The sequence below is a fragment of the Macaca fascicularis genome, chromosome 1 (genome assembly GCF_037993035.2).
Source record: "Macaca fascicularis isolate 582-1 chromosome 1, T2T-MFA8v1.1".
NCBI lineage: Eukaryota > Metazoa > Chordata > Mammalia > Primates > Cercopithecidae > Macaca > Macaca fascicularis.
The window spans coordinates 136,098,648-136,373,375 of record NC_088375.1 but is presented as its reverse complement, the minus strand read 5'-3'; the positions used below and the strand labels follow the sequence as shown (position 1 = coordinate 136,373,375).

The 274,728-nt window shown below is 35.8% G+C and overlaps 1 protein-coding gene and 1 long non-coding RNA gene across 2 annotated transcripts; one reads left to right on the top strand and one right to left on the bottom strand.

The window, feature by feature from the left end:
• Positions 1-23,915: 23,915 nt before the first annotated feature.
• Positions 23,916-25,975, bottom strand: LOC135972040 (uncharacterized). The gene is given in 2 exon segments (XM_074000895.1): positions 23,916-25,535; positions 25,537-25,975. Coding segments are annotated over 2 exon segments (510 nt in total). The 5' UTR covers positions 25,788-25,975; the 3' UTR covers positions 23,916-25,276.
• Positions 25,976-34,171: 8,196 nt separating this feature from the next.
• LOC135972039 (uncharacterized) lies at positions 34,172-272,689 on the top strand. Its single transcript, XR_010588610.1, has 3 exons — positions 34,172-34,911; positions 126,049-126,122; positions 272,515-272,689. It is a non-coding gene; the product is annotated as an uncharacterized lncRNA (long non-coding RNA).
• Positions 272,690-274,728: the final 2,039 nt, after the last annotated feature.

Below are 274,728 nucleotides of genomic sequence, written 5' to 3'. Positions count from 1 at the left end.
GGAAAATGCTCCATACATTTTTGATATTAGAATAATAACACCATTAAAATCTAGGCAGTCTCAATATAAAAATAAATTAGATTTTATGACTATAGGGTTTCAAATTTTTACTTACAATTGGTTTCGGGTGTTTGCTTTACGAAATGTTAACGGTATGTGTGTGGAAGAGCATATTTCTGACTTCTTTCTTTCCTGTAAGTTAAATGTGGGATTTCAGTTGTTTGCATAGCATTTGAACTATACATGTTTCTGAGATACTATCTCTGAAAATTATCTCTAAGAGCTTCCTATCTGTTTCCTGTAGCTTGTAGTCTACAGCAGTGTACATGAGAAAAGTGTAGTATTGCATGATAACATATTCTGCAAAAGACAGCATGGGTTTAAAAAGTTTCATTGACTCAATTATTATTGGAGTTATCTCCACATATCATTTATAGTAAGCATTCCAAGCAGCTTCATCATGAAATTCTTAGTAGGAAGAAGTAACTAACATAGATAAGGAAAAATCAATCAAATGCTTTTTCTTTTTTTTTTTTTTTTTTTGAGACAGAGTCCTGCTCTGTTGCCCAGGCTGGAGCGTAGTGGCACCATCTCAGCTCACTGCAACCTCCGCCTCCCGGGTTCAAGCGATTCTCCTGCCTCAGCCTCCTGAGTAACTGGAACCACAGGTGCCCATCACCATGCCTGGCTAATTTTTAGTATTTTTAGTGGAGACGGAAGTTTCACCATGTTGGCCGGGCTGGTCTCAAACTCATGACCACAGGTGATCTGCCTGCCTTGGCCTCCCAAAGTGCTGGGATTAAAGGCTTGAGCCATTGCACCCTGCCTGTATCTTCTCTTTATGCGTACATTTATTTCATATCTACTTCAGAGGTCTGTTGTCTTAGCTGAGCTTTCTAATATTTGCATGGGGTGCACAATTAGTAAAGTTGGTACTGATATATGCTTCAGAGGTTAAAACCATACAAGAATATATCTTTATAGAGTTCCCTGCTTTGCTGGAGCCTGCCCAAGACTTTCTGTAATAAGTAGCAAATAAATAATTTGCTATATTTTACAGAGACCCCATTCTGCCAAAAAACCCCATGAAAAACAAAACAAAACAAAATCTTGCCTATAAGCTTCTATGAGATTAGAATGTTTCTTAGTGATAGAAATAAGTGAGTGTTACATAATATTATAATCCAAATAATTCTAAATACTAGGCCTTTCAACAAATTTTGTGTTTTAGTTTGCTTTATTCCATTGAAAAATTTAAAAGTAACCATGATTTCAAATATTCTAATGTGAGATTGACAATACAATTTAGAGTGTTTGCATTTTTATTAACTTTGACTTAAGAAAAATAAATTCAGTTGAAATTTACTCAGTATGTTTCAAATATTCTCTAAATTACTCTTATTTTACTATTTCATGAATTATACTTTTTGAAGTTTTAGGACATTGTGATGATTATAATATTCCAAAGTAAATTATTTTAGAAAACCGAGAACTTAACAAAATTTAAGTCAGCTACCTCCTGTCAGTTAACATAGTAGCTCTTAGTACCCTAAGATATCCCCTCTTTTGTTCTCTTAAGAAATAGGTGTCCCTCAAATATCTGCATTTATCTGTGTCCATATGGTTTTGAACAAGTGGTGAAAGTATTCACTATTTGCTGTGTACCCACACTTGTATAGTTCAGCTGGAATACCATCTGGTGTGGTACTCTTCCCATTTTCCTCATTTTGATTGCTTTCTCAATCTGGAAAATGGTAGCTTGATCGTCCAACGGGTCTCCAGATGGCTGCTGGATCATTCTATGTAGTATCCATCAACAACATTTGATGGGTTATTTAAAGTTCATCCAAGGTATTTGCAAGTTCATTATTTGGTCATAAAATATCAGAAATTTCAATTGGGGAAATAACATAATCTCAGATTTCAGGAATGAAATCTTTTGGATTAGTTTGAGGAAAGAAATAAGAAAACACATTTATATCTTTCTAAGAAGCAGATGGCTACTCTTACAGTGTTAGTTATCCAAAATTGTTTCTATTTTTACCCTTCTATATTGGCTAAGATGACATTTTAGCGGAAACAACATCCTTACATACAGACCATCTTTGTTCCTTGAAGGACAACTGTTGAAATTAAAAAGCATATGAGACTAAATTTCTGCAGAAAAATGAGGCAGACCAACATGGCTATAAGGATCAATTAGTATAAATTGAATAAGATCATAATGACACCACAAGATAGATGTGATCTGAGGCAACAGTGTATAGATGTGAGACAATGGTGATGTATAACCTTATGTGAATATATAAAAAATGCCTAAAGGAAATCATGGTTTATCACTCTCTTTTTTTTTGCCTCCCTACCAAAGCATGCCAAAGTTTAATGAATTTTGGAGCACCAAAAATTTATAGCTTCCTAATGTATCATTTAACAGCCTCCATTTCTCCATGTTTTGGTAAATAGGATGAAAGAAAATGGTTGTTTTTGCCTCTCTACCCAGTTCCTGTTTTATGTGTAGCTGACTTTAATTTTATCTTAGTTACATTTCCTCATTTTCTCTTCTCATTGATTCATTTATCCTTTGATTTCACAGTTACTGAGTATCTACCAGAGATTTAGAAGAGACCCTTTACAGAGTTAGTTATTCAAAATTATGTATGCACGGAATTCTTCATGAAGAAGCCATAGGTCTTGGAATCAATAATCACATTTAATGTCATAGGTACCATAAGGTATTCATAAGGAAATATGAAATCATGGAAAGACCCCTACTCTGCCAGGTGGGATCCATGTCAATGATACCTTCATATTTTCCTCAATTACTATCTGCATAGAAAAATCTGCTTCATTTGGTCTTTCACACAAGAATTACTAAGGTATGTTCGATGACATCATTTATTGTATAAGTAGAAATACTTCTAGCTGGCTCAAAACCTTCACAGTAAACCTTAACTGAAACTGAAACATAATTGTCAACTTACCTTATTTGTGTAATGCCTGTATAAAGTGTATCTGAATGAATTGTTCCCTCTTTCTAAATACTATGTAAAAATTGAAGAGATATTCATGACTGTAATCTGGCGTCTATTCATTCTTTGGGCAAAGCTTTATTTTACAACCTCTAGCATATGATGAGACTTTAGCTATGTCTTTCAAGCTTTAGTCTTTAAGTTAAATTATTATTGTATGTCTTATTTCACAAGCTTCTTGAGAAATTCTTTATATCTCCAACTTTTACAAAATCTATGCTCTAGAATGTATCTTCTTCAAAGTGGATTTGGATTGTGTTACATCTGTCTCAGAAGACATGGTTTGGCTTCCTGTTAAGCTTTAAATTTATTTCAAAACTGATTGAAAATGATATTTAACTTATATTTGTGCTGTAGAGTAGTATTTGAATGAGAATTAAAGGCCAGGCATGATGGCTCACGCCTGAAAACCTAGTGTTGTTGGAGGCCAAGTCAGGAGGATTACTCATTCTCAAGAGTTGGAGGCTGCAGTGAACTATGATCACACCACTGCACTCCAGCCTGGATGACAGAGTGAGACTCTGTCTCAATAAATAAATGAGAATTTTACCTGTAAGAGTTATTCTGAAGATTGAGTGGTACTGCCTCCAAGTACTAAGCTAAAGATTCATAGAATATACCAATTTTAGTTTGAATCTGGTAGCATTCTCGTTTAATAGGGAAATGCAAAGTTATTAAACTAATTCAATTTTTATTTAATTCTTGTCACTCAGTACTAGTCAATTAAGAATATTTGAATCAAATGAAATTTCAGAATGTTCAAAAAAGACAAATCCTTACATTATGTACACAAAATCACATAAAATTTCTTTTATCTTTTATTTATTTGTTATGGAGCTATGTAGGTATATGATGCTATTATCATGAATTTTTGTGTCAATTGATCAAAATGTATTTTCATAAAAACAGCTATAATAGCTTTAGAAAATATTAATTTATTTTTGCAATGTAAATATTTCAAGACAAAATATAGCACTGTCTACCTAGCACCTATGTATAACCCAAAAATAGGATACTTCTTGTCTTTGAGTTGGTCCATGTATTTTTTTTCTAAAACGATGAGTTCACATAAAAATACTTTTAGATGTTTTTGACAAATAACTTCTATTTTTTCTGACTTCCTCAAATATAGTATATATTTTGGAAATCCAACACATTTATTGAGAATAAGAAGAAATAAATAAGAAACAGTTACGATGCTAAGGACAGAAAATTATCAGAATAAGATTCACATTGTATGAAAACACCTTGATCTTTCTCACATACTCCTACAAACACAGGAAATCCAGAGATCATTGCTGTAAGAGATTGAAGTTTCTTAAAAACATTGTATCCAGTGAAGAATAATATTTTAAGTATTAAGTATTTTCCCACTCTGAAAGCTATTTTTACAGAGTAATTTCTTTATTTTTCCAAATTACTACAGCTTTTCAAAAATGCCTGATATCTCTTTGGCAAATCTTTGCGCAAAGAGTTTGAATTTTCCTGAGCATCATGCTAATTAATGAAACTGAAGGACAAAGTAGAGAATGTATTCATAAAATATTTTGATATGTTTCAATGTCTCTGTACTTGGAATTGCCTTGGCTTAGAACACTCTTCATCAAGCATTAGTTTTATTTTTATCTTTTAGTATCTCAGAAAGATCCTCATTCCACCTTATCTAAATTGGCCTCCCTAATTTATCTCTATCTCCTTGGGTGTTAACTTCCTCTATGAAAGTTTTCACTATTTGTAATCACTGATTCTCTTTATTGGTTTTTTTTTTTTTTTTTTTCATCTCTCTCATCATCCTGTAAGCTTCATGTAGGTATCAACTTTGTCTTTATTTTTTAGCAATGCCATTCAGTGCCTTGCATAGTGCCTGGCAAATAGTAGAGCTCAGTAAATACACGTTAAATAAATAAATGAGTGAAATAAAACTTAATCATACTTTTTATTGCTTACTTGCTCACAATGGGGAAAGGACGTATTTGTATACGTGTGTGAAAAAAATCCTATTTTCCAAGTGGGAGTAATTCTTTATTATTATTTCAGATACAACAATTGTGAAATTTTGTCAATATTTACACAATAGCAGTACGAGAGCACCGAGTAGTAACTTTGGAAAGAAGTGATAATTCTTTCCACTTTGCCATCATTTACATTTTTGTCAACTTTAGAAAAGGAGAAAATGGTGAGAAAAATCTGTAAAGAGTTTACACACAAAAGAATATTTCAATGAAGGAAAATATGTCAGCTTACTATACCATATTTTGTTCTTTCAAAATATTACAAAATTGACATGGGACATAATGGTGTTTGATGTTCTAAGAAAAATACAATATGTTTAGGAGACTGTATATGTGATGTGGATGCATCACTATGAGAACTATATAAGGAACTGCTAACATTGCAAAAGCACAGATTTTCAAAATGGTACATATATGTGCTTAAAATTGCTGGTGTGCTATAATTAATTTTTATTCTATTTTAAAGGGTCATTCACTTATCTTTTATAGACAATTTTCACAGCTTATCATGAATCCCTAGAGCTGCTATGATTAAGTCAATACATTTACATAAATAGTATGTAAATGTACTTAAGTATAGTGTTCTTGATATAGCCTAAGGTGTTTTATATGAATATATCCAACATTTTGCTTTTTGAAGGAGAAAAATGTATTTTTATGCTTCATCACACATACTGTAAATATTCTTTATGCTTGTACTAGATTTCCACCTTGCTTCACAGCATCCATTTAATTTTTTATATTCGCAGCATAATAAATGCATGTTGCTAAATTCAAACTTTGTAAGAGTCTGACCTGTTGTAAGTGAATTTCATATCTTTCTCTGTGCTTCACTGATCTGGTCAGAATATGGACTTTCTTTTATATTAATGAGGATTTTGTTCTGTGTTTGAAGCCATGAAATCAGATGAGAATGTGGGAAATACCAGAGAAATACTATTCAGTGATACTGTTACTATGAATGCTTTAAAATTTTTTTCTTTCTCAAAAAAAAATAAAGTGCTTTGAACTTTTTAAAAATCACAGAAAGTTAAAGCTAGTTCTATGACCTAATTCTGCAGAGAAGGGAAATGAGGCACTAAGTGTTGAACCTCCAGTCACATTTCAGCTAGTGGTAAAAGCAGGAAGAGAACTCAGGTCTACTACTTTGCAAATTGATGTTTTTCTCAGACTCATCTCTGGAAACTCAGTTTTTAAACAAAATTTAGAAAATAATAATAATAATACCTCACATAAGATTGTTTTCAGGAGGAAATGAAACGAGATAATAGATACTATACACCATGTCTGCCCCATGGTAGGCATTCAATAAACTATAGTTGCTGCTATTATGATCATTTGCAATTGGCATTATTTTTATAGTTAATCATTACTACAAGCATGAATAATCTTATAGCACTTCAGGATGAGACAATCTCAGGATGGGTAGAGCTCGCCTAACATTGAAAGAATTCAGCACTGTTTTGGCAGACCCTGGCTGCACCCAGTTTAAAAGTAATTAGTCCTACTCAACCAAAGTAATCTGGAAATCGGCTCTCAAACCATATTTGCAATTTTATATGAAAAGACATGATTCAATATACAGTAATGGTTAGGTACTTTCAGTGTACAACCCTAAGGTCCTTGTGTAAAGAGGATTGTTGTCAAAATGGAACGGAAGTTTTGCATGCAAAATAATGGCAGAAGTCCCTTAATCAGATTTACACAGAAAAGAAGGGCATTGTAACATCATCTGAATGCCAACAAGTAGATGCACTGAATGTGAAAATCAGTTATTTTTAATGTTAGTGTACATATTAGCATTATTAACTGGACATAGAGTTGTTCCTCTAGCCTCTGTGTTTCATAAAGGGAAAAAGAATTCAATATTTGTCATGTTACATTTGAACAATATATTTACTTCAAATAAAGACATTAAAATACCTTATAAATTAAATAAATTCCATAAGATATCCAGTGATCAAGTAAATAATACGAAAATTAGTGATCAACTATCGGCGAGGAAGAAATATTTTCATAATAATATCACTTTTGTAGTAACAATCATGATGGTAGTGACAAATGCTTGATAAATCAAACCACATGTGTACTCAACTGATCCATGACTTTAGAGTTACTACTATCAGCAGGACTTTTACTGGAAAAAGAAAACTGTAATATCTCTAAGCTCAGTTTGTCATCTTTAAAATAAGTTGGATTTTACCAAACGACCACTTAAGTCTCTTCCAGAACTAAACTCTCAAAACAATTCTATCGTTGATTCAAAGATATCCATTTAAAGATAGAGCCTTCATACATATGGACCCAGAATCCATCAGAACTGAGGATTGACGGGAGATGTTCCACCCTGTGAAGTTCTATTATAATAGGTCAAATCAACACCCAGGAGTATTGGAGGATTTGGCAGTAAGCCTAGAGATACTGCTTCCATAATCACAACCTATTTTGTTCCTGACCCCCCAGGACAGCATAGACCCTGAAGCAGAACTGCACTGTTTTGCAGAAATGGGAAATCAGTTGCAGTGTGCTGACCTATTCCTTTAGCAGAGGTGATATAAGTGGCATCACAAAATCAGCTTCCTTTTTTAATGTTCACATATCTTGACACTTATAGCTTATTACATCACAAAGTATCCTCCATCCAGATATTATCTGGAAGGTGGTCGAAGGTATTCAGTAGTCTTCCAGCCTCAGGATTCCAGTTTTTCAAAATTTTGAAGAGACACCCATTCCAAATTTCCTTTGTTTAACCTACTCCAGAAACTGAAGTGCCTCTAAGTATAAATGACAGGATAATAGAACTTTAAGTCTTCTTTGCAGTGACTATTATGCTTTCATTTTGCACAGTTGAGCTCAAAATGCCTCACTTTATGCTGATGGTGAGCACTTTTAGAGTTTTTCATCTTCCTACAGTTAAAACATATGACAAAGTGGCCATTTGCAAAAAGAAATAAAGGGGAAAAGTGAGCATGAAATTCCTGGAAATTGAGACCATAATAAATACTAAGTAAGTACACTTCCATTTACATCTATTTGTAGATAAAATTTCAAATATGCTACACCAAGAGATTTGCATTGACAGATTACTTTTTGTTTAAAACTAGACACTCTGGGAAAAAAAAATATTCATAGTAAAGAACGATTGGAAATATAATAATCATCATAAATCAATGTAAATCAAATACATATATGTATGTATAGCATTTAATAATGCATAAATTCTGTAAAATATATAACTAAAGGAATTTAAATATTAAAAATTAATGTTTTTGTTTCAAAATAATTTCTATATCCATTGGGTCTGGACACAGAAAGCAAATTATTATGTATACAGCAAAATAAATATAAAATAAAATAAATGTCCTTTATATGAACTTTAATCCTTAAATTAGTGTAATTTTATAATAAAGGTAAAATAAAAAATTCATATAAATGTCCCTCCTATTAAAAAATGGAGAGAAATCAAAATGAAGCTAATTCTTTCAGAAAAAATTTATATAAACAAAATAATAGATTTTTTTTTTTTTACCGTAAGTGTACTTTCTACTGATAAACATATAAAGTTAAACAGAGAAAAATGAAAACAGTAATCATTATGTACCAAATATCATTTTGGGAAATCATATTAGAATTAAGTCAAACTAAATTTTTAACTCTTGATTAAAAATAAATAGTGGCATCCTTGACATAATTGGCCTAGTTTTTCAAATAAATTATTTAATATAATTAACAAGTGAAAGATTTTAAAAGCATTACTTTACATTTTTAAATGTATCTAAATACATATAACTAAAGAAATGGCATGGGTGTGACAGATGAGGGATTCCATTTTAAAGGTTAAGAAACCCAGACCAACAAGGGTAAAAGCTAATGAATCAGTACAGAATTTAAAACTTAATTCAAAATTTCTTTTAAGAAATGTATCACATAACTTCAAAATGACATAAATGATAATTCTTTATATTTTGTAATTGTTTCTACATCAGGCTAAGATGCTAAATCATCCTAAAGATTGGATATTTTGTAAGTGGTTATGTTATACCAAGAGATGTAAAAGCAAAAGCTTAATTATCATGTGATGATCTTTTATCAGAGCTCAGTTTTGATTTGTAGCATTTAATTTCCATTCATTTAGCTATAAAAATATTTTGTATTGTATTTTGATATTTTTAAAGCATTACAAATAGCATTAGTAGTGGAAAGAGATTAAAGTTATTTGAATACCTGGCTTTATCATGATCTAGAAGTGCTTTGTGATTCGTTTTCCTGCTTTATTAACATTTATGGAATTCTTTGCACTAAAATGTCAGCCCCATAGTTTCATGAATCATTACAAAAACATCAGGGAGTATCATTTATAATGTACAGCAATCCATTTTGATACATGAAAGTAGACCTGGTTGCAGTATGCCATTTTTGGATTCGATTTTCATGTAATTTGAGGTAAGTGCTAAATTATGATCTTGCCTGATACTTACTAGTGAGCCAGTCGTGGCATTAAAGTCGATATGGATCAAAATGAAAGAACAGAAAAGAAAGGCATTAGAAATACTTTGATTTAATAAACAGATTATACATTTTCTATTTTAGTATGCTAATTTTAATACCTGGACTTAATACCTGACCAAAGTGTACTTTCACTTTTATTTCCTTAGTAAGTCTTTTTTCAATTATCTTTTCCTCTATGGTCAAACATTCTAAGTTTTTTTTTTAATGAAAATTTATATCATATAAATCCTATTTGAGAGTTTTAGAAGATGAAATATAATTCAGAATTCAGGAGAACTATGAATTCCTATGTCAAGTATCTAAAAATTAAAATAATTTTAAATTTAAACTTAATAATTATTTTATAAATATATAGATTTAGCATATAATTATAATTGCAACAGTTTTCTATTATAAATAGGAATTCTGGTAATACTTCTTAACCTAATGCAATCCATCATGCATTTTTAATGGTAATTTATTAAAAATAGACTAAATATTATCTTTTATAAGTGTAAGATTTCACATACTACAAACTGCAAAACTTTATGTAAAAGTTAGAGTTTAATAAGTATAAAAGAATATATTTTTAACTGAGCAATTTAGAATTCTTTTCTATCATAAATCTACTTTTATAGGCATATTAAAAAATCTAAAGAGCATAAGGTAGCACTCTGCAAATAAAATGGTTAAGAAATATGAATAAATCAATTTTGTAAAACGAGCTTTCTAGAAATGTTAAACTGTTAATGTTTTATTGTGAATAATTAATAAGCTCACATCTGATAAGTTTTCTACCTCTTAATATAATGACTTATATTATAGGATTATCAGTGATATAGACCCACAACTAGACAAAAGAAGATGTAGCCAAAAAAGCAAATCTATAAACTCATTTGAGAAAGATCACAATGGGTTTTATGATATTAAACAACTCTTTTCAAACTTTCCTTTATAAAATGTTTAAAATAACACTTGTTACCATAAAAAAGAAATGTAAACCATTAACAGCAAAACAATTATTGAGCACAATTAATCCATCATACAACTTAAGATAAACTAAAGATAAATAAACTGAAACGTTTAATTAAAATGCAAGAGAAGAATAAGCTATTTTTGACATTTCTGAATTTTAAGTATCTTCTCTGCCCAAATATAAGCTACTTGGTGCTTTATTTGCATCTTTTTATACAGTTAAAACTCTCTTTGTTTAAGGATTGAAGTAGTAACCTTTAAATTAGTGTCTATTTAATAACTAAATCCATCAAACTATAGGCCTACTAAAACGATTTCATTTTCCTTTCTGGTTAATCTAAAGTGCTTAATCTTAAAATGTTAACTGTCAAAATAATAGACCTTTTTTCCCTCCATAAGAATAACTTGAATTTCTTACATATTTCCTGTCAATCATTCTATCTAAACTGGGTGTGCATAAATTGTTCCACCACTGTGACTCTCTCTTAACTTAAGTTTGTATGTTTGGACAGTGTTACTCACTTCTACCATGAAAAGGAAATAAGATCATATTCTGAAATGGATTTACATTTCTATGCTTATAGTCAGAATATATTTTTAGTGAGGGGAAGATCTGTTACACAGTCAAATAATGAACAACTGTAAAGATAACTGTTTGAGAAAACAGAATATTATGGAATACATCTATGTGTTAGGGATACAAGTAAAATACCACAGAATTATGAATCAGTGTTACACATACTTCTTTCTTAGGTGATTTTTTTGCTACTCAGGCCATTACCTTTTGTGTTCACATATTGGTAAAAGCTGCACTTTTTTTTTTTTTTTTTTTTTTGAGCAAAAAGTTTAATAGGCAAGAAAGAAGAAAGGAAGAAGAAAACAGCTCCCTCATACAGAGACAGAGGGAGGGGGAATTCGAACAAAGAGAAAACCCCCCAAAGCTGCACTTTTACTAAAAAATATTATCATTAACTCTTTGTCATGTATCCTGGCATCCTATAATGTGTATGACTAAATTCATGCATTGACATAAGCAACCACAATGTTTCATTAATGAAAAGAAGCCTTTGGACTGAGAAAAAGCCCACTGACATTGTCAGCCAGTTACTTCAGTGTTAAATTCAATGTGGTTTGATATATGTTTTGTGTGTTTAACACAAAAGCCAATATGTAAAAGTCACAGGACTAGTCTAGGTCTTACAATCCAGAGTTATATGGTCTCAACAGTTGTTTTTTTCTATTTTAATTTAAAGCATTAAACAAGAAATTATTCACTAAGGTTTAGAGCTGCATTTTAAACAATCCAGCCTTTGAATTTCTAATGTTTTTATGAAAGCTTCAATAAAAAGCTGTGGTTTGAAGTAAGAACATATTATAGTTTTGTAAAACAATTTCAAGTTGGCGTAATGAGAACCCATATAATCTAATTGCTTAACCAATAACATTCACTTTTACTATTACATAATCACCTATGTTCTAAGTAAATTTTTATTAAATACAGTTCCAATAAAGATATTAGGAAACTTACTTTATACTACTGTAATGCTAGAACATTTTGTAAGTGCTCAAATAATTTTGTAGGGGCAATTCCCTTCCACAGGAATTTAAAAATTATTTGTGTCATAAATGAATGAGAAAATTTTAATAATAATCCATGAGACAATAACACACACAGACACACACGAGATCTAAAGGTCTTATTCAACATTGCATGCCTTTTATAAAATTAGGCTGATTCTCCTAGATTGTAAATTGGGATATAATTAAATACCAGAGTGAAAAATCTGAGCAGCTACTGGAATTACAAAAATAATAATAAATTAAATAAAAGCATGGTTTAAGTAAGTCCTGGAAAAATTCAATCTAATGTTACAATTATAAAGATAGCAATGTGAGCATTATATAACACTAATAAGAGTACTATGTAAGTTTTACATAAATAGAACTCAAAATGGAGGCTTAAAATATTCCCCAAATGTAGAATTTACCAGGAAAGTAAAGTGATAATTTTTAATTTAAAATATCTGGTTTAATTAATAATAACAACTTGTAACTTTAAATCTAAAAGAGAGCCTAAGTTGGGTCAGCATTAGGTCAGTGTTGCATAGAACCTGACTTTAATTTTGATTTAAAAAAAATCAACAGAAAGCAGTGGTTCTCAAATTCTAGCAAGCATCAGAATTGGGCTTGTTAAAACTCAGATTAGGGTTCAGAGTTTTTATACAATGGGCCTGTTATGTGTTCTGAGAACAGGCATTTTTAACAAGTTCCCAGGTGACACTCAGGCTACTGCTAAGAAGGCCCCATTTTGAGAACCACTTTCTGAAGTACAGCATAGCGTGTTCAGCATTTTCTTTTATAAAGCCTGTCATCACAGTCTCAAAAGACATTTATTGACTCTGAAATCAAATATTAATGAATTTGGGAATTATATATAAGCACTATCATTTTATAATCACTAAAACATGTTGTCTGATAACTATGGATACACAAATAACTTGTCCTGGGATAATATAATTATGTGTCATTATAAATGGTGTTATATAACTTATAATTGGTTATACAGTAACTATTGCTTTGATGTGAAAAAGTATGTATGTTGTCCTTTTCCTAACTGGTGCTTCCTTAGTCTACTCAGTTCTGAAAGACTTTCCATACTTTAAAGGAAAAAAGAGAAGGTAAATCCACTTCTAGAAAGAACTTACTACTACATCTGTGACATGTAAGTATTTTCTGGTGAAGAGACAACAGCAAGGGCTTGTAGAAATAACCACTTTCATACAGTTTAATATTTAATATTAACCACATCCTAGTCCGCTCCTTGAAAGGATGCTGCTGCTTTACATTCCTTTGACTTCCCCACCAAGTCTCCAACAGCCTGAATTGTAAGAGGTCCCGTACATCATGGATGCTTCAAGGGCAAGGTCTGCTCATTATTCCTCAGTAGCCTCAACAGTTAGAAGAATACCAGTTGCATAGTAGGTACTTAAGAAATGTTGACAGACCTGGACACAAACCTCATGAATAGTACATGCCTAATGGATATTTAATGATTTATTCTGAAAGACATCCTAGTTCTTTTGAATATACAAGTTGCTTTTTCTCAGCAAGTTCATCCCTTGCTGTAAAATAAAAGATGGGCCTAGTATAGGTGTTTGTATATTAAGGCAGATAACTCCGCAAGTGTCCAATTGGCCTTAGGCTACTAAGTTTACCCACGTCTATGATACAGGAATTTTAGTAAAAAGGTTTTAATACTAAAGCAAGTTTTATTGTGTACTTTTTAATAATTTAAATATGACTTTGTTCACATAAAATATATGTTTAAAATATGCACATCATCATTGTTACTTGTAATATAAGCTATAGGTTTAGTGAGAATAGGATGGTGGGAGACAAATTTTACTCTGTTATGGGCGCAAGAAGGAGCTTTATAACCCAGTACTAGGACTTCCGAGGCTTAAATCGACTTGTGTATTTCCCCTAAAAATGTTTTTACTAATTTCTACTCCTGAAGTATATTAATTTAGATATTATCGTTGTTTTTCATCAGCTCTGAGAATTGTACCCCAAAATATACAAGGGAATTAACTGCATCCATTCAGTGACGACTGCACCATTACAAAGAAAGGATGGGCATAAAACTCAGTGACCAAAAAGTTATGAAGAAGTTCCCTCCTTCTCTCACTGATCGGTAACCCAAACACCCAGGAAAAAACAATTGCAGAATATAGGATATGTGATGGGGTGAAATTGCAATAGCATCATAAGCCCAAATGTCTTGATAAAACTAATTTTTTTTCAATATAATATGAAAGACCACTAATGACAAAACACTTGAGTAATAGAAGTCACTTAGAGACGAAAGAAAGAAAGAAAGAAAGAAAGAAAGAAAGAAAGAAAGAAAGAAAGAAAGAAAGAGAGAGAGAGAGAGAGAAAGAGAAAGAGAGAAGAGAGAGACGAAGGGAGAAAGGGAGACAAAAAACGGGGAAATAGTAAGAGAAAAAAAATAATGAGAAAAGAAAAAGTCCTACTGCCCTGCCTCTGTTTTAAATACTGACACCCCATAAACAAATCTATCCCTAGGATATGATGCAGAGGCCTGGAGCCTGTGACCTCCTTTCTGAATCTATCAGGAGACACAGCCCACACCAAAACACCAGGAGTGTTGCTTCTGCCAAATATCCTTTACTAACTTCAAAGAAAGAACGGGGAAAGAGCTGTAATGATGCTTAACACGAAAGACTGCCTTTCTGCTTCCTTCCCTTTCCCCATAAACTGAATGAACTGTCGTTATAAGACAACATACTGCTGAGTTAATGTAACTTAAAAATTTACAGCAGGTTGTATGCCTGGAGGCACATTATGGGACCACCTGTAGGCATCTAATTCCAGTGAAAATAATAAATAATTGTGGAGCATTCCTCAGAGTCTAGAGAGTGGATAAGAATCGTGTTGCTTGTTCACTCCAACATGGATTCTGTTGTGGAGGAGGATTAGAGAACTGAACTCTCTCCAACAAATGAGTAATCCTTCTCCCCACAAAAGAGTCCGCTAAATGCTACACCAGACACCTGGGTGCCAGATCTACACAGCCATTTTTGTGCACTTTTGATAATCCACCTGCAGAAATTACCACGTGGCAATTGCTTAATATAGCATGTTGATCCATTTGAGGACTTCTTAAAGAGTAAAGAAAGCTATTTGGTTTGTCTCTCTGTATACTGTTTGTCTTTTTGAAACTCCTCCTCACATTTTGGCAAAGATAGAGAGTGACAGTAAGAATATCTGTGATATGACTCCAACCACTTATTTGGGAGAAATTAATATGTGTATTTTAGCAATGCCCAGCAACCTTGACCTTTTTTTGACTGGAAAGAAAAAATAATGTACTACAGAGCTGCTTTTTTTTTTTTTTTTTTTTTTTTAAAAAAAAAAAAAAAAAAGAAAGAAAGAAAAGGCCAAAGGATTTGTTATCGTGCTTTTGCCACAAGGTAGGTGGGTTAGTATTTATCCTGTGACTACTCAGAGTATACATGTTGTTTATTTTAGATAAGATAAAATATTCTAAGAGAGTGAAATTTTACATGTGTGTGTCTATACATATATAACATGAACTTTTATTAAGTAGGTTTCAAAAGATAGTCTAATTTTTGTTCAGTTGGGTTATAAATTACCTATAAACTGTACTAATGTAGTCCTCATCTTATAGTCACTGCAATAAGGTTTGGATTTAAAATCTATGACAACCTTTGTTCATAACAATCACATGGTTTGGAATTAAGAAAACTAGATTGAAACCATCATTTAAGTAAGTAGTGAAGATTGGATGCTGGGTGGTATTCAGGTTGACATTTCCTTTCTATTTGCACTACACGAAGGGTTAATAAGGTTTGCATAACCTTATTCTTTGAAGGCTTTTTGGCAGAGGCAGACTTTTGAAGGATTGCTGCCAAAACAGATTTTAACCCTTTTAATCATACTGTTAATAACCACATTGTACACGGTACACAGCATACTGCACGTAAGGCAATATCACTCTGAACACAGTTTGACCTGATACCCAATCAAGGAAAGGTTCCTAGAGACGCTTGCCATTTTGGTTGCTATGGTGAGTTTCATATTTTATGGAAACCACGGCTAGATGTCTTAAAATAGACCTTTGCCAAGAAAAACATTGGTCCAGTGGCATATGCTGGCAGAGCCTACCAAGGTGGCTCAAATTCCCTTCCTTTGTTTTTCACTCTCCCCACTGGGGCAACTGCTCCAAGCATCAACCCACTAGTCTGGCAGGCAGAGAATCCAGAAACTTGCTGCTAATTACAATGTTGACAATTCCCAACCTGTTTACTGGCGCCAGCAATCAAACCGCATCCTCTCGAGTGAACCAAAAAGCACTTGCTGGCTTTAGCTTCCTGAGGTTCCAAGCTGGCTATATTAATTACTGTTAACTTAAAACTGTATGTTGTACAGAAGAAGCTTAATTAGCTGGTATGAGGATTAAAATCTATCCTTTACACAATTTAAAACATTTTGTTCTTGGCCAAATTATGTGAATCCATAAAACATTTTTCTTTGGACAAAATATTGATTATTTTAGGTGCGACTTCTCAGTGCCAATTTTTCCACTGGATCATTTTCATTTGAGCACCAAAATAGATTTTAAAGAGCCAATCTATCTGTCTGTCTGTTTATCTACCTACATATCTCGGGATTATATCTACAACCTTTTTAAAAAGCTTGAGAAAAAGAATGAACATAGTCATTTACAGTTACTGTTTATAATTAATAAAATAGGAAAACCTATTAAACGGGATTAAATGGTCAAAAGGATATCCACTTTCTATCTTGATGAAATATCCACTTTCTATCTTGATGAATTTGAAACAAAGATAGTTACACCACTTTTTCTAGTGAACCCTCACTGCTATGATAGAGGAATGATTTGGTAGTCATATGGCACATAATGATGTATCTATCAGTGACAGGTTGGATATACAATGGTGGTCCCATAAACTTGTAATACTGTATTCCTACTATGCCTTTTCTATATTTAGCTGTGTTTAGATACACAAATACTTACCATTGTGTTACAATGGGCTACATTATTCAGTACAGTAACATGTGGCTGTACAGGTTTCTAGTCTAGAAGCAGTAGGCTGCCATACAGCCTAGGTGTATAGTAGGCTATACCATGTAAATTTCCGTAAGTACATTCTATGTTGTTCCTACAATGACAAAATTGCCTAAGGATGTGTTTCTCAGAATGTATCCTTGTCATTAAGCAACATATGTATAAGGAGCATGCTTCATGATTGATAAGTTGGTTGAACCCACAGTGAAAAATCACCTTCTCACACCCCTAAATGGTTAGCATTACAAGTCACCCAGATGTGGCAGTGGCAGACCACCATGCAATTTTCATAAATAGCACAACAGAAGTGAACAGGGTTTTGCAAAACTGAGAATTTTACTTTGATTCTGCCCTAATCCAATAGCCGATCTGTTCTTCTTTATTCAACAAGATAGCTTTGAACATTTAAAAAGTGAAGTAAAAGTAAATATAATTTTAAATTGTATATTAAAATGTGATTTTATTTCTGTTATTTGATATGAGAACATCATGGGGTCACTGTTATTTAACAATGTTACTTTAAATTTTTCATTGAATACACTGCATGACAAATATTTTTGTATCCAATCTTTTAGTTGACATTTGCATTTGGAAGCTTATTAAACTGAGTTGATATACTTGTGATTAACATTTCCCTTGTTTTACCGCAATATTTCCAACTAGGGTAAAAGATCAAGTTATTCCTTTAATTATGATTCATTTTCTGTTTCTACATTAAGATAGCCTATACCATTTTCCAAGATTTAAAAAATCATTAGTATAAGCACACTAGAGACCTTTGGAATATGTTGATACATTCACATCTACTTATACAATATAAGAATCTTTGAAAAGTTTAGATTAATTGGGTAAAATATCACTGAATAGTATGAAAAATATAAGAATTATTCTCAGACAATAGGAAGAGCAACGTTGTGAGAAAAACTTCAACATTTAGTGAAGTTTTAGTGTGGTGTATTAGAAAGAAAACACCAAACAAGGACTTAGAAAATGGGTTACTAATATTATCTGAGTGTCCATGGAGAAGTTATTTGGATTCTCTGTGTTGTGAGGACTTCATGTGGGAAACATGGGAATTGTATTACATACCAAAGAACTAGATCTGAGATGGAAATTTATAATGACAACTAAATATCATATGAATTTACTATGAGCTTATCAAAGACTTTTGAAATTTTGTATTCCATGTGGATATAGGAATGGAAAATAATCATATTAAAAGCAAACAAATGATCAGGTGGAAATGTTATGTATTTGGAAATAAGGGCCAAGTTAGACAAAGACAAACATATCAATCTTCTCTGTCTTTATCATGGTTAACTAACAAATAGATTTCCTCTCTAAAATCTAAATCAATTAAGTGAATGGGAAAAACTAAACTCTTGGTATCAATATTTTATATCAGGAAATACTGTCTTAACAAATCCTCCCAGGTTACTTTACTTCTAGAGCACAAATTCAAGTATCATACATGTATTTTCTAATAGAAAAACTGTTAAAAAGGCTGTCTCTTTTAAGCCATGTCCCCCTAGGCTCAATTTTCAGAAGTCTTTGTCTTTTCAGACTGATATTCTTTCTTTTACTTGAGAAACATCCAGATTTCTTGCCTTTCTCAATTTTCTACAGATAAGCTAGGCTTATTTTATTCAGAGATTATTTCTATTTTAATTGATTCAAAGTTCTATATCAGAGCATGACTTTGAAAGCAAGAACTTTTGGATACACTTGTCACTCATACTATGAAAGAATCCTTCTACGATGAAAGAATCCTTCTACACAGATAAACTATATAAAATCAATATTGAACACTACGCATCACAACAGGGCAAAGGGTACCATATAACAAACAAGACCTCTTCTAACGTTTTCTAAAATTGATATTTTTTCAAGGTGTACTGGTCCCAGACACCAGGAATTTCATTATTGTTACTTAATACATCACCAAAATCTGTACATTCTTCACTCCAGTCCACATCATTAATACTGTTACTTGCTATAATTGTCCCTTTTCTCTTGTCAAATCCAATTGTTAACTACACAAATCACCAAATGTAAATGTGAAACCGCCTCAAAAGTTTAACATCACTATTTTTAATAAACATAGCATTCACAACTAACAGAAACCTGCTTGTTTGTGGTAAAGAATCTCCTTATTTTGACTCTGTTCTAATATATAATATTAAAACAATCTCAAAGCTGTTTTATGGACAACCACATCCAACAACAAAAAGGAACATGAGATATTTTAATAAAAGTGTGAATAAATGACTTCCAAACCGCATACTCCTACCCCCAGATACATATTTGAAGGCAATTACTTTTGAAAACTTTGTAGAACTTTTATTGAACTTATTCTCAGTTTTTATTTTTTAATTAATTTTTTCTCTTTAAATCTCTATTCTTTTTGTGTTTGATTCCATGTAGCACACAAATCAGTCAAAGTTTTCAATGGACATAATATTTTATACCCATAATTAAACTGAGAATGGATAGCATGTAAACTATCTGATTAAAGCAATAGCTGATAAAGCATATTATTTTAATTTTTAGACAATGAGTGTATTCTTTTGTGATTAAAAAGTCAACTTATATTTACTATACATTGACCATCCCAGAGAGTCACACCTTTCAAATAAAATTGTAACTTAGTCTGTTTTCCTAGTAAATAATTTTTTAAAATTAAGAAAAAAGTTATACAGATCTTTAGCTTTGAAAACATACCTATCACAGTAATTATTATATTGCATAAAGTACGTTTCTATTGATTACTTCTTAAAACTTTATAAATTCTTACAAATATGTATACATTTAATATTAAATAAAATACATTAGGTAACATTCACATGGACTAAAATTTTCTATTTCAGTAGTAGATTAAACAGCTACTTGGAGTTTCAAAAAGAATACCAGCTTGAAAGCAATGTTCTCATGGATTTTTCCATTATTTAAAAGTTATATCAAATAACTAGAGACAATGTATTTTCCTTCTTGGCAAAGAAGAACTGCACTATTAGTACACAAATCTGAGAATTAAAATTTATGTCTAACATTAAATTAAACTTAAATATATGCAGTACAACAATCATTTTATATAATAGTGACTTTAAATAATTATGAAAAAATGTAAAATTTATATTAACGTATGCCCCAAAAGGATATCATTGCTTTCACAAAATTCATAAATATTTTGAGCACCTACTATGTGCCAAACAGTGGACTAGGTATTTTAAAAGATTAACCATTTTAGAAGAATTAAATATCCTAGACAATTATTGGTCCTTTTAACAGAATGTAAACAAACAGTAATTTTCACGCTCTTCCAAATATTGTAATTGAATTTAATAGTATAAACATTTACACAAGGAGTAAACATTTTTAGAGGCCAACTCTTCATGTTCATTCTTTATCCGCTACAATCATATAAATCAACTTTGAATAGAGTTGTTTGTGATTTGGCCTCATTAGGCTAAAATGCTTATGAAGATAGATCTACGGTTTGAGTAGCTTCAAATTTATTATACAGATATACATATGCATGTACTCCCATGCTAACACATTAGAATGAATCTGTAAAGCATTCTTTGGGGGCTTTTTTTCCCTACTAAAACTTCAAATAAAAAATGAAGTATGAAAAAGCAACAAATATTTCCATGTGTTTCATGCTTTAAGAATTTAAGTAAAAATCTTAAAGACCATTTTATTATTTAATACCAAGATAAAATGTTGCTGAATACTTTTTAAAAGCTTCTTAGTTGTGATATCAATTGGCACGCCATCTTTACATGAAATGAAGAATAGATTCAGACCACAAAAAAAAAAAAAAAAAAAAGACTTTCTTTGAAATGGAACCCTAAAGAGGTAAAAAGGCTTTAAGCAAATCTAAATCTAGCCCTTCTTATGGATGAGACAACTGAAGACAAGGCAAGCTGTGTGACAGGTCCATTGTCATAGTTCACAACAGAATCTGTACTCGAAATCAGATTTTCTAGTCTTATTCCAAAGTTCTTTCTACCACAGGAGAGATTCTCTCTCCTTAAGTATCATGTCATTGAGGGACAAAATGAAATTTGAGATTTCTCGGTGTAACGGCCTCAATTCTCTAATTTGCTTTGTTTCAGTAAACACCAAATCCTATATAAATAACAGTTATGAAAAAAAACTACATGAAACTGGATCCATAAAGTAATCATTCTACAACTTTAATTCCTGTGTAGTTATCTGTAAAACAATCCAGGATATTTGGAAGTCTTATCATGATATATTTCTATTACAAAGGAAAAGATCTTTTTCTCATATCTGTTTCTGACAGAATAGCAGGCATGACATTCATTCATTCATTCATTCATTCTTCTTGGAGTACAAAAACTAGTGGACTGTTGGGCAGATATATAAAAAACTATTTTAAATGAGTAATTTTTAGTTTATCTTGAGACTTGTTTGAACCAGTTCTTGAAATTGACTACACTAGCTTAGAGAGACAAAAATAGGCCTCAAACAATTAATACTCACTCATGTATTGAATACAAATTTTAAAAACAAAATTGCAAGAAATATCAATTTTCCAATTAAAATGTATCATTTTTATAAAAATAATCTTTTCAGAAAAAGTGTTTCCAAAAAGCACCCATTTCATTCAAGTTTACAAATAGACACTACTTTCAAATTATGCAATTATGTCACTATTGTAATATAGTTTGTCAACTTTTTAAAAAGCATATTATGATATAAATTGCATTTGAACTGAAAACATAGTATCAACAGATTCCAGCAATATGTCTTCTTTAGTTTGTAATTTAACTGAACGAGATTCAGTATTGGTTTAAAATTAATAAAGGCAATAACCCTTATTTAATATCTTTGAACTGCATGCTTTAGGACTCAGGTTTTTAACATTTGGTTCTAGCTTGATCTACTATATATGTATATATTTTCAAATACTAGGAGTCTCAAAGGCCTTTTCCACAAACAAAGCAAATGAAGTGTTGTCTTTACCCTTGCATATGCATTATAATATTTTAATTGTGTTGAAGATCAGACTGCCTTGCTTAGCTCACATTATTATTAGCCAGGATAACAGAACTCAGAACTCACAAGATATAGCTGGCAATATATTTTTGAGCTGGTCAATGATACAAATATACAGATATACTGATTTTATTGTTAGGCTGCACTCCGCAAACTCGACTAATTACTGGGTAATAAACACATTTCAAGAAATTTTAAATTTTATAATATATCTTTTCTGGCTTATGTTTTTTTTTGGATGAACTGCATTGTTTCCTCAACTAAAATGTTTATTTTTTACACTCATGCAAAATGTTTTCTAGACTTAAACATAAGACTTGTAAGTCATGATTTAAAGTATAAGCACTAAGATAAAAATCTGAAAACATTTAAAAAACAAATTGTACTACAAAGCTATTTGCTTAAAATCTATTTAGCATTCGTGTTTATAGTTGTACAGCTATCAATAACTAAATTCAATAGCTAAATGATTTAAAAGTCCTTAAATATTCTGATGTCATTATTACATTTTTTCTTCTTACTGAAAATACATCCAAAAGAAATTTACTTTTAAATAGTAAGTCTCCTATGCAGCATACACTACTTTCCAACACTGTAAGAACATCATTCTGTCATTTCTGTAATACAATGGTAGCTGCACCTGTATATATTGACAAGATGGTGAACAACTGTGATGGCCTTATGCTGTCTTTCCTTCTATGTCCTTAGTACTTCTCCTCTGCCCTACATAAAACACAAAAATGTTTCCCAATATACCCATCATCTCTACCTTTGTTGTATATTTTTATATTTGAGTATTTCTCATGACTAATGTGGAATATAAGACAAAAATTGATAATAGGGTTTATGGAATATTCCTTCCATCAAAATGCTACTTCATCGTTTCTTGCCTTTGCTTGGACTTTCACTGGGACCTCTGTTCTGGTTCTAGATTGCCACTGCTCTGACACCAACAGCCACATCATTCTAGGGCTCACAATGGCCTCGGGGAAAGTTCACGGGTTGTCATGATGCTCTATGGATCTTTAACCATGAATACCATCACCACTCCCCACAATTCTATTCAAGCAACAACATCAGAACAGGATTCACAAATACAAAGAATAAAATAAGCAAATTTTCTGAAAAATGCAGTTTCTATCAATCTGCTTACTTGGGACCCGGTAGCAAACGACCAATCAAGCTGATGTTTCTTCTTACACTTATTAATGAATATTATAGTATAAAATTGATCATTTATAGACATTATATAAATTTAAATGGGCAACCTAAAATCTCCCACCTATACATCACAAATTGTGTTCATAAATTCTGAGTATTTAGGCAGGCTTTATTAAAGTAAAACTAGTGGACAAAAGTAATTTTCACAATTTGTCTCCCTTCTCCTTTACTGTGCCCTCAGTATTGTCAAATGAACAGCTTAAGCTGAATCTATGTTCCTTTTTTCAGGAAAAATTTCTATCACCTTTGAAAAGCAAAACAAATATTAGAAAAGGCTGCTTACCCTTCTAGTATTATGACATCAATTGAAAAGCCATCCAAAAAGTATGACTACTTAATACTACTTGCATCTAGCATGAAAAGCACAAACAAGCATTTTGTACTTCCTTAATCTTGGCTATGGACAGTGACAGGGCAAAATCAGTAATTGACTAGTGGTGATAGACTTTTAAATTATTTTTCTGGAAAGAAAAAAGCTGCCTTGTAACAATAAAAATTACCTCCAGTAATTTCAACTTAATAAAGTTTTAATTTTTCCCACTTTCTTATCTTAAAAGGTCTGATGATGGAACATTTTCACCCCAAACTTAAATAAGAACCAGTTCAGTCAGACTGACACCTAATGGAAGCTTTTATAGGAAAATGATTCTGCAAAGGAAAGAAAGCAATGAGATAAGTATTTAAACAACAACAACAAAATACTTTGTTAACTATGAGTAGAGGTTTCCTTTAGATTTCATCACTAGCATCTGCAATTATTCCACTCTAAACATTACTCTTCTTCGATGAAGCAACTGCAATAAATCTGCACGAAACTGAATAGAATAGCTTATTTTTCAAAAGTTCTTCCTCATCCCCTCAACAAATGCCAGAGTGTTACATCTTTGGTTTCTCACAAACTCTGTCACCAGGCCTTCAACTCTCTTTCTTCCTTTCAAATCCTAAACACTTATTATTTAGCCAACCAGCATGAGGCCAACTTTCTAGAGACCACCTAGGAGCTAAAGTATGTAGCTTCTACTTTTCTAATTTCCCAATGAAACAATGCCACCAGTAGACATATTGCATTTTGTTAAATACTTAACAAGCACAATATTTAAAAGCCCTAAATCACCAACTGGTGGATCCCTAGAGAAAGAAGGTAATTCATGGAATAATGAAGGAAAGAACAGGAGTTACATATTCTCTTGCTGGTGATAGAATGTCGAATGCAAAGACAGCATCTGTGTTTTCTTTCCTACTTCAACTCATTCTTAAAATGGACTCGCCCCCGGGAGCTTCTGAGAAGGGCTCCACCCGTTCCCTGCAGACAGCAATGTTTTTTGAGCGCAAAAACTGTGAGTATAGATACCCTGGGAGTAATTGTGGGATCAGACACAATGGGGTGGGATTAGGGGTAGGGAGAGGGTGTGTGTGGAGTACCCTTCACTGGGAATCCTAAACATTAGAAGAAAGGCGAAACCCTAGGTGGGGAAGCATGAGAGTGTGCCTGCCTCCTTCAAGACACCTCGGTGTCAGCCTCTCCAGGATTCAGACCACTCTTGTGGGCAAGAGCCCAGTGGGGCACACGCACTTCGTGCCTGGAAAAGGCCCATCCTCCAGGGGGAGAAGGTGTATGAGTTGCAGGTCAGCTTAGAGGGATCCCAGAGCGACGAGAGGGAGAGCTTCGCAGGCCTCTAAGTTTATTTGATTTTTCTCCTGCAGTTTCCATTTCTCAGAAATTCAGTCTTCGTGCGCAGCCCGTGCACAACCAACGACCACTACGCAGGGAGGAAACCTGGTCTTAGTGTTTGGCCGCGCTAGTGAATTCTTCTGGGCCCCTGGTACGTTCTTGTCCCCAGCACTCTGTCCTTACACTTTTGAAGCGCCTTGATAGGACGGTCCCAGATGCCTCACAATAGGGAAAGGCAAAGTGCAAAGCTGGCAAAGTTGTGTGGTTCGACGCCGGCGAAAGCTGAGACCTGGAGCACCGGCCCACGCCTTCCACTCTGGGTCATCCTTCCCAGCTCCATCTTGGGCATGCCAACTCCTGCCACGTCCGATTGTCCCCAGAAGTGCCCGGGCATGCTTGAGGGGGTTGGTGGCGGTAGCTTCCTCTTCGCTAGGAGGTGACAAATCCGTGTTGTTTTATCGTCCATTAATATTTTGAAACAAACAAACAAAAACTCGACGTAGAAGGAGGGAGAGGCTCTCTCTTGCTCCCGTCCCTTCGCAGCTGACCTGAGAGAGGGGACGTGCCTTGAGTTTGTTGGTGTTTGAGACTCGTCCTAAAGGCAGAGGCAGGGAAGACAGCGCTGAAGAGGTGTCCCAAAGAGATTGGACGTCTGAACAGTCACTGCCTGCCCCAACCTCTTTCAGGAAGGTTCCAGGTCTGTGCCACACTGCAACCAATCCGGTTCCCATCCTGTTTCTCCACCCCTTCTCGGAGAATCCGAAAAGAAAATATGCGTTCCTGAGAGACCCGCCACACTTCCGATCTGGAAGTTCCGCGGGGACCCAGCCCCCGGACCCCCGCCCCCTCCCCAGCTCGACCGCCTAGTCTGGTTGCGGAGCGGCGCGGCCGGCCGGGGGTGGGGCTCCGGCACCGCCCCGGGCCCGGGATTCGCGAAGTCACGCGCTTCCGCAGGCTTGCGGGGGCACCTTCGCCCACGGACACGCCCTTTCTGCGGAGGCAGCCCCCAGCGACCCTCTGCCCAGCTTCAGCACCTCACTCGCGACGCTCCCAAACTGCTCAAGGCCTTTCAGTCGTTCCCAACTTTAGAAAATTGCCCAGAACGCGTCTCTCCCCCGAGCCGCACCCCACCGTGGAGAGGAGAGGAGCGGGCAGGGACACAGAACCGCCCCACAGGCTCGGGGGAACGGACCCCCTTCCTCTCCCCGCCCATCCCCTTCACCTCGCCCCCCGCCCCCTGCGCGAACCCATTTTCCAGTCCTGGTCACCAGAGGCGCAGCGCACAGCCTTTTCGGTGGAACCAGTGCGAAAACACCCGAGGAAATGAAAAGAACAAGAAAGTGCTACCTTGGCAACCACGGGCGTTTAGTGGCCAGCTGGTGGGCTGGGGAGGGCGGCCGCTGCCCCCCTGCCGCTGGTACTCTCCTCGACTACGCGTATTCTTAAGCAATAACAACGTAATCCGTATTATCCACCCAAGAATACCCGTCACCGAAGAGAGTCAGAGGACCAAGCTGCCGCTGCCGCTGCTACCGCTGCCGCTGCTACTGCCGCCGCTGCCGCCACCAGAACTCTTGCTGCTCGCTGAGCCCGCCCCTGGCTGGGGATGGGCTGAGCTTGACCGGGACCATAAATCCATAACTCGATTTCCCTAAAGAAGGATCCAAAGCTGTGCTCGGCTGCTTCCTGCCCAAATCCAAATGGCCGCTCTATTTCCAATTCTGAAAGACAAATCACAAAACCAAATACTTAACACAGAAGAGTGCTGTCTTTCCAGTGAGGAGGAAAGATGTGGCAAGGATCTTTGGGCACAAGTGGGAGTGACAAGTAACCTTCAGTTTACCTGGTGCTCTCCCAGTGCCTTCCTCTGCACTTCTCTGCTTGGTACCCAGTCTGGTCTCGGCCAGTCCACTCTAGGTGGTTTGATTGAGTGCCATGGCAGCCAGAGAACCCTGTAAGAGACATGAATAGTTACCCACACAAACATTACAAATATATTTGCCTAGACGGCTTTGGGAAGAAGTGAGGCTTAAATAAAGATAGGGTCATGCATGGGTGAAATTTTCAATAGTATGTTTTGGAAATGCATTTTTCTCAAGTCCAAGATCATAGAAAATAAAGTCATTCAATTTACTACTTGAAATCAAATACTTATAGATTTACAAAAATAGGCATCTTTCCTTTGAAGGCCTTAGAGCTATACAACATAATGATTTTTAAAGAAAAAAAAAGCTCCAAGGCTTACAATAATTAAATCCATTTTCCATAGTATCAAAACTAACTGAGTTGAGAAGCTGGTAGAGCTTCTATGATTTAAGTATCATTTTATATCACCACAATATTTAATTTCATAGCACACCTTTAAAATATATACTATAAATGCATTGCTGTACAGCTGTTGTGGACACCTCTACAGAAAAACCTTTGAAGCTCTGTGTTCATAAAAATTATTTTAAGAAGAGAAAGCCAATAAAAACTCATTTGCAAAGTGAGTGTAATTTTGGCATTTAGAGAGAGAATCTCTGTGATTCTTTGATGATCAATATGGCTCTTACTGGAAAAGCTTTGTCTTAAGATCCTGCAGTGGATATTCTGATAATGGGGGTTTATTGTTCACTAAATAAAATGGACAAGTGCAACGTCACTACCCAAGACATGGTGTAGCTTCATTAGAAAGTTCTCAATTTGCTTTCCCCTTTACTCTCAAATACATGAAAGTACATCCATGTAAGGGGAATGGGGGGGAATATGGAAACATGGCAATAGACATTATGATTTCCCAAATTATGTAAGTGCAAATAGCTCTTCATCAAGGAGTAATTATATAACAGAATCTCTCCCACTACCACAACTCATCTTTAACTGACCTGGTTGCAATTTAAGGCACTTAGGTTGTGCTCACTCTTATTTTTTTTTTAAAAAATATAATATTTATCCAGGCACACCAACTCATCATTTTCTTGACATGTTACAGATGGAAAAATCAACTTGAATTCTAGGTTTTATGAATAGATGTTTAATATATAATGTCTGAACCTAAAATAACTAGAAAGAAAACCAGTATAGCCCAACTACCAGCCTGTTTTACATTATTTTCAGATAACTCTTAAGTACACCACTTACAAAAAGACAGATATCAATAAAACAAATAAATAAGCACTGTTTTATGCTGTTACCTAACATAGGTATAAAGTGGAGCTTTTCTCTGGGGCTAGAACCAAAAGAAAAAAAAATTCAGAAAGCTGACAGGTTCTCTTCAGCTTGAACTCCTAGAAACAAAAGCCCTTAGGGAAAGTAATGCAATAGTCTATGAGCAAAGTGTACATTTGCTTCTGCACTCTTCTATTTAAATCTCAACTAATATTAAAAGGAAAACAAGAAACACATTATACAGATAGGCTTGGATTTACTAAATGGAACGTTTTAAATTCAAAAGGATGGTCAAGGGAGGCACACACACACACACACACAGACACACACACAGACACACACCAATACACAGGGCATCAGAATCACAGCATAAATACCCACACAGCTTTTCAATGCTTTCCAAGTAGTCTCCTTCAGTTTTGCTTCCTCACAATTAAAATGAAATATATACACACAGTGACCCACAGACTCACAAGCTTTAAGAAACTAGAACAACGCAGTTGATATGCTTTCTTTCTACCCAAGTAGCAGTGCCAGCCTTTTCCCTACCTACCCAATGTTCCACCAGCTTCAGCACCTGGACGAGTGGACAGCTCAACCCGGGCCGACTGCCGGCAGCACTCGCAGCAGAACTGACGCTCTGAGCTCTAACCAAAGCTCTCTCGTGCTTGAGCGGGGCAGCCTGACTTACGAGAACACCATTTCCTACGAGACCACTGCCGCTGGGTGCATATTCAATTCAAGCCTCCTTAAGCTGTCGGATTTCCCCCACCCATCCACCCTCCCCCTCTTCTCCACCCTCCACACAAAAACAGAAAAGGGAAAAAGCCCAATACCATTAGGGCGTTTGTTGATCAACTTACACTTCGCTTTTGAATATTTAGATACTGCTAGCGGAACAATATCAGCGGAGGCTTAGGTCCGCATTAAGTACCTTTGTTCATCGACTCCTGCAAGCCATGTTTATTAGAATCTACATTTCTCTCGCGCCCCAATAACTAGAGGTGTGTTTTGCGGGCAGGGGGCTTTCAGCACCTTTTGATCTCTCAAGGCCACCGCGACTCACTGACGGTTCCCAGTACTTTCGTATGCTATCCCCCACACTCCAACACCCATTCCAGTTAATCGCTTCGCAATTTGCAACCAAAAATACATAAAGAAACGCGACAAAGCAATCGGTTTGAGGAAATAAGCCAATTAAGCTAAAGCTGAAATGCCTCTCTCTCTCTCTCTCCCCCCCTCTCCCCCTCCTCTCCCTCTCTCTCTCTCTTCCCCCTTGACTCCCTCCCTCTCCCTCTCTCCTTCCCTCTCAAGTAGAAAGGGGGAAACACCAAGGAGAGAGAAAAAATCGGGAGGAGGGTGGTAGTCGACTCTTACAATCAATGGAAAAAGAGTATACACATCTTTACTGAATAATACTCTCGTTCTCAGACAAAAAGAAACACATTTTTCGATGTAAACATAGTCTCCCTCTCCCATACATCCTACATCCTTTACGTTTGCTGAGATTTGTCTTGCTGTATGGCAAAGTAACTGTCACAAATCCATCTCGATTGAAGTGCTTACCCTCTAAATCCAGGTTTCAAGCGGAACTCCAACTGTGTGTAGAAGCCAGGGAGTCATCTGATGTGCGGTGAGGTAGGCTCTGGGCAGTGGGAGCTGCTGCTTCTCTCCGAGTGCCGGGTTACAGTGTTAACAAGCCCTAGGAAGGGACCTCGGCGCCTAGCGCTGGCTGTGCCCCAGTGCCTTCGCGTGGTGGCGGCTTGCTCATGCTTCCGAGGAGTCCCAGGCGATAGCCTTCAGCTGATGCGAGCTTCCAGAAAGGAGTGGGGAAGGGAAAAAATCATCTAATGCAATCAAATCGATCTGATCTACACCATCTGTCGCCTGCCACTATACACAAACGTTAAAATAGGAAAACGGAAAACACTGACAGCCGAGAGGGTTGGTCTGCAAAGAGTTCATTTTTAGCAGAGCATAATTGGATATGGTCGGCGTACAGTTACAAAAGCTGCTGTTAACCATCCAGTAGTGGATCCCAAACATGCTAATGGTGGATTAATTGAGGAAGATCTGACGTGCAAGCTTCATAGTCTCTTATTCATGACTTCCCAATGGGAAAGGACCAATGCCTTGTGGGACTATGGTAACATACAGTCAAAAAGCTGCTAAGAAAATGGCTGTGTGTTCACAGCACCTCTCTCTGATAACAAACATATGTCGACTAAAATGGTTTAGTAGAATGGGAGGGGGTGTTGGAGAATAAAATTTTCTTTCCCCGTGTAAGCAATCCCCATTTTCTTTTCTTAAAGAAAAGCAAAAATAGATATGATCTCTTTACCATAGTGGGGGGAAAAGGATGTTTTAAAAGGTTTTTATCAAGATCAAACTCTGACATATAAAAGAAACGGAACACTCCTGTGCAGCAATTCTTTTAAAAAAAATCTATTATCATTTTTTTCCTTACTGTGATCAAAGTAGATCCATAGCATGTGCAGTATACAGAAACTCAGTCCAGTTAATCCCACCAGGATTGACTCAAGGCTGTTTAATGCCAGGTACACTTTTGACTTCTTGAAATCAGGATGCCTTTTGGGGAAGGCATTTTGTATCATTTAAAATTGACATAATGAACATTAAATATGATTGCAGTGAGGAGATGAGAAGAGTTTTCCTTTCTAATTCTGTAATTACTCTCTCTAGCCAAAACCCCTTTTGGTTTGTTTCCAGTCTTCGCAGATCAGTTGATGGGGAAATATAGGGATGGGGGAGGGAGTGGAAATACCAAGAGGGAGGGAAAGAGAGTGTGGATTATCAATAGCCAATAAATTCTATTCCATTTGTAATAGAAAAATATATAGCAATAAAAGAGATAACTCACTAATTGTTGATCATGATTTTAAGTTTAAACCAGTTTTAAAAATTAAGGTTTGATATATGGAAAGAAGACCTATTGCAAACAATGAGATGACTTCCCCCACCCATTTATAGTTATAGGTTTTAAAAAATATTGAAATAGAGTTTATTATCTAGATATGTGACAATCTTTTATTAACTATATCTGAAAATTCCATGTTTCCTCTGATTTTGTCATTCATTTGAACACTGAAAACTATGGTCATTTTGATTTTGCTGCCTTTTCTTTGGTAACATACATTACACAAATTCCATAGTAAACAATTAGTGTTCGTTCAGGAAAATTCTAAAGATGAATGTGTCTCCTAAAACTTTGATAATCTCTTTAAGAAAGAAAAAAAAAAAAAACTAACAGTTATGAATTAGTCTAAAAATATAGCTTGAAGACAAATCAAACAATTTTCCTATCTTTTGTTTCAATATACATTAATTAAGCACCCTTTCCAACCTACACAACATTCCAGGGTCATAGTCAGATATTCAAGTCTAATAGTTCAGCAGCCTTTGTTGTCATTCGTGTCAAGCTATTGCCCCCTGCAGGTTAGGCTGAAAGTGCAGGCAGAATTTGGCCAAGTCCTCAGGAAATTGATGGTAGTCAAGTTACTCAGTCTCTTCCAATATTTAACTAGAGTCAACTTTTTAAGTTTGCTTTCATTATGGTTTAAACTTTTTATTTACAGATAGGTAGTACATTAAGAAAAAATGCTCTTTAAAGACGTGATTTCAGTTTTTCTTCTGAGAATTTAGTTGCATGGAGTAAACCATCCACTTTGTTGTGATACAAGGAGCATTTTGATGCACTTAGTATGGTTTTCTTCATCTTCCCTTATCCTTATTCCACAAGAGCCAGCAAAATTAAAAAAAACCAAACATAACAGAACTGGAATTATGAATTCTCAGTAATAAATATATAGCCCTGGGCAATTTGATGTCGGTATGCTCTTGGTAGACTCAATGAAGTGCGTGCAAATCAAACTGTTTCAGATTCTCCCTGCTCCTGATATGATGAGGTCAATTACACCGTTTCTCTTGGTTATAAAATGAAACATTATTTTAGCCTCCATACTCCTGCTATACCATCATCCTTTCCCACAATCAACTTTTCCAAATAGGGCACCTTGCCCAGATGAAATAAATTTATAATTGACAGAAGAGAAATTAAATTACATCAACTCTTTCACAATATTACAAAGTGGAGCAAGTTTATAGAAATGACTTCAGAAGGTTTATGGAAAGATCTTTTTATTCTTTGGAAGTCAATGATGTGGCTATTCACACTGAGTTGTAAAGAAACCAGCAATGGTATTTCCCTGTTATATAAATATTCATCTCATTGAGCAGTGGGATATCATTATGTGAAATATAATCAATTCTAACACCAAATTAGCCATCAATAAGAATCTTACTTAGTCAAATTATAGAAGTATTATTTCAACATTTTATTAAAGTAGCTAGAAACATGAACTGCACTTTGCTATTTTAAAGCTGTTATGAAACGCTCAAAAAAGACTTTAAGTTTAGTGGCAAAACTTGAGTCATTTTTGGAGGATTTTTTGTTACCCTAACCACTGATATGTTTTCTGGGTCCTCCAGAATGGACATATGGGATAGGAACTGGGGATAACTGTGTCATATTTTAAACAATATTAAAAACACAAGTCAACACAAAACAAAAATAACCTGAATACTTATCTCTGTTTTATTACATTTTCAAAGCTTGTTAAATTTCAAGAGGACACTACATCTATACATTAAGAGCTTTGCATCTACAGTTCATTAACACTCCTGCTCCGTGTAAAGAGGGCATTTGGACTAGGCTGTGAGACTATTAATTGCACAAATATGTTGTAGCCAGAACAGTGACTGGTTGCCTGCAGCAGCCATTTCTAGTTGTCTTCGAGTAGGTGTTTTTTTTTTTTTTTTTTTTTAAGTAATCTCCCCTTCAAAGTCATATCTCACATATATATGATTATACCTGATTGTGTGTACTGAAGCACATTGCTATTGAGTCAGAAATTTTCAGGTATCTTGATTCAAATGACTGTCAAATACCTAAGAACAGAGTTGCTTTTAATTAGCCTCCAGAAAAGAGATATGATATTTGACCTGTGAGTCTTAATCAAGGGGAATATTTTTAAGTTCTCCCATAAAAGATGTAGCAGATTGCTTGCAAGTGTCTTGAAAAACATAATCCTACTTCTCCTCCTACTATCATTACTATTGTTCTAATAGTTTCTAAAGGATCAGAACAGAGTTCTAGAAACCCTGTAATGCTGTTATTGCTGGAATCCTAGGTTATTAAACAGGATTATCAGCAGAAGCAAAGGACCATCCAATCCTATTCTTATGCATCCTATGACTCAACTCAGTTTCCACTTGGCGGGCTGTGTGTGTGTGTGTGTGTGTGTGTGTGTGTGTGTGAGAGAGAGAGAGAGAGAGAGAGAAACTGAGAGAGAGAGAGAGAGAAACTGAGAGAGAGAGAGTTCATCCTGAAAGCGCTTATGTTTCCAGAGGTTTTCAAATGCAAATGGAGTGGGAGTGGTGGTGGCCGTGATGGAGTGTACTGTGTGGGTATGGGGAATTTGGGGAGAAGGTGTCGTGGGCAGTAAGTTTAAACAAATTCAAGGCCATCACTACCACTGCAGACCAACATAACAGGTCTGAGAGACCCCCTTAGAAAGATACAATGTCTTCCTCATCTAAAGGGAGGCAAGCTAATACCAGAGCGATCTCAGTGCTCGCGCAGTTTTGAGAGAGGGTCTCGAAAACCGCCGGAGGCCAGGTGCCGCGGGCGGGCCCCGGGCTAAACTTGTCTGGCGAAGTGAAGAGCGCAAAGTCTCCAGACCCACAGCGCCTTCGCGGGGCAGACCGGCCACTCTGGCCCCGGGCCGGGCTCGCTCTCCTCTGAAGCCCCGGAGCGGGCAAGGGGCACCATGCTGGCCACAGGAACTCTAGTTTCAGCAGCCGCAGCCCGCCAACGCTGGCTCGGACGGGGGCCTCCTCTGGGAGAGTGGGAGAGCGAAAAAAATCAACCACCACCTTGGATTTCAGATCGAGGAAAGGAAGCCAAAGCAAAGGTGTGGTTTACACAGGACGTCCATAGAAAACCGTTGTCTCTCCTAAGTGGGCCTGCGCTTTGCGGCTCCAGAAGCGCGAGGCGCGGTTGGTGCGGGCGCGGGGGCGTGGGAGTCACCGCTCTCCCCTCAGCCCTGGCCGCACTCTCTGCCGTCCTCCCGAGTTTGGGCCAGGGACAACGGCTCGCCCCCTAACGCCCTCGCGAGGACGGCTGCCCGTCGGGCCAAGGGCGCCCTGGGCTAGAGGCCGGAGCGAGACGGCCCCGCGGGACTCTGGAGCCGTGGTAAGGGGGAGGCTCGGACCCCGTTCACGAAAACGCCTGGCGCCTCCAGGATTTGTCATGTCTTAAGCAGCTCCGAGAAGGCTCCGCTGGCTCTTGGGAAACCCCGCTGTGCGGCTCAACCCGTCGGTCTCTCTCAAGTTCTCGTCTTCCTCCCCTGGTCCTCCCTTCTCCAGCTCCCCTGCCCTGCCCGAGTCTCGGGCCGCGCCGGCTGAGCCCCACGCGCCCGGAGAAGAGCGCCGGAGCCCCCTGCTGGCCGGACGCGGCAGGCGCGGCGGCCCGCTCGGTCCCCTCCGCCCCGCGGGCGCTGCCCATCCCGGACCCGCCTCCACCCTCCAGCGCCCTGGCGCTGGGGGCGTGCTAAAAGCAACAGAAAACAAAACAAAAACAAACAAAGCGCCAAAACCCACTCTCACCTCGTCTACTGGTCAAAGGTAAGTGTGAGTTCAGCCTCTCCCTCGTGCGTCTCTGACCCTTTTCTGGTTCTCTGGGCTGAAGTCTGAAGGAGCCAAAAGGGGCCCCCCGAAAAAGAAATTGTGGCCGCTTTGTAAAACATGTTTTCCAAGCATCAAAATCTCTCTCTCTCTCTCTCTCTCTCTCATACACACACACTCTCTCTCTCTTCAAACCCACACTTGCCAGTCTGGAAGAGTATACCGATGTGCATGTTTCTGGAAGCATTTCCTCAGCTATTGGAGGAAATGTTTACTAATATTTCAGGTCGTAGACACCAATAATTATTCTGTGAATTGGGGAGGGGGAGGGTAAAGGAAGACAGATTCCTCTTAATTTAACACTTCCTCCCGTATCTGAGTGTGAATCCTACTTTCAGTCCTAAGTCCTAGCATGGGCCGAAAAGTTTTCATTCTTACACTGAGAGGGAGAGAGAGAGTCATCCACTTCTGGGAGGTTTCCTGTGCTCCCACCCCTCACTGTGGAACTGGGGAAGTGATTGTTTTGTTTATCTAGACAATTCATGACTTAGTTTTGTATGGCGTTTTGAAATTAGTTTAACCTTGAAATAGGCTATATGCTTTGAGTGGTACAGTGAAATAGGCTGTATGCTTTTCTGTTCTCAGGAAAAGGTTGTTAGAAATCACAATGTTTCTTTCTATTCAGGCAGCCTTGAGTTAGAGATGGGCATAGTAGGCTATGATTATTGTGACTTTTAGGAAAGTCTGTTGCCTCTGGATGTTTACTGTCTTTGGAGAAAGATAGTTTAAAAACATCATAAGCTTAGGCAAAAAATAAGTATAGATAGGTCCAGTAAGGGATCAGCACTATTAATATTGGCTTCTACTTTCTTCACACATTCTTCTGGGGAAATAAACCAAATGACTTTTTTTGTTTGTTTGTTTGTTTGTTTGTTTTTTTACTGTCCCTGGAATTAGTTTGGTCTATCTAGGAAAGATCCACGAGACAATCTATTAAAATGGCGTCTGTTTTCTTATTTGGTATTTTCAGGTGGATGACAGAATCTTTGACCTGCTAATAAGGAAGGGGATGGGGCTGAAGTAAAGAGGGATCTGGTATCTTTCCTCTATATTCATCAGTCCAGGAGATCTGAACAGGCCGTAAAGGGTTGCAGCTCCCCCTGAGGATAAAATCGCAATTATAACAATAAAAACTAACATGTGTTGAGTGCTTACTCGTTGCCAGGTGCTGTGTTGCAACCTTTACCGTCATTTTCTCATTTAATTTCCACTGCAATCCTATGGATTAGCTACTATGATAGTTTCACATTTTACAGAGAAGGAAAGTAAGGATTGGGAAGATTTATTTACTTGACCAAGGTTATAACAGTTGGTAAGCAGAAGAGCAAGGATCTGAAAGCAGCCAGTAAAAGAGATACCTTGAGAACTCAGGTTTATTGTATTGAATTCAGACTGGTAGTTACTAAGCTAATATTTCAGGTCTGTCTTGTTTTTCGTAAAGAAAAGAAGAAAATATTTTCTTTTCCTGGAATGAAAGCATTTGATCAAAGGGAGATAGTTGCTCTTTAAAATGTTTGTTGTGAACTCCCTATCCCCATTTCACAGATGAGAAAACTGAGAGAATGAATCCATTTAGCTACCATAGCAAAGTGCATAGCCAGGCCTTAAAACCAGAGTTGCAGGTCCAGGTTCTATATCCATTTCAGTTCACCATACTGCTGAAACACAAAAAGATCCTTGGTTTTTCTGAAAATGCTAAGCAGTAGATCATTAACAACCCAAATCCCATATTTCTCAGTGAGGAAGCTTTCTTTCACCTTAATTGTGAATACCTTTTTATACTGAAAAGATGCAAATGTGGAAATAGGGCTATTCTCAGTGGTGAATTAAATGACAAAAATGGCAAAAGACTAAAATAACTACATCAGCTTAGCTTGAAAAGCAGTTAAAGCAGTTAAAAAGATATCTGAAAGGCTGGTCTCAGTACCAATTTAGTCTTCTCCAACCCCCAAGACCCATCCTACCCTACTCCAGGAAAGCCATTCCACATTACATTTATTTCTGCTAGCTTTTGTTCACAAAGGAGTTTAACACTAACAAGATTTTGGTGCCTTTCGTCTCCATTCATATATTTCTTCTTTGCAACTGTGAATGGTTACAGTAAAAATGTCAAAACAAACCTCTGGAATGAACACTTTAACAGAAAAAATATATACACTATATTAATTGGCCAAAGATTTTTGACTGGCATCCACATTTTAAGACACACTTATGATGTACTGAAGTAAATTGTGGAAACTGATTTACCCTTTATGTTAAAGGTAGTTCAGGTCCAGAATATGTTTCAAAAAACGATCTTAGGGTTCCTCCATTTTCAGTAAGGCTCAAAGTATCAGAGAAAACCAGATGAACTGCCTTAAGTCACTGATTGGGCTGCAGCCCATGTCTTAGGTTTCTCAGTCACTTTTGTGCAGATTATTTGGCCACATGGCCTCCTGTCATGTTGGGGATCTGTGATTTTTCCAAAGGTTTAATTTAGTTTAACATGATTGTCATTGTCAAGTTGGGATTTTTTTCCCTCTCACCTCTCATTAAAACCCTTAGTATCAATATCAGTTTTGAACTATTATGTTATATAATGAAGCTTGCTTGTCTGTGTGAATTTATACCATAAATTGTTCACAGATTTTTAGACCTGAAGGGCTTTTTGGAATGATCTAGTTTAACCCTTTTATTTTACTGATGAATAAATTGATGTCCTGAGAGGTAACACAGAATTCTCAAGGTCACCCATCTAGTCAGAGGGAGAATGGGAACTGGAACCCAGATTTTCTGTATTCAAGCTCCAAGACCCGTGCATTCTCACAGCATCACGTCCCTACTTCTTTCATTGTCAGAGATTCAGTCACTCTTTCAACAACTAGTTATTGTCATGAACTTGGCAACTGTTCTAGGCATTAGGAATTCAACAGAGGGAAAAATAAAACAGTCCTGAAAAAAGGCCTTCATTTGTTGAAACATATTCTGGTGGTGGAGTGGGACAGAATCAAATGGCAGTCTTAACAATGGCTATAAAGACATTTCATAAAGACATTTTTCTTAAAAATTACCTCTAATAGATTATAAAATTCAAGGCAGACAAAAATATGCTGATATTCTTCTGCTTTTCCTGTTAAAGAAATTTGAGGAACTTATGATGAAACCAAGTAATGAACAACTAAATAATGAAATCACCAAATAATAAAATCACCAACTGGAAATTAGTAGTAAATGGTCATAGCAAGCCCTAACTGGGTAAGTAGGGCCCTCTCAGATGATCCATCCATGGACCAAGGAGGACTGTTTCCCAGAGTCATCACAGGGTCTTTCTGTGAATCGGGAATTAAATGCCTGTGAGAAAACATAGACTTGTACAGGTGCTGGGATAAAGAAATAAAAAAGAGATCAAAGAGGAAATTATTCAACAAGATGTTTGACACATTTTCAAATGTATATTAGACTGTCCTAGCAGATGAACCAAAGGGCAAGAGAGCACTATCTTGAGTTTAAGGCAGAAGCTTCAGGGATTATTATAATTGGTTTTTGTGATTAACTCAACTTTTCCCTTTTAGAATATGGTGTATGGTAGTCTTCCCTCATCAATGGAATAATTGGGGAGGGAAAGGTATTAATAATTCAATCTTGTAAAATCTTGGGTTTTGTGATTGTGAGATTCATTAAAAATGGTGTTTTTTAAGAAAACAACTGGTCATTACAAAGGGAACATATACTGGACATTGAAATGAAAAATTATCAAATGACTAGGATACAGTAACTTCCTTAAATCCCTTCCCTGCTACTTCCCTTACAAGAATTTTTGCCTGTCAAGGTTTGGACCAATGGCCAATTGTCTTATATCCGTATTTACCACTTGAGGGGAGCACTTTTTCCCCCTAGTGTTTTACTGTATTTGACTTGGCAATGAAAGGAAGCTCCCTCTCGGCAAATATACAGAATAAAACTTTTAGTTAATTTGGGACAGGGGAGAGGAGGGTTTTGTCTGATATTACAAGGAGAAAAAGTGCATTTACTCCATTGAAGTTTCTTTTGTACTGTTTTCTGCCAGTTTAGTTTTTATTTTCTTCGGAGTTCTGATGATATAGTAATATAACAGATATAATTTATAATATAATATGTTAATAATATAATAGTTTGACTATTTCATATTTTAGTCTTTTACATGTTAGTCACGTAACACAAAACATGTAAGCAGGACTGGTTGAAAGAAACTATTAGATGTTTGTTCCATAGTGGGGGCCACCCAAGTCCAATTCACTGCATGTGAACTGTTGAAGAAATTTTGCAGAATTTCACTTTCATGTTGTCAGATGTCATGTGGTGGTGTCAACCAGGGAAATGATTAAGTTGGATTCTCCGGAGAGTCACTGGTATATTTCCTGCCTCCAAGCATATCCGAAACCAAGCTACAACTACACGAAGTGTTGAATTGCAGAAATGTGGTCGAATTGTTATCTCTACTACCTGTATTACGGAGATTAGAAGTTGTAAGTAAGGAAGTCTGGGTCTTTTTCAACTTTTTGTGCCCCGAAGCCAGAAGAAGTAATAGCATGCTCTCCCACCGTGGTCACAAGTAGCAAATCTTAAGTCAAGGAAAACTTGAGATCTGAGATCTTTTTTATCTGCCTTAAGATTGGACAGAGTTTATGGAATAATTATGTTGAACCTCCCAAATAATGTGATTGAGGTTATCTTTCTGGAGGGGTGAAAGGGTCTTCGTGACCCACATTCCTTTTGGAGCTAACCTACCAAAAAAAGAAAAGCAGAAAGACAGCAAGGGGAAAACAAATCCTATTTGAGATGGAGATTGAGTGACAAGAGAAGCTTTTAGCCTTCAGATATATTTGCTGTGCACCAGGTACATAATAATATAGTTTTTGGATCTTTAAATCCATACTTAGCTAGGCATTAAATTCTAGGAATAATCTGTTTATAGAAAATAAAGCCATTTCTATTTGAAAACAAATGGAAAAAATAATTATTTTTCCCCAAATGTGTACCCTTTTAATTGATCAAATGCATCCAAGAAATTCTGCTGGCAATTTGAACACTCTGTAGGTGTTGTTGCTGCTCTAAATTTGTCTGCAAGAGGAATTGTAAATGGTATTTACCTTTTAATTAAACAAAGCATCTTGCAAATTAAACACATGTTCTTGCACATCAAAATTTAGTTAACATCCTTTTCATTGTTCATCCTGCTGACACTCTGACAGCATCATGAGTCCACACACAATATAGAGTCATGCTGCTCCCCCCTCCCCTGCATTTTGCATTCCTCAGAGTAGATGATATCACATGCTAGAGTACCCTCTGTAACTGACTTCTAATAACTGAGCAGCTTTTCCCATTTAATATACTTAATATTGTGTAAAATACGGGACTGCCTTGGTGTGTCCAGCACCTGGAAAGCTTTGGACACTGATCTGACATATGTCTTATAATCTTACACTGAAAATTTGACAGTGAATGACAGAACACCTTAGAGGAATATAAGAAGCTGATAAAGGCAGAAGCACTGCACGTGAATGTGGAGTATGGTTTCTAATAGCTACATAATTTTTTACATGCATACCAGTAATTTGACATTTATAATTCACGGTGGAGCTGAATTTCTGTCATTTTCTTACTGTCAAGTCCTCCACATTTTGAAATAAATGTCCCTTCTAATTATTATATGAATTTGAACTTCAACATTCAATTTTTTCCCCTGTCCCTTATAATGGAGTACTACATTTAGCTGAAGTCTGATTTGCAAGACCATTTAGGAAGTGTGATCATTTCAAACGTATTCCCACAAACTATACATGGGAACCCCTTTCTTGATTGTACTCTGTCTTACTTATGAAAGTACAGTTTAAAACCCATCTATCAGTACTAATTCTAAGAAAATAAGGTTATTAATGGCAGAATGAAACTGAGATAATTAGGATATGGTCTTAATGGAACAAAAGTCAGAGAGAGGTTTTTCAATAAAGCAAAATTGTCGTTAACGATTGTCATTCAGTTGCACCGGTGCTCATTAATCTCTTTTATTTCTGTTTATTTATGGTTTATATAATTGAAATGAAGTCATTTGCTTAGAACATTGCCAAAGGAGAAATGTTTCCTGCTTTGAAAAGAGACAACTCAGAATAATAGTTAAATAAAATCCAGGGTGAAATGAAGTCTTCCCTTAGCATTATGGTACCTCTGAGATTTTCCTTTTAAAAGTTGAGGGATTATTTTCACTGTTAGTGTTTACTTTTAAGGTTCAGGCAGCTAGCATGTTGAAGAGATGCTACTCATGTCAGAAATTGCTTTGAGGCGCAGAAATGATTGGTATCGATATGCGTCGACGAGAGGGAGGGCAGCCCTTCAGTGTCATCTGAAAAAAGCTTTTGCTCAAAAAAAATAAATAAATAAAAAATAAAAAACCTCATCCTAACCAAGCTTTAAAAAACGGAAGTAAATGATAAAAGTACACTGTTCGAAAATACTGAGTTTTATGTTTTAAATAGGTGTTTAATTATTTTCGGTGGGATGATGGTTGTTTGTTGATTAAAACAAGCCTTTGTGCAAAAAAATAGGATGTCCCTTTTTGATTTCAAAGAAGTGAACAGAATGTGGATGATGAATACACAAATAGGACTTCGCATCATCAAACTAGTTTCCCTAGATTTAGATAAGACCAAAGATTAGGGACTTTGGTTAGTCACTACATTTTAAAATATTATTTGCATTTATACCAGCATAACTTCTGTTGCCTTGTTTAAACATTTCACAATTTAACTGGATACAATTTCCCAACCATATAGAAAATCTATGCCAGCCAACAAGTTTCAGAAATATTGATTGGAATTTTCACTGATGTGTAAAATGTGCCTGAACTCTAGATGTAAGATTTTCCTTCTGAAAAAAAAATTTGAAGTTTGATATTGATCCTTGTGCCACTTGGTTTTCTCTAGGCTTAAACAAGATAAAGCAATGATTAAACTCTTTGTAGAACCATCCAATGTGTATAATTTTTACAACTGATATGTAAGACTTCTTTTAGAGTAATTTTTATGATACATTTAATAATGTGCTCCTAAGATATTTTATATATCAATTTCCAAAAGATAAATGAGAATATTTTAAAAAATAGGCAGAACTTTCATCATTGCTGACAAAATGGCCGATGCCTCTTTAGTTCTTGCTAAGTGCCAGTCACTGTGCTGAATATGGGACACATCTTATCCCATTACATCTTACCGCCTGAAATTACTCTGAGGGAACTAAGTCTATGGAGACTGAAATGCCTTGTTCAAAGTCTCCCGTCTAGTAAAAAGTAGAGCCTGGTTTCAAATCAAGTTCTGATTTATGAGACAAGGCTCTCATATACAATGCGGTGTGTCTTTTTCACAATTCTCATTTATGGAACACTTACCATGTGTCAGATACTGTACTTAATACTTCACAGGCTGAAAATCTATCTTGTTTAGCACCAAATCTAAATCATAGATCTGAAACAAAGACTTTGACTAAAAGGCACTTCTGAGCTTAAGCTAAGTGTAGAAGTGGAAGGGTGTATAGGTAGGTTCAACCTAAAATGAAACAACAAAGTGGGCCAATGTGCCATCAGCTTCTTTTCCTATCTACTTCTATGCTTTTCCCCAAGTTTGCTTCTCATTTCTATAGAACTAACTCATGGAAGACGTGATTCCTGACCAAATTTGTATTTGACTAGACATTTCTGAAAAACTAAACAGAAGTCAAGCTCTAAAGAACAAGATTCATTTGTGCATTCTTTCATTCTTTTATTTTATTTTATTTTATTTTATTTTATTTTATTTTTTGAGACGGAGACTTGCTCTGTCACCAGGCTGGAGTGCAGTGGCATGATCTTGGCTCACTGCAACCTTCGCTTCCTGGGTTCAAGCAATTCTCCTGCCTCAGCCTCCCGAGTAACTGGGACTACAGGTGTGCACCACCATGCCCAGCTAATTTTTTTATTTTTAGTGGAGACGGGGTTTCATTATGTTGACCAGAATGGTCTCCATCTCTTGACCTTGTGATCCACCCGCCTCAGCCTCCCAAAGTGCTGGATTACAGGCGTGAGCCACTGGACCCGGCCTCATTCCTTCATTTTAAAGTATGAAAGTGATGTGAGGAACAGAGAATGTCCTATAAATTACATAGTTCAAGGATGGGAAATTGGAATCCGTCCAAATTGAGCTCACATATGTGGTTCCCCACCATCAATATATTATATTTCAAAAACTTGAATTTGAATGCCTTTAGCTGGGGCATACTTTACCCAGTACAGCATGATCCCTCACCACCCTTACCAATTCACATCCTCGTTTCACACACTCTCCGCTTGGTTATTAAAATCATCCTGAGTTCATGACTATGTTGGAGATAGCCCAATATTGAAAGTTTTTGAGAAAGTTGATTCTGAATAAGATTATTTCACTAAGTCAATGCCAGCTTTTTCTTTTCAATGCCTAGTTCAGTGCTTGGTGCATGAGAAGCTCAATAATTAGTTGTTGAATGAATGCATGCATGAATGAATGAATGAATGAATGAATGAATGTGACAGATTGAGTCCTAGCATCCAAGTGTCCTCTATCCCAATCCAGCGTTTGTTGTATCTTGTTACCTAATCCTCAGGAGGAGTGGGGCAACATCTCTACTTTCTCGTGCAGGAAATTTGGCTCTATCTTTCAGCACATGATTGTACTCTTTTTGCCTAAATCAAATGAGGCTGAAACTAACAGCAGTTGAGCCAAAGGAGATTTATTCAAAGGTTGACTTCAAACTGAAACCATGTAAACACAACAACCAAGAAGACCTAGAAAATCACACTCGCTTCCAATCAAGTCATAATTCTTGATGTAGTACATTATCTTCATCCCTGTGATTGAAAGGGACAAAGAAGCATCAGACAAAGTAGATATCTCTGCCAGGCATATGGAGAATGTTTCTGGAGTTTGTAGAAACCTTTAGACTGAACCTATTTTATGTCCAAATATTCAGAAGAAAAAAGTGAATAATTGGGCCATTTAGCTTTCTCTATGAATAATTCATGCTATACCCATATCTGGCTATTTAGAAGAAAAATTATTTCTTTATTCAGCATTCATGTGTATATATAGTATGATATAGCTTAGGACTGATTCTTCTGTTATTTTTATAGTGTGTCAGCCATATGACTTCTCTAGAGAACCGTGGGTTGCTCATTAGGATAATTGTGTGAAGTAATAGAAAAGTTGGTAATTTTGATCAGGAAATAAAGTGTTTTTAAGGCAGAAACCGTGTTGCCACAGGAGTGACAGATAAACTTATTGGGCATGTCAGTTGCACAAAGTCAAGGCAGACTATGATGTCTAGTGTTGGACCATGACAGGCCCTCATATGCCACTAACCATTTGCATGATCACCACATTCCACACTGCTTCAAAGCCTTCAAAACTTTGTATTTTCTGAGGACCAATTTCAAAATCCTGAGCATGTCAGTCAGGTCTCCTCATGGTAGTGCTCAGTAAGTATTATTATTATTATTATTATTATTATTTTTGAGACAGAGTCTCGCTCTGCTGCCCAGGCTAGAGTGCAGTGGCACGATCTCAACTCACTACAACTTCTGCCTCCCAGGTTCAAGCGATTCTCCTGCCTCAGCCTCCTGAGAAGCTGGGATTACATGCACGTGCCACCGTGCTCAGCTAATTTTTGTATATATATATTTTTTATTAGAGATGGGGTTTCTCTATGTTGACCAGACTGGTCTTGAATTCCTAACCTCGAGTGATCCACCGGACTCGGCCTCCCAAAGTGCTGGGATGACAGGTGTGAGCCACTCTGCGTGGCCTCAATAAGTATCTTTTGAATGAGCTCATGGATATTTGCTGTCATACATTGTGTCCTGCATTTACCCAAGAATTCTGAAAGATCTCTAAATCTTGTTATTTTTTTTCTGACTATATGAGTTTTCCCATAATTCTCTGGGAAAGCCTTTTCTCACTTGAGTCATGGCCTATACATCTGTGAAACTTTCTGTTACTATTCTTGGGCATCCTCTGAAAAATGCGAACCAAGCACCATCTCCTTTCTATCATGGTGCCCTGCACTTTCTCTGCCTCTGCTATGGCACATATCAAATTACTCTTTACCTGTTTTATAACTGTTATTTGTATGCCTGTATTACCTATATTATGTGTGCTAGGTGTATGCTTGTGTTACCATATTATAGCTCTTAGGTACATATCTGTACCCTAAAAACATGTGAGCGGTACGAGAAAAAGGATCACATATTTATGCTTTCCATGGTACATTTTCAATGAATGTTGGATCAGTCAACCAACTAATCACACTAGACTGCTTGGGTAAGAAAAGAAGAAAAAAAAAGAAGGGAAAAGAAAAGAAGGGAAAGGAAAAGAAAGGAAAGAAAGAAAGAAAGAAAGAAAGAAAGAAAGAAAGAAAGAAAGAAAGAAAGAAAGAGATGAAGGGAAAGTGGTGCTATCTTTTGAGGTATATCCATAGCCCTACCATTTTTTTCTTTTTTTTTTTTTTAGTGTGACTATAAAGTAATATGTTTTCTCTTTTTTCATCTACTTTTTAATTTTACTTATCTTCAAGGTTCTTTTTTGAAACAAACTATGAAATTTACACAGCAAATGTCATTTCACCTTTCAAAATGATTATATTTATTCTGTTCATGTTGACATTGCTAAGACTTTTTTAAAGATTGTCTTCTGGAATCATTTCAAAAGTCAGTCTCATTATTTTATTGCCAGTTTGCTTTTTCTTCTGATTTTGGTTCATTAAAAAAAAAATTAACCCATGTTGAAAATTTGAAGGTTTCTAATAATTAAAGCAAATCCCAAATGCCAAAGAAGTGTTTATTGGTTTAAAAAATGGCATAAAATTTTTACAAAGAACATTATGCAGCCAAAAATATTATGACATTATGATAGGAAATTAGGAAATAATTTACACAAACATTGCTCGTTATCTTTTTTGTGTGTGTTGCTTGTGATAATTTTTCTGTTTTTATTTTAAAAATTAAGCCTACAAAGAAGTTGAAAGAACAATTCAGTGGACACTCAGATACCATTCACCTTAATTTATCAATGTTACATTTTATAGACATTTTCTTTATCTGCTTGTCTGTTTCTCTTTCTGTTTAGATTGATAGAACTGGGGTCTGTGTGTGTGTGTGTGTGTGTGTGTGTGTGTGTGTGTGTTCTGAGTAAACCAACAGGATTTTTCTTCACCTTTACAGTCTAATGGCTAAAAAAAAATACTAGTTTTGTTAGAGTTTGTCTAGGTGATTTCTCTGGTACATATGGGCCTTTTAAAATATGGGAGTCATGTCTTTTTCTATTCCCAGGATGTTGTTCTCTGATTGTAATTTTATATATTAATTCTATTTCATTGTTTTGCTTTTTTATTTTTCAGGGGATTATATTATTTCTATAGTAGCTGTTCTATATTTACTTTCTATGTCAACTACATTTCTATGATTTTTTTCTCTTTGTTTATATTGGCATAATGCTACACTTGCATTTTCTCAGTATTTCTTATAATCTATTTTTGTTGCTGTTGAATTTATTCTTACTTGAGCGTTTTGTAAGTTAGTTTTTATTTCCAAGATGATTTTTGTCTTTTTAAGAAAGCCTTTTGTTTCTGACTGTCAATTCTTATTTCATATCTTCATGCTTTTTTGTCTGTTTCTGTTTTGAAGTTTATAAACTTATGATTTAAGTTTTTCTTAAAGAAATTCTGTAAGTTATTGTTTAAGGATATTTAATTCAGTTTCCTTATGCTTTATTGTAGTTTTATTAAGGAGAATATATGCTGAACTATTTTGATTTGCATTTTCCATTTTTCTTGTAAAATAATTTTGTATGAATGTTGATGTTATCTTTCTAAAAAGTTTTAAACATGTTTAATTTTCTTAGACTAGAAATATGTTTTATATAGACAAAGGAGACATGTTTGCATGGCTCATTAAGTGTCTTAGGTCAAGAGTCTTTCTTGTAATATGGTTAAATTGATTTTCTTTGATTGCGTTTATTTTTCTCTTGGGTAAGGGGATGGTGGGGGCCTGCGTGTTTTGATTTTGTGACTCTTTTTTTGTTTGTGCAGGTTCCTTAAGTTTCATCTCTTGCTTCCATATTTTCCTGCATTCTCAAGCTTCCAAGAGCACCTTCTGCAAGTTGGTATTTTCCTTCCAGAAGTGGTGCTTTCCCAGGGACCTACTCCTGGTTTCACGCACTTTATCCCTTTCCTGTTAATTTCCCAATCGATGGTGCTTTGATCTATCCAATCTCAGACTTGTTTTTGTATTTTCTCATCTCAAGGTTGGACTTTCTTTTTCTGGGTCAGGGGATGGGGGTATGGGCATTTTAACTGTGTTCCACACTGGTCAGCTAATGCTCCTTCTGTGTCTTCATGTGTAGAATCCCAGCTTGATGTGGGCTCAGGAGCTTCCTCTGCTAGATTTGGGTATTTATTTTCACGTTTACACAGAATTGGAAACTTGTAGTGGTCCTTCTGTCCTAGTTATTCTGCAGGCAGGGAGATGAATGGTTTTACTTACTCTGTTGTTCTATATGGAAATACTGTGGAGAAACGAAGATTTAATTACATTATACTACAGGAACTGAGAATGCCTCTTGTGACACATTTGTTCTTTTTTGTTTGTTTGTTTTGGAATCTATCAGTGGTTGTTATTGGAAATCTTCTTGAAAAGGAGATGAAGAGATAATATTGGATACATAGAGCAAAACTTGACACAGATCCTCATGACTCATCTCTCTCACCTGAATAACGTGTGTTTTTTGTTTGTTTTGTTTTGTTTTGTTTTGTTTTTTAGACGGAGTCTTGCTCTGTGGCCCAGGCAGGAGTGGAGTGGTGTGATCTCGACTCACTGCAAGCTCCACCTCCCAGGTTCAAGCGATTCTCCTGCCTCAGCTTCCTGAGTAGCTGGGATAACAGGTTCCCCACCACCGCGCCTGGCTAATTTTTGTATTTTTAGTAGAGACGGGGTTTCACCATCTTGGCCAGGCTGGTCTAGAACTCCTGACCTCGTGATATACCCGCCTCTGCCTCCCAAAGTGCTGGGATTACAGGCATTAACCACCCTGCCAGGCCAATATTTTTAAGTTGTAAAAGAAAGCAACAGAATGGTATAAATAGAAACAGTCTTTTTTATTAAAAATGTGTATATTTGCATCAAAAATTGTCGAGAAACCTGAGTATATTAATTTATTCACCCTAGTTATAACTGGATGGGGGATTATATGTGATTTTTTAATCTTTTGTATGATAAACCTTAGATTACTTAATCACAAAAAACAGAGAAAAACATTTCTACTTTAGAATATTAAAAAATAGTTGTCACAATTCAATTAAATCCAACAGAGGTTTTACATTTCTACCATAACAGAAAGCACACTAGATGCTGCATTATGTTCTAAATGAATCTAGAATATGTTAATTAAGTGAAATATAATTATAATTAAATGAACTCTTCATGCATATATACACATACCTTTATGTACACATTCAGGAATATTTGTGTAAAAAATTAGTCACATCACACTTGAGGAGGGAGACAAAAAGCAGTGGTAGGAGGCACAGAGAGTGAGTCCCCAGCTAGGAGTAGCTGGCCTGGGAACAGCCTGTGGGACAGCACTCCCTAGCAGAATATGGTCACCAGGTCTGGGTATGACCAGGTCCCGATTCAGCAATAATGGGTGTACTCAAACATTCCCAAGTAATCTGCAGCCTTTTTCTTTTCTTCAGTAGTTCTGATCAAGGTAAAGACATGGAATTGGGAAGGAAGAAAATAAAAACTGGGCTGAAGGTAGATAGTGATATATTGTGAAATACTGGTGCAACGCGATGTTTAAAATATTTGGATAATCAATTACTACATCTGTGTCACAAGCATTATAACATTGTTTTCTGGCAAGAGCACAATGGAAGTGCATTGAAAACAAATGAAAAAGGCAACATAATCCAAGTGATATCAACCTTTATTTGCTGGTCTTGGAAGTTGTGGTTGAAAGTACGGAAATAAGGGTAGTGCAGAGGTTTTGTTTTTTAATCCAAAAGGCATTGATACCAATTATTATTATTATTTTACTTTATTGAGGGCCTATCAATTTCCAACAAGAAGATGTGGTCATGTATTTTCCGTTTTATAATACCAATGGAGCGTACTATTATAATTATGCAAAATTCATTAAGAGGTCTGCATATGATTATGCTAGAAATGCCAGTACATTTTCAATTCAGAGTGACACCATACATCTGGGCAAAACAAATGTCTGTTTAATAGTAATAAATATTATTACAAAAGCTCTATGCATTTATAATATCTAAATATATGGTTTGAAAAGTTTCTGGATTATTTTGCTTTTACAAAAAGTGTCTATAAAATTGTTTAGAATGTTCAACTGATTTGACTCCACTGGGGCTAATGCCAGTCCCAATCTTCAGAGCTTACTATTTGCACTATTGTTTTTTGTTAAGGACCATAAATGCTTTTAGTCACATGGTTTTGGAGTATAGTTAATGCTATGACTATAAATGCCTTATGTAACATCACTTTTAGAGAAGTTACAGTTTCTATGATTCCATATTATCACAATAGAGACATAAGAAAAGAATATGGTTAAAGAGTAATTTCAGAAGCAACTAGAACATTAAATTTGGAGTTAAAGTACTTACGGAGAATAAGCCTTTTATATGCAATTAAAATAATAATAATTGCCAATGATTTATGGGTTAGATTCAGTTAATTTAAGAAATCTTTAATCCAATAATTCAGATATAACAATGTACCCCCCCCCCCACACACACACAACACACACCGTTTCAGCTAGTTTAAGCACAGAATACTTTACTAGAGAATATGGATAGATCACAGAATTGTTTGCAGGGCTGAAAAATCAGCATCTATTCTCAGCTTTCAGAAATGACTCCAAAGCACAGCAGAAGCAAGAGGACTACTGTGTCTGCCACTCACAGGAATCAGCAAAATTAAGAAGCCTCTCCTTATGACTGCTGGCTCTGGCACCTCACTGTTACTGCCTTGATCCACACAAACAACCTGGATAGGTGCCTTGCATCCTGCTTCTCTCCCTGTTTCCCTGCATAACTCCCACCCAAATCAAAGGGGAATCCAAATCACATCTGGAGCCCTAGCTACAAGGGGATATACAATAAGCCATTTTTAGTTTCTGAGCCTCTGACGCTGCAGGGGAGTGGAATGGGGTGTGAAAAAGCCTATGCAACTCTTACAACGTCAAACAAAGTTAGAATTATACTATATAGATAGTGTTATGTTTGGCATTTTTCAGTTTAAATATCACACTCATTTCTCACATCGTTAAATATGTTATGAAATCACGTATTTGAATGGCATGATTGAATTTATTGAAATAACATTTAAATGATTTTGATACAATAAGTCCAGTTTTGTAAATTATTAGAACCATATGGTACCTAGTGCCTAGCAATGTGTGATGCACTCAATATATATTTGTTGAGTGAATGAATATCATTTGAGGACCTGGGTTGACAAGAACTATACCATCTTAAACACATCATTGTTACTCATATTAAGGAGGGGAGAACCTGAAGGAATGCTTAGGGAGCTTTATGGGCCAACCTTGGAAGTAACAGAGCTTATGCATAACAATAGCTTCTTTTCTCATTCTGTTGGAGAGAAAATCATGAAGCCACATTGAAAGGCAAGGAAAAGGAAGTTACAAAATGGAGTGTTGCTGGGCCTTGTTACAATTCTGTTTCTGGGATGCAAATTTTGTAGAACAGTCTTCACCACAGCATGAGAAGGAATAAAAATCAGTTTTCTCCTTGTCTTTAACGCCATTTGCAATTGGATTTTCATTGGTTAATATTATTTTTGAACCTTCTAATTATTTACAATGTATACTATTATTTTTAAATTTAACTTTAACAACTTTTTTTTCTAGAATGAATGAATAAACATCAAGTGGGGACATGATGTATTTGAAATATTTTCATTAGCGCAGCTGATCATACAGTTTAACTAAATAAGATCCTTTTCGGCCATCATGATATGTGCTTTTTAACTGACGCACAATTTTGTTGAGACGGCTGAAATAAGACTAGTTATGTGAGCGTCCAGATAGTCCCTGTTCTGTTTGATATATAGAACTGGAGTAAAAATATTCTTTCTAAATTTCCTATAAGGAGTCCCCTAAAATGCAGCTGACTGGTTTATGGTCCTCTCATTTCACTTATCTTGCAATCTGATCCAGATTGCCTCACCAACTGCTAGTAGCACACCTGACCAACCCATTACTTTTCCAGTTCTTCCTAAGACAAAGGCAACACTCCTTCCCTGTTGTTTTTACTGTTTGTATCTCCTATCATTAGAAAGCTCGTAAGTCCTGTTTAGTGTATCACTAACAACGTTATTGCTCAGAAAATGGCTCCTATTTCTATGCTTCTGAAATGCACACACAAAATAAGACAAGGTACGTCAGCTTAACAAATGTTGACTTTGACTAGAGAGAATTTATATCTACTGCATTGGTTGAGATAAATTAGACCTAATCACACCATCATTGTTATTTTTCTTCTTAAAATTTTAAATGATAACAGATCAGTTAAAATATGTACCTACTCTAAAGTAAGCAACTCAGTCTTGGGGCTATTATACTGTCAAAGGGATAGACTTTTCAAATTATTTATTTTTATGAATAATGAATAGATCTTACAGAGATAAAGATGTATATGGATCACATGGCAAAATTAGATTCATCTTAGCAAATTATCACTTAATTGATAATTATTTGTTTGATTTAGCAACTAAACTGGTTCACCAAATAATCTATTGGATTAATTTGTATTCAGTTGGCCACAGATTATAGTCACTTGGAAGATTAGATGTTTAGATCTCTTTCTAGTGGTCGATCTAGCAAAATTAGTTTCTTTTCCCCAAAGACAATGAGGCAGATCATTATTTCCATTATCAGCAGCTTCAGGAAGACCTTAATTTTAAATTCTCTGAGAAAAAAGTAAAAAGAATATTAATAACAAATATTCTTCTCTGTGTACTTACTAGAAGCCAAACATCACGCAGAATCTTTATTGTTTCAACATAAAAAGTAGCTGCTGAGGAAAAAGCAGTGAAGATAGAAATGCAGGTCTTTGGAGTTTACATCTTAGCAGGTAGAGGCAGACACAAAATAACATAAGTGAATTATGTATCAAATTTCAATGTAATAAGTGCTGTGAATAAAACAAAGTAAGGGGAAATAGATGTGTCTTGAATGGGGCTGAAATCTTATCATTGAATGGTCAAGATAATATTAAATCTATTGGTAGAGGAGGACAATTAAAGATTCACAGACTCTCTCCATCTTTTTTGGGATCACAGACTCTCTCCATCTTTTTTGGGTTCTCCTTTACCTTGCCAGCTCCAAAATTTGGTATCACTGGGTTTGCTTTTACTGTTTACCATCTGGTTTGATTAGAGTCCCTTCCTCTGTCTCAGGATGAGCATGTCCTTTCCATCTGGCATACAGCTTTACCCTTTAAGCTCAGATTGAAGCCATTCTTCTCTAAGCCCACTGAGTCTTGACTCAAACACCATCTCCTATGGTCTGTCCAGAGAAATTTCCTTCCAGCCTATCTTTAGTTCGGAGCATACAGCTAAAAGACCAATTTCATCTGAACATCTCACTTTCTTTTTAGCCCTCTCAAGTCAATAAAGTTTTAAAATGAAGGATGGGAATTAAGTAAACTACTTTTATTGGCAAATCTTCTGTATCATAGGATATGTTGACTACTTTATATTTACTCATGGAAAAATACAAAGAAGTAGGTTTTATTATTTCCATATGGAGTTGAGGAAAATGAGGCTCAGTGAGAGATTGATTCAAGGACTTAAACCCAGGCCAGACTTGTTTTTTTTTAACTGAAAAAAGTTGTTTTTACAAAATCTTTTTTTCCAAGCTCATCATCCCAATTCCTAGACACACATTTTACCTCTGCAGCTTTTTGAGAAGATACAGAAATCAGATATGTGTAGGACCTGTATTATTTGTAACTTTTCATTTCAGGGTTAGATTTGATATTTTTAGCAAAACACATCTGAATGTAGAATTGTAATTTTTAAAAGATTATGAAAGTTTTTATCAAACTGGCATTTTCTGATTTTATATTCCCAAAAATATTTTAATAATGGTATTATTACAATCTCCAGTTTACAGTGAAGGAAAGTCAGGTTTTCAAAGGTTACAGATAATGCCCAGGTGACATGTCTGAAAGTGGTGCTGCTAAGATGACGAATAAGTAAAAATTTATTTTAACAAAGTGTTAACCAAAACATAGCCTCCCCAAATTGACCACGCAGAGAAATGTTATTGTTTAGATTTGATAAAACATAATGGTTACAACTAAAGAAGAATTTTAAATGAAAACCTAATGAGAAATCACATTTGACTTTCATTTTTATTATAAAAATTTAGAAAAGTAGTATGTTTGTATTGTTTCAAGTGAAATGGAATTTTAAAAAAATTAACAATCTCATAACCACAGGTGTCAACTAACATACCCCTGATATTCCATGGTTTTTTCCCCTTTACACTTAAATATTATTTTTGGCAAACACAAGCACACAGACACGGATACAACACACATCAAAAAAGAAACAGCTTTTAATATAAATTAAACTCAAATGTAAAATGTGCCCTTATCTATTGAAAAATGAAATGACCCATTTTAAAAACTCTTCTTTTAATACTTTAAAAATGTGAGGTTTGAGCATGAATGTTGCTTTAAGAAAAGTACTCATGTTATTACAAAAATAGAACTTGTGCCTGTGATGTTGCAGTTGCCATGGTTACTACAAATTTGTTACTTAATAGCAGAGCAAATAGATTCATAAACATGCTAATTATATCTGATACATTTTTCAAACTGTTTTATATGAATATGCATATAGTTTGCATAAAAATGAATGTCCCCATCCAATAATTTTGCATGTTTGGGAACGTTTTGCTGTGTTCTCGATAATATGATATATGACCATCTCGATATAGGAAAAAAAAAAGAAAATACCATTTTCAGGCAAATGATTTTATGATTCACAGGGTGAGTGACTGTTATTGTTCATATAAATAATGTAACAATTTATAAATGCTAAATACTTTAATATTCACTCAGTCCTTGGAAAGGTTAAAGTTTGAGATTTATAATAAAGCTCTTTTTAATCTGTAATTCCTTTTAAAAATATCAAAAAAGATGCAGGTATGACAAAGGGATGAATATAGTGCTGAGTTTTTGACATGAATCAGCATGCTGTAAAATTTGCATATGAAGATGAACAAATGATTTTCCAACTAAAATGTTTTCTTCTCTATAGCTTCAGTATTTGAGAGAGCTGGATGCACATTGAACACTGCAAAAACTCAAAGACTCTGCTCTCTTTATCTAAAAAGCAAAGCCACCACCATAATGAGAAGGGAGGGAAAGTCCTATGCAGTTACATGACCATGAGGGGGGAAAAACTTGGCCTAGATTACCCATTGGGTGAGCCTAGGATATAACTCAAAATAGACGCAAGAAAGAGGCTGTGACCCTTCCTGAGAAAGAAGATTTGCTTGGGAGATTTGTGACTTCAGTCAGGGCCTTATATAGCTCTCTGATGAAAGAGAGGAAATATATATTTCTCTAGAGAGTTACATTAGGAGGGGGCTTTGCCCTAATCTTGTGATTGAGGATGTTACCACCATCCATTTAAAACAATGTTCCACTTTTCCTTTTATTGACACCTGTCTTTTCTCTCTTTTAATGAGGCTCTTGGTAAGAATACTATCACTTGGTTTCACTCAGAAGCCTAGTGATATTTAGCAACATGTATGATATTAGCAATCAGCCACTTATTTGTTTATACTACATTTTTCACTTTCACAACCAATGCACATAGAAGTTGGTTGCTATATTTCAGATGTCTGAGCATGTCAGGGATACTGACTGAAAAATCTGCTCTGCAGCTCACTGTTGCCTAGTGATTGATATCAGCTGTAACAAGATAAAATGTTATGGCATCATAATTCTGTTTGATGCAAGGTAATCTTTGATCTTTTACTATCAACAGAAGATTATAATATATACTTAGTGTGATAAATAATACCCTTTCACTGTTGTCAAAGAAAGTGCAAGTTAAATTGTTAATGCTTCCAATAGCTAGCATTTTAGTTGCAATTTTTTAAAAGATTGAACACCTTGTAAACAGAAAGACTAGAGTCCTGAATGTATTATTGTTAAGCTATTACAACTTCTACTTGTTAGTCATTAATTATTCTCTCTTCAAAACTGAACCATAGGGTGCATTTTAAAAACTACTAAATGCATAGCCTTGAGGTAAATTTTCACTGGAGGGCATCACGTCACTGAGGCGCCAATTAGATACATTAGTTCACTAAAATATTATGTAAATTTAAAAAATCAGGAATTGAATATTTGCTATGTGAAATACTCTAAGAAGTATGAAAAATCTCTTCCTTCTACTTTAAAATATAGTCTAAACTCATTTCTTACCACATAGCAAATGCATGCTAGATGTTAACTCTTAATATTATTGTTATCATTATTTATTGAAGGGCTTTGCATATGCTGTGATCTTATGATTTACTTCAGATGCCCCTTGTTTACCTAGAAAAATTCTCATGTTTCAAGATGAGATGCCACCACTTCCTTTGGAGAGGCCACTCAGTGTATATTTTTCTGCCTTTCAGAAAAGAGAGTTGTTCCTCCTTTGTGTTTCCTTGGCACCTTGGCTGTGATTTCATTATTACTGTTTCTCCTTGCCTTGGAATGACTTGTTGCTTTATGACTTTGGGACCTCAGGCCAGGGAGTAGGTCTCGATCATCTGTGTCTTCCACATTCTCTAGGAACTCAGTGAATGTTTGTTTGAGTTACTGAACACGTGAATGAGAAAGGCTTGTGGTACCAAAAGTAAAAAGGCTGAAAAAAGAAAAAAAATGGAAAAGTTTTCAACTGACAAAAGTAAATGATCCTGAAACAAACAAACAAAAAAACCCACAAAGTCTAGTTCTGGTGTTAATCTTACAGCTTTATGGACACACAGCCAACTTTCAGGTGTTGCATTAGTTTGAGAATTATCTAGGCCCCTCACTTTTCCTTTCCTCTGGATATTACCAGTTGAGCATTTGTAAAAACCTTTCAATTGATTCCTCCAATTTGATCCTCACAGTATCATTGTGAGATAGGACAGGGATCCTCATCCCTTTTTTTTTTAGAGTGGGAAACGACAGCTCAGAGAGGTCAGTGGTTTGCCCAGGGTCACATGGCTAGGAAGCCGACTGCAAATGCTCTGGACATCAGACTCTAGATAGAGGGCGCTTTCTCAGAGCCCACAAACATGTCCTGAGGCTAATTACAAATATTTTGATTGTTCAGGAAATGTTTATATTCAAAATCCTTGGTTAACATTTAGATAGCTACAAAATAAGTAGATTCAATGATGTCTATGGTAGAATGGAATATTAGACAACATGCATCATTTTTAGCTCTTGCTACTTAAAATGATATGAAGACATTAGGAAATGGAAATTCTGAAAACTTGGTGCAAAACTTTCCATCTGCATTTCTGCAGATTTCTCTATTTGGATTTATTGTCATGGCTAGGGATTTTTTTACAAATAATATTCTCTCAAATAGGGGAAAGTTTAAAAATACTCTAAGTTCATCTTTTGTGTTAGGTGTATGCATACAAGCCAGTACCACTCACCTGATCATATTGTATTAATTCAACTTGTAAAAGAAAAGTATCTTTCAAGCTAGCAGCTTCCCTTAGATGTTTTCCAGAATCAAAGTTCTGAGAAAGATAAGAGGTGTCATTGTTTTTAGCAGGTGAGAATCTGGGCTTTCTAGACAGTTATGACCTGTATTCTAAAACTAAAACTCAATTAATTTGGATCTACAATTGCTGTCAGCTATAGCCAGTTAGAAGCATAAACTTTATGGCTGAGGTAACTTAAAAGATTGTCCAATGAAACTTTCTCTGTTTGCACAAGTAGAAATTTGTGGACTAGACAGTTTAAGAGGTTCATCCAATTTCACATGGTTAATCTATTGGTGTAATTAGGATTTGAATCCAGATTAACATCTGCCTTTTCAGTATTCTTTTACCAAAACGTGTTGCCGTTTTTGGTGGATATATTAGTTATCTACTGCTGGATGACAAATCACCTCATGTGATAGTGGCTGGGGAAACCGTAGCCATTGTTATAGAGCCGTGCTAGTGATTCTGTTACATATGATAAATTTGCATATCTCTAAGAAACAGCCTCTTTATCAATATGTATTAAGACCACTTTTCCAACTGCCTGCCTGGTCACTGTGTCACAAACTGATACATGTATAGGACAATGATGTAGTAAAACGTATGGTTATTTAGTTTCCATTTCTGTTTCACCAAGGATTATCACTTAGTTGTAACTGCATATAAAATAAGTTTAGTCAAACATAACATACCCCAAATCCCAACAGTTTGAAGTTTATTAGAGGAAAACCAATTTTAGAGACAAGGACCATAGATTTTCCCACACCAGCTGCAGCATTTTACTCCCTTCTGGCAAAGCAGTTATTTAGGATGGAAGGAGTCAAAAATGTCTTCTTTAGCCCAGATTTCATTGCTTTCACAAGTGAAAGTGAAGATGTAGACTGACATTTAATGAAGCCAGATATTTATGCAACAATTTTGGACTTCTTTGCACCTGGTTTATCCTTATTTTCTGAAGAAGCATCTTCAGGAGAAGAAGGATCTGGAAAAAAAGTTATGGTAAAAATAAGAAATTGTTAGAAACTAGAATATGGCCAACTCTGGAGAAGATAAAGGAGAAATGGCCTGTAGAGGATTTGAGAATGGTGTTGTACAGCTGAAATGCCAGGGTTCTTTACTAGCTGTCCTGGTCCAATCATTGCTTTGAAACATGAAATTCAAAACATGCTCCAGTAGAGGTAGGAGGTGTAGAGCATGAATGAATCAGAAGAAACGAAGTGAACTCATGTTGGTTTAACCAGTGCTTTCTTTGGGCCCAACAGTTGCAATTTCTAATAATATGTTTCAAACTGTTATTGTTAATCTTCTAATCTTCTGAAAAACTTTTGTTGAGCACTAGTAAAATATGCCACTTTTTTCAGAAAAAAATACCTAAGTGACTTAAAATAAAATAATAATTTTATTTTCTCCTAATTCTCTTGAATTCTCTTGAATAGTAGAATTTCTCATAATTCTGCTTCAGCTGGAATTAGCTGGATATATTTTCTGCGAGTCTCACATGAGGTCACTTATGTGACTGCAGCAACTTGGAGGCTTAATGGATGAAAGCTAAGATGACCTCGCTCACGTGTTTGGCTCTTGGCAAAACCCACACCCCTCACCAATTGTCAAGATGAGATACTATCTCACACCAGTTAGAATGGCAATCATTAAAAAATCAGGAAACAGGTGCTGGAGAGGATGTGGAGAAATAGGAACACTTTTACACTGTTGGTGGGACTGTAAACTAGTTCAACTATTGTGAAAAACAGTGTGACGATTCCTCAAGGATCTAGAACTAGAAATACCATTTGACCCAGCCATCCCATTACTGGGGATATACCCAAAGGATTATAAGTCGTGCTGCTATAAAGACACATGCACTCGTATGTTTATTGCGGCAGTATTCACAATAGCAAAGACTTGGAATCAACCCGAATGTCCACAGTGACAGACTGGATTAAGAAAATGTGGCACAATTTCACCATGGAATACTATGCAGCCATAAAAAAGGATGAGTTTGTGTCCTTTGTAGGGACATGGATACAGCTGGAAACCATCATTCTCAGCAAACTATCACAAGAACAGAAAACCAAATACCGCATGTTCTCACTCATAGGTGGGAATTGAACTATGAGATCACTTGGACACAGGAAGGGGAGCATCACACACCGGGTCCTATTGCGGGGAGGGGGTAGGGGGGAGGGATAGCATTAGGAGATATACCTAATGTAAATGATGAGTTAATGGGTGCAGCACACCAACATGGCACATGTATATATATATGTAACAAACCTGCATGTTGTGCACATGTACCCTAGAACTTAAAGTATAATAATAAAAAAATAATAATAATAAAAAGAAGGCTAGCTCATGCTTCTTTAATGTAAATGATGAGTTAATGGGTGCAGCACACCAACATGGCACATGTATATGTATGTAACAAACCTGCACGTTGTGCACATGTACCCTAGAACATAAAATATAATAATAATAATAAAAGAAAGTGTTACTTGGTTTCCAAGAGGTTGACAATAGAAGCTGCAAGGCCTCTGAGGCATAGACTTGGAACTCTGATAAAATAACACCCATCACATTCCATTGATCAGGGGGAGTTACAAGGTAGACCCAAACATGAGCAGGTAAAGAAATTGCCTCTACCTCTTGATGAAAGGAACATTAATGTCACACTGCAAAGAAGTGTGCACACAGACATGAGAGCATTTATGCCTCTTCCCCCCTTTTTTGGAATCAATGTTAGTGGCTATGCTAAAAGTTCTTGCCATTCTTTTGCATCGGTGTTTACACAAAACAATACTTTGTTAAGATGCAGAGAATCTAATTTCTGTTTTACTGCAGGTAACTCGCTCCTACGGTTACATACTATAGAGACAATCCTTTTCTGATCCAAATGAATGGCAATATTGGTATTTTAAATAGTTTTTCTTTTATTAAAAGTCAATGGAGAAAGCTGACAATTACATGTGTGTATATATATGTATGTGTGTGTGTGTGTGTGTATATGTATATATTCTCTCAGAAAGAGGTTGAGGACAAAATTGGTCCTGTAGTGAGCATGTGTTTTGGTTTCTGTTAAATGATGATCTATAATTGATTTGTGTGCCAACTAGAACTGCCTCAGACTGTTTTCAGCTATTTGGTTCTCAATTCAATATGTAGCATTATTCACAAAGAGCATTACCGCCCTTTCCCAGGTAATCAATCATAAACTAAAGAGAAAAAGACTGTTTTTAATGGGATATTGAAAAGAGAGGAAGTGACTAAATGACTTGGGTGAGGGGGACTGATCTTAGTAAGTATGAACTGTTTTGTAATAGGTCCTGCTTTCTTAGCATTCCCTTGTTATTTAATCTTATACTGTTAGAGATGTCAGGGCAGAAATCAATGTAGGGTGTTAGGGACAAGCATTCAAACCTCATGTATCTAGGTACTTTATAGACAGTACGTTATTTAAACTTCCCAACAATTCTATTACATGGTATGTATTTTTACTTATTAGAATGTACCCATTTTTCAAATTAGAAAACAGGTTTGGGAAGGTTAGTAATTTATCCAAATTCATACAGACAGAAAGTAACAGAGGTGGGAGAAGGCTACACATGAGCTTGAATCTACATCAGTATTCTTTCTCCTATTATACATAGTCTTTTGATTTGGGGATATTAATAGTATTAATTAATTAATTAATATTAATATTTATGATATTAATGATATTAATATTAATATCAATAATATTATTTATATATTGACATCTTTATCCCTAATTTTTCTGCATTCATAAAGGGTCATAAATAAACAGGTACAATAACCTGTAATTATTTAATAAACACAAAGAATATAGGGCACATTGTATCTGATAACTGTTCTACTAGAAACATTTATCAATAAGCATTGTCTAAAGAAGCCACAAAAATATCTTACTTCCCTTTTCAGGAGAATTACAATTTGGGCTGGTTTATTTCACTATTTTAGAGGAACCACCGGGAGAAATGTGGGTTGATAATGAACATTAATGGGCTGTAACTTTGTTATATTAAATCTTTAATCTGGCCTTTAAAATATTAATTTAGAAGGCCTAGGTTCTATGGTGAAGGAGCAAACTAATTCAATAAGAATCAAATTCAAGGTGAGTATTTGTTTTTACATTATAACATCTCTGAAATCAGAATTTGTCCTACAGCCAGTAATAAGAAAGCATTTGTCATATTTTAATTGTTTGATGGTGTCCTCAACTCAAAATGACAAGCTAAGGCAGATGGCATCACCTTTTTCTCTCTTTTATAGATGTGGTAACTGAAGCACATAAATTTAAGTAGCTTGTCCAATGCCACACAGGTAGTAAGCGGTAGAACCAAGATTTGAAGCAAGGAAGTCTGAGTAGCAAGAAAGTCTGAGATAACAAAAATAGTCTGACTTTGGGGTACAAAATTCAAAATCTGGAGAAATTTGGAGAATGGAAAACTCACTATGAATGGCACGTCATTGGGAAAATTTCTGCACCCTAGTCTTTATCCTAATCTTTATCTTTGCGGCTCATTCATTCAGTGACGTCATTGGCCCATTGCTTTCTCCTTCTCTGAAACTCCTTCTGCTGATCTTCACTCTCCACTCCCCACCATTAATCTGATATTCTCTGGTCCAAAGCCTCAGCCAGTCTCTAATCAAATCCTATATTCCCTTTCCTATAACAGTTCCTTTTTCTTTCAATAGTAAGCTCAACAATGAATGAACCCATCTATGGGTTGAAACATAGATGAAACAAACACAGAGACAAATCATACAACTGGGTAGATTCCTGATCACCTCCCGCAGTTGGACCCTCAAAACTTTAGCAAAATCTACTTTTTCCCTTTAACTCTCTCCCACATTGTTCACACCGACTCTTCCAAATATCCTTCACCTGCTTCAAGTCTTCCTTCTCATTTTTTCTCCAATTCCAATTTACTCTAAAACATCTAATTTTATCTTGACTTATAATTTAACTAAAATGTTAAAATGTCATTATAATAACCATGCTGAAAGATATTCATTCATTTTTATGGAACAAGAGTGAAAATTAGAGGCAATGTAATAGCCTAATTTTAGAAGAGTCAGACTTAGAACTAGTCTTTTGATTACCAACAATGATCTCCATTTCCCATTATCTCAAAAAGTGGTGCATGCACATACACAAACATGCAAAAACACAAACAAGCACATATATATTTGACCTTATGTTCTCTTTTTGTTAATTGGTAGTTCATTCATATGGTTCAAAATCAAAAGCACAACACTTTCCTCCTTATCCACCCCATTTCCTTCTAGCCACTCTAGGTAGATACCCTTCCAGTGTTTCTTTGTGCAAATATATATGAATAAAAAAGAAGCATTTTATATATCTACTTTTCTTATTAAAAACAGCATTATATGTATATATGTATTTATTTGTCACTAAAATGTTTTCATCGTTTTTTGTTTATTTGCTATTTTAGTACAGTTGACCCTTGAACAACATGGGCATTAAGGGTACTGACTTCTGCACAGTCAAAAATCCATGTATAACTTTTGACTCCCCAAAACTTAGCTACTGATAGCCCACTACTGACTGAAAGCCTTACTGATAACATAACATTGATTCCCATGTATTTTATATGTTATGTTTATTATACACTGTATTCTTACGATAAAATATGCTAGAGTAAAGAAAATGTAATTAGAAATCATAAGGAAGATAAAATATATTTACTATTCATTAAGTAGAAGGGGATCCTCATAAAGGCCATCATTTTTGTCATATTCATGTTGAGTAGGCTGAGGAGAAGGAAGAAGAGAAAGGGTTGGTCTTGATTATCTCAGAGAGGGCAGTGGTGGAAAAGATGGAGAGGTGGAAGGGGAAGCAGAAGAGGTGGATACACGTGGTATAACTTTTATTGAAAAAAAAAATCTGTGTATAAAGTCTTCGCAGTTAAAACCTGTATTGCTCAAGGGTGAACTATAGTTGTATAGCATGCTAATGTATGTCTGTACTAGAGTTTATGTTCACCAGTTCTATTGTAGGCCTCTTGTCTGTGTCCACCTTTTTGCCTTTATGAGCAGTGCCACAATGAAACGCTGGTATACTAGTCATTTTGTTCATGTGAAAGTATATCTAAGTCAGTTCCTAAAAATGGGTTAAAGAAGAAAGAAAATTAATAATTTTGACGCCTATTTTCCCATAGGTTTGACAACAGAATATATCACATCATTTTGCATTTTTTGTCAATATGATAGGTGAGAAATGATTGCTGAGAAATTTTTCGTATGTTTAAAAACAGTTTGTATTTTTATTCCTGAGAATTACTCACATCCTTTTCTAATTGCTTATTGTATTGCTGGTCTTTTTCTTCTCCGTATCTTAAAGCTTGTTATTTATGTAGGGATTTAGTTCTAAGCTTCTGACATCAGTTGACAGTTTTTTCCGCTTCGCCCTTTTTATGTGTGTGCATTTTATTTTGATGCATTTTGCTTTGTGGACTTCTTTAAAAACTGTAATGCCACTTCTTAGTCTTTTTTCCTCATAGTTTCTGGGTTTTTGAGTTACAAATAGAATTTGCTCTTCCAAGGCTGTGAAGAAATGTATCTATTTTTTTCTAATACTTTTATGGTTTCCCTTTTACATTTATGTCTTTGGTCCACTTAGCATTTACTGATAAGAATCAACATTTGTCTTTTGATGCTTATGCGTTTGTTGCAGTACCATTACTAAAAACTTTATCCTTGTCTCACTAATTTAAGATACTACCTTATAATATAATAAATTGATGTTTCTATTTGGATCTATTGTTTATTTGGTTTCATTCACCTGTCTGCTTATTCCTGTGCCAATAATTTACTGTTTTAGTTGTTAGAGCTAGGCTGTCTAACACATAGGTTATTGAGCACTTGAAATGTGACTAGTATGAGATGAGATGTGCTGTAACTGAAAACTTCACACTGGATTTTAAAGATGTAGTTTAAATAAAGAATTTTAAATATATTAATAATAAATTTTATGTTAATTACATGTTGAAATAATGTTTTGGATATACTGGCTTAAATAAAATATATTTTTAAATTAATTCTACCTTTAAAAACATTTTATATTGTAGCTACTAAATGTTTTAAAATTATATAGGTGGCTCTCATTATATTTTTATTAGATAGCACTGCTTTTGAGTATGTTTAATACCTAGTAGAATTATTCCTACATCAGTGTTCTTTTTTTAAAAAAAGCTTTCGTGGTAATTTATTCTTGTTTATTTTTTCCATATAAACAGAATTAGCGTGTATATTTCTACAATGAATCTATTGATATTTTTATTGGAATTGTGTACAATTTATAAATTAACTTATAGTTTATATTTTCATTATGTTGAGACTTCCTATCCAACAACATGATATGTCTTTCTACTTCTTCAGTCATGCTTAGGTGTATTTTAGGAGTATTTTTAGGTTTTGCTTATATAGGTTTGGCACATTTTTGCAAAGTTTATTTTGTAATATTTTATCTTTCTGTGGCTGTTGTAAATGTATATTCTTTTCCATTTATCTTCTCACTTGCTGTGTCTACATATGAATGGTACTAATTTTTATGAATTGATTATTTCCTTACTATCTTAATTCGTTCTCAATTATCTTGCTTTTGTAGTGTTTTTCTCCATTTTATTCTTTTGTGTTTTTCAATAACAAAATTGTCTACAAATAGGAAGAGTTTTGCCACTGTCTTTTAAGTGTTATATCTCTAATTATTTTCTCTTGTCAGTACAAAATTAAATAGCAGTGGTGAGTGTAACTATCCTTTCCTTGTTTAAACTTCAGCAGAAATGTCTCCATTAAGTTGAATGCCAGTTTGCGGGCTGATATTTCTCTCTTGTCTCTCTGAGACATACACACAATGCACACACACACACGTGCGTGCACACACACACACACGTGCACTGTTAAGAAAGTATTCATATATTCTTATTTTGATGAATGTTTAAAAAAATCTAGAATGGACATTTAATGTTGTCATATGTCTTTTCTGATCCAAGGAATGACTATATAATTTTCTTCTGTCAATTAAATGAATTGGATTAATAGATTTGATTGTTTTACTTGTAATGTACTGTAATTTTAAAGTACTTCTTTTTTAGCTTTAAATTTTTTACAGCAGCATCAATTTATACTTTGATTTGCAAATGTAAATTAAGATATAGTAAAGAGTAAAACACGAAGAAATGAATGCATGCTGTGCATAGATTATTGATGAGTATCTCAAGCCACCCTCAATGCCAAGCTCCCTTGCTGCTTCTACACTGAGTTTGGAGGTAACTGCTCACCACACACCCTCATTTTTAGTTATGAGAGTCCAAGTGACTCAATTATGGCCCATATGACAAATAGCAGACTTCCAGGGAAACTTAGAAGAATGTTTGCTTTCCTAATAAGAAGAGGGATACCTGGCATAGATTTCCTCCCTCTTCCTTCTTCCACCTTCTTCCTATTAAATGCCAACAGTGACTGGCATTCAACTCCCATCTTGGCAGTCCTGAAGATGTTCAGCTACTACACCTCTTTTCTTCTTGTTATGTTAAACCATTTCTTGATTCTGCTTTTCAACATCTCACTTAGGATATTTGCACTGATATTCACAAGTGAGATTTGTCTGTAGATGCTTTTGAATTTTTTTCAGGTTTTAGTATGAATACTTTTATTGCTTTTTAATTTTTTTAAAAAAATTATTGTCCTTACTGTTTTCTGGACCAGTTAAAATTGCATTGGAATAAGCTATTATTTGCCAGTCATTTCCATCCTAAGATTGAGAAGGAACTTCTCTTACTTAAAGGTATTTAAAGGCTCCAATTCAGTTCTGGATCTCACCCGCTCTTAATGTCTCATAGACTTTGGGCCATGGTTATACATACTGTCTCCTCATGATTTTCAGTGTTTCTCTTTATGCTGGCCCTTTCCTTCAGCATGTAAACATATGCCTACTTATCAAATTTAAAACTAAACAAAACTCCTACCAAACTCATTGATGCAAGGAAAACAAACCCTCACAAAGTGCAGCACTTCCTCTAATTATTTCAATATCTTTCTTTTCTTCCCTCATCAGATTTTTGGGAGAGTTTTCAACACTGACTGTCCATTTTCTCCCTTCATAATCACTCCTCAGCACGCTCTAATCTGCCTTCTCCCTTAGATTACCAATAACTGGTGGGTCTGCAAATCTAAAAAACCCCTTCCTGCAGCATTCATTACCTTTCCTCCTTTCCTTTGGCATCTGTGGCCACTCCTTATTGTTATCCCACCACTCTGATATCCATTCACTCAGAGCCAACTTGTTTTTAAAGAACTTCAAACTTAAAATTCCAAAAGTGAGTTAATTATATTTCTCCACCCAACAACACAGAAAATACTGTTTTGCTTGCATATTCTCTGCTTTAGTAAATCATGCTTCCATCCACCAACTTTTCCAAACCAGCAATATGGGAGTCATCCCTAGTATCACTCTGTTCCTTATATTCGCTGCCACCAAGTACTGTTGACTCTGAATCTGAACTCCTTCCCAATCCATCTCCTTTTCTTTAATCCAAACCATCCATTCCCTATCTCTTTCATTATTACTGCAAGTCTCTCAGATGTCCTCTCCAACTCTAATTTTGCTTCCCCTTCATCTGTTCCTTACATTGCTGCCGGAGTGATCTTTCCAAAAACACAAATCTGCAAATGACTCCCTGCATAAAAGTCCTCAATGATTTTCCATTTCCTTCGGGATAAAGTCCAGACTCCTTAGCATGCGTTATAAGGGCCTGTGTGGTCTGGCCTCACTCATATCTAACAGTTCTCCTTAAAAATTACCCTCCTTAGAAATGAAACTATTTCCACATTTCAAAAATGACGAGGTATCTCTCGCTTAGCCACCATATGCTGCTTATGCTGGCCTATCTTTTGGAAATCTTCCCTTTCCCTCTCCATTTTACCTGAGAAATTTTTGATGATACTTCAATTTAAAGTGTAGCAGATCATCTTTGACAATTAAGCTGACTTCTTCTGTTACAGGTTTCTTTAGAGTCTAGTATTTCCTTTTCTTAAGATTGATCACACTTAATTGTATGTGGTTATATAGTGTCTGTCTGTTTTGCTGGAATGAAGACTGTGAGGAGTTGAGGACTATCAGTTCCCTGAGCCTAACATTTAGGTATTGAATAACTGCTGATTACATGAATGAATGAAGGATATTTGTTAGAAGACAAAATTTTTTTTAGAATTTTAAATTACAGCGATCAAGTGAGAAAGTTCCAGTTGTATTAGATCTGAGAAATTTGATTAAAGCAGTGTTTTTGAAAGATTAATATGACATTTTTCTGTTGAAACAGATTAGGGACAGATTAGATGGAGGTTCATAGTGGTGAGAACATAGACAAGTGGCTTCACATTAGAAGTCACCTGGTGATATTAAAAACAAATACCTGTTTCCCAAGCTGCCCCAGACTGATTAAATTCACTGATTGCAAGAAAACCTAGGATCTGTACTTGTTTTTAAATCAAACTCTCACACTCATCCAGGATTTTCAGAAGTTAAAATGGTAACAGTATAATTGGTATGGGCAAAATATATTTTTCCTAAGAATGATAGAATGTGAATATGGGTTTTTCAAGTCTAGTGGACCAGAGAGCCCCATTTCAGTGTTAAAGAAATGGCGAAGTAGAAGAGGGGTCCAAAACAACAACAACAACAACAACAACAACAACAAAACAAAAAACAAACAGCAAAAAAACTGTACAGCTGTTGTAAAAAAAAAAGTACATATGTTACAATAAAAGTTAACAGTTTTCAAAAAAAAAAAAAAAAAAAAAAAAAAAAAGAAAGAGAGAGTGGCGAGGCCAAAAGTGGCTCAGTACTTTGGGAGGCCAAGGGAACAGATCACCTGAGCCCAGGAGTTTCAGACCAGCCTAGGCAACATGGCAAAACCCTGTCTCTACCAAAAGTTCAAAAAATTAGTCAGGCATGGTGGCATGCATCTGTGGCCCCAGCTACTCAGGAGTTTGAGGTGTGAGAATCTCTTGAGGTGGAGGTTGCAGTGAGCCAGGATCATGCCACAGCACTCCAGACTGGGTGACAGAGGGAAACCCCATCTCACTATCTCAAAACAAAAGAGAGAAGGAGTAAGTTTTAGGCATGTGGGACACATATGTGTATATATAATATTACATAAACATATTTCACATATTAAATATGCATATAGGTATATATGTATATATATATTTAAACACCTGACCATCTCCTGCTAAGTTATAATTCAAATGTTCCCTTATCTAGGAGGCTTCCTCTCCTCTGCTGGGCCCATTGTCCTAGCTATACCTCAATAACTGCTTTTTTTTGGTCTTTTCCTCAACTCAATTCTAAGCTCTCTAAGGACAAGTATGTTGCCTTACTCATACTTGTGAACTCAGTGCTCAGGACACTGGCATGCATAGAATAAACACCCTCTGAATGTTTGCAAAATGAGTCAGTGATTAGATATGAGACTGGATGAATTCCCCAGAAGAGTAAATGCTAAGGAGAAAAGAGTGTCTTGTAGGAGGCATTTGCAGGCAGATGAAGCTATAGAGAGGGACAATGCAAGTAACCTCAAATAAGAGTATGGAAAGGCCAGAAGCAGCCAGAGCTTCAGTGTTATGAAAAGAGAATGAAATGTGCTCTGTTGAAGAGTTGAAGAATGAACAAAGGATATTTAGTTTGAATGGAAGCTCAGTGATGAGAAGTGAGAATGGTTGAGTCCTTAAAAGAAGCAAGTAAAGAAGAGGTCTTGCGGGCTACTAAACTCATTCAGTGAATCTCATGCCACCCTTGCCTAGTGTTAAATATGTTAATGAATTCATGTCATGCTGCTCATTCTTACTAGCCTTCATCATCCAGAATAAAATGCAAATGATTCCTATGAAAATTTGTGGAAAGGAATATATTAATAGGTTAGAAGAATTAGAAAAATGAAAAGAAATAATATTTTGCTTTTTAAATGGAGAATCATGCATATTTGTAGACGCAAGGGAAGAAGCTCATGGAGAAGGAGAGATGAAGCTGTAAAAGAAAGAGGCTATGAATGTACTCTCCAGATCCCTCGACAGGTGAGGAGAGAGTATCGTGAGCCCAAGTAGAGGGGATGGCTTTGAGATGTAGAAAAATATCTCTTTCTCAAGACCCCATTTATTTGGGATGATTCACGGGGCAGTGGTGCTCAATCAGTCTTTACTATAGTTATTACATAAACACTTTCTACATTTCATCATTAATATTCTTTTCCACTATGGTTTGAGGTGCAGAATAAGGAAGATAAACATATTTGTCAGTATTTGACCATAATCAAAATCAATTTTTATCTGGAGTCTTTATGTTTGTTGCATGTGTATATGTGTTTAAAAACTATGTTCTGGGAAGATAGGATTACACTCAATTCCGTTGGATTACTTTTGGATCACGTAAGCATACTGATTTTTAACTTGTTTAAATATTTGAATTATTTGATTCTCTACCAGAGATTAATAACTGTAAAAAAATTTAATGGTTGGATTAAAAGTGCCTGTAGTTTATCCCTATATTTTGTAGAGTACAGAGCGAGATAGCACATTTGTCTGACAAATTTATATTTATGTCAGATAATATCAGTTTTGTTATCACCATCTGCATTCTGCTATATTTTAACAACAATATGAACAGTATACATATAAAATTGTGGATTTACATGAGATATCATCATTAATTTTCAAATAACTAAATGTTATTTTGTTAGTTTAAAAACTTCAGAGTATTAAGTTAAATAGCAACTGCAGTTCTATTTTGTGTTCTTGGAAATATTACACTTTATCGAGGATTCTATTAAGGGAAGAAGAAAACCATGCCAAATTAAAGATAGTTTAAATGATAATATAAGTGATTTAAAAAACTGTTTTGATATGAAAGGAAGTTATTACATGGTATTGTGATTATTTACTGAAGATTTATATAGTATTTATATAGTACATGACCTACTTTTTTTAAGGTTGCTAATTGTCAGGTATCGCAAGCCAATATCTACTGCATATTTTTGGTAACAATATATGCAATGAAATTGTGTGTTATGTTTACATTATGATTTCAACATTTATTCTTTTCTTTAAAAATTACAGGATATCATAGAGACTGCTAGTCAGCAGAATATGTTATCGTAATATAAGTATATTTATACAAGATTTAAAATAAAGATTTTTCTATTGTCTTAATATATGTCTAGAAGTTAAATAAGCAACATTATAATCACAGAAGTCAGATAAAAAGAAATTCATTGCCCTCTAGACAAAAAATGTAAATCTTTTAATTAATCATTTGTAATCATAATCTAGATAAAATTTTAATATCAGAAGAATTTCCCATGTAACCACATAGTCTCTATAATGTTCATTTTAATGGACTCATAATAATAAAGTTAATATTTATTTATTTAAACACTCCTTACTGTAGGACAATTATGTTGTTCACAGTTTTCCAAGTGTAGATAATATTGAACTACATTTCTTTGCAACTATCATTTTTTCTTTCTCCTAGCTTTGGATTCACCAGACCTAGGTTTAATCTTAGCCTCTACCACTTACTAGCAGTGATTTTGGAAAATTATGTAACTTTACTAAATTTTAGTGCCCTTATCTATAAAATGTAATTACTATTTATTTACTTTTAAGGTTTTGTGGGAGTTAAATTCTGCAAATATTACATTCATTTCATGCATATTTATTGAACACATATCCTGTGACAGGTGCTATTCTGGATTCTAGGGATATTACACTGGAGAAAACAAAGGCTGAGCTGTGAGGGCATGCCACATTTAGAGGTTGGGCCATAGAAAGAAGTCAGAAAAAGAGAGAATCATTAGCCCAAGGAGAGGATCAAGAGAGAAATTGTCTTCTGGAAGCCTAGTGAAAACAGTATATTTGACAAGCATGGAGTGATTTCGAATAAGAGCAATGCAAAATAAAACTACTATTTCTCATGTATTATATTGGACAGCAACTTGATAATATCTATAAAAAATTGTAAGTGAATTTACCTTATAATTCAGTAATCCCACTGCCAGGAACTTCTACTACATACACAATGCATATAAAATGCACTAATATGAAGTTGTGACTGAATATCACTATCGTTGAAACATTTTATATAGCAGTAAAAAATTGGATATAACCTGATGTTCATCTATAGGAAGCTGATTGTTCAAACTAAAGTGCATCCACATGATGGAATATTATACAGTTTTAGAAAAGGGTGAGGAATCTCTTTACAGAACTAATATGAAAAAATCTCCATGTTGTATTACTAAGTAAAAAATGTATAGTATGCTACCTTATCTATAATAAAGGGAGGGACTAATGATACATATCCATAGTTGTGTGTGTGTGTTTGTGTATGTACACTTTAAATATCATTTTGGGGCCAGGCGTGGTGGCTCATACTTGCAATACCAGCACTTTGGGAGGCTGAGGCTAGTGGATCACAAGGTCAGGAGTTCAAGATCAGCCTTGCCAAAATGGTGAAACTCTGAGTCTACTAAAAACACACACACACACACACACACACACACACACAAAATAGCGTGGTGTGGTGGTGGGCGCCTGTAATCTCAGTCACTTGGGAAGCTGAGGCAGAGAATTACTTGAACCTGGGAGGCAGAGGTTGCAGTGAGCCGAGATCGCACCACTGCACTCCAGCCTGGGCGACAGAGTGAAACTCCGTCTAAAACAAGCAAACAAACAAACAAAAAACAATTATTTCGATATTTGGTTAACTTTTTTTTTTGATAAAGGGTTCAAGAAGGAGAGACAGATCAACTCTCTCAAATGCTGCTAATAGGTTTCCAGATGAGCTCTGAAATTGCCCATTAGGTTTGGCAAAGGAGATATTTTAAAAAATACAACATCTTCTAGAAGTTGTGTTGAAAGGGGAGGAGATATATGGAATGGTAGCTAGAAGATGATGTGAGGCCAATGGAAAAAATATTGTTAGGTTGTATAATGATATGAATAATTCACCATGCACTGATGTTAATAATTCACTCACAGATTAGAGAGGGGAATTTTGATGATGCAAAGACAGGGAGAGAATTACTCGTGTGGGTAAAAGACCTAACAGTGATGATGCATCTGGTCCTCAATTCCTTTTGGATTCCCATTTTCATACTTCAGAGTAATGTCAAGCAACACTCAACAGAAATATTTAACCACCTTCTTCATTTCCTTACATATCTTCCCTTTTAAACTATTTCTCTACTGCGTGGAAGTACTGATAGATTAGAACAGATAGACTAGATCAGAATTCTTACAGTTCTAAGTAAGACCCTATATGTAGCTATCTAATTTAATCTTAAAACCATCCTGTGAACTTTATGTTATGATTTCCACTCCCTGTTAAGGAAACAGGTCTTTAGGTTATCTTGTCCATGCTTTAAAAATGGCTAATGGCACATTCCAGATTCAAATGTCATTCACCAGATGTTTATTGAGCACCTATCTTGCATTACACATTGATCTAGGTGTAGAAATAAAAGGATGAATAAGATTGATATGACCTCTGGCCTCATAATGGCTGTAGTCTTTTGAGGGAAAGAGATTCAATAAATCATTATGATTACAAGAGATGTTACAACAGGCAAATGCTATCTACAAGTAGAAACAAAATTCTAAACTGAGAAAATAAGCTATAATCAAATGTGCTATGGGCTATTCTGTGGTTTGAATGTGTCACTCAAAACTCATGCATTGGAAACTTAATCTACAATCCCACAATATTGGGAGGTGGGACTTAATAAAAGGAGATTAGGTCATGAGGTTTCTGCCCTCATCAGTGGGTTAATGTCGTTAACTAGGGAGTGGGTTCATTATCATGAGCTTGAGCTTTTTTTAAAATATGAGGTCATTCCCCTCTTGCTCTCTTGCTCCCATGGCCTCTCTTGCACTTCCTCCTTCCATCATGGAATTATGCAGCATGAAGATCCTCACCAGATGCTGGCACCATGCTTTTTGACTTTCCAGCTCACAGGACTGTAAGAAATAAATTTCTGTTCTTTATGAATTACTCGATCTCATGTATAGTGACAAAAATTGGGACTATGAAAGGCTATAAGTAGAATAGAATAAACTATTTACTTTTGATTCACATAAATTATTCAGTTAAAATAATTATAAAGAATATTAATAATATTAATAATAATTATAATTATATAATGTCAAGGACTACAGAATAAAATATCTTTTAAATATAATAGGACTAAAATTCCCACAATATTTTGTGATACTAGTTATGTAATAAAACAGTTTACCTTATTCTTCATTTAAATCTTAACATTCTTAAACTCAATCATAGTTTTACAAAACTTGAAAATAAAACCCAAACATCTAAGTTTCTTGTTGTCTTTTTGATGCTCACCTCTCAAGAGTTTCATGAAGAAATGGTAAATATTATCTTCATTTATTTATTTATTTTTGAGACAGGGTCTTGTTCTCTTGCCCCATGCTAGAGTGCAGTGGCACAATCTTGGCTCACTGCAACCTCTACCTTCTGGGTTAAGGTGATTCTCCATTCTCAGCCTCCCAACTAGCTGGGACTACAGGTACTTGCCACCGTACCTGGCTAATTTTTTTTTCTTTTGTAGTAGAGACGAAGTTTTGCCATGTTGGCCAGGCTGGTCTTGAACCCACCTTCGCCTCCCAAACTTCTGGGATTGCAGGCATGAGCCACTGCGTTTGGCCTCATCTTTAATTTTTAAAACCATGTTCTTTGGTTCTCTGGAGAAAATAGTGTTGGAATATATAACTTTGTAAATCCAGAGTAGAATCTAATCTTGACTTCATTCACAATAATTGACATTAAAAACAGCAAAGTATAACTCATAGTACCAAAATGCAAGAGGTGTGGGGAGAGACACAAACTAAAGGAAACACAATAAAAAAGAAAAGCACATATTATAACTCACTTAAATTTTTGAACAGATTATTATCACATACAGAAAGTTGTCAACAATTTTATATATCTGATTCAATACCTTGTCTCAGTGTCATGAGAACGCTAAGGGATAACACAGGGTTACCTTTTTAAAAGACTTTATTCTTTTAGCAGTATGATGCATCTATCTTCTTTTGCATTTAATTCAGAAACTGGAAGAATTTTCTGTGAGTTAAATTTGAGGTGGATGCCACTGCGCAGTTTCACTAAAATACCCAGACAGTTTGATATCATGTGCACAATCTGTTAGCTCAGGAAGAACAAGAGAAAGATATGGTTCTTGTGTATGTACGGAAACTCATCATAACTTCCTTCTTTCAGTTTCTGTCTTCTTCCAGTCAGGCATCTAGTAGCTTGAATATTCTTCATTGGTTCCCTTTCATTTACAGGTCACCCAACAAGACAAACCACACAGATAATCTCTTCTGATCCCTGCCATCACCAAGAGTCATTTTCTGCCCTCATCACTTTCTAAATTCTATCCAATTCCCATAATATCCATGCTCCTTCTCACTGTCCCTCATTCACGTAATGCCTGAAATGCTATTTTGCCTGCTCTTTGCCTGATGAGCCCTTACTCACTTGTCAAGACTCAGATCAAATTGTCACCTCTTCTGGGAGGGCTTCCTTGACTTCTCTAAGTGGAGTTTATCGTCTCTGCTTCTCTGCTCCAACAGTGTATTTTTTTTGTTCTCTATTAGTGATTTTCTTATTTAACTGTCTAGCTCTACTTCTATATTGGTAGTCCTGGGATGGCAGATTCTAGTCATCTTAGTATCACTACCTGGAGCCTGGTCTATACTTGATGTTTAAGAAATATAAGTGTGGGTGCAGTGGCTCATTCCTGTAATCCCAGAACTTTGGGAGGTAGAGGTGGGAGGACCACTTGGGGTTAGGAATTCAAGAACAGCCTGACCAACATGGTGAAACCCTATCTCTACTAAAAATACAAAAAAATTAGCCAGGTGTGTTGGCATGCACCTGCAATCCCAGCTACCTGGGAGGCTGAGGCATGAGAATCAGTTGAACTTAGGAGGTGGAAGCTGCAGTAAGCCTAGACCACACCACTGCACTCCAGTCTGGGTGACAGAGTGAGACTCCATCTCAAAAAACTAAAAAAAGGAAAGAAAGAAGGAAGGAAGAAAGAAGGAAGGAAGGAAGGAAGGAAAGAAAGAAGAAAGAAGAAAAGAAATATAAGCTGGGTATGGTGGTTCATGCCTGTAGTCCCAGGTACTCAGGAGGCAGAGGTGGAGGATCCTTACAGCCCAGGAGTTTGAGTCTAACCTGAGCCAAAACAGCAAGACCCTATCTAAAAAAAAAAAAAAAAAAAAATGTGCTTAATAAGTCATTTTGGGTAAAGAATGGTGGAGATGAACATCAGAGAATGTTTAGTGACCCTAAATTTGATCATGAAGACTTCTTGCTACTGGTGAGGGGGAAAGAGGCAGATCATGCACACGCACTGGGAAAACAAAGGGCAACCAGAGTTGGACAAATTTTCAAAGGACTACATTTCATCTATTTCAAGCAATCGTTTCTAAAGGGCACTGCTTCAAGAGTGTTTCATTGGAGTGTGGTTTTAATAAAGTCTAGAGCCATTTGCTTGTCCTCAAGATGTTCCTTGTAACTCTAAGGCTATATCTAAATTAAAGCTAATGACCAAACAGAGATTTTCTTTTTATCTGTTAATGTCTAGCAGGAAAGAGCCGTTAGCAAATTTATGAATTAGACTCTGTTTATAAGTTGCTGAGAAGAATCATCGTGTATTCCCTTAAGCAATTCCCTCTATCTTAAGAAGTTTAACTGATATGCTCAATGAGCAAGACTCATGGGATGTAATCAAAGGCAACTTTATTTTTTCTCCCATATTCTAATGAAATTTATTCAGTGGGGAGAAGTTCCTCCTCTGACCCTGGATAAAAACTCACACAGTCTAAAATTTTGTTTATTCTTGGGTAATAAAAAGGCCTATAGCCATTTTAAGTCAAAAACATAGTCTTCACTGAATAATTAGAAATGTGTAGGGTCCTATGTAATAACCAAAACTTGTAATTTCATTCACAGTTGGAGGAATTCTTTGTCCTCACAGAGGGCTGGATGCACAGCAGCACTTTCTGTTGTCTTTCTTCCTTCCTTCTCTCTGGCAAGTTGTTCTATTTGATACTGCCAGGGTTGAAATTCCAGAAGGGAGTGTGGGGAAGAGGCCGAGAAGGTTTTACTTGGCTGACACTGCTGTGCAGTGGCATTGGAGGTTTAAATCTGTTCTTTCCCTCATGAGCTTTCTGTCATTTCTTCAGAGACCCTCACTGGGAGCCTCTCTGACTCCACTTCCCTAGAGGTGGGTAATTTGGAACTCATATGATGCATTTTCCTCTGCTTGGCTGTTCCCTTATCAGCCCCACATGGATCTACCCCAGTTGGGCTTACCTTGCCTACCAGATCATCCTCTTTATCCAGTTTTTCCACAGATCCCAGGCTGGCTCTCGCTTCCCTGGGCCACACTTTTGAATCCCAGTAGCCACACTGGCGCAGCCCATGTCAATCTATGTCACTGCCTGCTGCCTCAGATTGATAGCAGAGCCTTTTTCCTTTAGATTTCTCAGGCGTGTGCCAGACACCAGTCCACCATGCCCCCCGAAATCCAGGTAGCACATATCAGGGCGTACATTTAGCCCTATTGTCTAAGCTTGAGCTGAGAGGAAGGTATCTCCTCCGCTGTCTACTCATAGCACACTGAAGGCTGTCTCTAAAGAATGGCTTTCCTTACAAATCCTCTTTCAGTTTTCAAAATCTTGGCCATTTTATATCCTTGGTGGGGGTGAGGGCTTTTAAGAGTCCAATAACCACTTTTCACCTATTCATTTTTAAATTCTGGGCATGGAATTCACCCTTCGTGGTATCTTAGTATCTGACTTGGTGAAACTTCCGATTTAAATTCTTGTTACCAAAGTAAATATTCACAAAATGGTTATATTAAGAGACTTGAATGTGTTATCTTTCACTGATAGACATTATTGACTTTTACATATGAATTTAGCATTAATGATCTGTGTAGAGGGCCCTAAGTAACAAATAAATTAATTGTTCTTTATGCTTATAATGTAGATCTTATCTTGAACCACTCACAAGCCTCGTGAGTGAAGAAGTGAATGTGTGGATTTTAATTATTCTTCAAAAATCCTCTAGATAGTAAGTGGATTGGATTCTAACATATACATGTATGTGTTTATTTGGAACCCGGAAGGCGTTTACTTATAGAGTGCTATAAATAGTTGCTTTGTCCATATTGTGCTGCAGTAACAGAATAAATGAGACTGGGTAGCTTACAAAGAACAGAGATTTATTTCTCATTGTTCCAGAGTCTGGGAAGTCCAAGATTGACGGGCTTGCATCTGGTGAGGGCTTTCATAAAGCATCATCATGTGATGGAAGGCAGAAAGGCAAGAGATAGGGTGAGAGCAAGAGGGGGGCAAACTAGCTTTTATAACAAGTTCCCTCTTGTGATAACTAACCCACTCCTGTATTAATCTGTTTATGAGAGGAGAGCCCTCATCAGCTAATCACCTCTTATTAGGCCCCACTTTCCGCACTATTTTATTGGGAATCAGGTTTCCAATACATGAACTCTGGCAGACACAGTCAAACCATAGCAGTAGTTCACAATAGATTTATAGTTGAATTAAACCATGATTAGATATCTAGGCTAGCTCCAGAGGAACTCAATAATGTCCCTCAAAGCATTAGCCTATGATCTGAATCCCAAGAGCACAAAGGGGACATATGGCCTTTGTGGCAAAAGTGAGGATTTGTTTTTTGGTTTTGGTTTTTTTGAGATGAAGTTTCACTCTTGTTTCCCAGGGTGGAGTGTAGTGGCACGATCTCGGCTCACTGCAACCTCTGCCTCCCAGGTTCAAGTGATCCTCCTGCCTCAGCCTCCTGAGTAACTGGGATTACAGGCACCTGCCTCTACGCCTGGCTATTTTTTTGTATTTTTAGTAGATACAAGGTTTCATCATATTGGCCAGGCTGGCCTCGAACTCCTGACCTTAGGTGATCCACCCACCTCAGCCTCCCAAAGTGCTGGAATTACAGGCATGAGTCACCACGCCCAGCTTTGTTTTTTTAATGAGACAGAGTCTCACTCTGCTGTCAGGGTGGAGTGTGGTGGGGCAATCTCAGCTCACTGCAACCTCTGCCTCTGGGGTTCAAGTGATCCTTGTGCCTCATCTTCCCTAGTAGCTGAGATTACAGGGTATGTCAGCACGCCCAGCTAATTTTTGTATTCTTAGTAAAAACAGGGTTTCACCATGTTGGCCAGGCTGGTCTTGAATTCTCGGCCTCAAGTGGTCTGCAAGCCTCCCCTTCCCAAAGTGCTGAAATTACAGCTATGATCCTGGCAGAAGTGACGGATTTTTAAATCTCTATCTTATACTGAATTGGACAAAATGTTTAAATAGCTATTATAGGTTAGAGGATACAAAGTAGCAGACATGTGGGCTGAAGAGTCTAGCGATCTAATGACAAACGGAACTATAGGGTAATACAATTGTATTATATTTGGGATTCATGCTAAATGTGTAGATTAGATTTTAGGCATTCTTGCAACAAAAATTAAAAAAGAATGTATAACTATATGAGATGATGGATATATTTGCTTCATATAGTAACCGTTTTACTGTTTTTACTTTACAACAGACGTTTGTTGACCCTGTGTTCTAAATTTTCTCTCTGTCCAAAGCCAAGCTTTCTGTTCTGAGTTTCCTACATTCCCAATTCACCTTCCCTTTTCATAACCGCAATTCACATCAATACCACGGATCTAAGCTGTTGATAGTAGAAAGTGTACTGATTGAATTAATTCACACCAGTGTTTAAATGACTGGAAAATAGTTCATCCCTGCCAGGGATCCAATATTTTCATCCTTAAAAAGAAGGTTTATTATTTCAAATTAATTTTTCATGTGTAAAGGTATAAGAGCACCTCACATAGGGCTTGGCATATGTTAAGCTTTCAATATTATTTGTTGAATGAATGAATGTTGGGCTTTCAGGCAGTATGAAGAATGAAGTAAACTTTTTTTTTGTGATTTAGAGAAGGTATTTTTAAACAGAGGTGGCACTTCCTGAGGTAGATAGCTTTAGCTTTAGAGTTAGCTCCTTAGACTATTTTAACTTCAAAGTTGTAAAGATGAAACCCATAGAGTATTTACAAATTTTTAAATTTTCACAGCTCTATACCTAGAAGTAGAAAAGATAGGCAGTGGAAGCTTGGGAAGTTTGGGGATTAGGATAGGGAATATGATGGCAAAAGTCAAGATTTGTAAACTGAGGTTATCTGAACTGAAATACAATATGGATAGAGTATAAAAACTGGGTTTTGCCTCAGGTTTACTTAGCTTTCTGGTCTAAATTATCTAGATCCTTCTATGAAGTCCATATAACTTGTGCTCCCTGATTTATTCCACAATTATTTTGCTTCTGTAAACAAACTGTACCAAAGGCTGGGTCCAATATGGAAAGAAAAGAAAAGAAAAGAAAAGAAAACTGCATTGTTTTCTTTGCAGTAATGATCAATATCTAAAGAGTAGGCTGATGAACTTGCTGGAGCCACATCCTAAATTGAGTCAGGGCTGGTGCTTTTGAACTGTTTTTTCCAGCCTAGGCAATGGGTAATTTGGTCTGCAAAACAATGAGAAAGGCAATATTGAATTATGCATGCTCATAAAGTTCCTGAAATAACATATAATTAATGCTATATAAAACAACCCTTTACTATTATAAGGAGCAAGTGGGCACAGGTAAACTGGGGCATTTTCCAAATAAATACTGGTGTAAAGCATCAGGAGGAAAAGTGGTTTGACAAACTCAATATATGTTTCACACTAGCAGAATAAGGATGTACGGTTAAAAATAAAAGAGGGGTGGGGAAAGAAATGATCAATATGAAAATAATCCGAGGCTAATTGAACCTCCTAAGGGAGTCAAGTTTGGGAACCTGCTGGTTGTTTAAGAGCAATGAATTCCGAACCTGTACAACTGCACATTGAAGAAGATTATTCATGTACTTAAAGAGGTCATGGTACCTTTTAATGCAGCTGCAGGAATACTGCTATAAACACTGCACAGATAGTAATCTTTGAGCCTCAAATAGGAGCCAGAGTTAGCTTTGCAATGCTGCCTGCAGAAAGAAAGATCTCATTTGTGAAAATAACCACTATGTTTTCATATTGCCAGACATCTGCTCTTGGCTAAGAACAACATGAAAGGGGATTTGTTTTCTGGTAGGGTTCTGTCTTTCTGCAAAGGAAGATCTTCTTTTGAATTAATTGACCATCTCAACAGAATGGCCTACATTCATATCTACAAATTAATCTAATTTGGGCCTCCTCCTTGGGTTAAAATTGCTATTTAACTCTTGTGGATGCCTAATAGCATTCTTGTTCCTTTGCTTTACATCAAGGTCAGCAATTACAAATGCAGGGTGCAAGGTATCTTGGGATACAAAAATATATGATGTAAGAAAGTAGGAAGATTAACATTCTGTGGCACCTCTAGTTTGTATATATCCAGCGTGGCACTCTCCTGTCTACACCTTTGAAGATGAAGTACCTGAGCACAGAGAGGTTAAATAAATTGCTTAAGATTCCTCAGCATATAAAGTGGAAACCAGGTTTCAAATCTAGAGCTGTCCAACCCTATAACAGAGGATCTTCCCCGCTGGGTTATACTGGTTCCCTTAAGGAATTTCCTGGCTGCAGGAAAACCAAGAATTATTAACAAAATGTACCTTAAAGTAGGAAGCACCTTTGCTGGGGAGAGGGGGTGGGACATTTCTACAAATTTCATCAAATGGCTACTAACTTGACAACATCTTCTGAGTGCACTTATTGTTTCGATGTTTTCTTCCCGGTGACACTGCAGTTTCTTTCAGGTCAAGACTTTTAACCTTAATCTTATTTCCCCCTATTGTGCCTAGCAAAGTACTGGTAACAAAGGGAAGAGTTTTGTTAACAAGTGCTGTCTTACTTTGAAAGGAACAAAAGGGTCCAAATAGAAACCCCTGCTTTGTCATAAAGGTGAGCTACTTACATGTTTCACAGCCATGCATTCTGATGTTTAAAATTCAGAAGCCTATCATGTCTTTCTGACTACGAAATGTAGATATTTAGGCAAAGTACACATTTGTCTAAGAAGCCCTTTTCTGATTTAAGTAGCCAAGGGCCAGAAAACTGTTTTCTTCGGAAGGATTTTTTATGATGTGGTCAAAATGCCATGGTTGCCTAATAAATAGCAGGTCATGCTAATCGGTCCCTTATGTGTTCACTGTGATTTCACAGCAGACCCCACACACCGGCAACTTGAGTAATGTTGACATTCTAGCTCTGAACAAGGTAAATACAGTTAAGGCTGCGCTATGAAATAAGTGGAAGTACTCTTTTGGGCATGCTAATCAGATTTGGATACCGGTCCTTAAGTATTCTCATTATTGTGTTTTGTTTTCAGTTTTTTAAAAAAATCTATGGGATTTTATTGAAAGTGAGAAAAATGGAATCTCCCAAATAAACATGGGAAGGATATTAAGTGGCCTGTGTACTGATAGAAACTGAAATTTACTGCAGGAAAAAAAAAAAAAAGGGCTAATGCAAAAGCTACATTGTGTCAGTTTCCTTGCTCTTTGATGAATATCAGACTTTGACATATCTGAAATGGCTTGGAATTAAGTCAGAATGTCAGTGGAGCTCCCAAACATATTTGTATATTCGCTAAAGAAGGAGCATTGGACTTCGAGTCAGGGATGAGCTCTAGTCCTCAGTCAGTCATAGTCTGTGGGATGGCACAGAAATCTCTTAGCTTCTGATCTGTTTCAATGACCTCATGTGGAAAATTGGGAAAATAAGTCTTTCCTTGGCCAACCTGAGGATACTGTAACTATCAAAGATAATTGATGTATACTAGCAGTGAGAAGAATTTTGAAACGCTACAAAATGTGTATTATTATTATATCTAGAGATAAAGGTGTTAAAATGAATATCAAATTTGATGAATCTAAAAGAGTTAAGCAATAAAATACTGCCTCAGCCAGATCTAGGCGATGTCTTTTGTTGATGACAGCAAAATATATGAGCATAAATTGGCTTTACTACCAACTGTTCCCTACTGTTTCCCAAGGAACATTCCCTTTCACCCCCCAAACAACAATTAAGCTGTAGAAATCTGTTATTGTGACATTTAACCATCAGACACTTACTGTACCATTTCACTACTTTCTTTTTTATTGTCCCTGGTGGTAAATTCACTGGAGATGGAAGTACTGGTAGCATGCAGGTTGGGCCTTTGGATTTCCAGCAGCAATAATTGCCTAACTGCTTGAATGTCAGTGGTTGGTGTTCAAAAGGACTCCACTAACTGAGATTTACAAGTAGCCCCCTTTGATATTCCATTAAAAATATTGTACAGGGAAAGTGTGCTCTGAAAAATTGTTATGAAAACGTGTGAGTCAGGTTTCTAGAGCTCTGCCACATGCAGCTCTAGGTTCAACAAGGCAGTGAGTGCACGGAAATGAGCGTGAGCTCAGATAGTGAAAACCAGTTTCCACATCTTAGCTCCTCCATTTGCTAGTTGAACTGACTTTGATTTTAAGCAATTTCCTTAAATATTCAGGGCCTCACTTTCCTTATCTGTAAATGAAGCACAATGATGCGCTCATTTATTTAACTGCGTGTGTTGAGCACTTGCCACATGACAGATAAGTGCTAGATTTGGAGGAGCCAGTGAGGATCAAGACATACCCACGCAGGGTTTACATATAGTGGGGAAAGCAAAGAATAAAAAAAATCAACCAGTTTAGAAATAAGATCATAAGCCCCTCATTACAAAGTTTAGTGAGCAATCAATGAGGAAGGGGTATAGATTATGAGAAGTGTGTTGTAATTATGGGATTAAAATAATACAAAGGGGGACTAGAAAGAAATAGAACTGAAGGAATATACGTAGAGGACTGTATCTGATAACAACTATAGCTATCAGTGCATTCAGTAATAAAATAGCTATCATTATTGAGCAATTACTATGTGTTTCATGCCATAAAATTATTTATACATCTCATTTTGTTCACTATACACCAGTGAGTTAATTAGTATTGTCTCCTTTTACAGAGCAGGAAATTTAAGCACAGTGAGGTGAAGTGATTTTCTTAGGTCACACAGATAGTGAGTGATGGAATTGGAACCTGATCCCAGGTGTTTTAATACTAAACATTCATGCACTTAACCACTATGCTATGCCACCATAGCAAAACCTATCTCTAAATTTTATGGAAATATTTACTAAGTATCTGCTTCTGTCTCCACTCACCACCACCACCAATTGTAAAGAAGCCTCTACAATTCAGGAATGTGACCCATGAAAAAATTTCATATTGTAATTTAAATGTCTGCTTCTCTTGTGGGGTTTCCAACTTCCACAGTAGAAAGTTCCTACTAATATATTTACTTGACAAATAAAATAAAGCAAGTGTATTGTTCTACCTGGAAATCTTTAAATTATCTCTTTAGACTTTCAGCACACAATTTACAAGTGACAGGCAACATATTTCATTATCTTTATGTTTGAAATAACTTTCAAAGAGAGTGGAGAGGGGCGTTTGACATTATTGTAATCAATTCTGTCAGAAATATTATTGGATTTACTTGATTTTGTGAACACAATCATTTTTTATTGTTATTCTGAATTTTCTCAGATGTTTTACAGGAGGCTAACATAAATAGTAAAATATGCTTCACCAAGACATCTGTTGAAAAAATAATGAGGAGGTGTTCTTCTGAGCAGAAGCACTGTGTAAGCTGTGATGGCCTCTTTTTACAGCAAAAAGGCATATCCTCAGTGTCCTTGGGGTAGCGCAGACTCCATTCTCCTCCATCAAGAAAGGCAATACAGTTTTCCACAGCCTGAATGTCAGCTGGACATTGTGAGGTTCAGGAGGAAGGAATAGCATAGAGAGGCACTAAAAAGGTTTAACTTGCACAGCTGGGAGAAGGCCCAAGCCCTGACAAATTTATGAATTAGTCTATGTTGGCACCTATCCAAGAAGGCTTGCCCAGATTTGGTGCTTTATTGGCTGAAAATCTTTGTGCGAAGGTTCACTCTTCTGCCTGGTTACCGTTTAAATATTGGGGCCTTCTAACTGGAACTTAAGGTTGAGGAAGGCACAGGGCAGACATCCCTGTTGCTGGTAACTCTGTATGTCTCATGTCCAACAATCTTTTGGAATATTATGAGGAAAACTCTACCTGTGTCTCCTTTTATGTAGTTAAGGGGAATCTGATTGCATTCCTGGGCACAATTTAAGACTGGAGTAGAATTATGCATTTTAAGTGAAAAATCTAAAGGCTTAAAATTATTACTATATGTTCTAGTTTACTCTTAACTGCTTTATAACTCTCGTTATCTAAGTTTCCTAAATAAGAGATTCATTGGTTTTATATGTAGACTCAGAGAGAGTATATGGCGGAGGCCTTTGACATAAATCAAGGAAGGCATTGTTATCCTCATTTTCCATATAAGGGATTTGAATAGCTGAGAACTTAATAAAATTATCCAATGACTCTTGGCTGTTAAATGGCAAAGCAGAGAGTGCTTAGAATCTAGATACTTTTCCTGTGATACCAAAATCTTGCATTTGGAAGTACTTTTGCCATGTATTTATAGTAGAGATGAGAACCTTGATTTTGCTTTTTCTAACTGTTCTATTCCCATGAACTACTTCTTAAATCCTTTGGCTTGTAGTACTATGTGTGACTTGTATGTATGTCTCATGTGAGTACGTATTTATATAAAATGAGAAATATTTTCAAAAGCCTATAGGCGATATCTTTAATGAAAATTTTCTTCAATCAACATTTAAAAATGGTGAGTTATTTATTTTTATTCCTCAAATAACATTGGGTTATTTTTTGTTATTTAAATAATATTTTGCCATTTTCCAGCATGTTTTTTTGAGGGGAGGGGAGTGGGACAGTGAAGAATAAGGCAATGTCTTTCCTATTTTTGTATTCCAAGAGCCTTGCAAAGTAGCACATAGTTCAGACTCAATAAAGGATTACTGAATGTTTAAAATTTTCTTTTTTTTTTAATATATATATATTTTTATTATTATTATACTTTAAGTTTTAGGGTACATGTGCATAACATGCAGGTTTGTTACATATGTATACTTGTGCCATATTGCTGTGCTGCACCCATCAACTCGTCAGCACCCATCAACTCGTCATTTACATCAAGTATAACTCCCAATGCAATCCCTCCCTCCTCCCCCCTCCCCCCTCCCTATGATAGGCCCCAGTGTGTGATGTTCCCCTTCCCGAGTCCAAGTGATCTCATTGTTCAGTTCCCACCTATAAGTGAGAACATGCGGTGTTTGGTTTTCTGTTCTTGTGATAGTTTGCTAAGAATGATGGTTTCCAGCTGCATCCATGTCCCTACAAAAGACACAAACTCATCCTTTTTTATGGCTGCATAGTATTCCATGGTGTATATGTGCCACATTTTCTTAATCCAGTCTGTCACTGATGGACATTTGGGTTGATTCCAAGTCTTTGCTATTGTGAATAGTGCTGCAATAAACATACGTGTGCATGTGTCTTTATAGCAGCATAATTTATAATCCTTTGGGTATATACCCAGTAATGGGATGGCTGGGTCATATGGTACATCTAGTTCTAGATCCTTGAGGAATCGCCATACTGTTTTCCATAATGGTTGAACTAGTTTACAATCCCACCAACAGTGTAAAAGTGTTCCTATTTCTCCACATCCTCTCCAGCACCTGTTGTTTCCTGACTTTTTAATGATCGCCATTCTAACTGGTGTGAGATGGTATCTCATTGTGGTTTTGATTTGCATTTCTCTGATGGCCAATGATGATGAGCATTTTTTCATGTGTCTGTTGGCTGTATGAATGTCTTCTTTTGAGAAATGTCTGTTCATATCCTTTGCCCACTTTTTGATGGGGTTGTTTGTTTTTTTCTTGTAAATTTGTTTGAGTTCTTTGTCGGTTCTGGATATTAGCCCTTTGTCAGATGAGTAGATTGCAAAAATTTTCTCCCACTCTGTAGGTTGCCTGTTCACTCTGATGGTAGTTTCTTTTGCTGTGCAGAAGCTCTTTAGTTTAATTAGATCCCATTTGTCAATTTTGGCTTTTGCTGCCGTTGCTTTTGGTGTTTTAGACATGAAGTCTTTGCCCATGCCTATGTCCTGAATGGTACTACCTAGGTTTTCCTCTAGGATTTTTATGGTATTAGGTCTAACATTTAAGTCTCTAATCCATCTTGAATTAATTTTCGTATAAGGAGTAAGGAAAGGATCCAGTTTCAGTTTGTACTTATGGCTAGCCAATTTTCCCAGCACCATAAAATTTTCAATTAGAATTCTGAAGAAAAGCAGTTTGATTCCTTTCAAACATATGTACCTACCCAAATTTAGCTAACATAAGCTAAAATGACCTGGGAAAGTATCTGAAATGACCTATTTTGGTAAATAACTGAGTATACCTTCCAGTTAGCATATCAGATATCAATATGTAAATGAGTGCTTATAAACCATTTGAAAATCATTTGATCTATAATTTGTGCCCTAAAGAGTCATAAGTACAGTATTGTATGCAGCTCCTTGTTAGAAATTCTGTGAGTTATGCAGTCAGATCCTGCCCCCAAGGGGTCAGTAAGCTTATTGGGGAAGGAAGGACTTAAGGTACTGAACTGCCTGGGGAACAATGGTAGTAATAAGGAATAGTATCAAGGGCCAAATACGGCTTTAGGCAATACAGGTTTAAAACAAAAGTAACTTAAGAAGGCAAGACAGGAATAATGGGAAGGTGGAGCAGGGAAGTCTTCCTACAGAAAGTGGAATTTGAGCTAGAACTGTGAAGATTTTCATCAGCAAAGGCAGGGGAGGTTAGACCCAGACTGCCCAAAGAGCTAGAATGAGGAGACCGAATGGGCACAGGAATGACGCCTTCAATGTGGATAACAAGGCACAGTTGGGGGACCAATATGAATGAAAAATGGTTTGTCCATCAAAGATAATTCTGTCTTTGTTTTGCTGCCTGATATTTCACAAATTTGTATCCAAATTGATGAAGTTACACTGTATGTCCTGTTGTAAATTTCCATCTCTGTTTGTCAGGCATCTTTCTCTCGGAAGCTCACTTGGAAATCAAAGGAAATAATACACTGTGCAGAGGAAAGAGAATCTGGTCCCTTGTGCCTCCCTGCTGTGGTGCAGCATGGTCTGATGACCAAGGGCACGGGATCCTATTTCTAGGATTAGTCAGAAAGAATTGAGCACATGTCTGTAGACTTTTGCCTCAGTATTATATTTTAGATGGTTTAGTCGGAGCTGTTACATTTGGCAGCATTCCTTGTTAGCATTTGATAAACAATTATTGCCAAATGTTAGCAAGGAAACCTGCCAAATGTTACAGCTCAGATTTAACTGCTGAAAAAAATGCAGTTTGAAAAAGCCTTTTGCTACAGAGCTGTTGCCTGGTGTGCCAGTTCTGAAGCTGCAGGGGACCCCGGTTGGGAAAAATTGTGACTCTAAAGGTATAGGGCCTTTTGCCAGCAGTTCTGGATTCTTCTCTGAAGTTATGAATTAGTTGACACCTGTTGGTTTTCAAAGCAATAAGTTTGGGGCAAATTATTTATGGTGAAAATTTTGTTGCACGGCTTCTAGCCACGTTTTATATTTGACACATCCTCTTTCATAGCACTTTTTACCAATAGGTAAATTGATAGATCATCAATCATACAGTCTCGTCTTGCTTATCTATTGGTGGATTACCCAATTTTTTTCAGAGTCTAATGTTCTTTAATAGCTACTCTGGGACTGTTCCTATTTTCCACTTCACCCAGGAGACATTTCTCCATCTTTTCATTCTTATTTTCCATCCTTGGTTTACCAATTAAAAAAATACTAAGATAAAATGATCCCCTCCCCATTTTTTATAGTTTCACCATCCTGGTAATTCAAGAGAATACTGTGGACACAGTGCACTTAGATTATAGTTGGCCACAATGTCAGAAGAATTCTGGTTGCATGATTAGGAACAACGTAAAAAATGGAAAGCACAGTTAAGCATCTTTATAGCCCATTGAACAGGTCTCTCAGTGGGAGCTGATTAACTTCAAATTTGAAGGTCTTTATCTTGGTATTTCACAGACCTTTGCTCTGGTCTCTGCCATACACAATTTTGCCAGAGGCTTGTGTTAGGATAGCCATTTTTATTGAATCTGTGAGTGGTTTAAATCTTGGGGGATAACTAAAATGTTGGGACATATTTAAGGTGAAGAAGGATAAAGAGGTTAAAACAGGGTAAAATACTGAAACATTTACTAAATAGGAATTGATTGAAAAAATTGCCTTTGTGTTCAAAAAGCCCTGGCGTTGAGTATAATTCGCATTTGTATTTTCTCCCTGAGATCTAATCCCTCTCCCAAAATGGTGAGCTCATTTTCCTCCAAACAGAAGCTCATAATACCGAATAACTTGCTTTCCTGGGGCAATGTTCCTAAGCAGCTCGAAAATAGATATATGACCTTGTCTTGGCCAATCAGATGTGCTAGTATAAGACTTTAAATCTGAAGTTAGTAACTCAGGAATAAAAGACAGTGAAGTATTAATCTTGCAGGGGGTATGGTGGTATCTGAGATAATTAGCATCAGTGGTTTTTAGTAGGAGCCATTCACTTTCAGTGGCAGTAACAGCATGTACTTCTTATAATATGTAATAATATTAATCACTATACTTACTTTATCTCCTAATTATTTATTGAACTTTTCTAACCTCCCTATCACTACTACTGTTTTCTTGTTCATATCTTTATGATTTCTTCCTGAAGCAATATAAATTTTCCTTACCTGTATTTTTATATCTCCAAGTCTATTCTCTTCATAATAGGTAACATATTATGTGATCTATATAAAAATGAAAAAAAATTGCTAGAATATTTCTCAGCTCAGAGGAAAGAGAAGATATAGTAGGGAGATGTTAGTTAATGATTCAAGATTCATAATGACATGGGACATGGGAGGGAATTAAGAGCGTAATTTAAGGGAATAGCCTAGTCAAAAGGCAAAGAGGAAGAATGAAGATGAATACAAATAATTTTAAAAGTTGTGGTAAGAAAATGAGGGGTACTAGATGCTTTCACACTTGCCTGTGAGGTAGAAGGCAAGATAATCTGGTGAGATTTGAAATAGTCTTGGGGAGATAGAAGTTCTGGAATATCCACTGAGGGAACTATGAGCTGGCTAAGGAAAATTAAGTAATTACCATGATGAGGACTCAGCCAAGATTGACAACTACAGGAAGTGTTGCAGCATTAGCTGATATACTTGTGAAAAGAAACTCTTCCTGTCTGTTAGGATAGAGGAGTATAGAAAGTAAAATTTAGGCTTAATTTAGGTTTGGGCATTTATCGTATGGGTTTGGTTGAAGGGTAATTTCATTCAAAATTTGATGATGAGAATGAATGAAAATGCCCATTCTGAAAATGCAGATGTGGAATAGGTGTGGCAAGAAAGAAAGCAAGTCAAAATAAACTGGACAAAAATTGAAGGGGGGTAAAGGAACTTACTTTTTGGTGGAAAAAGTAATTATGGACAGACACCAATATATGGATTTTTATTCCTTCAAAGTTAGAATAATTATGGAAAATGAGAAGATAGAAAGGAGTTGATTATTAAAATACAGTGAAAGTAAAAATCACTGGAGTAATATTTGATCTAAAACTCTGATTGCAAATCTGTATTCTTTTCTGAGACCTAAACATATTTTCCTTAAAAGAGAAAGGAGTGGTAGTTTCACTGGCTGCTGCTGCTATTGGCACAGAATCTTAAGAGACAGTGTTGTATGAACAATAGAGCTTCCTACCTAAGGACACAAATATGTCAGCAACAAAACCAATAGAAAGAATAGTAGAAAGCTAAATAAATAGTATATATCTTAAAGTTCATATTACCTAAATTCCAACCCAGTTAATTCTATTTATAAGTTTCTAGACCAGCTTGAATAATACTGCAAGTAACAGAGAACTAACCTCCTTTACAAGACATTCCATTCTGTTGTAGAGCTGATCCAATTATTAGTAATTTCTGTCAGAATTGTGTAACTACGTAGGCAAAAAGTTTGTATAACTTCAGTTTTGAAAGACGTATCTTCAATTGCCTGGCAACGTTTTGTTTTCTGTACACTGCATTTTACAATAAAACAACCCATTATCCTTATTTGACCCATAAAGATATGGCGTTTAGGCCTTTTAATATTTAGATTGTGAAAGCTAGTGCTTGACTTACAAACTGGCCCTTCTTGATTAGACTCCACTTTTCTTTTCCATTTTTATCTTGGAGTGTCCTTATCTCTTCTATCCTACATTCTAGACCATCTGTCATTTCAGTCTTTTCTGAATGCCATTGATTTTGCCTAGAATGTTCACCTTTTCATTATTTTCTTGGTGAACTCTTATTTATCACTCAGTATTCATCTCAAATATTACTATTCCTGTGCCTCAAAGCAGCTTTGGCTATACCCCCTTTGCACTACCAGTACTTCTTTTATATTAATACAGCACTTAACTGTATCTTCCCCAGTAGAATAAATATCAAAAGGACAGGAATCTTACTAATCTTTTTATTTTCACTGCCTAGTATGATTTGTCATGTAGAATACAATAAACATTGTTTAATGCAGTTTGCTCATCTAAATGTGATATCCCAAACTGGACAAAATACTTTACTGCAAAGCAAAGTAGGAGTATCACATTATTTCATCTGAATGCTGTATGTCTACCAAGGTGCTTGTTTTGTTACTTTGTTGTTTGCTTCTTTGTTTGCAGGGTGGCTCCAGTTTACTCATGTTGTCCTTATATATAACTGCATTTCCTGTTGTTTTTCACCAGAATTGCAGTTCAGCCAAATCTCCTCCATTCTTAGTTTCTAGCAATAGAAATTGACTCTGGATAATTTAGTCCCAAAATAAAAGTGGTTGTTGAAATGTGTTGTATAGGTCACAAATGCAACTGGAACTCTGGAATTTAGAAAACAGGCAGGAGAAGGTGGAGGCTAAGCAGCTAGAAGCATCAACAAAACTCTGGGAAACATGCACATCTAAGTGGCAGATGGAAGAAAAGAGCACAGGAAGGAAAACTGAGAAGGAGCCATCGAAGAGGCATTAAGGAGAACCACAATAATTTCAAAGCCACAGACACTAAGAGACTAGAGAAGAGATTTCCAAGTGCTGAACAGTGTCAAATACAGCAGAGATTTAATAAGATAATGGCTGTAAAATGTCCATTCCATTTGGCAATTAGTCATTGGTGAGCTTGGCAAGAGCACTTTCAGTAAAGTGGGAGGAAGGAAGGTGGCTTCCAGTGACGAGTTAAGAGAATAGGCAGGGTAAACTAAATATTTGAGTATTCTCAGTGAGAATTGGTGAGGAAAGAGTATATGTCACTAAGGGAGAGCTTTTATTAGATGAGTCTTGTGCATTTCTATCAGCTGTAGGAAACTGCTGGGAAAGAGACTGGAGTAAAGAAGAGAGAATAGATAGTTGATTTAAATGTGTTTCTGAGAAGACAGGGAGGGGTAGGGATAGAATTCAGAAGTGTCGTCATGACAGTGGAGGGGACACCTCATTCTCTGGGGTGGGAGGAAGGAGGAGAAGGCTGTGTGAACCTAACCATGAGTTTGATTGTGTGGGGATGAAAAGTTGATGGAAATGGCCTTTGATTGTCAGGATTTTCTCAATGATGTTGAAATAAAGGTAATCTACTGAGACTGGAGTAGGACTCTTGAGGAGTTCCTTTTTTCATTATTTTTATTTGTGGTGGTGTTGAATTTTCTTCCATTATCCACCCCTTAAATTGTGGTATTTGCCAATGTTTATACTCACCCTACACAGATTAACCTAGTGGTATGTGGAGTTGCCTTCCTCCCAGTGTGTAATGTATCCTGTTGTGACTACATAGGCTTCACCTCTGTCGGTAGACAGCAAACTTAAAGAAAGTAATTATGTCTTACTTCCATCCTTTGTCTATAAATGATCTTTAATCAGTGTCTGCTGAATGAAGAAAGGTTTTTTTTTTTTTTTTTAATTTAATCTCTTTACTCTGGTTTACCTTAAAGGGTTGTATAATTGACATATTTAGAGGGCAAGGCAAAGTAGAGGTGGAAAAATGGAGTTCACTTTTATAATACCTCACTCTTGAATTTTTACATGAATTTAATGTATGTCCCTTTATTTCTCAGTATTTCATCAGTAGGCCTCTATGCTCTGGTGTAGACATCTTATATAGCATATGCTGATGTGTTCATGCAATATCATGCACACTTGAAAGTTGAACAAATCTGCTATGAAGAAGACCAAGGGCTTAGTTCTTCCCCTGAATCTGTAACTGGGCCTATATGAAGCTGCTTGGAGAGGGAGGCAAGAAACCCAACACCCCAACCCCTCCTAGACTGGCAGGGGCAGACACAATTCTCTAAATGGCCAGTCTGTTATTGTGACTCACCAAAGCAGCGGAGGTCTGGATGCTGCTCTGGCTTCTGCTCAGCCATGGGTGATGACCACACACTCCCTGCTTTACCATTTCTACTTTTATTTATGAGAGAAATGTGGTTTGCAGGGCTGTGTGGGCTGCCCAGTGTGACTTTTCAGTTCTGGGTTAGAAAAGGACATAATTCATGGGCACAGAGACCTGGAGAGGAAAGATGTTTGCTTGTCTCTGAGGCCGTGTCAGGCAATTAGCACACCTTGTGGGGCTGGAAAGGGGCTACAGGACAGGATGTTTTCTGTATCTTCAGAATACGTATTTTAGATCCTCACCAAAAGGAACTTTACAACTACTTGAAAAGGAGTGGAAGAATACTGGGAGTAGCAGTTGGCTCTCTTCATTGACTCTGGTGCATGGATTTTATATTTCCTTACATGGTTTATCTTCCGCCTTAATTTGGAAGACCATAGGACCACAACTATAAAGGCAATGTTACTGTTCAGCAGTTATGCTTGAAAAGAGCTACACGAAGGCCGGCACCTGTTCATATTTATTAGTGCCTGTACAGTCCCTGGATGTTCCGCATTAAAACTACCAGACTTGGACAAAAAGAATCTCTCAGAGAGGCATGCTTCAGTTTACACTCGTAAAAATATCTAATGGTTATCATTTAAAGGGTAGCTATTATGTGCCAGGCACTGTGTGACACATTTTATACACACTTGATTTTGGCAATAACTTTGAGAGGTAGGTGTTATTATCCACATTTAGCAGATACATACTGAACCTCGGAATGATTCAGTGTTGTGATTAAAGTCACAATATTCATAAATAAATAGAGAAGCAATTCAAGTCAGGTTTGTTTAATTCTAAAGTCCACTCCTTTTCCACTTATTGAGCCCTGCAAACAGTGTTGGAGAGGAAAAGCAGCATTGAATAGGCACCAGGAATCCTGAAGGTTGGGTGGGTGGATGAAAATGGGTCATTTTCTTTGCAAAACCCCTCCCTCTTCTTCTCAATCTTTGCATTGAGGAATATTGGGGCAGAGCAGAGAAAAAAAGGGGATCATAGGCTGTTATGCATTTGAGTTTCTCAGGGCCTCATTGATCAAATTGGAAAGGGGGCTCTGTCTCATTTTCTCCCCATTTATTCCCCTGTTTAACTTGCTGGAACTTTAACATTTTGACCAAGAATATTTCTCAAATCTCTGTGTCTTTGGAACTTTCCTACAAAAAGTTTAAAGTCATGCAACACTGTTGTAGATATGAGAGGCAATGAAAAAGACTGAAGGGGGAAACAAAACAAAAGGCGTTTCACCTCAGCCAATTTTTTTTTTCCTTTATGGAGTTGTCCATTAGCTGCCAAGTATCTCCTGAATGTAACAGCTGTGTCCTTCTTGAATATATGCAGAGATGTTAGGGAAGCTTAATTTTTTTTTTTTTTTTTTTGAGGCGGAGTCTCCCTCTGTCGCCCAGGCTGGAGTGCAGTGACCGGATCTCAGCTCACTGCAAGCTCCGCCTCCCAGGTTTATGACATTCTCCTGCCTCAGCCTCCCGAGTAGCTGGGACTACAGGCGCCCGCCACCTCGCCTGGCTAGATTTTTGTATTTTTTAGTAGAGACGGGGTTTCACCGTGTTAGCCAGGATGGTCTTGATCTCCTGACCTTGTGATCCGCCCATCTCGGCCTCCCAAAGTGCTGGGATTACAGGCTTGAGCCACCGCGCCCGGCCTCGGGAAGCTTAATTTTTTTAAGCTAAAAGAGTTGCTTATAAAAGTGCTGATATAAGCAGGGCGTGGTGGCTCACACCTGTAATCCCAGCACTTTGGGAGACCGAGGTGGGCGGATCATCTGAGGTCAGGAGTTCGTGACCTGCCTGGCCAACATGGTGAAAGCCTTTCTCCACTAAAAATAAAAATAAAAATAAAAAATTAGCAGGGCATGGTGGCGGGCACCTATAGTCCCAGCTACTTGGGAGACTGAGTCTGGAAAATCGCTTGAACCCAGGAGTTGGAAGTTGCAGTGAGCCGAGATCTCACCATTGCACTCCAGCCTGGGCGACAAGAGTAAAACTCTGTCAAAAAAAAAAAAAAAAAAAAAAAAAAAAAGAAGTGCTGATACAGTGGAAGGTCTGGGGCTTTATTTCATTTATATTAATACATGTACTAGGAGTTAGAGCCCCAGGCTGATGAAGATCAGGGCATCTAGTTTTCATTCCATAATCACACACACTGTTGCTGTCATTCCTGTCACTGCCGTTAGTTCAAAGGGTAGACATGTGACTAAGGCACTGGGGTGATAGAACCATGGTTAGGAGCTGGACTGCCTGGGTTACTGGAACTCATTGTATCTTGGTTTCTTCATCTGCAAATATACTATTTTAAATAGACTAATATATACATTGCATGTGTAAAGTATGCCTATATAAGGATTATTAATTTTTATTACACAAAATGGGATGCCACTCTGTAGAATGTACCTTAGTTAACCAAATGAAAACTCAGACTTTCTCCTTTCCTCAACAGGAGCGTTCTAGAAGGAGAATCTCCTGATGAGGAGGAGTTGTGTGGTCCATGGATCTAACTTTTTACTGTGACATTTACCTTCCCTTTGGAGTTCCCCCTGATTGACTGTCGGCTGCATCTCACTGGCATCAGGGGACACTGCTTTCTTGATAATATTCTAAAACCCAGGCATGGGTACGAGTGAGGGTGCTGTTAACCCAAGCTAAAATGAGGGTGCTACTACAACTACAACTAGATTTTACCAGTAGCTCCTGGCCGGAAGAGATACATGGGTAATATGCTACCAATTTCTACAAGACACCTGTGGCTACTACCGAACACTTGAAATATGGCTAGTCTGAGTAAAGACGTGCTATAAAAGATAAAAAATTGTGACATATCCCATTCACTGTTTGGTTGAATTTCAAAGACATAAAAATACAACAAATCCTATTAATTGTTACAATGATTACATTCAGAAAGGACAGTATTTCTGATTTATTTGGTTAAATAGAATATGTTATTGAAATTAATTTTTATCTCTTTTAATGTGGATGCTAGCAAATTTAAAATTATACTTGTGGCTCACATTTATGACTCACATTACATTTATGTTGAACAGTGCTGATACAGATAACCTGCTTTAGAAAAATATAGCTCGCTGTTCTCGTTTGCTGGCCTCATTCTTTTTCTGTGATTTCTTTGCTGGTTTTCTTCCAAGCTTGTCATCTCCCACCATGTGATGGCCAACAGAAAACCCACTACCCACATTACTATTTCTTGACTGCCTTGAGGTCAAGACTAGGAGAGTGTAAGAGTTAACACTTTGTCCTGCAGGAAATGTGCACCAAAACCAAACTTAGCACTTAGATTAAGATCTGTTCATTGTCCACAGAGTTGCATTCTTACTCATGCCATCCTCACTGAAACCACAACATTTTAATATAACAAAAGTAACTCTGATATTTGTAGAATAAAACATCATCATAAAAGGTACTCCTGTATTAGTCATCTTTCCATTTATATAATTATAAATGAATTTCCTACTTTAAGCATGCCAGGCATACACAATTTACTTTATTTAGCTTATACTATGTGATATTAATGAAAATATTCTGAAGCAGATAGTATTTACATATGAAGAAACTGAGATTTGGAAATATTAAATAATATTCTGAAAGCCATATATCTAGTGTGTTTGTTAAAGTTGGTTTAAATTGAGGTTTAGCTGTCTGAAAGTCCATCTTTGAACCCATTGTATGTCTAGGTGAAGTATTATGTTTCTCCACTTAACCTCCCTCAACCAGAACTCTCAGCACAGTTCTTGGGCCCAGCCACCTGGATTTTGCTTCTCTACCCTAAGTCTTCTGGATTTTCCATGTCAGAGTGCCCATCCTTTCCCTTCAGAACCTTGTAGAAAGATGTTATGAGAGACTGTTCGTTTCCAGTTTTGTAAGGTAAAGGGATGGCTTCTTCAAAGAACCAAGAATTGGGGGGAACAAGGTAAAACATAATGTAATGATGTGATTTTTAAAAGTCTATTTAACTATGAGGGTGAAGCTTACCAAATAGGGATATGAAATTGCTCAGCAGCCTTCCGCTAGTATAACTCCTCTCTCTGGAAAAGTGGAGGAAACACTAATCCCTGTACCATTTATGTGGTTGTGTGCAGTGATTTCAAAGCCAGTTCAACTTGGAACACTCTGCTTACTTAGACTCACATGTTTACAGACATTCAGATCCTAGTCTAGGTCTCCGACCACTGCGAGCTGTAGATTTCCTCTTCTGGCAGATGACATTAATAATAGCGCCTACTCATAGGGTCGTAGGAGTAAATCAGATGATATATATAAAACACTTAACTAGTGTGGGAACGTAGTATATATTCAATAAATGTTAGCTTTTCTTTCCATGATTTCCCGTGCATTAACTTATGGGCTCCGAGCACTCTAGAAGAACAATTGATGTTCTCAATCCTTGCTAATGTGTCCTATGATTTATATTTCAACCCAGTAGGGTTGTCTTGGATTTTGATGGGAAAAGTGTTAAAGCATGCATGGTCCCCAGAAGAGAGTGAAGACGCCTTGTGCAATGCACCTCTGCATCAGCATTATAGTGAGCAGACAGAGACATAGCACACTCTTGGGTGTGCTCTCCATGCAGCACAGAAAACTGTAAGCTCCAGTAGCTGTTTAGATTGCTAACTTGGGGAAAGAATTCCTCTTCTTGCATGTGGGCAGGATACATTTGTTTCCTTCTCTTTCTGCCATTCCTGATTCTTTGATGGACAGAAATGGAAAGAGATCTGAGGCTCCAAAGGGATTGTGTGGTAATTCTCTTTATAAGGCAATGATTGATTATTTTTGCACAATTTCACTTTAATTGTGTTCATTTACTACACCTGACTAACATAAATATATATTGTGGTATATAATGTATCCCCAATGTATATAAAATAAGAGCTATTATTCCTTTCTGTGTTCTGGTGCTAATAAACAAGTTATTCAAGCTTTGCTTAGGTAGTTTGCAGCATTACTAGAATGCCTTGATGGAATTACCGCATCATCCATGTACAGTTGGGGGCATATGATTCCTTTTATGTAATATAATACCCTATAACATAATGAGTATCATTAATAAAGTGACTAAATAAAACTTGAATTACCACTTCAGGATGTGCTTTATTCAACCAGTAATACACTTTTTGGTCCTTTGTAGTTTCTCTCTTTTGAATTCATAGCTTACTGCATTCAAACTGTGATATTAACACACCAACCAAGTGTACCCTGTTGTGTCATAAAGCCATGGTACTGAGGTGTCAAAGGAGAAAAAACAAACATTATTCTAAAACAGAAACGGGGGAATGTTACTGTGATGCTTTAAAAGAAGATACGGCTCTCATGAATAAGCAAATTTATTTACTACCCAAAAGCAACATTTCTATTTTTATTTTTGGAAAGGTAAGTGTTCTTTACTCAGAAAGAAATGTTATATGAATTCTGTATTTCGAAAATGGAACTAAAAGATAAAGTCATAAATTAGTTTTTGCCAAGTTTAGACATTAAGGGGCAGCATAGAATGCTGTGAGAATACTGAACAGTATGGTAGGCAGAAAAAAAAAACAAAAACAACCATCTTTGATTATCTTTGTTTTGGGTTCCACTTGATACTACTAGTTGATTAGTTCAGAGTAATTCTTGTAAAGACAGTATCTGAGGTTTTCTCTGGATAGCTCATTCATCCTCAAAGCATAGAGGATTTAAAATGACATTTGACGGTGGTGTCAAGGATATCAGTTAGAAAGGGTGGTTTTCCTTCAGATACAGTAAGCTCAGCACAGATTTCCACAAAATATAGTGACGTATTCAGAAGATGCTCAAAATTTTAGAAATTGGTTTCTAATTCTAGATAGCAGGAAACCTATATGTTCACGCGAGGTAGGCGATGAGAAGATTTGAAGTTTCTTGATATTCAGCAGCAGGAAGAATTACACAAGTAAGAGTGTAAGAATTATTAAATTAAGAAGAGGTTCCCTACAGAAGGATCAGAAATAGGTCATAAATATGCAAAGTTACAGGAGAAAACGTGTAATCCCTAGTCCAGAATCATATTTCCCTAAACTTTCTGGTTGGTACATTGAATACAACTATGTGGCCTCAGTTTTCTTTATTACCTTTGGCATCCTTTCAGGACCAGTGCAGGACAGTTTGCAAGAGCTATGTAATTAAACATGGCTCAGTGCAAAAATATAAATAACATAATTGAAAGATGTGAAGAATTAAATGAGTTATCACAATTCAATCAAGAAACCAAGACCAACAGTAGGTCAATAATTAGTGATAGCTGCTTCTTCCCAGATTTTCTGGCATTAATTTTGAATAATTAGATTTTTATCTATGCTATTGTTAGACTTAAGCATGGATTATTGAGAAACATGCAACATGATATTGGAAACAATTTATAAATCACGATTCATCTCTGAAGTTCTGATATTCATTGAGAAAAAGATATTCATTGAAAAAATTTTGTGGTGTCAATATAAATCATAGAACTTGGATTCAAGAAACATAAATCTACAAGTGTTTAAATCCACACAATGATATTATTTCAACACCTGTAGGTCAAAGTAATGAGTAAACTTCTAGATAAAACAAAAGAGAATTTTGAAAAGAACTGTTACTATGAAATTGATAGTAAGAAGTTGATCTGTAGAATAGCCGAGTTTTGCCTACTTCACTGAGTCAATAGTATTCTCTCACCTACGTTTCTTTTGATTACATATCTTTAAATTGTGTAACTGCGATTGTCATGCAGCTCTGGAATATGTCTTTTCCCTGAATTACATCAACTGGCCCAAATGAGAAATAAAACCTACATATTTGTTCTCACTAGCACCATATGCCGACTATCTGAAAATAAATCTTGTGTTTACTGCTATGTAATTCACATGCTAGTAGGTCTGGGAGGTCCCAGAAGTACATTATCTTTAAAAATTGTTACACTAGTGCACACTGAATATTTACTCAGTATTTCTGTTTTAAAAATATGCATATAAATTGTAGGTTCTATAGTTGACCACAGTCCCATTAATTTCATAATACATATCAAATCATATGTGAGTGAATGTATATAATACAAATCTCTCTTACATTGAGTTAAAGTTTCAAGTCTGATACTTTACCAAGTTGATGGCCAATACATTGAGCCTCATTTGTGCTCAGTTTTCTCATCTGCAAAATGGTATCAAAGCTCTCCCACTAGTATACTGATTGGATATCATCATTGAATAGAAAAATTAACAATATTTATACAAGTCACAGAGTTTGACATAAGCTGTATCAATTAGTATAATTATCCCAATAAAATATAAAAGGAAGAATATTATGTATTATATATTATATTAATATATTATATAATAATATATATTATTCCTTTTAGAAAACGTGATTTTTTTTCTTCAGCTCTAACCTACCACTCATCTCTGGTTCTAAAAATATTATAGGTTATACAGTGACTTATGCCTGCAATCATAGCACTTTGAGAGGCTGAGGTGGGCTGATCACGAGGTCAGGCGTTCAATACCAGCCTGACTAACATGGTGAAACCCCTTCTCCACTAAAAATACAAAATTTTGCTGAGCATGGTGGCACGCACCTGTAGTCCCAGCTACTCGGGAGGCTGAAGCAGGAGAACTGTTTGAACCTGGGAGGAGGAGGTTGCAGTGAGCTGAGATTGTGCCACTGTACTCCAGCCTGGGTGATGAAGTGAAACTCCATCTAAAAAAAATTTATAGTTTATACAAAAATTAGTCAATTGCCATGTGTGAAATATGAAAGTGTAAAGGTGACACCAAGTTGCCACAGTTTATTTCCGTGTCATTTGGCATAACTGAATGAAAAGGCTCACGTTCACTCAAATCAAGCTATTCCTGACAACTACCAAGGAATTCAGGTTGAGACAAAACTTCCAGATATATTAGAAAATCTCTATGTTTACAAAAAAGAAAGTTCCTTTTGGATGAAGAACAATTGTCAGTTCCAGCCTTCCTTGTAGAGGAAGAGGTAAGCTGCAAAGTGAGTTATAATCAAAGCTGGTCCTCAAAACTGGTTTATCCTCTCATAGGGCTTCAGGAATTCTCAGACTGTTGTGGAAATGGAGAGTGCTCTTGGAGACATTGCCAGTCTGTAATGAACTATCCAGATTTATCCCGGGCCCAGCTTCTTCCAGTGTAGGATAGATTGTGTAAATCTGAAGATACTAGAACTAGACTGGGACAAAGGATGAGGATAGGCTCCTTCATTTAATGTTAACACCAAAGCCTGCAGAGAGCCCTCAGTCTTTTTAAAAAATTGCAGTAGATTGGCTGCCAACTCTTCAAAAAGGTAATTAATAAAATGCAAATAAATTATAAATGAAGAGAATCACTTGATTAAATAAATTTTAGTAGTTGGAAGAAATGCACACCCATTATTATTAGGCTAACATAGTATATTAAGTCAACCAAAGGAAGCCTTCGTTGTAACAATATTCACACAGCATAGAGTTTTCAGACAGTAATTTTTTTTTGTTTACAAAGCTTATATGCAGTGATTTTATATTTTCCAGGCACAGCCAGACCTGCAGAGATAAGGGACATATTGAATGAAATAACAATCTTATTGTGTTTGAAGTTATATGTTTTGAGGGCCATTCGTATCCTATATTTGTTACTTAAATATATAGGCATTCTTTTTAAAATAGAAAAAAAGAATAGCTGCTGGCCTATCTTTAGTTGTTGGATTTTGCAAAAGGTTTATGGATGTTGCCTGAGATTGTTGAAATCTCGTGTTTCTGACAAGGTTCAAGCTCTGTCATGAATGTAATCTGCACTGCCACCAAAACCAGCTGGCAAGTGAAGTGGTTTCTCAGGCGCTCCTGAATACATGGTGTAGGTTTTTCTAAGTATGATCTGTATTAGGCAGTTTAAATAAATGAATTTGATTATTTTTCACCTGGTATTTAAATTAAGTGTTCTATACTGTGTGTTCTGAAATGCTTCTTTGAAGACATTGCAGAGTGAATTTAAACTAAGAAACTATTTAATTATTTCAATTAAGAGTTCCCTTCATCTGTGAAGAGCAAAATGTCTCAAATAAAAATATTAGTTTTTGGTGCTACTGGTACACTTTTTCAGAAATGCAGCTGATCTGTTTTTTTTTTTTTTCCTGTAGACTATCACAAAAAAAGATTATGAAAATGGAAATAAGATATTATATAAATGTCCAGATGATTAAAAATCTTGCATCCAGAGTGTCTTTAAAGTTAACATATATTTGACAGTTGGTTTTGTCTCTTCTGGGGCCACTAACACACCATCTACAGCAATCCTAATAGACTACAAACTGCTAAATATTTGTTAAGTCAGGAGAATCACATTTTGGGGGGTCAAGGAAGTTCAGCAGTGGCAACGGCAACTGGGCAACTGTCCAAGGTTCTGAACCATCTGCCAGCTTTAAGACTTTTTTTTTTCTCTCCTGAACATGAGAACCTGGTGACGCCTGTCTAGCTACTCCCAGACTGTATCTTATTTTTATTATATTTATCAGTAATATATATTTTAATTTTTTAGTTTTTGCAGAATAAACAGAGCTGGAATTTATGTTACCGAATTGAAGTGTTAATTTTATTTTCTTTAAAAAATTAACTCTGCTTGGCGTATTTGCATATATTTTCCATTACTGGAAATGGGAAGGTAGAAAAAGTTACATACTCCTCTAGTACTATACTTATGACAATAAAGTCTTTGAAATATAAAGAAAAATCCAATGCCAATTCTGACAACTTTAACGGCTATGCAGTGTTTACAGCTATAGACTCCTAATGATATTCTTCCTACACAATGTCTTTGAGATGTGCTTATGCAAATTCACGAAATGATATTTTTTGCTGCCGTTTTCTACAACTATAAACCTAAATTTAGCTGAGCAGCACTTCGTATACATTAGTAGTGATGTCATTAATGATTTTTTGGTGTTTCTTGCTCCAAATACCACAATTTGAAAGATATATTAATCCAGCCAAAATAATAACTCTAATAATGCTGAGAATCCCAAAAGACGATCCCTCTTGGCTTACCCATCTACAAGGGAGACTAAAGAGCATGCTATTAATCCTGTGTTAAAGGAATCTGGCAGAATTCAAATGCCTTTATAATCGATAATGAAATATTATCACCTTAGTCATGTTCTATGACCTTTATGGGCCTCAGCTTTTCCATCTTTAAGTGTGAAGTTTGGATTTGGTGATGTTAATGATAACTTCAGATTCTAAGCTTCCGTACTCAGTAATCTTGGCAGGTGTGTTATCATATAAACCATTCAGGGTTCTAAGTAAGATACCATTCTTTGTACTACACTGGAGTTCCAGTGAGTATTATGTATATAAATGTATAAGTAATAACTGCATTTTGCTTTTCTGTTTGGTGAGCCATACAGTAAATCAGCATTTCATTTGTTAATAAGACAAGATGTCAAAATCTCAATAAACCTGTCCATGTGTGTGAATGTGTGTTTGCATGTGTGTCTGTAACATAGAGACAAAAGCAGAGACACATACAGAGACTGTTTAGTGACATTGGAGAGGAATCAATTGGTTTAGTGGAAAATAAGCAAGAAATGATTCAGGAGGAAGAATTCACTGAATATAAGGAACTATTTCTATGGGGTTTCATAATGTGCCAGATTCATGCCTATTCTTTCCCAAATCTGAAGATTCCACACTAAACCTTCTCCCTAAGCATTATAAGAGTAAGAGACATTTCACTTTATAGGACGAATAAAGTCCCAATGATATTTTAGAGCAGTAGTTTTGAGATATTTAGATATTTTAGATATTTAAAGCATACTTTTTATCTTTATGCTTGTACTTATAGCTTTATAGTTATATTAATATCAAGAATTGCAGGCATTTACAATCCTTTTAAAAGTTACAGAATTCTTTATGGAACTTGAAAGAAGTTGTCTATATTTTTGTTAGAAAATATAATCTTAGATAAGAAACCAAGTCAATGTTTTGCTTTGTAAATCTGTTGTCATAGTAATATAAATGTACTTGCAGCATAAGGACAGACCCAGAAAATTAAAGAATAGGAAAAAAAAAGTTACATTTGGTAATGAGAGGTTGGATTTCATGGAAAAAGCCAGTAAAATCCAAAGAACACTGTAAATTTTTGACTGTAGAGCCAGTCACTGTTAGCCAGAGTCTACAGGATCAGCTTCACACTGGGCATTTGCAGACAGTTGTCCTTGCATTTTATGAACACTGAATACATGGAAGTAGGATGGGATTACTGTGAGCATTCTTGCAGTTTTGCCAATTCTTTCAAGGTCATATATGTCTATGATTCACATATACATAATGAATGAAATACCTCTAGGAGAGAGGCAAAATAAGTGTTTGTGTTTCTCTTCCTTCCAACACTATCCATCATGTTTTCCAGTCTTTGTACTACTTACACTTTATGTGTTTTTTCATTCTCCATTCCTGTGAGAACTCATCACCTTTGGAGTCCATGTCTCTGGCAGAAGAGACATAACAATTTGGACCGTGATTTAGAGCATTAGTAAGTCAAAAATGATTGAGTTTTCCTTAAGAGGTTAATTATGTTTAAAAAATCAGCACAAATTGTTGCTTTGATATTTTGTGTCAATATTTCCTTAGAAAATTTCTCCATAGACTTCCAATTATTTGGCAAAATAAGTAGGATTTCTTTTGTTGTTGCTCTAACGTATGATATGATGGAAGGCCTAACAGCTGGAAAGTGAGTATCCGTTTATTAAAACTCTATTAAGTGCATAGAATCATGGTAAATCACAGCACATGGTGGAAAGCACTTTAATAAAGATGTAGACAAAGACCCATGGGCTATGGAAGAAATCTGAACTATTCTGCTTAGGTTAGTTAGTGAAGTTTTCCAGAGGAAGTGGCGTTTGAACTGCACTTTAAAGAAGGGAAAAGATTGCACCATTTTCATAGTGTTTGTGTCTTGTAATTTAGATATGTATATATAGAGCTTGGCACAAAGTAGGCAATAAATCATTGTTGACTGAATGAATAGATAAACAAACACGGGTGAGGATGTAGCATGCTAATTTTCTGTATCAATTATATTCAATAATTACTGAACTAAAATAGAAAAAAAAATAACTTTTCTTATCTTCCATTTCCCTATCTCTCCCTACCAAGATTTCAAAGCTGGAAATTATACATAGGCCATGATCAAATTTGAAATTTTATTTGCAAGGGAGCATTTTATAAGAACCAATAACATGTTGTGGGGGAAAGAATATACTTTCTCTTCTCTTGGACTATATAATGTACTATGAGGACCACTGTTAAAGTGATAGCACACAGTACATGAAGACTATATATGGGTAGAGCTCTGTTTCATTTGCAATCTCAGGTTTGGGATTTGTTTAGATTTGGGGATGTCCATGGTATGTATCTCTATGTTGCTGTTTCACAATGAATGGTTGGAAATGTAAAATTTAGTCTTAAATATGCATATGTAAAATACATAAATTATATTCTCATTTCTTTCCTAAAAGGAAAACCAAATTTCACTGATTTTTTAAAAATGTTGTTCCTGCCTGCTTAATGCCTCCCAGCCCCAAATAAATCCCAAAGTTTTTCCAGCACATTACAGCCTAATTCTAGCCCTGTTCTTGGGATCCATTAACTGCTCCTATAAGTTTCTTAACTGTGTTCCTTTGTAAGGAGTCAAGATACAGATCGTTTGTTGAATTGATTTTTATGTAACTTTGGCAGGATTCAGTGCATACACAGGTGGAAGCATATTATCATTTAGATTTTGTTTGTTTGTTTTGTGATGATAAGAGAACCATATGCAGAGGTGTGAATCAAGCCATATTTGGCTTTCCCTTCTTGTAAGCCATTATCACACCTTATGGCCTCATTCACAGCTGGTATAATTTTTTAAAGAGTTTCCTCTACTTGAAAATCTTTCATTTTAGTAAAGTACTCTTGAAAATAGGTAGCTTTTAAGATCCAAAAGGATTAATTTATAATGATAAATTTTAGCTAGTAGGAGCAATTGATGGCAAATGTGTAGAGTAAACTGGAAATCATAGAGAAAACTATAGGGAATGGAATCCACAGATTAGAGAAGCCAGCTGAAGAGAGGTTGGAAGTGATTGTTGATAAACATACCAAGTGAATGATAACAGGAAAAAAATAGAGGAAAATATGGTGGTTTCAGTGACTAGAAAACAATTTCAGTTAACTGAAGTCACCAGAGATTAGTACAATGATACGGTTTGGCTGTGTCCCTACCCAAATCTCATCTTGAATTTCTATGTGTTGTGGGAGGGATCTGGTAGGAGGTAATTGAATCATGGGGGCAAGTCTTTCCCATGCTGTTCTCATGGTAGTGAATATGTCTCATGAGCTCTGATGGTTTTAAAAAGGGGAGTTTCCCCACACAAGCTCTCTTCTCTTGTCTGCCACCATGTGAGATATGGCTTTCACCTTCCACCATGATTGTGAGGCCTCCCCAGCCACGTGGAACTGTAAGTCCCATAAACCTCTTTCTTTTGTAAATTTCCTAGTCTTGGGTATGTCTTTATCAGCAGCATAAAAAAGGACTAATAAATACAACTACCTAAAGATTGCTGAAGTTGACAGCTATGTATCAAAAATATTGAATAGAAGGTCAGTTTTGCATTCTGCAGTCATATCTTTAAACTATATGTGCATATGCCTACCTTTACGTGCGTCTCATATGCATCTCTCTCACTCTTTCATTTTATCTCTCTCTAACTCAGTGATTAAACGAAATGGTTAAACTGTAAAATCTTTATGTATGTGCCACAGGGTTAATGTTCCATGATGCTCCACAAGTATCATTAGAGAGTCTCTAATTTTTTTATTTATGTAAAAATTATTCTTAAAATTTAGACCCATTCAGGAACAGATCAAACAGAGACAAGGCCTACTCAGGGTGGGAGAACTACTGGGTCAGAAAAATACAGTTTGAAGTCATTCAGGGTTAGTAAGTAGAAAATAATTGTAGAATGCATCTGAGGACACAGATTTCTAAATAAATGTGGTTGAAGAAAAAAATCCTTCTTTCTTGAAAAGAAGAAAATGGTAAACACCCAAGAGGGCAGGCATCAAATACTTAAAGGACCATGAAGTATAAAATAAATTACATTATCTTTTTTTGAGTTTTTGAAAAAAGTACGGAGACTGGAGAAGAGGCTGGACTGTGGGTTCTAGAATTTTCATTTGCAACACATAAACATGGTCATTACCTAATAAAGAGAATTAAAATTAATGGATAGAAATAATATGTTAGATATTTCTGTTAAATAAAGCAGGAACTTTCCAAAACTTTGTGCTGCTCAAGGATGGCATGTGTCACCTGTAGAAGTTGAGGTTCTTCATCTGGAGAGGTTTAGCTCTTGATTGAATAATCGTAGTTGGAAGGTATTGTAAAGTGATGCAAGCCATCAATTTTGATTAGATCATGTTTATTTAACTCTTTGATTCCTTCCTTCCTTCCTTCCTTCCTTCCTTCCTTCCTTCCTTCCTTCCTTCCTTCCTTCCTTCCTTCCTTCCTTCCTCCCTTCCTTCCTCCCTCCCTCCCTCCTTCTTTCCCTCCCTCCTTTCCTTTCATTCTTTTCTTTTCTTTTCTTTTTCTTTTTCTTTCTTTTTTTTTTTTTTTTTGAGACGGAGTATTACTTTGTTGCCCAGGCTGGAGTGCAGTGGCACAGTCTCAGCTCATGGCAACCTTCAGCTCCTGGGTTAAAGTGATTCTCCTTCCTCAGCCTCCTGAGTAGCTGGGATTACAGATGTCCACAACTATGCCTGGCTAAGTTCCATATTTTTGGTAGAGACAGGGTTTTACCATGTTGGCCAGGCTGGTCTTAAACTTCCACCTGCCTTGACCTCCCAAAGTGCTGGGATTACAGGCATCAGCCGCTGCACCCGACCAACTCTTTGATTTCTTATTTCCTCGTCTGCAAAATGGGATAGTGCCAAAGTCACAGTTTTACTGGGAGGTGGAGCTGATATTTGGAATCAGGATCATCCCACACTTGAGCAGAGTTCTTAACCACTATGTAATACTACATCTTCTATCAACTATTAGAAACATGTCTCAGAACAGGGAAAGACACATAGAAAGTGTTTAGTTTTAGTTATTATTACTACTATTGTATATTTAAAATATTTAGAATATAGTGAGTACAGTTGGGTTTACTGGCTAAGAATGAAGGTCCTGGAGTAAAACTATCCAATCTTGACTAACTGTAAGACTATAACTTCAGTGTCTAACTATCTTCATCTGCTAATTGGGGATAATCATAGTACCCACCTCAAAAGTTGATTGTAAGTTTTCAGTGAGATAATAATATAAAGTCCTTAGACCTGTACTTAGCATATAATAAGTGCTCAATAAATGTCAGTTTATTATGAGTACTAACTACATACAAATGTCGATGTTAAATAGAGGCAGAGTAGAGGCAAAGTGTCAGAGATGAATATGATACAGGAACACATGCAAAGGTGCTTCCAGTTTAATGAGGAAGATAAGTATGCACACAAGTACTGTAGGAAACTAATCTGTGTAGGTCTGTGTAGGAAGGTGATGCTCAGAGCAGATGTTGAGTAGTGCTAAATATGAGAGCAGCCATTAAGGTTCCCAATGGGGACTTTGGTGTGTAAATGAGGGCACACTGTATCACAGAGACCCACTGTGTTTTATGAGCATGAGGGAAGGAGAGTGGCCAGTTGGAAGAAGGAGCGTCTTTGAAATCTGCCCCAACAATATGACTGATGGTCAAGCATTCTGGATATAAGATCTTTTATTTTCAAGTCTTTTCTTGAGGTTCTCATTTATGGGCACACATATTGCTCCTTGCAAAAAAAAATTTTTTTGATAATGCCAATAGTTTTCTTTCATTATGGAAGACCCAAATAAGAAGTTTCACAAGATGCTAACCTTAAAGATTGAGAGGTGATCAATATATTAAACAATAAATATCCAATATTCAGCAAACGATGCATGATTTCACCAGTGGAATATGTTAGATATAAATAGTCAGTATACTGTTGCCAGAAAAATGCTTATTGGCATGTGAAATAATCAAGCAAAATTCTTGAAAGATGAATTACATTCTTGATTTGCATAACTTGGATTCAATACATTTACACAATATTTGCATTGGAAACATATCTAAAGCCAGCCAATGGAAAGAATACATGATTTTACTAACATGCTTATACATTAATAACATTACTTGGCAATCTGATGTTTCAAGACCCAGGGTGAATTACTTATTAAAAACCCATATACAGCTATCTGTCTTTATCTTTCTTTCTGTATGAGCCATAATGGCTCTGATTGTTTTCAAAATTATATTTGGACAGGATATGACTGCTACATGAGACCTCTCAAACCAATATCATTTCCCTCACTCATAAAATACATTATACTGCTGTGTGCATTGAGCCAAATCATTAATGAGGGAAGCATACCCTAACCTTTGTGTCTCTGATTTGACCAGCAGTTACACTGAAGCAAGCTAACATCTTGGAAATTGTTTAAAAAGTGAAGCTAACATGATTATGAATATTTATGGTACATTCACTTATTTCTTGAAAATTCATCCTGCCATCTGAACCATTTCATTATTCTTAACTATTTTCTAAGAGGCTTAACTTTGAGATAGAAAAACTGTCTGAATCTCACATTATTTGTAAAACCAAATAACTGTATTCCTGGAGTACACCCCTTCTCTGTACTTATTTAAACATGCAATAGCTACAATAACTAGTTAAAATCTGTGAAATGTGCAAATTAAGAAGTACGTTAATACAGTATTCACCTTTTTCAGCTTTTAAAATATTTGGAAGGCAACCATTGACTTGCTATTATTATCTTAAAGGATGGCTGAAGTTTCTATTTAGTAGCTGAAACCAATATTAGCAAATTGCTTTATCTTTAGTTTTATTTGCACTGTGTAATGTAAATATAGGCATCTGAATTTATCAATGACTAGAATTTTTGCACATACAGAAAATGAAAAAGTCCATATTTGAGATTAAAAATAACTGATGACTTTGAGTTAAGGATTAGTTATATACAGTTCTACTTAATTACTATTTGTATCATTTTTCAAAATCACTCTTACAAAAATAGGAATACAACATGAATTCTGCCTCATCGATGTGAGTATGTGTAACCTGTTATTTCAAAAGTGTCTGTGGTTTGAAAGAAGGAAATATGAATATGAATAAATTTAAGTTAGAAGGTGCAAACAGATGTGGTACAGGTTGGCACAGGGGCCTCAGATTGCAGAAGGCACCAAATAGACTCGTAACAGATGTAAGGTGTGGCCTGTGGATGTATTTATTTGGCTTTTTACAGTCATTTTTTTTAATGCACCCTGAAGGGTGAGGTGTGGATGGAACTCTGTCTCAGGTTCACTGTTGTGCCTTCATCTCCTTATTATGTTCACTCATTTATGACACCTGTTTAGTTGACATTTGCCTTAGCTATACTTGATTTTAATAGTGATCAGAGAACAAAGAAATCTGCCTTGAAGAGAGCAAGTCTTAAAGCATTCTAGGATATATGATTGTTGATTCTCTGTTCTGAAAACAAGGGCATTAATGGCAGCAGATGGCTTGATGGTGAGAAAATTACCTTGCTTCACTAAGGTATATTTCATGGAAATCACTACAACACTATTCTAGAAAATTTACTATTTCAGATATCGAATGTAATCCTGAATGAGTTAAGCCTTGGTGTTTGTCATTTTGCCAGTTATCACTTTATTCTACATATGTTATTCTTTGTAATTGAGATTGGTTTAAAGTATACAAATGTGTGCTTAGTAACACAGCAATCATTTGCAGCGTCCTTACCCATGTTTCCAAATTGGATCCTGATTTTCAGGGCCCACTCACAAAACACTCAAGCATCCATCATACAAAATTATGGAATTTAGACTCTATCGAAGGTGATTCACTCATGGGCAAATAACACATGAGTGCAGTCCTCTTTTCTGCTGGATGAATTCCTGCAATTCTAAAGCCAGGATTCATTAGGAGTAAAGAAACAGACCTGCACTAAACAGTGATTTGGTCATAAGAGATGTCTGTGTAACAGTTCCAGCTGTGACCCTTATCTTTGGAGCAGACGCAAGCGTCACTATTCCTTAACTGTTCTTGGAAGGAAGCTGCTTCCCTCCTGGCTGGGAATTTTAAAAAGAAAGAATAGGTAGACTGATTTCCCTTTTGTCATCTTCTCCACTGTTTCATTTTGCTAAAACATATTTTCCATTTACTTAAGCAGGATGTTCTGACAGAAGATAAAATGAGATAGTGTCTAATGATGCTTTGGGCTGCTACAACCCCCTCAGGTACACTGATACCATAAGAGCAATAATAATGCTTAAAGAGTTGTTTTGCACAGAAGTTTTTGGGAAGTCAGAGACTAGAGAGCTGCACAGGTCAGGGTGATTTTCTGCTCCTCTGGACCCAGGGTCTGGAGCTGACCCCATAGCTGTCAGTAAATTATGAGGCATCTGTTGGTACTATAAGAATGAGGGATGAAAGTAACTCAGTATTATTTAGCACCATGAGACTTTTGCAGGGTTGTTTTTGAAACATTGGGAATCTTTTGGTAACACACACACACACACACACACACACACACACACACATTGCAGAGGGGCAGTTTTGCACAGAGGATGCTAGAGACTCTGTCATTGGCAAAGTGACTCCTTGGGGCAAGATTGGCCGTAGTGAAGAGACATCAAGAGGATTGATGTCATTAGCATTCATGAGCTCTCGCTAGATTCACAGAAATGACTGTGATGGTGACTAAATTTGGGATTATGAACCAACCCATTTGGCATTGTTAATGTCATCTCCTGTGGATCCACCCATAGACAGGTGAAGTCCCAGGACATTTGAGTTATGCTTGTGGCTAATAATAATGCAAAACTTCCATTATTCACTTTGACTGTGATATGAAATCACATGGCACTGAATAATGATAAAGTAAACGCAAAAAGTACATCCAAGTGATGCTAAGAGTCTGCCTTAAATTGCGAAAATGTTGAGTGGAAAGCTGAAAACCTGCCAATGCCCATCTATGGTTTATAGTAGATAAGCCATTAGTCTTGGCTAGGTATATCACTTCCTACATTATCGTGCATGCAAAATGTGAACTCCCAAGACCTGTGGGGTGTTTATCATCCAGCAGAGATAAGCCCTTAAGAAAGAGCCTGGGTAAGGTCACTGTCTCAGAAACAGATATGGTTTTTGGAGGTTGCTAATAATTGAAAAACAATGGTTTGGAGGCATAGAACATATTGGCTTAGTTAATTAAAAGACAATTAGTGCCCTCCCCCATGTAGACCAGCAAATAACCTACAACTAACCTGCTACATTCTTTTGCAAATGACTACAATTCTAAAAACTTGGAATTGAGAATTCTAATAGCTAAGATTGTTTCAGTAGGAATTTAATTGGGTCATATCACACAAAGATATCCACTGACATGGAAACTGACATGGAAAAGCAACTTCTATACAAAATTGGAAAATGGGCTAACTGTATTGATTAGTTCAAGGAAAATAGAGAAAGAAAAGCTTTAAATCAAATCAAGGAAAGTCTGTAGTATGTCAAGATTAAACCAGAAACCGAAAACTCTGATATAAATTAAAGCAATGTTTTGTGAGCCCTTATGTAAAACAAGAACACTAAGACTCAATTTGGTGTTTTAAAGAACAATTCAGCTAAATCATTTCCCTTCTTTTTGTAGAAGATCTTTAAAATAATAAATTTGTACATCACCTATATTGACTTATCCAAGCATCTGGCACATTTTCTTATGATATTGCAGATAATATGCAGAATTATAGATGTGGACATTTTATGGATTTATAATTATTTGAACAATGATATCCCAAAGACTGAGTCAAACAACAAGGTTAATGTAGAAGGAGAGCACAGTGATGTGTCATCAAGCTTTCTCCCCATGGTACCAAGATAGGGCAGCATCTAAGGAGTATACCAGTTACCATGGTGATAAGAGAATTTACTGATCACACTTCATCAGGGCTCATTGACCAGTGCAACTCTCTGATTGTCTGTTCCACGGGGGCATGGGGAAGCAACTGTCTGTTAATCCACAAGCAATGGAAACAGTATTGCCTGAAGAAAATGACTAAAATGATAGCCAATGAATTCCAATGTAACTATTCTTAAAACAAAAATAAAAAAAGGCAAATCATTAGAAGGATGTTATTAATCTATTTCAGATGGCCAAGAAGATTATTGAGATGCTAACACAGAGAAATACACTCATAACCTTAGTTATTTCAGAAAGAGGGACACCTAATTGTTAAAACTAAGGTCAAAAAATCTATTCTGTAATTGGAATTAGGTTGAGCGAGCCCATCAGGACAAATTTTTTCACTCTGAATCTTTCTGGAAATTAGAAATGCCATAACTGAAAACAGCTGATCTGGGGAAGATAAAGGTAACTCCAATAATTTTGTCTATTTGGGAACTAATTAGGGGAATGCAACTTTGGAAAAAAGAACTTCAAAGGTGGACACTAAAGGGAAGATGTGAGCCTCTGTAAGGACTTGAAAATTAGAAGTGCATAGACACAGTTCCCCCACCTCCCCAATTTCTCAGGCAGGCAAGATTATTTTAGTTACCAATAATTAAAAACAGATATACTACAGTGATGGAAGTTTTCAAAGGTGAGAAATTTTTGCACTTAGGGTCCATTTTAAGTTAATCAGGTTGAAAAAAACTAGCTGAGGTTTCCTTGTGATTGCATAAAGCAGGAGTTTATTTGGTAGTTTCCAGGTAGGTTGATGCTCTTAGGGAAGAGCTGCTGCAGAAGCACAGACAAATCATTGGAGAGTACCTTGTGAAAATGGCTGAGGATCACTGAGGGCATTGCTCAGAGTCTTGTTCTGGAAGCACCCCAGAGAAGCAGGTTAGGACCACAAAAGCTTTACCTTAGAAAGTAGGTTGACATCTGGAGAAAAATCAGACCTATCTACTTCTTTTATGAGGGCAGGAACTGAGTGACTGTCTTGTTTTTTAGGTATCCCCATCACCTAACACAATGCCTGGCACATAAGTAGGCACTCAATAAATCTAATTGTTCAATAAATTCTATGAATGTCAAATGTCATTAAGAGAGAGAGATTAGTGAATTGAGTGATTGATTTTGAGCTAGTGGAAAAAAACGCAGGGGAGGATAGCTAGCAATACTTTGTATCTGTGTGCCAGCCACTACACTATACTACTTGTTTTACATATATTATCTCTTTAAAAAATAATCTTGATAAACCTCAGTTTTTTATTCCTACTTTACACTGGAAGATAAGGCTCACAGAAATTACAAATCACCCCAAGATCACACTGTTGGTAAATATCAGTGTGATGGTTTTAAAACAGTTGTGTTGGGCTCCAAAGATAGAGACTTTCCACTACACCAAGTTTCAAAAGAGCTCAGTGATTTCAAAAAGGAGCATATTTACTCTCACAAAACAGTTAGCTCTCTCCCTCTAGAAATTATAGTATCTTTAGAGTTGGAAGGGACATTAGAGATATGCTTCAACTCCCTCATGTGATGGATGAGGGATTGAAGTCAAGAGAAGTAGAGGCATGCACACATGCATGGCAAGAATGGAGCAGCATAAAGTTGTATGCCTTCTTTCATACTGCCAGCACACTTTCAATTTTTTGCCAAATATCTGTCTTTCACACCAAATAATAAGTTCTATCTATGAAGTCAGGTGCATTAATTATTTATTTAATATCTCAGGACAAACGTACATAATAATGTACCAATAAGTATTTAATAACTGCATTGATGAATGACTGGAAACAGAACTGGAATCAAGGTTTCCAAACCTGAAGTGTTTGAATAGAAGGTTTGTGATCCTTTATCAGTGGTGTTCTGTGTTAGGTGTGACTTGTACCAGATAGTCACCACGGTCCCTTCCAGAAGTAACAACTATAAAATTAAATTAGCTCTGGAGTCTCTGATCTTTATGCCTACTGCACCCTATCTATACTTCTATTTTAGCAATTTATTGAGTTGCACTGAAGTAACTGTTTACATTCGTGTTTTTCTCACCAGAGTTAGAGTCGAGTATACGAGAGTTGAGACTGTGTTTTTATAATGGTTTCCAGCACTTACCACGGGACCTTATACCTTACAAGTACTCGACAAATGTTCATTGACCTAACTTGCAACAAATTCAACTAAGATTCTTTGAAAGTATTTAGATGTCTATCACATCGCTTCTCATGTGAGGTACTCCTGGTTGAAGATTTCTTTGTGTGAAAGTGTTTACTGAATTGATTGGTTTTCCAACTTGTTTTTTATTTAAACAGAATTAGAGAGAAAGTGAGATAGGGCATTAAAAAGAAATCTGCGATCCTCTTGGCTTGCCTGACACGAGGCTCTTCACAGACCCAGGTCTCGCTTTGAATTCAGTGTGAATTCTGCATTTATGGAAAGATCTAGTGCTCAGCATTAGCTTCATTAGGCAGTTGGGCTTGAACAGAGGTGGCAGGAGATCAGGAAGGACCCTTTTACAAATGGGCACAAAAAGCCATAGTGTGCATAGATGAATTCTTCTTTAAATAAAAACTGAGTCAGATTTTAGAATGAAATTCTGTAGTGCTGTCAGACTGTTTGAAACTGGAGTTGGCAGTTGTCCTTTCAAACTGTTATTTCAGAGCACGTGTCCCAGAAGGGACAGCTAAGAATGTTTGTCATATTTGAACTCTTTCCAGAGCCATTCAGCAGGATACTGGCAGTCCACTTTCTCGTGTTAATTATTTCTGCCCTGATTGCCTGGCAACACATAACATGGGAAGTATTATATTTTGTTATTTGTGAATGCTTCCAGCTGAATGCAGGAAGAAAATGGAATACAAAGTCAGCCGGAGATGCAACTTAATAAGTTAGGTGTGTTTTTTGATTGAAAATTTGTGATGGATGAAGAAGTTCGTAATCCCATGATTGTGCATGTTCACCACAATTTCAGAGAGTTTGAGAGTATCACAATGTGTTTTGGTGGAAATGAAATACTGATGGATCTTAATGGCCACCAGACTAGAATCTATGAACATGAATTGTCTCCTCCGCAGACAAAACAGATTTGTTGTAGGCTGACATTGTTTCATCCTTGAAGAGTCTCCTTCCTTCTCTTCTTTCCTTCCTTCCTTCCTTCCTTCCTTCCTTCCTTCCTTCCTTCCTTCCTTCCTTCCTTCCTTCCTTCCTTCCTTCCTTCCTTCCTTTTCTTCCTTTCACCTAAAACTTTATCTACTAATTGCCTACTGTTGAGAGGAAGCCTTATTGATAAATATATAGTTGATTAACACATATTTGTATATTACATCTATTATATACTATATTGTTACAGTAAAGCAAGCTAGAGAAAAGAAAATATTAATAAAATCATAAGAGAAAATACATTTAAAGTACTCTACTGTATTTATTGATACTGTAAGTGTATGTCTTCTGTTTACAAGATGCATTATCTATCTAAAATGGTGGGCAACCATAGCTGTAGACCTCAGTCGATGGTATAAATAAAGCAGTATTGAAAAAAAAAAACGATGAAAATTACGTGAGAACCATGAAAGAACACTTAACTGTGTAATGCAACTTACTGGTGAGAAGAACTGCTCACCTGGAGATGATTAGCATCACATGGTGATTTAAGGGAATACATTCAACACTTGTGCTCACCGCAGTAGCAACAGGAGGTGGCTACAAAATTATTACAGCAATACACTATATACTGCAGTTAATTTTATGCGGTTATGACTTAATTCTGGATCTTCAAGTTTGTTTATACTTCTTTCTACTGCCAATAGTGCCATGTATGGTCTGTAAGTGTTTGAGTTTTGACAAATTTTAACTGTTTAAAATAGATTTGTGTATATTTTATGGCAGTTAATGATAAAATAGACTAGTATCTAAATATATACTTTTTTGCATTCATGACATACTTAACTTTGTCTTAATTTTTTTCCCCACATTTTTAGGGCAAGTTCTTTGCCTCAAGTTTTTTCAAGCTGTCACAAATCTCCAAAAGATTTTTCATTATATTAAAAAAATCCACATATAACCTGTGCAGTTAAAACCTGTGTTGTTCAAGAGCCAACTTTATTCACTCACAGCATTGGAAAACAAAGGCACATTTCTGAATTGTTTCCACAATTTCAATAATTTTTTAAAAAAGTGATTCTATGATAGTTTTCTTCTTGCTGTGTTCATCGAAGCCACCCCTGAGTGACAACTTCAAAGATGGTAGTTTTGCGTCCTGGGCTGGTAGGTGATGTGAGATGATGATCCAATGGAAATTAATTCCAAAAATAAATTGTAAGATACAATTATTAATGTGTTCAGAAATACATTTTTTTAATGGATGAGAGCAACTTTTCAGAACTGTAAATGCTCAGTTATCAATCAATATTTAAAAGTATTTATATTAAGATCAATCTTGAAAAATATTTTTCTACAACAATCAACATTTCAAACATTTATTTAGACTTTTAGATTGTCATTTTCTCAACAACACTAGGTAAAAACAAAACTGGAACTAAAACTAAAACTAAACCCCCAAATCAAAAACATATTCTTGGATGAGATATACTCAGTTCCACACACGAACATTTCTGCAAAAATAATACCAAGGCGAGGTGTGGACAAAAAAGACAGCAGCAGGATGTATTCCTTTCAGATCTGCTGTCATTCCCATTAGGCCTACTTTCTCTCAGAATTAGCTTAGGGATAAGAAGAAGAATAAAACACTGTCCTCACATAGTTACTGTAAAGATTAAGTGTGGAACCCCAAGTTCCCTAAGGTAAGCTTGGGTTAAAAATGGGATTACCCTTTCTTGTTCTGCACCCTACCCACTGTGCCCCGTCATCTTTACTGGGTCATATCTGTGCCAAAGCTATTCTAGAGTCCCCAAATTGCCAAAGCTTACAGATTATTTGGTGGCAAGTCAAGAGAAATGCTGATTTCACCTTTTTGTGTAATACTCTTAGATAATGGAACAGTGCTGTTTCTATTCTGATGTGTTATAAAATTCGTAGAGGAACAAAAAGCTCTTAAAACATTTCAACTTAAGCCCTTTGTGAAAATTTAGATGCAAGTTCATAGAGGTTACCCTATGAGGCAAAACAATATGAAAAAGTATATTGAAATAAAAATTCTCCCTCTACCTTTAGACCAATCTTTTCTCTCCAATTTATTTTTCCCTTGGAAGAAAGTCTCCCTGATAAAATTTCTCAATATCTCATGCAAATAAACTTCTGGAAGGCTAGCCCCAGGGCATCTCACAGGATGGTTTAGAAATATCTTAATCTCAGTGTTAAATAGAACATCATAAAGATGTAGCAATTGTGGTCTGCATACCAAATCTGGCCCAATGCTTGATTTGTATGACCAGCCAGCTAAGATTGGTTTGTACATTATTAAATGGTTAAAAAAATTGAAAGAATATTTCGTGGTGTGAGAAATTCAAATTTCAGTATCCATTTAGTCATACCTATCTTAATATGCTTAAGAGAAAGTTAACTATGTCATTAATGCAAAAAACAGTGTTTACAGAGGTTTCATGGTTGTTTATGGCTGTTTTTGCACTCTAGTGGCAAAGTTGAGTGGTTGGACTACCATGTGGCCCATATCTATATAAAATATTTATCATCCGGCCTTTTACAGGAAAAGTTGTCTACCTGTGACATCAAGATGGAACCACTTTATGTCATCACCAAGACATAAAGCCTTCACTGGTTTAGGTGAAGGTCTTTAGAAAGTGCTCAATAAACATTAGATTTAGGTGTTCCTTCTTAATACACTAATTGCAGTTTAGTCTTTAGCTCATTATTTTCTTTTCCTTTCCTTTCTTCTTTCCTCCCTTTCTCCCTTTCTCTTTCTTTACTCCTTTCTTTTACCTGAAATAGCTTTAACCATCCCTTATGAATACTTAGTCATCCTTTAATTTTTTTCAATGAAAATAAATAAGTGATTTTAAAATATTTAAAGTCAGGTTAGTATCTTTTAAATATTATATTATTAAATGCATTTTAATACACTCTAATAACAGTCAAAACATATAAAGTCATTTTAATTTTTCTTTCAATTAAATGTCAAGCATGGTTGTTTCATTTACTTTAGGTAAATTGTGCTAGAAAAAGCATGACTTATCGACAAGTACATTTTAAAATATTGATTTTTAAATCAAGAGTTACTAAAATGTACATTGAAATTTAACAGTGTTTTTATAATATTAAACGTAGACAACAGTTGCTTTTATGAAATGATGTTTGGTATTTTTGTACTTTGTGTTTTTTCTTTCTTTATAAAGGAAAAGGCAAACAACATTCACCACTATATATTCACCTTTTAATTTTGATTTTTAAAGTAATAGTCATATCTTGATATTATAAAATAAATTGGTTTAGATGAATTAGCTTCATTGACCATAAGTATCTTGAAGATTGGGATGTATCATTTTCATTTTCACATTCCAGGGCCTAGCAAAATGCATAGTTTTGGGGTGATTGAGGAATGGATGGATGAAATAATTATCTCTATGTTTAGATGACACTGGGATAATCTTCCAGCACAAACATCCTCACCCTCTTATCCATGAAATGTCTTACTTTTCTCAACCCCCTCTCAGAACAGTTTCCAGGCCCTTTGATTGCTCTTAATTTTCATGGAGGAAGTTACTGCTTTCTCAGCATTAAAATCTTATCTTTTGACAGGGGATTCTGCCACCATCCTGAGGTAGAGAAAATGTGCTCTATCAATTTGTTTGAAAAGATAACATGAGGTTACAAGATGCAATGAGCTTGTGCTGTTTGTTTTCCATATCGGTGGTGTTCAAACATTTTGAATGTATACCAAATTCACACAGTTTTTTAGAATACCCCTTTATAGATAGATGAATGAATGAATGAATAAATGGATAGATATAGATTGATGACGACATATGGATATGGACAAATACATTTAGATAGGAATATAAATAAATAACATATTTTGGACAATTCTTAAATATATTGTCTTGAGATAACTAGTATTCATAGATACAGTAAAAAAGATTTTTACATACACTTCTTATTTCAAATAATTATGAACATTCATTATAAAAGACAATATAACCCATAAATCACTTTAAAATATAGTAAATCACAGTATTCTGAGAGCTAACAAATGTTGTGCTATTGTATATGATATGAAGCTGGGTGACGTGACATGTGTCCTAGTATGGGTGCTGGTGTCCAGATGTATAATAAATACTATTAAAATAATATTTCTTACATTTTGGAAAAACTATAAATATAATTTCTTTCTTGGTTTGTTAATGTTTATGGATTCAGGGGGTACACAGGCAGGTTTGTTACATGGATATATTGTGTAGTGGTGAGGATTGGGCTCCTAGTGTACCCATCACCTGAATAGTGAACGTGGTTCTCAGTAGGTAAATTTTCAATCCTCACTGCCCTCCCACATTTTTGGAGTCCCCAGTGTCTATTTTTTCCTTATATATGTTCATGTGTGCCCACCATTTAGCTCCTGCTTGTAAGTGAGAAGATGTGGTATATTATTTTATAATTTCTTATTCCAGTAGATTATCCTGTACATCTCCTAGGTAGAAGCAGCTCATTTCTGGAAATTATTATTTTCTAGTACATCTGGAGGTATGGCTTTTTCAGCTCATTATATTTCTTCCTTCCCTTGAGTTGGGAATTTGATAAAAGTGTCTGATGATTTATGCCAGAGGACAAATGGGAATGAACTCTAGTATGCTACCTTTAAAGTTCTCTATTTGCTTTGTCACCTAGCACCAATCCTAGATACTTTGACTCTCCTTTCAGAACAACTTCCTTTCTTGTTTAGAACATGGCCTGGAAGGCTAATGAGTGGCAATCATTCCTCAGCAACCCAGAAGCCTATATGTAAGTTTAAATGGGCATATTATCTATTTCTCCTAGAAGGTATCAGGCCCTCCTGCAAATAAAACACACTTTAATTATACTCACTCTACCCACTCAAGCATTGCCTGTGTTCTCCTTGGTTTTGAGAGTTGGAGGTTCTGGGACCCCAAATACACTAGTAATATTGCTGAAGTCCCATTCTTCTTTTATAATTTCAACACTTATTATAGATTAAAGAGTACATTTGCAGGTTTATTAGATGGGTGTATTGCATGACACTGAGGTGTGGGCTACAAATGATCTCATCACCCAGGTACTGACCATGGTACCAATAGGAGATTTTTCAACCCATGTTCCCCTTCGTTTCTCCCCTGTCTTTAGTACATCCCCAGTATCTATTCTCTATGGATATTCAGTGTTTAGCTTCTACCAATAAGTGAGAACATGTAGCATTTGGTTTTCTGTTCTTGTGTTAATTCACTTAGGATAAAGAAGTCTCATTCTTGGTAGGTTGAGAGCAGTTAGCAGATAGGAGATGGGGGCAAAACTGGGTAAGATTTGACCTATATGCTAGTTTCAACTCTTTTGTCAATGTTTAGTCATAGATGGGTAATACTGAAAGGATTGGGAAATGGTGGTTCCAATTTTTTTCGTGATACTTTGGTGCCAAAATTGATACTAAGTTTTACATTCAAACATCACCCTTTATTAAAGTGGAAATAGCAACTACCAAGAGTCTTACTAACTTGCCCCAAAACCTTACACCGACACTATCAGAATCATTCTCTGGAGCTAAGATACTCATTACACGGGAGTTAGGAAGATTAACCTTAGAAGCACGTTCATTTATTCAAAAATATTTCTTTGGCCTTAGTTATGGTAGTCTAAAAAATTATCTATTTGATACCTACTTATCTATTGTTTATTCACTACTTGGCCCTGGATATAAAAATAACTTAAATGCCGAAGAAGTAAATCTCAGAACTTTTTAATTCATAAGTTAAATATTGAGCACACACTGCACATTTATTTATTATTGTGCAAAAGCAAAAGATGTAGAAGGAGGTTATAAGACCTATTCTATTTGGTTGAGTAGGTCCTGACAGAATACTCACTTTCCTATGAAAATATTGCTATCCTTTTTATGCTTTGGGACATCCATATGAAAATTTAGAATAATAGCTGTATTACAGGTGTAAAGATTTAGTTTATTTATGCTGATAAAATCTCTAGATAAGAGGCCTTCTTAGGTAAGGGGATCATTTAACTGTCAAGTAGAGAGCATAATTGCATTCATGTTCGTATATTGAATAAATTCTACTCAGTAAACACTGACTGGGTCTCATTAAGACAAAGTAATAAGATTCTGTGCTAACAAATATCGTTTTCTCAAGTATGTATTTGCTTCTACAAGATCAAAATCCTGCTTCTGAGAAAAGTTGCCAGTGACATGTTTAAAAGACCTATCTTAACAGGAAAAGTTACAAAGCCAAGTAAGTTTAATTGCATGTCACCTCTTGGTTTTGACAAAATATAATGGCACAAGTTGCTAGTAAACTTAATTATGTAGATTTATTTTAGCTTAACAAAATATATGCTATATGTAGTAAGTAGTCAGCTATGAGCCAAGTTTTAACTTGATTTTTTTTGCAGTCAAAATGCTTATGAAAGAATGATTTAAATTAATGAAATTTATCAGTGTAATTGTTGCCAAAAGCGATTTTATACTGGAAAAATACCTTTTCCCATGGTTCAAGAAAAAAAAAAATATATGCACCTCTTTCAAACCTGTAAGCAGAAATTTGCTAAAGATATTACAAATTTTTGCTTGGCCTTGCACCTCTACCAAGACTCCTCAGAATTTCCATAATTACTTCCTAATTAATATAGATTGACTTTTTCCAAGCCACTTCTTAAAATTGCATAGAGACAGAGATTGTTAGTTAAATGAAGATTCATGATTTTTTGATGACCATTCCCTGCCTCCCCATACTCCTTTCCCCTGTTTCCTCTGTGCAATCACCCTTCTTTCATATACCCACAATAAAAATTTGGAGGCATTCCTGACTCTCCCTTCTCTTTCAGCACCTTCCCATCAGTCACCAGACACTCTGTCTTCTTTCTTAAATATTTTCCAATGTCAATGCCTCATGTACATCCTCATTTCTATCACCTTACTCTGGTTCTTTATGTTCACACAAAGACAATTATTCTTTCATTTATCTCCTGGTCTTTCCTCTCCAATCAACCCATTACATATGATTAGTAGTCTTAAATGAGAGATTTTATCACTGCCCTGCTAAAAAATCTCCAGTGTTTCTGTACATCTTACAGAAAAAGTTCAAATCCTCAGCATGGCCTTTAACTTCTATATCTTAGCCTTTCTCTATCAATCCACCTTCATTTTCATTCTACGTTTGTCACTATCTTCTGACCATGGCATTTTGTGCTTTTATTTCCAGATTTTCTTCATAGTGATCCCATTTCCTGTTATTCCTTCTCACTAATCGAATCTTTTTCAACTTTCTTGATGCAGTTGAAATTCTAATTCCTTTGTTCAGCTTCTCTGAGTCTTCCAGTTTCAATGGATCTACCTTTTTTTAGGGACCTCAGAAACTATGAACATATACCTGTGCATGGTACAACAAGAAGTAATTGAATTTCAGAAAGGTTAACTAGTTACAAGCAACCATGATTTGAGGCCCTTCACTTTCCTTCCTGTTATATTTTGGTACTTTTCTAGGCTGCTTAAAGAAATGACAGTATTTGACTTACTTATCTTTCTTTATGGTGATTATGGACATACTGCCTTGCATTATTGCTGAACTATTTCATCCATATGTGTTTGTTGTTGCTCTCTATTTTATAAGCTCTGAGAAATAAGAGATGCGGCATCACATGGATTTCAGTGCTAAACACTTTTAAGTATTAGTATACACTTGTTGATTGAAAGGTTTGAATGTGTTCTTTAAAATTATATAATATTGTAATAAGGTCCTATTTTTTGCTATCTTATTCAAGTATAATATAAAATCACATCTTATTCTTGAAGAATGCTAACCTATTCAGCATTTAACTAATAATGTAGCAAAGGGAAGAGAGATTGGAATAGGGTTAGAAAGTAGAATTGAGACATTTAGATTAAGAAATAAATCCCTAATAACTTACTTCAATTTGCATATTACAAAATAATATTTGAAATAATATGAAAATGAAATGTTTTGCCAAATCATTGGATTTTCTCTAAAATCATTTTTTGTTATATTTGATCATATATTGTTGGATTAAAGAGAAATATTGACATAGGCATATTTATGTAATTATTCACTTGGTAAATAGGTGATATTTTGTTTTGCTTTTCTTTCTCACTAGGAGTCTAGTCTGCGGTCTGCAACACCTGGGGAATAGCCAACAGCTAGCTATCTAGGCAAGCTTTAGAAACATAAAAGGGTACGTGAGAGCTAGCTTCTTCTAAAATCAAAGAAATTCTTCGTGACCTATTAGACACCAACTCCTTATATGGTTGCCCCATTAGGGATAAGCTAAAATTTGTCTATAAAATCAGCAAAATCTAAATTAATAATAAGGCAAACAGTTTTAATTTAAGATGGAAAAATATATTTTATCTCATTAAGTCCCACCTTCCTAATGAGTAGCAGTGATGGCCTAGAAGAGTTAATGCAAAGTCAGTGGAACAAGAGTTAAGTTTTTTAAAATGTCATTTTCCATCCTGAAAAAGTCTGTGTGCAACATTACATTTCTCACTTTTTGTAAGTCTTGGAAAGACATGATATTTTTCTGGTTTCGTCAGCAGTGAAAATGCCTTCACACAGGCCTGTAGCTGATGACATTGTAGTGAAAGCTCTCCAAACACTAATTGGAAATTTTAAAAAAATCTTGACAACACCTCACTGAATCATAGTTATGTTTCATCACCTTAGACATTCATTATCACTCACCACATACACATATGTTAATGGGGAAATGATTTAGAATTGTCTTATATTGCAGAGTCAAGCCATTTCTCTCTCTTTTTAAAGTCATACTTAATTGTTTATGGATGGCTAACAACTTGTGATATCAAGTTGTAATTTTATACATAGATTATTATGCAAAATGATAAGGAAGCCTCAACTTTTTTTGGAGGGAATTCTTCGGGGAATGTTTTTCCAAAGAAAAAGATGAAATGTATTGATTTCCTCACAACGGTAAGAGAAAAAAAGTCGACTCTTTTCAGATTTGTGTAATTTATTAGAAGATTAACACTAGACATATAGCTCTAATTTTTCTTACTCTCTGAAAAGTGGAAATATTAATGTACATTTCAATGGTAAGAGGATTATTAGTTAGAAACTATTGAAAAAGATTTATAGAGTACATCTCAATATATGAGTGCATTTCAGTATTTGAGTACAAAAGAAGAACAAGAAGAAAAAATAATGCTCAACTTACGCAAGAGTCATAAGGACTTTGAGATATGATGCAGATGTAGTAAGCTCTGCTATACGTGGTTCACCCCATTTGTATCCCACAAGGTTTCATTAACTGTTTTTGAAAAAATGTAGACAAAGAAGTAAAAGATTCAATTTGTATCTTACTCATAGAATGAAGTTTACATACACAAATAAGACAATATACAAAGACAGACCATACATTTGGCCCTACTATCTGCTCTGCAGCTTTAGTATACGTTCTGGCTTTGCAGAGCCCTTTCCTTCAGACATGTTTAGAATGGCCTCAGTGTGCGTGGGGATTCCCCAAAGGAAACCACATCTCTGCTCTCCACACAGAGTGCAGGTAGAGAATATCTCATAAATGTAGCATATCGCATGTTCTAATTCATGATACTACTTACTTATGACAATTTTCCACCTTTCTTCCTGCCCATTCATTTGTACAGTCCTGCATTTCTGAATGAAAATAGTAGCTGTTTCAATGTATAGGGCTACTGCACTTATTAGAATGATGGAGGAGGCTGTAAGTCAGATTCTTAAATTCTTCACGCTCTACTTTTTGCAATTAGAAATTTGTGACTCAGAAATAAAAGTATGCTAAAGATGTATTGTACCCAACTATTCATTATTAACCAAATCAACTCCCTACACAATAGTAGCTAACATTAACTGAGTACTTATTACTTGTATGGCATCTAAGTTAAAAAACGAGTAATTCCTCAAGCATGTAGTAAAGAAGAGACAGTTTAACCACGATAATAAGTATATATCAGAACTGGTTTCAAACTTATTTAATGAATAAATGACAATTTGTTTCATTTAACACATCTCTGAAAGCCAGCCAACAAATGATAGTCTTCAAAGCTGGTCAGTCAGTAGTGGACTTACGCCAGTGAATATACTTTTAAAGCTGAGACTGATATTAGTCCGCTACTACAACACAAACCACACTTCCAAGAGAGATTTAGAGAACTCCTGCCTTTGTAACTAAGACATCTGCAAATCATGCATTTCTCAAGTACCCTAATAAATGTTCAACAGTTTGCTTTGCTCAATGAGCCTGTGCCTGACCAGCATAGATCTTACTTCAGGATAGAATACATTCAGCTTTTCTACTTCAGATTTTAAGTACTATTCTCTTTCTATAACAAAGTGTTAACTAATTTAATTCTCCTGTCAGCTCTGGGAAGTAGATATCATTATTCTCTTTATTTTAGAGATAAAGGACCTGGGATACGAGGAAGTCAAGGAATTTTCTGCAGGCTGCTATGACTTCAGTGCTACGGAGCGGGTAAGAGCCCAAGCAGTCTGGCTCAAAGCCTGGACTTCTAACCGCTTTGCTACACTGTCTCTTATGCCTTGTAAAAGATGTCCAGAAAAGTTTCCCCCAGTCTCTCACAGGCCAGAAAATAAGCAAAAATTTAGAAAAACAACCGGTGTATTTTTCCCCTACCGTTTTTGCAGTTTGAGGCAAGAGTGATTTATGAGGATGTGGATAAAAAGTGAAGCACTTTAAGGTATTATTTGGGGGACTGTAAAATATGAAATCATCAAAATATGGATTATTTGTGGCTGAAGAGCTACTTGGTGAATAACTGTCTCCATTTGTGAACCTCTGTCTTTCTTGATTTTTTTTGTTTTCTGTGAGAAAAAAGTCTCCTGTGATTGTTACTGCCAGACACAAACCATAATTCTACTCTGCTTTTCTTTCAAGGCTGTTTGGCTGGAAGTATACAATACCCAAGTATTGGAACAGCCGAAATTTTATAGGCTGAACAGTATTTCCTTAGTGAAGAAAAGATAAACTATTAAGAAGGCAGGGAGTTTGGTATTTCATGGTTGGGCAATTAGGAATGAAATAATCATTTGTATGTTCAAAAATATTACTGAAAGGTTCTTGGTGGTAGGCACATCATATTAAACAGTTATTAAATTTAAAAAACTCCAAATTAGAATTAGATAATAGACAATCATGATTGCTGTGAGTTTCTCCAGTAGGCATCAAAACATTATTAAAATTAAAACTGATTACCACAAAGAACTTTTAAAACTCAATCATAAGAAAACTAATAGCCTAATTACAAAGTGGGCAAAGATCTAAATAGACACATTACCATAGAAGATGCACAAATTGCAAAAACATCATATGAAAAGATGCTGAACATCCCGTCCTTAGGGGATTGCAAATTAACCCCAGAATTCACCTATTAAATGGCTAAAATTAAATGCAGAAAACAAAAACCTGACAATACTAAGTGCTGGTGAGGGAAAGGAAACTATCATCCATTGCTAATTGGAATACAAAATAGTATATCCACTTTGGAAGACAGCTTGGTGATTTCTTACAAAGCCACACATAATGTTAACATATTCTCCAGCAATTGTAGTTGTAGGTATTTACTTAACTGATTGGAAAATTTTTGTCCACATAAAACCTGTAGGCAAATGTTTATAGAAGTTTTCTCATAATTGCTAACAACTGGAAGTGACCAAGGTATCCTTCAGTAAGTGAATGGATAAATGATGGTATGTCCATACAATAGAACATTGATCAGCTGTAAAATGAAATAAGCTGTTAAGCATAGGTGAAGCTTAAATCCACATCGTTAAATAAAGAAGCCAGTCTTCTTTTAGAATACATACTGTATGATCTCAATGACATGATATTCTGGAAAAGGCAAAACTAAGTAACTGTAAAAGCTCAGTGGTTCCTGCGGATTTGGGAGAAAGGAGAGAAGATTAAATAAAGAATACAGAAATTTTTAGGGTGATGACACCATGCAGTTTGATAATTGTAATGGTGTATACATGGCCTTATGTATTTTTCAAAACCCATTAAATTTTGTATCACAAGAAGTGAATCTTAAAGGGTGCAAATTTTAAAAAGTCATTTAGGATTTAGTGTACCCCAGGATGAATGTGATGGTAATGGGAAAAAGAGTCTAACTGTGTTACTAATATATGTAACAATCTCAGTAAATAAGTTAGGAAGAAAAGTAACTTTGGAAATATGTAGACTCCGTAAGACTAAAATAAAAAGTACTTGCATGTAATCACTATATTCTAGTTGATAAAACTGTTTCTCATCAGGAAAGGGTTGACAATTCTGATACTGGTGTGTGTGTGTGTGTATATATATATGTGTGTGTGTGTATATATCTGTAGATGTGTATGTATATGTGTGTCTGTGTTTGTGTGTGTATATATATATATATATGAATGGAACAATTATGTTAATGGTGGATGGTGAGAGCCAGGTATCTCACTGTCGGAGTGGAAGCAAGGGGATGAAGCTACAATGATTCATGTGATAATAAATTAGAGTTGGTGACATCAGTATGAACTTATGTTTAGCTTAATATAGGCACAGATGGTTATGTATAGAAATATTATAGATATGAGTTTATACATGGTTTAGTATACAGGCACATATTTCCTTGCTCCCTCCACTGAGAAAGCCTAAAAGTAGTGAAACACCAGTAGCAATGATCACTTCTGGCACTGGGATCTTGGTTTCTAATACCATTCTTCAATAACATAAACCAGGGCTCTTTAAAGAAATGGCTGATTATAGGTCTGGGAAGAATGTATACAAGATGAACCTGGAGCATCTTGTGCTAAACAGTAAGGAAGTGCTAAAAAATGTAAAATAAATGGTGGAAGTATGTCAAAGGGCCACAGGGGCAAATCAAGACTTTCCCATGGCCAAAGCTAAAACAATTTGAGCAACAAAATAAATTAATGAGTGTTGTATTATAACTCCAAATATAAATAGATATTCTGGTGTCCATGTTGATATAAATAAATAAGTCAATAAATAAAAAGGGGAGAGGAGACAAAGCCCTCAGAAGAACAATTCCAAATAATTTATGCGGATACAGCACACTCAAGGAGGTTGTGATGGTTAAATTTTATGTGTCAACTTGACTAGGATATGTTGCCCAGTAGTTTCATCAAATGACAGTCCCCATGTGACTGTAAAGGTGTTTTGTAGATATGATTAACAATTGGCTTAATGTAAGCGATATCACCCCCAGTAATGTGGGTGGGCTCCCTCCAGTCAGTTGGAGGCCTTAACAGCAAAAACTGAGGTTTCGCAAAGATGAAGGAATTCTGCCTCAAGACTGTAATGTAGAAATCCTCTGTGAGTTTCCATCCTGCTGGTCTGCTTTGTGGTTTTAGACTTGTGAGCCACCATAACTTTGTGAGACAATTCCCTAAAATGAATCAATCAACCCTCCCCCCTCTCTTGTCATCTCTCTCACTCACTCCTGCTCCAGTTGTCCCTTGGGGCATTTGTTCCAATACTTGGGGTATAGGTTCCAGGACCCCTCACATATGGCAAAATCTGCACATACTCAAGTACTGTAGTCAACTCTGTAGAAACAAATATGTGAAAACTTGGCCCTCCATCTACTTGGGTTTCACATCCCTGGAAAACTGTATTTTCAGTCTGCATTTGGTTGAAAAAAATCTGTGTGTAAGTGGATTTGATCAGTTCAAACCCATATTGTTCTAAAGTCAACTGTGTATATTATAATTTGTATTTTCATGCATATTTATTTTAAGGAGTTGTGTATATATGTATGTATGTGTATAAACATGTATTCTTTAAATATATGTGAAAACATATAAATTATAAATATTCATGTATAAATATAAGTGCATGCACATACATGTTGGTTCTGTTTCTCTGGAGAATCCTAACTGATACAAAGGGGAACCATAACTTCATACTCCTAAGTGTGGGTTGTGCACTGTGACTGCCTTCCAAACAGTACAGTATGGGAGTAACTTAGCCTTGGAGAAACATGATAGACACTACCTCAGCCAGGTGATCAAGGTTAGCATCAACAGTGATAAAGCACATTGATAATATATATTCTTGATGTAAGATGATGAAAATGGTAACTTTACTTTTGTGATCTTCCTACTTCAAACTCGTAACCCAAGTCTAATTTTGAGATAAATGTCAGACAAATTTCATTTGAGGAGCATTTTATGAAATACCTGACCAATATTCCTCAAAACTTGTCAAGGTCATTAAAAACAAGGGAAATTAGAGAATCTGTCACACCAAGAGGAGCTTATAGATATGACAAGTAAATGTAAAATCATATGCTGGATGAGATCCTAAAACAGAAAAAAGGAGATTCGGGGAAATGTAGGGAAATATGAACAAACTATGGACTTTAATAATAATATATCAATATTGGTTCACTAACTGTAACAAATGAACAAAACTCTTATAAGAAGTTAATAACAGGCAAAAGTTAGTGCAGGCACCTATGTTTATAGCAGCACAATTCACAGTTGCAAAAATGTGGAACTAACCTAAGAGTCCATCGACTAATGAGTGAATGAAGCAAATGTGGTATACATACATGTGGGATACTACTCAGCCATTAAAAGGAATGAAATAATGCATTTTTCAGCAACTTGGATATGGTGGGAGGCCATTAGTCTAAGTGAAGCAACACAGGAATTGAAAACCAGAAACTGTATGTTCTCACTTATAAGTGGGAGCTAAGTTATGAGTACACAAAGGCATGCAGAGTCATATAATGGACCTTAGAGACTCAGAAGGGGAAAGGTGGGAGAGGTCCAGTGATAAAAAAAACTACACATTAGGTACAATGTGCAATACCCGGGTATCAAGTGCACTAAAATCTCAGAATTCATCACTATATAATTCAAGCATGTAATGAAAAATTACTTGTACCACCAAAGCTATTAACATTTTAAAAAAGCATATGAGAACTCTCTGCACTATCTCATCAACTTTTTGGTAAATGTTAAACTTCTAAAAAATAAAGTACATTTAAAAAATTGTTAGTGTTCAACTCTGAGTTAATGCAATTTAAGTACAAATAAGAAAGGCACTGGAACATATCCTCTATGTTATATATTGTTATAGAATTGTAATGACAGAAGAGCAGATTATGCCTAAAAGACACCTAACTGGCACCTTGTAAATATAATAGAACATTTAAAATAGGAAGTTAATATGAAAGTTAAATGAAGGTAATTTTAACTAAAATGAAGTAGTCTAAGAAGACAAAGCAAAAATATAAGAAGATCAATAAATTTTACTACAAATGGATCAATACAAATAGGATGCTATTTCCACTATCAGAGAAAAAAAAGAGTTAGTGTAAACAGCAAAACCTGTTCAGTGTCTTGTATTCAAGAAAAATCTGATTAGTTTAACTGCTTTATGTGTTTCTATACAGTATTTTCCTCTTATCCAACTCCTAACTGGATTTAAACTTCTTCAAGTGATAAGATTATTACACTGTTTTTGAGATATAAATGCATTACAGAGTACTACACATACAGGAGTATGTGAGAAATATTGATTTAGAGAATATCTCTTGTAGAAAACATGTACTTGCTTTTTAAAATCCGGTCTGAAAAAATCTCTGATTTTAGTTGAAGTGTTTAGTTCATTTACATTTAATGTAATTATTGATGTAATGGGGTTGAGTCTGTCATCTTTATTTGGTCTTTGCCCCCGTATTTTTTCCCCTTTTGTATTCAAATGTTTTGCATTCTATTTTATTTCCTTTTGACCTTTCAGCCAATGGTTGCTCTAAGAATTGCAATACACATCTCTAACTACAGTGTGGTTAGAATTAATATTATATGAATTACTGTAAAATATAAATTAGTTATGTGTTAAGCCACTCTTGTGTTGCTGTAAAGAAATATCTGTGGTGGGAAAATGTATAATAAAAGAGGTCTAATTGGCTCACAGTTCTGCATGCTATACAGGAAGCATGGTGCCAGAATCTGCTTCTGGGTGAGGGCCTCAGGAAGCTTCCAATCATAGCAGAAGGTGAAGGAGGAGTAGGCATGTCAAATGGCAGAAACAGGAGCAAAAGCAAGAGAGAGAAGGAGTGGGAGGTGCCACACACTTTTAAACAACCAGATCTCATGAGAACTCATTCAGTATTGCAAGACAACATCAAGTCATGAGGGATCCACCCCCATAACCAAAACACCTCCCACCACACCCCACCTCCAACATTGGAGATTACATTTCAACATGAGATTTGCGTGGGGACAAACATCCAAACTACATCACCTTACAATAATATATTCCATTTACCCTCATCCACTGTATTACAGTCATTATTTCACATATATATGTGTACCTTATAAACTCCACAATAAAATTTTATTGCTTTTGCTTTGGGAAGTAGTTTGTCTTTTTCAAAAGTTAATAGAATAAATAGAAAAGGTTTTAATATTTACCTACATGTTTATCATTTGTCATTCATTTTTTATTATAGATACAGGTTTCCATATTGTATCATTTCTGTCCAGTGCTGAAGAACTTTCTTTAGCATTACTTGTAGCACAGAAGAGACAAATTATTTCAGCTTTTGTTTACCTGCAAATGTCTTTATTCCACCTACCTACTTGAAAAATATTAATATTTTCACTGCACATAGTAATTTAGTTTGCTTGCACTAGTGTAAAGTTATCACCTTATTATCTTTTGGGCTTCATTATTTCAGATGAGAAGTTACCTGTTAGACTTATTCTTTTTGTATGTAATATTCGTCTTCTCTGGCTGCTTTTATAATTTTCTCTTCATCTTTGGTTTTCATCAGTTGACAACAATGGATTGAGATGTGGTTTTCTTTGAATGTCTGTATCTTTGGGCCTACTGAGTTTCTTGGATTTATAAGTTGGTATTTTTCATCATATTTGGGAAATTTGGGGCAATTGTTTTTCAAAAAATCTTCTTCTGCCCCATTATCTCTTTTGTTTTCTCTTATTTTTGAACTCCAATTATACATATTTATACTGTTAGTGTTTTCTCACAGGTTACTGAAGCTCTATTTATTTTGCTTTTCATCTTTCCCCACCATGATTTTCAGATTGGGTTGCAATCAGCTGTCAAGTGATTTCTTTTTTCAGTTCAGGTATTGTACTTGCCATTTATAATTGATTCCTTTTATTTCTCTGCTTATATTCCAGAGTGTTTTTATAGACTGTGGACATATTTGTAAAACTAGTTTAAAGTCCCTTGTTTAATAACTTCAACATCTGGGTCATCTTTTGTGTTTGTCTGTTTTGACTCTGTTTTCCTCTTTGATATTGGGAATATTTTCTTGCTTTTTCACATGTCTACTAAGTTTTAAATGTATACTGGTCATTGCGAACATACAATGGAAGAAGGCTGAATTATGTTATTTTTTTAAATTGTGTTTTATTTTGTCCTGGCACGCTGCTAAATTAGTGTTAGGTACTCCTAATCTTGTCAGGCTTAGTTTTATGCTTTGTTAGGATGGTTCTGTTTTTATCTCAGTTTTTGGGCATAGGCCTCACTCTGTAGTTTTGATCCTAGAGCCTCTTCTTATTATGTCTCAACTTATTGCCTCAGGTGCTCAGTGAGACTTCTTCACTCTGGTTGGGACTAAGTTGTATTTTTTCGTAGCCTTCATTTAGGTCTTGGTTTTATAGTGGCCACTCTGTTACATCTTGTATTTTTATTAACTTTTATGTTCAGGGGTACATGTGCAAGTTTGCTATATAGGTAAACTTGTGTCATGGGAGTTTGTTGTCCAGATTATTCCATCAGCCAGGTATTAAACCTAGTACCCATGAGTTGTTTTTCCTGATCCTGTCCCTCCTCATACCCTCCACCTTCCGATAAGCCCTACTGTGTGTTGTTCTTCTCTATGTATCCATGTGTTCTCATCATTTAGCTCCCACTAATAAGTGAGAACGTGGTATTTGGTTTCTGTTCCTGCATTGGTTTGCTAAGAATAATGGCTTCTAGATCTATCTATATTCCTGCAAAGGACATGATCTCATTCTTTTTATGGCTGCATAATATTCCATGGTGTATATGTACCCCCAAAATTTTTTTATCCAGTCTACCACTGATGAGAATTTAGGTTGATTCCATGTCTTTGTTGTTGTGAATGGCATGCTCAAGAATAGAGCTGCAGTGAACACACATGTGCATGTGTCTTTATGGTAGAACAATTTATATTCCTTTGGGTATAATAGTATTTCTGTTTTTAGGTCTTTGAGAAATCACTGCACTGTCTTCCAGTGATTGAGCTAATTTACATTGCCACCAACATTGTATAAGTGTTCCTTTTTCTCTGCAATCTCACAAGCATCTGTTATTTTTTGACTTTTTAACAACAGCCTTTCTGACTGGTGTAAGACAGTATTCTATTGTTGTTTTGATTTGCATTTCTTTAATGATTGGTGATGTTCAGCTTTTATTTGTATGCTTGTTGGACGCATAAATGTCTTTTTTTGTAAAGTGTTTGTTCATGTCTTTTACCCCCTTTTTAATAGTGTTGTTTGTTTTCTTCTTGTAAAAATAAGTTCTTTATAGATATTGGATATTAGACTTTTGTCAGACGTATAGTTTGCAAAAATTTTCTCCCATTTTATTGGTTGTCTGTTCACTCTGTTGATAGTTTCTTTTGCTGTGCAGAAGCTCTTTAGTTTAACCAGATTCCATTTGTCAATTTTCACTTTTGTTGTAATTGCTTTTGGCATTGTCTTCATGAAATATTTGCCCGTTCCTATGTCCAGAATGGTATTGCCTAAGTTGTCTTCCAGGGTTTTTATAGTTTTGGATTTTACGAATAAAAAATAAAAGAGAGATAATCCAAATAAATGCAATTAGAAATGACAAGGGGGATATTACCACTAACACCACAGAAATGCAAATAACCATCAGAGAATGTTATGAACACCTGTATGCACATAAACTAGAAAATTTAGAAGAAATGGATAAATTCTTGCATACATACACCCTCCCAAGACTGAAGGAAGAAACTGAATCCCTTAGCAGACCAATAATGAGCTCTGAAATTGAGTGAGTAATAAATAGCCTACCAACCAAAAAAAAAAAGAAAAAAAAAAAATCCCAGGACCAGACGGATTCACAGCTGAATTCCACTAGATGTACAAAGAAGAACTGGTACCATTCCTGCTGAAACTATTTCAAAAAATTGAGGAGGAGGGACTCCTCTCTGACTCATTCTATGAGGCCAGCATCCTCCTGATACCAAAACCTGACAGAGACACAACAAAAAAAGAAAACTTCAGGCCAGTATCCTTGATGAACATCAATGCAGAAATCTTCAACAAAATACTAGCAAACCAAACCCAGAAGCACATTAGAAAGCTTATCCATCATGATCAAGTAGGCTTTATCCCTGGGATGCAAGGTTGCTTCAACATACAGAAATCGATAGATGTGATTTATCACATAAATAGAACTAAAGACAAAAACCACATGATTATCTCAATAGATGCAGAAAATACTTTCTATAAAATTCAACATCACTTCATTTTAAGAACTGTCAATAAACTAGGTAATGAAGGAACATACCTCGAAATAATAAGAGTCATCTATAACAAACCCACAGCCAACATCATACTGAATGGGCAAAAGCTGGAAGCATTCCCTTTGAAAACCGGCACAAGACGAAGATACCCTTTCTCACCATTCGCATTCAACATAGCATTGGAAGTTCTGGCCAGAGCAATCAGTCAAGAGAAAGAAATAAATGGCATCCAAATATGAAGCAAGGAAGTCAAATTATACCCGTTAGTAGGTGACATGATCCTATGTCTAGAAAACCCCATAGTTTTGTCCCAGAAGCTCCTTAGGCTGACAAACAACTTTAGCAAAGTCTTAGAATACAAAATCAATTTGCAAAAATCGCTAGCATTCCTATACACCAACAACAGTCAAGCCTAGAGCCAAATAAGGAATGCAGTCCTATTCACAATGCACACACACGTGCGTGTGCACACACACACACACACACACACAAACATAGGAATACAGCTAACCAGGGAGGTAAAAGGTCACTACAAGGAAAACTACTAAACACTGCTCAAAGAAATCAGAGATGACACAAATGGAAAAACATTCCATGGTCCTGGATAGAAAGAATGAATTAATATGGCCATAGTGCCTAAAGCAATTTATAGATTCAAAGCTATTACTATGAAATTACCAATGACAATGACATTTTTCATAAAACTAGAAAAAAAACTATTTTAAAATTCTTATGGGAGCAAGAAAGAGCCTGAATGGCAAGGCAATCCTAAGCAAAAAGAACAAAGCTATAGGCATTACCCAACTTTGAACTATACTACAGGGCTACAGTAACCAAAACAGCATGACACTGGTACAGAAACAGACACATAGACTGATGGAACAGAATAGAGAAGCTAGAAATGAGGCTGCCACCTACAACTCTCTGAACTTTGACAAAGCTGACAAAAACAAGCAATAAGGAAAGGACTCCCTATTCAATAAATGGTGCTGGGATAACTTGCTAACCTTATACAGACGATTGAAACTAGACCCTCTTCCTTACACCATATACAAAAATTAATTCAGGATGGATTAAAGACTTTAATGTAAAACCCAAAGTGATAGAAACCCTGGAAGTTCTTATATTTTCTTGTCTTAGTTCTCAGGTAAAGGACCCACTCAGTCCTAAATTAGTGTCTCATGGAAAACCTTCAGTGAGACTTGTCAACCTCTCCTTTTACACAGCTTCTTGCCTCTCTAATAGCCCCCATCCTGAAAATTCCAGTCACTTCAGTAGTTCTGTAGTATATTCTGCCTGTTCATCTCAGCAAGCCCATTTTCTACACAGGGGTTCCACCTGTGTGGTTTGAAAAGTGATCTCAGGTGGAAAGCCTGACCACTCACATGGGTGGGAAAATATCAAAAGTGCATTTTAAATGTGTATACTTTAATGGCTAAAGGCTAATAAAATGCAGACCTCCAATAAAATATATAATGGTCTCACCATTGTGAAACAGGCTAACTTTTAGGTTTGATAAACTACTTTCGCTCTCTTAGTGTTGTCATAGCATCATAAGTCACAGATAGAGGAAATGTAATGCAGGTACTATAACAACGAGAAAATAACTTAATACAGATTTTTTGTAAAAAGAATGTTAGACTGGAAACAGAAAACAGAAACCCAAGGAAATATAAGAAAAAATATTAGTGATATTAGAAGGTGAATAATCTTTGTGCATAGTTTTCTGTCAAATTACCCAACTCAGCTTCTGATTATCTGTCTCCCTAGTACCTCAGTGAAAAGTTAATTGAAAACTAGAATATACTAACACTTAATTTTTTTTTTTTTTTTTTTTTTTTTGAGACGGAGTCTTGCTTTGTAGCCGGGGCTGGAGTGCAGTGGCCGGATCTCAGCTCACTGCAAGCTCCGCCTCCCGGGTTCACGCCATTCTCCTGCCTCAGCCTCCGGAGTAGCTGGGACTACAGGCGCCCGCCACCTCGCCCGGCTAGTTTTTTGTATTTTTAGTAGAGACGGAGTTTCACGGTGTTAGCAAGGATGGTGTCGATCTCCTGACCTCGTGATCCGCCCGTCTCGGCCTCCCAAAGTGCTGGGATTACAGGCTTGAGCCACCGCGCCCGGCCACTAACACTTAATTTTAAAAAATCTTTTTTATCACCTTTGAGTGATCAGAAATACTATGAGAACTTCTGTAAGTTTTACACTGCTTGCATTATAACCGTTGTCACAAAAAAGTGCTTTTTATTTTATTTTTCTTTTAAATGATGGAAAACATTACAACAACAGGGCGTACATTCATTAAAGTTTAAAAACACAGGAAACTGTAGACACTAATGCCTCCTTTATTTCTTCTTCTTTTGGATATTCTTTTCAGTTGTTGGTTTCTGCAAAGTACATCAAATAAAAAAAACATAGTAAGAACATGTAAGTATTCATTAGCTATCTGGAGGAGTAAATACAAAGGAATGTTTTCAATGAATACAAATTAGGAAATGTTACTTTTGTTTTCTTTCCTTCACTGTGAGGAACCCACACCACTGAACACATTTTAAATGCTATTTATCTTCATGTATCAGCCCCAAACTAAAAATTAAAAGAAAATCCAATCTGACTGACAGATATTAGTAATAATAGGTTTACTTTGATTTTAACTTCATGTTAAAAAATATATCCTTTACTTGATGCCTTCTTTGGTTAGTACTCCATTTAAAACAGGAATTGTGCAAGCACTTTCAGTGGATACAGAGTTATATTGTGCTTTTATTATACTCAGTATGGTTTCTGCATTTATAACCAAAACCATTGTTAGTATTTCCATGCATTATATCATCTAATGTGCTTAGTCTTCTTCCTCTTCCATTACTCATATTTTGCTGCTGTTTCTAGTTATTTCAGAAGAAATCCACCATCAACTATGCCTTGCCTGGGAAGCTTAAGAGCACAACCTTTATCACCAAATCCCTAATCTACTAGTTGGCCTTCGGCTATTCACGTGATGTCATTGAACCTCAGTTTCATATCTATAAAATGGTGGATAATAACTATCATCTCTGGGGATTATGCAAAGATTCAATAGATAATGGATACTTATATAAAACATTCAAAACGAGGTGTATAGCACATGATGAGATTACAAGTAATGGTAGCTACTTTCTCTGTCATAAACACCTAAAAGATTGTTGAAGCTTTTCACCATACCACATGGTCTACATCCATAATAATTTGAGAAATAGGTAGTTTTCACTTCTAATAGTCTTAATCATTCATTTTTCACCTAATATAATCTGATGCGGTCATCAGTATATAAGAAGATATTCTTTCAGATTTTTGGTGTCAACAGAAGCAAGACTTAAATTTCCAACTTGTGATTCAACAATTTAACGTTTTACTTTTCAAAGATGCATTGACAGATAAAATTGTAATCCATTATATAGTATTTAATAACATTATTTTGAATAAGATGGCCAGGATATTCAGATCTTTACTAGTCCAAAGCAGATAAACTATAATTTTCAAATGGAATTGTTTTTTACTGCTATTGATTTACATTGTTATAAAGCCAGCAGGTAAAATTCATGCTTGCCTTACCAAAGTAAACCAAAATTATGACTGCAAGTATCTTCAGGAATAACTGTATTGGACATTTTACTTGAATTTCTTCTTTTATATCATAAATTTAGATAGTACCAATAATAATTGATCAACTGCATTCATTATATCATAAAATTGGGTCTCATTTTCTTTCATATTCAATAAATTTAAAATATTTTTTATTTAACAAACAATATGTCATAAAGTTTTGAACAAACTGCTCTTGTAAGTGTTATTGTGCATATATAATGGGTATGATGTCTTTACATGCAAAGAAGCATACAAATCATTAGGGGAAATGGACAACCTTGATAATGCATAGAAATTAATGAATGGGTCAGGGAAGCAACTTGACTTCTATCTCCAAGATAGGCTACTTTTCACCATACCCAATAAACAACCCCCTGGATTACTGAGGTTATCTTCATAAAGATGGTACATACTATCTTTCTGTTTTGGTCTGTACTTTATCCCCTGCCCCATTCTTAATGAGCAATCAATGTTATTTCAAGATAAGTAATCTGTTAAAAACTGTGAGTATTAGAATCCATATAATTATCAAACTAAGTGGATGGATCTGATTTCTCTCAGGTACAACACATTTTGACTTTTCCTGCTGCCTTTACTTTCGTTTCTGGCACACAAGATGCATATTTTAGATCAAATAAATTCATTTTTCTCTAGAAAGAGCTCATAACTAAAACTAAGTTTAAACAAAGCATAATGACCTAGCTCTAAAATTCTATATTTCTTTGCCAGTAGAAACTTCTCTCCCAATGATCAAATCCAAAACAGCCTGTGATAATACCGTGAAATCCAATAAAAGGGACCCAGAAGAACTTAAGCTTTAAAAAAAGAATAGTGTGTGTCTTATCATATACGTTACATTTGAAAAAAAACACATATATGCTTAATGGTGGAGATAAGATTCTCTCCTCTCAAAGACCAAGAAATTATGCAGTCATATTCTGTCTCTGTGCAGATAGCTTTCCATTTGTTTAAGAACAATGTTACCCATAAATTCTACAGCTTTATTCCGTAGCTTGAAGAGCCTACACTGATAAATTTAAGTTGGGCACTCCATTTTTCTCCAAAAGAATTCTTGCATTTAGGGTGACTCCTTCAAACTTGCTTTATTGGATGGGGTTCTCCAACTTCTTTTGTACCAAGAAAGGGAGAACTTCCTATGTGTGTATATATACAAATATTTTAACATAATTTTCCTCATACTTTGAACCAGATATCAGATAACCAGATACCAAGTTAGTGCAGTTTGCTAATATTATATATATATTTTTAAGTAACAAAGCAATCATAATCTGTGTTGCATTTGTTTGGTCTTTCTTCTCCAAGTTGCTCACTCAGGTAGGAGCAGCCATTAGGTAGTGGCAAGTCAAGAATATAGGGATTCTGGATTCTGGCTGAATGTGATCAACAGATTGAAGAAGCTCTTTAAAATCAGGGATTGTTCATCATGATCTCTTTAATATTGAGCAAAGTACTCTGTCTAGCAAGACATTTATAAATGCTTTAAAACCTGGCTGATTAAGAACTCCATACTTCCTGGTAATAAACATATCTCATTTTCCCAGAATTCCCATATTGTGATATTAGAGACTCATAAGCATAGATCTAGTTCTCTTTAGAGACCCTGCAGTGAAAACTCAAAAGTTCAGGACTGGATAACCCCACAGAGAAGGCTGAATCCTAAGAATACCAGGGTCAGCAAAGCAGCTGACTCAAGACAGGCTGACTTGATGATGCACAAAAAGATTTTGTTCTCCAAATTGTGACTCTTAATTCCCAACAAATGTAACTTTGATTTGGGATTCAGAAGGTGCTGTACCAAGATATGCCCAAGAGTTTTAGAAGTAACTAATGGGAAAATGAAACCCTGTATATCCAACCCCTTTCGGCAAGAATTTTAAGTTTCTGTGGAATTTTCAAGCCACATGGACTTCACTGGGGATAAGAGCAGTGCTCATATTTAAGCACAGCTGTGAAAAATGCTTGAGGAGCATGTTGCAGTGTAAAATTTTAGAGGTTGGGTCAATTGAGGGTCTGTCCTCGCTCTGTCTCTTTCTACTTGTTACTGTTTTTGCACCTGTAAAAGGTGTGAGAATGCGTGTCTCATGAAACTATTGTGAGGATATAAGGGGATACATTTCACAATGGTCTCCACATGCAGGAGGAGTTAAGGATAATGTCATTGTTGCCTTCTGACCATGGGGCATATTTTAAAATAATATACACAGAGTAGGAAGTTCTCATTCAATTTTGTTCTCTGTAGATAAAAAAAGAAGAAAAAACTTCTTTATCTGGAAATTATCTTAAAAGCCATATTCTGTTTTTTTTTTTTTCTTGCACTGTCAATGGAAATAGAAACTAGGTGGCCTAATGTGACATTCTGTCACTGAAATAATATAGAAAGCATAAAGCTTGCTCTACTGCAGAAATTTAGAGAGATTAAGATGCCACCTCCTCTTTGTGATACTTGCTTATGAGAGTGCTGTGCTAGAGCAGTTGATTTCCAAATATGATCCCTTGAAACCTGCCTCAGGATCATCTGAGGTGCTTGTTAAAAATGCAGACTAGGGGTCTAACCCCAAACTGACTAAATTGAAACATCTAATATGGGGCCCCAGAACCTGCATTTTAAACACACCCCCAGGTGATACATATGTAATCTGAAGCTGAAGAATCTCAACCTCATGCAGCAATCTCCAAATATTTGACCAGCCACCAATTTGTAAAGCTTTTGATATCCTGCACGTATGTGGTGTATGTTCAATTACCAGTTGTAAACATTGTCATAAATAAAATTTTGGAAATCTAGTAAAGGTTAGAAATATAAGTATAATTACAAATTAAACATTTTCTTTCCTCCTTTATAATGGTCTTATAAACTGTCTGGGATGTATCTCTGGCCCAGATGTTACCTTTACCTCAAATGTGGAGAATAGCATGCTTTAGAGATGGGACATACAAATCCATCTCTGTGTATTATTTTATTTTTTTTGAAAAATTTTTACTGTAAAATATAATGTAACTCTTGGCTTCCATTCAACTTTTACAAATCTTAGCATTTTGCCAAAGTTACTTGAAAATTTTTTAAAAATAAAAAGCTATACAGAAACATTTAAAATCCTCTGTCTATTCCTCCCTGTCCCTTGTGCCATCCTTTTAACTCCGGAGTAACAATTATTCTGAAATGTCAGTGTTATGGTTGTCATTCATGGCTTTATACTGTATCTGCATAGGTATTTATCCACAAACAGTTCTTTTTCTCCTTCCATTTCTCTCCAGGAGAATTGCTACCTGTGATATGATCTTTATGTAAGTGCTTGCTTATTTTGCTTAGTATAATGACCTTTAAATTTATCTGTATTTGTACATACAGATACATATACATAAAAATAAATGCTAGTTTGTTTTAGCTACTATAATATTTCATTGTATGAATACATGTGTATTTGTACATATGTGAGAAAGCTTTTCTTGTGTTATATGCAAAACTGGAATTCTTGGCTTGCACATTTAGTAGATCTACAATTTTTATTTTTGGATGTCTTATGTCAGATATAAAGGTGTACAAAATATATCTTGCCTTAAATTTTATTGGTCACGATCAGCAGGATAGCACATATTTTCATGTTTGTGACCCTTACTTTTACATTTTACATTAACTCTTACTCATTTTCTTTGTTCATTTATTTTTTTCTGTTGGGTTCTTTGACATTTTCTTACCCATTTGTAGACGTTTTTGTATATTTTGGATGTGAACCTTTTACTTGTTTATAGGTATTGAAAATACATTCTCCTAATGTGTAGCTTGCCTTTCACTTTTTCCTTTTTTGCACGAAAGTTTTAAATTTTGATAGAATTAAATTTATAATTATTTTCTTTAAGATCTGTTGAGTCATCAAAACCACAATGTCATATTTTCTCTTATGCTTCCTTTTTCTAAGTTTAGCTTTGATTTTCAGATGTAGTTCTTTGGTTCATCTGCATTTTTTGAAAAGTGTATTTTTTAATTTACATGAAGTAAAATTCTTTTTTGTTTTTATTTTTGACTAAACTTTTGTGTGAGCTTTGACAGATGAATGGACTTGTGTAACCACTGCCACAATCAGAATACAGAATAGTTCCATCACTCCAAGAATCCCTTTGTGTTGTCCCTATGTGAACTCTCCATCTACTCCCAAACACTAGCATCCACTGATCTGTTCTCTACTCCTGTAGGTTTTGTCTTTTTCAGAAAGTCATAGAAATTGAATATACAATATGTAATCTTTGAGTCCGGTTTCTTCCACGATTAAGATTTAATCATGTTGGTTCATGTATCAATAATTTATTCTTTTTCTTGCTGAATACTATTCCATTGTATGGATGTACCACAGTTTGTTTATCTAGTAAGCTACTGTAAGATATTTAGGTTGTTTTCAGTTCTGGTGATTGTGAATTTGCTGCTATAAATAATCTTGAACAGGTTTTCGTGTGGGCATACATTTTCATTTCTCCAAAGCAAATAACAAAGGTAAGTGCTTATTTTACCTTATAAGAATCTGTCAAACTGTTTTCCAGAGTGACTGTTAGCATTTTACAATGTGCAAGGATTCCAATTACTCCGCATCCTTGTCAGTACTCAATATTATCTTTTATTTATTATTTTTTAGCCATTCTAACTATTGTCTCATCTGCACCTCATTCTGGTCTTAATTTGCATTTTCCTCATGGTAAGTGATTTCAAACTTCTTTTCATGTGCTTGTTTGCCATCACATACGTTCTTTGAGGAACTACGTATTCAAATCTTTTGCTTATTCTGGGGGGTTATTTTCTTATTGTTGAATTTCAAGGGATAGGGTTATTCCTGATATTTAGTCTAGCTCTCCTTGTAAGAACTGGAAGAGGAATAGTTGTCATTAGCCATCACATTCTGTCTTGGGCACATACCTGCATCAAGACATCCTAATAATTCCTACAAATGCTTAATAGTGTTATGTTAGTGTTGTGTTAGTGTTAATTGTGTTAATAGTGTTAACTGTTATGTTAGTGTTAATTGTGGTTATATGGGGGGAGTTCTCTACTCTCGGTAATAAAATTATCTTTTCACTCCCTATTGTCACCAAAGCATAAAAAAAGTTCTTTATATATGCCATATATAAGCTGCTCATTGGATATATGGTTTGTAAATATTATCTCCCAGTCTACAGTTTGTTACTTTTAAAGAATCCTGGCCAGTTATTTCGTAGACTGATCTTTGTTTCAGGTTTGTCTGATGTTTCTGTGATTAAGCTCGGGTTATGTATTTTGGGCCAGAATACCACAGAAATGACCTTGATCTTTGGTTGTCTCTGTGCTTCATGTCAGGTGATATATGATGTAGATATGTCTTATTGTTGTGATGCTTTCATTTTTTACATAGGGGTTTGAGTTATCAGGTTATGATATTAGTACATTAAAGTCTATCATTATAAGTGGTCTTGTCAGTTTCTTCTTGAAATTCTACCAATTATTGAGGTAGGAATTTTTAGGCTTTAAAAAATAACATGATAATTAATATCTTTTGTGTTTATTCCTTAGTCTTGTGTGTTACTTCCTTCTTTATTGCTATGATGGTTTTTGACTTTAAATTCTCTTTGGTCTGATAGTAATATTGGTAATTTCCCCCACCTACCCCTTCCTTTTTAGGCTTTTAAATGGTTTTTAGCTCAATTTTGGTGTCTTGCCAATATTTCAGACTTTTGTTTTTAAAAGATGCACTTATATTTTATCGTAAATATTAACATATTTAGACTCATTGCTACCACTTTATTTTGTAATTTTTTCTAAGTATTCGTTTTCCTGTCTTTTCTTTCTTCTTTAGAAAAAAATTCTTTTTTATTTCCTATGCAGGTTTACAGGATCTGTGTTCAATTGCTATTTGGGGCAAGGTCTCCCTTAATTGTTTTTACAGGAGTAATTAAATATTTTTCTAACAAGGCCTACATTAATTTAGTGTTTTTCTCTTAATCACAAACACACCACAAAGATCTTAGTCAAGTTTAACTTTCCTTTGAACGTCTCACCCAATTCCATGTGCATACATGTATACATTCACATTGCTATTGCTGTTTAGAACAATAGTTTTATTATTAAAAATACTTAATAAACTATTTCATTTAAAAATCAATAGTTAAATACAATTTGAAGCAAACATTTATTAACCTATCTGTTCACTGTTGTTTTTACTTATCTTTTCTTCAGGGCACAATTTTCTTTTATTATATATAACCTTCAATAGTTCCAAATTGCTGTTTCTCAGCACACTGAATGGTTAAATATTGATCTCCTCAGGCCTAAAGGTGAACCAGTGATTTTTAGGTGACCAAGCGCTTCCAGCTGAGCATAGCTTTGCTTATTCACTCCCATTATGATTTTCTAAGTATGCCATGATTTAAAAATGTTTGGTAAATGTCACTCCAACAGCCTTTCACTGTGAGTCTGGAGCTTACACTCTCATCTTTGAATATCCGAACAGCTCTTTATTACCTGGATTTAAAATTTGAGGTTGACAGTTGTTTTTCTTCAGCATTTCAGTATTACTTTATTCTATATATTGCTTCTAATGGGACATACCCTGTCAGATTAATCCTCATTCTTTTGTTCATAATCCTTTTGCCCTGAGATAGCTTTTGTGGTTATCGCTTTATTCTTAATGCTTTTACATTTCACAATGATGCAATTAGGTGTAAGTTTGTTTTCATTTATCTTGCTAAAACACTTTGAAGTTCAGAAGTAGTGTCTCCTTTCTACTTAGAAAAATTCTCACTCATTTCATCTTTAAATTTTGTGTCTCCATCACTTTAAAAAATCTGAACTCTGATGTTGGAACTCCTCTATTTTCTATGTCTCTTAACTGTTTTGGTTCCCATTTAAATCGCTTTGTGACTCTATGCTGCATTATGGGTGAAGACTTCAGTACTATTATCCACGCAATCTCTTCTCATCTGTCTGCTACTGTGTCCAGGCTAGATTTTATTCTATCTTTTAAGATTTTTTTCTCCCACAATGGCTATATTTTTTATAGCCAAAATTTCTATTTCCCTATTTATTTTTATATTGTGATGGTAAGAATTCTAAGGTCATTTCTGTGATCCATGTCCATGTTGGTATATACGCTTTTCCCTTCAAATGTAGGTGGGACCTGTAACTTGCTTCTGACCAATTCAGTTCAACAAAAGTGATGGAATATTATTCCCATGATTATGTTTTGCTGTACAGCAAAACTGAAGAGAATTTGCAGATGTAGTCAAAATTACTCTATTGACTTTAGAGTAGTCTAAAGGGAGATTATCCTGGGTGGCCCTGTCCTAACCAATCAAACCGTTTTAAAGAGGGTCCAGAGGTCATAGATGGGGGCAGTGGGGTTGCTTTTCTCTGGGCCTTGAAGAAACAAGTTGCCATGATTTCCATAGCTACAAGGAAATACATTTTGCCAACAACCATATGTGCTGTGAAGAGGCCCCCAAACCTCCGATGAGACCACACCTCTGGCTAACACTTTGATTACAATGTGGGAAACCCTTAGTAGAGGAGACAGATACACTGCAACTGGCCTCCTGGACCACAGCAACTTTGAGATAATAAATGTATGGTGTGTTTAGTCACTAAGTTTGTGGTAATCTGTTACCCATAAAACTAATATATATTTGTATCAATTTTTGTTTTACGGTTTGCTGGTTTAATTTCAGTATTTCTTGTTCTTTTCTTGAATATTATTTTTATTTCTTTAGTTATTTTATTATTAATTAAACTTTGTACCTCTTTTCTATTGTTTTCATTTCATATTATCTGCATTAGATTTTGAATTAATTTTTTCAGCTAAGAACTACATTTTTTTCATGTAATTTTGGGATTCAGGCTTATTTAAATAGGAACTGTTCTCCCCTTTACCCCTTCCCACCAACTTCTTTATCTAAATCTCTGTTCCCACATTACCTGTTGCTTTGAACTGCCTCCCAGAGGACTGCTGTTTCAGAAAGAGACTTTGTATCAGCTGCACCATGGTGATTAGTCCTGAAGCCAGCTGGTATATTTCTTTAGGTCCTGTCATGGAGATATTTCTGTCTTGTCCTCCCACCTCCTTAGGTAACATTCATAGAATAACTAACCCAGGAAGCAGACATTTTTTCAGATTTCTTTTAAAATAGGGAGCTTCATCATACCAGCCACTGGTTTCAATCAGTTAGCCTGGTCTCCCTGGTAACATAAGACACTTTGCTATTTGTTGTTCCTCAGACTCTTCCAGCCCCAAGTCTATTTCTGAATCAGAAGCTCATCTGGTTTGCAGCTTCAGCTCTGCTCACTCCTCTAGTCCATTTTGGGATCTCAGGTGTATTTACCTTAATTTGAAGCCTAGTTGTGTTTTTTTCTCTTTTAATTGAAAATATTTATTATCATTATCCATTTATGTAGGGAATGACAGAATGTAAACTTATAATTCTTATTTACTTTGCTGAAAACTAGAAAAATGCTCATAACCATATTATTTTACTAGATATAGAACTATATTTAATACTGAATGCAATATTCACACCAGTATTCATGTATTAACATGTACTTATCTCATCTTTTTGGATACTTATAACATTTTTGCTCATTTTCTGAGTATTATCTCTTAGTCATGGGTCCCTGACATCAATTTTATACCCTGATTCCTCTCAATGGCCAGAGTTGGCTGGATTAACGGTTGGCATCTAGGTAACCTGGGTAAATCAAAGGTTTTTCCCAAGAATTTGAAATTGAGAGAAAAAGAGGCAAATAGAGAGTACTCAGTTGCTTTTCCTGTGGCTTACCTATGTTAAGTTAATCAGGCCAAGTTTACCTTCAATGAAAGAAAAAGAAGAAGGTAGTTTTTTTTTTTTTTTTTTGATTTTTTGTTTTTTCCCAGAAAAACAGGAGATAACCTGAGTAGAAACAAAGGTTAGAGATGGATAGAGGGCTTTATAATTCCATAATAATCTTTCCTATATGTGAGTTTTAAGAGATACCTACAGATCCTTTACAATAAATTTATTTAGTTGGTGTTACTTTATTGAATTTCTATTTCTTGCAAGTAAAATGAGTCCCAACTAACTGCGAGGGGTCTGCCTGTCATTCACTTGGCTAAGCTGGACCTACACTTTCCAGAATACCCTTCCCTTAATACTCGGCTAGAGTTGGCTGAAAGTGGCACTTGCATGAGATTTGTTTAGAAGAAGGAAACCAGCATCCATTGCTCTCCGAAAGTTGTGATGACAGTCTTGTGATGAGATCTGAGGCTGTGGTGGCAGACTGAGTGAGGATAAACTGATGGGTTACAGCTTGTTCTTTAAAAATCTCCTCTTCTCCACGTCCAGCAATCTTGCCAACTGCTGATCTTGCTGACCAATAAAGGCCTCATGTCTGTCACCAGGTACTTGGAGGCAGACCCCTAGACTTCTTCCAGAGACTTCTCCATCACCTCCCATTACTCAGTTCCATGTATGTGTCTGAACATGAAATCAGTGGTTTCTCAGACCGACTGATTTCTGACTCCTCTAACTTCCCAATTTTTCCTTTCAGACATTCATTTAGGAAGATCTAATTCCTACAGCAAATCTCTCATCCCATAGTTCATAATCATTTTGCTTCCCTGACTGAACCCACATTAGTGATACACTGATGTAACTTGTCATGTTAAAGCATTCCTCAGGAGTATGATTTCCAATCGATTTCCTCAATATGCTTCTCTGCTGAAAGACTAGCTCCCGTGTCTTCCAAATTGCTCCATTGCGAAGTTTTCTGTGCCAATAAAGATTATTTTCTTCACAAATATTATTAAATTATTATATACAACATAACCTTTGAAATTTAAATCTATGGATTTTTTGCATACTGTTTATTGAGCAACTACTACATACTAAGCAAAACTCTCAAACTGGGGATGTAATAGTAAATAAGCCTAAAATGCCTCTGATTTTATAGATATTTGCATTCCAGTTGGAGGGGGGAATACAAACAAGCAAAAAGAAAACAAATACGTAAGATAATTTCAAATAGTGCATATATTATGAAGGAAATGGGCAGGGAGATCTGAGAGAGAATAACTAGCAGTGATGGCTTCTTTAGACCAAGAGGTCAAAGAAGCACTCTTAGAAGTTGTCATTCGAACAGAAACAAGTGGCATGGAGGACCACCTCCATGTCATAGAGATCTTGGGAGAAAACATTCCAGGAAGATGGAAACAGTTAAGTGCAAAGGCCTAAGAGGAGAAAGAACTTAGCAAGTTCTAAAGAAGGGAGAAGAGTGACAGATGAGGTCTGAGAGGTAGTAGGTATGAATTAAATAATACGGGCCTTGTAGGCTACAGAAAAGAGTTTGAACTTTTTTCTAAGTACAATAAAATACCAGTGCTGAACTTAGCTTTGTTATATGTTTTCTGTTTTAAACTTCCCTCTGATGACTGGATGAGGATGGATGGTAAGGAAATAAGAGTGGAAACAAAGACTAGCATAACGAGCATGGAGAAGAGGCAGGACTCAGAGTTGGAATTATGTAGCACCTTTTTTCTCTCATGTCCCTTCATTATTTATTTCAGGAAGGGAAGTTCTTCCCTCACGTTCATTGAAAATGTGAACCATTCTGTCTTTTCTGATTAATTTTAGATGAATTTTATTCACTTAGAATTATTTCCAAAGTTAGAATGTGCATTCACATAGAATAATCGACACTTAGTTTTCATTCAAAGCTCAAGCCTGTTGCAGGTGCAAAGCCTACATCTGGGCAGGGATTGTGGTTGGCTTCTTTCCACCTCCTACTGTGTGGTTTCTGTTTCCTGGTAAGGGAGATGGAGGGACAAATGAAAGCTAAGGGGAACTGGGGCAGGAAGGCTCTGACTTGCCTGGTACCTCAATTCCCTCTATGCCTATCTGATATTTAGAACTCATGCTTTCCTTTCTGGAGTACTTTTATGATTAATCAGCAACCCTACCTACACCCCCAGTCACCTGCAATCTTACTGATGAGGGATGCTCTCTCTGCCTCTTCATTAACTACTTCTAGAGTCCTTTTGGATGGTCCTATGGAGCATGATATATGTGAACCTTACATCAACTCTTAGAGTATGTGGACAAAATCTGATAAATGAGGAACATTTAGGCATCATTATACTGAAAAATTCTAGGAGAACATTCATAGCGATTTAGTCACCTCTTTTTTTACTACTTCTTTCAGAGCAGATAGCTCCTCATATATTCACTTTTGAATTTTCCAGGAAGGAGTCAGATACCAGTTTATTATATTTCCCATGCTGCAGGGGCTCCTTGCTCCTCACTGACACAAACCAGTCTTCCCAGATGTATGTCTCATGCCATCAAATAACCCAACTGCTATAACCCCTTCTGCAGTCTAACACAACACATGAATCATTCCTCACTTGTTCCGTGAAACATAGCAGAGTGGTTTAAAAATATAATTAGGGACACAGACAGCTTGGGATCAAATACGAGTTCAACCTGTTAGCTGTGTGACTTTCAGTAAAGTATTGAAGTTGCTTGCACCCCAGTTTCTTTGACTGAAAAATAATGATAATAATAAGAATACCATATAGAGTTGTGTGAGGTTTAAAAGAATCATTATTTGCATAGATTAGTGTCTGGCTCATTGTAAGCACTCAATAGCTGTTGCCTGTTACTCCCTGAAGCTTTTTATTCCTAGAACACTGCCTCTCTTTCAGCCTTTCCAACACTGCTGTGCCCTTAGTTCCTGATGATTTGAATACCTTGGCATCTCTCTTCTTTAGTAACCTCTTCTTCAAGGGAGTTGTGTACCACGTTACCTCAGAAATTCTCTCACTTTTTCCCTTGTCTCATCATTATAACAGTTGTAAACCTTCCATCATCTCACTTTTAAATGATCTAACTCTCTGTCTTCAACCTTCTATTTTCCCTCTGGTATCTCAACTTCAATAATCCCTCAACCTGGCCAGAACCCATAATCCATTGATCTTACCATAGTTGCACTATCTCTCAGCCCCGTCATGTTCTCAAGTTACTTTTTACATATTCTAAATTTCCTAATGGAACAGTAGACTCAATACTTTACCCATAATCCTTACCTTTCACGATCTTCTTGCTTTATTTGTACACACTTGGCAATAGCCCCGTCATGGCCTAATCCACTCCTTCCTTGGTCAGCTTCTGCAGGTGTGGAGCTTGTTGCACATAGACGAAGACATCCTGCCATGCTAACTTGTCTCGCATCAGATTCATGAAAACTAGTCTCAAATGGGGTCCAATTGGTTTCCATCAAATTCTATAACCTTCCCCCAATTATTTGCTTTTCTATCCACTGGAGGAAATTTTCATACCTTCTCAACCACCCTCAAACTTCTTCCTCTGCCTATGTCTCAATTGATGATTTAATAGGAAAAGGGAAGTAATTAGAAGAGATTGGACACAAGCTCTCTTGACTGTTTACCCAATTAGCAGCATGTGTACATACATATTCTTTCTTTTCTCCTCTTGCTGAAGATGTACTAAACATGATGCTACATAGGGAAAAGCCCCACTGCCCCCACTCCTTCCTGCCCATGTGCACCTGTCCCATTTCCTTTCATTGACTCAGTTGTCTTCTCTCACTCATCAGGTTTTCCTATCTACTGAATCATGCTCATTAGCATCAGATACACTCATATATCTCAATCAATTAAAAAAATTCTCGGCTGGGCACAATGGCTCATGCCTGTAATTTCAGCAGTTTGGGAGGCCGAGGCAGATGGATCACTTGAGGTCAGGAGTTCATGACCAGCCTAGTCAACACGGTGAAACCGCATCTCTACTAAAAATACAAAAATTAGCCAGGCTTGGTGGCACGTGCCTGTAGTCCCAGGTACTTGGGAGGCTGAGGCAGCAGAATTGCTTGAACATGGGAGACGGAGGTTGCAGTGAGCTGAGATTGCACCACTGCACTCCAGCCTGGATGACAGAGCAAGACTCCGTCTAAAAACAAACAGACAAAAAGCAAAACCAACCAAACAAAAAAGAATTCTCCGACTTCTCCTGACCTTCAAATTTCCCCTTTTAATGCCCTCTTTTTAGCAGAACTCAGAGTTTTATAACTGCTGATTCCAGTTATTGCTGGTCAGTCTCTCGATTCACTGAAGCTGATTACTGCTTCACCCTTAATGTCACTTAGACTCATGATTTAAAATTCCACCTACCTATTGGCAACTCCCAAGATTAAAGTTTTAGCATGTCTACTAGATACTGAACAGAGGTATAATACAATTAGCATATTCCCAGTCACTGTACTTCACCTTCCCAACTCCCACTACTATTCTCTTCAGTCTTTCCCAATTCACTAATACCATCCTTCCTGTTACTCAGGCCAAAAATCCTTAGGCTCATGCTTGACTTCTTTCTTTCTCACATACTGTGTATCCAATTAGTGAAACCGATTAGGCCTACCTAGTAAATATATCCTGAATCCAAATGCATTTAGCCACCTCTATTGTTTTTATCCTGGCCCATGCCACCACTATCTCTGACCTGGAATTTTGCAGTAGCTTCCTATTGCAACCCTGACTGCTTCTCCCCAGAAATATTGCTGTCAATTCAGAACACAGCAGTTGAAGTCATCCTCATAAACCCCTATGGCATGAAGACTAATTTGAGGGGAATTCTTTTTAACAAAATAGAACTAAAATCTTTAACATAGAAGGTGGAAGTAAGTGGCAGGAATTAAAGCATTCTGTTTATTCTATTAGATAACAACTAATTAAATCCATGCATTGCATTTGGAGAAGTATGGGAGGAGGGGTTTTCTATGCCATGAAGTAATGTTCCATGAAGCTAATTCTCTGGTATAAATTTTCAATAAACCTGATGAAAGTGCTATATGCTAATTAGTCTTAAAATGGAAAGAACATTTTTAAACTTAATTAACACTATGTTATTTTTTGTGGCCTGTTGACAGAGACCAAGTTGTGTGGGAAACTTCCTTAAGAAAGGTACACTTACTATATATGTTAACTGTGGACTTTCACATTGTGAATTCATATTTTCCACTAGAGAGGTCTATTGGAAATAGAATTTTCCTCTAATAAGAACATATTGTTGTGTGAAGAAATAAGTTAAATTTAGATTGGCTAGGCTCAGAGGAAACAAAGTAGGCATTCTTTTCATATAAGTACATGAAGAATCCTTTCATAAAGTTGCAATTGCTAGTCTTCTTAGTCATATGGTAAGTACTTAATGATATCTATTTTGGCTATGTCGGACATATTAAATGTTGCATTATATATATGAAAGCAAGCTGGGAAATATTTAATTAGCGATGGTATTATTACCTGTAGAGAGGAATGTTTCCATCCTATCACTGGTGGGACACTTGGAATCACCTGTTTCCTGAACCTCATTTTCATGTTCAATAGCTCAAATATTCTGGTAATCCCATGCCCACTTTGTGAACTTGAGCTTCGGAAAGGAGGCAGATAGGATATGAAGCAAATGTAGACACCAGCCACACTACTCAAGAGAAAAGACTCCAGTGAATCCTCCCTCTTCTGAGTCTCCCTAGTTTTTCTGCCCCTTCTCTGATGCCCAGCTTTCTTGGTAGCTTAGGTGAAAATTTACATAGGAAACATCCTTAAATAGAAAGGTTAAGAGTCTTGACTTTCCCCAACTGTAATATACAGCATCCTCATATTTACAGTAAAATTCTTCAGTTCATTTAATTACTTGCATCATTCATGTGGGGCTTTTGTTTGGTAGATTATTCCTTAGATCTTTCAGTATGCAATGCTTATACAGAACTCTCATTTCAAAATGTAAATATAAGGGAATTAGACTGTGCCCATAAGTCATATGCCTACAGGAAACTTATTCTTCAATAGTGTACCTTAAGTGGAAGTCCCCATTAGTGAAATGCTCCTAATCCATAATCCCCTATTAAGAAAGAGGCTTGTTTTACTTTGTTTTCAATTTTCAGTTATTAAAAATACTATAATAATAAAAAATTTCCCCTCAAAACTTACAGTTTTGTTTAAATGCTTGATCTTGCTAGGTTTTGACAGGTTGCAAATTGTTTAATTCAGGTGCTTCAATTCCTTATTAGTTGGATTGACGTAAGAGCAGAAACCAGATTGTCTTCTCTTTGCTGACATGGTCACATAGATGATAGGGCCTAGTTGTGCACTCATCTGTTAAGCTCCATTAATAATATAATAGTTGACAGTTTTACAAGCTGGCCAACTCAGTGTTTTATTTCATTGCTACTATACTAACTATACAAAGGAATGCATTGAATAAAAGTAATGACACTTTGAAAGGCAACCACTATTTCAAAAATAGTCGTTGGAATACATACGGACTCTGTGGAAGAGTTGAGAGATTATGCCCCTATGCTAATATTTATTCACATCATTTTTTTACTGCATATGTCATAATTGTCACTTTGAATCACTAAGAAATGCAGAGGTTAGGAAATGGTATTCTTGAAAATTTCCTCTGGACAATTTTTAATGAACAGGCATATAAATATTTTGTTATCTTGAAGAAGAAGAGAAAATGTCCAATTTACATAATCTCAATTTCTTTGTTATCTACTCCACTGAAATATCTTAATGTTTTTGCATGATTTGCTACATAGATTAAAGTAAAATCACTAGGAGAAGCAAAGTATATATTGTAATAGAATGAACAAATATAGCCGTGAACACTGGGCAAGGACTCTTGGCAGCTCTTCCCTGAAAGCTGTGGAGGACCTGCTGTGCCGAGCCTTAAGGCATTCTGACAGTGAAAAAGCACACTGATAAATAATGTTTTAAAACATTTAATTAATAACTAAGGCCGCAGTATGTATCCCTTCTAACTCAGACAAGAGAGGTTTTTTTTTTTTTTTTTTTTTTCTTCTTTACTCTGCAGTATTAGCTACTTTCCCAAGAGGTAATATGCAAAAGATATGAGGAAATACCAATGTGTTTTTAATCAGTGTTTTTGACTATAAAAACTTTATAAGCATTCCAAAATGAATAATGGGGAGATAAAATGGCAACTCAATAACAACACAACAACATGATACCATTGCCTGGAAATACAATAGAGTGTTTAAAAGCACAGGCTTTTAAACAGATTTGGAGTGGAAGCCTAACTTTGCCAGTGTAACCTCCCTGCATCTTCTCTGTAAAATAGGGATAGTAATAGGACCTATGCCCAGTGCTCTTAGGGCTAACATAGATAATATATGTAAAATACTTAGTGCTTGGCACATAACACTCAGTATATCTCAGCTATTCATAATGTTGAGCATTAATGCAAGTATTATTTCAGGCTATAAGTCATTAGATGGTCTTTGGTGCAGAAAACCCACAGACCCCTTTGGATCTGGTATCCATAGAAGGTCACACACAGGACTCACAATCTCCATATTCCTTCATGGTTTCCTCATGGATCCCTTTGAACTTGAATGTGAGATGCCTTATGAATTCCTCCCCAAGCCACAAAACCAAATGTTCTCAAGTCCTGCTCATACTACAAACATGCCTGCGAATTCCACACTGGGATTGTCCTTCTTATTTATCTTTCAGATGATTTATTTTCACCTATTCCCTTGTTCTTTCCAGGATAGGTTAATGTGGACTTGTAAATCCACATTAAATGTAAAACCTTCCTCAAAGAAGCCTTTTCTGACCACCACAGTCTAAGCTTGATGTCCCTCCCATGTACTCCCAAAGCATCCTGTTTCTTCTGTCTCAGCTCTGTGCCCTGTAACAATTACTCTGTTTTCTCATTTTGCTTTCCCTTCCAGTTTATAAGCTCTACCAGGACAGGCAGCATGTGTGCCCACTGCCCAGCACAATGCGTGGTATATTGTAGGTGCTTAATAATTTTTATGTGGTTGTTGTTCATGATTGAGAGGGTGAGCTACCTATGCAAGTAGCTATATTCTAATGCCTGTGTCCTTAAGGATATATATACTCCTCTGATAGAAATGCAGGTGTAGGGGATATGAAGTGAAAATTTACATGTAATAGTAATAGTAACATAAATAAATTGATGGGATACGGACCCTATCCACTGTTATCCCCTTTTAATTTTCACAAAGACTAAATTTTGCAATTTGTTTAGGAGACAAAAGAATGTATGAAAATATGGGCCTGTTCACACACCCTCTTTGACTTATTCATTTATTTAATTATGTTGTGCACTTGGAAAATGACTAAGTTATCTATTTCACATAAGGTAACATAGTTATAAAAGGATTAGAATGTTCAGATAGTAAAATAACCAGAAGTAAATCTGTACATGGTTTTATATTTTACAGAGCACTTTCATACTATTGTTTCATAATAATTAGTCTTAATATGCACTCAATCTCATTTTCCCTTCAGATTGCCTATTGTCAGCCCAATGAATTTGGAAAATGACTTCCAGATCCAGAAATTTACCTAACCTTCCCTTACAACCTTGACTCTAATTATTTTGTTTCCAACCAAAAAACAGCTCAAAGCTCTGTATTATTTTGTACCCATTTGACTCCAGCTACTTTCCATCCAGTAGCAACAAGTTTTTTTTTGTTTGTTTGTTTTGTTTTTTTTTTTTTAAATGTAAGTTTCAGTCACATACCCTCACATCTTTTCTATCTTACTAATTATCAGTCTTCAAATGATTTCCCCCTTCTTTAATCCTCTACTAATTTGGCAAGAACGGCCCGGTACCATCTAGGTTTTTCACCCTATTTCAATATACTTGCATTGTGATTGGAAGGCTAATTTGTTCAGGACTTGTACAATGATGAGCTTTTCTCAAAACAGAAGCAGCAAGCTGCTTCACACCAACGTATACTTGGCCCCTCTCCTGTCAATCCATATGTAGCAGATGCAGAAAGAATCTGTTGGTTGGCACAAGAAGCTCTGTTGCACATGGCTCCTATTTTTAAGCCTCTGTTGGTATCCATGTGCGGAGAACACGGCTTGTTACTGATGGACTCTGAATCACTCCACAAGGAACCAAATTCAGAAATTCATGCAAGCAGCCTAAAAATGAAGAACTGCTTAGTGTGTACATGTGTGTGCCTGTGTGTGTGAATATATATTGACCAGGAAAACATGAATAATTCAGCCCCCTCATACCTAGCCACTAAGATCACGGCACTCTAAATAGAATCATAGTGATTCTATATAAATCATATCAGTCTTGAAAGGTCCAGTGATTTTATTGACAGATTTTCTCTCACTCCCCACCTTTTTAAACAGTACTATTACAGATACACAGATATATGAATTAATGGCTCTTTGATTTTAAATAATTGATGCAAAAGGCCATAAGGGTGGCTTGCTGTAATATGTCATTTTATGGAGAATAAAGGCCCAAAAGATAATTTCAAAAACATGTTATGTCCTGTCATTAATGATGAAAGTGCATTAATTGATTTGGCTGTCATCAAAACAAGAGATAAGTTTGATATGAGATTTTCAAATTGGTTCCTAGACAGTGAGAATCAAGTGATTACTTGATTTTTTGTCAGGGGTTCTAGTAATTCCTTACTATAAATTATTTTTTATCACATGAGGTGTCTTTCAACATACACTAAAATTCTAACAAGAATTTCTGGTAGAGAAAAGGACTGTTATTCAAAAAATATTTCTTTTGCTTAATGTTTTTTTCCCCATACCTGAGCTGACACTTTGTCTCATCTTTATCTCATTCTTTAAAGATTCAGATAAGAATCTTTATCTCATTCTTATCTGTTATGATATACACACACCTTGTATTTCCACCTCCTACTATCCTATAATAGCTGAATATATTAAGGAAGACCTAAGGTAACTCAGGCCAGTGAGGGAGATGATGAAATAGAATGATTCTTTTGGGATAAGGGGCTCAAGAAAGGTTAGAGAGAGGCTAATACAATAAAGAGAAGCTTTTTTTTTTTTTTAAATCATATAGATACACCACATCCACAAAAGGTGTATTTCAGTGTCCCCAAAACTTGCTGTAAGTATAATCTCAGACACCATCTTGTCTCAGACTTTGATTTACAGTTTATAACTTAGTTTTGGAAAATACTGCCCTGTACACTATATTGTGGGTATCTGTCAACAACCAATCCCATCCCAGACCAATGACACCCAGATAGAATTTATCCTCTGGGTAAAATTTGTTTATTATATATACAAAATAGAATAAAATATAAAATATCAGCATGTATATACAAAATAATGGACAGTATTAGTTTTGTGAAACATTTGTTTTGGTTATAGTTTGTGTGTGTGTGTGTGTGTGTGAGAGAGATAGAGAGAGACTGGATTATGATTCAGTTGCTCAGCCTTTTATCCTTTTGAAATAGTTAGAAAGGAACTGCATTGGCTTATTATATCTGTAAAGTCAACATGGCTAGTTGACTCATCTAATTACTTAAGGACTGGCTAATAACAATCAGCTTAACCTCCTCACCCACTATGTGTACCCACAACCTTGCTACTTCTCTGACCTCCCAGTACCCCAAACACCCTAAGCTTCACCAACTGTAGACAAATGACTAGTTAAGTAGGGTCTTTTGCGATCGCCTCCACTACACAAGGAATTGGTAAGAAGAATATTCTTGCTTTAGCACATCTGAGGGAGAGACAGATATTGATGGCGTGCTCTTTTCTCAGGCCATGCATAGTCCACCTGTTGAAGGTAATCTATGATCAGCCCTATCTTCCCCTAAATCTACCCTCTGCCCCTTTCATAGGCAGTTTAGGATAAAAGTTGAGGTACAACCACTTACATTCTACCTCATGAATACAACAGAGTTTGCCAGAGTGTTTGGCTTGTGAACATGGGTGAAAACCTTGCTCTGTGCCACTCTGAGAAGGGGATACTTTAGATCGACCTCCAGTACTCGTACCAACCAAATTAATTATTATTACTTCCTTTCATGATCCTTGGCTGTGTGACTCACCTTTGCTCTGATCTTTGGCTTCTAGTTATCTCAGGTCCTGTTATTAAACACCTTGTTTGGTTCTGTTTATCTGAACTGACCCTCAGTCCTGTCTTCAGGACAGAACTTTATATTTAATTTCAGTCTCTGTGTGCTTTTCACCTTAACACTGCATTCCCCAGGTCAGTTGAATCAGCCCTATACAACGTTCTGGAAGGGAAAAGGGGATTAGAAAAATGTGTCTTTCTTGCTGTTAGCTTGCATCCTAACTCACTTAGCCTCTGTCCCTCACTACCTGTCCACTGGTGGAACAAGTTTTAGAAGGAAACAGAAACTGACTGTGAAACAAGAATGGAAGACAGAATCAAACTAACTTATGACTGTGCAATCTTTGCTTACCTAAGTTGCAATATATATTCCCTTCTCTGTTCTGTTACCTCCTTTCACTTTTTCTCTCAGGACAATTTCAAATTAAGGCCATCCTAGGTCAGGTTTTTCTAGAAGCAGATCTTGAACCAAGGATTTGGAGTGCAGATGATTTTATCAAGGACTTGTTCTCCAGAGGTACCATGAAGGGAATAGGCAGCAGAATAGAGAGGGGGAAAAGCCCAGCCTGGCTTTGGTGGTTTTTTAAAATCCAACTTAGAGTATAAGCCATACTTCAGAATTTGATAATTTGTTCCCTACTCAGCAAAGGGGCAGGTTGTTTACGCTCTTATGCCAATTGGTCCATTAGGAAGTCCTTGGAGAAAGAAGGGCCTGGAAGCAGTAGTGCTGACCTCTGGGCATGTCTGGTTTTCCTCAATACCAAAGGCCAGTCTTCAGAGGCAAAGCAGGCAGGTGTTGGGGGAGGCCCACACAGAACTTGTAAAAGGGACCTTAAAAGATCTGGAAAGCCACCATGGGTGTCCAGTGCTTGTTTCTCTAGTCTGAAAAGTGGAAGCCATTTTCTAAAATCATGAAAGAATAATTTCTACTAGGACTCTGTTTCCAATCCAAAAGAATCATATTTTCCAATTGCTGGTGTCAGGATTAGACAAAATGTTGTTGCCTAGACCCTGATCAATTCAGCCACAGTGGCAGAAAGTGACCTAAACTTGCTTAATACTACTGAGTCCTTATTATGGTTTAGGTACAATTTTAAGGCTAGAATATATATTATCTCTTTTAATCCTGTTTAATTTACTCATCAATCCAGTATGATACACATTAGCATGTGGTTGAGCTGGAAAGTCTGACTTCAGAGCTTGCAAATCTCTGTCAAAAGAAAAAAAAAGATAGCATGGATTCTGCAAATTAGAAAGAAGAAACTCATGGCTCTCAGGCCTAAACTCAGTGGAATAAGAACCCCAAGCCTGTCATTAAGCTGGATTCTAGGATGTGTCATACATGACCGCATGCACAGGGTTTATGAATTGGAGCTATCATAATCAGAGTGTCATCTCCAGTGTTCTGGGACGCTTTTCCCTCCTAAGGGATGATCTTATTTTCTGACTAGTCTTCAGTACCGAGATAGAGACCTTCAGAGGTCCCAAGCCTTGTAAAGGTTATGGTGCATCTTCAATGTCAGATTTGAAATAAAAACAATACCAAACTACAAGTCAATATAATGAAGCCTAACAATTCCTAGAATTTACTCAAAATGATTACTTCTTTCTTTATTTAAAATATATCAAAGTCTTTCAGAAATTTATTTTTTCTCCCGTTTTGGCGGGGCAGGGAGAGGTCTTCCGGATTTCTGGTGTCTTGTGTACTAACAGAGTCTTGACTGTTGAATAATCATCTCAACCACCTTCCTTTCTCTTGTCCTCACCCTCACCCTTCAGTATACTGTAGTCCTTCCTAATCCGCCATTCCACAGTCTCAGTTGATTGCAGTCTACTGCATCCTGAAAATAGATGAGTGCAGTATATTAAGATATTGAGAGAGAGAGGGGCTACATGCACACAACTTTCATTACAGTATATTGTTATTAGTATAATTATTCTATTTTATTATGTTTTTGTTTTTAATCTCTTCTGTGTCTAATTTGTAAATTAAACTTTATCATATGTATGTACATATGTATATATAGGAAAATATATAGTATGTATAGGGTTTGGTACCATCCGAGGTTTCAAGCATTCACTGAGGGACTTGGAAAGTATCTCCTATGGCTAAGTGGGAACCGCCATAAACACACTCTCTCTTGCGCGCGCGTGTGGGTGTGCACGTGCAAACACACACACACACACACACACAATGTCACCCCAGAAGTTAGTCACCTTTTTCACCATGTGGTTCATAGCATTTATTAATCTCACATATCACCCATAAAAATAATGTTTTCTCTTAGGAATAAGGGAATCTATTTTCTAGAAATGAGATTTAAAAGCACATAGGGTTTTCTTTCACCCAGTTGCCTTTCTTTACAAATAGGAAGAGGCATGCTTTTTCCCTCCTTACTGTGTGGTTGTTCTGTCCGTTGTATGATGCTCTTTGGTATTGCTACAATTCCTACTGCAAACTGAATTTTCCTCCTGTTGCTGCTGGTTTATATTGTTCTCTCCTGCAGAGTTCCTTACCTGGTTTACTTCCACCAGCAGCAGTTTGTGAGCATCCGGCTTTGCTGTTTGTATGAAACTGTGAGTTTATCAAAGAAGCTGTGAATTCATTACCAGAAGGCTGTGATTCTTTCCTGAAATTTGGTCTTAGTTACCTGACTTGTTCTTCATTAGTAGTTACTTTTCATTTACAATTGTATCATATTAACTGTTTTCTTAAGCTGCTGTCTTAAGTGTTGCTTTAGAATATAATGGAATATAATACTTTAACAAAAAATGTGTGCATGTAATCATCTTTCCATTAAATTTGTTTCCGAAATATCTTTCAAATGTGTAGTATACATTCTCTCCAGCTTTTCATTTTACGTATGCTTGTTTTGAAGTTAATGAATTCCTCGAGTTTTAGATAACTATTGACAAATTTTTTATATCAGTTGTCTTTATTAACAAATTAATTCTGAATCAATGCTGTCTAGTAATACTAGAATGGAAAATGAGGTTGTATTATATTTTCTCTGAGAATTCTCTTCTAGAACTGCCTTTCCAACATCAGGAGCAAATCTATTAAAGTCACACCATCTTTGTCTTTCTAAGCCTTAGTTTCCCCCAAGTGCTCAGTGAGAAATAATATAAAAGGCTCCCTTGTGCTGTGTAGACTAATGACAAAAAATTATTGGATTAATGTTTGGAAAGTGTTTCAGAATTCTCTCAAGAAAGCTATTATGTAAGTAGCAAGTACTATTATTATTTTGCTATTTCAGCTTCCTTATTTTTCATCTCTCAAAGTCATTTGGGTCATTTACTATGGAATTTTCTGATTCCTTGACAATTTCTAATGGCTCTTTGGAGAGTCTTTTGAGGGCTTTTTAATCCCCCTGTTGATGATCTATCTGCTTATGGAGTTCATGCTTTTTTCACAACACATTAATATTCAGGTTAAAAAAAAAAATAGTTGTAGCTATTTTGTACCTAGATGAAATTGCTTATCTTTTGGAGGAGAAATTTATGATCTTGCATTTCAAATGGGATTTTTTATTTTTTGTAGACTTCCTTTGTGGGGTGGTGAAAATGGAGCTAGGAATGCCAGTTATGAATGATACCCTTTGGAGAAAATGTAATTGAGCATGGTCCTTAAGTCATCCTATGAAAGCACGCAAATGCTTTATGCCTGTAGTAAGGCCATCTTTTTGCTCTCCAGATTAGAGTGAAAAGTTAGCAATGCTACTTTTTGATTATAGAGCATTTGCTATATTCCCATACATCTATTGCCAAAATTTGTATTTCTCACAATCTCCAGAATTGAGGAATAGAAAGTGACAACATATTTCCTGACTTCCTGCTTATTTCTTCTAAGTTCCTGTGAATAGGAGATGGGATGACAGGCTAGTTTTTTTCCCCATAATATTATATTATTATGAAAATTCTAGAGTGGGAGAGAAGGATAAAACTGGTCATTAGGAGTATATTGCTAGTTAGTGGCAAAATTACATCTGTACAACGATTTAGGATTTTATTCAGGATTTATTTTCATATGGAACTCTGCTAAATATGGTCCCAAGTAAGTCTGACAGTTTAACATTTTACCTTTAGAAGTGTGGAATATAGAAAGGGAAAATACTAAAGCTCAAGCTTTCTTATCTTGGTAGTTTCCCTAAATTTTTTTTTTAATCTGGACAATATTAAGTGCTTTGCTTTTTAAAAAAGTGAGAAGTACTAAGTTTTTATTCTGATAATTAGCAATTGCCAGGAAATAATCACACATTATTCTATATTTACTCTTCTGTATTTTACTAAGTATATTTTAAGGTAAACAAATAGCTCCAGTTGATGAGCACTAATGGAGTGTTCTTGCCACAAAGCAAGTTGATTCTGTATTTAATCAAGCCATCAGAGCTAACTTCCGTTTACAGGAAAAATAGAAAATAAAAATATAAACTTAAATAACATTGCAAAAAGTATAGGTAAATCAAAAAATGAGCCATTCTCCAGAATAAATAAACCAATTTTTGCTGTAAAGCAATGATGTGGGCAAAACAGGTGTCAGGAATAAAGGCTTGCTTTATTTTAAACAATGAAATATAATAGGTATATCTTGTCTGAATTTTGATTCAAGTAAACCAACAGTGAAAAGGACATTTTACAATACATCCAGGGAAATGTGATTATGGAGTGTTCCTTTGGCGATGACAGTGAGTTATCATTAATGTTTTAGGTGTAACAATGGCATCATAATTGCCTAGGAAAATGACATATTCTTAAAATAATACACTGAAATATATAAGAGTTAAATGAAAGGAGGTGTGGGATTTAAAATAGATCAGCAAAAGTAAAAAATAGCCAAATCAAATGGAAGAAAATCTTGATGCTTGTATGGAGAATCATTGCATTTTCTTTTTTTGTATATTCAGGATAAAATGATTTTTAAGTGGGGAAAAGGGCATGTGCTTGAGAAGGCAGTTCAGATTTCTTTTTTCTTTTTTTTTTTTTTGAGACGAAGTCTCACTCTGTCACCCAGGCTGGAGTGCTGGCCGCGCGATCTTGGCTCACTGCAAGCTCCGCCTCCCGGGTTCACGCTATTCTCCTGCCTCAGCCTCGGGGGTAGCTGGGACTACAGGCGCCCGCCACCTCCCCCGGCTAATTTTTTGTATTTTTAGTAGATACGGGGTTTCGCCGTGTTAGCCAGGATGGTCTCGATCTCCTGACCTCGTGATCCACCCGTCTCAGCCTCCCAAAGTGCTGGGATTGCAGGCATGAGCCACTGTGCCCGGCCAGATTTCCGTTTTTTTTTTTTTTTTTTTTTTTTTTTTTTTTTTAAATTGTGTAACAACAATGCTGTTGAATTCTTATCCACTGTCACTACTAATTATCTTCATGAAAAACTGATGAGTTGGATTATCTTCTTTTCCACTTGGGAACATCTGAAATGCATGATAGGTCTCTAATTATTCTATATATCTATTATCTATCTATCTATCTATCTATCTATCTATCTATCTCTTATCTATCACCTATCTTAGCAGTTACATTAAAACTTTCAATAAAGTTTAATACGTTAAAACTTTTAATAAAACTTTTAATAAATTTTAAAGCAGCGCGCACTCACTAGACGAAATAAGAAATTGACAAACACTCCTTTTCTTGACACTGTCACAGGTTTGTTCTTCTGTCTCTTCTCTCATAGCTTTGAGTCTTCATCATGTATTCTGGGAGAGGCCAGGCATTCTCATCCTTGTGTACTTTGGTACATATTAGTCCCTTTGACAAAAATGCAGTCTCATTTCTCAATAATGAAAGACATTTGTAATCATATTTAAAGCTTCAGTGCAAATACTCGATCATCTATGAAACTTGATTCCTTCCTTCTGTTTTCTCAGTCTCCAGTGCTCCTTAGAACAGTTGCTTTTTCTATTTTTCTGTATGTTCATCTTTCTGCTGAATGACGAGATGTCCGAGGACAGGGCAGGTGCCCCATCTCTTCATAGTTGTATCTTCATTTAGCACAGAGCCTCATATATATTAGAAACTCTGTAGATATTTATTGAATGAGTGGGTTAAGGGGAGCCTGTTAGTCTAATTGCATGTGGGAAGTCTGAACACTGAGATGTGCTTATTGAAAGAAATACTTCCTAGTTTCTCTCCTCCCAGTCCCCCGGGATTGTGCTTTTGGCATCCTAGGCAGGAGCACTAGAATTTGACCAACTCAGATGTCTGGGGACTGGTTTTGCAGGCTTTAAAATTCATGCCTCTTTTTCTCTTAAAACTCAACAACTTTGCCTTGAAGTAGAACATATTTCCATTGTTTCCATTCTATTGCAGCCACCTTTTCTTCTTTCTTCCAGTTTTGCCACTTCCCCAGAGCTTTACTTCCTGACAAACTTCCTTCCCTGTGGTCTTCCCACAATTCATTTTCTGTTTACTGCTTATTGTAGGACTATATTAGTATGGAACGGATTGTGAACTTCATATTATGTCTCTTGTCTTCCCATGTTATGTACATATCAAAGACAACCTTCCCTGAAGCTGTGTTTGGCATCTTGGGACTCTCTCTTTGCAGAGTCAAAGATCTGAGACCAATACCTATTCACAGACTATTTCCATTGCTGCTGAACTCCTACAGGGAAAACAGTGGAGAAGTCTTGAAACCTATGGGCAAGTTCTTAAAGCTATCAGTTTCTTGACCTTTCTGGCTTATTTTTATTTCCCCCAAATGTGCTGTATCTTCTGAAATGCAAGCAGAAGGCTTGATCTCCCTTGGGCAGAAGCAGTGCCTTTTGTGACTTTTCTCTCTACTTAGATTAGTATAAGTCCTCTGTTAACTTGAGAAGCTCAGTTCCAGTCGTATAGGCTAACTGAAAACTCAGAAAGTCTATAAACTTTGAGAACTCTGATAAAGACTCCTTGCCTCAATTGATATTTCAATGAATTCCACAACTTTGAGGTGTTTCTTTCCTTCATAGGGCAGGAAGAGTAGCATAAAGGTTACTCAAGGGAAGAGTCAGAACCAGAGCATTTGAGTAAAAAGCCATAAAAATTATTTAGGAAACTACCAGAAAGTGGCTCTTGCCTTCTCAAGTTCCTCTCAAATCAACATATGGTTATGTTCTATTACAAACTAAGAGAGATGTTTTCAGGATTAGATAGAAAAGATGAAAAGATGTACAAAGAAAATAAAAGCAGGCTCCAGACAACATGAGGATAATTGAAGGTTGTTAGACAGTAAAATAATTATATTCAATATCCTCTAGAGTAGGGAACCCTAATGGGGCAGATTAGGTACTTATAACTCAGTGTTTAAAATCATTGCCTACTCCCTTTCAAAGTAAAACATGGATCTCTGCAGATGACCATGGAAACACTTACAACAACAAATGTTATTTTCTTAAAGCAACTTAGTCTTATAATTCACAAGGAGAGAGAAGTAATGTCAAGAACAAAAAGTAACAGGCATGGCATAAAGACAAAAAAAGAATAGATATGGAAAACGTACTCCCAGAACTCTTCTGGTGATCAACAAGGGGCCTTTGTTGCATCATCTAACCATTTCTGAAGCTACTCTGACATATTTTCTACTTTGAAAACAGAGAAAGCAAAATTATAATTAGTTTGACATCTCATCATGCGTGAATTATCAAGCTCATTTTTGCTTGGGAGAAAGAAAAAATATCTTGAGCAACTCACACTAAGTTGCCCTTGAGACAGCATAGTCAGGAAAGACAGAATAGATGCTGCCCGAGATATTGCCCACTGGGTTTCTTCTTAATACACATGCCAAGACCAATCCACCAAGGAATGTCTCCATGTTTATCATTACGGTGATATACATGAGGATTTTCTACAATTGCTTTTTCCCTGCAGTAATTTGACTGTTGGAGATCTCATCAGTTTCTTTGTCAATGATGTGGGAGATATTTACTTCTAATGAGACAAGGGGCAACAGAGTGGAACAGCATGTGAAACAGGGTAAAATAAAGAAAGGAAACTTAAATTATGGAGAGGTGTGTGAGAAAGACCATGGAGGCACCTGGGAATTGTGGATTGGTTTTATGACAGAGGAGTCACTGTGACTCTTGAAGTAGGTGATTCCCAAGAGGAAGCATAGGGTAGTAGTTACAATAGTACCAGCATTAAAATTTTTGTGGTTTCACGTACTAGTTTTGTGATGTTGGGCACACTATTTAACCTTTGATGCATCAGTTTCCTTATGTATGAAACAGAAATAATAACAGCGCCTTTCTCATTGAATAGTTATGATAATTAAGTGAGTTACTGTCTGAACAACATTTAGAATAGTGCTTGACAGAGCTCGAGTATAATATATGGGTTTGTTAATCAAGTAAATTTCCAAAATATTCTGGAAAGGTGGTCTCATCATGGATATGTAGGGAAATTAATAAACATTCATTTATATCAAAATTTTATTTCATCCTTTAAATTCATATTTTCTGTTTGTGTTATAATGTGTTCTTAGAATAACTTGTTAATCTTTGTATATGCTGTGTAAGTTGTAGGAAGTGTCTGCAATTACTTTTTGTGTTGAGTCACAAAAATTTGAAAGCTAGTCTTTCAGATTAAGAATCTACTTATACAACTTAAGCAGATATTTTATAGGAATATTTTATGAGAGTATTGCCATTGTTTCAGTAAGATCAGTATTCTGGAGATATTCATTTAACTTGTTGTGTCTCTTTCTAGAAGTGTCTATAGAATCTGAACTTCACAGAGTCTCTGTAAAGAGGAAACCTGGTGTACAATGTGATTACTGTAATTATCTGGTTGGATTATAAAAAGGTTGACCAGCAACAAATCAGATTCTCTTTGATGAGAAGTGGAACTGTGAGATAGAAACTTTTGTCAGTCATTGATTAGATCCTTAGCTAAGACTAATATAACATTGGAATCAGTGTCAATATCACAGCTATCATGTACAAGTGAAAGTTGGAGAGGAGCAAATATTAGTTGTTATATATTAGATTTTTTTTTCATTATTTCAACCCTCTTTCCTGATCTTCCTAAGTTATTTTCATGGATGTATATTCCTTGCAACCTAGTATTTCCAGGTTAGAATATTTTCTATTGTTTGGATGTGGTAATGCAAATAAAAGGATTAATACAAATGGCTAAGATTACAGCAGCTTAATAAAAGAACAATTATACCACTGAGGTAGTGGGAAAACTGTAGAAGACAAATTGTTATGGTTTGTGTTTATATAAGTGAGAATTTTACATTGTAGCAGCTCATATTACTTACCATTTTTTACTGAAATTAGATATCTCCAAGTCTTTTCTTGAAACGTAATAAATGGAATATAATCTTTTAAAATTTTTATACAATGTATCAGGATACTCATAAAATTCTATAAACTTTTTAAAAAACTTTTTTTTTCTATTCAGAAGAAATTTCAAAATTCACACATATTCTAATACAAATAGAGAAGATTTATGGTGCTTCAGAAAAATTTCCACAAAATTGGGCAGATGCTCACATATATTTGTGTGCATTTTTAAATGAATGCACCTTGTTGTACTCCATCTGTTTGGTACTTTAAACTGCTTCTGGAAATGGCATCTCAAACACTTGAGGAGCCTTACGTGCACATATATACAATAATAAGACTTCAGAGCTGCTTCATAGTGAAATAAAAATAAAAGCACAGTTGCCTAGGCAGTACTGCTTAAAACGTTTCTTTTATTAAGATTAAAACATTTCATAGAATAACATCATAATATATTTAGGATCATTTTTCTTGTTTACTTGTGTTTTTCTGTCTTTCTGAATGTCTTTGGTTATAAAAATGTCCTATTATATTTTAAATACTGCAAGCATCAGAGAAGGAAAAGGCAGTGATTTGTGCTTGTTACTGCACAAAGTCCAGTAAGGTTAATGAACTTCTACTACTAACAGGATTAAATATTCAATTTAAATCCAGGCCAGGTGAAGTATATGATTATTCTTTTTAAATCTACTGTAATTGTACCTAAGCATTTCAATCTTAGTCTTTTTTGTGCCCAAACAAAATATGCTAGATAAAATGGTGGTCTTATTTAAACTCTGATCATTTAGTTTCCATCTAGTAAATTTCATTCATTACTTACAGAGAGGGAACAGGTTTAGGATTTTGTGCATTTTAAAGAGGAGCAAATAGCTTTGTGCAGCTGTTTGATGGAGGCTACAGGATCAATAAACATAATATGATTTTCAGTTCTGAAACTGAGATGAGGAGTAAAGGATTTTTGACTTTAGTGGTATGTAGTATACTAGAGCTTAAACCAGAGGACTAAGAATTTGTAAAGTAACACTGCCTCATGAAAATTATACTTTAATAAATCATGTAACACAAAACGCTGAATTTGTAAGAAATTCTTTATAGTAAACCATATTAATTTACCCACTTAAAAGATGGGTATATATTGGGCTAGCATTTTAAATGGGATTCTAACTTAGGATGTCTCAGTTAAATTTCTCTAGATTAGAATAAGATTGACAGCCTTATTTTGAGTAAAAACTGCCAGTTTTGTGTTTCCTGGGAAAATAATCTTCCATATTGAATTTCCTCCATAGAAAGTATGGACATCTGGAGAGGGAAGGATGCTCCCTGGGGAGAAATTCACAGATCATTCTTCATAATTCTGTTTTAAATAGAATAAATACAAACCAACACACTCCTTCATTGATTTAGTCACTCATTTAATACATTTTTTGTTGTTTCCTATGTCTCAGATGTTTTGAAATCTTGCCATACAGCTGTCAGTAAAACTAACTACTTGCCCTCCTGGAGCTTCCATTCTCCTAGAAAGCAACAGAAAATAAACTTGGAAACTCAGCAGAGTTATAAATAGAGCCCCTTTCAATCTCAAAGTGTTTTGTCGAGAGTGAAACATTAGTAGGTTCCCCTTTATATATATCAGCTGACAATAAGTATTGTCAAAAACAATAAGCTGGGTAAAGGAGAAAGGAGTTTGCAGGAGGGAATGCCACTACTATTAATATAGAATGTCACGGAAAGCCTTTTAGTGAGAAAGGAGCAAGGAAGGCCAGTAGATAATGCAGGGAAGAGTGTTCCAGGCAAGTGCAAAAGCTCCAAGGCAGACTTTTGCTTGGACCATTCAAGGACCAGCAAAGAGACCAGTGTGGTTCCAGTAGAGTGGTGAGGGGCAGAACAGCAGGAGAGAAGTCAGGGAGTTATTTTTTTAATTAATTAATTAATTTATTTATTTTGAGACAGAGTCTCACTCTGTCGCCAGACTGAAGTGATGCGGCCCCATGTCAGCTCACTGCATTTCTCCGACTCCCTGGTTCAAGTGATTCTCCTGCCTCAGCCTCTCGAGTAGCTGGGATTACAGGCATGCACCACCACACCCAGCTAATTTTTGTATTTTTAGTAGAGACAGGGTTTCACCATGTTAGCCAAGAAGGTCTCAATCTCCTGACCTCGTGATCAGACCGCCTCGCCCTCCCAAAATGCTGGGATTACAGGCATGAGCCACTGCGCCTGGCCTCAATGGGTTCTTGAAGGACTTGGGCTGTTACTCTGAGTAAATGGGATTAATTACATAGTTTTGAGCACAGAAGTGACATGCTTTGACTCATGTTTTAAAAGGATCATTTGGGCTTCTGTGTTGATTACATGCTAGGAAGCAAGTAAGGAAAACAGCTACAGGGCAGATCCAGGCTGTGGGGATGGGCTCTTGAAAAAAGGTTGACAGCACTGTTAGAAGTGGTTAGATTTTGAATACACAGGCATATCTTATATAAAATCTCTCTAATAAATAAGAACACCCCTTGTTTGTCTAATTACCCACATTTCATATTACTCATATACAACTCTCTCAATACATTTTTAAGACTGTACTAATATAGGAAATATTAATACTTGTGTCCTAAACACACAAACATTTAAAAATATAATATGCAGGAGAAAACTTGAAACTGAAAAATAGTTGCTAGAAGTCCAGAATTATGTGTAGATATTAGAATAACAACAAATTGGCAAAAAAAAAAAAGGATGTGCATTTTGGATTTTGCATATGCTGTGAGGCCTAACGGCATCACATTTCGCAGGAATGATGAGCATTATCTTTAAACATGAGGATGATAAGATGAGAAGCTTAACATTTTAAAGCATCCAATCCCTTATAGCTCTGTGCAAAAAATAATGGAAAGGTAAATAAAAATCGATTTTGCATTTTTTATCTAAACATATCAAATCTGTTGTTCAAGTTTTGACTTTTCAAAGATCTCTACAAATACCCAAATGACAGAGAATCTCTACTAGTTCCTCTGAGTTTGATAACTTGCCTGAAATTGCCCGTTCATTACCCAAATTGTCAGTACCACCACCTTCTAAAGTAAGTGACAATGATAACTTTAATCTTTTACCCTTTTTCCATCTCAACGTTTGCCAAGCCTCAAGTGTCCAACTCACTTGGTAAGTATGTATTAGAGTATTGTCTATTTTTTATTGTACATTTGTATATTTTGCCTGCATATTTTGGATAAATATTATTTACCATGAAAGATCTAACAACTCTAACATGAAAAATCTAACAACTTTTACTGTATTTTAGGTATCCTTCAGAAATTTATTTGGGGACTTTTGTTTTGATGTAACTCATTGTATTTTTCTCACTTGAAATAATGTGAAATAGGCTTCTGATTCGTGTTTTGGTGCAGAACATCTGATGTGCAGGAACGCTTACTGATGTTAAGCAGAAGTTATCTATTCTTAAAAAGTAGGATCAACAGGGAAGGGATGAGGCAGAAATGATTCCATGGTTTTTAGTCTGGGAAAATTGGAAGGATAGTCACATTTACTGAAATTGGTATGACTGCAGGAGGAGCAGGTCTTGGAGAAAAAGCACGAATTCTGTCTTGGACATGTTGAGATTAAGATGCCTATTAGATATCCTAGTTGAAATATGAAATAGGTGGTTGAATAGATGAATGTGTTGTTCAGGAGAGGGAGCCAGGCTGGAGATGTAATGTTGGTAGTTACCAGTATAGGTTATCAGCATACGTTTATAACCCTGAGATTTATTTTGATCACAAAGGGTGTGGGTGTAGATGGAAAATAAGTTTAAAGAAAGAGCCCTGGGACTTTTCATCATTTAAGACCAAGGATATTAAAAAAAAAAAAAAAAAAAAAAAAAAAGAAAGAAAGAAAGAAAAGAAAGAAAAGAGCCAGCAAGGGAGGTGAGTAGAAGTGGCCAGTGAGGTAAGAGGAGAGCCAACGAAGAGGGGCCTGAGAAGCCATGGATGAAGTTTCCTTCCTTTTCTTTCCTTAAAAAAAGAGGTGGTAATATACTTTATTCAATGTTCCAGATCGTTGGAGTAAGACAAGGGCTGACAACTGAGCAACAAGGTTAACAACCTGAAGGTCTTCAGTGATTTGATAAGGGCTATTTCACTGGAATGGAAGGGACAAAAACCTGGGATCAAGGCAAAACCAGAGGGGAAGAATTGGCAACAATGCATAGAGATAACTTTTGAGGAGTTCCTTTGGAAAGAGAACAAAGACATATAATTTTAACTAGAAAAGAATACTGAGCAGAAACATTTTTGGATAGTTTGTTTTTTGTGTGTGTGTGTTGTTTTTTTTTTTTTTTTTTGACATGATGGATTCAGTACCATGTCTGTAATGTTGGAAAAAAAATAGAAAAACAAATGATTTAGGTAACAAAATATTGGCTGTAGAGATATCCTTAAGTGGGTAAGGGACCAGATCTTAAGCACAAGTGTAAGTTTGTGCAGGGTGGGGTGCTGGCAGTGGTGGCCTTAATGGGAACACTAACAATTCATTTCTAGGAACAGAAGAAAAGGCAGGGCATCTGGACACAGATGTAGGTAAGTAGGTAGATGTAGTAGTGGGAGCTTATGGAAAGTCTTTTCCAATTGCTTTAATCGTTGTCTGTGTACAAAAGAGGCAAGTCCTTCAGTTGAGTGCTGAAAATAGTGAAATGAGTTTGAGGTTGTTTAGAAAATATGTCATCTCTAGGTCAAAAACTATTACTTATGCTAAAATCTAGGAAACATGGAAGTGACATGAAAACCGAAGTCTTTGGGAACAAGGAGGCAAAATAAGTGTGAGACAAAGGTGTTGCAAAAGACATCAAAATAGAAATGGATGTTTTTACAAAGACTTGCCACAGTAAGCAGAAAGGAACCTTTTAAACAGGGTGCCACGAGCCTTCCAAAGTGTGCTATCAAATGGTTATCAATGTCCACAATATTTTTATATCTGACAAGATGATAAAATGGGACTCATTCTATCCTTGTTTTATCCAAAGCCTCACAGACTGAGAACAATACAAAGATACCTTGTTATTCTATGCCCTAAACCAAAGAGCTAGTCCACTTAATCAGGACATGTTAAAATATCATGAGACTAGTCCAGACAACTTCAGCAATCTCTCACCTCTAGTCTCTGTAAGTGGAAGAGGTTGGAGAAGAGTGAGAATGTTGTGGAAAGAGTTTTTGGAGTGCCATAGTTTCACCTCCTCCTGCAAGTGACATAAGCTTTGAGAGAACTTTCGGTTTCATTTTTTAATTAAATTTATTATTCATTCATTCATTAATTCACTCATTCATTATTTACAGAGGTAATCAAGTTATTGAGGGGACTTTCCAGGAGGGTTGAAATATGTCCACAGAGTTTTGGCTTGGGGTGGAAGATCAAAGAGGAGAAAGGCTGCGCTGGGAGTGAGTAAGCTGCACTTCCACCCGACTAGCACAGGAGTGCATGAGTTTCCCATAGACTAAGTGGTCCGTGGGAGTAGGCTGGCCCAAAATAGTTTTAAAGGAGACCTTGAAGGTCTTCCATCTTCCAGCCAAGAGCAAGGTGACCTGAATAGGAAAAGCAAGGCAAGCAAAACAAGACACCGTATCCTACAATTTCTGAATTGTAGGATGCTCATGAGGGCAGGAGTGGATGACTGAATGATTAGAGTAAAGTCAGAAAAACAGCATTGCCTTTATCTAAGGAGCTCTGTTTTTGTTTTCTAAAGAACCTACAAGAGCCTGCTTAGAAAAAAAGAGTTGTATCCAGGGATTCCCCACACCCTTATACAAAGTAAGACTGTGTCCTTGCCTTCTGATTCCTTCTTCCCCTGAGGCTGGACCCAGAAGGTTTTGAAGCTCTCACTATCAGAGTAAGACAGACAATGGAAGAAAGAAGAAAGTACCATATTACACTCCCCACCTAAGGCTTTCAGGCCAGAGACAAACCCTAGCTGGGAAAACGGAAGACATAACCTGGAAGTAAATTTCAAATTAGGGTATTACATTAAAAGGGACTGGTCATTTTAGTGCCTGGAATGACACTGCGACTAAAAAGGATCAGGAGTGTTGAGTGACCTGCCTGGAAATAAGTGATTTCCAAAGGAGGTTTGAAGAATAGTGGGGGAGGAATGAAATTGCATCATGATTCACTCATTGAGTGCTTCTCTTTCAACATGCCAGTTATACAACCTTATTAAAATTATAGATATATTTTGTATTGTTAAGGCTACACTGTCAGATGGAACACTGAGCCTAGCAAGTCTTGCCATATGGGTTAAATCGATACTACTCAGTGACTTTCTACAAGTTAATGGTAGATGATGTGACTTCACAAAACATTAAGTTGGTCTCAAAGAAAAATGAAGTATTTACTGGAACACGAGAATATTCCAGTTTTGAAAATATAAAGAAACGTAGTCAAATAAGCTAATTATTCTGTTTCAATGGTAACCCAGTGATGAAGAGCAATCAAATGAAATCAACATGATAATATATAATATACAGTTTTCTACATTTTCAAAAAAATAACTCTATAAGATTCTTAAATAGGTCACCAGCAATTTGAGTTCCTAATTAAAACTGTGCCGTGATTAGAAAATGTGAAAACCTACACGATATAGCCTATCAGCTGTGGCTGAGCTACTAACCCCCACACCTTGGGAACATGGCTCAATTTAAAGGCTCATGAATAGGTGATGATGAAACCATTGATATGTCATAAGAGTCAGTTGATGTATTTGGGATCAAATACATCAGCATTTGAATTCCCGATCTGTCCTTCATTTGAGTAGAGTGGCTCTCTGTAAGTTGCATATTCTACCATAATACAGTCATATATCATTTAACTATGGGACTACATTCTGAGAAATGCATTATTCGGTGATTCTGTCATTGAGTGAACATCATAAAGCATACCTAAGCTATATGGAAACCTGTACAGCACTTTACTGTACTGAATGAGTACTGCAGGCAGTTGTGACACAATAAGAATTTGTGTACCCAAACATATCTACACATAGAAATGTACAGTAAAAATAAAGCATTACATTCTAATGAGACCATCATCATAGCAGTTCACCATTGACCAAAACACCATTATTTTGCGCATGACTGAGTATATATACATACACACACATATGTATACACGTGTGTATAATTATATATAAAATGCAACACTATATTTAATCCTCGCTTTATAATATTGTAATGAATATTAAGCAAGATAATATGTAAAGAGTAAGATCCAATTCCTTTCTTTCCTTAAGGTTAGAGGCAACACCTTTTCATGTTTGCTTTCCTGGGATATTGCAGAGTAGGTAATGACGTGTTGACAGCTCTCACTTCAAATTCATGACCACTAACCTCAAGGGGGCAATCCTAAAAGCCATTCATACCTTTTTTCCTCCATAAATATCCAATAACTCCTCCTGCTTCTTACCCATTTGTGAATGTTCCCTTAATCTTGATCATTCCTTCTTTCTTACCACTGGAAAATTTTGCGCATGAGGTCATTCCTTCCTCAAATACCAAGCTGACAGACTTCATCACATTTTTAGCATGCAGAGCCCCATTGTTTTTTCCTAATGAAATCTTACATAGAACATGAAAGTAGAACTACTCTAATTCGAACACAGGGTGTGGCTGCAGTGTGAGGTCTCAGAGCCCTGGATGCACAGCCATACCCTCCTTGTCACCCTCCATCATCCACCCCAGTGGCAGCCATATCAGTAGGTATTTATAGACATATTTCTCATTTCCTGGTACTCTACCCATGGCAACTCATTGTTCGTGGGTGGGTATATGTAAAGCATTTAGACACTTCATCAGTTTCTCTTCCTTCTCTCCCTTAAACATAGGCTTTCCTAAAGTTTCTGGTCTCAGGCCCTTTATGATTTGTTTCATACTCCTGCTTCAACGATCTTATCATCTCATCTAATGCCAGCTGTCACTTATTTATAGACAACTTCCTGTTATACATCTCTAGTCCCATCTCCTAGGTCATTGATCAACCTTTCCCTCTGCCAGACTCATTGCCACATACCTTAACCCTGGTTTCTCCTTTTGTCCCAAAGCCAGTTCCACTTTCTTCTTTCTGTTTATGGTCACAATGTTCTTCTTCCAAGCTTAAAACTTCACAGTCATCTTTGAATTCTTTATCTTCCTCATGTCAGTCAGTTGTCATAGTATACAGATTCTGCCTCCTCTTTTGTCCCTTCCTAAAACAATCACGCTGGTTTAATTTCTCATTGCAGTTTGTTTGGTCTAATGCAATGAATACTGAATTAGTTCCACTGCCTCCAGCCTTCCCTACACAAATCCATCACATTCACTGTTGCCAGGCTGATCTTCCCAAAGCACTGATCCACCTATTTCACTACCACAATTCTTCAATGGCTTCCTTTTACCAATTGGATTAAGAACACACTCTTCTGCCTGGAATTCTTGGCCTACCACAATGTGTTCCCAACCTGTTTTTTGTACATTATCTTGTCTAATGGCTCATAAAGACAAATTAGAAATTTTGCTGTTGTCCAAACACATCCCACATTAGAGATATAGTCCTCTGCGTTTTATCTTTCTGCATCTGTGCAATTTGTAGATGCCCTTCAAAGCAGCATAATACAATGATTTAGAGCCTTGGCTTTAGAGTTAGACAAACCTGGGTTCAAGTGCTCCCATTTAAAGGCTCTATGACCTTGGGTTGGTTACTTAACCTCTTCAGAGTTAAAGTCTACATTTGTAAAATGAGAATAATAATATTACATACATTATAAAGTTGCTGGGAGAATTAAATGAGATAATATGTCTTCACACTTAACGTTTTTAAGCAATGGTATAGTATAGGAAGTACTAGTGAGTACATTTCCTCAAACACATAAGGTACTGTCCTCAGGGACTTTGCACCTGCTGTCCTTATGCCTGTAATGTTCTTCCCCCAGGTACATGCATGACTTATGCTCCTAGGTCACTATTAAATGTCACTTTTTCAAAGGAGTCTTACCTAACCATCCTAAGAGTACTCACTGTATCCACTCTATTCCTTTATTTTGTTTCTTTTTCTTTAAAACAACTGACATTATATTAAGAATGTATGTATTTATTTGTATATTGCCTGCTGCACTCGAATGTAAACTCCGACTGAGTCAGGTCTTAGTCTATTCTATTTATTGCCACATTCCAGGCACCCAGGACAGTGCCTGGCATATGGTGGCTATTAATGGATTTTTATTGAATGAATAAATAACCAAATTAATCTTTTAAATGAAGTTTAGCTTTAATTAAAGGTAGTTCCAAATATTTTTGTTATAATAATTTTTTTGATCAGCCCGCTGAGTTAGTTACCGCCTTCTATGAAATCTGTATATACTGCCCTAACAAAATGTATATTCTGATTTAGATATTTATGTCTAATCTTAGCACAGTTTGGCAGATCAAGTATTTCTCAAGAATAGGAATATTCTAACAACAGAATTGAGTAGTTGTGACAGACTGTAAGGTCTACACACACACACACACCCTATATATAGTAAATATATATTTTAATTTAAATTAAAATTTAAATATATATATAAAATATATATATACCCAGTAGCCACCACACAATGAATTTTATATAGAAGTCACTCAATAATATAAAACCATTATTAAATAACTATTTAATACGTAGTATGCAATTATATATCAATGAGATAGATAATGGAGAAGCAATGATAGTAAACATTGTAACTAGATAATGGAAATAGTCATAATTTACTGAACACCTAATGATGCTCAATGTTGATTTCAATAATAGCCTGAAGAAATGGGTGTATGAAGCTCTTGGAAGTTAGGTCGCTTTTCCAGGGTCACCAAGAAGGAATAATAATCATAGCCACAATAGCAGCCAGCATTTATTGAATGAGTGTTAAGCATCGGGCTGTGAACTTCACATGCATCATATAATTTAATTTAATCTTTACAACGTACTTCTGAGATAGATAATACAATCCTTATTTTATAAAGAAAATGAGGTTCAGCAAGTTTAAGTAATTTGCTTGATATCACATAACTTGTGAGTAGTAGAAGAGCAGGGTATGCCTGACTCCAAACCTTAGCAGAGTAATCACTGTATTCTGCTCTGAAACTTTTGTGCTATAGGTACCTGCAACAATAGTCTCATGATGGAGGAATGAATTATTTACACTAGGAGGTTGGGATTACTTGATTTTTTTGAAGAGAACTGAAAATAAGTCCACATTTGAAGTCTTTTATATTCTGGCTCCCCCATCCTTCAGCCTATCTGCTCCTGCTCCCTCCCAAGCCTTTCAGGCCACCAAGGCCGTCTGAAACCTCATAGGCCTCTGAGCAGGCTCTCTGTATTTCTCTTCCTTTGTTTTTGCTTCTCCACCTCTTCTCCACCCGGACCCCCCAGAATCCTCTAATCTCTCTTCTCCACTTATTTGATTTTTTTCTCTGCTCAAATGCCACCACATTCATGGTACCTGAATTCTTCTTGCTTTTATTGGCTCATAGTAAAATCGACATTCTATACAATTCTAATAGAAGAGGCATTTGGTGCTTCTTTGCACAGCACTTGATACTGATATTTAACTTTGTTTGTGTGTCTGTATATATCTTGTTTTCTCCCCACTGGAATTTTAAGGACCAAATTCTATCATGACTTCTGTTTCTCCATCATAATAACAAAATACTGACACACAGTAGGTATTAAATTCCTACTTAATTGAGTTGAATGTACTAATAAAAATAATCCCTTTAAATTATACAATTAATTTTTAATAAAGTATAAATGTTTTAATAGAAAATAATACAACTAAATTAAGTGAATGTACTTCTATTACCTGCTAGAGGCATAAATTTAATGAGATGGAAGGGTCAAAGAAAGTACAATGGAATAGGGATGCTTTGTACATGGGTCAACTAAGTATTAAAAAAGTGGTCTCAGGGTTAGGATTCATCTGTTGGGATTCATATTTTGCTTTTTGTACAAATGAAAAGTTCAGGACTAAAATAAGTACCCAAGTTATATTAGTGCTGTGGAGATCCAAATAGCAATGCACACAGCTTGAAATTATTATTTAGCAGTCATCTCAGCCAGAACTGAATACCAATTAACATTAAGATGTCACTGTTCACATGGCACTGTGCTAGGCACTTAGAAGGGGTTGGAGGCACTTTCCTTAATCTCTGCTTGTATGAAGCTTACAGTTAAGATAAATGCATTAAAAGAGGCATACATATCCATGCATGTATTAACAAGAGATCTAAATTATAGGATACAAAGTGTGGGGGAAGAGAAATACAAAACATTTTAAAGTGTTCTCACGGCATTCTGTATTTTGATGTCATTCTGAAATGATTTGTAAAAAAGAGAGAAGACAAGTGGGACTGGAAATGCTGAAAAGAGGAAAATAAAATGTAAATGTGTTTGGTGGGAGGGCTCATATCTCCAACTGCTTTTGTATTTCTTTGCACTGCTAGCACATCACTGGAGTGGCCAATATGTGTTTTGTAATCCTCTGCTAATTTTCCTTATAAATACACTTTAGATAAGTTTTCCTTATACAAATAAACCCGCTCTTCACCAGAGGCTACTCATCCTATGTCATTGACTCTGCTACCTCATCAGACTTGCTTTTCTTTCACTGTTCTTTCCCTCTTCTATACAAACTTAATCGTCTGCATCTTTTCTCATTTCTCCTTCTATGAACACTCCGATGACCTCACTAAATTGTTGAGGTTTCATGCTCTTCCTGACTTTTCTTGGCCTCTGAAAGCCCCATTGCATTTTCTCAACCTATAAAGAGGCACATAAAATCCAACAAAGAGTCGACATGCCAAGATTCCCAATCTATCTTCCTGGCTGACATAGGCTGACTTACCGAGACTGCTAGGGCCCTGCTCATGATCTACGGGATTTGGCACAAGCAGTGACAATTTCTAAGCCCGCGCAAAGGGAAATCAATTATGTTGGGCATTCTTCTTTGATATCCAAAGGATTTATTTCTTCAACATAAAATACTGCTGCATTTATTTAGGCTTGAAGGCAAAAGGCTAAGCAAAAGGTACAGAATTTGTGATTGAGTCTAAATAGTTACTATTAAGAAGTGGAAAACTGAATGCTGTGGTGAAGCAAGCTTAGAGACTCCACCAGCAGGTGAAAAGCTAAAGCCAGTACATTAAAGCTTGTCTTATATTTAAACGCTTGCTTTTCCTCATTCTTCACGTCAAACAAAACAAAACAAAACTTGTTGCTTCTAGCTCAGAAATATCTATAAAATTAATCTCCTTTTCCCCATGCTGACACTGCCTTGGTTTGCCTTGCTTAACTTCACTTAATAAATGCCCTCCCAGATTTTTCCAGCATCCACTGCTTCTTTCAAATTTATGCCCCACATCCCTACTGGAGATCCTTCTATGGACTAAATTGTGTCCTGTCTTCTCTCTTAATTCATATGTTGAAGCCCTACCCTCCAATGTGATGGTATTTGGAGATGAAACCCGTGGGAGAAAATTAGGTTTAGGTAAGATTTTTGAGGGTGGATCTCATGATGGGATTAGTACCCTTATAGAAGAGATATCAGAAAGTTCTGTCTCCTCTCTCTCTTTTTTTTTCTCTCTCTCTCCCTCTCTGCCATGTGAGGACACAGTGAGAAGATGGCCATCTGCAAGCCATGAAGAGAACCCTCACCAGGACTTGACTGTTCTGACTGATCTTTGACTTTCAGGAAGGAACGAAGGGAGAGACAGAGAAAGAAAAGACAAAGGGGAAGGGGAAGGAAGGAAAGAAAGAAGAGAAAAGAAAGGGGAAAAAAGGATGGATTTTGGGCTGCCAGCTCAAGTTGATGAGTGATTTTAATTGATATGGCCCTTTTTCCTCTGGAAGGGCCCCAACAATGTTGCTTTCTGTATGAAAAGAGGAAAATACTTTATTACCCTAGTTGGTAACTGGGATATATATTTCCAACCAGTTGCCATCCTCAGTCCACTCACCTAGTGGTATAAGTTTAGTAGCTGTTGACAAAGTGATTATTCACTCTTACTGTTTTCTACCCATTGAGAAAGTACATAGGAATATTCATTTTTAGGTGGATCCAGGTCCACTGAACAATTCTTAGAGGAAAATCATACTAATGCATGGTAATCACTCACTTGCCTTAAACTTTTTGGACTCTTTAGTCAGAACAGAACATGGATATTGTTATGATAAAAAAGAGCCCAGAGCCTATGTGTTTGGAAAAGATAAAGGAGAAATCAAACAACATATTTCTTCCTCTGTATTTTTACAACCACTTCTTCCCCCATTATGAATATAAAGCTGCTTTATGATTTTTATGTGTAGTTTAATAAAATGTAATAGGAAAGAAAGATATTTAAAGCTCAAACTACTTGTAGCTGTTTCTGTCCTCGAATAGAGATGCTGTAACTTGTACCAGTGTGGAGATAGAGCTCTATATCATCTTATCCCCTTAGCAGAAACTGGTGAAGGAATTTAGGGATGGGGATCAGGGACAGGGAGTGGAGGGAGATGCTTAGTAGATGACTCATTTAAGTGTACAAGAGAATCTTCAGAAAAGATCCAGGGCTGAAGACAGGGGATAAAGAAAGCTGAATTTCTTGGCATAAGAAATAGGGAGACTTTTCTTTTTATTTTTGCTTGGGTATTTTTATTTTTGAAGAGCAGAAAAGAGAGAAAGAAGCTAAATAAATGGCTGCATGTGTGTTGGGGATGGGGTGGGGCTAAAGCTCAATCTGGTGGGAGTATTTTAAAGAATATTTTAAGAACAGAAAATTAGGTATAAAATGACAAATTAAGCATGTGGGTCTACCATCCCCTCCACCAAGTCCCAATAAACATATATGTATGTTTATATATGTATCTATATGTTTGTATATATATTTATATATATGTTTATATATGTTTATATATTTATATGTATGTATATATGTTTATATGTGTATATATATGTTTTATACACACACACACACACACATACACCACTGATAGCATAATCGTACTGGAAAATAAGAAGGGAAGCAGGCAGTGCTTGAGGATTTTAAGGAAATCTTGGAAGACTGAAATGAGAATTATGAAGAAAAGCGAGAGGAGTGATCCACTGGTCAAAAGTAGCCGAATAAGGTAAGTCTTACTAGAAATAGCCTAGAGACGCTACGGAATTTAGAGTCACTACGGAGAGAGCCAGTGTAGGCCAGAGTGCAATCAGAGAGATTGGGCCCAGCTGGTACCATTTTCTCCCTCTCCCAGGCATTCACAGATTGTGGTGGCTGATCATCTCTTTTTTGCAAAAAGTAAGCCACCAGGTGAAGAGGATTCTGTGTCATTGTAGGAGAGGAACAAATCAAGATAGAAGTAATGCTGCACCCTCAAGTAAACATGGAGTGGAATATGAAAAAAGAATATTACCAGAAGAGAAATTTACTAAAATTCTGCACTGCCAGAGAGTCTCTGGCCTTCCTGTCTACCTTGCACTCACATACTCCATAACATACACATAGCCTGCCATTTGCCTTTCCATTTAAGGAAGAATTCTGTTAGGGTAAAAGACCTAAAATGACCGCAGAGGAAAAATATATTAATAGGTATACTAACCAACAAATAGCCACAAACCAATAACAAAGTATTTCCACTGTGGAGCAAAACCAACAATAGAACGGAGAAGGCAAAGATCAGAGAATGGGACAACTGATGCCAGAGGAAACACAGATAAACGAACATAGAGAAGATGATCCTAAAAAAAAATTTATGACTACTACAAAAATTTTAATTATGATTAACAAGGAGAAATGCGAGAATAGTTCAATATTCAAATGAGAATGTATTATTTGGAACAAAGAGAACTCCGAATAAGAATTATTTAATTAACTTAAAATTATAATTGTTAAATTAAAATTTCGTAGATAGACTGAATAATGTAAAAGATAGTATTAAAGCTAAAACAAATGATTTGGAAAATAAGGTCAAGGAACTCTCTTCCCAAAAATATAAATAATATTTGAAAATACTGAAAATGGTAGAAGGAAGATACAGCAGATTCACCCTCTATGTAACATGATCTTTAATGACAGAGAAACAATGGAAAAGAGAAAATGATCAAAGACATAGAAAAAGTTACACATTCAAAAAATATATACACACAGATTTTTGGTCCACTGTGTACTAAATAGGGTAAATTAAGTTGAAAAATAATGTAGCACAGAATGAAGGAATTTCAAGACTATTGCAGTAGAAAACGGAGATTGAACTCAAATCCATTGAAACAAAAGGTGAAAGTGAGAGCTTTAAGCATTGGAGTGAGTTGAAAAGTACTGGAAGATATCAGGGAGGAGGTTGTTAAATATGGTTAGGACATTTGTGTTTGCTAATTGTTGTTTATGGAAGTTATGCAGCTACCTGCCCAGCCACTGTGACACAGGAGTGCTTTCTCCTTTGATGATTACATTTCAAAGGGATGGCCTCAAATCATTGAGAAAGACATTCTTGGGTTGGGAGAAGACTTACATGTCAAAGAGGTAGAGAAAGAATTTACAACTGCAAGTTCTCTAAGTGAGTGATCTAAGAAAAGGGAAGTCAAGTCCCTAAATCACAAAGAAACTTGTGATCTTTAATCCCAGCACTTTAGGAGGCTGAGGTGGGAGGATTCACTGAGCCCAGGAGTTTGAGAACAGCCTGGGTAACTCGATGAGACCCTGTCTCTACAAAAAAAAAAAAAAAAAAAAAAAAAAAAAAAAGGCCAGGCATGGTGGCACACTCCTGTAGTCCCAGGTACTTGGGAGGCTGATGTGGGAGGATTACTTCAGCCTGGGAAGTTGAGGCTGTAGTGAGCTGTGACAGTGCCACTGTACTCTGCCTGGGTGACAGAGCAAGACCCTGTTTCAAAAAAGAAAGACAGGAAGAAAGAAAGGAAAGAAGGAAGGAAGGGGAGAGAGAGAGAGAGAGAGAGAGAAAGAAAGAAGAAAGAGAGAGAAAGAGAAGGAAGGAAGGCAGGAGGAAAGAAAGAAGGAAGGAAGAAAGAAGAAAAGAAAGAAAGGAAGAAAGAAAAAGAAAAGAGGGAGGGAGGGAGGAAAGAAGGAAGGAAGGGGAAGAAAGGAAGAAACGAAGGAAGGGGAAGAAAGGAAGGAACAAAGGAAGGAAGGAAAGAAGGTAGGAAGAAAGGAAGGAGAGAAGGAAGGAGAGAAGAAAAAAGGGAAGGAAGGAAGAAAAAAGGGAAGGAAGTAAAGAAAAAAAGAAGGAAAAGAAGGAAGAAGGAAAGACCTGTCAAAATTCTAGTCAATCTGTGGGGAATGTTAAGACCAAGCCTGTCCAACCTGCAGCCTGTGGGCCACAGGCATCCCAGGATGGCTTTGAATGCAGTTCAAAACAAATTCATAAACTTTCTTAAAACATTATGATATTTTTGTGACTTTTTTTTTCTTTAACTCATCAACTATTGTTAGTATTAGTGTATTTTATGTGTGAGCAAGACAATTATTCCCACGTGGCCCAGGGAACACAAAAGATTGGACACCTCTGGTTAATACCATCTTGGTCACCACCATGCATACCAGGTGGGCACGGGTTCAATATTTCCTGCTGGAATGCAAGCTGCCTCTCATTAAACTTCGATAAAACATCTGTATTAATTTTCTATTATTCTTGTAACACGTTTCCACAAACTTATCTCCATTTCGGAAGGTCAGCTATCTCACTTGTGGGAAAACGAAGGTGTCCACACCTTGAAGGAATCAGAAGGCTTCTGGAGGCTCTAGGGAAAAATCAGTCATTTGTCTTTTCCAGATTCTGGAGTCCACATACCTTCCTTGGCTTCTTGTTCCTTCTTCCATTTTCAAAGCCAGTAATATAGCATCTTCTCTCCTCTCTGATCTCTGATTTCATTGTCACATCTCCTTTGACTTTGACCTTCTTGACTCCCTCTTTGGGGACCATTTTATCCTCTTTTTTGAGCCTATCCAGATAATCCAAGATAATCTCCTCATCTGAAGATCCTTAATTTAATTTATCTCCACAATCGATTTTGCCATGTAAAGTGGCATATTCAAAGGCTTTAAGGACTAGGATGGGGACATCTTTAGGGGGCCATTATTCCACCTACCACTACTTCGTAGGCTGCTAACTTGTTTGCCGCCGTCAGTTCAGGACCCCTGTCTTAAACTCCGTGTCTGTTCCCACCCTATCCACAGGTCCAGGAAAGAGTCCGGGGAAATAGGATTTCCATATACACGTGTACACGAGCACAAACCACAAGGTCACTCGCACAGTCACTTTCACCTGAGCAGACGGGTCTCTTACACTGTACCCCCCAGTCCATGTCTGCAGCCTTAGGGAGTATGACATCCCTTAGGCTGGAGATGGCCTGGTCTGCTCTTCTCCTTCTCAGGTACCCCAGTGTTTCTAACAGTTTTACCTACCCAGATGTGTTCCTAGTGATGATGCTGGTTTCACTTGCAAATTCCCACATAATGCTTAGCCCTCTGGTTTGGGTATTTTAATTTTACTGGATAATGATCGTGGTGATTTTAAACATTTCCTGTTGCTTGTTAAACTGCATGCCCGATTCAGCTCCAAATAACAGCTTTTGCATGCAAGTGAAAATTTAGCTCCTAGTATTTAACAACTACTATAATTTTAAAATCTACTTTCAATTAAGAAAACCTTGTATTTCTAAAAAGTGGTTGTGTTCCAAAGAAGTGCTGAAATGTCAACTGAATACAAGTCCACTTTATGTCTGGCAGGAACTGTTCAGTTGTCGTGTGGCTTAGCATTGAAAAGCTCACTCCAAAGTGATACTGACAGGCCTGGTCTAGTGTGGCATTTAATATTTGTCTTTATACGTTTCACCATGGTGTCAGAACAATCTCCAGTAATCAAAAGAGGTGAAAAGAGCTAGAATATAATATTTGTTAAATCTAAACATACACAATTGATGTGTTCAAGAAAATGTGCATAAGGAATGTATTATTGATTTTAACAATGAAGAACATTTATGATTCTGGAAACAAGGCAGCTTTTGAGAATATGACAGTAATCTCCTTTATGTTGCCAAAACTCTATGTAGATGGATTAGTTTTACGAAGAAAAGGATAGTCTTTAAAGCAGCACACCTTTCTGAAACTTAATCTAGTAGGAATCTGTCATTGAAGAATCAAGTCCAAGTTTCATGGAAAATTTCCTTTATGTTTTAAAATTTAATTTATGTTGAAATTAGTGCAGGTAGTTGACATAGAAATGAGTTGAATTATTTACATAGAATACTTGGAGATCCTACTTGGTGCGTAAAAGGCTTGAAATCTATCAGCTGATCATTTATTGGACAGTTGCTGACACTAGATGTTTACAGGCATAAGATAAATCAGAATTTCTTTAAAAAGAAAATTTTCCTTAAAAAAATCTGAAAACAGAGGTATCATATAATCCAGCAATTCCACTTCTAGGTTTCTACCCAAAAGAAAGGAAATCAGTGTATTGAAGACATATCTGCACTCCCTTATTTGTTGAATCACTGTTCATAATAGCTAAGATTTGGAAGCAACGTGTCCATCAGCAGATGGATGGATAAAGAAAATGTGGTACTTACACACAATAGAGTACTATTCAGCCATAAAAAGAATGAGATCCTATTATTTGCAACAACATGGATGGAACTGGAGATCATTATGTTAAGTGAAATAAGTAAGGCATAGAAAGACAAACATCACATGTTCTCACTTATTTGTGGGATCTAAAACTCAACAAAAACTCTTGGACATAGAGAGTAAAAGTATGGTTATCAGAGGCTGGGAAAGGTAGTGCATTTGAGGGTGGGGTGGGGCATAAAGGGGAGATTAGGATGATTTATGGGCACACAAAAAAATGGACCGAAACATGAAAGGGCCTACCATTTGATAGCGCAACAGAGTGACTATCGTCAATAATAATTGTACATTTTAAAACAACTAGATGAGTATAATCAGACTGTTTGTAATATGAAGGATAAATACTTGAGGGAATGAATGCCCCATTCTCTATGATGTGATTATTACACATTGCATGCCTGTATCAAAACATCTTATGTACCCTATTAAAGATATATACCTACTATGTGCCCACAAAATTAAAAATAAAACAAAACAAAAATAGTATAATCTTTAATCATTTAACATATAAAAGGTAAGGTCGTGTCTATGCTAAAATGAAAGAAAGAGCGAATTTGTGGTAAATTGTATAGGTTTTGTTCCCCTGGCAATGTTTATTCTATAATTGGGTCTTTCTTTTATGTATGTTTAAAGTAAGCATCATTAAAAACATTTAATCAAAACATCATGTTTTTGTTTGTTTATTTGTAAGAAATTGTATTTCAACAGATGTAGGTTAAAAATGTGCTAGTTTGGTTTATTTTCTTTGTTATTTTATCTTCTTTTTTTTTTTTTCTTTCAGACCATCACTCAGCCTTGGTGAATTGTTTTGATTAGAGAGAGAGGTCTTTAGATGGTTTGCAGTCATGGTTTGTGCAGGCAGGCAGGCAGTATTCTTTTTGTCTTTTTATCTGGCCAAGGACATCTACATATTTTTTCAATAGGTGCACAAAAATTTGTAGGTGGGGGTGGAACACAAGTTTCATTCTCTCCATAGACACAGCACTAAAAATATCAAATTGAACACATTTCTACTTGAGAAGGCTCAAGATTCGTCCTTAGCCTGGGTTGTGCATGTTCTTCTTTTTAATATGCGTTTTTTAAAAACGCCAGGGGAAATTTAAGCTGTGTTTATTAAAGCAGAAATGTATTGATGACATGTGTTGGAGGTTTTATTTCAATCCCCCGAGTTCTGCAATGAACAGATCCGTTTTACACTCAGCCCAGGCAGACTGATTTACCCACTGGCCCTTCTGTCGGATACCTGGTGATTTTATTTTTCATCCATGATATGGTTCGGTTGCCCCCATTAAAAGATACACGTTTAATTGAAACTTTTAAAGAAAATGTGACAAAATCTTATTTAAAGGAGTTTATCACACATTGTAAAGAACTTTTTGAGACAGAAAAGATTGTAAGAGGAAAAAAAGCCTTAATTTTTTAACTGTTTGTAGTGATGCTCAGTGACATTGCTTTGATATAGAAGAGCGTGCTAAGGGCTGTTAGCTGACTTCCTGAGATTAACCCATTTTAATGTACTTGTCCAATAATTAACTCAATACTAGATGAAAGCAGTCTTCCAAATCCCAACATAAAGTTTTAATACCAAGCCAGGTATGAGGCATTCAAACTCATTGTAGCAAACAGATTTCTAAGTGTGACTTTCTCTTTCATGCAGAGAAGGGACTGATTAGTTTCCCAAACCATGAAAATTGTTTTCTTGTGTTTTCTTTCTTTCTTTCTCCTCTCTCTCTCTCTCTCTCTCTCTCTCTCTCTCTCTTTCTTTCTTTCTGGTGGTAGGGGAGGGGGTTTCTGAAACTGATTACTTGCTTGTCTCCAGTACTCACAGATCTGCCTGCCATATATGGTAGCAAAGGAAGGGGCTCAACTTATCTTAGCTGTTGCCCACAATTTATGAAGAGATAATCCAGTTCATAGGAAATGAGGTACTTCAAGTATTTGAGGAAGGGCAAGTATTTATTTGTCAGCATGGATTCAGCTTCAAATATGTCTCCTACTGATCCCTGGACTACTCCTCTACGCCATGTTGATCCATGCAGTAATAATTGTGAAGAGTTTCCAGGATTTCTTTTACTATCAGAAAAAAAACACCCTGGAATCACTTCACCTGTAGTTTATAGTGAAAACAGCCATCTGAGCATTTTGAGCTTATAGCTGTGGATAAGGTGTGTAATTTGTTTGGTGGTGAGTTCTGTGACATGAAAAGTAAATTACAATTGGAAAGGGTAGTGGCAAGAGGGATACCATTATTAAAGGAAAAGAAGAAAAGAAAAAAAAATATTGTTTCAGCAGCAAGGATTTTTAAGGTTTAATTCCCCTCCCTACCCCCTCGAGTTTGCTGGCTTGAGCCCACTCATCAGCTTCATTGCCACCCATAAAAGCACATGGATTTTAAGCTGATGAACAAGGTGAACATGGGTTATGCCTTGTCCTCTGCCAATGCTATGAGAATATCGTTGTTCACTAGAAGAAATGCTGGCAGATAAAAATAAATAGAAGATAATTTTTATTCAAATTGGATAGCAAATGCATGTAAAATATTCCTAAAATTGTGCATAACCTTTGACTCAGATATGCTTTTAAGAATATAGAAATAATCATGTGTCTGAGCTGAGAGTTTGCTGCCTAATCATGGCAGATTAAAATAGGTAAAATTAGAAACAACTTGAATGTCCCATTGTGGTCTGAATGAACATATGGAGGTATACTCTAGTGAAAATGTAAGTAGGTGGACTTATACCTTCACAGCAATGATACACTCTTATATGCATTGAAAATGTGTTGATACTACTCTAGATACTGAGCATAAAGAATTAAGGAAGAAAAACAAGGTCTATGATCTTATTGAATTTGTTACGTGTGGAAGAGTTGATAGTGACAGGAAAGTACATTTAATATATATTTTTAAGGGAAACATTAGTTGGCTAAACCTGGGTTTCCCAGGAAGCAAATCTAATGGTAGATGGCTTATGTACTATTGCTTTATTAGCAAGTACTATCCCAGGAAAGAGAAGTGCCAGAGCAGGGTAGTAAGGCAGGGAAGAAAGGGAGAGCCAACAGGAGGACAAGGCATTATTGATATTGATAGTGATGTTGGTCACTGCTGAGTTAAACTCATTACTGGTTAAGCGAGGCTGGGCCCTCCTCAAGTAGCCATGTAAACCATCTCTCTAGACTCTGTAGAGTAAGGGTTGAAAGTAGAAAGGGGGAAGAATGTGTCCACTGGCTTCTGTATCTATTGGTCAGTATTTTTTTTTTTCTCTGGGGTGTTAATTGTTACACACTTCCAGGTTATTCATGCATGGACGAACACTGAGTAGATTCATCTGTGGGCATCCCCAAGGCATTTCAGGTATGCATGTTTGAAGTAGGTCAGAGCCCACCCAGGAGATGCCTGGGTGTTTGATGCAGGAAGGACACTGATTGAGTAGATTACAGACTATATGATTATTATGATTCTATTTTTGATGTAGAAATACTTAAAATGTTAACAATGATTATATTTGGGTTTTTGGAATATGGTTTGTATTTGTGTTCTTTTTGTCTGTCTTTGCATTTTTGTTTTCTTGCAGTGAACATGGATTGCTTTTGTAGTAAGAAAAAAACTAAAAAGTTTTATTTTTAAAATGGAAATTTGTCATTCTTTATATTTCATAAATTATTATTTTCTCCAGTGTTAATTATTTACTTAAAATTTGTCATTCTTCATATTTCACAAATTATGGTTTTTCAATGTTAATTATTTACTTAAGTTTAGCCTAATTTATCCAAGTATTTTTTTTTTTAGACAGGGTCTCGCTGTCACCCAGGCTGTAGCACGGTAGTGTGATGGCGGCTCACTGCAACCTCCACCTCCTGGGTTCAAGCAATTCTCCTGCCTTAGCCTCCTGAGTAGCTGCACCACCACACCTGGCTAATTTTTGTACATTTAGTAGAGATGTGGTTTCATCATGTTGGCTAGACTTGGTCTCGAACTCCTGGCCTCATGTGACCCACTCACTTCAGCCTCCCAAAGTGCTGGGACTACAGGCTTGAGCCACCGCGCACGACCTCAAATATCTTACTTAATAATGTAGACAAAGATAATCAACCCCAGCAAATGATCAAACTGCCAAATTAATTACTAGCTCTCTGTAATCGGTATGTATAAATATAATGTTAATAATGTCATCATCATAGGCTATGTCCCTGAATGCTAGGAGCATATGATATAGCATATTAGAGGGTAAAGAAACATTTTCTATGGATATATCTGAAGTATGAAGGAGAGATGGAGAATATGGGTTCTGGGATGCAATTTTAGACAGGGTGGTCAAAGAATGTTTCATCGAGAGGTTGACATGGGAGAAAGAAGTGAGGGAAGTGAGAGGGTGCTGTAGAGATAACTTAGGAGAAGAATATTTGGAGAGAGAGAGCAACAGGTGCAGATCCCTGATGTGGAAATGTGCCTGGCATGTTCGAGGAGCAATAAGGAAACTGGAGCGGTGAAGCTGAGTGAGAGAATAGTGGAATCACAATGCTTTACATAGTAGGTGCTCAATAAACATTAGTTGAATTGCAGTCAGTATAGTTTTGAAATTGAGAAGCTTGTAGCTTATATGTTATATTTTTTTCACAGGTTTAAGTTTTATTACAATGTCTGGCAGAGAGTAGATTTGTGGAATTAATAAATTTCTCTCATCTTTGCATGCTCCAAATTGTTAATTTATATCTTAGAACTATCTTACAATTTTACAGTCTCCTATCTTATTACTTGCTGTACTTTATTTGATTTCACCGACCAACAATAAGCTTGGAGAGGGCAAGGCTGTGTGGTATTTTGTTCAATAGTGTAGTCCCAGCCTGGCAATACAACTTTTGAGAGAATAACTTGCCACCTTTCTAATGGGAATTGCCAGAACAGATAAGTTCAAGGTATAAATCAGATAATAAGCAAGAAATTAAGTTCACTTCTTAAAAGTTGACCCCATCACTGGTCTTGTAAGCAGAAGTGTTCTGAAGTAAGTTGGGGGTAGGAAGGGAAAACCATGTCAAGATTGTCTAGATGACAGCATGATGGAAGGAAGCATCCCCAAATAAGTTATGCAGATACACTGAGCTGGCAACAGTGGCCAATTTACAGGAAAGTAGATGATGCTTTTTCTTCACTTGGGTGTATTTCACTCAAATATGTAGAATAAAAATAAACACATTTTTAAAGGAACACGGCGTGGCAGCCTGATTTTCTTCCATATTCATACTCTGTGCCTTGAGGCTTTCGAATGAATTGTTCCTTTTAATCTGAATATTTTCATCACTTTCTCTCCTTGTGCCAGCTAACCTATTCCGTTTTCAGGTTTCAGACAAATGCCATTTCTACTGAGAAGCCTTGCCTGTCTCCAAGGCTAGTTCAGGTCTGCCTTTTTATATGATCTCTTAGCACCCTGATTTCTCCAAGAGAACATTTAACTCTCTTGTAATTAAATATCAATTAGGAAATTACCTGTTCTGCTTCTGCCTCCCCTGTAGAAACCTAGTGTCTGCAGGACAGAGGCTATGTCTGTCTTGATCATTTCCCCGTCTTCAAGGCTTCAGAGGTGTTTGAAATATATAATGCATTAAAGTTTATAGAGATTAAAATTTTTGTTTAGATAAGCATAATTGTAACAAACATCACAGAAAAGATTCAGTACCAGCTACATTTCTACAGTCTTAATTTAAAGATATAAAGTGAACAAGTAATTCAGAAATAAAATGTTCATAAGTGGGAAGAAAACAACTTTAATCTCTAGCCGCTGGAAGTACTTTCAGTTACCCTAAAAATATCACCTAGTATCTTATTAATACTCTGTCATGCAGATATGATCAAGTTAACTTACCTTGCAGAAATAATGAAAATCTGTCATATATCAGCTTCTGCTTCAAGTTATGCTCTGATGTCAACTATGTGTCTCTTTTTAAAGATTGTAATTCTTTATTTTTTATATTGGTTCAGCACAAAGTTATAACCAACTACTGAATCCTGCTACAATTACCAAACACTGCATAATTTCTGTTTAATTATAGAGAACTAATGTGCAACCTGTCTGTATTAATGATAAAGCGATTAACCTAAAATACCAAATTGGTGTGAGTTTCTTATTTTCTCATTACCACAGCCTGTTCTCAGTTTTGAGCAATTGTACATTGTAGTTTATACATGTTAGCCCCAGATGAAGTTTATTTTTACGTCAATCACAATAGCCTTAACACTCATCACCTTCAATTTTCTCACCTTTCCCCTTTACCAGATGTGTATGTGCGTGTATGTGAAAGGTGATATCTGCAATAGGAGTTCATTATAAATCAGATGAAGTTATGGACAATTAGGAATGCTAAGAGACATAATATTATATTATAATAGCCCTCTGAATTTACTTTGCTTCCTTTTTTAATATCAATAGATCTTGTAAAAGACACTTCCATTGTGTCTGACACTTCTGATGCTATGGTGTCAATGGAAGTATGTGTGAAAACCATTACCTTGTCAATTCTGTGATGTCAATGGCAACTTGATGTCAATGAAAATGTATAAGCTTCTTCCATTATCATTGTAACAGCTTCTCTAGTCTTTTCAATGTATCAAGAGACACTAGTCTGTAAGAAAGACTAAATACCTGAAATTGCTGCCTTCCTTTCTTGAAATTAAAGCTAGGATACTGTATTACTTTCTTCTTACAGCCTAGCATTAGCAAAAATATATAGGAACACCAATAACACCAATAAATAAAATAATAAGCAGTTATTTTGTGGCTAAGAATGTAAATAGCTCACAGTTTTGAATTTTTAGAATTCAAATGACTGGTGCACATAACTGGGAAAATTTTTATTTATAAATGGAAGTAATGAAAAGAACTTTAGCTGCAGACAGTATACTGTGGTGAGCATAGGCTATGAAACACAGAAGCAGGAAGGTCACTGGAAGCAATTACTTTACCTAATATTATGCCCATCAAAAACAGCAGTGCTCCTGTTGTGACACTGAACTGTTTCATAGAGTGATTTCCTAGGAAGAGAGTAATAATCGTGATGTATCACTAATCTTAGGTAAATAACATTTAGGTCCTTATGTAATAAAATAAGTATGGATTGCATTATGCAATTCACACAGTTCACATTTCTTTCCCGTATGTAGAGTGTGGTTTCACAAGGCTCACTTGCTTTGTTTATGACTCTTTAAGCATACATTTTGGCCCAATTTACTTTGGCAAATATTGAGTATTTTAAAAAGTACTGAAACGTATACTTTTGCCAGGCAAAATACTCTCTCTCCTGCCATGTGTGTCTGTCTGTCTGATTTTTTTTGTCTCTCAAATATAGTGGATCATTTGCTTTAGGTTCTTATCATTGGAGATGATAGAATTGGTGCATATGCTTATAAAATATTAGGAAGTTGATTATTTATTTTCAGCAGTTTACTTATTAGTTCTTTGACACATAGAATTATTAGAATGAGAAGAAATTTGAAAGAATTTAGAAATACATATAATGTGTATGTGTGTGTGTGTGTGTGTGTGTGTGTGTGCATACTTTCAGCTTCAAAGACCTAACATTGTAAAGGTGTATAAAATAAGTTCATAGGTAGATTACACATATTCCAATACACATGCTTTCATTTTTTTAAAAGTTATGCATCCTGAAGTATTGAGAGACTACCGAAGAGAATTATGTTATTTGAACTATCTTAAAGCGAATTTTCTAGGTGGAGAATGTGTGGAATGCCATTCCTGAATTGCATAGATGAAATCAATTGATAAATAAAAAATGTTATTGATATATGTGTATATGTATTTGTTTGTATATGTATATAATCACATAACCATGTTTTGACTTGATTCATAGCCCATAAAACACACATCTCACTTTTAATTTGAGACTTAAATATGTTATGTTAATATTATGTAAACCTAAACTTACCATTTTCCCCTAATCCTTTGATGATCATTATTTCTGGCATTTCAGTGTTTGCACAAAGGACAGAAAGTAATTAATACTTTCAGACTTCAGATGAATTCATGTGCTACTTGTGAGCAATTCTGATGAAAATTTGAAGAGAGAAAGTTGAACTCATTGAATAAGAGAAGAGTTTTTAAAATTATCTGTGGATTTCAATTAGCTATGCAGATATTGTGACTCCCTATTTGTGGAACAATCACATTTTAAAGCATATTCTGTGTGTGCGTGTGTGTGTGTGTGTGTGTGTGTGTAAGCATATTGAAGATTATGAACACTTTTAAAGATGCTATTTTCTATTGTTTAATAAAAGAGGATACCATTACAAACAAAAATCACCAAGCTTAATAGTCCCTTCCAAAGTGTAATCCCTGTCAGTTAATTCTGATGGATATATAATGTACTTTTTAAAAAATTAATTTATTTTTTATTATTATACTTTAAGTTCTAGGGTACATGTGCAAAACGTGCAGGTTTCTTAAATATGTATACTTGTGCCATGTTGGTGTGCGGCACCCATCAACTCGTCAGTACCCATCAACTCGTCATTTACATCAGGTATAACTCCCAATGCAATACCTCCCCCCTACCCCCTCCCCATAATAGGCCCCAGTGTGTGATGTTCCCCTTCCCGAGTCCAAGTGTTCTCATGGTTCAATTCCCACCTATGAGTGAGAACATGCAGTGTTTGGTTTTCTGTTCTTGTGATAGTTTGCAGAGAATGATGGTTTCCAGCGGCATCCATGTCCCTACAAAGGACACAAACTCATCCCTTTTTATGGCTGCATAGTATTCCATGGTGTATATATGGCACATTTTCTTAATCCAGTCTGTCACTGGATTAAGTCAACCCCACATTTGGGTTGACTCCAAGTCTTTGCTATTGTGAATAGTGCCACAATGAACATACGTGTGCATGTGTCTTTATAGCAGCATGATTTATAATCCTTTGGGTGTATACCCAGTAATGGGATGGCTGGGTCATATGGTATTTCTAGTTCTAGATCCTTGAGGAATTGCCATACTGTTTTCCACAATGGTTGAACTAGTTTAAAATCCCACCAACAATGTAAAAGTGTTCCTATTTCTCCACAACCTCTCCAGCACTTGTTGTTTCCTGACTTTTTAATGATTGCCATTCTAACTGGCGTGAGACAATATCTCATTGTGGTTTTGATTTGCATTTCTCTGATGGCCAGTGATGATGAACATTTTTTCATGTGTCTATTGGCTGCATGCATGTCTTCTTTTGAGAAATGCCTGTTCATATCCTTTGCCCACTTTCTGATGGGGTTGTTTCTTGTAAATTTGTTTGAGTTCTTTGTAGGTTCTGGATATTAGCCCTTTGTCAGATGAGTAGATTGCAAAAATTTTCTCCCATTCTGTAGGTTGCCTGTTCACTCTGATGGTAGTTTCTTTTGCTGTGCAGAAGCTCTTTAGTTTAATGAGATCCCATTTGTCAATTTTGGCTTTTGTTGCCGTTGCCTTTGGTGTTTTAGACATGAAGTCCTTGCCCATGCCTATGTCCTGAATGGTATTACCTAGGTTTTCTTCTAGGGTTTTCATGGTATTAGGTCTAACATTTAAGTCTCTAATCCATCTTGAATTAATTTTCATATAAGGAGTAAGGAAAAGATCCAGTTTTAGCTTTCTACTTATGGCTAGCCAATTTTCCCAGCACCATTTATTAAATAAGGAATCCTTTCCCCATTTCTTGTTTTTCTCAGTTTTGTCAAAGATCAGATGACTGTAGATGTATGGTATTATTTCTGAGGACTCTGTTCTGTTCTATTGGTCTATATCTCTGTTTTGGTACCAGTACCATGCTGGTTTGGTTAATGGAGCCTTGTAGTATAGTTTGAAGTCAGGTAGCATGATGCCTCCAGCTTTGTTCTTTTGACTTAGGCCATGCGGGCTCTTTTTTGGTTCCATATGAACTTTAAAGCAGTTTTTTCCAATTCTGTGAAGAAAGTCATTGGTAGCTTGATGGGGATGGCATTGAATCTGTAAATTACCTTGGGCAGTGTGGCCATTTTCATGATATTGATTCTTCCTATCCATGAGCATGGTATGTTCTTCCATTTGTTTGTGTCCTCTTTTATTTCACTGAGCAGTGGTTTGTAGTTCTCCTTGAAGAGTCCTTTACATCCCTTGTAAGTTGGATTCCTAGGTATTTTATTCTCTTTGAAGCAATTGTGAATGGAAGTTCATTCCTTATTTGGCTCTCTGTTTGTCTGTTACTGGTGTATAAGAATGCTTGTGATTTTTGCACATTGATTTTGAATCTTGAGACTTTGCTGAAGTTGCTTATCAGCAAAAGGAGATTTTGGGCTGAGATGATGGGGTGTTCTAAATATACAATCATGTCATCTGCAAACAGGGACAATTTGACTTCTTCTTTTCCTAACTGAATACCCTTGATTTCTTTCTCTTGCCTGATTGCCCTGGCCAGAGCTTCCAACACTATGTTGAATAGGAGTGGTGAGAGAGGGCATACCTGTCTTGTGCCACTTTTCAAAGGAAATGCTTCCAGTTTTTGCCCATTCAGTATGATATTGGCTGTGGGTTTGTCATAAATAGCTCTTATTATTTTGAGATACATTCTATCAATACCGAATTTATTGAGAGTTTTTAGCATGAAGGGCTATTGAATTTTGTCAAAGGCCTTTTCTGCATCTATTGAGATAATCATGTGGTTTTTGTCTTTGGTTCTGTTTATATGCTGGATTACGTTTATTGATTTGCGTATGTTGAACCAACCTTGCATCCCAGGGATGAAGCCCACTTGATCATGGTGGATAAGCTTTTTGATGTGCTGCTGGATTCGATTTGCCTGTATTTTATCGACGATTTTTGCATCAATGTTCATCAGGGATATTGGTCTAAAATTCTCTTTTTTTGTTGTGTGTCTGCCAGGCTTTGGTATCAAGATGATGTTGGCCTCATAAAATGAGTTAGGGAGGATTCCTTCTTTTTCTATTGATTGGAATAGTTTCAGAAGGAATGGTACCAGCTCCTCCTTGTACCTCTGGTACAGCTGTGAATCCATCTGGTCCTGGACTTTTTTTGATTGGTAGAAAATCTAGAAGAAATGGATAATTTCCTGGACACTTACACTCTCCCAAGACTAAACCAGGAAGAAGTTGAATCCCTGAATAGACCAATAGCAGGCTCTGAAATTGAGACAATAATTAATATAATGTACTTCTTTATTTTCACCCATACACAAGGTTAGGAAGTAAGAGAGGGGCTAAGCAACAGTGAGGATGAACATATGTGTGCATCTGTCTCTCTCTCTCTCATCTCTCTTTCTATGTCTATCTGTCTATCTATCTTTCTATCATCTGTCTATCTATCTAGCTAGCTAGCTAGCTATCATCTATCTATCCATAATCAGATTCACCTGGGAGCTTGTTAGAAATGCAGAATCTTGTGTATAGATGGCACACATGCGAGAGAGCGCATGTGCTATAGATATCTCTACATATCAAGAGATGGAGGGAGAAGCTTTTAAAAAACAAGAGAGGAGAGAGGAGAACAAGAAGCTGTTGTTACCTGGAGGAAATAAAATTAAATATTAGGCTGGAAGCTCTGCTTTCAACCATGAGATTTGGTATCTCTCTGACTGGAGAAGACTCCCTTAGAAAACATGCTGTCTTCATCACAGTGCTCTGTTTTCCCATTTGTGAAAGTGAAAATAAAAAGCTCCACTATGGAAGATGTTCTCTAAACTTATTTAACAATCTTCCAATGTGGAATCAGGTACATCCTTACACAGCTGAATCTCATATTGGCAGCATATCTTCACACCTCAAATCTAAGACCTTGTAGGAAATTCAGACAGTGTGTTCATTAGGAAGGCAAAATAGTGACGTTGAAAAGAAACCAGACTTGCTCACCTCAAAATGTGAATCAAACCATGTAGGGGTGAGGGTCAAAAATATCCCCAAAGCCTGGCTTGCTTTTCCTTAGGAGGGGAGGCTGTCATTCATTTCCTACCATGAATAGTTTGGTAAAGCTGGGAAACTTTTCTTGCATTAACTCATTGTCTGCTTTCCTAATCTTTCTATTTTGTTGTTGTCAAAAGGCAGAGATGCTGAAAGGCAATACATTCTAAACTAAATGCTGGCTTCCTCAGCTAAGTCAAGTCCTATCCCCCAGGTCAAGGACTGTCTGAACCAATGGCACACCATTCTGTATAGTCAAATTTAAATGGCGAGTCAGTTCACATAATCCAAATTCATGTCAATGGCATAGGAACTATTTAAAAGTACCTTGCTGTCATCTGTTTCTTAAAACTGATTAGCAGCAAATTACTAGAGACCATTCTATCAATGCATCAATATATCTTGATGCATTAGTGATTTTGGAGGGAGTTGTTTTTCTTCATATTTAGCTGCTTATCAGGTACTTTTTGATCCATACATATTTATTTTCAAGCACCATTTAGAAAATATTAACTAGAGTTGCTGCATCCACAGAAATTTAAAGCCACTTATTTTGTTTCCAATTAACAAATGTATTTCAAAGGCGGTGAAAGCTGATTAAAAAAACCTGCCAGCCGCTTTATAATACAAAATAATTTATCTCAAATGAAATTCAAAATTTAAAAATAGACTGTTTGCCAAGCATGTAATAGTTAATACAGCCTTGGTTTTCTTTCTAAAAAGCATTCGTTTAATCTTTGATGTATTTTACACACTGAATTCCAACTTAAAAATAATTTATATAATGCTGAGTAATTCCATTGAGCTGAGTGTATCAAATTACTATTTCCCAACATTTATCAGGAACTTGTGTATCACAGGGGCTATTTTATGTAATTTTATGTAGGCTTCATAAACACTCTATGATGTAGATATCATTATATTATTATATCCATTTTATGGATGAGAAGACTGACATGAAATTAAATAAATTGTCCTAAAATTGCCTGGCTACTAAGAGCTGTGATTGGAATGCACACCCAGTTCAGTGTAATTACACAGCCAGTGTATGTTCAACAATTCCATTCTAAGAATTAGAAAACCATGGAATCAAAGAAATACTCCTTGGATAGTATTTCTGTATTCCATATAAGCCTGGTTCATTCTGGGCTGAAGTTAAACAACAACAACAAAAAACTATTAATATAAGCAGTAGAATAAAAATGTGGGAATCCAAGAGAAGTGGGAAAGAAAGGTAGAGAAGAAAGTCAGATAGTGTCTTAGTGGGGTTATGTTTAAGGGGATAGATGATATTTTGAGTCCTTGTTTGAATAGCAAGTGTGGTCCAGGAGTCAGTAGCATCAGATTCAACTGGGAACTTGTTAGAAATGCAGAATTTCATCCCCGCATCAGACCTACCCAGTTAGAATCTGCATTTTCACCAGATCACCAGGTGATTAATGGACACATTAAATTTTGAGAAGCACTAGTCTAGGTGACTGATTTACTAAATAGAAGCTGAGTTGGTATTTTTACTTACTTTGGAGAGCTTGAATTGACCTGCAGTGCTGTCTATAAACCTGGGGCTCAGTACTCTAATGAAGAAGGAGACTGCTAGGAGGGGTTGCCATGGGATTTAGAGTGGCTAAGGCACCAGCAATCTTTCTAGCCAGACTCAGGGGAAATCACATCAAAATAGTAGAGACTTGGCAAGCTGCCAACATTATCACAATAGCTTCTTTATCTTTCTTTTTCTCTTTCTGTCTAGACCTGTGTCTCATGCCCATATATGCTTTCACTTCAGCTCCAGTCTGGGCATGAAGGGAACACAGTTGGATGATGTCAAAAGAGCGAATGCACAAAAATAGAATAAACTGGCAAGGGAAATTTTAGAAATAAGCAAACTTGGTGAAGCGGTGAACAAGGGTCTCAGAAAGGAAGAGAGAGAGAGATGGAAGGATAGAGAGAGAGGGATAGAGAGAGAATATGCATGGGTCAAAATTTAAGAGAATTACCAAGACCCCTGAGAACTGATATCTGTTTAGAATCTAAATTTAATACCTAGTTTTGTCGCTCAAGCCATGAGGTTACTTTTCATCTGAGCAGATAATTTTTATACCATCAAGAGAAAGAAAAGACTCGGCTCGAGTAAATCTTTACTAGTAAAAGATTTCTAATATATTAATAACTTTTATTGAATTAAAAGGGTGTGACATTAAATTATAACCTTAACTGTCATAATAATATGGCATAATAGCATAATTATGATTAAATTATTATCACTATTACATCTGTCACGGATGAATCTCCTAGATAGATGAAAAAATCTAGCATGTTCATTATTTTACCTTCCCAGCAAGTGTCCTACAGTGGTGTCACAAATTCACATAATGTCATTGAGAGCTGGATTTTCTGTTAGAAATTCAGTTACACTGAAGTATGTGAAAACCCACAGATGGCAGAGTAGAAATCCTACTGAATATACATTTGATGAGATTACGTGTCTCATTTATTCCAGCCACAAATGAAATATTTTGCACTTATGAACTGTGCCACAGTCAAACTTGTTTTGGTGGCAGTATGTGAATAATGATGAACTGGGTTGAAAACTTTAAAGCTTAGCGAAGCCTTGCCCTTTTTACTCTGTGAACACAGATACTCTACTGTCCCTTGAAGCACACTGCTCTTGATGAAATACTGTCTCTTTTCCTTTTTCCTTTTAAGTTTAAAGAATACATGTTATAATCAAATATATGCCAAGGTCGTCATTAATGATTTAAAGAAAGGAAAGAAAAGAAGGCTTACACTTATGTAGCATATACACAGAGGAAAAATTGATTCTACATGTGTTATATTTCATTTAATCCTTAAAATAATTTTAAACTATGTATTATTGTGATGTTTTGGAGATGAGGAATTCCAGCTGAGAACAATTAAATGATTTGCTCAGTGTCACACAGCACAATACCACTTATTAGTGACAAATCAAGGTAATACTTCACCTAGAATTTAGATGTTCAGTATATTTTTAAAACTTTCATTTGTTTACAAAACATTTATTGACTACCAATTCTGTTCTAAGTATTGTACTATATACTAGTGTACAATGATGAGCAAAGAGAGACAATATTTGTCATTTCTTGAAGCTTATTGTCTAACAAAAGGAGGGAAAGATGTGGGTTCAGGAAATCAATTAGATACTCACTTAGGAATGGAAAATGGAAAACCAAGTAATTCTCTAAAGGATAGCTCAAGCCAGAGGATGCTCATGTAGACCTGGAGTCATCAATATCTCCCCTCAAAATAAGCCTCTACCTTTATGAAATAGAAGGTGAGTACGTGTGTGTGAAAAGGGTGTGGGAACCGGGTGGCAGGATGTTTTTAAACCACGGGAGCAGCATAGTATGTCAGTACAACAGGGAGCTTGACATTTTTGAATTAAAACGTGATCAGGCTGGGTGTGGGCTCATGCCTGTAATCCTAGCACTTTGGGAGGCCGAGGCAGGTAGATCACTTGAGATGAGGAATTTGAGACCAGCCTGGCCAACATGGCGAAACCCCGTCTCTACTAAAAATACAAAAAAATTAGCCTGGCGTGGTGGTGCGCACGTTTAGTTTCAGCTACTCAGGAGGCTGAAGATTGAGAGTCGCTAGAACCAGGGAGGTGGAGGTTGCAGTGAGCCAAGATCACACCACCGCATTCCAGCCTGGGCCACAGAGCGAGACTGCCTAAACAAACAAACAAGCAACCAAAAAAAAAAACATGGTCAGTGTGGCTGAAGCATAAAAGGTAAGAGGAAGAGTAGAGTGAGGAGAAGCAGGAAGGAGGAAGAAACTTTTGTATGCATGGCCTTCCAAGCCTGTGAAAGGTCAGAGGCAGTGGGAATCCCCTGAAGAGCTCCATATGGAGTTAGGAGTTGGATTAAAATGATAAGATTTGCATTTTGAAAACTCACTGGAGCTGACATGTGTAGAATGAATAGAAAGGTATGTAGTTGTGGAAATCAAGAAAAATGAGATTTGAGACAAAGTTGGATTATGACTTTCAGATTTCCAAAACTCATTTTATTTTTAAAATTTTAATTAAACAAATTTTTAACTACAATTAAAGTTTTAATTTTTAACTTTTTAATGTTAGCATTACCACCATATTCATAAATAACATTTATATCCCACGATTTCTTGAATTATTAATTTCTGGTATTGACTTGCTGCTATGGTTTCTGAACATTTTGTATCTTCTATTTTATTTTTCACTATTTTCCCATTTTAATAATATTATAATTTTGGTGTCCAGTGATTTCATTGTTACTTGAATAAGATGAAGTAAACATTCTCTGATGATTCACATAATGAATTATGATTATAGTTTTTATTTTGTGCAATTTTTTGCTTTCTATGATAAGGAACTATTTTTGTTTTTCATTTCCTTAGATTTCTATAGACCTACTTTTATAATTTGACAAATGTTTCCATGCATATCTTTAGTTTTCTTCCAAATTCTCAAATACATCAAATGATCCAGTAGTTCAATTTCCCCTCCCTCCATCAAGGACCTTCCCAGTGTTAGACCTCCATTTCCTCATCCCGCTTGTACTGCTTGCGCTCTAGGACAGCTGCTTAGATGTTGAGGTGGGGTCTTTCTATTACTCCATGGAATTGCTTTCTCTTCTCTCCTCTGGAAAGTCCCATGCCATTCTGACTTCTCCATATCATATGCACTACTTTTTCCCCCTCTTTGGAAGCTTTTAGTATCTCATCTGATTGCTGCTATTTTGAAACTCTATGATTATGAAACTATCTGTTTTAAAAGTGTTATATATAGTTTTGAATAAACTGCAGATGTTTTCAATGTATAGGTTCAAATTTCCCTAATATCATTTTTTAATAACTCTCCCTTCTGTTCCTTCTGACCTCTACGTTTAGACTGCTATTAGGTGAATGTTCCTCAGGAGCTCAACATTAAACCTCCATTTACTTATCTAACTGAGTCTCTCATTGTCTTATCTTTTCACTTCTATTTTCTATATGTCTTAATTTTTGTTCTTTTGTGAGAGTTCCTGATTTTTAAAATCTTATCCTTGATATTAATTTGATTACTGAGTTGTTGATTTCAAGAATCTTTTTCATTTTCTCTGATTTCCTTTGATTTATACATCCTTCTATTTTATTGGATACAATATCTTGTTATGTCTTTATATCTCAGAGAAAATAAGTTAGAGAGTTTTAATTAAAGTAGTGTCTCTTTTCTCTGTGTCCCATCCCCCACTTCACTTTTGATTATGTTTGATTCTATATCTCATATAAAAAGCTTTCCTAAATTACCTTCTAACCTGCTGACATTCATTCCTATTTGCAGAGTGAGTTACTGGTTTCATGTCTGTAATGGCAGCCTAGGTGATTTGAATTAACCCTTATATTAAGAACAGCTATAAAAAGGGACATTTCAAACTAATAGAAGTTTAAATTGCAAGGATTTAGAATAATTCCTAATTTATATTAACATAATCACACTACCTAATATATTAAAAATTACAATAATTAGAAGAAAAATAGACTAGTCAAAAATCATAGGAAAAAGAATTTATCACCTCTATAAGTAACAATAGAAAAGGCAGAGAAAAAATCAGGAATATTGATTTTGGAAGAATATAGATTTTTACCAGTATACAGAAGAGGATTTCAATAGCATGATTACAATTGGTTATATACATAATTTAAATAGCATCATTAAATTATATATGTGTATGTGTGTGTATATATATGTGTGTATATGTATATATGTGAGATATATATATATATATTTATCCTGACAGCTACAAAACACATTCTTTTCAAGTACACAAGTGATATTTACAGAAATTAACAACATACTGAGCCATTAATATAGTCTCAACAAAATTGAAATTATATAGACTATATAAGCTTATAATAATGAAATTAAGCTAGAAATTAATATAAGAGAATGACTAGAAAAATCCCCATTATTAAGAAAATAAAAAAATAAAAATAGCTTTAACTGAATGATAATAAATTCAATACCAAATGGAAAATGTATCTGAAGTCCTGATTAAATAAATGTGCACAGCCTTAAATTTATAAGATAAAAAAGAAGAAAGACTAAAACAAATGATATAAGCATCAAATTTAAGATGTCGGCAAAAGAACAACAAATTTAACGTAAAGAAAACAAGAAGAAAGGAAGAGAAGATTACATAAATAGAAACAAATATACAATAGAGTATCAATAAACCCCAAAGTTAGTTTTTGTTTTGTTTTACAGTTAAACAAAATTAATAAATCCCTCCAAGACTAATGAAGAAAAAATTGAAAGGAGATGAAAAAAAGCTAATGTCAGGAATGACAAAGGGACATCACTCCCTAATTAAAAGGTATTTTAAACAACTTGATAAAAATAAAATAAAACATTAGGTAACGTGGACAGACGCCTTCTTCTGGCCCAAGGGCCATGATTTACTCTTTCACCTTAAACAACTGGGAAACCAGACAAAATCAATGACATGACCGTTTGCAGACATTAGAAAACAGATCATGCCAGATCATGATTCCCGAGAAAAGGAAAAACAAATTGAGCCCCATAACAAATTGAGCCCCTGCAAGCAGTTACCAGGTTGAAATGCAAGGAGAGGGAATTCAAATGGCCACTGAATTGATATGGCAGAGATCGAATTTGAGGAGGTCAAAGTGGCTAGAATTTGTGTGGCTGAGTACAGCGAGTAGGAGTCTGCACAGAGAGCGATATCCAGAGAGATGCAGGGGCATTCTCTCAAGTCTTTGGCTGAGTACTGATTGGCACCTATGTGAGAGGAGACAATATGAATAGGGGAAAGATCTAACAGAAAGGAGGAGAGAGAATCCTTTCTAGAGTTCATACTGGATTGGGAATTGTTCATGTTCCCACTGCCCTGAGTGCAAAGAACAAACGAGATGCCAGAAAGGAATCTGGTATTATTTAAACAAATATAATCAAAAACTAAAAGGTAAAACTGGCAGTATTTGGGATCCGATTAAAAATTACCAGGCATGCCAAGAAGATGGGAAAAAAATGAGTCATAACCAAGAGAAGAAACAACCAATAGAACACACCCAGAAATTACTGATAGTGGGATTAGCAGAAAAGAACAGTAATACAGATATAAATATGTCCATGTGTTCAAGACGTATAAGAAAATATGAACACATTGTGGTGAGAAAGAGAAGATTTAAGAAGACTGAAATTAAGCATCTAGAGTTGAAAAAGTATAACACAGATTAAAAATATGCTGGGTGAAATAAAAGAATATCAGACATTAAAGAAGAAAATGTGTGTAAGTATTAAGACATACTAATAGCAAATAACTAAGATGAAGTACAGTAGTTAAAAAGATATGAAAAAAATCAACAGAGCATCAGTGACCTCTGGAATAATATCAAGTGATATGACACACATGTAATTAAAGTCCTAAGATGGGGGAGTGGGAGTATGACAGAAAAAATATTTGAAAAAATAATGGCTTCGAATTTTCTAAATTTAAGGAAAACTATAAACGTACATAAATTGTATTTCTATTGCTGCTGTAATAAATCACCACAAGTTCGTGGTTTAAGACAATAAAAATATATATCTAACAATTCCAGAGGTCAGGAATCCACTAAAGGTCTCATTGGGTTAAAATTAAGGTGCAGGCTCAGCTGTGTTGCTTTCTGAAAGCTCCAGAGAAGAATTAATTTTCTTGTCTTTTCTAGATGCCAGAAGCTTCCTGCATTGCAGTGGCTGGCTGAGTCTTTCTCACATAGCATCACTCTGACACTGACTCTCTTGTTTCCTTCTTTAGCTTACGAGGACCGTTGTGATTACATCAGACCCACTTGAATAATCCAGAGTAGTCTCCTCATCTCAAGGTCATCTGATTAGCAGGTTAAATTCTATCTGCCTCCTTAATTCCTCTCTGCTGTTATATAACATATTCACATGTCCTGTGGATGAAAATGGACATATTAGGGGAACACTATTCTGCCTACAAACTACATATCCAAGAAGTTGGATGAACCTATCTAAGAGTGAACATAAAGACAACCATATCAATGCACATTATAAAACAATTATTGAAAATCTGTGGTGAAAAAATATTAAAAGCAGCTAGAGAAGAAAATACACCTTATGTTCAGAAAAACAAAAATATACGTAAGAGCATGCTTTTTAACAGAAACTCTGCTAACCAGAAGATTATGGAAAGACTTTATATCTAAAGATATAGAAAGGTTAAAAATAAAAGAATAGAAGAAGGTATACCCTGCAAACTCTAATCACAAAAGCTAGAGTGGCTACATTAATATCAGACGAAGTGTACTTCAGAACAAAGAATATTACCAGGGATAAAAGGAGACACTTCATAAAGTTAAAGGGTTATCATCAATTCTTCAAAAGGACATAAAGTTTTAAATGTGTAGTAGCATAATAACAGACCTTTAAAATACATGAAGCAAAAACTGATCAAACTGAAAGGACAATCAATAAATACACACGTATAGTTGGAGATGTCAACACTTTCAATAATTAACAGAATAAGTAAATGAAAAATCAATAAAGATATAGAGTAACTAAATAGTACTATTACCCAATTTGACCTAACTGACATTTGTAGACCACTTTATCAACTACAGCAAAATACACCTTCATTTTAATTGCCTTGAGAACGTTCGGTAAGGCAGACCATGCATTAGCCAATAAAACAAGTCTTAGTAATTTTAAGGGGGTTGAAATTATGGAGGGTTGGATTTTAAAAGGGTTGGTGGCTTGTAAGACTACCTCAAAATTACAGTAGAAATGCAGAACAATATGTGGAAAGTACCAATATTTAGAATTTAAACAATAAGTCCCTAATAACCCAGAGGTCAAGGAAAAAACGCATGGGAAATTAGAAAATAGTTTGGACTCAGTGAAATTATAAACATATCATATCAAAATTTCTGGGATATGAAGCAGTGCCAAAGGGAATGCTATCAAGTTATATTCTTAGAAAAGTGGAAGGTTCTCAATAACTTAGCATTCACATTAAGAAAGTAGAAAAAGAAGAGTAAATGGATGAAATGATCAAATTATGTAAAAATACTTAATTTTAACACCATATATAAACATACACATACATACAGGTGTGTGTATATATACACATATATGTGTGTGTGTATATATAATATATATATATTTTTTACAAAAACTGACAGAAGAAGAAATAATGAATCTTAATAGTCCTATCATGCTTAGAGACATTAGCCTTGTAATTTCAAACCTCTTCACAAAAAAATACCATGCAAAGATGGCTTCACAAGTGAATTCTGCCATGTAGTTTTACAATCTCTTCTGGAGAAGAGAAAAACAATAAATGTCTCCTAACTCATTCTACAATCCAGGTTTAATCTTGATTTGAAAACTTGACAAGGACATTCAATAAATAAATAATACAGCCTAATCTCACTTGTAAGTATAGATGCAAAATAGCAAACACAATTATCAAAATATATCCAGCAATAGGTATACTGAGTGGTACACCACCACCAAATTGCATTTATCCAGGAATGAAAAGTTGTCTCAGTATTTAAAAGTCAGTCTGTATAATTAATCACATTAACAGAAGAAAGGAGAAGCTTTTATCTGAATAGATGCAGAAAAATAATTTCAAAAAATTTAATGCCTATTCATTGCTAAAAGTACATTTGGGAAATTAAGAATATGATGGATCTAGGAAATAATATACAACTAACATCATAAGAGGAAAAACATTGACATCTTTTCAACTGGGATAGTGAAGATACATAAAGTGGTCAACTTTCACAATTCCTATTCAACACTTTAACAATGGTAGCATGTGCAGTGAGGCAAGAGAAAAAAATAAAAGCACAGTAGTCTTCTTTTATTGTGTTTTTGCTTTCCACAGTTTCAGTTGCTCACAGTCAACTGTGGTCCAAAAATACTAAAAGGAAAATTCCAGAAATACATGATCAATAAATTTTAAATTGGGCACCATTCTTAGTAGGGTGATAAGATCTCACGTTGTCCTTCTCTGTTCAGCCATTAATATGAATCATTTATTTGTCCTGAGTATCCATGCTGTGTATACCACCTGTCTATTAGTCATCAACATCCTGTGCTGCTGATATCCAGCCATCAATATCATAATGGCTCAATGATCCAGGATCACCTGAATCAGATGATCCTCTTTTTAACATAACATCAGAAGGTCAATAATAGTGTAACACTGTATCACATTTCTATGTCATTCCCCTCACTTTATCTCATCACAGAGGCATTTTGTCATCTCACGTCATCACAATAAAAGTGAATATGGTACAATAAGATATTTTGAGGAGGGGAGAGAAAGAGAGACTACAGTCACATAACTTTTATTGCAGTGTATTTATCTAATTGTTCTAATTTTATTATTAGTTATTGTTAATCTCATATAGTGCCTGATTTATAAATCAAACTTTATCTTAGGTATGTATGTATGTATAGGGAAAACAGTAGATACAGGGTTTAGTATTAACTGCAGTTTCTGGCACCCATTTGGGACCTTGAAACGTATGCCCCACAGATAAGCAGGAACTACTGCATTAAGGATTTTGAAGGAAAAAATAAAATGGTCATTATATGCTGATGATGTGCTTGTATATGTAGAAAATCTGAAAGAGTTAAAGATAAATTATTAGCATCAATGAATTAGTCTAGCAAGTTTTCTGGACACAGATTCAATATCCAAAAATTAACAATATTTCTCTACACAAGGAATAAACAATTCCAAAATGAAACACAGAAAGATAGCATTTATAATACACCAAATATTCAATTCATAAAAATAATTCTAAGAGCAAAGATACACAGTATTTATAGAAAAATCTATAAAATATTATTGAGAGAAATTAAAGAAGACCTAAACAAATAAAGTGATATGTAATTTTTATGCATGAGAAGACTATGTTGAAGTAATTGTAGTTATTTACTGATCTATAAATGCCAGGCAATCTCAAATGATATTCCACTTATTATCTATTTAACAGAAAATACATTAATTTTAACATTTATTTGGAAATGCAAATGGTCAAAAATAGCCAAAGCGTTCTTAATAAAACAAGATAGAAGAATTTATTCTACTATTTATCAGAAATTTTTTGAATCTATAGTAACAAACAATTTGATATTCTCTGAAGAATATAAAACAGACTAGTGGACATAATTTTCAAGATCTAGAAACAGACTTGCACAATATTAAACTCTTGATTTATAAAAATCTAGTTCATCTGAGCAATGCCAAAAGGAAAGTCTTCAAAAATGGTCTAGGGTCAATTGGATATCCACATTTTATAAAGAAAAACTTGGCCCTTTCTTTGTAGCATATGTAAAAATTATGTTCAGGTAGATTATAGATATATGAATGATGAAATAATAAAGCTACAAGGGGGATTTATTAATCTTTTGAGTCCCAGAATAGGAGTCCCCTTCATAATAATTTCTTGTTTTATAATGCTGTGTATTTTATTTTATTCACTTAATTATTCTGAAAAGTGCTCATACTCTTCCTCAGATTCTCAATAGGATCTGTTGAAAAAAATTTTCAGGAATTTCTATAAATCAATATAAGAATATAGTCAAGCTGTTGGAGGTAGGGGACACTTTCTTAAATAGAACTCAAAAAGCAGAAACCATTAAATACAAACTAATTAATGGACTATATTAAAATTAGGAACTCTTTAATCAAAAGGCACCATTAAGAGAGTGAAAATGCAAGCCACAGATTGGCATACGTAACTATAAGAAATTGTTATTTAGGATATATAACTTATTCATTTAAATTAATAAGAAAAATGACATACCGATAGAAAATTGGGCAATAATTTGACCAGACATTTTACATAAGATCCAAATTCATTAACTGTCAGGGAAATACATGTTGAAACAAAAATGAGGTACTAGTACAAATGCTCAAATATTATTGATGGTAGAGTGAATGATTACAACTGGCTTTGAAAACTATTATTGTCTATCAAGTTCAACATGTGCATACCTTACAACTAGCACAGGTTCACCAATAGACGTGTATAATAATGTTTATAATAACAATATTTGAATCACGAGGCAAAATGGCCAATTAGAAGCAGCTGCATTCCATGGCACTCACAGAGAGGAAGGAAATGGGGAGAGTGAATTCAGCACCTTCAACTGAAATACCTAGGTTCTCGCATTGGGACTGATTAGGCAAACAACTTGAACCACGGAAACAAAGAAAAGTGGGGTGGCGGGGTGATGGCCCACTCGGGAGCAGTATAGAACCAAAGGAACTCCCACCCCTAGGCAAGGGAAGTGGTGAGTGGTTGTGTGACCTCACCACGTAACATCACCACATAACAGACTTGATGGAGCTGAAAGACACAACAGGAGAACTTCACAATGCAATCACAAGTATCAATAGCAGAATAGACCAAGAGAAGCATGCTTCTCCCACAAATCTTTGCAACCTGCAGATCAGAAGATCCCCTTGTGAGCCCATGCCATGAGGGCCTTAGGTTCAATATAACCCAAGAACTGTGTAGAGCTGTGTGGAGGCTCAGCAGAGCAGCTGCTTGGGCACACACGGAGACACAAGAGTTTTACATATTCTGGCCCCAGGATCCCTGGCAAGGCAGAAAATCCATCTGTACATATCCCTAGGAAGAGAGCTGAATCCAGGGAGCCAAGCAGCAGGCTCCACTTCCATGGCCCCTCACAAGTTAAGACCCACTGGCTTGTAATCCCAGGCAGTCAATGGCAGCAGGTTGGAATCTGCCTGAGATAGGACTGAGATCCCAGAGGGAGAGGTGGCCACCATATCTGTGGTTCAGTAGACTCAGCCATTCCAGCCTGCTGATTGTGGAGAAAACAGATTGTTCAGACAAGGAATGTCCTCCCCGATAATACACCACAGCTGCCTTGCCAGATCATGGCCAGACTGCTTATTTAAGCAGGACCCTGACACATTCCTCCTCACTGGGTGGGACCTTGGTTTTACAGATATAGCTCTGATCTCGACCTGGGACAGAGCTACCATGGGGAGGGGCAGCTGCCATCTCTGCAGCTACATAGACTCAGCCATTCCAGCCTGCTGACTATGGAGAATACAGGTGGTCTGGATGAAGAAGGGTCCCCTTGGTGCAGCATACCTGCTCCAGCAAGAAGCAGCCAGATTGATTCTTTGGGTGGGTCTCTGATCCTGTTCCTCCTGACTGGATGAGACCTTCCAGCAGGGGTCCCCAACCACCTCCTACAGGTGCATGCAGACTGGCAACAGGTCAATGCCCTCCTGGGATGGAGCTTCCAGAGGAAGAGACTAGCTGGCATATTTGCTGTTTCCCGACCTTCACTGGTGATACCTCCAGGTACATGAGAAGCTGAGGCAACTGGGGTCTGGAGCAGACCCCAGAAACTGCAGCAACCCTATGGTAAAGTGACACATTAAAAGAAAAACAAACAGAAAACAACAACAACAAAAGACTCCACAAATACCCCATTCAGAGGTACCTCAAAGATCAAAGGTAGATAAGCCCACAAAGATGAGAAAGATTCAATGCAAACATGCTGAAAACTCAAGAAACCAGATTGCCTCTTCTTTTCCCAATGACTGCATCTCCTCCAGCAAAAACTGGGCTGAGGTTGAGATGGCTGAATTGACAGAAATAGGTTTCAGAAGGTGGGTAATCACAAAGTTCACTGAGCTGAAGGAAAAATGTTGTAACCCAATGCAAAGAAACTAAGAATCATTGTAAAACAACAAAGGAGCTGATAGCCAGAATAGCCAGGTTAGAGAGGAACATAAAGACCTGATGGAGCTGAAAGATACAACATGAGAACTTCACAATGCAATCACAAGTATCAATAGCAGAATAGGCCAAGCAGAGGAAAGACTCTCAGAGCTGGAAGACTGTCTATCCGAAATAAGACTAGTACACAAGAATAGAGAAAAACGAAATGAATGAAACCTCCAAGAAAGATGAGATAATGTAAAAAGACTGAACCTATGGGTGATTGGGGTATCTGAAAAAGATGGGGAGAAAGGAACCAAGTTGGAAAACATACTTCAGGATATAATCCAGGAGAACTTCTCCAACCTAGCATTGCAGGCCAACATTTAAATTCAGGAAATCCAGAGAACCCCAGTAAATACTCCATGAGAAGATCAACATCAAGACACATAATCATCACATTTTCAAAGGTTGAAATGAAAGAAAAAATGTTAAGGGCAGCCAGAGAGAAAGACCAGGTCACCTACAAAGGGAAACTCATCAGACTAACAGTGGACATCTCAGTGGAAACCGTACAAGCCAGAAAAGATTGGGGGCCAATATTCAACATCCTTAAAGAAAAGAATTTCAAACCCAGAATTTCATAACCGGCCAAACTAAACTTCATAAGTGGAGAAGTAAGATTCTTTTAAGACAAGCAAATGCTAAGGGACTTTATCACCACCAGGCCTGCCTTGTAAGAGCTCCTGAAGGAAGCACTAACTATGGAAAGGAAACACCATTAGCAGCCACTACAAAAACAAACGGAACCACACATACCAGTGACGTTATGAAGCAACCACATAAACAAGTCTGAAAAATAGCCAGCTAGCATCATAATGACAGAATCAAATTCACACATAACAATACTGACCTTGAATGTAAATGGACTAAGTGCCCCAGTTAAAAGGCACATAATGGCAAACTGGATATAGAGCCAAGACCCACAAGTATGCTGTCTTCAAGAGATCCATCTCATGAGCAAAGACATGCATAGGCTCAAAATAAAGGAATGGAGGAAAATTTACCAAGCAAATGGAAAACAGAAAAAAGCAGAGATTGCCATCCTGCTTTCTGACTTTAAACCAACAAAGATAAAAAAAGACAAAGAAGGACATTACATAATGAGAAAGGGTTCAGTTCAACAAGAAGACTTAACTATCCTCTATATATATGTGCCTATTACAGGAGAATCCAGATTCATAAAGCAAGTTCTTAAAGACCTACAGAGAGACTTAGACCTCCACATAATAATAGTCAGAGATTTTTAACACCACACTGACATTGAGACAGAAAATTAACAAAGATATTCAGGACATAAACTGAGCTCTGGATCAAGTGGGCCTGATAGATATCTACAGAACTCTCCACTCAAAAACAACAGAATACACATTCTTCTTATCACCACACAACACTTACTCTAAAATTGATCACATAATTGGAAGTAAAATACTCCTCAGCAAATGCAAAAGAACTGAAATCATAACAGTCTCTCAGACCACAGCACGACAAAATTAGAACTCAAGATTAAGAAAATCACTCAAAGTCACACAACTACATGGAAATTGAACAATCCACTCTTGAATGACTCCTGTGTAAATAATGAAATTAAGGCAGAAATCAAGAAGTTCTTTGAAACTAAAGAAAACAAAAAGACAACATACTAGAATCTCTGGAATGCAGCTAAGGAAGTGTTAAGAGGTAAACTTATAGCACTCAATACCCACATCAAAAAGCTAGAAAGATCTCAAAGATCTCAAGTTAACAAACTAACATCTTAACTTAAAAAACTGGAGAACTAAGAGCAAACAAACCCCAAAGCTAGCAGAAGACAAAAAAAAAAGCAATATCAGAGCCAAACTGAAGGAGATAGAGAGACTAAAAACCCTTCAAAAAATCAATCCATTCAGTAGGTGGTTTTTCGAAAAAATAATAAAATAGATAGATGCTAGCTTTATTAATAAAGAAGAAAAGAGAGAATATCAAATAGACACAGTAAAAAAGGATAAAGCAGGTATCACCACTTACCCCATGGAAATACAGTCATCAGACAATACCATAAATACTTCTATGCACATAAACTAGAAAACCTAGGAGAAATGGATAAATTCTTGGACACATACACCCTCCCAAGACTGAGTCAGGAAGAAATTGAATCCCTGAATAGACCAATAACAAGTTCTGAAGTTGAAGCAGTAATAAATAGCCTACCAATCAGAAAAAGCCAAGGACCAGACAGATTCACAGCTAAACTCTACCAGAGGTACAGAGAAGAGCTGGTACCATTTCTACTAAAACTATTCCAAAAAATTGAAAAGGAGGAATTCTTCCCTAAGTCATTCTATGAGGCCAGCATCATCCTGATACCAAAACCTGACAGAGATACAACAAAAACTTCAGGCCCATATCCTTGATGAACATCAGTGCAGAAATCTTCATTATAACACTGGCAAACTGAATCCAGCGCACATCAAAAAGCTTATCCACCGTGATAAGTTGGCTTCATTCCTGGTATTCAAGGTTGGTTCAACATGTGCAAATCAATAACTATGATTCATCACATAAACTGTACTAAAGACAAAAACCACATGATTATTACAATAGATGCAGAAAAGACTTTTGATAAAATTCAACATCTTTCATGTTAAAAACTCAATAAACTAAGTATTAAAGGAAAATATCTCAAAATAATAAGAGGCATCTATTACAAATTCACAGTCAATATCATATTGAATGGGCAAAAGCTGGAAGCATTCCGCTTGAAAACCAGCAGAAGACAAGAATGCCCTCTCTCACCACTCTTATTAAACATGGTATTTAAAGTTCTGGTCATGGCAATCAGACAAGAGAATGAAATAAAGGTGTACAAATAGGAAGAGAGGAATTCAAATTATCTGTTGCAGATGACATGATCCTGTATTTAGATAGCCCCATCATCTCAGCCCAAAAGCTTCTTAAACTGATAAGCAACTTCAGCAAAGTCTCAGGACATAAAATCAATGTGCAAAAAACACAAGCATTCCTATACACCAACAATTGACAAGCAGATAGCCAAATCATTAATGAACTGCTATTTAGAATTGTTACAAAGAGAATAAAATAACTAGGAACACAGCTAACAAAGGAAGTGAAGTACCTCTTTAAGGAGCACTACAAACTACTGCTCAAAGAAATCAGAGAGGATGCAAATAAATAAAAAAACACTCCATGCTCAAGGATAGAAGAATCCAAATTGTAAAAATGGCCATACTGCCCAAAGTAATTTATAGATTAAATGCTATTCCCATTAAATTACAATTTACATTCTTCACAAAAATAGAAAACACTACTTTAAAATTCATATGGAACCACAAAGGAGCCCATATAGCCAAGACAATGCTAAGTAAAAAGAGCAAAGCTGGAGGCATCACGCTCCCTGACTTCAAACTATACTACAATGCTACAGTAACCAAAACAGCATTGTACTGGTACAAAAACAGACACACAGACCAATGGAATGAAATAGAGAACTCTTCTAAGACTGTACACATGCCAACAACTGATCTTTGACAAATCCAACAAAAACAAGCAATGAGGAAAAGACTCCCTATTTAATAAATGGTACTGCGAGTGCTGGCTAGTCATATGCAGAAAATTGAAAGTGGACCCTTTCTTACACCATATACAAATAATTATCTCAAGATTGATTAAAGACTTAAGTGTAAAACCCCAAACTATAAAAACTCTAGAAGAAAATCTAGGGAATACCATTCAGGACATAGGCATGGGCAAAGATTCCATGATAATGATGCCAAAAACAATCACAACAAAAGCCAAAATTGACAAATGGGATCTAATTAAACTAAAAAGCCCCTGCACAGCAAAAGAAACTATCGTCAGAGTGACCATAGAACCTACAGATTGGGATAATACTTTTTCAATCAATCCACCTGACAAGGGTCTAATATGCAGAGTCTTCAAGGAACTTAAACACATTTACAAGCAAAAGACAACCACTTTAAAAAGTGGGCAAAGGATATGAACAGACCCTTCGCAAAAGAAGACATACATGCAGCCAACAAATATACGAAAAAAAGCTCAACATCACTGATCAATAGAGAAATGCAAATCAAAACCACAGTGAGATACCATTTCATGCTGGTTAGAATGGCAATTATTAAAAAGTACAAAAACAGGAGGAGTACAGTGGTTCACGCCTGTAATCCCAGCAATTTGGGAAGCCGAGGCAGGTGGATCACTTGAGGTCAGGAGTTTAAGACCAGCCTGACCAACATGGTAAAACTCTGTCTCTATTAAAAGTACAAATAAATTAGCTGGGCATGGTGGTGCATGTCTGCAGTCCCAGCTACTGGGGAGGCTGAGACAGGAGAATTGCTTGAACCATGGAGGTGGAGGTTGCAGTGAGCTGATACCATGCTACTGTAGTTGCAGTGAGCTGATACCACGCTACTGTACTCCAGCCTGGGAGACTGAGAGAGACTCGTCTCAAAAAAAAAAAAAAAAAAAAAAAAAATTCAAAAACAACAGATGCCATCAAGGTTGAAGAGAAAAAGGAACACTTTTATGCCGTTAGTGGGAGTGGAAATTAGTTCAACCATTGTGAAAGAGAGTGTTGTGATTCCTTAGAGATCTAGAGGCAGAAATACCATTTGACCCAGCAATCCCATTCCTGGGTATATACTCAAAGGAATATAAATCATTCTATTATAAAGATACATGCACACCTATGTTCATTGCAGCACTATTCACAATAGCAAAGACAGGGAATCAACCAAAATGACCATCAATGATAGACTGGATAAAGAAAATGTGGTACACATACACCATGGAATACAATGCAGCCATAAAAAGGAATGAGATGATGTCCCTTAGACATGGATAAAGTTGGAAGCCGTTATCCTCAGCAAACTAATGCAGGAACAGTAAACCAAAAACCACATGCTCTCACTTATAAGTGGGAGCTGAATGAAGAGAACACATGGACATATGGAGGGGAATGAAACACATTGGGCACCTGTGGGGGCTGAGGGAAGGGAGTGCGTCAGGAAGAATAGCTAATGGATGCTGGGCTTAATCCCAGGTTATGGGATGATCTGTGCAGCAAACCACCATGGCACATGTTTACCTATTTAACATCCTGCACACCCTGTGCATGTACCCATAAACTAAAAATAAAAGTTGAAAAAAATTCAAAAAGGGAAAGGTCAACCAAGAGGGCTGCAGAACATGGGATCCTTTTATTTTTATATATAATGTGCAAATTATTGTGTATAATTTATGGTCCTAGTTTTCACATCGGGAAGGATCGTGAAAAATGTGCTGTTTTCATTTTCAACCTGACAGTTTTTAGGCTTGAATGCTTCCAAGTCAAATGTTTACCTTTGTTCTTGTATGTACTAGCGAACAGGGTATCAAACACTTTGTAGCTGTTGGTGCTGAAAAAAAAAAAAATACTCATCCCAAAATCGAAACATCTATCAATGATCAAATGGATAAAGTGAATTAAATTTAAATGTGAATGAAGGAACTGCCATATACACCTGGATGAATATCACAAATACATTGAGGAAACCAGCCAGACACAAAGTAATACATAATATATAATCCCACTTACAAAACATTTTAAAATAGATAAAGCTAAAGCTAAACTACAGTTTTTATAGTCAGGATAATGGTTACCTTTGAGGAGGTGGGAGTGGCTAGGGAGGGAGTACCAGCAGCACTTCTGGGATCCTGGCAATGATTCATTTCTTAATTTGATGGTAGTTACATAGGTTTCCTCACTTTGGCTTAATTCAGTGAGCCACACCCTTAAGTTTGTGTACTTCCTATATGTGCATCATAATTTAATTAAAATGTTTTTAAAAGTGCTAAGAAACTGACTGGAAATTTTGTGCATAAAAATAGAGTTTGTCAATCAGTAAGCTTTACTGCAGGTGAGTATTCAGTGCGTAGCTGTTTAAATGGGGGAAACCCAAGATGTCAGCAATTCAAAGAACCTGTTTTAGGAGGAAATTAATGAGAATAAATTTACAATAGAACTATTTCCAAAAGCCACAGGTACATTAGATAGGTGTGGTGGGTTCTACAATTGGCATGATATGGGAGAGTGGAGGCTTAGTAAATACAAACATTCACCTTGCTCCATGGTGAGTGAAGGGGTCAGGATTTATAAAAGAGACCCAAAAGGAAGGTAGAAAATACAGCACTATACATCAGAACTGCCCTGGAGGAATTCTGGGGAGATGTGAGGAAATACATGAAAAGAGTCTCAGTTTAAAATACTCATGGATTACTTTCTAAAAAACATACAATTTCTATAAAAGGCATATCAATGTGGCCCTAATCTGCTCCTGAGTATTCATAACATTGAAAATTTTAAACAAATAGAAAAGTGTATTCTAAAACTTGCTTTTACCTAAAAATATATATATTTTACGTTTTTCCTACATAAATACATGCCTCAATGATTTGGGGTGGTACATGACTTTCATTTTTTTTTTTTTTTTTTTCTGAGATGGAGTCTTGCTCTGTTGCCCAGGCTGGAGTACAGTGGTGTGATCTTGGCTCACTGTAACTTCTGCCTCCCTGGTCCAAGCAATTCTCCTGCCTCAGCCTCCTGAGAAGCTGGGATTAGAGACATACGCCACCATGCCCGGCTAATTTTTGTATTCTTAGTAGAGATGGGGTTTCACCATGTTGGCCAGGCTGGTCTCGAACTCCTGAACTCGTGATCTGCCCACTTCTGCCTCCCAAAGTGCTGGGATTACAGGCATGAGCCACTGCGCCCGGCCCAGGTATATAATTTTTAATTGCATCGGACTATTTTAATTCTTTTAAATAATCTGTTAACAGATATTTCACTCATTTATTCATGTGCTTATTTCTTCATTCATGTAAAAACACTTCCCCAATTTAAGAATAGATCTGAGTGAGTGGAAAATAGTTTAAATAACCACTGTTACTTTACACATGTACACAGCTATTGTGGATAAGCCAGCAATGTTAATAATCAGGGATGTTAATAATGTGAAGCCAAGCAATGACTTAGAATTAAGAAAAATATTGTATTTCAAACGAGAGACTCACTCTGTGGGTCACACTCCTGTGGGATGGTCTGCAGTGAAAAAACTTCCCCTTGTGGTATGACAGGAGTGTGGGAAGTAAAAGTCTATGGTAGTAAGGGAAGTATAGCCTTTCCAATTTTCACCTTTTTACACATACTTGAGAATTCTAAGCAGCAGTTCTACAAGGGGTAGACTGCTCCCATTAAAAAAAAAGAAAAGAAAAAACCCCCACCCAAATTAAGATCTACCATATGATCAGTAGTGCTGCACATTACTGTGTGCTCTTTTTTTGTCTATTTCGACCCCTGGAAATAATGACCTTCCTTGATTTTACATTTATTACTCCTTTGTCTTCAAAAAATATTTTTGTCATGTGTTTTTTAAACAGTGTATCATTTATACTATCTTGCTTTTGAAATTTATAAAATTGATAAGAAAGGATACATTGTATGAAGTTTTCTGGAGCTTAGTTTTTAAAACTATTTTTTTTTCTGAGATTCTTCTATGTTGTTACATGTCGCTATAGTTTATTATACAAAACTACATTGTGTACAGGTATCATAATTTATTTATGCCTTCTCCTGTTGATGAATGTTTGTGTTGTTTCTATTTTCCATTTAATAAACACTAATGCTATGAATATATATATATATGTATGTATGTATGTATTTTGATGAACATGTGAAAGAGTTTCTCTATGGTGTATTCCTAGGGATTTGGGATGGGTGGCCAGCTGTGAAATGAACAAATGGTCACTCTGCGAGCAGGAAGGAGTCTCAGCAAATACAAAGATAGAACTGTTTGATGAAAATTTCAAGGTCAGAGTGAATATTTTCCCGTTTCTCAGAGGTATTAGAATCTGGCGATACTGAAAAAGGCAAGGAGCTAATATGATGGGTTGTGTCACTATGGAAAACCGTATGGCAGTTTCAAAAAGTTAAACATGGAATTACCATATGATCCAGCAATTCCACTACTGGGTATCTACTCAGAAGAATTAAAATCAGGGAATTAAATATATATTTGTACACCAACATTCATAGTAGCATATTCATAATGGCCAAAAGATGAAAACCACCCAAAGGTCCATCAATGAATGAGCGGATAAGCAAAATGTGATATATACATACAATAAAATATTATTCAGTCTTGAAAAAGGAAGGAAATTCTGAAACATGCTACAACATGGAAAAATCTCAAAGACATGCTAAGTGAAACAAGACAGAAACAAAAGGACAGATGCTGTATGAATCCACTCATATGAGGTGACTAGAGTAGTTACATTTGTGGAGTTGGAGAATAGAATGGTAATTGCCAGGGCCTGAAAAGACGAGGGCAGGGGGAGTTGTTTTTTAATTGGTACAGAGTTTCAGTTTGTGAAAATGAAAATGTTCTGGAGGGAGATGGCGCTGATGATTGCACAACAATGTAAGTATACTTAATGTTGCTGAGCTATACACCAAAAGACTGGGTTAAATGGTAAATTTTATTTATATTTTAGCACAATAAAATGAGTTGCATAACACTAAAATAACTCTAACTTATAACTGTATTTATAAAATCAGCAGTAATTTCTATTTTTGTTGTTCTTCTCCACAGTTCAAATGTAATTAAGTATATAAGTAAAATTTGTAAGAAATATAACCAAATATATGTGTGTATGTGTGCATGTGCATGTGTGTATATAAACATATATTCTCAATACATGCTAGAGTTCCTCATAAGAAACTGTGAATAGGATAGAAAATAACATCAGTAACATTTCTAGTTATATTTGTATTTTGCATGAACTTGTTTGCACATACATATAACCTAATTCAAAAACATAACCTGAAGATCAATTCAGTGAAAAATAGTAGTCAAACTTACTCTAACTTATTACTTATTGATTAGCCAGACATCCCAAGATGATAGTGCCATGCATAAAAAAATTATGTTTCTCTAGTCAGATAATACAACTTTAATCAAAGAACATAAAGCCCACTGCTTCCTTTATAAGCATATTATTGCAGGGTTTAATATTGCAAAGACCAGAAATTATTTTCTTTATGTCTGTGTTTTGTTTTGAATTAGGCATCCTTATTACTAAGCATTAATTTTTACAAAGTAGAATATAATTTGGGACTGCTTTTGTCAATAGTTCACTGCCCTCTCCATCTCATTAGATAATTTCTTTGTCATGAGTTGTGTTTGTAACACTACCCAGTCAGCCTCATCGATGAGTTTCATTAAAGACTTGTTTACTTCTCTTTCCAAATCATTAATAATGTTGTTAAATAAAACCATACTGAACAAAGAACTTCTTGGCAGCCTATGCAACACCAAACCTGAACTGAAAATAGAACCATTTTTTATTCTCTGCTTATAGACTTTCATCCTTTATTTAATCCATTTTGATGGTACTTTTATTTAGGGCAATTAGAATTAATTTTGTTAGTTGCATTTCATGATGTTGTGAGCTCCCATCTCATTTAATATAATAATTTTCCCAGAGTAGGGCTCTGGGAAGTAGCAGTGCAGGAAGACAGGAAATGCTCCATTTTAGAAGGGCAACATATTTCAATGCTAACTACATTCATTATAGATTGGGTACACCTTGAAGGAGTAGAGCATACACATGACTTCCTCAGACCAAATGTTATGATGAATAATTTGATGGAAAAATAAGAGCATTATAGAGGTAGACCTAAGGAAAAGGACAACAGTTGAGGAAGATTACCATTATTATAAGCAGATACTTTTAGATAGAAAATTATTGGCTCTAGGTTAGTGATGACCCATAGAACTTTTGTGATTAGGGAAAAATTCTGTAATCTGCACTGTTCAATACAGAAGGCACTAGCTTGCTTATGATTCTCAAGCATTTATCCTGGGACAACTACAACTAAAGACATGAATTTTTAATTTCATTAAACTTTAATTCATTTAAACTTATATAGTGGCTGCGCACAGTGGCTTATGCCTGTAATCCCAGCATTTTGGGAGGCCAAGGCAGGAGGATCACTTTAGGCTAGGAGCTTGAAACCAGATGGGGAAATACAGCAAGCCTCCATCTGTACAGAAAAAGAAAAAAAATTTAGCCAGACATGGTGGCATGCACATCTGTACTTCCAGCTACTTAGGAGGCTGAGATGGGAGGATCACTTGAGCCCAAGTGGTCAAGGCTGTTAGCTATGTTCACTCCACTGCAGTCTCTGAAATAAAAAAGTATTTAAATAGCCTCATATGACTAGTGGCTACCACATTGACAGCACAGTTTTAGAGCTTTAGGGCAGCTACTTTACAGGTCAAAGAGGAGAAAACAGGGACTTCCTGGTAGAGGTCGTTCTAATTTAGAATCCAGAATAAGAGCAGCCAGGTAAAGAGCTCTTTAGGTTTCTTCCTCTGTGATACAACCGTAGTCAACAAATGAATTGGAAGCAAGCACTCATTTTGCCCCCAGTGCAATGAAGTGCAACTTCCTTCATAGCGAACTCATCAGAAGCTGAATAATGGTAAATGGAGCAAAGAAAATGATGAATTTTCTTCAAGTAATGATTAAAAATATACTTAAATCAATGATTAGTCACCATGTTTTGCATGTACCTACTAACATTAAATTATATTTGAAAAATATATGCCCATTATACCTTTCTTCTTGATTGCATGCATTCATTCATATTTACTGTAAAATATTGCACTAACATACATTAAATGAACTGTGATTATTACTTTTAAGGAGTGTTCATTTTTCTATTACTGTACAGGTATCTTTTACTTGTGTTCTAGTAATTTAATTTAGATTGTTGTTTCCTTTCTCTTTCCCAATTCCATTCTTAATCCTGCCGCTATGGTGCTGTGATTTCATCCACACCACCTCAAAAATAGCAGATCCCTTAAGGTTTTTATTTATTAAGGGAGTGCAATTAGTGTAATATGCATGAATTACAAAAGGCTTTGCACCAAACTGAAAGTTTTATGGAAGAACTTATAAAAAATTATTGCAATTGTTATGTTGGAGAGTCAATCAGTTTCCACAAGGGATAATCTCAGGCCCTATATTACTCAGTATTTTAATCTCTGGTTACAACAATAGAGTTTACAAGGCATTAGTTAAGTGACAGTGAACAGCAAGTGGAGTTTAAATCTGGTCATTTCTGCTATCTAGAATTTGTGGGCGTGATTACAAATATGGATATGAAAATTCTGTTTTTCCATAAGTTGTCTTTTCTTTTGGATAAATAGGTAGGAATGGAATTACTGGGTCTAAGTGTATGCTTAAATGTATAAGACACTACAAAACTTTTTCTAAAATTTCTGTATTGTTTTTCATTATGATCAGTAATGTGTGAGAGTTCCCATTGCTCTGTCTCCTCAGCAGTACTTGGTGTTGTCAGCTTTTAAGTTTAGCTAATGAGTCTATTGTGACACCTCACTTTGGATTTAATTCGCATTTTCATATGACGAATGATGTTGAGCATCTTTTCATGCCATCAATATCTCTTTTTTGAAGTGTCTGTTCAATTCTTTTGCCAACATTTTTAAATTGGGTAGTTTGTTATCCTAGTCTCACTTCATGAGAGTTTTTTATATATTATGGCTACAAGTTCTTTTTCAAACACGTCTTTGCAAATATTTTCTCCTAATCTGTGCTTTGCCTTTTCATTTTCTTAATAGTGTCTTTTGAAGAGCAGTTGTAGTTTTTATGGTTCCAATTTACCAGTTTTTTAATGAATTGTGATTTTTCTGTCTTCTCTAAAATATTTTGCTAATTTAAGATCACAAAGATTCTCCTGTGTTTTCTCTTAAAAGTTTTGGGTTTTACATCAAGGTTTTTGGTTCATTTTGAGTTTATTTATAAATATGATGACATGAGTATTTAAATACTTTTTAAAAATGTATGTCCAATTGTTCTGGCATCATTTTTGGAAAGGTCATTCTTTATACACTGAATTGCCCTGGCAACTTTAGTAAATAATCAATCTGTCGTATATGTTTGGGTCTATTTCTGGACTCCATTTTGTTCAATTGTTCTATATATCAATGCTTTACAGTAAATCTGGAAATTGAGTAATGAAGGTTCTTCATTTTTATTCCTTTATTTTTTCTTAAATTGCCTCCATTATTCTAGGTTCTTTGCTCTTTGCACCTAAATTTTAGAATCAGCTTACTGATTTTTACAAAATAAAAACCCCGTACCAAACCAAAACAACAAAAAAAGGCCTCTTTGAGATTTTGATTTGGATTGCACTAAATCTATAGACCAAATCAGAGAGAATTGAAATCTTAAGAGTACTGTTTTCTGACTCATGAACATGTTATTCTCTTCATTTATTTAGGGCTTTGATTTATTGAAATCAGTATTTTATAGTTTTCAGTATAACAAATTTTGTATTTCTTTTGTCAGATATATCCCCAGATTATCCCATTAAATACCTAAGTTGTTAATGTTTTCAATGCTATTATATTTATATTTATTGCATTAATTTATATATAAGCATACTATTATATTTTTCACATATTTAATCTTATCTGGTGACATTTAGGAATGATTTGTCTTTTTTATGAACTTACCCATTTATCATTATGTAAAGTCCTTCTTTATCCCTAGTAATACAGCTTGTTGTGAAGTTTATTTCATCTGATGTTAATATTACCACTCCAGCTTTTAAAAATTATTGTTTACAATATTTTTAATCCTTTTACTTTTAACTTATACTTGCCTTTATATTTAATATGAATTTCTTGTAGACAATGTATAATTAGATTTTCCTTTATTAACCAATTTTTAAAATCTCTGCTTTTTGATTAGGATAATTAGACAATTTATACTCCGTATGATTATTAATAGTATTGGATTTAAATTTACTACCTTACTAATTGCTTTTAATTAATTCATTTGATTCTTTGTTACTTCTTCTATCTTATTTTAAATTAAATATTTAAAAAATGCTTCTATTTCCATTTTTGGTTAATTACTTATATCCCTCCACCACCTTTTAGTTGTTCCCTAGGGGTTAGTACACGTATTTACCTTATCAGAGGCTACTTTCAAATAATAATATAGGCAGGTCATGGTGGCTTACACTTGTAATCCCAGCACTTTAGGAGGCCAAGATGGGTGGATTGCTTGAGCCCAGGAGTTTGAGGCCTGTCTGGACAACATATTGAGAACCCTGTCTCTACAAAACAAAATTATCCAGGCATGGTGTCGTAGCCTGTAGTCCTAGCTACTCAGGAGGCTAAGGCAGGTGGATAGCATGAGCCTGAGACATTGAGGATGCAGGGAGCTGTGATTGTACCACTGCACTCTAGCCTGGGTGACAGAACAAGACTCTTGTCTCAAAAAAAATTATATATACTCGCCATAAATAGCATCAGAACCTTGCAACGGAATATTTCCAAACCCTTTTCCCATCCTTTGTGATATTGTTGTTACATATTTTAATATTATATAGAGTTTAAACTCCATAATATTGTCACAAGTCTTGCAATAAACACTCAAATATTTTAAAGAGATTAAAAATGAGAAATATATGCTTTTTATATTGACCTTCATTTGCGTAGTTAACACCAATCTTCATTTCTTTGTGGAGATTCAATTCTAATATGATGACTTACTCTGCCTAAAGACTTTTGTTTAGTATTTCTTAAAATGCAGTTCTACTGACATAAATTCTCTCAGGCTTTGTTTGACTGAAAAAAAGTCTTTATTTTACCTTCCTTTTGAGAAGTATTTTTCCTGGGTGCAGAATTATGGGTTCATAGTATTTTTTTGTCTTTCAGTACTTTAAAGATGTTACTCCCTTGACCTCTAACTTGCATAGTAGGGCTAAACATCCCACTTGGCTTATGTTGGGATTATTCCATCTGTGGCTTGATGTCTTCACTCACTTTCAAGAAATTCTTGGTCAAATTTCCTTCTGTCTAGGACTTCAATTTCATTTACATTAGATCATTCAGCATTGTCCCACAGTTATTGAATTCTCTCTCTCATTCTGTAGGTTTGTCTCCTTATTCATTGCTTACTTTGTGGTACAGTAGCTTTTTCATTCAATGTAATCCTGTTTTTGCTTTTGTTCCTTGTGCTTTTGAGGTCTTATTTTAAAAATCCTCGCTCAGTCCAACTCATGAAGCATTTTCCCTAGGTTTTCTTCCAGTATTTTCACAGTTTTGAATATTATGTTTTAGTCTTTAATCCATTTAGAGTTAACTTTCGTATAGGGTGAAAAATAGGGATCTAATTTTATTCTTTTGCATGTGGATATCCAGTTTTCACTGTACTGTTTATTGAAAACTGTCCTCCCCCTCCATGTGTGTTTTTGTTGACTTTGCTGAAAACCAATTGGCTGTAAATGTATGGACTTCTTTCTGGGTTCCCTATTGTGTTCCATCAGTCTATGCATCTGTTTTAATGCAAGTACTATGTTATTTTGGGTACTATGACTTTGTACTGTATTTTGAACTCAGGTAGTGTGATGCCTTCAGCTTCGTTCTTTTTGCTCATGATTGCTTTGACTGTCTGGCATCTTTTGAATTTGCATATGAATTTAAGATAATTCTTTTCTATGTATGTGAAGAATGTCATTAGTATTTTGACAGGGATTTCACTGAATTTGTAGACCATTTTGAGTATTAGGGACATTTTAACAGTATTAATTCTTCCAGTCTATAAACATGGGTTATCTTTTCATTTATTTATGTTGTCTTCAATTTCTTTCATCATCCAAAAACAAAAAATAACCCAAATAATCCAATTAAAAATGTGAAAAAGGCTAAAATAGACATTTTTCAAAAGAAGACATGCAAATGACCGACAGATACATGAAAAAATAGTCAACATCACTAATCATCAGGGAAATGCAAGTCCAAAGCAAAATGAGATCTCTCCTTACTCCAGTTAGAATGACTATTATCAAAAAGACAGAAAAGAAATGCTGTCAAGGATGTGAAGAAAGGGGCACTCATATACTGTTGATGGGAATGTAAATTACTGTAGTCATTATGGAAAATAGTATGAAGTTCCTCAAAAAATTAAAAATAGACCTACCATATGATCCAGCAATCCTATATATTGGGTATACATCCAAAGAAAATGAAATTAGCATGTTGAAGAGACATCTGCATGCCCAAATTTGTTGCAGCACTGCAGCACTATTAAAAATAGCCAAGCTATTGAATCAACCTTACTGCTCATCTACAGATGAAAGGATAAAAAAAATGTACCACACACATATACACACATACACACACAAATGCACTCATGTACATGCACATGTGCCTCCCCAGCCACATGTAACTGTAAGTTCATTAAACCTCTTTCTTTTGTAAATTGTCCAGTCTCTGGTATGTCTTTATCAGCAATGTGAAAACAGACTAATACAGTACATTAGTACCAGTAAAGCAGGGCACTACTGAAAACATACCCAAAAATGTGGAAGTGACTTTGGAACTGGGTAACAGGCAGAGGTTGGAACAGTTCAGAGGGCTCAGAAGAAAACAGGAAAATGTGGGAAAGTTTGGAACTTCCTAGAGACTTGAATGTATTTGCACAAAATGCTGATAATGATATGAACAATAGAGTCCAGGCTGAGGTGGTCTCAGATGGAAATGAGAAACTTGCTGGGAACTGGAGCAAAGTTGACTCTTGTTATGTTTTGCCAAAGAGACTGGTTTGATTTTTGCCCCTGCCTTAGAGATTTGTGAAACTTTGAACTTGAGAGAGATAATTTAGGGCATCTGTTGGAAGAAATTTCTAAGCAACAAAGCATTCAAGATGTGACTTGGGGGCTGTTAAAGGCATTCAATTTTATAAGGGAAGCAGAGTATAAAAGTTGAGAAAATATGCAGCCTGACAATGCAATAGAAAAGAAAATCCCATTTTCTGAGAAGAAATTCAAGCTGGCTGCAGAAATTTGCATAAGTAGTAAGGAGACAAATGTTAATCCCCAAATCAATGGGTAAAATGTTTCTAGGGCATGTCAGAGGTATTCACAGCAGCCCCTCCCATCAGGTCCTGAGGCCTAGGAGGAAGAAATGGTTTTGAGGTCTGGGCTCAGGGTCCCTGTGCTGTTTGCAGCCTATGGACTTGGTTCCCTGCCTCTCATCCACTCCAGATGTGGCTGAAAGGGGCCATTGTAGAGATTGGGCCATGGCTTCAGAGGGTGTAAGCCACAAGCCTTGGCAGCTTCCATGTGGTTGTGAGCATGCAAGTGCAAAGAAGTCAAAAATTGGGGTTTGGGAACCTCTGCCTAGAATTCAGAGGATGTATGGAAGTGCCTGGATGCCCAGGCAGAAGTTTGCTACTGGGGTGGGGCCCTCATAGATAACCTTTGCTAGGGCAGTGCAGAAAGGAAATGTGGGATCAGAGCCCCCATACAGAGTCCCTACTGGGGCACTACCTAGTGGAGCTTTGAGAAGAGGGCCACCATCCTCCAGACCCCAGAATGGTAGATCCACCAACAGCTTGCACTGTGTACCTGGAAAAGCCGCAGACACTCAATGCCAGTCCATGAAAGCAGCTTGGAGGGAGGTTGTACCCTGCAAAGCCAAGGAGTGGAGTTCCCAAGACCATGGGAACTCACCTCTTCTATAAGCGTGACCTGGATGTGAGATATGGAGTCAAAAGAGATCATTTTGGAGTTTTAACATTTCACTGCCTCACTGGATTTTGGACTTGCATGGGGCCTGTAGCCCCTTTGTTTTGGCCAATTTCTTCCATTTGGAATGAGTGTATTTACCCACTTCCTATACCCTTATAGTATCTAGGAAGTAATTTACTTGCTTTTGACTTTTCCAGGCTCATAAGCAGAAGAGACTTGCCTCGTCTCGAATGAAACTTTGGGCTGTGGACTTTTGAGTTAATGCTGAAATTAGCTAAAACTTTGGGAGACTGTAGGGAAGGCATGATTGGTTTTGAAATGTGAAGACATGAGATTTGGGAGGGGCCAGGGGTCAAATGATATGGTTTGGCTGTGTACCCACTCAAATCTCATCTTGAATTCCCATATGTTGTGGGTGGGATCTGGTAGGAGGTAATTGAATCATGGGGGAAGGCCTTTTCCATGCTGTTCTCATGATAGTGAAAAAGTCTCATGAGATCTGATGGTTTTAAAAAGGGGAGTTTCCCTGCACAATCTCTCTTCTCTTGTTTGCCGCCATGTGAGACATGCCTTTCACCGTCTGCAAAGATTGTGAGGCCCCCGCATCCACACGGAGCTGTAAGTTCATTAAATCTCTTTCTTTTGAAAATTACCCAGTGTCAGGTATGTCTTTATCAGCATCATGAAAGTGGATGAATACAATAGCAAATAACAACACAGTGTATATTCAAGATAACTAGAGGACTTTGAATGTTGTCACAACAAAGAAATTATAGAAGTTTAAAATAACTAATGTGTAATTACTCTGATTTGGTCATCATACAATTTATACATGCATTGAAACATCACACTCCACCCCAAAAAAATGCATAATTATTGTGTCTCAATTTTAAATTTATAAATTAACTAAAAATAAAATTGATCAAGGTGCATAAGAGTTAAAGGGGATCTTGTGAAAATAGTTACCACAACTGCAATAAAGATAATAACAATAATATTGATAAAGCAGATGAACATATCATAGCCATATATTTCAATATTAAAAAAAGTTGTATTCTTTATGAATAAAAATTTACTTAGCTAATATGTTCCTATTTTCACTTCATGTAGGGAACCTTAGTCATAGCCAGAAGTGTAGCTCAGACTCTGTTAGATTAAAAATCTTTCTAAGGAAATGATGACTCAGTGACATCAAATTCTTGACCTTTCACTTTCCCAGGGTGGTATCTTTTTAGGCATACATAGCATCATGGAAGGGGGTATTCTGGCTCATGACCACCGTCTGGTGTTTTCTGTGATTGTGGTGTACTTTCCTTCAATTGGCTGTTATCATCATATGCTAACAGGTGTGCTGAGGTTCACAGTTCTGCCATGGCCTTTAGCATTCAGGTCTAAGTAATCTGACGACTCCTCTTCCTTATTCGTATGCAGGTCTGCCAGTTCTCTCTTAGTATTGTCATGCTTCCCTACCATTCTTTGAAGGAAACTGGGGTGTGTCTCAGGCCCATTATTAGTCAAGGGCCTAGTTCAGCCATTGCTACTCTTGATCTGGCATCACAAGGGAAGTGGGGCTTCAATAAGATAATTGGTGTATCCCCTATGGCTATTACATAGAAAGCAAGGCATGTGTTCTCTCTGTTCTCACATCATAAAACAAACTTAAGATCTTTATATTCCTCTCTCTATCTCATGGTAACCAAGGATAAGAAAGCTAGAGCTTGAGACCTTCAAAGGAGATATCCTCTGTTTTATGTAATTGCTCTCCTATACCAATTCACATCTCTTTCCCTATATCTTGTTGACTGCTTTTTTTCTGGAGAGAAAATTAACTCCTACGTTATCATGCATTCTTACTTTGTGTGCGTGTGTGTGTGTTTGTGTGTGTGTGTAATTTTATGCTTTGTCTCTGATATTTTACGTTAAACTTGGAATTCAAAATAACTCAAGTCCATTGTTTTCAAGACTGTATGTAAAACAGCATCCAGAAGCACAATAGATTTAATCGTTTAGGCTATATCTACTTTCGCTCTGAGAAGATTATTATTCTTAGGAAAATGTTTAAATAAAGTGAGCGAGATTTCACTGAATCTATGACAGCACAGGGAATGAAGTTAGAGAAAGACTATTATCCTAAATATTGAGTATTAATCTTACTAACAATTTTGATGCATCCAACACTAGACTTGTGTCTCATATAAATTATTTATTTCTACAAAAAACTAATAATGCAATTTATGTTATTTTAGAAATATAATTCAGTAGTTTTTTAAGGGAGAACTATACCAACTCTTTCATTTTGTAAATAAGAACACTGAGATTTGGAATGTGAGATTAATTTAAATAAGAATATGCTGCTTGTCAATGAAAAACTAGGACCAGAACCTAAGATTCCAGATGCTTTCTCTACTTTATATTGACCAGATAGTTAGGTGTCAAATAGATCTACTTTAATTTAAATAAAGTTATCAGCCTTTTTGGAGACAGACCTCCAATTTAGGGTGATTTTCACAAACTAATTATGTTATCCTTGAAAGAAATAAGTGCCATGTACTAAATAATGTGATAAAAATAAATTAAAATAAAGGAAATCAATTTCTAGGCATTACTGCTTTTTGTGCTTAAAATGAGTCAGTGAGAGTACTCCTATTCAAACAACTCACTTGGCAATGAAATATGTTAACAGTAAAGTAACAAGAAATATTTAGAAAGAAATCTTCCTTAAACACTCAACAGTTACTTGAATACAACTTCATTTTTTATGTCTTATGAGAGCAGAGGAATTATAAGAGAATGAGGATGGTTCAATATGGGGCAGAAAAAAATGGAAGAGTTACTGAGGACAGGTGGCATTGATTGATTTTGACTGGAGAAAGTGATGCTGTGGGCAAACTTCACCCTTTTGAAGCTGAGTATTATTCTAAAGTGAGGTCAACAGATTTTAAAAAATTTTATCATATTTGAACTACACAAAAGAATGCATGTAAGAACAGATGTAGGTTATGATGCAGAACATTAGCAGGAATATATGCGAAAACAATTAAGAACTAGAATATGACAGTGTTACCTCTACCTATACACTGCTTCTGACCTTAGTCTTTCTACAGATATAACTTCTATCCCCGAGTTTCTTCTCTAATTTTTAACATTTTGTCTTTTATATTTAAGCTTTTCATTCATATGCATTGATTTTTATGTATAATGTGAAATAGCAATCTAATGTCAGTTCATTCTCGTTGATCACTTCAGGTTTCTTTTTCCTGTAATGTTCACATATATTAACTTTGTTTACACGTGTGAGTCTGTTTCTGAAGTCTTCAAATTGTACCAGTAGTGAAGTAGTCTTACTTCATCATCAATACTAAATAGTTCTAATTATTACAGTTGTATGATAAGTATTTTTTTTCTATTTTAACTTTTATTTTAGAATCAAGGGGTACATGTTAAGGTTTGTTACAAAGGTATACAAAATTAGAAAAAGCTATTATAAAATTACTATAAAATGAAAAAAGAGCCCACATAGCCAAAGCAATTCTAAGCTAAAAGAACAAAGCTAGAGGATCACATTATCTAACTTCAAACTATGTTCCAAGGCTACAGTAACCAAACGGCATGGTATTGGTACAAAAACAGACACATAGATAAATGGAACAGACTAGAAAACCCAGAAATAAAATCACACACTTACAGCCATCTGATCTTAGACAAACACAACAAAAATAAGTGATAGGGAATAGAGTTCCTATTAAATAAATGTTGCTGGGATAAATGGTTATCTTATGCAGAAGAATGAAACTGATCCCCTAATTATCACCATATAAAGAAATTAACTCAAGATGGATTAGAGACTTAAATGTAAGACATAAAACTATAAAACTCCTAGAATAAAACTTAGGAAATACACTTTTTGATATCAGCCTTGGCAAATAATTTACGGCTAAGTCCTCAAAAGCAATTGCATCAGAAACAAAAATTATCAATTAAACTAAATTTTAATGCACAGCAAAAGAAACTATCAAAAGAAACGATCAAAGGAGTAAACAGACAACCTACTTCACAAACTGTGTATCTACAAAAGTCTAATATCCAAAATCTATAAATATCTTAAAGCAATAATCAAAAAAGAAATGTAATAAATCTTGATATCTGAAAAGGCAAGACCCCTTTCACCCTATACTTTACCAGGACTCTCCTCATTATTCTTTGACTTTTCCTCTTCTATATAAATTTGATATCAGTTTGTCTAGCTTTTCTCTATTTGAATTGTCATTAAAAGTTATTTAAATTCATGGAAAATATTTAAAGTCAGTGAAAACCTGACATCTTAAAATATTGAATTATCCTATCCAGGTGTAAGGTATCTCATTTTTGTAGGTGTTCTGAAGATATTTTCATAATTCTGTATTTTATGGATAGATTGTACACAGATTTTTGCTATTTTTATTTATATATATTGTTATTGCTTATAATAAATGTTATATTTTTAAAATTATATTTTCTAAATGTATTCTTGGTATGTTTGTATATATTGATTATATATCCAGAAAACTTATTAAACTCCTCAACTTATTTCTGGATAGATGTTCCATGAGTCCTTGAAAAGACTGTTTTGGGTGTTTCCATTATTTGGTGGAGTGTTCTATAAATATGAATTAGATCAAGTTGTGTCTACTGGTTCTATCAATTTTTGAGAGAATGGTAATAAAATCTCTGAGTTTATAGATTTATTTATCTTTGCAGTTACGTCAGTTTTTACTTCAGGTATCATGAAGTAAAACTTTTATTATCAGGCATATGTATTAGTCCATTTTCATACTGCTATAAAGCACTGCCTGAGACTGGGTAATTTATAAAGAAAAGAAGCTTAATTGACTCAAAGTTCCACATGGCTGGAGAGGCCTCAGGAAACTTACAATTATGGAGGAATGGGAAGAGGCATGTCTTATATGGTGGCAGGCGAGAGAGAGTGTGTACAGAAAGAAATGTCAAATACTGATGAAACCATCAGATTTATTAAGAAATTACTATCAGAAGAACAGCATGGGGGAAACCACCCCCATGACATAATCACCTTCCACCAGGTCCTGCCTTCACACATGGGAATTATGGGGATTACAATTTGAGATGAGATTTGGATGGGGGGCACAGAACCAAACCGTATGAGTGTATAAACTTTTAGAATTATTATATTATCTTAATGAATTGACCTCATATTCATTATTAAATTATTCATTCTATTCCTGATAATATTTTGTTCTGAACCCTATTTTGTCTAATATTAATACAGTTATTACAGCTTTCTTTGGATTAGTGTTGAAAAAGTATATCTTTTTCATTCTTTGACTTTTAATCAGTTTCTTTATACTTAAGGATTTCTTGTAGGCAAAATAAATTTGAATCTTTAAAGAAATACAAATTAACATTTTACATTAATTTGGCTATTTAGACCATTTACATTTAATATATTTATTAGTAAGGTTCGGTATAAATCTGACATCTTTCATTTTTTTTCTATGTGTCACATTTGTTCTTTGTTCCTTTTTTCTCCTTTTCAGCCTTCTTTGAATTTAACACTTTTTACCCTTTTATTATTCCATTTGAGCTCTTAGGTTTGTTTATTCACTGAAATTTTTTTATTGGTTTTAATAAAATGTATATAGTGTACAATTTTACACAATTTGTCTTAAAGTATTACCACATAAAACCTTATTTTGTAGAAGAACTTTACAATAATATAGTTTTATTTCTTCACTTTAAGTTTTCATTCTCTGATGTCAGGTATTTTTACTTTTACACATATTATAAACCCCACAGTTCATTGTTATTATTTTCGTTAAACATTTAATTAGGTTTTATGGGGATTTTAAATTTAAATTTTAAAAATCTAATTAGCATTTTATTTAGCATTTTAGGTACTCTATAATCCTTTCTGTGGATTCATATTTATGCCTGGTATCATTTTATTCCTGTTTGCAGGATATTCCTTAACATTATTTATAGTATAACTTTGTTGGTGATGAATTATTTTGACTTTGTATACGTACAAATGTTTTCATTTCACCTTAATATTTGAAAGATATTTTTGTAAGATGACAGCATCTGTTTTATTTCATCATTTTAAAGAAGTTCACCCACAGGCTTTTGGTTTGGCCCTGTTTCCAACAAGAAATCTGCTGTCATTCCTGCTAAGAATGCTTCTGTCACAAGAAGCATTCTTTGTACTTGTCAAAGATGTATAGACACATAAAGAATAAGATACTATGTATGGGCATCAGAAAACTCAATGGACAAACATATATGCAAAAACTTGATATATAGTATCAAACATAGACTATCAACCATAGATTAAAATAGGAAATTATCTGATTAAGAATGAAAAGAAAGCCAAGTTTGAAAATTATAGCAGGAAACTGAAGTTATATAGACTAAAATGCCAAATTTGAAAAAAAGAAATTCCAGGAATAAAAATACAATAACAGAAATGAAAAACTTAGTGAATAGTTTTAGCAGCAGCATAGATACAACCAAAGAGAGCATTAGTGAAATGGACAATAGTTAGGAATAAATTATGCAATATGCAGCTAGAGAGACAAAAGGATGGACAATAGACAAGAGTGGAAGAAATATTTTTTTTTCCAGAAAGGTAAATTGTGAATTATGTCCAGGGATATTGCTATGATCTCCAGATAGCATTCACAGCTGGCTTCTCTCATCTGGGGTTCATGTAGCACATGGGTAGCTTCAGTGGCCTATTTACTAGATAGACCATATTCCAAGGAAATTCATGAACAACATTAGATATGATGGTAGACTATACCAAAATTTTAATCCAAGTATACAGAAAGAATTTGTACTACATACCCTAACAAAAATAACCCTGATATAGTATCAGAAAGGTTTACTATGGGCACACTTGACTATAATGGTCAAATGGGAGCCAGGAGTTTGTTTGCAAAAATATCTAAAGTGTTTTTATAAGTTGGAATTTTATAAAAAGTCGAGATGTTTAACTGAGATTGGATGAACCCAGACCACAGAGTAAAAACTACACAGATTATATTACATGACTATCAAAAAATTCAAAGCAATATTTTCAATTAACTTCCACTTTTGCATTAGAAAATGATAAAACCTTTAGCCAGATGTAGCTAAGGGAATTGTTTCTCTTCTGGTTCTAAGTTTACTTTCTTTCAGAGTGGTGCCTAAATTCTATGCATGTCAAAGACCTTTGCTCTTATGGTTGTTTCTTTGTACTAAAATTTTATTAATAATACTTTTTTATTTAGTTGAACAATTATTTCTGGATCTGTTATGATAGTCCAAATGTTCTGTTTTCTGATTGTCATCTGAATAGTTTCTGTGTCCTTCATCTTAACCTGTATTGTAAAGATCAAGAAAGGAAAAATATATTGAGATACTTTATGGAATGCGTTTACTATTATCTGCTCTACATAAAGTGAATCTTTTAATAATTTGATTACCATCAAATGGATTTTAAGTATTTCCTAGATTAAAACTCTTTGAAGGCAGGGATCATATTAAGCTCATTCTTTTGCATCGCTAACACCAAGCATAGTGTAGTACATAGAAGAGATACTCAATGTTGAATAAGCAAGAATAAATAAATCAAACAATGTTTTATGAACTTTAAAATGTATAATTCGCCTGTTTATATATACTATTTTTACCTATATGTACATAAGATGGAGGCTTACTCAGTGTTTCCAAAAGGTATTTTGTTATTCATGTGTCCTATATAAATACTTAGATATTAAAATTCATACTACATATGTACATGTTGGGTCACAGGCTTTGTAGGGAGTTGTGTCAGCTCATTTATATATGTCTATCTTTTATGTAGTGAGGGCCACAATTTTAAGAGATCTCATATCTATTTTCATAGCTTAGGACACAGATATGATGTGGATGGTGTCAATCTCATTAACTGCTGCTTTTCAAACTTAAGTAATTTTTTTCTTGTGTTTAGTTAAAAAAGAGTTTCAACAAAATAAAAAAATACTGATTAGAGTTTACTTTTTGATTTAAATTGAAACTAATCTAAACCAGATTTCTGTTTAGGGTTTGGTTCAACTCCCAGCTCAAGGATAAATACTAATTTTAGTCAGCAATTTTGAACTGAATTTCAGATAGAAAGCAATTTCAAAGTATTTGTCTGAGGATACTTTTTGTATGAATATGCCTTTTTCCTTATTTCTTTTTTTTCAATAAGCATAGGTAAAAATTCTTTATAATCTCCAACGTTCCCTGGATATTTCCATGAATTTTCTTCTGCTTAGAATATGTATTGATTTCTTTAGAACACAATTTTCAGCTTTTGTGTGAGCGATAAAGGAGATTCAACATTACATTTTAGAAATGACTTTTGGGGGCTGGTAGAAAGATCATATATTGAAGATATGTTCTTGCACTATGATCTGGAAAAAAACTGAATATAGTCCTTTGTAGATGTTTCTCTTTACAAAGTACTTTCTCTGAGATTTCTAAAAAATGTTTTATAGAAATAAAATAAAATGTCAATCTGCATTGCTGAGCAATTTCTATAGTTCTCAAATAGATTGCTCCTGATATATTTTTAAGAACCTTTTGTTGCTTATTCTGTGACTGTGTTATTTTATTTTAATTTAGTACTGTCATGTGAATAATAAGCAGTCAAGGCTAAACATTTCTGCTTTGCAATTCTCTGAATGTTAATAATTATACTAATTAGCAATTCACAACAAACAGGTCTCAGTCACAGTGAATCATTTCTGCCACGTTCACCACAATTTTAAGATCATGAGTAAATTTCAAGCTACTGTTGTTTTAGAAATTCTCTTCTGTGAACAAAACTCCTCCCTAAATCCACTCAGGTCTAAAAGAATGCACAGATCATTGAGGATGTAAACAAAAACAAAAATTACCCATTTTAAGGAATACATTTCTATCCTCAATCGAGTTAAGCCTCTCATGTTCAGTTTTAATGCAGATTATTTAGCAATCTATAACATAAAAAATAACTTTGCCTGAAGAATTCAGTGGCACATATCATTTTTGTTAGACAATTCCTTATGACTGGGAAGGCTGAATGGCCAAGTGATTTATCAACAGCTAAAATGTTAAATAGCTGGGATGCATGTTCTTCCCTTGCTTGCATCTGGGTAACCCCTATTGGTCCTAAGCAGCATAGCAACTGTCATCATGTCTTGAAAAAGTTGTTATCTGGGCGGGTGTGGTGGCTTATGCCTGTAATCCTACACTTGGGGAGGCCGAGGCAGGCGGATCACCTGAGGTCTGGAGTTCGAGACCAGCATGACCAACATGGTGAAACCACATCTCTACTAAAAATACAAAATTAGCTGAGCATGGTGGAACATACTTGTAATCCTAGCTACTTGGGAGGCTGAGGCAGGAGAATTGCTTGAACCCAGGAGGCAGAGGTTGCAGTGAGCTGAGATCACACCATTGCACTCCAGCCTGGGCAACAAAAGTGAAACTAAGTCTCAAAAATAAAAAATAAAAAATAAAAAAGTTGTTATCCACCCTAGACTTAGCTAATGCCCTGCTCTTCTCCCCATCTTCAACTCACATAGGAAGCTATATTATGCCTTCTTCATCACTTACCTCACTACAATTGCAAACCTTGATTTTTATTTTTCTTTTGAGTTCTGAGCTCTTTGAGACCTATCTGTGGATTTTCAGCACTCAGCAAAACTCCAGGTATAGGCACACAATAAATATTGTTGAATAAATAAATTGGTATAAGTGAACATACCTATAAATATTTCTTCCATTAGTTAATTCACTGTCATTAATTGCACACATATTTGAGTGCCTACTACGTGCCAAAAGGATATTGTGCTACATAGTGATAGCAACACGAATGGCAAGTTTTGTTAACTAAGTGATATGTCAATTTTGAATGAATAAATATTTCTACCTTTTGATCTTTCCCTTTCAGTATTATGCCCACCATGTCCTCTAACATGCATACTTAAGTTTAATTTTTTTAAATGGGCAAAGTGCACCTTGCACATATTTAAGCAAAGCTTTAGTATTGATTAAAAGTTGTAATGCAGTACTTCCCTTGCTGACCTCCCAGTCCACTAATACTGTCTGTATTCATCGGCAGACCTTTGTAAGCATCCACCATGTGTTAGACTCTCCCTGTGCTTGGTGCTTAGGAAAGAGCAGAGAAAGGCATATACTATTCCCACTGGCCTTATGAGAGCTACATTCTAGTGGGAGAGGCAGGTGTTTTCCAAATAACTATTTAATAATTACTGTGATTAATATTACAAAGGAGAATAAAATGCTATAAGAACATAAAATATGAAGAGGGAGTCTTTGTGCTGTTTCCTATACCTAGAACACTCTTCCCACTCTCGTTTCAGATCTCACTCTAACAGCTACTTTTTAGAGACCTCCTTAACCTTCTCTCCCACCACATCTCAGGCTCATCTAAATTAGATCTTTGTTTTTGTCTCTTATAGCATTCCATTGTGTCCCTCCAAACCCATTATCATACATGTGTTACATGTGAATTTATGTAATTATTCATTGTTTGTATTTTCTGTTGAGTTTTAAGCTTCAAGGAAGTGAGAGCTGCATTTCTTTTGTTCACATATTCAAGGTTTAACACAGTGCGTGAATTTATCACGTGTTCAATAAATACAAATGACGTAAATAAATGGAGGAATAATTGAATGAGTGAATGTATAAATGAATAAATTGATATTTAAGCTAGATTCTGAGCAACAGTGAGTTGGAAGTAGCCACATAGAGAATAGAATGCCTTCCCGACAGATGGAACAGCATGTTTGAAAGTGCCTGAAATGCCAGAGACATATAGGCTCATTTTTGAAGCAATTCCTGAGTATCAGAAGGCAAAGAGTAAAGAGAAAAAGGGCACAACATGAGGCTGGAGGCATTGGAACACCCCATAGCTTCCAGAGCCTGTTACACCCTGTTAGGATGTTCAAATTATATTTAATATTATATATAATACTTGTGTGTGTGCAAGTATATGCTCAATTGGTACTGAATTACTACACTGTATTTCAGCCCCCCAGATAAGGAAAACTTGATATTTTTGTACCTGCAAACCGTCAAGATGTATACTTAATTCTGCTATTTGGAACAGTGTTTTCAAAACAGATCACTACTGGAGATTATAGAATAGGCAAACTGACTTAGCACAGAAAAAACATGGTGCACAGCACATTCAAATTCAGTCAGACCCTCTATGTGCCTGAAGAACCTGTTGGGAAATGGCTGTATAATGAGAGGCTGCCTGCTCCTGCCCTTCTTCACGTTTGCTCAAGAACTGTGGCTTAGTGTTTGTGTGTGTATGTGTGTTTTCCCCTATGATTATCCAAAATCAGGAATGCAGTTAACAAATAGTAATGATACACTGTAAATAAAATTTTCCACCTAAGGCTTCACCTCACTAGTTAGCCTCATTTTCAGAAGGCTTAAACATACATACAGTCACACACATTGTCTATACAACTACTTTGAAATGCAAATGAGATTTGAGATTACATTATATTGTGTCTAGACCCTGATGTTCAAAGTCAGAAAATTATACTTTAGAGTATAAGTGACTCAGTGCATTTAGAGTTTGGCCTTAGGTGGGAATATGTTACATTCACACCATCGGCTGCAACTGTGAATGGAGAAATGAAGAAAGGTGATATAAACACAAGGATTGGCATATCAGGTTTTCCTTTTCTTAAAGTCAGCTTATGAGTTCCCATAAGTCATTTTGTTAAGGCGTGAACTTTGTGCTTTCTCCATTTTGAATCTGTAAGAGAACAGGGAGCTTTTTATTTGGCAAACTCTTGCAAAGATGAAAACCCCTGGACATCTAAAGCATCTCTCATTCATTAGATGCAGTCAGACAGAGGTTCGTATGCTCCCAGTGACTTTGCTACTACACTGTAGCTTCCTGGAGGGATGCTGGAGTGCATTCCTTTCTGGGTTGGAGTCTTTTGCATGACAGGCTCTGAATACATTCATTGAATATGTTAAAGAACTCAGATCCTTTCTGGGCATGACCTTATTTGTTGTAAATACTCTCAAGGGAGGGTATTAGTTGTTCCCAGTCCCTGGAATACTCCTAATTTGTGGTGTAATGCTAACTGATGCCAGCTAACATTTATTACAGGCTTATTTTGTTCCATTAGTTTTCGTATATTAAGTCATTTATTTCTTACAACAAACCTAGAAGGTAAACACAGATGAGGTTCACAGAGTTTATCCAAAGTCACATAACTGTAAATTATAAAGCTAGAGTTTGGACACGAGCAGTCTTGACTGCCTCCATCTTAATGTCTAGGCTGTGTTGCTACTGAAGTGGTGTGATGTGGCTTTTTAGATGACACATTGATGAACAGTTTTAATTTTAATAGTGTTTATTTTAATTACATTAGAAATATGCAATTTGCACATCAAAGTCACGATTTCATGGATATTGCTCAGGATAGAGCTAAGGTAAAAAGGTGATTCCATTTAAATTTACATATAAAAATATTAAATAAAAAACTAGTAAAACATAGATATGACAAAAATATGTGGCAAAATAATGACTAAAATTGTGTAACATATCCCTAACATACTAAAGTACGGAGAAAATCTGTTTGATTTGCATCAGGGTGGACCACATGGCAAAGTCAATGCTTTTATACACTTAAGGGTGCTGTTATTTAGACATACTGTGGTTATTACGCTTCATGCTCTGTTATTCTTCAACAAAATGGCAATTACAGAGGCAGGTGTATGCTTTACTGAATGCTAGAAAGGTGGAAAGATTTTTCAAATTAGACGTAGCTTTCTAATTTTCCAGGAGAATATTATTTATTATTAAATTTTAATGTTTCCAGTAATTTACTGTGATTTGATGAACAGCTTACAAATTACAGTATAGATTGTGATGACTAAATACTCCTTGGGGGCAGGGCTTGTAGCTACAAATCTGTATTCCACCCTGGTAGGGTGCTTGTTGGATTGAATTGGATACATGACTTCCTTTCTAAAATCTGACAGTACAGAGAATTATTTGTTTCTAACCCATACACTTCTCCACCACATAAGAAATTAGATAGCCTGAAATCCCTATTTCTCCTTATCTGCTGTTTTCTTCCAAGCTTCTAGAAACCAGCAACTTATCAAGCACCCCTAAATCATGGCAATCCTTTCCCTAAGTGTAGAACTGAAGGCAACTAGTAATAAAATATATATATTTTTCTATCCTGCTATACTTGTTAAATAGGGAATAAATTAAAGGATAGAAGTGCTATAAAAATTTAGATCATTGTACTTATTAAAAGTCAGGGATAATCTTTTAGGGCTAAAAGAATAAAGTTTTAATTTGATCTGCAATATTTCCTATCTGAAAAAGGCCCCTAGCAGTATCTGCTCTTGTTTAGCCCTTGTTCCCATCCTAGTTCTAAAGCTTTTCCCCAAATTTCTTCCTTCATGAAATTTACACATGGAATTAGATGGGTGACTTGGATCAAGCTATAAGAAAGATCTTCAGAGTGGTTCCTGTAAGCTCCTTCCAAAGATCCCAAATGATGGTTACAGAGTCAGAAATTTTTTTATTAGGGGTTTATTTCTCCACACTAAGTAACTGTGTTTTCAGAAATTCCCTGTCAAAATAATAATGCAAGTAATACAAACAACACTATAATTGGCTGCTAAGACCTTGATATTTTTCTTGGATAGTTAGCAACTAGTGTTAAGTCAATAAGGAAACTGTGTAAATTCTTTTTAAAAAGTCTTTTTTCCTTTACAACGCAAGACAAGTTTACTCTAGATAACTTGGAAAATACTACTAAACAAAGGAAAATCATCCCAAGTTCTATCATTCCTGATAATTTTACATTATATTTTATGTATATTCTTCGAAACTTAAATATACATTGATGTGTTTATGTTTTCTTTTCTTTTCTTTTTTTTTTTTTTTTGAGACAGAGGCTCGCTCTATCGCCCAGGCTGGAGTGCAGTGGTGCGATCTCCACTCACTGCAAGCTCCGCCTCCCGGGTTCACGCTATTCTCCTGCCTCAGCCTCCCGAGTAGCTGGGACTACAGGCGCCCGCCACTGTGCCCGGCTAATTTTTGTATTTTTAGTAGAGACGGGGTTTCACCATGTTAGCCAGGGTGGTCTCGATCTCCTGACCTCGTGATCCGCCCGTCTCGGCCTCCCAAAGTGCTGGGATTACAGGCATAGCCACTGCGCCCGGCCTATGTTTTCATATTTTCTCAAATATTTGAATATCTTAATAGTCTTCTACAGCATATAATGTTACTCTTTTCCTTGAATGTACTATTTTATAATCAGTCTCCTCTGTTCAAAAATTGAGTCCATATTTTTTGATACTGTAAACAACGTTGCATTGAAATTTTAAATAATTAACTCTGAGGTTTTATGATAATTTCCTTAGAATAAATTAGAATGAATTATGAGGTATTTTTGAAAAGTTGCATGCCTAGGTGTGATGTCAGTCTGAGCGAAGGAAGGGCCAATGGTAATGGCATATGACATGATGCCAATCTTTGGTGATAATTTCACCAAAGATTCTCTTGTCCTTTATCAAGCAGTGTGCACAGTTAAAATGTGTGTGCTCTGCTCTACAGAGCTTTCCTTTAGTCCTCTTTTGACATTCCATTGGGACTTCTTTACTCTTTCCCATTGGACTGTAAGTAACTTGATGGCTAGAGGATGTTGTTACCAAATAAAGACAATATTTTCAGAAATGACTTATCAAATATTTAACTCGGAGAGTTATCTTTGCTAGGATTCTCAATCAGAAGGTTTTCTTTAAGCTGAGGTTGCTTTATTCTAATAAATCAAATGATTTTTGTCTGCTATTGACCCTGCACTTGGCATAGTGCTAACTTTTACTAATCATTACTACCTTAAAAGGAAGGCTAGTGTGTTGTGATGGAAATACACACAGAGAAATAAATAATGTAACTTACATTTTTTAAAAAGGCTTTTGCTTCAGTGAATATTTTCGTGAAGACATCATGGAGGTATATAATGTTTCTGTAAAACATAATATAAAATCACCAAGGAACCTAAATTAATGAATCTGCAAGTAGTTTTTTCCTATACAGGGACATTAACTCAATAGACACCTGTAACCATGTTGCTAACCTGTTCCATGAAATTGAATGAATAAAATGCTGTGTGCACAATGGGTTTTCAGATATTTGAAGAGTTCATCATGACTACACTGATGGGACAGTTTCAACTTAAGCTCTATGAAATTCCTGAGGGAAGAGAGAATCTTAAAAGATTCTAAGACATTAACTAAAAGCTTGAAAATATATGCCAACCTGTTGGCATTGTCTATTTTTGAGAGAAAGAAAATACTGGGAAGCAATGTGTTTGCAACATAGTCCCAAGGTACAGGCTTAGTTCAATAATTCAAATCTGTGAACGAAAAGCAGAGCTCTTTCTTGGTACATTAATTATACTTTCACTAGACTTTAAAATGGAGGAGTTATGTAGACTTCTCTCCTTAATTCAACAATTTTCTGAGAGGTCACTGAGAGCTTTGTCTTTCCTACAGTATTTTTGAGGGAAAATGTGTTTTAATAAGTAAAATTATTTCTCAAGAGCTTGAGGACTTGACACTGATAGACCAGAGCTGAAGATGCTCAGCTCTGCCAGAGCCTTTTGCATTAGTTCATATCCTCAGGAGTTTTGGACTGTCAGTGCTGAAGGGTTTGAAATTGGGAAATATATTACTCAAGTTTGCCCATTAAAATATTGGAGGAAAAAAGTACTGAAGTTGCAGCCAGCATGACATGCAGTATGTGACACTGGAAAAATGCTGTGAATTTCAGGGGTTGTCTGAGCATAGAATCATGTGACGTGACAAGTGCAGCAATACTTTTTTTTGTGAACAGCTGATTTAACAGGAAGAGAAAACTGCATGGAAAAGCATCAGTGCATAAACTCCTCCTTCCCTAAACTCAATGCTATTAATTCTTTGATTCCAAGAGTCAAATTTTGTCAGAAAAGTGGAATACACTCTGACATTCTCTGCCAAATGGATAGACAACAAAAAATGACATCGAATGATATTTATGTTCGGACAAACTTACTAAAGTAAGGCTATGAAGAATTATTATTGGCGTGGGACTTTCTTGTTTAAAGTTCAACAAACTTTATCATTTCAGTCACACATTTTGCTATTTTGACTATTTACCATCATTTATATTGAACAAATAATTTTAACATGTTATCCTATTTGATAATATAAACAGGCAGGGAAAAAAGCTAAGGTTCCAGAGAAGACAATGATGATAATAGTGATTTCACTCAATACGAATGGATGTAGAATTGGCAAGAATAATAATCCTGTCAAACCAAATACATATATTGAATAGTTTCAGTGCTTTTTTAAATGCACTCACTATATAAAAGAGCTTTAAAAAATACAAAGCATAACATTTATTGCCAGGAAACTTGAAGTGTTTCATGAACACTAAGCTCAGTTTTTCCCTATGTATCAGAAAATAGTAAAGAGCTACTCCTTGCCTTTCTTGTGTTGTCTTTTAATATCCAGTTGCCTCTGGGCTTTATGGGAAAATCACTTACAGACTGACACCCAGCCAGAAGCCTGTACGACTGAGTGTGTGTTAACATTTCTTTAAATATCTCCTAAAAGACAAAGCAAAATATGACACAAGAGATTCTGAGAACATGCAATTCCGCCCCTCTGAGCATTCCCCAAGGACATTCTCTTGCTCCTCTTTCACTTGTGGTCAAGATAAATCTCTCTTCCTTCTAGGATATCCCTAATAGAATGTCCTTATTGAGTTAACAATTTCTTATGTTTGCAATGATATTAATAAAGAATTTTTGCATATGTTATGTCATTTGATCTAACAATGACCAATCAAACAGATAGACCAGATAATAATATCCCAACCCAGTACCCACGTCTTCTGATTCCCAGGGCAGGTGTCCCATCTCACCTCCAAACTCGAGGTTAGAAAATAGAGAGGGTTGTTTGAAATGTCATGGTAGTGCTTCATGGTGGTACTCATCAGAGAGTATAATTCAAATTATCTGCTAGCCAGCTTCTGTCAAAAGTCTGGCTGAGATGGTGAGAGAATAAATTTCTGGAGATAATTTGGCAGTATGTGACAAAAGATTTTAAAAATGCTTCAACACTTCAACACAGAAATTCAATTTTTTATAATTTATCAGAAATGTGTGCAAAGATATATGTATGATGATGGTAAGGACTTTATTGCTTATAATATGGAAAATTTTAAACCTAAATATCTAAATTTAAAAATTGGTTACAATACTGCGATATATGTTTGCAGTGCAATATGAAACTGAAATTTAAAATTATTTTGTATAATGCTATTCATTGATTAAGAATAGTGTTTCTGGCCGGGCGCGGTGGCTCACGCCTGTAATCCCAGCACTTTGGGAGACCAAGGTGGGCAGATCATGAGGTCAGGAGATCGAGACCATCCTTGCTAACACTGTGAAACCCTGTCTCTACTAAAACAAACAAACAAACAAACCAACAAAAAAATAGCCAGGTGTGGTGGCGGGCACCTGTAGTCCCAGCTACTTGGGAGACGGAGGCAGGAGAATGACTTGCAGTGAGCCGAGATTGCGCCACTGTACTCTAGCCTGGGTGACAGAGTGAGACTCCATCTCAAAAAAAAAAAAAGAATAGTGTTTCTGATACATCCATAAATTAATTTATAGACAGAAAAACTATATACAGTATCATTATATTTTTGGAAAAAATATATTTTATGCATGAAAAATTATTGGCTGAAAACACACAGCAATGTGTAAACAGTTTTCTGGGCAGTAGGATTAGCGGTGGTTTATTTCACTTTTTGCTTTTTTGCTTTGTGTGTGTGTGTGTGTGTGTGTGTGTGTGTGTATTCCCATTTGACACGTATTACCTCTGTAATTAAGGTTAAAATGTCTATGCAAAATGAAAGCCTGGCTGAGAGAACTGATGCCTGTAGAAGATAGCATAAGAAACATGTTCAGCCAGTGCTTTAATCATTCTAAGTTCTAAACTCATGTCCAGATAGAGAACATAAAGATAACATAAAAATATTAGTTTAGCCAATCTAACCATCACCTCCCATTTATAGTTTATTTTGTACAATTAATGTTGAAGTTGTTATTTGTTATGTTCTTCAATGTCCTTTTTATACACTTACAAATGATAAATTATTTTTTGAATATAGTAATGGAAAAGAATTTGTCTTTCAGATTTGTAATGTTTCATCTAAGTTCTAAAATAAGGGGAAATTTCATAAACCTATTTGATTCTCTCCATCAATATATACAAAATATTAAAATAAATTGCAATAAATCTATAATGTTTGTGGTTAGCATATTTTATTTCTCCATGTTGTTTTTGTTTTTAAAAATTTTTTAATTTGGACAATATTATTAGATATATACTTTATATTCCTCTCTTTTTTTAAAAAAAAGTTATAACTTAAGAAATAAATAATTTCCCCAGGGACCATTCTTCTTACTGTACATCTGAAAAATTTAGAAACAATGCCTAGTTACATGGCTTTCATGGTACAGTGGAAATTTTAGAGGGTCGAGTCAAAAAAACCCTTGATTTAAGTCCCTAGGACACTACATATTACCTCTGTGACAATAGACGAGTCACAATCTATCTGGACATGTGACATTATCTAAAAAATTTTATATAGGAGTGAAATAGACCATTCATTGTCTTGTCTCTAAGAGCTATATGTAACCTCCTTTGTCCTTGTTCTGCCTCCCGCCAGAGGGACTGTAAAAAGCCAACTTATTACCTTCCCAGTCTCTTTGTTGCTAGGTATGGCCATGTGACTCACATATCCCTTGATAAGATTTTTGGGATAGGTTTTTGAGAAACATTTTTTTTCTCCTTGATAAAGAAGTAAATTCTGTTTGTTTCACTCCTTTGCCAACACTTGTCCCAACTACCTGCTTCTGGCTTTGTTTTGCCTAAAGCTGTGAAAAATATTATTCAAACACAAGACGGCAAAGTGAAGAATGAAAAGTCAACATGTATCAAATGATGAAGGGGAAAGATGGAAGAAGCCTGGGTTCTTGATGGCATCATTGAATCCTCCATGCAAGGCCAGCAACCAAGCTGTTGTTACCTAAACATAGATGTATTATTATGTTCAAGGAATAAACCCTTATCTGATTAAATTATTGCCATCTAGGTTTTCTGTTACCTGCAGTTGAGCCATCTTGATGCTCAATGTCATAGAATTATTCTGAAAGTTAAATAAAGTAATGCATGCACAATTGCTTAAATAACTACAGATATACTGTTATTTAAAGAGGTAACACAGAGCAACGGAAAAGGCATTGGACTTGAACTCTGACTAATTTAACCTGGAATCCTAGAAAGTCACCTTATTAGATCTTCTTTATAGGAAAATGTAAACAATCTCTGTGTGTCAGTTGTGTCATCTCTAAAATGGAAATAATTAGCATCTTGGAGGATTGTTGTAAAGGGTAAAGGAGATAAGATATCGGAAAGCTGGTGGCATAGGGCTTGATACATGTTATTCAATAAACGTAAGTTAGAGAGAAAAATTAGCAATTAGCAGTGTGGTCTACCTCAAGTGAACACACTTCCTTTTTCTGAGTGAGATTACATTGCCCCTTGAACATTTACAACACTATGCAAAGTTTATAGAGCTAGAAGATACTTCAGAGTATCCTGTTAATAAAAGTAGTGAAAGGATAGTTTTTCTTTTTTTCTCTAATCCTGTGAAGAATGCTAGTGGTAGTTTAATGGGACTGGCATTGAATCTATAGATTACTTTGGAAAGTATGACCATTTTCACAATATTGATTCTTCCTATCCATGAGCGTGGAGTGTTTTTCCATTTGTTTGTGCCTCTCTTATTTCTTTGAGGATTAGTATGTAGTTCTCTTTGAAGAGGTCCCTCACTTTCCTTGTCAACTGTATTCCTAGGTATCTTTTTTTTTTGGCAGCAATTGTGAATAGGAGTTCATTAATGATTCATCTCTCTGCTTGCCTATTGTTGGTGTATAGGAATGCTAGAGATTTTTGCACATTGATTTTGTATCCTGAGGCTTTGCTGAAGTTGCTTATCAGCTTAAGAAGCTTTTGGGCTGAGAAAATGGGGTTTTCTAGGTATAGGATCATGCCATCTGCAAACAAAGATAATTTGGCTTCCTCTCTTTCTATTTGGATACCCGTTATTTCTTTACCTTGCCTGATTGCCCCAGCCAGAACTTTCAATACTACGTTGAATAAGAGTGGTGAAAGAGGGCATTTTTGTCTTCTACCAGTTTAAAAGCCATATGGAATCAAAAATGAGCCCAAATAGCCAAGACAATCCTAAGCAAAAAGAGCAAACCTGCAGGCATCATGCTACCCAACTTCGAACTATACTACAGGGTTACAGTAACCAAAATGGCATGGTACTGGTACAAAAACAGACGCATAGACCAATGGAACAGAAAAGAGAACTCAGAAATAAGACTGCACACCTACAACCATCTGATCTTCAACCAACCTGACAAAAACAAACAATGAGAAAAGGACTCCCTATTTAATAAATGGTACTGGGAGAACTGGTTAGCCATATGCAGAAAATTGAAATTAGACCCTTTCCTTATGCTTTTTACAAAAACTAACTCAAGATGGTTTGAAGACTTTATAGTTGATATGGTTTGGCTCTGGATCCCCACCCAAGTCTCACCTTGAATTGTAATCCCCATAATCCCCACATGTCAAGGGCAGGACAGGGTGGAGGTAATTAGATGAGGGGGCGGTTTCCCCCATGCTGTTCTCATGATAGTGAGTGAGTTCTCATGAGATCTGATGGTTTTATAAGGGTCTCTTTTCCCTTTGGTCAACACTTCTCCCTCCTGCCACCTTGTGAAGAAACTGCCTTGCTTCCCCTTTACCTTCCACTATGATTGTTAGTTTCCTGAGGCCTTCCGAGCCATGCTGAACTGTGAGTCAATTAAACCTCTTTCCTTTCTATTAATAAATACCCAGTCTCAGCAATTCTTTACAGCAATATGGAAACAGACTAAAACAAACTTAAAACCCAAAACTATGAAGTTTTTGGTTTATAGAAGAAAATCTAGGCAATACCATTCAGGCAAAGATTTTGTTATGAAAATGCAAAAAGCAATTGCAACAAAAGCAAAAGTTGACAAATGGGATCATATTAAATAAAAGAGCTTCTGCAGAGCAAAATAAACTATCATCAGAGTGAACAAACTACAGAATTGGAGAAAATTTTTACAATCTATCCTTCTTACAAAGGTATAATATACAGAGTCTACAAGGAACTTAATCAAACTTACAGAAAAAACACAGACAGCCCCATTAAAAAGTGGGCAAAGGATATTAACAGACACTTCTCAAAAGATGACATACATGGAGGAGCAAATATGAAAAAAACGCTCAATATCACTGATCATTAGAAAAATGTAAATCAAAACCACAATGAGATACTATCTCACACCGGTGAGAATGGTGATTATTAAAAAGTCCAAAAATAACAGATACTGACAATGTCGTGGAGAAAAAGAAATGATTTTACACTGTTGGTGGGAGTGTAAATTAGTTCAACCATTGTGGAAGACAGTGTGGCAATTCCTCAAAGACCTAGAGGCAGAAATACCGTTTGACCCAGCAATCCCATTACTGGGTATATACTCAAAGGAATATAAATCATCCTATTGTAAAGATGCATACACACGCATGCTCCTTGCAACACTATTTACAGTAACAAAGACAGGGAATCAACCTAAATGCCCATCAGTGGTAGACTGGAAAAGAAAATGTGGTACACATACACCATAGAATACTATGCAGCTGTGAAAAGGAATAAGATTGTGTTCTATGCAGGGACATGATGGAACTGGAAGCTGTTATCCTCAGCACACTAATGCAGGAAAAGAAAACCAAACACTCCATGTTCTCACTTATAAGTGGGAGCTGAATGATGAGAATACATGGATACATCATGGGGAACAACACACACTTGGGTCCATTGGTGGTGGAATTAGGGGGAGGGAGAGCATCAGGAAAAATAGGTCATGGATGCTGGGGTTGATACCTACATGATGGGATGATCTGTGCAGCAAACCACCATGGCTCATGTTTCACCTATGTAACAAACCTGCACATCCTGTACCTGTACCCCTGAACTTACAATAAAAGTTTAAGAAAAAAAGTAGTAGAAAGAATTTTATTAGTTTATTGAGTGTTATATAGATCTAGGCACCATTTAAAGAACTTCACATATACTAATTCAATCCGCATAAAAGTTTATGTGGTAGGTGTTATCATTTGCTTCATTATACAGATAAGGAAAATGCAGTGCAGAGAGATTAAGGTATTAACCCCAGATTAGACACTTAATAAATTGAGCAGCCAGAATCAAACTCAGGCAGTCTAGCTCCAGAGCTTGTACTCTTAATCTCTGTATTATGTTGTCTTCTAACAAAATTACTAACACATTGACCAAACCCTGTATGTGGTCATGAAAAAGTTTAGATCCAACTATCCCTGCTTACAGGCTTGGATTGTTTGCAAAAGAGATGGTAGATCTGCTTCTCGTAGTTAGCTTTTGGATAAAAGAATATACTGGGCCTGATATAGTTTGAATATGTGTCCCCTCAAATCTCATGTTGAAATGTAATCCCCAGTGTTGAGGGTAGGGCCCAATGGGAGGTGTTTGGATCATGGGGGCAGATCATGAATGGCTATCATCATCCCCTTGGTGATAAGTGAGTTCATGTGAGATCTGGTTGTTTACAAGTGTGTGGTGCCTCCCACTCTCTTTCCCTCTCTCTTGCCCCTATTCCTGCCATGTGAGATGACTGGCTTCCCTCTTCACCTTCTGCCATAATTGAAAGCTCCCTGAGGCTTCACCAGAAGCTAAGCAGATATTGGCACCATGCTTTCTGTACAGCCTGCAGAACCGTAAGCCAATTAAGCCTCTTTTCTTTATAAATAATCCAGCTTCAGGTATTCTTTTATAGCAATACAAGAATGGCCTAACACAGGGCCATTCTATCTATTTTAGTTTCTGGGGAGTTAAGATAACAGAAGGTTCTAAATCCCCATTGGGTATCATCACATTAGGCCTGGCTGAGCAAAATTTCAAGCCCAGGCTTTCTTACTAGGCTTTTAAATAAAGGGACAAGCTGCCCTCTAAATAAAGGAGTATAGAGGGAACCAAAAGAAGACCTGGAACTTGCCTATGCTCTTCATTTTTCCTCACCATAAACTTGCAGATACCTTAATAGAGGAAACTTGTTAGCATTTAGGCACACTATTCTAGGAAAATAATGACATTTATTAATGCTCTTTATTCCTATAAAAATGAAAATTGCTTTATGGAGATATGGAGGATATGAGACTTATATTTCCATAAGGATGCCCAGAAAATACAACAGAGTAAGCAAACTTCTTAGCTAGGCATAAATCTATGTAAGGTTATAAGAGTGAGAGTGATTGTGGGCTTACTTAAAATGGATATGGTGGTTTCACTCTCCTAGCTTGTCTTCCTGTATTGTAGAAGCTGAAAGCTTAAATTATATCATTCCCAGACTTTATTGCAGTTAAAATTCAAGACATGAATTAGCTTCTGCCAATTAAATCAATTCACATACCATTGAGAACATGGAAATGTGGAGGGGGAGCTCTTCATGCCACCTGAGTGTTTCAACTGGCTGGTGCAGTGGTATTTGCCAGGGAAGCTGGATGGAAGTGAGACAGTTGGGTCGCATGCTGCCCATTCTTGGATTTTGCTAGCATAAGGGATGGCTTCAAAGGTTTCCCTGGATCAACCTAGAGGATAATTAAATCAAAGTAAACTTTGCAGGCAGCAAGATAAGGTAGAGAGCGAGTCAGATTTATTCCTTAGTTTTTGTAAGAAATTAAAAAGGCTCAGATGGCTCTGTAGGAATTTGTAGAAGGGGTATAGTTGAGGGCTTGTGGTTTTCCCTTGAAGTGTACCAAGGTACCAGGTAATTCAGCTACATGACACGTTTCAGGAAGAAGATGGATAAGAGTTATGACAAATGTTACAAAATGTCTACAGAGCCGTCCAGAATCAAGGTGCCTAATCAAGAGGGAATGCAACTGAATCCTAGCTGCCTGAGAGAAAAATATGTATCATAGATATATAACCTAAGCATATTATAGTGTCAGAAGTCAACAGAAGTCCTGAGGTAGTGCTAGTCAATTTCAGCAGACGTCTTGTCCATGGCTTGTGTTGAGTTGAGATGAGTGAGGTTACGAAACTTGATGCAAGTTCCTGAGCTCCCAAGCCCCATTGTTGCTCTCACCAATGCTGTACGCCTCACCCATATCACAAAAGAGCAGAGGAGGGCTATGGAAGACTAGAAGACTATGCATTTTAACCTAAAAATTCTAGGTATCACCTAAAGGGAACACTTAAATTATTGCATCAGGCAAAGTTTACCACGTAAGGCTAAAATTTAGATTTTCCTTTCCACCTGTTTCCCAGTAGGTGGATTATGATAATGTTCAGATCAGATGAAGAGCATAAAGCTTCCACATTTTTTTTCAGTGTAAGGGGAAAAAATATGAGTATCTTTCAGACTCTCCTGCATAGATTATATTTAGTTCATTCTATCTGCAGCCTTAATTACCTTCCCCCAATTCAAGAAATGTGCAGTCCACAAAAATGGAAGTTTTTCATAGATTAAATATCTTGCTTCCTTATGAGGGAAGAGTTCTGAGCAGGGAAACATAGAATTTTTTCAGTTTTCCCTGTTAAGATATAATGAAATCATTTTAGTATTTGTTTTTACTCTGTAGAATACTTAGAACCTCAGATTAAGCCATATATTCAAATTTATGTATAATGACAATAAGGTTAAATCTACATTGATTTTTGAATAAATTGTGACATGACTCATCTGGGTCAACATGGATAATCAGCAGCTCACTGTATATTCTTTGGTTGTTCCTTCCCCACCATCCCCTGCTCCCACCACCTCCATCATAATGGCTGCAGGTAAAGGATTCTTGTAAAAGGCTATCTGTGATTCACAGATTTGCCTGGGGTGGGTAAACACTAAATGCACCCTTTGTCAGCTAACATAAGGCTCATTCACTCAGCTTAACTTCTTTCCCAGCCTCCCAGGTTGGTGCAATATAATCCCCCTTTCCTCCCTATTTATTTTTTAAGGTTTCCTATAATCCACATACATATGTTCTTTTCTTAAGGTAATGATTGTTTTTCAGATCAAAAAAAGAACTTTTCAATCTATTGATTACAGTAAAGCTCACTAATCTTTTTGTTGCATAAATGTGTTTATATGTATATCTAGGTCCTAGTTTTAGCATTTCTGCCCTTATTCATTTTAATGTCCTTTAAAAAGTGACTTCTGCTTTTTCTTTTGATTTGCAAATAGCTTTGATTACTTTTTCTTTGCTTATGTTAGTGGACTCCATAAGGAGATCATCTTGCAGAGGCACCTGTACCATGTTTAGGGACATTCAGCTTTTAGTCAATTAGCCTACAGTCTCATGAGTATTTATAGTACTTGTAATATGGTAAAATCATGTGTATTAGAGCCAGTGAGCATGAATCATCCTTTACCCTAAGTTTGAAACCTACTTCCCTGGTGTGGCAGGCCAGGCCTCGCTAATACAAGCCTCCATGACAACCGTTTCAGCACTGACTGAGTGGTTAAGTTAAATATTAAAAGCTGAAAATGCCAGGGCCCTTACGCAAAGGCTGGAATGTAACAAAAGCCCACCAAGAATCTTGCCTAGGCTTTTCCTCGGCCTTAAAGCATGACAAAACAATGAAGGAATTATTAACAGGACCCATTTGGGATTAAACAAGTTTTATTGGGGATCTGAAGAAACTCTCATACAAGTTTATTAGGGGTCTGAAAGAATACCCAAACCTCCGTGATTTAGCAGGAGACAAGATAAGGGTAACCACCCTAGTATCTGGACCCATTTAGATTCAGTAAATTTACTGAGGCTCTAGAGGAAGGACTTCAGGACTCAGACCTTATAGATTAAAAGAAGTTAATCACTTACATCTTTAGACAAATGCAGACTTACATGTAGACTTATAGGTTAGGAGGTATATAAGCTCTGGAAAACTTTGTATTTTGAATTGGTCTGGTCATAATTTCCATGTCTTCTCCCCGTAACTGAGTTATAGGAATAAAACTCTCTTCCTCCCCAGTTCGTCTGCATCTCGTTATTGGGACACGAGAAATAGCAGCCCGACCCTCAGTTTGGTTCGGGAACACTGGGACTCTGTTTTGAAAGAGCACTGTGGAAAAATCTCATCTTTTGTGTAACAGTTATTTAAAAACAACCAACCAAATGAAGATTACTTAAGAGAAATGTGTGTTGAGGACTTCATTCCCTACAGCCCCAGTAATAGTGGGATTTTGTTGACATGCTTAGAAATGTCAGAGAAATGTTGACACTTGTATCGTATCCTCCATGTTTATGTTGGTCCTACCACTGCTAACATGCTACAAATCATGAGCACTCTGCATGTGCTCAATGGATTGACTGAATTCTTCCCTCATTTAGTCAGTCAGTCTGCAAACAATGATGACCTCTTGGGTTTGATCCAGATCACATGCTAAGCCCTCTAGGGCCGAATGCACAACAATGAATCCTGTAGTTTTAGTTCTCAAAAAACTCTGCAGTCTAATGGTGTAAACAAACACACTATGGATCTCCAAAGCCAGTTGTGCATATGTATAGGTTGTTCTAAGCTATCCAGTAGAAGAAAGATTTATGCTTATATTTTTATCTAAAAATTAAGATACATATTAATGTACTGACAGTCAATGGTCACATGTCACTAAGGTACAAGTTTTCCTTAAGAAAGAGTGGAACTTCTGCAATATGAAAAGACTGGAGGCTTGCATTCTTACCTGTTTATTCATGTTCAAATTATTTTTGTGCCTGTAAGCAGAGAACAAATTATAAAGTGACTTGCATCATACAAATTCACACTGATGATTTTAAGGATTCCTGAAAGAGATGTAAATAATAAAGAAACATTATCAAATTTGTATTCAGAACTTTCTATAACAGTGAAATAATTTTGGAGTATTGGAACAAGATAACCTATGAGAAAGCTACAGAACTCTGTTTTACTTAAGTTCCATAGCACTTAGAACAATTTATATTTATTGTATTTTATTTTTGTTTGCTTGGTTTTGCCTGCCTTCTCTACTAAATGGCAAACTCCATGAAGGTAGGAACAAACTACTCTATCTTGTTCTCATTTATATCCTAGCACCTAGCACAATGTCTGGCACAAAGAAGGGGTTAAATCAATATTTGCAGAATGAGTGAATGAAGTGGAGAGAGGAGATATTTGAGAGACATTTAGGATATGTAAACATATGCATTGTATAAAATATCTTTGAGACACTTTTCTTCAAGTGGGTATAGCAATTGTGACCTCAGTGAGGTGTCTGAAGAAGATTAAGTAAAATTACATAGGTAAAGATCCCAGCAGAAAGTAGGACACAGTCATTTCTTTCAGTTCACTACTATTTTCTCCAAAACACATTTCAATCAGTTCCAAATATTGTAAAAGTGGAGTGATCATAACTCTTTTCAGAAAAGAAACTGTCAAAGTAGAAAGCACAGAGATTAGAATCATAATTGAGATTGTTTGGTTCAGAATAAATGGTTATCTTATGGATAAAGGATAATCAATTCAAAAGAACTTCTGCTCTTCCAAATTAATAATGCTGTGAGTCATTCTGTTGATTAGAAAGAAAAAGGCAAACATGTTTTTATGGTGTATCTTGTTGAAAGTATAATCTACACATGCCAAATAAATGTGAAACAAAGGGATTAGTGGAGTTATTAATGCTGGAATAAGAATAATATTTTTACATACTTTGTTCTTCATAATAATTACTACAATTTGCTGCTTATTTCCCATTTGCTTGTTTAAAGTTTTTGCTCCCACAGAGCTGGAAGCACCTTGAACACAGGGAGCATGTCCATTTAATTTACCACAGGTCCTAGTACATGGTATCCAAAATAAAATATCAGTTAAGTGAACAGAAAGATTCGCTATAAGGTTTTTTTTAACAGTGGTTCTGCCACCTATTGGCTTTGAGATTCTGGAAAGTTTCTTCAACTCTCTGAGCCTCATTTCCTTCATATGCAAAATGGAGATAAATTGTCCATCATGCTGATGTAAGAATTAAATAAAAACAATGCTTAAAACATGAATCCTAGTGCTGCCACATAATATATGTTCAATGAATGTTACCTGTTAGTAGGGTCTGTTTGAGTAAGTCAAATGAAAATTAAGACAAAGAGTTTTGCAGAATGGTTATATTTGTAGGGGCTTTTCAGGAACATACAGAAAACACACAATAATTGCCTTACTTAGAGTTGGGATTCTGACTTGCAGCTTTGTACTAGGGACTTTTCTGTGGACGATATATTCATCAGAGATAAATTACCTCCGACTTCAGTTGGACAGAGTAGGGGGCTCCACAGTGGTGGGGATCAATAGATGGGGGTGGCCAGAGGCGTTAGTGCTGGGCCAATTTAATGAGTCTTGGAAAGAGTTGTATTAAAAGCTTTTAGGGGAAAGCTCCCCGTTGCTGCTTTTTGTGCTCTGTCTAGTACTTTAATGAATGCTGCTATAAAGAGTGTTTTATCTGTGCATTATGAGCCCAGGTTTGACTGTTCAGGCTCTCAGAAGGATTTTAGCTGTCTCGGGATAAGATTTTATGAAGGGAAGAAAAACTCATAGAGAAATACGATTTTTCATAATGAGTACTAATCTGAAGAAATTAACAGCAATCACTGGTACTAAATCCCCAAATCACAAATTTTGGATTGATTAAAAATATACACCAATCAAACAATGGAATTTCACAATGGATTTTCATAGTATACTTCTCTTTGTATTATTGTTAACACTTTGGGCTGAATTACGAATTTGTTCTCCATGACATGTAAAAAAGCTTTGGAACTTAAAACACTAGTAAAATGCTGTTTCTTCAACGTCACTCCTCCTTTTAAATCCCAATGCTTACCCTTCACAATTACATGTGATATGTTATTGAACATTGATTCAATTTTAAAAATACGAGGGCAATATTTGTACCAAGTGCACGTTAACATAACTTGACCGGCTTCTAGAGTGGAATGACGTTTCAAAATAGCAAAGCAGAAGGCATTTCCTTTACGTGTGTCTCAGCCTCACGGTGTCATACATACAGTAAACAATTTGCTTTTTAAGACTTTTTTTATTTCATCTTAGATTTTTCTTCTGGGTTTTAAAAATAATTATACTTACATGTGGAGTTAGCACTTTAGCAGAGATTTGAGGCCCCTTTTGGTACCTGGTTATGATGAAGCTTAATAAGGCTAGGAAAGGAAGTGTAGTACTGAATGTATTGAATCCATTGAAAGTGTTCCCCCTCTCCTTTCCTATGAGTTGTTTCAAAAAGCATAAGATCCAGAGCCATTAGCAGGTGCAACCCAGTTAAATTCTTTGGTTGAAATGGATTATAGGGGGATCATTTCTGAAGATATTACTGATAAACTGAAATTCTCAAACTAAGTTAAAATATATTATTACATCCTTCTTTTATTAATAGCCTGTACAGGCCAGGCCCAGTCACTCGTGCCTGTAATCCCAGCACTTTGGGGGGCCGAGGCAAGGGGATCACCTAAGGTCAGGAGTTCAAGACCAGCCTGGCCAACATAGTGAAACCCCATCTATATTAAAAATACACAAATTAGTTGGGTGTGCTGGCCCATGCCTGTAGTTCCAGTTACTTGGAAGATTGAGGCAGAAGAATCACTTAAACTATTAAAAATACAAAAATTAGTTGGGTGTGCTGGCCCATGCCTGTAGTTCCAGCTACGTGGGAGGTTGAAGCAGAAGAATCGCTTAAATCAGAAAGGACGAGGTTGCAGTGAATTCAAAATCCACTACTGTACTCCAACATGGGTGTCAGAGTGAGACTCCATCTAAAAAAAAAAAAAAAGCCTGTGCAAATGTAAACCGTATACATACAGTTATTGTATCTCAAAATATTATTTATTTGAAAAGATCAATTCCCAAAATATTTTATTTGCTTTTTAGACTTACTATGGTAGTGAATTTTAATTCATTGATCCGTTTCATTTTGCTTTCTCAATTATTATTATCCTGTAGAAAGCTGATAATAACATCATTTTAAAAATGTGTTTATTCACTAATGTTATTTATTCATTCGTTAGGTTACACATAGTTTTATTGAGCATTTATTATGAGCTTTGATTGAGACCATAAAAATGAATAAAACAAGGGGTGCTTTCTGTAACTCGCTTTGTGGTAAGGGGAGAATCAGTGAAATAAACTGAATATTACCAGAGACTGATAAGAAGTTTGTGTAGCTTCACAAAAGTTTACTGAAATGACTGAATATGTACTTGATACAGTTTGAGTACATGTCTTTGCCAATCTCATGTTGAATTCTAATCCCCAACATTGGAGGTGGGGCCTGGTGGGAGGTATATGAGTCATGACAGCTGATCCCTTATGGCTTGGTGCTGGTTTCCTGATGGTCAGTGAGTTCTTGGGAGATTTGGTTGCTTGAAAGTGTGTGGCATCTTCTCCTTTGCACACTCTTGCTTCCACTCAGGCTATGTAACATGCCCGTTCCCACTTGGACTTCTGCCGTGAGTAAAACTCCCTAAGGCCTCCCCAAAAGCCAAGCAGACGTTGGTGCCAAACTTGTACAGCCTGTAGAACTGTGAGACAATTAAACCTCTTTTCTTTATAAATTACCCAGTCTCAGGTATTTCTTTTTTCCTTTTTTATTTTATCCTCTCAGGGAGGAAGGTATTTCTTTATAGCAGTACAAGAACAGCCTAACACAGTGCTTTTAAAAATAGCATTTCCCATTTTTGTTGTCTGATTATAAAACTAACATATCAATTTTAGGAAATTCATATCTTTAGTACTTTTGTGTATATACTTCCCATCTTTTATCCACATGAAATTATATCTATAAGTGTTTTTACACATCTGAGTATATACTGCTTAGCACCTGTTTTTTTGTGTGTTTTACTTAACACTCCACCATAAATATTTTCCCATGTCAATATTTATAACTTTGTAATTTTAATTTTGATAGTTACTCTTTGCTCCATTATTAGATGTACCATAATTTAGTTCAATTCTTCCCAATTGGTTATTTAAAGATTTTTAAAATGCCATTATCAATAAAGTTCCAATGAAAAATTTATAGCTAAATCTGATTATTTCCTTAAGAAAAATCTCCTGGACCTTACGTATTTATTTATTTATTTATTTATTTATTTATTTTTTGAGACAGAGTCTCATTCTGTCTCCCAGGCTGGAGTGCAGTGGCATGATCTCAGCTCACTGCAAGCTCCACCTCCTGAGTTCATGCCATTCTCCTGCCTCAACCTCCCGAGTATCTGGGACTACAGGCGCCCACCACCACACCCAGCTAATGTTTTGTAGTTTTAGTAGAGACGGGGTTTCATCGTGTTAGCCAGGATGGTCTCAATCTCCTGACCTTGTGATCCACCCTCCTCGGCCTCTCAAAGCGCTGGGATTACAGGCGTGAGCCACCATGCCCAGGCTAAATAATTATTTATTAACATATTCATATTTAAAGTATCTTATATAGAGAGATAAATGTTCTTCAGAAATTGTGCATTATATTAGGGTGCCCTGCATCTTTACACTTTACCATTCTTTTTGGTCTTCTCTATTTTGATGAGTGAACAAGTAGCATTGAATATTTTCCATTTTTATTAGCCATGTGTACTACTCACTAGTGAGTTACAATTAATGACCTTTACCTATTTTTTAATTTCAAAGGCTTCAGAGTTCTAGTTTTGTAAAATAGTTGGTTATACTAGCTTTGAAAACCTTCTACCTTTATATTCGTGATAAAATAATAAATAAATAATGAGAATAGCTGACCGTATCAAGCATGCAAGAAAGGGAAACTTTATGTACCAGAAGCAGAGAGGTAGCTGAGAGGCAGACCAATGATTATGCCAGCCGATGCTATGGCAGGCCAAATGTGATGGTGTTGGTGTACAGGATACAGCATTGCCACCCAACTCAACTTCTATGGTCTTGCTGTGGAATCAGACTGGTTGCAAAAGGCAACACTTAAACTTGGCTTTGCCTTGACTCTGGATGGCATAGAACATCTCTTTTGAGAATTCACAATCCAAGTTTGTGCTCACAATTAATTTGGAGTCCAATTTAAGCTAGTTGGGTATTAAAACACATGCACACGCATCACATACACTGAGAAATAAACATGGGAATTGGTCTCTGGCCACTGATACATCTCTGGTGTCTGTTGGGATCAAATGCAAAGCTTTCTGGGGAGACACTTCAAAAACCAAGATGCACATAATTTCCATAATAACGGCATGCTTTGCATAAGATAAGATAATATAAAAAATGACTAAACACTAAATGAAACAATCTACTGTGAATAAGACTTAGGAAAACAAGAGAAATAACACCTACAAAATATGAGATAATAGAACAATGCTATTACAGAGGTTGTAAAGTGAGATATTTAAAACTATTGATGTGATGAAATAAGTTATAGAAACAAAACAAGAGGACAGGAGATTGGCTTAAAAACAAAAACAAATTCCATTTTGAAAAGGTACAAAATACACAGTCTAAACACTTAAACAAATCATCATTAAAGAAGAAACAATGGACGATCTAAACAGCAGATTGGAGATCACTAAAGAGTGAGAGAGTAAGGTGAGCTGGAAGAGAAATCTGTTGTGGGAAAAAAACTATAATACAGTACAGAAAGACAAAGAGATAGGGAGTACTTTCAACTTGGGTTAATAAGAATTCCAGGAAGAAGTAAAAAGAATGGTTCAGAATTTTTGAGAATTAATAAAAGTCATATATCTCCAATCCTAAGCTATGCAATTTCCAGGAATAATAATGGTAATAATTCTGGTAATAACATCAAAGAAAAAGAGAAATTTTAACAACCAGAAAAATGCAAATTCATTACAAAGGACCAATAATTAGACTAAAAACAGACTTCTTTTGATTATACTTTAAGTTTTAGGGTACATGTGCACAACGTGCAGGTTTGTTACATAGGTATACATGTGCCATGTTGGTTTGCTGCACCCATCAGCTCGTCATTTAATTAGGTATTTCTCCTAATGTTATCCCTTTCCCAGCCTCCCAGCCCCCGACAGACCCCAGTGTGTGACATTCTGTGCCCTGTGTCCATGTGTTCTCATTGTTTAACTCCCACCTATGAGTGAGAATATGCAGTGTTTGGTTTTCTGTCCCTGTGATAGTTTGCTTAGAATGATCGTTTCCAGGTTCATCCATGTCCCTGCAAAGGACATGAACTCATTTTTTTATGGCTGCATAGTATTCTATGGTGTATATGTGCACATTTTCTTAATCCAGTCTATCACTGATGGACATTTCTGTTGGTTCCAAGTCTTTGCTATTGTGAATAGTGCCGCAATAAACACAGGTGTGGACGTCTCTTTATAGTAACATGATTTATAATCCTTTGGGTATATACCCAGTAATGGGATGTCTGGGTCAAATGGTATTTCTAGTTCTAGATCCTGGAGGAATCACCACACTGTCTTCCACAATGGTTGAACTAATTTACACTCCCAATGACAGTGTAAAAGCATTCCTATTTCTCCACATCCTGTCCAGCATCTGTTGTTTCCTGACTTTTTAATGATTACCATTCTAGCTGGCAGGAGATGGTATCTCATTGTGGTTTTTGGCTAGGACAATCAGGCAAGAGAAAGAAATAAAAGATATTCAATTATGAAAAGAGGAAGTCAAACTGTCTCTGTTTGCAGATGACATGATTGTATATTTAGAAAACCCCATAATCTCACTCAAAAATCTCCTTAAGCTGATAAGCAAATTCAGCAAAGTCTCAGGATACAAAATCAATGTGCAAAAATCACAAACATTCTTATACACCAATAATAGAGAGCCAAATCATGAGTGAACTCCCACTCGTAATTACTACAATGAGAATAAAATACCCAGGAATCCAACAAGGGATGTGAAGGACCTCTTCAAAGAGAACTACAAATCACTGCTCAACGAAATAAAAGAGGACACAAACAAATGAAAGAACATTCCATGCTCATGGATAGTAAGAATCAGTATTGTGAAAATGGCCATACTGTCCAAGGTAATTTATAGATTCAGTGCTATCCCCATCAAGCTACCACTGACTTTCTTCACAGAATAGGAAAAGACTGCTTTAAAGTTCATATGGAACCAAAAAAGAGCCCACATAGCCAAGACAATCTTAACCAAAAAGAACAAAGCTGGAGGCATCATGCTACCTGACTTCAAACTATACTACAAGGCTACAGTAAGCAAAACAGCAGGGTACTGGTACCAAAACTGAGATACAAATGAATGGAACAGAATGGAGGCCTCAGAAATAACACCACACATCTACAACCATCTAATCTTCGATAAACCTGACAAAAACAAGCAAGGGGGAAAGGATTCCTTATTTAATAAATGATGCTGGGAAACTGGCTAGCCATATATAGAAAGCTGAAACTGGATCCCTTCCTTATCCCATATACAAAAATTAACTCAAGATGGATTAAAGACTTAAATATAAGATCTAATAGCATAAAAACTCTAGAAGAAAACCTAGGCAATACCGTTCAGGACATAGGCATGGGCAAAGACTTCATGACTCAAACACCAAAAGCAGTGACAACAAAAGCTGAAATAGACAAATGAGATCTAAGTAAACTAAAGAGCTTCTGCACAGCAAAAGAAACTATCATCAGAGTGAAGAGGCAACCTACAGAATGGGAGAAAATCTTTGCAATCTACCCATCTGACGACTAATATACAGAATCTACACAGAACTTAAACAAATTTACAAGAAGCAAACCCATCAAAAGTAGGCAAAGGATATGAACAGACAATTCTGAAAAGAAGACATTTATGTACCCAACAGACATATGAAAAAATGCTCATCATCGCTGGTTATCAGAGAAATGCAAATAAAAACAGACTTTCAACCTCAACCATAGAAGCTGAAAAATAGTACAGTTAGAGGTTGGTGCAAAAGTGATTGCAGTTTTTGCCATTGAAAGTGATAGAAAACTGAAATTACTTTTGCACCAACCTAATACTTCAAAGCACTAGAGTAGAACAAAGCCATCAACATAGAAGCCTAAAACTATATAAACTATCCTTCAGGAATGAATTCCAAATGATGTTTTTGGGAAACAGAAACAAAGTGTCACTTGCAGGACCTCCTAGAATTATACAGTATGTTCTTCATTAAGAAAGAAGTTGAACCAGAAGGAAGGAATAATAGTGAAGAGGCAATGTTGAGTGAAGAACTGACAGGTATATAGATAAATCTAAATTTGTATTGACTATAAAATCATTAATTTTAATAATAACCAATTTGAGTGGTTAAAAACAAAGTACATCTAATTTATTGAAAATAATGACAAAAAATGGGAATGAAGAAGATTTGGATTTTAAGAAGGTGCAAAAAGGATTAACTTTATCTTTAGCTATTTCAAATATATATGTTAAACATTTAAGAGTAATAACTGAAAAAAATAGAAGTTATATTCAGAACTTCCATACCAGTAAAACTTGGAAAAGGGATTAGAAAAATGTCATTGATCCAAGAAATTAAAGGAAAAGAAACAAAAAAGAAACACACAAAGGGTATTGTGATTAATCACCACATATTGTGATAGACATATATCCAAATACCAGCAATCACATTATTATAAACTAAAATAAAATCTTGCTAGCTAAAACTAGACACTGTCAGACTACATACCTATATGCGTATAGCCAGGTCTGTGTGATTAACAGAAGATGCAATTTAAAAAATAATGACTGGAAAGGCTGAAATGAAAGTAAAAGGATCAGAAAAAATGTACAAAGCAAGTATTGACTAAAATGAAGCAGGTGTGGTTACATAAACAAAGCAAAACATAAGGCAGAATTATTTAATAGGAATAAAAGAGTAGGTCATTGAGAAATAGATCAATTCATCAGAAAGATGCAATAGTACTGAGCTTATAGACAGCTCGCAATACAGCCTTAAATATGGAAAATCAAAATTGACATAATCACAAGGAGGAATTGAAAATACCTAGTCATATACTTTAACCCACCTCTCTCAAATATTGATAGATGAAGTGCACACAAAGTAATTTCTGAACAAAACTTGCATAACAAACCGAATCTAAATGGACATACATGAACATCCTTGGAACAATTAGAGAATGTTTAGTCTATTTAAGCTTGCAGGAAATGAGGACAGAAAAATTGACCACCTTATAGACCCAAAGCAAGTGTTTGTAAATGAAAAGGAGAAAAGGATACCATATAGTTCGTGTTCTAAGACACTAATGCAATAAAGTTGAAATTAATTGTAAGAATTGACATAAATGCACAGAAGTAGGAACTTGTGCATTGCTGGTGAGGGTAAAAGTTTTTATAACTATTTTAGAAGACCGATTTCAGGTGTGGTACCTAGTAAATCTGACATTATATACCACCTGTGCCACTAATTTCAGTTCTGCACAGAGGGGGAATTGACCAGTATTATTCATGGCAGCTCTGTAGGTAATGGCAAAAAAAGTGAACATAACTTAACTGTTCCTTGGTAGGGAAATGGGCTAACCTGTTTTGTTAGTACAATAGATTATTGGGCAAAAATTCTTAACCTTAAATGTAAATGGACTAAATGGTCCAATTAAAAGACAGACTGGCTAATTGGATAAAGAGTCAAGACCCATCAGTTTGCTGTATTCACGAGACCCATCTCACATGCAGAGACATACATAGGCTCAAAATAAAGGGATGGAGGAAGATCTACCAAGCAAATGGAGAACAAAAAAAAAGCAGGGGTTGCAATCCTAGTCTCTGATAAAACAGACTTTAAACCATCAAAGATCAAAAAAGACAAAGAAGGCCATTACATAATGGTAAAGGGATCAATTCAACAGGAAGAGCTAACTATCCTAAATATATATGCACCCAATACAGGAGCACCCAGATTCATAAAGCAAGTCCTTAGAGACTTACAAAGAGACTTAGACTCCCATACAATAATAATGTGAGACTTCAACACCCCACTGTCAACTTTAGACAGATCAACGAGACAGAAAGTTAACAAGGATATCCAGGAATTGAACTCATCTCTGCACCAAGCAGACCTAATAGACATCTACAGAACTCTACACCCAAAATCAACAGAATATACATTCTTCTCAGCAACACATCACACTTATTCCAAAACTGACCACATAATTGGAAGTAAAGCACTCCTCAGCAAATGTACAAGAACAGAAATTATAACAAACTCTCTCTCAGACCACAGTGCAATCAAACTAGAACTCAGGACTAAGAAACTCAATCAAAACCGCTCAACTACACGGAAACTGAACAACCTGCTCCTGAATGACTATGACTACTGGGTACATAACGAAATGAAGGCAGAAATAAAGATGTTCTCTGAAACCAATGAACAAAGATACAACATACCAGAATCTCTGGGACACATTTAAAGCAGTGTGTAGAGGGAAATTTATAGCACTAAATGCCCACAAGAGAAAGCTGGAGGGATCTAAAATTGACACTCTAACATTACAATTAAAAGAACTAGAGAAGGAAGAGCAAACACATTCAAAAGCTAGCAGAAAGCAAGAAATAACTAAGATCAGAGCAGAACTGAAGGAGATAAAGACACAAAAAAACCCTCCAAAACATCAAAAAATCAATGAATCCAGGAGTTGGTTTTTTGAAAAGATCATCAAAATTGATAGACCGCTAGCAAGACTAGTAAAGAAGAAAAGAGAGAAGAATCAATTAGATGCAATAAAAAATGATAAAGGGGATGTCACCACCGACCGCACAGAAATACAAACTACCATCAGAGAATACTATAAACATCTCTACGCAAATAAACTAGAATATCTAGAAGAAATGGATAATTTCCTGGACACTTGTACTCTCCCAAGACTAAACCAGGAAGAAGTTGAATCCCTGAATAGAACAATAGCAGGCTCTGAAATTGAGGCAATAATTAATAGCTTACCAACCAAAAAAAGTTCAGGACCAGATGGATTCACAGCTGAATTCTACCAGAGGTACAAGGAGGAGCTGGTACCATTCCTTCTGAAACTACTCCAATCAATAGAAAAAGAGGGAATCCTCCCTAACTCATGTTATGAGGCCAACATCATCCTAATACCAAAGCCTGGCAGAGACACAACCAAAAAAGAGAATTTTAGACCAATATCCCTGATGAACATCGATGCAAAAATCCTCAATAAAATACTGGCAAACCGAATCCAGCAGCACATCAAAAAGCTTATCCACCATGATCAAGTGGGCTTCATCCCTGGGATGCAAGGCTGGTTCAACATATACAAATCAATAAACATAATCCAGCATATAAACAGAACCAAAGACAAAAACCACATGATTATCTCAATAGACACAGAAAAGGCCTTTGACAAAATTCAACAGCCCTTCATGCTAAAAACTCTCAATAAATTCGGTATTGATGGAACGTACCTCAAAATAATAAGAGCTATTTATGACAAACCCACAGCCAATATCATACTGAATGGGCAAAAATTGGAAAAATTCCCTTTGAAAAGTGGCACAAGACAGGGATGCCCTCTCTCACCACTCCTATTCAACATAATGTTGGAAGTTCTGGCTAGGGCAATTAGGCAAGAGAAAGAAATCAAGGGTATTCAGTTAGGAAAAGAAGAAGTCAAACTGTCCCTGTTTGCAGATGACATGATTGTATATTTAGAACACCCCATCATCTCAGCCCAAAATCTCCTTAAGCTGTTAGCAACTTCAGCAAAGTCTCAGGATACAAAATTAATGTGCAAAAATCACAAGCATTCTTATACACCAGTAACAGACAAACAGAGAGCCAAATAAGGAATGAACTTCTATTCACAATTGCTTCAAAAAGAATAAAATACCTAGGAATCCAACTTACAAGGGATGTAAAGGACCTCTTCAAGGAGAACTACAAACCACTGCTCAGTGAAATAAAAGAGGACACAAACAAATGGAAGAACATACCATGCTCATGGATAGGAGGAATCAATATCATGAAAATGGTCATACTGCCCAACGTAATTTATAGATTCAATGCCATCCCCATCAAGCTACCAATGACTTTCTTCACAGAATTGGAAAAAACTGCTTTAAAGTTCATATGGAACCAAAAAGGAGCCCGCATTGCCAAGACAATCCTAAGTCAAAACAACAAAGCTGGAGGCATCACGCTACCTGACTTCAAACTATACTACAAGGCTACAGTAACCGAAACAGCATGGTACTGGTACCAAAACAGAGATATAGACCAATGGAACAGAACAGAGTCTTCAGAAATAATACCACACATCTACAACCATCTGATCTTTGGCAAACCTGAGAAAAACAAGAAATGGGGAAAGGATTCCCTATTTAATAAATGGTGCTGGGAAAATTGGCTAGCCATAAATAGAAAGCTGAAACTGGATCCTTTCCTTATACCTTATACGAAAATTAATTCAAGATGGATTAGAGACTTAAATGTTAGACCTAATACCACAAAAACCCTAGAAGAAAACCTAGGCAATACCATTCAAGACATAGGCATGGGCAAGGACTTCATGTCTAAAACCCCAAAAGCAATGGCAACAAAAGCCAAAATTGACAAATGGGATCTAATTAAACTAAAGAGCTTCTGCACAGCAGAAGAAACTACCATCAGAGTAAACAGGCAACCTACAGAATGGGAGAAAATTTTTGCAATCTACTCATCTGACAAAGGGCTAATATCCAGAACCAACAAAGAACTCAAACAAATTTACAAGAAAAAAAAACAAACAACCCCATCAAAAAGTGGGCAAAGGATATGAACAGACATTTCTCAAAAGAAGACATGCATACAGCCAACAGACACATGAAAAAATGCTCATCATCACTGGCCATCAGAGAAATGCAAATCAAAACCACAATGAGATACTATCTCACACCAGTTAGAATGGCAATCATTAAAAAGTCAGGAAACAACAGATGCCGGACAGGATGTGGAGAAATAGGAACACTTTTACACTGTTGGTGGAACTGTAAACTAGTTCAACCATTATGGAAGACAGTATGGTGATTCCTCAATGATCTAGAACTATAAGTACCATATGACCCAGCCATCCCATTACTGGGTATATACCCAAAGGATTATAAATCATGCTGCTATAAAGACACATGCACATGTATGTTCATTGAGGCACTATTCACAATAGCAAAGACTTGGAATCAACCCAAATGTCCATTAGTGACAGACTGGATTAAGAAAAGGTGGCACATATACAGCATGGAATACTATGCAGCCATAAAAAAGGATGAGTTTGTGTCCTTTGTAGGGACATGGATGCAGCTGGAAACCATCATTCTGAGCAAACTATTGTAAGAACAGAAAACCAAACACCACATGTTCTCACTCATAGGTGGGAACTGAACAATGAGACCACTTGGACATAGGAAGGGGAACATTGCACACCAGGTCCTATTATGGGGAGGGGGTAGAGGGGAGGGATTGCATTGGGAGTTATACCTGATGTAAATGACGAGTTGATGGGTGCCGATGAGTTGACGGGTGCAGCACACCAACATGGCACAAGTATACATATGTAACAAACCTGCACGTTGTGCACATGTACCCTAGAACTTAAAGTATAATAATAAAAAATAAAATATTTCTAGCAAAAACGAGTTTTAAATTCTTTCTCACCAGAATTTTCCCTGGTGCGAGTTTTAGAGGGGCCAGTTGGTTGCCTGATAACAGTTTCTAAAGTAGATCCCACAATTAAGCTCTATCTTCTTGATCATTTGGGAGAATAGTTTTACAAAGAGGTTGATGCCAATATTTATGTCACTGGTAGAGAATGGTTCAGATATTTGAAATAATTCTAAAGGGATTTAGTTGGCATTGACTTCAGAGCACAGCCTGAGAGACCTAATTCTTTGAACATCAGAGACTTACTAAATTGGAAGAGCACATTCTGAGAGACGTAATCCTCTGAACATCACAGACCTTACTCCTTTGAGACCTAAAGAGTAAGGCAAATTCCAATTTCTAAACAAATTTTAAGAGCCGTGTTTTGGGCACACATTTACCTGTGTAACAAACCTGCACGTCCTACACATGTTTCTGGAACTTAAAATAAAATAAAATTTAAACAAAAAAATTCAAATGAATAAATTATATCTGCATGTGTCAATATGAATAATTAAAAAACATAAGCATTATTGAAAGAAGAAAGTTACAATTATTGTATACATTGTCTTAACATTTACATTATTGAAATAGTTTTGGACATGTATACAAACTGAGACAAGCATGAAAACATTTAGTGGAATGATGGCATGCATACTAACCAGGGTAATGACTGCCTCTGAAGAAGAGGAAGTGGTAAGTGTTGTGTGAACTGGAGTTTTACTTGAAGCTCTAACTCTTCCCCCAGCCCCCTATACTGTTAACAATAAAGAAATCTAAAACAAATATGAGAAAAATGGTAATATTTTTAAAAATGAGTGATAAGTACATGGGTCTGTATTTCCTGTAAACACAAGAAATACATCATCTATATTTTCCTGTAAATTGAAAAAATATGAAATACATAAAAATTTATAACAATTAACTTAAAATATTTATTTATAAGCACTCTACATTAAATTATTATGTGTCAAACATGTTATAAATACTTTTCTCAACTTGCATAATTTTGTTTTTGGTGCTTTTAAACATTGAGAAGTTTTAATTTTTTCATTAAGTTAAATCTGTCATTTACATTTTTATTAGTTCTACCCTTACTGTTATATTTATGAAATTCTTTTCATTTCCAGGAATCAATAAGCATTGCAGTTTATTTTATTCTAGTTCTTTTTTTTAACCTTCAATTTAGTACATTATCTAGAATTAACTTTAACTTATGTGCTAGGTATCTTTAAATTTCTGTTTTATATTACATTTCAATAATTATTCAATATCTCTGAATCGTATTATAAATGATCCTTTCATTCTCACTGACTAGAAATGAACTTTTCTCATACACTAATTTTATATTATCTCATATGCTAGGCTTTATTTTTAAGATTTCATGTTCTGTGTCTCAATATCTGGTAATAGCTTTCTTTCTGTCCTCTCCTTCAGCTCCCAACTATGCATATGTTTAATATTTTTTGTCTTGGCTAGTCTCAAACATTTTTCTTACTGATGAACTCTAAAATCATTTTTGTTAGGTTCCAAATAAAACATTAAAATTGTGACTGGAATTGCACTGACTCTGTAAGTTAATTTGAGAAAGAACTGGCATTTTTCCACAGTAACTAGATTTTCCATTTAGTAACATTACATTTCAGCATTTATTTAAGTTTTACTTTTGAGACTCATAATATTTTTCTCATTAGCTCTAAAAAATTTCTAAATTTCCTATATCTTAACATTTTTGTTAACTTTTTTTTTGTTTTCCTGTTACTATTTAGTTATATTTTTATGATTATTTGTAGCATAAAAGAAAGCTATTGTTTTGCATATTTACTCTGTATCTGCACATTGCATAACATCCTCACATGCTTGGGTATTCTAGCTTGGCTTTAATGTCTTTTGAAAATACCTATAGAGTGGTTTCATTATATTATTTTGCATTATTGTTTTTTTCTTTTTAGCTTGTATTTTAGATTCAAGGGATATTTGTGCAGGTTTGTTATAAAAGTGTATTGCATGATGCTAAAGTTTGGGGTATGATTGGACCTGTCACCCAGGTAGTGAGCATGGTACAAAGTAGATAGGTTTTCAGCCCTTTCCTCCTTCTCATCCTCCACTGTCTTACAGACCCCAGGGTCCATTGTTCTCATCTTTATGTCAATGTGTACCCAAAGTTTAGCTCTCACTTACAAGTGAGAACATGTGACATTTGGTTTTCTGTTCCTGTTTTAGTTTGCTTAGGATAATGGCCCCCAGCTGCATCCATATTGCTACAAAGGACATGATTTCATAGTCATGGCTGGGTATTACTCCAATGTATATATGTTTATTTTCTTCATCTAGTCCACCATTGATGGGTTCCTGAGTTTATTTCCTCCCTGTCTTTGTTATTTTGAATAGTGCACTAATGAATATATAGGTGCATGTGTCTTTTTGGTAGAACCATTTATTTTCCTTGGGGACTATACCCAGTAATGGGATTGTTGGGTTGAATGGTAGTTCTATTTTTAGTTCTTTGAGAAATCTCCAAACTGCTTTCTATAGTGGCTGAACTTATTTACCTCTCCCCAACAGTGTATAAGCATTCTCTTTTTGCCATAACCTTGCTAACATTTACTGTTGTTGGTTTTTTTGACTTTTTAATAATAGCTATCCTGACTGGTGTGAGATGGCACTAAAGAGCTTCTGCATAGCAAAAGAAATTATCAACAGAGTAAACAGACAACCTCCAGAATGAGAGAAAATATTCACAAACTATGCATATGACAAAGGTCTAAGTCCAGAATCTCCAAGGTACTTAAACAAATCAACAAACAGTAAACAATCCCATTTAAAGCAAGCAAAGTACATGAACAGACACTTCTCAAAAGAAGACATATAAGCAGCCAACACATGAAAACATGCTCATCATCACTAATCATCACAGAAAAGCAAATTATTTTCTATTGCTTCACTTCAGCTATACCAGGGGTCTTCAAAAAGTTCATGGAAAATGCATATTATGAAAAACTATGCATAGATTTCAAACTAGTTTGAGGCCCTAAGAAGGACAAGATATCAGTTTGGAAAGAACCCCTATCAGAGCAACATGAATTCTGCTAAAATTGAAGCAAGAAACAACATCAAATTTATGGTGAAGTTTTGGTAAAAGAATGGTGAAATATTGATGCTTTACAGAAAGATTATGAGGAAAATGCCCCAAAGAAATCAGTAGTTTATAAATGGATAATTTGTTTTTAAAAAGGACTAATGACATTGAAGATGAAACCCACAACAATGGACCATCCACATTAATTTGCAAGAAAAAATTCATCTTTTTCATGATGAAAAAGATGATGAAAAGTCTTCATGATGAAAAGTCCTAATTGAAGAGGACTGATGATTAACAGCAAAAACAATAGCTAACACCATAGACATCTTAACTGGTTCAGTTTACACTATTCTGACTTAAAAATTAAAGTTGAGCAAACTTTCCAGTCAGTAGATATCAAAATGGTTGTGCTCAGATCAGTTGCAGGCAAGAGCAGAGCTTTCCATGGAAATTTTAAACAAGTGGGGTCAAGATCCTGAAGCATTTCTTTGAAGAATTATAAAAGGAGGTGAAACATGGTTTTACCACTATGATCCTGAAGATAAGGCACAATCAAAGCAATAGCTACCAAGAGGTGCAGGTGATCCAGTCAAAGCAAAAGGAGACCATTCAGATCAAGAGTCATGGCAACAGGTTTTTGGGGTGCTAAAAGCATTTTGCATTGTTGACTTTCTGGAGAGTCAAAGAACAATAGCGTCTGTTTAATATGAGACTGTTTTGAGAAAGTTAGCCAAAGTTTTAACAGAAAACACCCAGGAAAGCTTCACCAGACAGTCCTCCACCATGACAGTGCTCCTGCTTATTCAAAAGGACAATTTTGTGAGAGTTTTGATGGAAAATCATTAGGCATCTACCTTACAGTCCTGATTTGACTCCTGACTTTTCTTTTTTTTTTTTTGCCAATCTTAAAAAATCTGTAAAGGACACCCATTTTTCTTCAGTTAATAATGTAAAAACAACCCCCCCCAAAAAAAACTCTGCCTTGACATGGTTGAATCCCCAGGACCCTCAGTTCTTTATGGATGGATTAAATGGCTGGCTGGTATCATCACTAACAAAAGTGTCTTGAACTTGGAACTTATGTTGAGAAATAAAATTTATATTTTTATTTCTATCTTTTATTTTAGTTTTTCCATGAACTTTTTGAAGTCCCTTCATATTTTTATTTATCGCTTGTTGGGAAATTTTAGAATAATAGTATGTCTCTGTAGTAATAGTGGGCACCCTTATTGTATTACTAACTTAAATATGTGATGTCAGCTATTGGCCAGAAATATATATTATTACTTTTCTGAGAAATTAATGGTAAATTCATAGTTTATTGAAAAATTTTGATCCAGCATGAATAAGTTAGATTTTCTGATATTAATTCAGATTTTCTGATTTTGATTTTTAAGATATGGCGATCAACGTACTTTGCTCACCTCCCACACTTCAACCTAAAATATGACTGCTTTCTTTTCTCTTTTCTTGAAGAAACTAGATATTATTACAGGTGAGTTTTCTCAATGTTAAAACAGTGTAAGTGCATCAGTTTGAGGAAAAATACTTGACTTGTTGATGACCATGCTCACTAACTTCTTTGATTGTCGGGGACAAAAAATTCCATCATATATTTAAGGAAAATATTAATGGTTTGGGAAAATCAATATTTTAGAAACTTTTTATTAATATTAATAATATATACTATACTATGCACTATGAGGAACACAGACATAAACATTAAATTGTGAAACAATAATGAATTTTCTTAGGCTTACTTTGTTTAAAAA